The sequence below is a fragment of the Microcaecilia unicolor genome, chromosome 4 (genome assembly GCF_901765095.1).
Source record: "Microcaecilia unicolor chromosome 4, aMicUni1.1, whole genome shotgun sequence".
Classification (NCBI taxonomy): Eukaryota; Metazoa; Chordata; class Amphibia; order Gymnophiona; family Siphonopidae; genus Microcaecilia; species Microcaecilia unicolor.
Genome location: NC_044034.1, coordinates 206,458,782 through 206,701,783, shown reverse-complemented (window position 1 = coordinate 206,701,783; position 243,002 = coordinate 206,458,782). Strand labels below are relative to the sequence as shown.

Genomic DNA, 243,002 nt, shown 5'->3' with positions numbered 1-243,002 from the left:
CCGCTGGCAAAAGATCCGCAGGAGCAGCGGCAGATGCAAGAACATCCTGCCAGACGGAGGATAAGAAGGGTGGAGGTCCAAAGCGGCAGCCTGAATCAGCGCAGGATGGGGAGATCCAGGGCAAGCCGGAGACTGTAGAGATGCGGGGAAAAGCTGGCGTTCCCTTGCAAAAGGCATCGGGATGGGAGAACAGTTGCAGGAGGACTTTCAGGCAGCCAGCAGGCTTCTGAGCAGCGAACGGCAGAGGGCAGATGCTGCTGGACAAGAAGGATTCGCTGGGTTTAGCGGGACAGGAGGGGGGGCTTCCGGGCCCGGTGAGGCCACGCCCCCGCGGGCCAGAGTGTCGGGAGCCTGTGCCAACCAGGACGCAGAAGCGGGACATGCAGCCTGACTGGATAGCGGGTTCAGAATGGCGCCTGTGGCAGAGAGTGTTGGGGCCAGCGCGGATGTTGGGGAGCTGCCAGTTGAGAAGCGTCAGTCGGTTCAATCCCTGCAGCAGCCGGCAGATCTGTTGGGACAGGAGGGGACTGGTATAAGTGACTCTGTGCATATAGGGGGGGAGGGCGGGGGTTCTGGGGCAATTGGGTTGGACATTGCTGCTACGAAGAAGCAACAAGACATTGAAGGGGTTCATAATAAGTTGGCGATTGGGGAGGGGCGAGGGGGGAGGGTGGAATGAAGGATGATGGGAAACAGGGGGAAGATGTTGTATAGGCGGGCTGGGGTTAGTTCAGGGAAGGGGACAGGGGGGGTGGGGGGGCGGGGGCCCGGTCCTTTGCTGCAGTAGTCCAGGGGAGGGGGAGAAGGACAGAGGGGGGTGGACCTAGTGGAGGTGGGGGTGCGGGTAGGGGCTTTTGGGGGTATGGGGAAGGGGAAGGGGAGTGGGCAGCTTCCTAAGCGACGTAATGTAGTACAATTAAAATGGATGGGGGGAAGGGGCAATGCCATCAAGGGACCGGGTCTTGCAGCAGGTAAGGGGATGGGTTTTATACCCGAAGATTTTGTATGCATGTATACATCCCTACAATATTCCTGAGTATGATATTAGCTTCATGACACAGAGGGGGCCTGGAGATGTTTTGGGGAAGATATGAGGGGTTGCGGGGGGAAAGGGAATGGAAAGATTTCAGGGCCATCCGATCAGCACGCCGGACTTGGTGCAGGTGACCCTACTCGTGAGGAATGAGTCTCTTTCAGGGCGGATTTGGCGTATTGGCTGCAGCGGTACGCGGAGTTAAGATCCCCACTGACGAAATTGCCGGATCCAAGCAGGGTGTGGGCAGGAGGGTGGGGAGCACGGGTTACGGTTGAAACAGATAGGCCAGGTAGTGCAGCACATCCCTTCGTCGGCGTTCATTGGCCATGATCGCGTCCTCTGTTTTTACAAGGGACAGCCACGTCAGTGTTTTAAATGGGCTCATTCAGACATTTTAGTATGTCGTGTCCAGTTGTGAAATGCGGGAAATGTGGGGATACGCAGCACCCCACAGAGGACTGTACACTGATTAGGTGTAATTTGTGTGGTACATTAGGGCATGCATTTAGGGACTGCCTAGGGCGTCCCATAATGAGGGGGAAGAGAGGGATGAAGGCATGCGAAGGAAGGGAGGTGGGGGGGGGGGTTGTCAGGGGAAGAGGAGGAAGAAGGAGGGCAGGGGATGCTAGATAGGGAGGGGGGAAGGCAGGAGGGAGTGCCAGGAGAGGGGCAGGGAGAGGGGGATTGGGTGCTGGTTCCTCGGAAGAAGGGGAAGGTGGGGAACGGGGAGGCAGGTAGGGAGGTCCCGAAAGGGAAGAGGGGGGGAAATAGGTTTCAGGTGCTGGAAGAGGATGAGGAGGTGGGGGGCGAGGAGGTAGAAAGGATGGAGGAAGGGGAAGAGGTAGGGGGGATGGTAGATGGTAAACGGAAATTTGAAGGGGTCCAGGGGAGGGTGACGGGGGGGTAGGAAGAAGGGAAGTCAGGCTCAGGAGGGTGGGGAGGGGGGGAGGGGGGATGGAGGAGGGGGAAGAGGGGGGAGGGGACAGAGGTGAGGAAGGGGGGAAGGGGAGTAAGAGGAAGGTAGAGAGGGTCGGAAGGGGGTGCAAGGCCAGGAGCTTCAGTGGGGGGATAGGATGGAATTAGAGGCGGAGGTAGAGGGGGGATTAGGGGAGGGGGAGGGGAGGGGGAGTGAAAGGGTGAGTAGGGATGAAGAAGTAGGGCGGTGGAAACCAAGAGGAAGAAAGGGAGGTTGAAAGGGGAGGGAGCGGATGAGGCTGAAGGTGAACGAACAGCAGAGATTTGATTCGGGGCGAGAGAGGAGTTCTTCAGGAGGTCGGGGCGCAGGGAAGGAAGGAGGGGGTGACTGGGTCGGGACTGGGTCAGAAGAAGATGGCAGGGCTTCTACTCACATTTGCCACGCTTAATGTGGCTAGTATTATGTCGGCAAAGGCACAGGGTATGGCGTATGATTGGTTTGCACGGGTCAGGGCAGATTGTTTCCTGATACAGGAGACCCGGTTGCGATCCCTCGAGGAGGTCAGGCGTGCGCAACGGGCCTGGAGGTGGGGTCCTTCTGTGTGGGGGTTGGCGGGGGACAGATATGGGGGGGTTGGGATTTTGTTTAAGAGGCATGAGGTTTGTATCCAACGGGTGGTGGAATTGGGGGTGGGGAGAGGGTTGGTAGTGGATGTGGTTTGGGCGGGTAGGGCACTTCGGGTGGTAAACGTGTATGGGCCCCAGAGCAAGAGGGAGAGGGTGCTGTTGTTCGGGAAAATCAGACCCTATTTGTGCACATCACGGCAGGTAATTTGGGGAGGAGACTTTAATACAATTTTGCGGAGAAAGGACAGTGGGGGGAAGTCGGTGCAGGTGAGATACGATGGGATGCGATTGGCAGGGATAATGCGTGAGGCGGGGTTGGTTGATGTACATATGGAGTTTTTTGGGGAGCAGGATGGGTTTACGTTTTTCAGAGGGCAATGTAAAAGTAGAATAGATCATTTTTGGTGAGGAAAGGGGTTTGTTTTCAGGGACCTAAAGTAGAGGCAGTAGACTTTTCAGACCACCGTATGGTTATCATAGAGGTGGGGGGGGGGGGGGGCAGCAGCTCAGAGGCCAGGGAGGGGGTTATGGAGGCTAAATTTGAGATGATTAGGCAGTGGGAGGGTGAGGGAGGATTTTCTGAGATTTTTGGAAGACCAGGTCACGGTGCAGGGAGCCTTTTCATCACTGGGAGGGTGGTGGGAGGTGGTGAAGAAGCGCACACAGGAGTTTTTTGTGCGGCAGGCAAGGTGGGAAGGGAGGGAAAGGACGAAGTTGGGCATGGCGGTTAAGATGAAGAGGGATAAATTGATTTCTCAGGGGGGGAGTGCGGGGGAAATTCAGGAATTACAAGTCCTTTTGGAAAAGGTGCAGTATAACCGCTATTCCCCCTTGGTCTATGAACGTGATTTGTGGTAAATTGTTTAGTCCGGACCCCTTTGTTTGTTGTAGGGAAAGGAGGGAGCACAAGGTGTTGGAGAGTGTGCGGGATGCCCGTGGAACTCTTCAGGACTCTAAAGGAGGGGATCCTACGGTTTGTAGAGATCATTTTCGGCATTCTTTTCACCCAGGGGGGTAGATGAAGATTTGATGGACCGGTATATGTGCAGGGTACGCCTGGGATAGGGAATTGGGGACCCCAGCTACAGACCTTGTCGCAAACCATGGACCTTGCGGAAGTGGAGGAGGCGATTGAGGCACTCCTCAAAAAGTCTTCGCCAGGGCCGGATGGGCTGCCGGCCGAGTTTTATAAGGTCTTTAAGGTGCAGTTGGGTCAGATATGTTGAAGGTGTGGGAAGGCGCCCGAGTGGAGGGATCCCTCCCAAAATCACTGAAGGAGGCGGCCATTGTGTTGCTCAGCAAGGGGAAAGATGCGTCAGAGCTAGCCAATTGGCGGCCTATTGCATTACTTAATACGGACCGGAAAATATTTGCGAGGATGTTGTCCAGAGGATGAGGCAGATGTCGGGGACATTGTTAGCAGCCTCACAAGCATGTGGAGTTAAGGGGAGAGGGGGGTGTTAGAGCAGCTGGCGTGGGTTAGGGAGGGGTTTAGCATAGTAGGGCAGGACCCCCGGGTAGTTAATGATAGCGTTTAGATCAGGATAAGGCATTTGATAGGGTTCAATGGGGGTTTTTGTGGCGGGTGTTGGAGCATTATGGGGTTCCAAAGGGATGGGTAGAACAGCTGAAGTTAGTGTATAACCAGGCAGAATGCTTTCCGTTGGTAAACGGGTGGAGGGGGAAGAGGTTTGGGGTAGGTGCAGGGGTGAGGCAGGGGTGTCCACTTAGTCCGTTGCTGTATGCGTACGCCATTGACCCATTGTGCGAAGGGTGGAGCAGGGAGGTGGGGGAGGTTTGAAAGGGTGGAGGTGGGGAAGGTCATCAGCTGAGGGTCATGGCGTACGCGGATGATGTGACGGTCTGGGTAGCAAACCAGCAGGAAGGGGGGAAATTGCAGGAGATGATCGAAGAGTATTCACAGGCGACGGCATCACGGATTAACTTTCAGAAGTCCAATAGTTTGTGGGTAGGGGATCAGGGTGGGAAGTTGGGTTAGGGGGTAGGTTTCCGTCACCAGGGGAGAGGCTGAGGGTCTTGGGGCATTCACTTTGGATTAGGGAATTATGGTTTGGAGAATTGGGATAGGTGTTTGCAGTTAGCCAAAGTAAAGGTAGACAGGTGGAAGGGGTGGAAAATGTCTATGGGAGAGCGGGTTCGGCTAATTAAAGTTCATTTGGTTCCTTGTTGTTGTTTGTCAGTTATATTTGTTTGTTGCCCGAAAGACGTTACACGTTACTCTATAGTATTTTTTTTCAGCTATTGTGGGGAAACAGAATGAACCCTGTTAAGCGCAATATTACATATTTACCAAGGAGGGAGGGAGGGGTAGGTATGATAACCCGGTTTTGTTTTTCAGTTCGTTATTTTTGCAGTTTAACTTGGGTAGGGCGGTAGGGCAGGAGCCCCCAGGTGTGGGCGCGGAGTGTCCTTGGGTGGTGGTCACGGTATTGACAATATGGCAGGAAGGAGGAAGAGTGTAGCTTTGAGGAAGGGTGGCCCGGAGGGGGTGGGGGTATTACAAATCCCTGGTAAAGCTAGTGCGGGTATGGGGGCTGACGGTGGGCGAGATCCAGGAAGGAAGAAGGGAGGTATGGATGGAAAGGGTAAGGTCGCAGGTTTTCACTGCACCCTTGGTGTTGTGGGATGCTCCTGAGGTAGTGCTGAGGCAGGGTTTTACGGCTTATAACATCAGACAGGATCCCGGTTAAGTATCAGGATATGGCGTGGCTGTCCCTGCACGGTAAGTTGTACGTGCGAGGCAACTTGAAGTATCGCAACGTGCAGGACAGGGGATGCCCGAGAGGGGAATGTGCTGGGGCAGAGGAGACAATGGAACACTTCTTACAGAGGTGCCCATTCACGGTGCAGGTTGGGAATCGGGTCTCCTCGCTGTTGAAGATCCCTGGGTTCAGTAATTATAGTTATGCGGATGGGTATATGGTCCCATGCATAAAATAAGGGGCTTGGATCCGGTAACTCGTTTCATTATTTCACTGGTTCTGCGCTACTGCCTCTGGATGGCGCGATGTAGGGTTTCGCTGCACCAAGAGTTCCGGTCAGTAGAATGTGTTAGTTGGGATGTGGTGAGAGCTGTGCAGGAGGTGGCAAAGTGGGAGGGGGTGGAGAGGGGTAAGGGGACAGCCTTGCGGTGGTGGAAGCAGATTAGGCTAAAACCCCCATGAAATCCTAGAGAAAAGTTATTGTTTGGAGTAGGTTTGTTTTCTGTATTAGTTGGGGACTTTGCTGTTTGCATGAGTGTAAAGGGGGATATTTCTGTTGGATGATGTTTGTGGGGAATGGGGGATGGGGTGAGGTTTTATGTTTGTATTCTGCTTTTAGTTTTTTCTAATAAAAAGAGTTCTCCAAGTATCTACCACTCTCTCCATGAAAAAATACTTCCTGACATTTGTAGGTCAGTAAGAGGAGTTTTAACTGAATGCGGAAACGGATAGGGAGCCAATGAAGTGACTTGAGGATAGGGCTAATATGAGTATAACGACACTGGCGGAATATTATTAGCAATGATTTTCAGTTCTGTGCTGGCTCATGGCAGATTGGTTACTGGACAGGAGGCAGGAGTTGATCTTGATTCAATTCCTACAGTGTTGTCACTGGGGAAGTGAGCCAATATAATTAGCTTTTAAGTAAATAGATCATTTATTCTGGGGGCAATTTTCTGCTATACCTCAGACATAAATCCATCACTGCTCCTTGGATGTTCTTTCTTCTGTTTGGGAGGAGTTGTATTTTATATGTTAGCTTCCTGATTCCTTGGAGTTGAAAAGATTCAACTGAGCCAAGACATTAAAATTCTGAATGTATTTGTCACCTGCTCAGAACTGTAACTGATACGGGCTAGAAATTTTATAAATAAATTCCAATACATCTTTTGCAGTTTTATATGGTTTAAATATTCAGCAGGGAGCTTCCTATCTCCATTTTGGCTATAAATTATACCATTGCATTCACTTTCCCCCACCTAAACAATTCCATATTCCAATCTATTTTAAGGGGAGATAACATCACTTCTCCTGTCCTTCTCCATATCTCCCTCTTTAAAATGTCCAAGTTTTGTTAGTTAAAGCTCATTAGAACAAAGGTCACTGAATTGGTTCACCACCATCACCAGTTCCCCCCCCCCCCCCCCCCCCCCAGTAAATACATCAATGAGGGGGACTTTAGTTGCTTCTGAGGGAAGAATATAAGAATGGGCCCTATACTCCATGGATTTGGGGGAGGGGCATGCACATCCGAGAACATGGATTACTGAGACCAAGTCAGCAAGGCTTTTGTGTGGGGAAATCTTGCCTAACCAATTTACTTCAATTCTTTGAAGGAGTAAGCAAACATGTGGACAAAGGGGAGCCGGTTGATATTGTGTATCTGGATTTTCAAAAGGCGTTTGACAAGGTACCTCATGAAAGGCTGCAGAGGAAATTGGAGGGTCATGGGATAGGAGGAAATGTCCTATTGTGGATTAAAAACTGGTTGAAGGATAGGAAACAGAGAGTGGAGTTAAATGGGCAGTATTCACAATGGAGAAGGGTAGTTAGTGGAGTTCCTCAGGGGTCTGTGCTAGGACCGCTGCTTTTTAATATATTTATAAATGATTTAGAGATGGGAGTAACTAGCGAGGTAATTAAATTTGCTGATGACACAAAGTTATTCAAAGTCGTTAACTCGCGAGAGAATTGTGAAAAATTACAGAAGGACCTTACGAGACTGGGAGGCTAAATGGCAGATGATGTTTAATGTGAGCAAGTGCAAGGTGATGCATGTGGGAAAAAAGAATCCGAATTATAGCTACGTCATGCAAGGTTCCACGTTAGGAGTTACGGATCAAGAAAGGGATCTGGGTATCGTCGTCGATAATACACTGAAACCTTCTGCTCAGTGTGCTGCTGCGGCTAGGAAAGCGAATAGAATGTTGGATATTATTAGGAAAGGTATGGAAAAAAGGTGTGAGGATGTTATAATGCAGTTGTATCGCTCCATGGTGCGACCGCACCTTGAGTATTGTGTTCAATTCTGGTTTCCCCATCTCAAGAAAGATATAGAATTGGAAAAGGTGCAGCGAAGGGCGACTAAAATGATAGCGGGGATGGGACGACTTCCTTATGAAGAAAGACTAAGGAGGCTACGGCTGAGGGGAGACATGACAGAGGTATATAAAAATAATAAGTAGAGTGGAACAAGTGGATGTGAAGCGTCTGTTCATGCTTTCCAAAAATACTAGGACTCGGGGGCATGCGATGAAACTACAGTGTAGTAAATTTAAAACAAATCGGAGAAAAGATTTCTTCACCCAACGCATAATTAAACTCTGGAATTTATTGCCGGAGAATGTGGTGAAGGCGGTTAGCTTGGCAGAGTTTAAAAAGGGGTTAGACGGTTTCCTAAAGGGCAAGTCCATAAACCACTACTAAATGGACTTGGGAAAAATCCACAATTCCAGGAATAACATGTATAGAATGTTTGTACGTTTGGGAAGCTCGCCAGGTGCCCTTGGCCTGGATTGGCCGCTGTCGTGGACAGGATGCTGGGCTCGATGGACCCTTGGTCTTTTCTCAGTGTGGCATTACTTATGTACTTAATTAGTTCAATACTACAATAATGCTGCAGAAAGTCATGATCTGAGTGGAGGAGTGGCCTAGTGGTTAGAGTGGTGGACTTTGGTCCTGGGGAACTGGGTTCGATTCCCACTGCAGGCACAGGCAGCTCCTTGTGACTCTGGGCAAATCACTTAACCCTCCATTGCCCCAGGTACAAATAAGTACCTGTATATAATATGTAAGCCACATTGAGCCTGCCATGAGTGGGAAAGCACGGGGTACAAATGTAATTTAAAAAAAATCTGCCTATGAATATACGTCTTGATGACTCATTTTCAGCATGGTCCTTTGGGGGAAATAATTCTCTATGCCAAACATACAGGGTAAGAGACACCTTTACAATTTCCAAAAATTGTATCTGGAGTGGCTCTAAATGAAATACTGTACAAGATTTATATTGTAACAGAACTTTTTCTTAGATGTAAGATGGGTTCTTTGTAAATGGTTAACAGGATTTGTTTCTCTCCATTTTGAAACATCTTTCCTTTTATCTCATTTCTTTGTAAGTTCTCATAATGCACAGGTAGGAAGCATGGCACTTGGGCTCCCTACTTGACGTCAGAAGAAGGCAGGACACTGAGCGAAGGGAAGGCTGGCTAGAGACGTCGGGTGCGCCACCTCCTTCACTGACGCTGCGCTGCAAGACGGAGGTAAATTTAAAAGAAAAAAAAAGGAAAGGGATCTTGGGGGGTTGGGGGGGGAGAGGAGCATGGATGGGAGAGAGGGGAATTGCTGGATAGAGATGAATGGAGGGGGCAGGGGACAGATGGGCATGGATGGATATGGCTTGCAGGGCTCAGGGAGAGAGGGGAATTGCTGGATAGAGATGAATGGAGGGAACAGGTGGGCATGGATGGATATGGATTGCAGGGCTCAGGGAGAGAGGGGAATTGCTGGATAGGGATGAATGGAGGGGGCTGGGGATATAGAGCAAGAAATGAAGAAGAAAGGAGGAAAGTAAAGAAATAAATGGAAAGGAAGCTCTGGAAACGGAGTTAAGAGGACAGATAGCAGCAGAATCAGATACTGGGCCAGCATGATCAGAGAAAAAGTCACCAGACAACAAAAGGTAGAAAAAAATCATTTTATTTTCATTTTAGTGTTTGGAATATGTCCACTTTGAGAATTTACATCTGCTATCTTATTTTGCAATGTCTAGCAATTTGTTTCTAAGAATATTGCTGACAGTTCCTGTCAGTGTGACAAGTGGTGAGCGATCATTTTCACGGGGGGGGGGGGGGCACCAACTGATAGTCTGCAGGGGGGCACCAGAGACCCTAGGCATGGCCCTGATGACACTCAAATCTGCTATTGTTAGGGATTCTGATTTTAAACAATAAATACTGATAAAACATCCCTGATGCAAAAAAAAAAAAAAAAGTAGATGTTTATTCCATAAATACCAACAAAACTACCTCCCCTTTGTACTGTTTTGACCCTTCTCTTCCCCATCTTGGATCCTGCACTCTGTTATTATGCCTTTTTTCCATGGTCGTGGCATCTCGGCTACACAAATGTACATATTTGATTCTGCTGGAAAAGGTACCCAGCAATGTAAATACTGACTTAATCCAAAACACACCTACATCTAGGACATGTAAAAGTAAATATGTTCTAGTCATATGTACCTTTACATGTGAGGAAATTTTATGTGCATATAACTCTCATAGGTACACAGATGACTTTAAAATGTCCCTCCACACATCTAGGTAAGCCTACACACATAGCAGGTGTCACGAAACGCCTAGAGCCAACCTGGGTGGGGGGGGGGGGGGGTAATCCTGCAGTCACCTGAAGGGTCTGTCCCAGCACTGCTCAGGTCCAAGAAAACAACAAGGCAGACGATCTGTAAACTCCAAGATGGAAAACAACAGAGCAGATCAGTGGAAAATCAACATGAATTTTATTTTTAAAACATTAAAAAGCCCGACACAGGCCGTGTTTCGCCCAATAAGACTGTGTCAGGGGCTACAGGAAACAAAAAAAGCACATAAATAAACTGATAAAATAAAAGTCAAAACCCAGCTGAAAACATATTTACAACGTGACAGGACCTGCTATTACAAATTTAGAATATATAAGTGCATGCCACAAATATATAAAATATACTATAATATTAATAAATAATAATATTGAAAAGTAATGTAAAAAGCTGTATATATACATGCAAAGGTGAATTACATAAATATATGATCAAACTTGGCAACTGTGAATATAAATAAATAAAAAAAATAGATCATGTTAAAGAATACATTCATAATATTAAATTTCACTAAAATAGGTAATACAATAGGTATTGAACGGTATGTGATCAATAATTACATATATCAGTCAGAATACAACATAATATGATTTTTAATAACATCAGATAGGACACCCACCTACTCAAAGATCCTTATTGCCAATATTGAAAATTGTACAAACCAGTTGTCATAACTAGATGAAAAGTAAAAATAATGAAAAATGAGAGAAAGAGAAAAAAATGATGACATATTGGTTGACTTACATGTATAGGAGACAACAATTATATCCTTTTAAGCGCTAGGCAAAAAAACAGCTGATGGCCTATATCAAAAGAAATAAATAAATTAAAAAACGTTTTTAATAGCCAAATGAAAATATAAATGTATAAATATAAATGATAAACTATGAACAAATTGTGAAAAAACATTCTTGCCCCTATACTAATAACAACTATATGATCGGCAGGAAACATCGTGATCTGCAGAACTAGCTCGTTCTAAGTTCTCAAACAAAACCCAGCTGATGCACGCAATCTAATAAATGGAACGAGTTTCCATAACAACTTAGACAATAAAATATACAATATATAGAGTGCCGTATGTCAATCAAAAAATGTACTTGTCAATCGTTTGGAAATATGTAAGAACTAAATAAGGGAACAGGGTATGGGAGAAGCGACATGTAAGTTTATTCTAGTATCCACATTACTTGTGAAAAAGTGTATCCTGATGGCCTGGGCGGACAAGGCTCCTCCTAAACTGGTGAAGTGGCTTGCACTGATGAAAGAGATGGTCAGTTGGGTGAGGACGACCCTTAAGTTCACCACGTCTTTAGGACATCGGCAGTACAGAGCATTGTGGGAAAGAGTTGACAATGTACCCACGCTGGACCATTAGCACGACCTCAGGCGGGTAGTATACTTTCTAGATGTCAGTGGGGCTAGCGGGGGAATGGATGAGTATTGGTCAGCACACTAAGCGACCAGGCATATAAGGTTCCCAATCAGTGGATGGGGGGTGGGGAGAGCTTAGAAGGGGGGTATTATCATCTTTTACTTTCTTTATGGGGGGGAGGAAAAGAAAATGAGGTGGGTCAGGGACGGTTCTCACAATTGTTACATTATTGATGTTTGTTCTGTATACCTGTTGAAAATGGGGGGCAACATGGGTGCCCCACTCTGATGTAATGGCAGTGTTGTAACAGGAAGTTTAAAGGTTGTTTTGCAGATGTTGTGATACTCTACCTCTGACTCAATAAAGATATTTTCAAAATGAATAAATAAATAAATAAATACATCTTGACATACCTTCTAAAAGTACTAGATGATAAACTACCGCAAAAGCGAAAGCTACATACCTGTAGAAGGTATTCTCCGAGGACAGCAGGCTGATTGTTCTCACTACTGGGTGACGTCCACAGCAGCCCCTTCAATCGCAGATCTTCACTAGCAAAGACGTTTGCTAGTCCTCGCGTGCACACACACACTGCGCATGCGCGACCGTCTTCCCGCCCGAACGCGCTCGTGTTCGTCAGTCCATTAAATAGCAAAGATAGACAAGGGAAGACATAACTCGAAAGGGGAGGTGGGCGGGTTGGTGAGAACAATCAGCTTGCTGTCCTCGGAGATACCTTCTACAGGTATGTAGCTTTCGCTTTCTCCGAGGACAAGCAGGCTGCTTGTTCTCACTACTGGGGTATCCCTAGCTCCCAGGCTCACTCAAAACAACAAACATGGTCAATTGGGCCTCACAACGGTGAGGACATAACTGAGATTGACCTAACTTAAGCAACTGAGAGTGCAGCCTGGAACAGATTAAAAATGGGCCTAGGGGGGTGGAGTTGGATTCTAAACCCCGAACAGATTCTGTAGCACCGACTGCCCGAACCGACTGTAACGTTGGGTATCCTGCTGTAGGCAGTAATGCGATGTGAATGTGTGGACCGATGACCACGTCGCAGCCTTGCAAATCTCCTCAATAGTGGCTGACTTCAAGTGGGCCACTGACACTGCCATGGCTCTAACACTATGAGCCGTGACATGACCCTCAAGAGTCAGCCCAGACTGGGCGTAAGCGAAGGAGATACAATCTGCAAGCCAATTTGAGATGGTGCGTTTCCCGACAGCCACTCCCTTCTGTTGGGATCAAAAGAAACAAACATTTGGGCGGACTGTCTGTGGGGCTGTGTCCGCTCCAGATAGAAGGCCAATGCTCTCTTGCAGTCCAATGTGTGCAGTTGACGTTCAGCAGGGCGGGTATGCGGACGGGGGAAGAATGTTGGCAAGACAATTGACTGGTTCAGATGGAACTCCGACACCACCTTTGGCAAGAACTTAGGGTGAGTGCGGAGGACTACTCTATTATGATGAAATTTGGTATAAGGAGCATGAGCTACCAGGGCTTGAAGCTCACTGACTCTACAAGCTGAAGTGACTGCCATCAAGAAAATGACCTTCCAGGTCAAGTACTTCAGATGGCAGGAATCCAGTGGCTCAAAAGGAGGTTTCATCAGCTGGGTGAGAACGACATTGAGATCCCATGACACTGTAGGAGGTTTGATGGGGGGCTTTGACAAAAGCAAACCTCTCATGATGCGAACCACTAAAGGCTGTCCAGAAATCGGCTTACCTTCCACACGGTAATGGTATGCACTAATTGCGCTAAGGTGAACCCTTACAGAGTTGGTTTTGAGACCAGACTCCGACAAGTGCAGAAGGTATTCAAGCAGGGTCTGTGTAGGACACGAGCGAGGATCTAAGGCCTTGCTGTCACACCAGACGGCAAACCTCCGCCATAGAAAGAAGTAACTCTTTTTAGTGGAATCTTTCCTGGAAGCAAGTAAGACTCGGGAGACACCCTCGGAGAGACCCAAGGAGGCAAAATCTACGCTCTCAACATCCAGGCCATGAGAGCCAGGGACCGGAGGTTGGGATGCAGAAGTGCCCCCTCGTTCTGAGTAATGAGGGTCGGAAAACACTCCAATCTCCACGGTTCTTCGGAAGACAATTCCAGAAGAAGAGGGAACCATATCTGACATGGCCAAAACAGAGCGATCAGGATCATGGTGCCTCAATCCTGCTTGAGTTTCAACAAAGTCTTCTCCACCAAAGGTATGGGAGGATAAGCATACAGGAGGCTGTCCCCCCCCCCCCCCCCCCAATCCAGGAGAAAGGCATCAGACGCTAGCCTGCCATGGGCCTGAAGTCTGGAACAGAACTGAGGGACCTTGTGATTGACTTGAGTGGCAAAGAGATCCACCAAGGGGGTGCCCCACACTTGGAAGATCTCGCGTACCACTCTGGAATTGAGCGACCACTCGTGAGGTTGCATTATCCTGTTCAATCTGTCGGCCAGACTGTTGTTTACGCCTGCCAGATACGTGGCTTGAAGAAACATGCCATTCCGGCGAGCCCAAAGCCACATTCTGACGGCCTCCTGACACCGGGGGTGAGATCCGGTGCCCCCCTGCTTGTTGATGTAGTACATGGCAACCTGATTGTCTGTCTGAATTTGAATAATTTGATTGGACAGCCGATCTCTGAAGGCCTTTAGAGGTTGTTCTGTAAACCTTTCTCCTGAAGGGACCAACTCCCTTGGGTGTGAAGCCCATCGATATGAGCTCCCCACCCCAGGAGAGACGCATCAGTCGTCAGCACCTTTTGAGGCTGAGGAATTTAGAAAGGACGTCCCAGAGTCAAATTGGACCGAATTGTCCACCAATGGAGGGACTGAAGAAAACTCGTGGACAGTAGGACTACGTCCTCTGGGTCCCCAGCAGCTTGGTACCACTGAGACGCTAGGGTCCATTGAGCTGATCTCATGTGGAGGTGGGCCATGGGAGTCACTTGCACTGTGGAGGCCATGTGGCCGAGCAATCTCAACATCTGCCGAGCTGTGATCTGCTGCGACGCTCGTACCCAAGAAACAAGGGACAGAAGACTGTCGGTCCTCGCTTCCGGGAGGTAGGCACGAGCTGTCTGAGAATCCAGCAGAGCCCTCTGAACTGGAAGAAGGTGGGACTTTGGATAATTTATCACAAACCCTAGCAGCTCCAGGAGTCGAATAGTCCTGCTTGGACTGTAGAGCTCCTACCTCTGAGGTGTTCTTCACCAGCCAATCGTCGAGATAAGGAAACACGTGCACTCCCAGTCTGCGTAGAGACACCGCTACGACAGCCAGGCATTTGGTGAATACCCTGGGCGTGGAGGCGAGACCAAAGGGTAGCACACAGTACTGAAAATGCCGTGTTCCCAGGTGGAATCGAAGATGCTGTCTGTGAGCTGGCAGTATTGGAATGTGAGTGTAAGCATCCTTCAAGTCCAGTGAGCATAGCCAATCGTTTTCCTGAATCATTGGAAGAAGGGTGCCCAGGGAAAGCATCCTGAACTTTTCTCGGACCAGATATTTGTTCAGGGCCCTTAGGTCTAGGATGTGACGCATCTCCCCTGTTTTCTTTTCCACAAGGAAGTACCTGGAATAGAATCCCAGCCCTTCTTGCCCCAGTGGCATGGGCTCGACCACATTGGCGCTGAGAAGGGCGGAGAGTTCCTCTGCAAGTACCTGCTTGTGCTGGAAGCTGAAGGATTGAGCTCCTGGTGGGCAATCTGGAGGCTTTGAAACCAAATTGAGGGAGTATCCTAGCCGGACTGTTTGAAGAACCCACTGGTCGGAGGTTATGAGAGGCCACCTTTGGTGAAAAAATTTTAACCTCCCCCCCGACCGGCAGATCGTCCGGCACGGACACTTTGATTTCGGCTATGCTCTGCTGGAGCCAGTCAAAAGCCCATCCCTTGCTTTTGCTGGGGAGCCACAGGGGCCTGCTGAGTCACACGCTGTTGACGAGAACGAGCACGCTGGGGTTTAGCCTGGGCAGCAGGCTGGCGAGAAGGAGGATTGTACCTACGCTTATTAGAAGAATAGGTAACAGTCCTCCTTCCGCCATAAAAATGTCTACCAGTTGAGGTGGATGCTGAAGGCGCCTGGCGGGAGAATTTGTCGAAAGCGGTGTCCCGCTGGTGGAGCTGCTCTACCACCTGTTCAACCTTTTCTCTAAAAATATTATCCCCCCGGCAAGGAGAATTCGCAATCCGCTGCTGAATCCTATTCTCCAGGTTGGAGGCACGCAGCCATGAGAGTGTGCGCATCACCACACCTTGAGCAGCGGCCCTGGACGCGACATCAAAAGTATCATAAACCCCCCCTGGCCAGGAATTTGCGACACGCCTTCAGCTGCCTGACCACCTGCTGAAAAGGCTTGGCTTGCTCAGAAGGGAGCTTATCCACCAAGTCCGCCAACTGCCGCACATTGTTCCGCATATGAATGCTCGTGTAGAGCTAGTAAGATTGGATTTTGGCGATGAGCATTGAGGAATGGTAGGCCTTCCTCCCAAAAGAATCCAAGGTTTTAGAGTCTTTGCCCGGGGGCGCCGAAGCATACTGTCTAGAACTCTTGACCTTCTTAAGGGCCAGATCCACAACCCCAGAGTCGTGAGGCAACTGAGTCCGCATCAACTCTGGGTCCCCATGGATCCGATACTGGGACTCGATCTTCTTGGAAATGTGGGGATTAGTTAGCGGCTTCACCCAGTTCTCCAGCAGTGTCTTCTTGAAGACATGATGCATGGGTACTGTGGACGATTCCTTAGGTGGCGAAGGATAGTCCAAAAGCTCAAACATTTCAGCCCTTGGCTCATCCTCCGTAACCACAGGGAAGGGAATTGCCGTAGACATTTCCCGGACAAAGGCCGCAAAAGAAACTCTCGGGAGGAGAAAGCTGTCTTTTTGGGGAGGGAGTGGGATCAGAAGGAAGACCGTCAGACTCCTCATCTGAGAAATATCTGATGTCTTCCTCTGCCTCCCACGAGGCCTCACCATCGGTGTCGGACACAAGTTCATGAACTTCAGTCCGAAGCCGTGCCCGCCTCGACTCCGTAGACACATGGCCACGGTGGGGACATCGAGAAGACGACTCCCACATCGGTGGCGATGAAGCTCCCTCCATCGATGTCGCCTGGGAGTCTGCCTGGGAGGCAGCCGACGCAGGCACCGCAAGTGGTACTGGTATCGGAGACCTCACGACGGGCAAGGAGCCAGCCGTCGCCTCACTCGACGGCACCGGCGGCGCAAGCACCCCCGGTACCGGAGAAGGGCGCAACAGCTCCTCCAGGATCCCTGGAAGGATGGCCCGGAGGCTCTCGCTTAGAGCGGCTGTCGAGGAAAGCAGGGAGTCCGGCACAGGCGACAAACTCAGAATCTGTCCGGGGCGCGGAGGCGGTACCGGACTGTCCAAGGTAGAGCGCATCGACACCTCCTGAATGGAGGGTGAGCGGTCCTCCCAGCGTCGATGCCTAGTGGGTGCCGAATCCCTCGGCGACCCAGAGCTCTCGGTACTGCGTCGGGAAGGTGACCGGTGCCGATGCTTTTTTGCCTTCACACGAAGCATGTCACCAGAACCTCCCAGTACCGATGAGGAGGACGTCGAATCCAAACGTCTTTTCCTCGGGGCCGAGTCCGAAGAAGGTCAATCCCGGGGGAGCTGTACCGCAGGAGCCCTCGAGGCAGGCGGAGACCTACTCGAGGGCTCACCGCCACCAGCAGGGGAATGGACAGCCCTCACCTGCGCTCCTGACGAAGAGACACCCTCCGACGACATCAGTACCAACGATGATCCTGGTACCGTAGACACTGAAGCACCGGTCGATGACCTTGGTACCGCAGACGTCGATGCACCGGCTGATGACCTCGATACTGTGACCGTAAAAACACCAGGCGAGGCCCCGAACAAGACGTTCCACTGGGCCAATCTCGCCACCTGAGTTCTCTTCTTCAACAGAAGACAGAGATTACAGGCCTGAGGATGGTGCCCAGCCCCCAGACACTGAAGGCACGAAGCGTGCCTATCAGTGAGCGAGATAACCCGGTTGCACTGGGTGCACTTTTTGAAGCCGCTGGGAGGCTTCGATGACATGGGCGGAAAAATCACGCCGGCGAAGTCAAAATCCGCGATGATGGCAAAGGGCACCAAAAAAACACAAGGAAAAACCTGTACAGGCGGCCAAAAGGGCCGCTTTCGAAAGTGAAAGGAAACTTGACAGGAAAAGAAAATAAAGCTTTTTTTTTTTTTAAACAACTGAACACGATTAACTTTTAAAGGATAAAGAAGACTTCCGAACGGAAGAAAGCGGCGAAAGCGCGAGGGTCTCCTCAGGGCACAGAACGACCAAAACAAAGCCGTCCCGAGCCGCGGAAAAAAGAAGACTGACGAACACGAGCGCGTTCGGGCGGGAAGACTGTCGCGCATGCGCAGTGTGCGTGCGCACGCGAGGACTAGCAAACATCTTTGCTAGTGAAGATCTCCGATTGAAGGGGCTGCCGTGGACGTCACCCAGTAGTGAGAACAAGCAGCCTGCTTGTCCTCGGAGAATAAATACTAAACTTACATGCAGAAGCAGACCTATAACTCCCTCAGAAAACTACGATTGAGATGTCAATCAATGACGTAAACAATGTGCATTGCGAAAATTGCCAGATCCCAGAGATAAAAGACCGCGTTAAAATAATACTCAATAAAAAATATGTACATCCCAAATAAAAAGTGCTAAGATAACTAGACTTAGAGACGCAATATGTAAATCCATGCTGTCACTGAATCGATACTGCTAGGAAACACCAACTTATATAAATAAAAGAGTAAACCAATTAAAGTCTAAGCTGGAATAAAAAAAAAAAAAAAAGGACTCATCTAAGGAGGATATACGGAGGGGCATAATCGAAAGGTCGTCCAAGTACGAATTAGGACGCCCTTGCGAAGTCGGGCAAAATCCGGTAGGTATAATCGAAAACTAATATGGACGTCCTTAGACATTCAATTATCGCTGTTCAAAATGCCCAAATAACGGCCGCAGAAAGGGTAGTAAAAAGGGTGCCTTTAGACATTCGATTATCGCAGTTGAAAATGACCAAATCCGGCCCACATAAACTATAGTCAAAAGAATGTACCTAGGTGTTCCGCAAGTACAGTGCATGCAGTTCTGGACACCCAGGTACGGGAAATATGAGGAACGTTCATAAGCATGAACTACAGGAGATCATGCTGCTCCACCGAATATTCCTCATATTTTCCATATCTGGATGTCCGGAACTACATGCACTGTACCTAGGAACATGCAGCTAATATGCATTTTGTGTATATGTGAAAAGGTTCGCAATCTTCATACTCATCTATATAAGGCAAGCTCCGCAAGCACCAAGGGCCCGCACGCATAAGAACCATTCATGCGTTTGCTAAAGGATATTAAAGGGGTTAGGATAGGGGGGAGAGAGCACAAAATGGCACTATTCGCTGATGACATTCTATTTTATGTGGGGTCCCCGCAGAGGACATTGCCGGTTATTGTAAGGGTACTTGACTCCTTTGGTAAGCTGTCAGGGTTCCGAGTGAATCTCGACAAATCGGAACTAATGGGGATTACTGAAACGAGTCAGGAACTGGAGCAATTGGGGAGGACTTTTTCATTTCGAATAGTGGATACCAGCTTTCGTTATTTGGGAATCCATATACCCAGAGACCTTAATATTTTATACCAGCTGAACTATGTGCCACTCATTAGAGAAATAAGGAGGGATTTAAATAGATGGAAGACAGGTTGGATGTCCTGGTGGGGGAAAATAGCAGTGGTAAAGATGAACATTCTTCCCAGATTGCTATTCCTATTTCAAACGCTACCAATCCCAATTCCAAAGGGGGAGCTATTAAAAATCCAAGCTGAATTGGGGCAGTTTGTTTGGGGGGGACAAACAGCGAGACTATCCAGACAGGTTATGTGGAGGGCCGTAGAACAAGGGGGGCGGGGTATGCCAAATATAACGTGGTACTACTGGGCAGCCCAACTTAAACAGATTGGATTGTGGAGCAAAGTAGATTATTCTCATGTGACACGGTTGGAACAGATTTTTGTCCAAGAGGGGAGGCTAGATGCACTGTTGTGGGGTTCCACTATAGAAATCAATTACAAGCGTATGTCAGTAAATCCATTTGTATCCCATCTACTCACTCTATGGGGCACACTTAAACAGAAGCTAAGGGGTACACAAAACCGATCTTCTTATGCTTGGATTACTCAAGAACCGGGGTTTCCAGGGGGTGGGGAGAACAGGGTATTTAAAACTTGGTTCCAAAAAGGACTGATTCGATTTAGAGAATGTATGGATGGAGGAACCATCAAAAGCTTTGCAATACTTCAAAAAGAATACGATTTGGTGGACACAGATTTATATGCATATCTTCAAATAAAAAATTATATTCTGAAAGAAAGGTGGTTAAAGGAGAGCCCAAAGGAAAGTGAAAAACTTGAAAACTTATGGGGGGAGATAGATATGGGAGGGAAAGGGATCTCAAAATTGTATGACCATATTAGAGGTAGGGATTTTGTAAAATTAGCCTATATGAAAGCCTGGGAGCAGGATCTTAATAAAGTATTTAGTGAGGCAGACTGGAAGAAGATATGTTTGGAGGTGAAAAAAGCTTCAGTGTGTGTATTGCTTAAAGAAAACGCATATAAAATACTGAGTCGCTGGTACTATACGCCAGATAAAGTAAAGGCTATGTACCCATCCTCATCAGATCTATGTTGGAGGTGTGAGAGGGAAAAGGGCACATTTATTCACATATGGTGGGAATGCCCAGTAATAAGAGTTTATTGGGAGGAGGTAACAGCCTCTTTAACTAAAGCGGTGGGGCAACAGTTCCCGTGTGATCCTACCTGGTGTTTACTGGGTTTGTGGAACAAGGGAGGGAAGAAGTGGCAATGTCGTATTAAGAGAATGGGTATGGCTGCAGCAAAATCTACTATAGCCTTGAAATGGAAACAGACAAAGGGCCCAGTGGGGCAGGATTGGATAGAGAGACTTAGAGTGGTGGTCACAATGGAAAAATTAACAGACAAGCGTAGAGGGCAATATCGCCCTACAGCAGAGGAGTGGATACATTTGGATGGAGTAATGGGGAAAGTATAGGACTATGGATTGGGAAAACTGAGGATCGGGGAAGGGGGGGGGAAGGTCGGGGGGAGGTGGGAGGGCGGGCAACGGGAGGGGGTATATACAAGGGGGAAAATGTAAAGATGTAATGTGTTGTTTAAGTTGGATTGATGAATAGAATTGGAGTCTGAAGACTCAAACTGATGTTACTTTGGCTGTTTAATAAAAACTTGAAATTAAAAAAAAAAAAGAACCATTCATGCACATCAGGGACGTCTATGCTTACAACGGTGCCCACATGCTGGCCATATATGGGATGGTAATCCATATATGGAGCTGTGCACGAAACGACATCCGTCAAGCAAGGGCGTCCATATAAGGCGCTTGTTTTCCAACACTTATTCACTGAGAAAAATGGAGGAGCTCCGGCGAGAGCCCAATTATACTGAGGCCGAGAGCCTGTTGCTGGTGCGGCTGTGCCTTAGGCACCGGCACCGGCTCTTTATCCACCACCACCACCTGCCCCCCAGGATACAGGCAATGAGAGCCTGGTCCCACATAAGGGACAGGCTCGAAAGGTAAGTGTGTTCCCCCATCAGGTCCTCCTCCTGTAGCTACACATATAAAAGCTCCGTCATCAATGTAAGCACTAACTGGAGTCTGCATTCAAGGATAATGAGTAATATGTGTACATGCACAATCAGTAATAAAATGTATGTACAGCAAAGGAACACCATTCCCACATCCCTACAATAATGCATACAAACAGTACCTTTTGGCCTCATGGCCACCTCTGTGACATCATCTGTACCAATGGAATGCCCCCCCCCCCCCCCCCATAGTGTTGTGCCTCTCTGCTATTGGATTTACAAATGAATATGTGTGCTGAAGCCAAGAACGACCATCCCCTGACTCCTGCTGTACAAACTTATATCTTACAGACGGTTTGGCATTCACAGAGACTTACAGTCCCTGCGCAGAAGGTTCCGTCGAGTAAGGCGGGAGAGCCCTGACATCATCAGGGCAGTGCGACGGCACCTGAGGGCTCGACGTAAGTATTAAAAACAGGACACCTATACTCATTTGTAAATGTATTTATTGAATAATGCAAATGTACTGTACAATATCAGTTTCCATGTGGCTAATAGCCAACTAGTACGTCATAACACCTCTGTCCCAGATCAAGGCCTCAGGTTGCAGGTGCCCTCCCATGAGCGTGGCTGCAACTTCCAACCAACCTCCTCCGAGATGAATTAGATGACATTCCTCACTTTAGTATCCCCCTTTCTGGGGTGGGTGGATACTGGTTCCTGGTAGTCCTGCCTGAGGTCCTACTTTTAGTGGATGTCATTGCCTCATATTAAAGTTATGTGCTAAACCCCCCCCCCAAAAAAAAAAAAAAAAAAAAAAAAAAAAGAAACAATACAAAGAACAAAAACCGGTCAGCAAATCCTTGTCACATATCATAATGCAAACATGCTGGTCACCAATGAGTCTGGTCTGCCAACATGTCCTGTATGTTCTGTGTCAGAGCACCTTCCAGGGTTCCCTGTCATGTCATCTGACGCATCTCAGTCCCCATAGGTATAGGCCACGCCTCACCACACCTTCCCCATCCCCCGCCTCAGGCCACCCAGCTCCTGCACTATGCAAGCCATGTTGCATGTGCTGATGTCACCCACAATCCTTTTACATACACAGGGCTCCAGCAGCAGGAGGAGGAGGAGGCGGCGGCTGAGGCGGCCCAGCAGGAGGAGGAGGAGGAGGCGGCTGAGGAGGCCCAGCAGGAGGAGGAGGAGGAGGAGGGGGTCCTCATCATTGATGAGGGCATTATGGAGGAGCCCTCACCACCTGAAGCTCCATCCCCTGGGCCAGCTCCATTCCTTGGCCCAGCTCCAGCCCCTGGGCCAGCTCCAGCCCTGCGCCTCTTGCAGCAGCTGGTAGATGGTCAGAACCAGGTGCTGCAGGAGCTCAGAGCCATAAGGCAGGGTAATGAGCAGCTCCACAGGCCACTGAGGGTGCTTCTGGCGCTGCTCATTACCCTGCTACAAAGGGCATGCCCACCCTTGAAAGACTTTGGGGGTGTTGGGGGATTTGTAGGGTTGGGGAGGATTTGTATGGTTGGGGGGGATTTGTGTCACCATGTTTAAATAAATATATGTTTTTTATATTGCATATAACAGGGTGTGTGTGTGTCTGTACCTTGTGCATTACATATTATCAAATCCTGGTGTTGATGTGTTGTGAAGGGAGGCAGCAATATGCATTGCATGAAATGTGAAGTGTGAAAGAGAAATTTCATGCATAGCTGTGATAATTGTGGCCATACAGAAGGCCATCTGTTCCTTCCAACCTGCATGGCCATATGTGCAGGTTGTGTTGAGGAACACAAATGGCCATCCAGCCTCTCTCCCTCCCCCTTACCATAGAGCCCCACAGCACAGAGTGCTGTAAATAATAGATTTGTTGTGTAGCACTTGTGATCTGCCAAGTAGAAACTTGCAGATAACCCTAGGTAGCGCATAGACGATGTTTGCTCTCTGATCACCAGACACCCTTACCAACAATCACACCACATTGGTGGGGGCCACCAAGGAGCTACAAGCAGCTGGGTCATCTTTTCACGTTCAATGCATCAACAATGGTATGTCGTGCTGAGGAGAAAAGGGAAAACAATGGTCACAGTATTTGATGGATATTTATATCAGCACAATTGCAATATAATACAACATGTACAGAAGGGCACCCAAATATATATGTGTTTATTTATATTGAGTTTGGTCACCCCTTTTTCAGTAGTAGCTCAAGGTGAGTTACATTCACGTACTCTGGATCTGTCTTAGTCCCAGGAAGGTGTTAAGGTTGCACCTGGACAGTAAGTGACTTGGCCAAGTTCACAAGGAGCAGCTGGGATTTGAACCGGCAACCTGTGGATTACAAGACTGGTGCTGTAACCACTACGCCACACCAGCCACCAGGCTGTAGCCAGCTGCAGGTAATTTGGATTAGGAACTGTAATCAAACACCCTCACTGTCACCATGACTGAAGGGCTCAGGAGGCAGGTACCTGTGGCCACCTTGCAAATCGTTTGCAGACTACAACTTAGAAATGCTTCACTTCCATAACTATGGGGAATTATAGGAGTGTGTTCAATAATGTGGAAAAGAAATTCATTGCATAGATTCTTCCCCTCCCCCCTCCCAGCAACCTTCAGAATGGGTGAGCACTTCATAAATGGGGACTGGGGTGCAGCACATAAAGCATGGAACCTACCGGGGAGTCCGACAGGCCCAACATGATATGGTCCAGCAACTCCTACGGCAACACCACACAGTACAGCCCTGAAGCAGCAGCAATATGTGCCCTCGACGTCCTCCACTGCACAGCATCCACCAGCAAACCTGGTGAAAATAGAAGTAACAGTTGAATGCAAACAGTGGTGTGCTGGTAAATTTTTAACAACAAGCTCTCTCCCCGGTCCACCTCGGCGCCCCCCTATCCACCACTGCACCCCCATCTACCTCTGCGCCCCCCCGCCCAAAAAAAAATTGCAGAGCTGGCTATAGCCGGGGGGGGTGGGGGGGGTGGGGGGCAATGCATTACTCTCTCCAGAAAAAAGAAATTAAATGATCCCAGGTTCCAATCTAATTCATGTTTAATGTGGGATAAAATACCATAAATAAATAAATAAATATAAACTTTTAATGTTGAGCACCTGATTCTCAAAGTGAACATATTCCAAACACTATAATGAAAATAAAATGATTTTTTTTCTACCTTTGTTGTCTGGTGACTGTTTTTCTGATCATGCTGGCCCAGTATCCGATTCTGCTGCTATCTGTCCGCTTAACTCCGTTTCCAGGGCTTCCTTTCCATTTATTTCTTTCCTTTCCTCCTTTCTTCTTCATTTCTGGTCCTCAGCTTCTGCCTATTTTCTTCATCCATGTGCAGTTTTTCTCCTCTCTTCCTTTTCCCTCATCTCCTTCCTCACTCTTCTCTCCCCTCCATCCATGTCCAGCATTTCTTCTCTCTCCCCTCCTCTCCCCTGCCCTGCATGCACCCATGTCCAGCAGTGACCCTCCTCTCCCCTGCCCTGCATGCACCCATACCCAGCGACCCTCCTCTGCCCTGCCCTGCATGCACCCAGATGTCCAGCAGTGACCCTCCTCTCCCCTGCACTGCATGCACCCATGTCCAGCAGTGACCCTCCTCTGCCCTGCCCTGCATGCACCCAGATGTCCAGCAGTGACCCTCCTCTCCCCTGCACTGCATGCACCCATGTCCAGCAGTGACCCTCCTCTCCCCTGCATGCACCCATGTCCAGTGACCCCCTCCATCCACCCATGTCCAGCGACCCCCTCCATCCACCCATGTCCAGCAGTGACTCCCTTTTCCCCTCTGCCACCCCCTCCCGAGTTGTTTGGCAAATTCTTCTCCTCCCTCCCTCCCTCCCGATCTGGTCCCTCACCGCCCGCTTGTTCTTTGAATTCTTCGGGGCAGGCAGTCTTGCCTGCCCGCTTCCAGTGCTGTCTCCCGCTGCTGATTTGTGCTTCAAAATGGCCACCGAGACTTCAGCAGAAGTCTCGGCGGCCATTTTTAAAGCGCGAACTGGCAGGGGAGGAGAGTCAGCGCTGGAAGCGGGCAGGCAAGACTGCCTGCCCCGAAGAATTCAAAAAACAAGCGGGCGGTGAGGCAGATCCGGAGGTAGGGAGGAGAGCCAGAGCCGGCTCGCAATTTTCAACAACCGGCTCGCAAGCCGGAAGACAATTTAACAACCGGCTCCAGCACACCACCGAATGCAAAGCACATCCAGAGAATGGGGAGCCCTTGACCAAGTGGCTGAGAAGTATGAGCTTACCTTGAACGTGTGTGGCAAGATTCTAAGCAAGCACCCACCTGCAAGGGAAATGTCACTGATGCGGAAATGGAGTTCAAGGGATGTGGAGCACTGCAAACAAAGGTGGCGAGGCCAACCCCCCAGCAGATGACACGAAAAAGGAAAACCCTACAAACAGGTGTTGAAACGTATACACCCCCCCCCCCCCAATGTAAAGAACAATCGGTAAAGTGCAAGCAAACAGCCCGTTTAAAAGGCCAGCAGTAAAAGAAATGCAGGTGAGGACGGCCATACGGCTCCAGCCATAATCAGAATCGCGCCCACAACACAGAGCAGCTGAGGACGCTCATAGTGCTCCACCCATAATCGAAATCACGCACCCCAAATTGCGGAAGCAGCTGAGCACGTGTAGGGATTTTGTCCATAATCAAAAAATCAAAGCTTATCTCAAAGCCGCCCATCCCCCTTTCAACATGGGCATTTCTGGCAAGTATTTAGGCGTGTTTCTCTGGATTTTCGAATCACATTGCTACAATGGCACCGAGGCTGCCTCCGACCCGCAAGGGTAACTTCAGCAATGCGGAAATCGAGCTCCTGGTCCAGGAGATAGACAGGAGACATGTTCATCTGTTTGCTCCCACAGGCCAAAGACTCGCTGCTACTACCAAGCAGCGGGAATGGCAGGCGGTACGGGACCAGCTGAATGCAGTCTTCCACTGTGGCAGAGAGGTGGAAGACTGCAAACGCAAGTGGTGCAGGCTGAGGCGGGATGTGAGAAGGAAGGCTGGTGGGAACCCCCCAGCACATGACACCGCTAACCTGACGCCCCTGGAGCAGATCGTTCACCGCCTGTTACCCCAGGAGGGCATTCATGGCGTGCCTGGGACCCTTGACACATCAGCACAGCCTCAGGGCACAGGTAGGTTGACCCTTATGAAGCTGTGGTATCTGTTGTTCTGCTGCACTACACTCTGTTTTACACAATTGGGGGACAGGAGGAGGGAGGTGGGGGGAGTAGTGTCAGCAATGTGTGTATCTGACTGTCTTCAAACCTAGCCTAAAAGGTCACCTTTATGATGCTGCTTTCAACTCCTAACCACTACTCACTTGCTCAGGACCCTTACTCATTATCCTCACCTTAGTCATTCCCTTCCCTCTTAGTTGCCCTGTCTGTCTGTCTTAATTAGAATGTAAGCTCTATTGTGCAGGGACTGTCTCTTCATGTTCACATGTACAGCGCTGCATATGCCTAGTAGCACTATAGAAAGGATTAGTTATTGCAATTGTATCCCACATTTTCCACCTCTTTCCAGGCTTAATTTGGCTTACAGAGTTTTGTTATGACATTTTCATTTCAGGATATCAGATAGAATTAGTCATGAACAGAGTTTAAGTATGGGAGGAAAAAAGGAAAGTGTTAGGCGGGTAAGTTAGAAGGTGGACTTTCATAACTGGGTGGGTTGGCGAGGTAGTTTAGATTAGTTGTAGTGTGTAGGTTGGCACTGTCTCACAGCTTTGGAGCCCTTCCCCACTCCCTCCTCTTTTTCCATTTCCAAACTCTGCATATATCCTTCCCACATCTCTGTGCTGTAGCCAGCAACATGGTTCATACACCAGTTGTAGGCAGTCTAGCAACAAAAACAAAAAGGATGTGGAGGGACATCGTCAGAATTGGTGATTGCTGCCCTTCTCTTGGGTCTTCCTCCAGCACCTCTGCCTTTCACATCAGTCTCTCCTGGTCTCTAGCTCTGTCCCATGTATAATCACATCTATCTGTGGCTTGCCTGTCAATCCCATTCCTCAGCATCTCTTTGCTGGGTCTTCAAGTGTGGGGCCATGTATACGAATGCTGAAAAACAAAAGTGGGTTATTTTCACCAACACACTTCCTCCCCCTTTTGCTATGCAGGTGATGACAGCCACTCAGATGAGGCTGGCCCTAGTGGGCTCCAGGCCCACCAAAGCACTGCAGCAGCAGCAGAAGACGTCCTGCCTCTACCACCTGCAGCAGCAGTAGCAGCAGCAGAAGAGGCGCTACCTCCACTTCCATCACCTCCAGCAGCAGTACAGGCCATACCTCCAGCTACACCACCTGCAGCCTTTGCTGATGATGAAGAGGATGGAGAAAGGAGGTCACCTCCTCGGCAGAGGCTATCCAGCCACAGGAGGCAACTGATGCGTGTGACCACTCAGTTGCTGCGCCACAATGTCGACCTGCATGACCACCGGCGGCAGAAGCTACAGCGGGAGGCAGTCCAGGCACAGCAGGAGGCGGTCCAGGTGCACCGGGAAGCGCTCCAGGTGCACCGGGAAGCGCTCCAGGTGCACCGGGAGGCACTCCAGGTGCACCGGGAAGCGGTACAGGCCCAACATGATATGCTCCAACAACTTCAACGGCTGGAGCATAGCATCGAGGGCCTGCGCCGTGATGACCTGACACCACCTACTCCAGCCGTGCTGCAGCAGCAAGAACTGGCCTCAACGTCCTCCACTGCACAGCAACCACCGGCTAAGAGGAGGACATTGAGATCGTCCGCCTCCTCAGCCACTGCTGCACCACCCACCAGACCAGCTCCCATTCTGGGTCCTGTGGCCAAGTTGCAGGCCAGCACTGCAAGGTGGCCTGACTTTGAAAGGGCAGCTGAGGAAGCAGGCTGCCATGTGCATACTGAGGACAGTGAGAGCAGCTCATCATCATGGGACAAGCGGGGGGCGGGGGGGGGGTGATGGTGGTGGAGGGGGTGATGGTGTGTACATATGTGATGACTATGAATAAATGTCAACTTACTCTCAGAGAAAACTTGTCTGGATGAGTCGTTGCCTTGCTCTGACCCCCAGCTGGTGTGCAGTCTGCTCTGCTCTGTGGGCGGGAGGTGGAGGGGGCTGCTCATCCTCTTCCTCTGGGGCCTGCTGCTCTGGTGGCTGTGCCTCCTCTGGGAGGGGCTGTCCTCTGCGCAGGGCCAAATTATGGAGCATGCAGCAGACCACGAAGATCTTGGCCACCTTTTGGGGGCTATAGAGGAGCTCCCCTCCAGAATGGTCCAGGCACTGGAACCTGTTCTTCAGTAGCCCAAAGGCCCGCTCTATGATGACACGGGTGGTCCGATGCCTGCTGTTGTAGGTCTCCTCCGACCCTGGTTGTGGATGCACCAGGGGGGTCATGAGCCAGGTCCACTGCGGGTAGCCTGTCACCTTTGAGGAGAAGCAGAATGAGAAAGATGAGTGTGTATTGTTTGGAGGTGTGTGTGGGGGTTGTGGAGGAGGTCTAGGTTGGGCACATCCATGCTGAACTTACCTAGGACAAATACAAGTTCTTGATATCCAGTCACGATTCAGTTAACCCACAATCAGAACTTCTTATAGCATCCGTTCAAAACATTTAGACCTTTATATCTTCAGATCATATCATACATATTTCCCCAGAACCTCAGTGATGTTATTTGCTATCATTTTCATGTACATGATAGCGATTAACATCTCAAGAAAGATATAGTAGAATTGGAAAAGGTGCAGCGAAGGGCAACTAAAATGATAGCGGGGATGGGACGACTTCCCTATGAAGAAAGACTAAGGAGGCTAGGGCTATACAGCTTGGAGAAGAGACGGCTGAGGGGAGACATGATAGAGGTATATAAAATAATGAGTGGAGTGGAACAGGTGGATGTGAAGCGTCTGTTCACGCTTTCCAAAAATACTAGGACTAGGGGGCATGCGATGAAACTACAGTGTAGTAAATTTAAAACAAATCGGAGAAAATTTTTCTTCACCCAACGTGTAATTAAACTCTGGAATTCGTTGCCGGAGAAAGTGGTGAAGGCGGTTAGCTTAGCAGAGTTTAAAAAGGGGTTGGACGGTTTCCTAAAGGACAAGTCCATAAACCGCTACTAAACGGACTTGGAAAAATCCAAAATTCCAGGAATAACATGTATAGAATGTTTGTACGTTTGGGAAGCTTGCCAGGTGCCCTTGGCCTGGATTGGCCGCTGTCGTTGACAGGATGCTGGGCTCGATGGACCCTTGGTCTTTTCCCAGTATGGCATTACTTATGTACTTATGAACAGGTTTTAACAATGTTTCTCTTGAAAATGGATAGAGGAAGCCATCCTCTATGCATTTAACTGGGTAGCCTTTTTCTACAAATCTTTGCGCCATATCTCTAGATCTAAGAACATAAGTCCGAGGGTCAGAGCAGAGACGTTTTAAACGTAAAAACTGGCTATAAGGTAAATTGGCTTTCAGTGTTGCACTGTGGCAACTTTGGTAATTCAGAAACTTATTAACATCTGTCGGTTTTCAATATATGTCAGTTACAAATTGTTTCCCTCTAATATTTATATTAATGTCCAGAAAAGATATTTTTCTTATCATAATTAATTTGAAACTTGTTATCAAGGGTATTCAACCAGATTTAGAATTCTTTCAGGTTGCTTACCGTCCCTCTCCAACTCATGAAAATATCGCCAATATATCTTTTCCAAAGGCAAATATTATCACTGTACATATTGTCTGAGAGGTGTTTCTTTTCGAAATCAGCTACATACAGGTTACCTATAGAGGGTGCAAATGTAGCACCCATATCTGTACCCTTAATCTGTTGGTAAAATTTACCATCAAAAGCAAAGAAGTTTTTAGTAAGTGCAATGGTGGTCAATTCAATGAGAAGATGTTCCACTCAATGTGGAAATTAAAAAGAGTAAGACCTTTCTTCCCAAGGAACGTTTTCCGTAACCTGGTACAATCAATGGTGCTCAGTCATCTAGATTACTGCAACGCACTCTACGCCGGCTGCAAAGAGCAAATAATCAAGAAACTTCAGACAGCCCAGAACACTGCAGCTAGACTCATATTCGGCAAAACTAAATATGAAAGCGCTAAGCCCCTACGAGAAAAACTACACTGGCGCCCACTTAAGGAACGCATCACGTTCAAAATCTGCTCCCTAGTTCATAAAATCATTCACGGAGATGCACCAGCCTACATGTCAGACCTGATAGACTTACCACCCAGGAATGCCAAAAGATCACGCACATTCCTTGATCTGCACTCCCTAACTGCAAAGGTCTAAAATACAAATTAATGCACACATCAAACTTTACCTACTTAAGCACACAGATATGGAATGCACCGCCGTGCAACTTGAAAACGATCAGCGAACTAATGAACTTCCACAAACTACTGAAGACACATCTCAACAAGGCTTATCACAAAGATCAACCAATGTGAATACACATAACTCCCCCACACATAGTCAAAACTGTCTTACAATATATGCTTGTTATACCACTACCATGTTTTATCTTTATCATGCTGTCCAAGATCATTCTGTAACAATAATTGTCTATTTTTAATGTACTTCCACTACTCATGATGTATTATAAGCCACATTAAGCCTGCAAAGAGGTGGGAAAATGTGGGATACAAATGCAATAAATAAATAAATTCAGTGGGAACTCTGCAATGAAATGTTCTGTTCGCCAATATTCCTTGGAGGATTTCAATAGATTCTAATTGTGGAATATTTGTGTACAGACTTTCTACATCAAAGGTAACTAATAGCATATCGTCGCTGGGAGTCATGGTGTTAAGTGTATTAATCATATCTGCTGAGTCTCGAGTGTATGAAGGAATCTTAAAAACAAAAGGACGTAAAAATATGTCAATAAAAATAGAAAGTGGTTCTAATAGAGATCCACACGCAGATACTATTGGTCTACCTGGAGATTTAGACAGGGATTTGTGTATTTTGGGGAGAGTATATGTGGTCGGGAGAGTAGGTCCTTCCACTATTAGGAAGTCAACTTCCTTCTGTGTGATATACTGTGCGTCTTTTCCTAACACCACCAATGAAGAGATCTCTTTCTTAATGCTAGCTATATGGTCTTTTTTCAATATTTTATATTTTGAATGCATTGTATTTGGGTGTTGGTATAAATGACAAGGCTTGTCATTTATACCAACACCCAAATACAACGCATTCAAAACAAGGATTGAAGTTTTTAAGTTCATAAGGAAATTAAAAATTATGGAATTTTTTTGTAAACATTCAGACAATAGTACTGACTTATCGATAGTTAAACGCAATAGTAAATGGCTTCCACCAGGCAATATTGTCCTGTTAAAAGTTTTTTTTTTACAGAAATGGTTTATTTATATTCTAACTAGTGACATTGCTACATCTGCATGTAGTAGTGTATTTGCAGTAGTACAGCGTTTATGGCTTCTATTTATTTTGATTTATTGGTACCCAGTTACTACATAATTCTGGATTATTTTTTTAAAAAATTGATATATTCATATTTTTACGTTTTTATTATTTCTAGTGGCTACACACATCTGCCGACATCATTTATTGACATGCTAGCCGTTAAGCCCGTTAAAACGGGCGCGTATTGGAATGTTTTTTTTTCCCAAGGCCCCCCTCCCGTTGCAGCTGCAAGGCCCCCTGCCATCCTCCTTCCCTGCCAGCTCCAAGGACCCCTCTGTCCCTCCCTCCCAGCCCCAAGGCTCCAGTCCTCCCCCCTTCCCAGCTGCAAGGCCCCCTGCCCGCCCTCCCTCCCAGTTCCAAGGCCCCAGGCCCTCCCCCACAGCTCCCAAGGCCCCCTTCCCTCCCTCCAAGGCCCCCTGCTCTCCCTCACAACTGTAAGGGGCCCCATTCCCTCACAACTGTAAGGGGCCCCCTGCCCCCCCCCCCCGTGCCTTCTTCCCAGCCAGCTGGAAGGCCCCCTTCAGTCCAGCCCTCCCAGCTCCAAGGCCCCCCCTCCTTCTGAGACCTCCCATGTCCCCTCCCCCCCAAGGTAGCCGCTACCGCCCCCCCCCCCACCCCGGAGTCGCCCCGCCCCCCCTTCACCCGGCCCGGGCCCTCTCTTCGTTATTCAACTTACAGCAGCGCCAAAACAGCAGCAAGCAGCAGCTCCCGTTGGCCTTCCTTCACTGCCTGTGCCTCGCCCTCGTGTGACGTCACGTCGGCGAGGGCGGGGCACAGGCAGGGAAGGAAGGCCGACGGGAGCTGAAGCTGAGCTGCTTGCTGCTGTTTCGGCGCTGCTGTAAGTTGAATAACGAAGAGAGGGCCCGGGCCGGGTGAAGGGGGGGTGGTGGCGACTCCGGGGGGGGGGGGGGCGGTAGCGGCTACCTTGGGGGGGGAGCGGTAGCGACGTCAGCGGTTCCCTCCATCCCCTTACACGCAGTTTCCCTCTCTGTCCCGCCCCCCTCCCCCCGTCATCACGTCTTGACGCGGGGGCGGGACAGAGAGGGAAGTCTCTACTGCGCATTTGCAGGTGAGTCGGTCACTTGCCATTTATAGGTTTGATAGTGTAATTTTTTGACATATAGTGTAATTTTAATTCACTATTATTTATTATTATTTATACATATCACATATTATATTATTGGATATATTTTTTTTAGAGTATTTGTCTCAATCATTTAATTTTATTACATCCTTTTGAATTGGTGTGCACTTTGACCTCTCAACTAACATTTATAACATCCGGGTTGGACATCATAGTGTTTTTTCCAGCAATCATTGATGTTGGCTCCTGCATGTGGGGGTAAGCTTTGTTCGGCACTTTTTGCCATCCTCCTGTAACAGTTTGTGTGTTTTTTGTTTTGTTTTTAAATCATTTATTTATAATTTTTCATTTTACAAGGGTCACTTGCAAACAGTAATACAGAGATGACTGCACATTAATACAATATAAGAAAACAATCCCAACTAGATATATGGATTATATACAATCTTTCTCTTAGACCACAAAGTGAAGAAAAATAGGGAGAGTGAAATAAGACAACGAGATCAATTAAACCGTAAACAGAAAAAAGAAAACATGGTAGTAACCTGATTATCCCCAGATATTACTCATCTAATTCATTATTCCACATTGATCATCTGGTTAGCTTCTTCAAGCCCAAATACGGTATATAGTCAATTCATTTCATTAAGAACATACTTATTGTCCAAATTTTAGTTAGAAATAATACATCTGATTACATTACCAGAAGTTATTTAACAATACATATACTTAAGTCTCTAATTCAAATCCCACTGATTAAAGCAATCCCAGTTTTCACAGGCTTCACTCCTTTCGAAGTAATAATTAAGGAAATATTTCTGTGGAAAACTTAGGAGTCATACCTGGAACTCTGGGAAAAACAAACAATCTCGACATTAATCATCCACAATAACATCCACCTTATAATTCAAAGTTTCTGGTCCATTATCATTTTCAGGATCATAACCACTTCTTGCATGTGTAGAACTACATTTGTTATATCAATTTTTCACTCTCAAAGGGTTCAGTCAAATTGTCCATGTAACTCTCCAATAAGATTATATCTGAAACAAAGTTATTTACTACCGCCGTTAGGTCCCTAAGCGCCTTCCAGATGGTATTCAATGTAACCTCCACGGAAGCCAAAAACTCCAAGGTGATTTCTCTTGAGGTGTTTAGGAGTGGTACCGCCGATTCAGGTTCTGCTGTAAACGTCCTCCGTTTCAGCATATGCCTCTAACTCACTCCTCCACTCCTTAGGACATGGTGGTTGAATAATTCGGGAGCGATGGAGTTGTTTTTCCAGGTCCAAGAGCGTCAACGCTCCTTCGCCGGCGCTAATCAAAGGACTCGCCAACCCTTTCATCTGTGGGCAGTTCAACGCGCAGCGGTCCCGCACTTGCTGCTCAGGGGACAAAATGCTGGCCATCAGCAGCTGACCGCCGGTTGTTCCCTTCCTCTCAGTTAAGGAAAGTGCAATTGCGGAGAGGAAATTTACATAAAGAAGACAAAACTTCAGAGGGCAGCTGGGCCGTTGGGCATACGAACTTCAGGTCACCATCTTACCACTCTCCCAGTTTGGGACACTCTTTGTCTGGTTTCTCCTCAGAGGCCTGTCTGATATGGGTAACCCTTCAGCATAGCCCTCTCAGTCATTGAAACACAGAAGCCCCTCCACAACTACAAGGTGGTGTCCCTTCAGAGGGGAACAGTTTGTGTGTTTTATGGCAGTCTAATTTCACGGACTTCATCTCAAACACTTGTGTAACCAACTCCAACATATTAATACTAGGTGACATAAACCTTCACCTAGAAGACCCAAACTCCACCAATGCACGAGAATGTAAGGAATTCTTCCACTCATGGGATCTCAAATGGCCACACATGCAAGCTACCCACGTCAAAGGGCACACACTGGACCTCTTCTCACACAAATTGTCCCCAGACCACAACCTACTAATAACAGATATCAAATGGACAGAAACACCTTGGACCAATCACTACAAACTAAACCTATCCCTAAACTGGCGGAAGAAGGGATACCACCATATACAAGAACACACAACCTACAGCACAAGAGGCCAAATAGACCCAAAAGCATTCTAGCAACCGATATATGACAATGAATGCACAGCACAAACTGACTCCATACACTACCTCTCTGACTGGGACGAAAGATGCAGAAGCGTACTAGACAAAACAGCACCCTTAAGAACAAGAATATCAAGAAGACAAAACTTGATACAATGGTTCAATGACGAACTGAAAAAACTCAAAACAGAATCCAGGAAACTCAAACGAGCATGGAGACCAAAGGGTCTTATTACAAAACTAAAATAGGACCGGATTACAAAGACTTGAAGAAACTATTCCAACTCGTAAATAAGCTACTAAACACCATCCCAGTCACCACAACCAACACAGACATCCCATCCGCAGACAAACTTGCTAAATACTTCAATGAAAAAATAATAAAGCTACGCAATACACTTCCTCAGCACAACACCGACATCGAAAACTTCATCAATGGCTTGGACCCAAACTCTGGAGAATACCCAGCAGACCGAACCTGATCAAACTTTGCTCCCCTCACCGTTGAATCAGTTACCCATGCGACTAATAGGTTCTCCAATACCCACTGCAAATTGGACACCTGCCCCAGCCATCTACTTAAATCCGCTCCCGACTGCTTCATAGCAGACCTCACATCCCACCTAAACTACATGCTCCAACAAGGTCTCTTCCCTGAGGAATATGGCAACGTCCTACTCACCCCAATTCCAAAAGACACTAAGAAAAAAAACAAACGAACTCGCCCAGTTGCATCTATCCCACTAGCAGTCAAACTGATGGAGAGCATGGTGACTGATTACATGAACAAGTTCTCAATACTACATGAATCACACTCAGGATATCGCCCCTCCATAGTACCGAAACTGTGCTAGTCACTCTCCTGGCCAAATTCAAGCAGGAAATAGCTACAGGTAAAAGCATATTTATCCTCCAATTCGACATGGTAAACCACAATATACTACATCAGGATTGGTGGAAATATACTCAGCTGGATCAAGGGTTTTCTAACCACCAGAACATACCAAGTGAAATCAAATTCAAACATATCACCACCGTGGAAAGCAGACTGCGGAATACCTCAAGGATCACCACTATCACCAATACTTTTCAACATAACGATGATCCCGCTGGCTATGTCCTTATCCAATCAAGGTCTCAACCCATTCATCTACGCAGATGATGTCACAATATACATTCCCTTCAGACATGATCTGACATAAATCACCAATGAAATCAAGCTCGGTCTGAACACTATGGACTCATGGGCAAACTCATTTCAACTGAAACTGAACACTGACAAAACACACTGCCTCATCCTCTCATCTCAACACAATATGTACAAACCCACAACCATAAACACCCCAGACCACACTCTCCCTATCTCAGATAGCCTGAAACTACTCGGTGTTACAATCGACTGCAACCTTACACTTGAGAGCCAAGTGAACTCCACAACGAAGAAAATGTTCCACTCAATGTGGAAACTTAAACACGTAAAACCTTTCTTCCCGTGGGAAATATTCCGTAACCTAACACAATCAGTGGTACTAAGCCATGCAGACTATTGCAACGGAATCTATGCGGGATGTAAAGAACAACTCACAAAGAAACTCCAGACCGCTCAAAACACAGCAGCCAGGCTGTTATTTGGTAAAGCACGATTCGGAAGTGCCAAACCCCTCTGAGAAAAACTGCATTGGCTCCCAATCAAAGAAAGTATTACCTTCAAAATCTGCACCCTGGTCCACAAAATTATCTACGGCGAAGTCCCAGGCTACATGACAGACATCATAGATCTACCAACCAGAAACACAACCAGATCATCACGAACATACCTAAACCTCCACTACCCAAACTGCAAAGGACTCAAATACAAAGCAACCTATGCATCCAGCTTCTCCTATACAAGCACACAACTATGGAACTCACTGCCAAAAGCTGTGAAAACAACCTATGACCATCTAAACTTCAGAAAATTACTAAAAACCAACCTGTTCAAAAAGGCATATCCTACCAACCCAACATAAATGCCTACACTCTGCAACACAGCAAGACCAAAGCTCTTAATGGACACTATCCTGCTTATTTTCGAAGGAGATCGCCGGCCATCTTCCGACAAAATTCGGGAGATGGCCGGCGATCTCCTGAACCTGGCCAAATCGGTATAATCAAAAGCCGATTTTGGCCGGCGCCAACTACTTTCCGTCGTGAAGCCGGCCAAACTTCAAGCGGGCGTATCGGTAGGGTAGCAGGGGTGGGACGGGGGCGTGGTCACGAGATGGCCGGCTTCGCCCTTTAATGGAAAAAAGAAAGCCGTCCCTGACGAGCATTTCGCCGGCTTCACTTGGTCCCTTTTTTTTCAGGACCAAGCTTCAAAAAGGTGCCCCAACTGACCAAATGACCACCGGAGGGAATCGGGGATGACCTCCCCTTACTCCCCCCAGTGGTCACCAACCCCCTCCCACCCAAAAAATACATATATTGTTTTTTTTTGTCAGCTTCTATGCCAGCCTCAAATGTCATACCCAGCTCCCTGACAGCAGTACGCAAGTCCCTGGAGCAGTATTTAGTGGGTGCAGTGCACTTCAGGCAGGTGGACCCAGGCCCAACCCCCCTACCTGTTACACTTGTGGTGGTAAATGTTAAGCCCTCCAAAACCCCCCAAAACCCACCGTGCAGGTCTTTTTCTGTCGTCATCTACTATGTTACTGTGTAGGTGCCCCCTTCACCCATAAGGGCTATGGTAGTGGTGTACAGTTGTGGGGAGTGGGTTTTGGGGAGGGGGGATTTGGGGGGCTGCCATGTCAGGGGGACCAGTGCACTACAAATGCTGTCTCCTCCCACGACCAAATGCCTTGGATTTGGCCGGGTTTGAGAAGGCCGGCATTAGTTTCCATTATCGGCGAAAACAGATGCCGGCCATCTCAAACCCGGCCATCTCTGACATTTGGCCGGCACAAACCGTATTATCGAAACGAATGATGGCCGGTCACCTTTTTTGATAATATGGTTCGGGACTGCTCTTTGCGGTGCCGGCCATATAGATGGCTGGCGCCGTTCAATTCTGCCCCTCTATATAACCTCTCCTCTCTTCGATCGCCATTGTGCCTGAACCTTAATCGACCACATCACCATGTATTTGTTTCTCAACCAGACTTGGCAAACGCCTTTACAGTACTATGTAAGCCACATTGAGCCTGCAAATAGGTGGGAAAATGTGGGATACAAATGTAAAAACCTGCAACCACCTAAACTTCAGGAAATCATTAAAAACCTACCTGTTCAAAAAGGCATACCCCCTGACCCAACATAAATGCTTGTACTCTGCAACACAACATAACCAAAACTTGTAATGGACACTACCTAATCTTTCCTCTCCTTGATCCCCATTGTAACTGAAACACATGTTTCTTATTCAACTACAATACCACCTGCATTTGTTTCTTTACTGGACTTGGCGAACGCCTCTACGCTACTATGTAAGCCACATTGAGCCTGCAAATAGGTGGGAAAATGTGGGATACAAATGTAATAAATACATAAATAAATAAAAATCATTTTTTCTCTCTCTCTCATTTTTCATTATTTTTACTTTTCATCTAGTTATGACAACTGGTTTATACAGTTTTCAATATTGGCAATAAGGATCTTTGAGTAGGTGGGTGTCCTATCTGGTGTTATTAAAAATCATATGTTGTATTCTGATTGATATATTTTATATGTAATTATTGATCACATACCGTTCAATACCTATTGTATTACCTATTTTAGTGAAATTTTATATTATGAATGTATTCTTTAACATGATAGTCTATTTTATTTATTTATTTATATTCACAGCTGCCAAGTTTGGTCATATATTTATGTAATTCACCTTTGTATGTATATGCACAGCTTTTTACATTACTTTTCAATATTATGTATATTCCTTCCTATGGTAGGCCTGTTACTAAGGCCTACTACGCCTGACGTTGCTCAGTTTGGTTCTCACATGTTAGCCTACCAACTCAGCATCTTGTGTAACAATCAGTGCTTTCTCAGGAGCTAAGAACAGACACTTCACAGATGCACATTTGGCTGCAGCTGAGTATGTTTTTCATATAAGGTGGATGTAACCTTGGGACGTGCTGAAAGACGTGGAGGGGCATAATTGAACGCAAACGCCTATCTCCATGTGCGTTTATCTCCGAGAACGGGTCCGTGAAGGGGCGGGGCAGAACCGTATTTTCGAAAAAATGGACGTTTTTGAGCTGGGCGTTTGTTTGTTTTTTTTTTTTTTTTAGCAATAATGGAAACTAAAAATGCCCAGCTCAAAAATGTCCTAATCCGAGCCATTTGGTCATGGGAGGCGCCAGGATTGGTAGTACACTGGCTCCCCTGATATACAAGGACACCAACTGGGCACCCTAGGTCAGTGCGGTGGACTTCAGAAAAAGCTCCCACATGCATAGCTTCCTTACCAAGGGTGCTGAACACCCAACCCCCGTCCCCCAGAACCCATGGTAGGACCTCACCTCGAATATTGTGTTCAATTCTGGTCACCGCATCTCAAAAGAGATGTGGAGTCGCTTAATCGAATGGAAACGCCTATCTCCATGGGCATTTATCTCCGAGAACGGGTCCGTGAAGGGGTGGGCCAAACCGTATTTTCAAAAAAATGGACGTTTTTGAGCTGGGCGTTTGTTTTTTTTTTAGCGATAATGTAAACTAAAAATGCCCAGCTCAAAAATGTCCTAATCCGAGCCATTTGGTCGTGGGAGGGGCCAGGATTGGTAGTACACTCGCCCCCCTGATATGCCAGGACACCAACTGGGCACCCTAGGTCAGTGCGGTGGACTTCAGAAAAAGCTCCCACATGCATAGCTCCCTTACCAAGGGTGCTGAACACCCAACCCCCCTCCCCCAAAACCCACTAATGTACAACACTACCATAGCTCTTAGGTGTGAAGGGGGCACCTACATGTGGGTACAGTGGGTTTTGGAGGCCTCCCATTTACCAGCACAAGTGTTGCAGGTGGGTGGGGGGATGGGCCTGGGTCCACCTGCCTGAAGTGCACTGCGGTACCCACTAAAAGTGCTCCAGGGACCTGCATACACGCAGGCCTCTAGGACTTGTTGCTGCTGTATAACATTGGTACACCAGTTGACACCTGAAGACTAATCTCTCCGAAAACGTCCTTTATTGGAATAAGCACGTTTACTCACAGTTAACTGCAGAGGTTGTGCCCCACTGGCAACGAGTCTCCCTGGTACTGAGATTAGCAGTAGGTCAGAGCTGGCAGAATGCTGTACAATGCCCTCTTTCAGCCACATTCAAGGTAAGAACTAAGTTGTCTAACATGGCTAACACAGGAAAGGGAACTAAAACTGGCTTACAAAAATGGCCACTACCGCATGGACTACAACAGGAAACACAACAGGGCACACTCTGACCCTGTAGGCAGGGGGAAAAGCACCATGGGAGAAGATCCTACCAACTACCAACATCGTGACACTGTAACACAAGCTAATGAAATCACAGAGCCCAATACCCTACACCCACCACAACAATGCAATGCTGATGTGACCCTGTAGTGCACCCGAGAGCCACTCTGACCCAGGGAAAGGCTGTGAGAGGATCGAACACATTCTGCTGTCATGGAGGTGGGTACGGCTTTTGAGGCTGGCATACAGGCTGGGAAAAAAGTTTTGAAAGTGGGGGGGGGGGGGGTTTGGTGGGAGGGGGTTAGTGACCACTGGGGGAGTCCGGGGACGTCATTGGGGCACATTTTTGGGACTTGTTCGTGAAAAAAAGGGTCCAAAAAAAGTGACCCAAAATCCCGGTAAAAACGCCTTTTTTTTTCGATTATCAGCTACAGACACCCATCTCTCCTCGGCTGATAACCACGCCCCAGTCCCGCCTTCGACACGCCCCGGTCAACTTTATTTGTTTCCACGACGGAGTGCAGTTGGAAACGCCCAAAATCAGCTTTCGATTATACCGATTTGGGCGCCTTTGCGAGAAAAACGCCCATCTCCCGATTTGGGTCGAAATATAGGCGTTTTTCTCTTTCGATTATAAGCTGGATAGTGAGCCTAAGATGTCCAGAAATGTTTCATTTGTGGGGTGAGAGACAGAGAGAGGACACAAGGGTATTGTTCTGTGCCCTGTGACTAACTACACGCTGTGCACGCAGAACTGATAGCTAATTAGCCAATGGTCACCGAACCCACATCAGGAGAGAGTGATATAATACAGGAATATCCATATATGGTATAGGCAACCTAATGATTCTAGTTTATAGGAAATCACATGATTTTGGAAAAAACGAAACTTGCAACAGTATATATGTAATAGCTGGGACAGTGTTAGCTGAGCACTCTTTGTTATTCAGGATTTGTGTCTTGCTTTGGCTGTGTGCTCCAGAGGGAACAATTACCTTGTATATTTTTGGCTTAGTGATTATACTAATAAACCTTTTTTTACTGGTGTACCTACAGTTAAGTCTGATTTTACCTCTTATTTTTCAGCCTATGAGGCTGAAGTGTTTCCCCTTCCTGTGGGGGCTAAGGGATTGGGAAAACACAATTATTATTAATATTATTGTATATTGTATATATTTGTGGCATGCACTTATACATTCTAAATTCGTAACAGCAGGTCCTGTCATGGTGTAAATATGTTCTCAGCTGGGTTTTTAACTTTTATTTTATCAGTTTATTTATGTGCTTTATTTGTTTCCTTGTAGTCCCTGATGCAGCCCTATTGGGCGAAACACGGCCTGTGTCGGGCTTTTTAATGTTTTTTTAAATAAAATTCATGTTGATTTTCCACTGATCTGCTCTGTTGTTTTCCAGCACTGCTCAGGTCCATTATTACCTGCACATGTGCTGTCCACTGGCATACCCTTCCAACCCACTTGCCAGGGTCTTTACTGCCTCTGGGTGAGTCTCCCACTCACAAATTATTTCCCTGCTGGTTTCGAAGGAGATTGGGGCCGAAATCCCAGGGGGTCCCACAGTTCCCAGAAAGCATCCACAGACCAAAAAATTGAACAGTGAACGGTAAGATGAATGGTGAAAATATAGCAACAATAACAGGTAAATCTGTGGAGGAGTGGCCTAGTGGTTAGAGCACTGGTCTTGTCACCCAGCAGTGCCCAGTTCAAATCCCACTGCTGATTCTTGTGACCTTGGGCAAGTCATTTAACCCTCCATTGCCCCAGGTACAAAACAGACTGTGAGCCCTCTAGGGACAGAGAAAGTACCTGCATATAATGTGTACAGCACTGCGTACATCTAGTAGCACTAGAAGTAAATCAAACAGGTATCAACATTAAAACTAACTAAACATTTGTGTAGTACCTGAGTTCAGAAAATATAGCTGTTCACAGAGCCTCACTGAAGAGATCTTTTTCTCTCCTCTCCCTATCTCACAGCTACCTGGAAAAAAAACTGTCACTTCTGTAACAGACAGGGTTGCCAGGTGGAAAATATTTTTCCAGCCTAAAGGAGCCCAAAATCCAGCCCAAAACCCGCCCAAACTCAAACCCCGCCCCTGACACCCCCGCCCCCGCGTCATCACCCCCGCCCCCGCCGTCATCAACCCCGCCTTCCCCGTCACTAACCCCGCCTTCCCCGTCACTAACCCCACCCAAAAACGTCACTAACCCCGCCCACCGCGGCCGAAAAAGCCACCTAAAAAAACCGCCCGAAGCACAAAAACCAGCCCAAAAAACCGCAACCCGCCGCGGGCAAAAATTTCCCGCGGCGGGTCGCGGAAAACCGCCCAATTGGGCGGTAAAACCGCCCACCTGGCAACACTGGTAACAGACTTCCAAAAAAAACAAAAAAAAAAAAAAAAAATGATAGTCACCATCTGCTGGCCAAACATGGAAATGCACTTCATGAAATAATACAGTTCACATGCTTGACCAAAATTGAGTATAGAGACATAGACCCAGACAGACTCACTCAACACAGGCCATGTTTTGGCTTTTCAGCCTTCAACAAGAATTGACTGCAGTTGTAGACTGTGATTAAAATTTCAGGAGAACTCGACTGACAAAAGAGAAACCTCAAGCGGTTTTGTTTCACCCGAATGTAGGCAATCTGTGCCCAAAATGTAGGATTAGAAGCAGCTGTACAGGTTTGAAAGTCTAAACTCTATATTGCTGAGATTTAGTAAAAATGCAGCAGCGTCACTGCAGGGCCACAAATAGATGAGGTAACAGGCAGGACTACTATCTTAATCGTATCTATCCTCTCCATCCATGACGCTGTCAAATTGCTCCAGTTCATTCTATAGTGTCTTCGGTAAAGGCATATAAGTAATACTGTAAAGGGACCTGTGTTCACCATTAGTTGTACTCCTAAAAAGAGTAAACTTTTAGGTACTCAACCAAAGGGATACTGTTTTTTTTTATAGTATCTCCATCCTCTAAGCTGATAGAAATATTACAATTTCTAATTTTGACATGTTAGTATGAAATTCTGATACTGCCCCATAGTCACTTAAAGCCTCTATCACATCCACCAGGGAGTCATGTGGGTCTGTAATGGCAAATATGTCAGTGCAAATGATATGTTGTACTACACTCCCCTGCAGATAATACCCTTAATGTCCTGCTGTTGGTGTACCATCTGTGCTAAAGGTTTCATTGCTAAGGCAAATAACAGTGGGGACAGGGCTAGAGGTCGACCTGGTTTTGACAACAAAACAGGACTGAAATCCTGTTTCAGATTTCAGCCAAAAATGCCCGACTGAAACCTGAAACTCCTTCCCCTCTATCGCAATCACTTCCCTATCCATAGGTCCTCCCCAGGCCTACCTTAGTAAGGCCTGGTGGTCTAGTGGAGTCTTTGGGAGCAGGAACGAATCCCACTGGTTTTTACCCCATACCGCTAGTCTATTTGCAATGGCTGGTGAGACTGCCGCGGGAGGTCCTGGCAGCCATTTTGTGATTGGAACCAGCATTTCTTGCACACCAAAAGGCAAGTGTATCTGACAATGTGATAGTTGTTTAAATAATCTCTCTTAAAATTATGACTTAACGTTAAGTTACTCAGAGTATAAGGCCCTATTTTCTTCTTTTGATATGTTTGTTTTCCTTTTCTCCCTTTGTGATCTCTCCAGTTTTGAGGACTAATTAGAGATTCAGTAGTGTAATTTCCATTAAATGTGTAATGTAAATGAGTGGCTGTATTTCTATTTTCTGTACAAGTATTCTTTACTTTATTCAGATTTGCTATACCACTTTACCCAACAAGAGGAACTAAGCGGTTTACAGGCTAAGTCCAGAAAGACTAGGAAAGGAACTACAATTCAGCTGAGAGGACAGTAAAACATTCATACCCAGTTAAGTTAGAGAGTAGAAAGAGGGAGAAGAGAGTAGACTGGGTGAATGGAAAGAGAAAAAGGCTAAGGGGATAGAACAGTAAGGGAGACAATCACGGAACCTCTTTGAAATGGCTTTCCTGAGTTGCCACTAGAACAGGTTCTGTGATTGTCTCCTTCACTGTTCTGTCCCCCCTTACTTTTTTTCTCTTTCCCTGTCTAAATTTTGCTTGATTTGTAAATTTTAAATTGCATAAATAAAAATCTGTCAGTCAATCTGGGCATAGTGTGAGGGAACGTCCCATCTTAGAACGTGTTAAGCCCAGATTACACCTTAGTGAAAAGGATCCAATGTTAGACTTTTGAAATCATACCTGCTGTGGCACTGTCGACACTTTTAATGGGCTGTGTCGGAATTGCCATGCGGCTTTGTAAACAGGAGCCTAACTATAACCTAATGACCAAGCTCACAGCAATGCAGTGAAATAAGACTTGAACGTCACTAAAACATGGGACATGTATGGCAAGTGGAAGGAAAAGGTAGAGGGCTGATGCATGTGGCCTTTCCCTCCTTCTTTTCCTTCCCCTCTTTCAAAGAGTTCACGCCTAGCTTTAGATAGCTCTGTATTCCCACACTTTCTGTTCTGTAGAGAGAATGAGTGAGAATTTGAGTTTTCTCTGGTTGTGATTTTATTGGATTCAATATATCAAAGTCATGGAATAAACTGAGAATGTATTGCTTATTTTATTGTTACCCTTTTTTCTACATATTCCAATGAATAAAATAAAATCATACATATATACTCAGTGATGTTATATTAGGCATTTCAAAAATTATACATTCACTGCATGGCTCCATCCTTGGCCTCATCATGTCTTACACACAAGTACTTTTTGTACACTATATCATTACCTTATAATTAAATCTCTCAAGATATTCTGAAATATAAATTATTTTTTAAAAAGGAAGGGGAAAGTGGATTCTTAAAAAGGCATATATACTGCAATCTTTTAACTACTGGTTTCTCTAATATCTAGACATATTACTGCCTTAGTTTATCTTATTATCAATTATGTTTTTTGGTCTTTTGGTTTTCCTGTTTCCATTGTATGCACCTGTCACATATAGTACATGCATAACAGTCTTTTACCCCAGTCACTCAATTCTTTATAATATGTTCATACCATATCAAAGTGGAACTAGTCTCTTCTGGGATGCAATCAACACCTATGCGCTTCCCCCTGTGCATTCCCCCTTCCATTTACATACTAAGCAAGTTGAATGCTAAAATGGTAAAATTATGCCTTACCTGCTGATAATTTTCTTTCCTTTAGTAGCAGCAGATGAACTGGTGGGTTGTGTCCATCTACCAGCAGGTGGAGATAGAGATTACAAAGCTGAAGGCAGTGATACCAGACAGCCAGCTCCTCCTTCACCTCAGTACATGTCTCATCACCAAGCAGAATCAGACAAAAAACCAGGAAGCCTTCCTCACCAACCATACAAAACAGAAACTCGTCAGTCTGACTTAAGAGAAACCACGACTGCGATGGAGTCCTCTTCAGTGGTTTCTATTCTCTTTCCTCTTCTCCATTTTTTTTTTTTTGGAAACTAAAGTCCAGGACAAGAACAGACAGGCAAAATAAGCACGGCTGACAAAGGGAGGGATTCTGGATTCATCTGCTGCTACTAAAGGAAAAAAAATTATCAGCAGGTAAGGCATAATTTTACCTTCCTTATCGTATGCAGCAGATGAATCCAAGAACTGGTGGGATGTACCAAAGCGTGGGAAGTCATTGCTCCCCGAGATAGAACCGCCGCTGCAAAGGCAGCATCTGAATAGTGAAAGCACACCCGTTCCGCCCAAGAGGTAGATAGCAATCTCGTGAAACAAGCCTGCAATGCCACCGGCGGGACGCAACCTTTCCAAAAAATCCACAAAGTATCTGCAATCCAACAAGAAAAAAAAATCAGAGGCTGCCATCCCATGGCAAGAACCAGCAACAAAGACAAAGAGAAGATCTGAACGCTGAAAAACAAGCAACATCTGCAAATACCAGAGAACCCTCTGAACATCCAGAAGACGAAGCGCTGTGTACTCCGCGTGAAAATCCCCCTCCCAAAAGGAGGGAAGAAAGAGAGGCTGAAAAAGAAAAGCCAAACCACGGCTGGAAAGGAAAGAAGGAACTAAAAGCAAGGTCACTCCAGACTCAGCAAATTGCAGAAAAAAAAACAGCTCGGCATGGCTGTGCTAAAAATTCAGACACTCTGCGTGCCGAAGAACTGACGACCAAGAACACTGCTTGTAAGTTCCTAAGTGAAGCATTCTGCAAAGGAATAAAAGGAGTCCGAAGCAATGCTCAGTAGACAAGGAGCCCCAAGCTAGACTCTGAGAATACGAACGAGGTTTAAGGGTGAACAAGGTTGCAGCAGTGGAGGAGCAAAGCACTCTGCAAGAAATGCACCACCTCCGAGAGCAAGGCCAGACCAGGCCCTTCTGCAACCCATCCTGCAGAAAGAACTCAATCGCTGAGGAACAGACAACAGCAATGAAGACCAAGCATGGGCCGCAACCAGCCTCAAAAAATCCTCAACACCCGAGAATACGCGATTGAAGTGGACCGTGGACCACATTCAAGATCACAACAGAACAGTAACCACTGTGTCCAAAGAACTCTGTTCCTCAGAGTCTGCCTCTCAAAAAACCAGGCCGTAAGACCAAAGTGAGAGGGATCATCCACTCAGGAACGGATCCAGAAGGAAAAGCCCAGAGTCAAGCAGGATCCAAAACAAAGGTGCCACCAGGAGCCGCACCATATCCACATACCAAGGGCGCCATGGTTAATCCAGAGCTACCAGAATGACTCAACCCTAGTAGCGAGCAATCCAAAATAAACTCGGCTGCAGAGAGGCCACGGAGGAAACACTATCGAAGAATGTCCTCCGGCTAAGGAAGCAATTGAACAACCAGCCCTGCTGAATCGCCCTCTCTCCGATGACAGAAGGCATCTGGGCGTCCAGTCAGGACGCCATCAGATCTACCTCCGGAGCTCTCTACCTGAGGCCAAGCTGGAGAAGCACTGGTGCAGAATAACCATTCAGCCGAGACCAGAAGATGGCAGAAAAGAGAACTCACTGTAGGAAAAGCCCGCAAAGTGGGCCACGTAGAAACGGAACACGAGGTCCTCTGCCCACTCCATGGGGGCAACACACCCTGATGGCCACAGTCTGACTCCGAGTCACACTCTGTTGAAGAAGCAGACACCGCCTAGCATGAAATGTGTCCTGAAATGCTAGAAGACGAACAGCACCAAAAGCAGGTCCATGCGGGGGAGACGGCATAAGCACCGCCTGGCCTGCAACATGTCCTGAAAGGCTAGAAGACAAACAGCACCAAAAAGTAGGTCCAGGCAGGAGATCCACTACACCGTCCCCTGTGCCATCCACTGCCTCGAAGATGGAAGGAGGCCAAGGGCTCTCCAGTCCGAGAGACTCGCATCCGTGACCACCACCATCCACTGCGGAGGTGCCAAGGCATCCCTTCCACAGGGAGGAATTGCGGAGCCACCATTTCATGCGCAGCCGAACCAACAGCTACGGAAGATACTGCTGACACTCCTAGAACACAGGAGACCACCCGTCGAGAAGCAAGAGCTGTACAAGTCATCTATAAGCACCACTCACGGCACTACCTCCAAAGTGTCTGCCACAGAGCCCAAGACATGAATGCATAAATGCATAACTAGGCCCGAGGACTCAGCGCCCTGAGCAGACTGCGCACCCTAGATCCTTCAGTCCTCGGTCAAGAAAAAAATTGTACCAGAGCTGTCTGGAATGGGATGAGGTGGCTCATTTGAAGGGTGACCACCCAGCCCAAGGATTCCGAGAAGACCCAGTAAGACAGACTGTCGGATCTCATCTAGAGCGAGGAGCACTCTGATACTGTCCTTGTGGAGAATGCCGCAAAACTCCCAAACCTAGGAAAAGGTGAAAGCAGCCACAGCCATGCCGAAAGGCAAAGTCTGGAATTGAAAATAAGGGCCCAGAATAGCCAAACAGATAAACCACAGATGAGGGGGCCAAACAGGAAAGAGAAGAAACGCTTCCTAAGGGAGAAGTGCAGGGAAGAATGCTAAATTGAAGTAGCTCTAAATACAGCTTGATGTCCAATATAAAGAAAAAGTGCAAAAGTGCAACAAAAGCCTTAGAGACACTGCAACAAACGGCTAGCTAGAGGTGCCACAGATACAGTGGATGCTGGAGCTAGTATGCAATAGTTTGATCAAAGAGCGAGACTAGAAGAGCAGAGCTGTAGTATAGTGTAAACTGTCCCAGCTATGCAAAGAACTGCATGTCAAGGCAAGCAATTTGAGACAGGGCAGTAAAATATGCCCATAGAAAAGGTGCTGAGGGCCACAGCTTCCAATATGATGCACAAACCAGCCTTAAACCTGTGACCTTCAGGCTGAAAGCCAACCATCTTCCAGAAAAATAAAATTATTTTGCTGAAACTACTGCACCTGGAGATAAAGTCCCCATGGTAGCACTGAGGTTCCATGGTTACCATGGAGACCAGAGCACTAGCCCCAGAAAATAACAATATGTAACATTTCACACACAAACTGGAGCCAACGCCACTAAGCCTAGAAACTTCTTGTAAGGTACAGAAAAAAAAGAAAACCTACAGCACCTGGTATTCCCAAGCAGCTCCCATCCAAGTAGAAACCAGCCAGGCCCAACCCTGCTAAGCTTCCAAGATCAGAGATCAGGCACACTCAGGGTGGTTGCTCATAGGCAAACAGGGCCGTGCCAACACGGTAAGCGAGGTAAGCATGGCAGGAGCCGCCGCACCATGCTTACCTCGCCCTCTTCTCCCCAGATCCTTTTCCTTTTGTTTAAATTTACCTCTGTCCGGCGGCAGCGTAGCGTTAGTGAGAAGGCGGCGCTCCCCCGCCCCAACGTGTCAGTCTTCCCTTCGCTCAGTTCCGCCTTCTTCTCGAAGGCGGAACTGAGCGAAGGGAAGACTGACATGTCGGGGCAGGGGAGCGCCGCCTCCTCACTAACGCTACGCTGCCGCCGGACAGAGGTAAATTTAAACAAAAAAAAAGGGAAAGGATCTGGGGAGAAGAGGGCGGGTAGTGTAGCGATCGTTTTCGGGGGAGGGCAGGGCCAACTGCAGGGGGGGCGCCGGAGACCCTAGGCACGGCCCTGTAGGCAAAAAGCCTGTACTGCCAGTATAAAAAGTTTCACAAAGGAAGGAGGGAAACTTCCAAGCTGTTCAAGCAACTACCCTCAGAGAAAAACTGAGGGGACAGAAAAGTCTGTAAATAAAAATACTAAATAGGCCTTTTCAAAGGTCCAACATACAAGGAGCCCTGCTCCGATGCTCTTCACTGTTTCCCACACCAGGAACAGCCTTAGCCAACACAGGAACTATAACAAAATCTAAACTCACCACAGACAGTGATGCCTATTGCTATCAATGTGCCCACTTAGGCAAACATGGCTTTCCAGTTCATGTGATACTTGCTGCCTTTGTGCAGAAAGAGACTGCCCTAAAAATACTCCATCAGAAAAGAGGACGACAGGGGAGCAATGTACCCTACTGCTGAGCTGGAGAGAAAACATCCCCTTTGGGGCAGGGTCCATCAGAAGAGACTACAAGCCAGAAAACTCCAAAGGCTGAACTAAAAAGGAACTGTCAGTTCCCCTACCAGACTTCTGCAACATATAGGCATACAGAGCAGCAGAATGAGCTTGGGGGAGGGGGGAGGTCAGAAGCCCCCTGCCCCAGAAAGGCTTGCCTTTTCACTTAACATAACTGCAAAGCCAGAATATATAGCTTATGCTCTGGTAAAAAGGCACTATTTAGGGGTAAGGGTATAACTATATTTGTGTAGGCCCTTTCTAACAGAGATCACTACATTATGGCTTTCTAAATTACTAACAAAGGAACCGTGTTAGTTTAAAGAGCCCTGTGCAACCAGGAGGAGAGAGGGGGGGGAGAAAGAAGCCCAAACTGCCGAGACAGAGATGTATGAAAATTTCAAAGACAGGCCTTTGAGCTGAAGTAAAAATGTAGCCAGGCATGAGACCATGAAACTATGAACAAAGGGAACAGAAGAAAAGCGGGGGGGGGGGGGGGGGGGGGGGGAGGTGAAGCATACCATGTATGAAACTACTAATGCAGAGTTTTCACATAAAGGTTCGAAGAAAATGTAAACCGAGCAGAACTAATAATGAATAGAGGCTCTGTCTATGGAAAATTTTCAGAAGGGACTGTCAAACGATAACCAGCGCTGATGTAAATAGGGGGTAAATGTGATCAATATCCAATGAGAAACTTAGGGGCAGACACCTAATGTAACCAGAGAAAGAATATATAAACTGTAAAAATGAAGGAACGGTGTGCCTGCTTGCTCTCAGAGACACCCATTCTTGTAAGAGTGTATTTTTGAAATAATAAATTAATTAAGACTTGTTTCACCAATTTGCTTTTGTAAGTTCTTTTTGTATAGGTTCTCAGGTTATCTGGGAGCTATTTATAAAAATGTGCATCCTGAAAAAAAAAAAAAAAAAACAAGGCGCATCAGATTCCTTCTGGAAAATTTAGCCATCTAGAACCCATCTGCCCGAGATGGGCATAAAAACTCCCCCAATCACAAAAAGGGCTACTGATGCCAAGCTCTCTTAAGAAGAAAGGTTCAAATTAAGGGTCCCAGAGCAGAGGAGATCCTGCTCAGAAGATATATAAATGGCTTAAAGTAGTTCTGTTCTTCCCTTGTATCCCCTTGCATAGTGGTGGCAGTTTGAGAAGAATTTGTGCCACTGCCCCAGCTACATGCAAACAGTTTCTTACTCAACAGTGATTCTGGTAAAGGAAACCAAAGGCTGGAGAAAATAACAGGGAATCCCCTGTACCAGCAGTCTCTAATGGAACACAAGGTCCTTTAGGAGAAGCCGCCCCCTCCGCCCATGCAGACATCAAGGCCGCAGAGCGGGAAAGGATCAGAGCCTATATCAGGAGAGAAGAGGGGGCCGCACTGGCAAAAAGGCGCGTATTCCCGTCATTTTAGCGCTGGAAAAGGCTGCTCAGGGAAGGGGAACTTCAGCGCTTCCCTCCCCAGCGTTCAAACACACCACCACACAGAGGCCCGCTGCAGAGTATCTGCTACCGCAGCGGGAACAGCTTTCAAACGCCAGCATCCCCACGCCGAAAAGAGAAAGGCAGGGACTCACCAAACAGCAGGTGTCTCCGGAGGAGAAACAGAGTCCCACCGATGCAGCAGCCTGCTGCCTAACTGGCACACAGACTGAAAGTACAGAATAAAAAGAGAGGGTATACAAACAAAAAAAGCAACAATGGGCCTTCAAGACTGGGACAACAGGAGTATTCTGACAAATGATCCAACACGGGCCATGTTTCAGCGTAGAATAACGCCTGCCTCAGCGGTCTGATTTTAGTTGCAAAAAATGTGTGTGTATATTATATATATATATATATATATATATATATATATATATATATATATATATATATATATATATGTTGGAATGTAATTGTATTTTACATGCATTGACTGTCACCTATTATTTCTCTGTGATTACTCTGTGACCTCTGATGTGAATTACTTAGAGAGGTCACATAGCTATGCAACTTCCTGTGGGGGTTTAGATGCAGCACATGCAGCACATGGAGCACATGGAGCTCATGATCTCTCCTAACCTGAGAGGATCTATGGTGGTGTGAGCATCCATTACCATCTAAGCACATGGAAGGAGCTGATAATACAAATGTATAATAATATGTATATATAAGCCTGTCTGATTATAATCTAACTACAAACTGTGAGTAAACAGATGTTTTGTTACTTCAACTTTAAAGTGACTCAGCAGTGAATTATTCTGGGGTGAATGAGAGAGAGATGAAGAAAGAAATTAACATTTCTAAAGCTGAAGCTGTGTGTACTAAAATCTGCTAATTATTTACTACAAATAATCCAACAAAAGGGTTAAGGGTCCAGGAATTGAAAAAGAAGAGAAATATTACCAGGCAGAAAAAAAGGCCACATTTTTCTCTTAAGTTTTAAAGGAAAGATTCAGTCTGTCTCTCTCTCCCCCCACACAGCAGACAGAAGGCTAAGAAAATGGCTGAGGGAAGAAATTCACCATTGTTCTATTCTCTCAAGGTGCCTAAATTAACTGAGTTTAATTATCAGCAGTGGGAATTAAGATTCATATGTTTCCTTCGAGCAAAAAGATTAGATATATGCTTAGACCAAGACAGAACAGCTGAAAATATGGCTGAATGGGACAATGCAAACTATTATGTGAAGTGCATGCTTTTGGAAGCTCTCTCAGAGAAACAAGCCATATTAGTGGAGGGAAAAGATACACCAAAGGACATTTTATATAAACTGAGAACTATGTATGCAACTACATATGCAAAGCAGCAACCAATTTGGTTAGCAGAGTTGAATGAAACCAAATTAAGGGATAAAAGTAAATGTAATGATCACATTATGCATCTTATGTCTTCATTTCAAAAGCTAGAACTTTCTGGAATTCCCATGTGTGATGCATTGAAAAGAGCATTTCTTTTTACCTCACTATCAAAGAAGTTTGATGTTTTTAGGTCTGTAAATGAGGCCATTGAAGGGCAATCTTTTGAACAGACAACATCAAAACTAAGGCAGGAATGCATAATAAATGATTCTGAGGAGATGTGTTCTCAAAGCAAGTCAGAGAGAAATGAAACAAATTTCTTGGCAAAGAACAGAGGAAGGCGGAGCTATGGGAAAACTCCACCCAAGGGCAAGCTGATTTGCTACTCATGTGGAAAGGAGGGACATGTATCTAAATGGTGTAAGGAAACACAAAACACTCCCTCTAGCTCACCTAAGCCAATGGAACTAAAGAATTTTCAAACCAGGAAATGTATGAAGGACAAAGATAAACACAAGGGCTTTCTAATGGCAGAAAAATCTTTGACTATGGTAAATAATAATTCAAATGAAAGTACTTGGATTTTGGATTCAGGGAGCACATGCCATTTAACCAATTGTAAGGATTTCTTTCAGGAAATGTGTCCAGAGGAAGGTATTCTTAAAACTGCAAACGCAGGGACTGCTAAGATCCAAGCAAAAGGTATTGGATTCTTAAAATGCAAAGTGTCTAATGAAGTTACAGAAATTCCTGTAAGTGATGTCTTGTATATTCCCCAAGCAGTTTGTAATATGCTTAGTGTATCTACATTAGATAAGAAGGGATTTGTGATTCATTTTGAAAACAGTAAGTGCACAATCTCTAAAAATGATGAAGTGTATGCTGAAGCTTTTATGCATAATGATGTTTATAAGCTGAACATTTCAGGTGAAGCCTCACATATGGCGCAAGTAAGGAAGAATGATGGTAAATGTAGTCTGGAAATCTGGCACCGCCGCCTGGGACATCGTGATTCTAAGGTGATCCAGGATCTTCACAGTAAGCAACAGGCCACCGGCATTCAGATAAGTGCAGATGCTGGTAAAATGGAGAAATGCATAGACTGTGTTACTCAAAAAGGTGTGAGACCCTCATTTCCTGCATACACAGGAAATAGGAGTAATAAAGTACTGGACTTAATACACAGTGACTTATGTGGACCGTTTAATATCCCATCATTGGGAAATAACAGATTTGTGCTAATATTCTTGGATGATTTCTCTAGATATTGTGTGGCCTATTTGCTGAAAGAAAAAAGTCAAGTCACAGACATGCTGAAGAAATACGTAGCCATGGTGAGAAATAAATTTGAAAGAAAACCAAAGGTTCTTCAGACTGACAATGGTGGTGAGTTCACTTCACAAAGCATGCGCACATTTCTAGAACAAGAAGGCATTCAGCATATCACAACAGTAGCTTATACACCAGAGCAAAATTCTGTTGCAGAGAGAAAATTTAGGTCACTTGTGGAAATGACCAGGTGTATGCTGTCAGATAGCAATCTCCCTAAAAGACTATGGGGGGAAGCCATTCTCACAGCAGTGTACCTACAAAACAGAATGCCAACTAAAGGCGCTGAGCGCACACCACATGAGACATGGCATGGTAGGAAGCCAAACCTGTCACACATAAGAACATTTGGAAGTACAGCATATGCTCATGTACCAAAGCAAAGAAGGCATAAGCTGGATTCCACAACAGAAAGGGGCATTTTAGTTGGCTATGCTCCAGGACACAAAGGATATAGAATTTTGAATCTGAAAACTGGCATTGTTGGCATAAGACATGTTACATATTTTGATGAAAACAAAAGGGTTGATAAAGGCTGGATTATCCCAGATGAGCCTTATCATCCAGAATATGAAACTAGAACCATAATAGACATGCCAGTGTATATAAATGCCATACCAAGGCAGATGTCTGAAAGCAACTCATCTGTATCTAACGAGGAACAGGCAGAGGAAGCAGACACAGAAAGGATCATTGAAGAAGACAGTACAGTTGGAGAAGGGGAATCAATTGGAGAAGGACTCTCAGATTTAGAGGATGCGGAAAGGTCAGACCAACCTGTTGTCAGACGCTCATCCAGGGAAAACAAAGGTGTTCCACCCCCAAGACTGTCTTACCTAACAAAGTCAGCAGAAGCTCAAGAGCCCTTAACATGGGATGAGATTGAGAAAATGCCAGCAGAAGAAGCTGCTGAATGGCATAAAGCTGCACAAGAAGAAATTGATGCATTGGATAAAAATAATACTTGGATTCTTACAAAATTACCTCCTGGCAAGAAAGCTATAGGATGCAAATGGGTATTCAAGTTAAAAGGGAATGCACAAGGAAAAGTGGAAAGGTATAAAGCCAGATTAGTGGCAAAGGGATATCTTCAAAAATATGGAGAAGATTTTGATGAAGTGTTTGCACCTGTAGTGAAACACACGACAATCAGAACACTTCTGAGCATGGCAGTCTCAAAAGGCATGCAAGTCAAACACATTGATGTGAAAACAGCGTTTCTTCATGGAGATATAACTGAAGACTTGTACATGGAACAACCAACAGGTTTCATAAATACAAAACAAAGACAGCTAGTGTGTAAATTAAACAAAGGTCTTTATGGATTAAAGCAAAGTGCAAAATGTTGGAATGATAAATTGCATGAAATATTGACAAATTTGGGATTTAAGCAAAAGTGAGCAAGAGTACAAGGACATTGTAAAGTGTTTAAACCACAATGTTGAGATAAAAGAACTTGGTAATGTGTCATACTATCTTGGTATAGAAATTGAGAAACAAAATGATGGTTCTTATCTTCTAAGCCAGAAGCAGAAAATAAATGAGCTTATTGAAAGTTTAGGTATGCAAGATGCCCAAGTTGTAAGCACTCCCATGATCACTGATTTTCTGAAGGATGAAACAGTAAGAGAACCTTTACCAGATAACATCCAATATAGATCAGCCATAGGTAAGCTTTTATATCTAGCTACCACATACAGGGCTGATATAGCAAATGCAGTAGGAATTTTGAGCAGAAGGGTCAGCTCACCTACCAAATCAGATTGGACTGCAGTTAAAAGGATGGTAAGGTATTTAAAGGGTACCATTGATTGTAAATTAAAGATTTCAGCCAATAGTAATCCAAAACTAATATGTTACTGTGATTCAGATAGATTTTCTAATTTGTTTTTGTTCAAAGACAAGAGTAATACAGGCGTTTACCTTCTATACCGTGGCTGTCTGCTTCGAAAGGAAGACTTCCTCTATTCATTCTTAGAGGCATTGGATGCATATATATATATTTTTTTGCAACTAAAACCGGACCCCCGAGGCAGGCGTTAATCTACGCTGAAACACGGCCCGTGTCGGGACGTTTGTCAATAAAATACGCCTGTTGTCCCAGTCTTGAAGGCCCAGTATTGCTTTTTTTGTTTGTACACAGACTGAAAGCACAGCACTAAGACAGGGAAACCCTGTACTGCCCAGTCCTGTCAGAAATCTTCTGTTTTTGTTGTTCTTTAACACCGAATGAAGGCAAAGGAGCTCTCTTGTTTTTTGTTTTGTTTTGTTTTTTTACTGGTGAGGAAGGCTAGAGCCCTGAAGACCAGGAGACCAGGGGGGAAAGAGTGAAGCAGGGACCCAGAAGATATGCTCCCAAAGTCGGCACCACCAGCCAGACACTCCTAAACTCAGCAGGAGTATCCCCAACAGACAAATCCAGGAGCTGCTGAAGAGCTGTCCACCACCTGCTGGAGTCTGGAGATACAGATGTACTGAGGTGGAGGAGGAGCTGGCTGTCTGGTATCACTGCCTTCAGCTTTGTAATCTGTATCTCCACCTGCTGGTAGATGGACACAACCCACCAGTTCTTGGATTCATCTGCTGCATACGCTAAGGAATATAGAATACCGTTTAGTGCAAAACTAGCACTTCTGTACATTCTCGGCCTGTAAACGTAAGCATCACAGGGGGTTATTTTATTTATATAAAGCTTTTTTTCAAAATGGAAGAAACATTCTACTTTAAATAATAGTACAGAGTGAACCAAGGAGTTTTGAAAACAGGAGAACACTTAACTAACACCATCAGGGACCCAACAGCATATTTGGCGACACATCATTAGATATCTGCCACCGCATATCTTGTTTGACCACTATGGCACTATCCAGTTAGTGCCAAGGTAGTCCAGATGGCAAAGTCAAGGCAGACCTGGGAGCCATACAGGCACCACCAAAATTTACAGTGGCACCTAGATAACTATCCAGTTAGCTTAGAACAGCAAAAAGGCTGTCCTAAGTGAACCAGGCAGCTATCTGGTACCACCACTGAATATCAGCAGGCACCCAGGTAACTCCCAGCAACTGCCCTTGACCTGAATATTCAGTGCTGGTAGCCAGATAGGGGCCAGCGCTGAACATCTGGGTGTAATTCAGCTGGTGTCTGCCATATTTAATGAAATGTTGACTGCTGCTGGCTGAATATCGCCCCCCACCCCATTATTATTATATTTCTACACACAATAATCCTTTGAGGGCTTTAAAGCATGGGTATTAAAATTACAGAAACCATAAGCCACCTAATAGTTTTACTCTTGAAGAACTAAAATGTATAAAAGACACCTAAAATGATTACTCATGAAGTGTATTCATGCACATATTTACTCCAACTTTGGAATTATGCTATTTCATGCCTTTGGAAAAGAATATTGGTTGGGAGAGAAGAAATCAACAAAATTCTAGATATGGCTATACAATGCATTCCAAGGCCATTTTTGTATGAATTAGCATTATGGTGGAACATGTGGCTTCATGGGTTCAGTGCTCACTTCTAAAGCTCATAAGCCAATATAAAAACTATAAGTGCACTCCAGTCCACTCCAAATATCACAAACATGAAGATTCTTTCATTTATATTCCCAAAGGCTAAAGAATCTACACACATCACTGCGATTATTGTAATTGCATGTGAAAGGGTGTGCCTGTTGGTACAGTATACACAAAGCACAAGAACGTGAGCAAGAAGATGGTGATCTCTGTCTTTCACCCTTATGGCAATTAAAGTTCAGAAGGGGAGAGTAAGGAGATGGCCTTAGGGTGAAGGTGGTATATGTGTCTTAATTAAGAGATGAGGACACTGGACATGAAATTTTGTTTGGAGGATTGAGGAAAATCTGTGTGTAAGAACAGGAGGCAAGGAGATGGCGGAGTTGGGAGGGGGTGAGAATATGAGAAGAGCCTATGAGAGGACTCATGGGATATCCTCATTTCTCCAGCTTTTCTTCTCAAATAAGTATTCCAAGTCTGGTTGCCACAATCTTTTCTCCATGTTTTTGTTCTTAGCAAATTCTTTGAGCATGTCCAAGACTTCATTGTCAAAAATTTCAGGTGCTGGCTTTGTACCTAAAAAAACAAAAATACTGCCCATTAAAAACTAGGCTCAGGTCCTTAACAGCTGGGACTTCACTGAAGTGTCTAATGTTTTTAATTACCTAGATCTTCAACAGTCCTATCTGCCTCCCACATTCTACATACCTCCTCCATCTCAGCAATAGCTGAACAGATAATATTTACCCTAATTCCTGTTTAGGATGCTACTGGTTATGCAGACTCAGTTTCTCCAACTGTCTCCCAGCCTAAACAATATTAGAAATGAATGGGCATAGATGGAAAAATTAGGACTTAACTGATAATTTTCTTTCCTTTAAGCGCAGCAGATGAATCCAGGAACTGGTGGGTTGTATCCATCTACCAGCAGGTGGAGATAGAGAACACAAAAAGAAGGCAGTGACCCAGAGAACCCAGGTCCTTCCCTCTTTAGTTTAAGACTTATTCCAAAGCAAAAAGAGCACATAGCCTGAGAAGTTACTCACAGCAAAACAATCGTTGAACCACAGAACTTTAACTGATAACTTGTAACTCGGTACTGCCGCAACTTTTTAAACAACACACAGCACAGATGAATCCAGGAACTGGTGGGATGTACCCAAGCAATCCCTAAACAGGGTGGGAAACCTCAGTGCCTCGTGAGAGGACGGCCACCCCAAAAACAGAATCGTCTCGGACCGCAATATCGAGCCTGTAATGTTTGGCAAACGACATGTGAGAAGCCCAAGTAGCCACTCGACAAATCTCCCGGATGAAAAACAGAGAAGTCTCCGCCCAGGAAGTGGCCTGCGCCCGAGTAGAATGCGCCTTCAAGCCTTCCGGAGGGGATCTCCCTGCCAAGGTATAAGTAGAAACAATAGCCTCCTTAATCCAGCGAGCAATAGTGGCCTTAGATGCAGACAGGCCTTTATGCGGTCCTATGTAGAGAACAAAAAGGTGATCCGACAACCGAAATTCATTAGACATCTGCAAATACTGCAAAAGAACTCGCCGAACATCCAAAGCATGAAGAATCCGAAAGGACTCTGGATATCCTGCCTCCGAAAAGCCGGCAGAAACAGAGGTTGAATGAGATGAAATGCCGAAACCACCTTAGGCAAAAACGACGGAACAGTCCTAATGGTGACCTCAGACTCCGAAAACTGTAAAAAAAAAAAAAAAAGGGTCCCGACAAGACAAGGCCTCAAGCTCCGACACTCGTCAGGCAGACGCTAAAGCGACCAAAAACACCGCCTTCAGAGTAATATCCTTCGGAGAAGCAAGCCAAATCGGCTCAAACGGCGTCCCCTGCAAGGCTTTCAACACAAGACGCAAACTCCAGGAAGGACACGTGGAGGGGCATAATTGAACGAAAACATCTCCATGGGCGTTTATCTCCGAGAACGGGTCCGTGAAGGGGCGGACCGAACCGTATTTTCGAAAAAAATAGACGTCCATGTTTTATTCGACAATTTGTGAGCTGGGCGTTTTTGTTTTTCAGTGATAATGGAAAATGAAAGCGCCCAGCTCAAAAACGAATAAATCCAAGGCATTTGTTCGTGGGAGGGGCCAGGAGTCGTAGTGCACTGGTCCCCCTCACATGCCAGGACACCAACCGGGCTCCCTAGGGGGCACTTTTACAAAAACAAAAAAAAAAGGTTAAAAAGAGCTCCCAGGTGCATAGCACCCTTCCCTTGTGTGTTGAGCCCCCCAAATCCCCCTCAAAACCCACTGCCCACAAGTCTACACCATTACTATAGCCCTAAGGGGTGAAAGGGGGCACCTACATGTGGGTACAGTGGGTTTGGGGGGGTTGGACGACTAAGCATTAAGCAGCACAATTGTAACAGGTAGGGGAAGGGGATGGGCCTGGGTCCACCTGCATGAAGTCCACTGCACCCCCTAACAACTGCTCCAGGGACCTGCATACTGCTGCCAGGGAGGTGGGTATGACATTTGAGGGTGAAAATAAAAAGTTGTGAAACATCATTTTTTGTGGTGGGTGGGGGTTAGTGACCACTGGGGGAGTCAGAGGAGGTCATCCCCGATTCCCTCTGGTGGTAATCTGGTCATTTAGGGCACTTTTTGGGGCCTTATTCGTGAAAAAACAGGGTCCAGGAAAAGTGCCCTAAATTCTAGCTACAAACGCATACTTTTTTTCCATTATTGGCGAAAGGCGCCCATCTCTGTTCGGGTGATAACCACGCCCCAGTCCCGCCTTCGACACGCCCCCGTCAACTTTGTACGCTTCCGCGATGGAGTGCAGTTGAAAACGTCCAAGTTCGGCTTTCGATTATACCGCGTTATTCGTTTTTGGGAGATAAACGCCTATCTCCCGATTTAGGTCGCAATATAGGCGTTTTTGTCTTTCGATTATAAGCTGGATAGTAACATAGTAAATGTTACTATGTGTCCTTCCTGGAGTTTGCAAGGCTTTCAACACAAGACGCAAACTCCAGGAAGGACACGGATTGCGTAATAGAGAACAAAGATGCAAAGCTCCTCGCAAAAACCGGGAAATGTCCGGATGAGCTGACAAGGGCGTCCCAGCTACATGCTCTCTAAAACACGCCAGAGCTGCGACTTGTACCCGCAGGGAATTGTAAGAAAGGCCTTTCTTCAAACCGTCCTGTAAGAATGCCAACATCTGAGCCACAGACGCCTTAACCGCAGACCAAGCATGCTCTGCACACCACACTTCAAAAGTCCTCCAGACTCTCGCATACGCCGAAGTCGTTGACTGCTTCCGAGCCTGCAGCAACGTAGCAATAACCTCCTCAGAATAACCTTTCCTTCTCAATCGTGACCTTTCAAGAGCCAGGCCGTAAGACCAAAGCGGCAAGGATCTTCCATAAGCACCGGACCTTGATGGAGGCGATTCGGTAGGAGTGGAAGTCGAAAGGGAGCCTCCAGCAACAACTGAATCAGATCCGCATACCACGGACGATGTGGCCAATCTGGCGCAATCAAAATTACTTTCCCTGGATGCTTCTGAACCCAATGAAGCACTCTGCCTATCAAGCGCCACTGAGGAAACACATAGAGAAGGGAACACATCGGCCACGCTGCGCTAGGGCATCCAATCCTAGCGATCTGGGCTCCCATCATCTGCTGAAGAAGTCACTTTGGCATTCTTGCTGGACGCCATGAGGTCGATCCGAAGAGTGCCCCAGCAGAGACAAATCTGCTGAAACACCTCCGCCGCCAATTCCCACTCTGCCGGATCGAGTGTCGGCTGAGAAAATCGGCTTGCACGTTGCTGACTCCTGCTATGTGCGCTGCTGATACGCACAGGAGATGTCGCTCCACCCAGGCCAGAATGGCCACTTCCGCATCCAAAAGCACAGAACGAGTGCCGCCCTGCTGGTTGAGATAAGCCACTGTCGTCGTGTTGTCGGATAGTACCCGAACTGCACAACCCTCCAGGAATGACTGAAACGCTAGAAAGGCTCGGCGAACCGCTCTCACTTTCAAGCGGTTGATGGACCAAGAGGCCTCCAGCGTCGTACAAAGGCCTTGAGCCGAATGTTGAAGGCAATATGCCCCCCAGCCTGAAATACTGGCATCAGTGGTCACCAGAATCCATTGTGGGGTAGCCAACAACTGCCCCCTCCGAAGACTGGCTTGAGATAACTACCACATCATGCTGCTTCTGGCCTGTCTCATCCAGGTGACACACCTCTGATAATCCTGAGATATCTGTGACCACCAGCTGAGCAGAGAATGTTGCAAGGGCCTCATGTAAAACCTCGCCCAAGGAACAACTTCCAAGGTGGCTGCCATCAACCCGAGCACCTGAACGTAATCCCACGCCCAAGGGCGCGGAAGCCCAAGTAAATGTTGAATGTGAAGTTGCAACTTGCTGCGTCTGTCTTCGGGCAGAAAAACTCAGTCCCTCCCCATGTCGAAAGATACTCCTAAATAGTCGAGAGACTGCGAGGGGTCGAGTCGACTCTTGGCGAAGTTGACAAACCAACCGAGGGACTGCAGAAGACGAATTACCCATTCCGTGTCCCGTCGGCTGCTGGACTCCGACTCTGCCCTGATTAGCCAATCGTCCAAATAAGGATGAACTCTGATCCCGTTTGCGGAGAAACGCCACCACCACCACCACCTTTGAAAAGGTGCGCGGTGCCGTGGGCAGACCAAACGGTAGCACCTGAAATTGCCAATGTTGCCCCATGTTGATCCAGAACAGCAAAGCAAAGAAACTGTTGATGAGGCTGCCAAATTGGAATATGCAAATATGCTTCTTTGAGGTCTAGAGAAGTCAGAAACTCCCCCGGTTGCACCGCCAAGATAATCGAACTCAGTCTCTCCATACGGAAGTGCCTCACTGACAAGCTCTCGCTGACCTTGCGCAAGTCCAGCACCGGTCTGAACGAACCTCCTTTCCGAGGCACCACAAAATAAATGGCGTAGCACCCGCTGCCCCGCTCGGCCTCTGGGACAGGCACTACAGCCTCCAAGCGCCTTAGAGTTGATGTTTCTCGCACTGCAGCTTGCTTGGCTGCCGTGCCGCAACGGGATTCCACAAATGCGTTGCCAACTGAAACTTGTAGCCTACTCTGACCACGTCGAGGACCCACTGATCCGTGGTGATTTTGGTCCACTCCTCGAAGAAAAGAGCCAAATGGCCTCCTATTGCTGGCCCCGAAGACTGAACCTGCACATCATCATTGCGAAGTGCGACCTGGACCTCCTTGCTTCTGGATAGCAACAGAGGACCTTTTGTCAGAACGAAAGGAAGAACGCTGCTGAAATCTGGAGCGTTGGAAAGAACTCTAGGTATGGCCAGGCCGGTACCTACGCGAGTCTCAAAACCGAGGCTTCGCAGCAGCTGAGACATTCCTGAAAGAAATACGTGCCCGATCTTTGGAAAGTCTCTGAGACTTGGAATCTCCGAAATCTTTAACCAGCTGCTCCAAGTCTTCCCCTTAAATGGTAGCCTCGTCAACCACTGCTTAGAAGCCATATCCACAGCCCAATGGCACAACCATAGCAAGCATGTAGCAGAAACCGCCAAAGACATCTGCTTGGCGGAGGTCCTTACCAAATCATAGAGAGCATCAGCTAAGAAGGTCAAACCAGACTCCATGCAAGGCGCCACCTCAGCCAAGGCGTCCGCGGCATCCAAAGGAGACGGAACTGCCTGCTGCAGCCAGGCCAAAGTCGCCCTGGCCGCGTAAGAGCTACAGATAGAGGCCTGCAAGGCGAGCGCTGAGACCTCGAAAGAGCGCTTCAGGGTAGCCTCTAAACGACAGTCATGTATGTCCTTCAGGGCCACCCCTCCTTCCACCGGAAGCGTGATCTTCTTGGTGACAGCCGTCACTAACGCATCTACCCGAGGAAAGCCAAACAACATTGCATGAGGCTCCACCACTGGGTAAAGACGAGCCATGGCCCGCGAGACCTTCAGAGCCGCCTCCGGCTCTGTCCACTGCGCTGAAATGAGGTCCTGAATAGCCTCATGTACAGGAAAAGCCCTGGAAGGCCTCTTAGTACTGGCCATCTTAACATTCACAGAAGTGGGAACCCCCCTGCCGGGGCTTCTATATTCAGAGCCTGTAAGGCCTCTGTGATAAGAGAAGGAAGCTCTTCTCTACGAAAAATACGAACCGCAGATTTATCATCTTGATCATCTTGTCCCAGCTCTCCTTCCTCGAGATCCTCCACCCGTGTGTCTGGAGGAGCTCGCCGCACCCCCAACCAGGGAGCAGGAAGGCGACCGGACCCGAACGGAATCTTGACGCTGACACGAAGGGCAGCCACCTCCTCTTTTGACGCGGGGACTCACCCCCCCTCCCCATGGAAGAAAGGGCCTCCTCCTCAGGATGACAGCTTATAGCTGCAGGCACGGCAGGCTGCACAGTTGGCAAACTAACCAAAGGGGACACCTGCCTCATTAAAAAGGCTTGGTGCATCAAACGGATAAATTCAGAGGAAAACATAGCCCCTTGCTCCCCCACACTAGCTGAAGTGGCAGAAATCGCCCCCTGAGGGTCCCTCGGTAAACATACCACCTCAGACACTGGAATCGCTGTTTTCTCTGCAAACTCCGTCGACTGGACTGCGCTCGCGGTGAAATCCGGCAAATCCAAGATGGCGCTCGCCAACGCGGGAGAGCGGGAAAACTCAGCCTCTGCCGCCGCCGTTGCACTCATGGACCCCAAGCCGCCGAGGCAAGCCGAGGAACAAAGCCCCGCTGAATTCCGGCACTTGCCACAGAGTAAGCAGCGCTTAACGGCTTCTGCCACCATTACAGCACGAGAAGCGCTAGCACTGAGAAGAATAAAGTCGGGACTCACCGCCCCTGCTCTCAGCTGACCACCGACCTCTCAGGAAAGGTGAACTCGCCAATGAAGGTCCACTACCTGGTCCAGGGAGCTCGGGTATGGAATCGTGCTGTGCGTTTTTTTTTTTTTTTTTTTTTTTTATTTACTGTGAGGAACTTCCAGCCCACAGCTCAAACAGAGAAACATGCAGCAGCCAAGGAAAGTGAGAGGGTAAGGCGGGGACTACCAGAGGGTATGCCTTTAAAGCGGGCTGCAGCAGCCACACACCCCAAGCTCAACTGGAAAAACCAGGAGCCTAATTCTTCCACAGAAAATCCAGGAGCTGCGAAGATCCGTCTAACACCTGCTGGAGATAGAGTTAAACTGAAGAGGGAAGGACTTGGGTTCTCTGGGTCACTCACTGCCTTCTTTTAGTGTTCTCTATCTCCACCTGCTGGTAGATGGATATAACCCACCAGTTCCTGGATTCATCTGCTGCTGAAGCTAAGGAATTGTTGTTCTTCACCTCCAACAGGTAAAGTTAAATGAAGTATCTTTTTCCACTACTAACTGTGGGCTCCTTTTACCAAGCAGCAATAAGCCCAACGCAGGCTTACCGCTCGCTATACAGGAAGTACCACCGGGCTACCACAGCAGCCCAGCAGTACTTCCCACTCCTATAGCGCTGTCATTTCCAGTGCTATAAAACTTTTTGTAGCACCGGAGTGTATCCAGCGGTAATCAGGCAGTCCCACATGCTGCCCGGTTACTGCTGGGTTAACGTGGGATCCCTTACCGCCACCTGAAATGGCCACGCGGCAAGTGCTTTACCTGCCACCCAGCTATTTCCTGTAGGAAAGTGAGACTTCCCTTTTACCAGCTGTGGTAAAAAGGGACCTCTGAAGCTTGGTAAAAGGGGCCCTGTATTTGTTCATGGTCAAACTAAGGGCTCATGCATTTCATCTAAATCACTTTTTGACCCTACTAAACTTGTATGGTGACGAAAGCAAACCACTATTTTGTGAATCAAAATTCGGTCCATGCAGTACAATACTTCAGCACAAAGCTGTGAACCTGCAGACTAATTCTGTTTCATTATCAACTGATCACTGCCTGACCATAAGCACACTGCCTGTACATAAATTTAGACTATAAGCTATTTAGGAAGGGAGCCTCTCCTACCCGGTTAACTAGTATTGAATACTGCCTCCATAGTTTTCATGAGCGACAGTATCCAAATGTAATCAGAATGTTTTACCACAGGAATTACTATGTACAATGCTGTTAATACTGACCAGAATTTTAATAATAATCTATATAGCTCCTAACTCACGCTTAAGCTACTGAAGCTGGCCACCTTCTGAAGGAATGGTCAGGAACTTATTGATCTTGTTCCAATTAGTAGGAACCAGCACTAGAACATCTACAAACTTTTTTCTTGCAACCTCACTTTTTGTTGCTAGTTCTGCAGTTGCACTCTAAACCCATACAGTCCGGTGTCTGGTACCCAGCAGCAAGTCACCCATCCTCACTGCTGAGATAAGGCTGAATGACCCCATACCTGTTGCCCAGTTGTAAATGTCCCAGTCATTACTAGGCTCGTTGATCAGACGGTCATATAAGGACAGCTGCTTCGCTGACATGGTGTTCAGGTATTCTTTTGCAAACAGGCTAAATAAAATCAAAGAACAATTGGAATGAAGATTTAAAACAACATGGGTGATGGAATGAGGTGAGAAAAGAGATATGTATGAGTTTATGAGGGGAAATGTAAAGGGCTTGTGAATTTAGTGGTAGAAATCCCTCAAACTCACTAACATTTCGGGTACAGTGACAAAAATCCCTGAACGAACCCATTTCTCTCTCTCTCTTGGTGTAGCACAAGGATCTTTTCTTGAACGTATTTTTATATTTCCCTCTCCACTCACTCATCTTTTGCGATTGTTGCGCATTACTTTTTACATTTATGCAGATGACGTTCAACTACTTTTTTCACTAGAAGATCGTTCAATTTCAAATATTGATGTAATTACTCTGAAGCTCTCCAAGGTTGCTATTGGTTAATTCCAGTAAGTTAAAACTAAATATCTCAAAAATTATTTCAGTATTTTTTCCTTTAGTTAGACCATTCAGTCTCCCATATTCTCCATTACTCTGCGGTTTGCCTATTCCACTGAAAGATTCTGTCAAAGTCCTTGGGGTGGTAGTCGATAATCATCTTTTTCTCAACATCTCTCTACTGTTGTGCAAAGGTCATTTTTTACTTTGAGGCAGATCAGGGCTGTCCTGTTCCTTCTTTGATCTACAGTCTCTTTGCTTGCTAGTACATACTCTAGCATACTCTCGACTACTGTAACTCTCTTTTTCACGGTCTTCCACTTTACCAATTACATCATCTACAATTAACCCAAAATACCACAGTTAAGCTCATTCATGGGGCTAAGAAATATGATAGTGTTACTCCCCTTCTGAAGTCTAAACATTAGCTTCCCATCCATTACGTAACAAATTTAAGGTTCCAGCTTTAACACATCAAATTCTCCATTCCGGAGTTCCACAGTTTCTGTTTAGATCGCCTATTCCCTATGTCTTCACTCTTTGTGTTCTTCCAACCAACATCTAATTATTATTCCTTCTTACTTATAGATCCATTCGCACAGTGCCAGATCTACCAGTTTTTCAATGGTTGCTCCTGCTCAGTGGAACCTCATAACCCTGCATCTTTGTGTTCAGCTCTCCTTTTTAAATTTTAAGGCAGCTCTGAAAACATACCTTTTCAAAAAGGCTTTCAGTATTACATAACATGGATTTGGAGACCCTGTGACACAGTTCAGATTCCCGGTCTCTCGTAGGTCCTATGATATAATGTGTTTGTCATCTTGTCCAGTCATTTTCTCCCTATTCCTTCCCCTCCTCTTGTTTCATTTACAGTCAATTTGTTCCTACCTCTTATCCCCTTTCCTGGAGGATGTAATGGGGCAATTTGACAAATTGAAGAGTAGCAAATCTCCTGGACCAGATGGTATTCATCCCAGAGTACTGATAAAACTGAAAAATGAACTTACGGAATTACTGTTAGTAATATGTAATTTATCTTTAAAATCGAGCATGGTACCAGAATTGAAAAATGAACTAACGGAACTACTGTTAGTAATATGTACTTAGTCCACTAGTTATAGTCAAGATACAAGGCAATAATTATAAGGTAAATAAAGAGCTTAATCTCTTAAACCATTAATTGAGAGGGTAGAATCTAAGTCTCTGCCAGCGGTTTTAGCTCCCCACTGGTGTACTCAAAGCACCAACACCACCGCTTTCTTTAGCAGTAATTAATTGTCTCAATTTATCCGGGTCAAAGAATACATACTGATTCCTGTTTAAGGAGATAAGACATATTGTAAAGAGTATGAAGGAAGGAAAAGGGTGGAGAGGAACCCCAGCTTCCTACAGGGGAAAAGAGAGCTGGAGGGTAGGAGGAAAGACCCTAGGGGGGCTCCTGTTTTGCCTAAGAGGGACATACCGATAAGAAACTACAACTCCCAGAAAGCCCCAGGAGAACCCCGGGTAAGGAGAAATAGGGTGCAAAACCAAGAAGCTCCAGAAGAGGGCTGCCAGAAAAGGGGAAAAGCTGAGTCACCACCCTGGTGGAGGAGGTGGCTGAACCGGGTGGGGGGGAAGAAAAAAGAGCCTAGCCCGGTTAATGAGGAAAAGAGAGATCAGCTGGAAAAAGGGTGGGGGGAGGAGAAAATGGACTGGGCTCCAGAGAGAGAGGAGGAGGAGGAAGAGGAGGCCATGGAGCAAGAGGAGCCAGAGAATGTCTCAGAAGAACCGATGGAACTCTTGGCTCTGAGGCAGCCCGAGCAGGAGGTATAGTGGGAATGCCCGGGTCAAGCGGGAGGAGGTCAGGAGAGTAAGGCTGACCAAGAGGGGGGGACCCGAGGCTTTGAGCCCGCACAACGCCTGGCTGTATTTTGGACTGTGTATAACACAGCCTGGCTATATTGAACTGAGTGGAGAAAAGCCTGGCTATAATTGGGCCTGTGTTTTGAACAGCCTGGCTATATTGAACTGAGTGGAGAAAAGTCTGGCTGTGTTTTGGACTGTGTATAACACAGCCTGGCTATATTGAACTGAGTTGAGAAAAGCCTGGCTGTAATTGGGACTGTGTTTTGAACAGCCTGGCTATATTGAACTGAGTGGAGAAAAGCCTGGCTGTATTTTGGACTGTGTATAACACAGCCTGGCTATATTGAAAGGAGTTGAGAAAAGCCTGGCTGTAATTGGGACTGTGTTTTGAACAGCCTGGCTATATTGAACTGAGTGGAGAAAAGCCTGGCTGTATTTTGGACTGTGTTTAGCACAGCCAGGCTATATTGAATTGAGTTGAGAAAAGCCTGGCTGTAAATGGGGACTGTGTTTTGAACAGCCTGGATATAATAAACTGAGGGGAGAAAAGCCTGACTGTAATTGGACTGGATTTAGTACAGCCTGGCTATATGGAACGGTGCTGAGTCAAGCTGGGCAGTAATTATACTGTGTCTGGAACAGCCTGAATATTGAAGGGTGTTTTGTTTGAAAACCCAAAAAGGCCTGCTGAATAAAGAAAAGTAAAGGAGGAAACGCAAGCTCTGGGCCGGTGGTGTGGTAAGGCCTTCCCGGACTGGGCCAGACGGAGAGACCTTTTACAATATGTAATTTATCTTTAAAATCGAGCGTGGTACCAGAATTGAAAAATGAACTAACGGAACCACTGTCAGTAATATGTAATTTATTTTTAAAATCGAGCGTGGTACCAGAAGACTGGAGGGTGGCCAATCTAACGTCGATTTTTAAAAAAGGTTCCAGAGGAGATTCAGGAAATTAGACCACTGAGCTTGATGTTGGTGCCGGGCAAAATGGTAGAGATTATTATAAAGAACAAAATTACTAAGCATATTCAAAAGCATGAATTAATGAGACAAAGCCAACGTGGATTTAGTAAAGGGAAATCTTGCCTCACCAATCTATCACATTTCTTTGAAGGGGAAAACAAACATGTGGATAAAGGTGAGCTAATCAATATTGTGTATCTGGATTTGCAAAAGGTGTTTGACAAAATACTTCATGAAAGACTCCAGAGGAAATAGGAAAGTCATGGGATAGGAGGTAGTGCCTATTGTGGAAAAACTAGTTAAAAGATAGAAAACAGAGAGTAGGGTTAAAAGGTCAGTATTCTCAATGGAGAAGGGTAGAAAGTGGGGATCCCTAGGGGTCTGTACTGGGACCACTGCTTTTTAATATATTTATAAAATGATCTAGACATGGAAATAACTAGTGAGGTAATTAAATTTGCTGACAACACAAATTTATTCAAAGTTATTAAATCGCGACAGGATTGTGCAAGAGGACCTTACGAGACTGGGCATCTAAATGGCAGATGACGTTTAATGTGAGCAAGTGCAAAGTGATGCATGTGGGAAAGAGGAACCCAAATTACAGCTATGAAATGCAAGGTTCCATGTTAGGAGTCACCGACCAGGAAACAAATCTAGGCATCATCGTTGATATGTTTGAACCCTCTTTTCAGTGTGTGGCGGTGACTAAGAAAGCAAACAGAACGTTAAGTACTATTAGAAAAGAAATGGAAAACAAAAATGAAGATAATGCCTTTGTATTGCTCCATGATGCGACCGCACCTCGAATAGTGTGTTCAATTCTGGTCGCCGCATGTCAAAAAAGATATAGTGGAATTAGAAAAGGTACAGAGAAGGGCAACGAAAATGATAAAGGAGATAGGAAGATTTCCCTATGAGGAAAGGCTGAAGCAACTAGGGCACTTCAGCTTGGAGAAAAGATGGCTGAGGGGAGATATGATAGAGATCTATAAAATAATGAGTGGAATGGAACGGGTACATGTGAATCGCTTGTTTACTCTTTCCAAAAATACTAGGACTAGGGGGCACGCAATGAAGCTACAAAGTAGTAAATTTAAAACGAATCTGAGAAAATTTTTCTTCACTCAAAGTGTAATTACTCTGGAATTCGTTGCCAGAGAATGTAGTAAAAGCTGTTAGCTTAGCAGGGTTTAAAAAAGGTTTGGATGGCTTCCTAAAAAAAAGTCCATAGACCATTATTAAATAGACTTAGGGGAAAATCCACTGCTTATTTCTAGGATAAGCAGCATAAAATGTATTGTACTTTTTTGGGATCTTGCCAGGTACTAGTGGATTGGCCACTGTTGGAAACAGGATGCTGGACTTGATGGACCTTCAGTCTGTCCCAGTATGGCAATACTTATGTACTAAGATGTATAACCTAGCGGAGGAAGTGACGTCACCACCAGAGATGGCAGCCTGAGAGCACTGCTTCCAGCGGACTCTGATCCTGGGGAACTGGGTTTGATTCCCACTGCAGCTCCTTGTGATTCTGGGCAAGCCACTTAACCTTCCATTGCCCCAGGTACGAATAAGTACCTGTATATACTATGTAAACTGCTTTGAATGTAGTAACAAAAAAAAAACACAGAAAGGCGGTATATGAAGCCCCATTCCCTTTCCCTCTCCCTGAGACCAAATCGCCAGAATCATGGTAATCCAAATTACAAAAGCATGTTCCTGTGGGGAAAGGGGTCTCTCAGCACTTACAGCCTTGATTGTGATGGTGTCTAAGAAGCGTGGATTTCACCCGTTTCTCTTACTCAGCGGCGTTGCAGGAAGAGCAGGGCAAGATGGTGGATCAGCACCACGTGGGGGACGCAATTACAATAGAGACTGAGGGAACATCAGCGATCTCGGGGCCAATCCCAGGAGAGGTCTTCTTGGTGGGATTCGGAAGTGGCTGTAGGAGATTAAAGCTGATATTAAAGCAGTGCATGAAGCCCTTGTGACTCTGGGGAGTGACCTCAGGAGTGATATTGCTGAGTTGGGCAAACGAATAGAGGTGTCAGAGCACATTCTGGAAGAACACTCCAAGACTCTCACTACTCTAAATAAACGTATTGAGGATTTAATGACCACTAATAATGATCTGTCCCTCTGAAATCAGAGGACCTAGAAAATAGGTCTCAAAGATGTAACATAAGAATAAGAGACCCCAGAATATCTGAACTGTGAAGCGATGATGCAGAGTATCTGTCATTTCTTTCTTTACAACATCCGTAAAATCCGCCCCTTTCTTTCCGAGCACTCTACCAAAACCCTCATCCACACCCTTGTCACCTCTCGTTTAGACTACTGCAATCTGCTCTTTGCTGGCCTCCCACTTAGTCACCTCTCCCCTCTCCAGTCGGTTCAAAACTCTGCTGCCCGTCTCATCTTACGCCAGGGTCGCTTTACTCATACTACCCCTCTCCTCAAGATCCTTCACTGGCTCCCTATCCGTTTTCGCATCCTGTTCAAACTTCTTCTACTAACCTATAAATGTACTCACTCTGCTGCTCCCCAGTATCTCTCCACACTCGTCCTTCCCTACACCCCTTCCCGTGCACTCCGCTCCATGGATAAATCCTTCTTATCTGTTCCCTTCTCCACTACTGCCAACTCCAGACTTCGCGCCTTCTGTCTCGCTGCACCCTACGCCTGGAATAAACTTCCTGAGCCTGTACATTTTGCCCCATCCTTGGCCACCTTTAAATCTAGACTGAAAGCCCACCTCTTTAACATTGCTTTTGACTCGTAACTACTTGTAACCACTCGCCTCCACCTACCCTCCTCTCTTCCTTCCCGTTCACGTTAATTGATTTGATTTGCTTATTTATTTTTTGTCTATTAGATTGTAAGCTCTTTGAGCAGGGACTGTCTTTCTTCTATGTTTGTGCAGCGCTGCGTATGCCTTGTAGCGCTATAGAAATGCTAAATAGTAGTAGTAGTTGTAGTTTAGCCAGTTCCCTGCTCTCAGAAGGTGGAGAAAAAAATCCATGAGGAACGCATTGAAATAGTGCAGGCACATCGGTCCCTGGGAAAGGCTAGAAACAATCAAACGAGAGATACTGTTTTCGAAGTTTTAAAGTGAAAGAAGCTGTTTTAAAGGCTGCACGCAAGAAGGATGCCTGTGTGTAGGACACTTATAATTTATCGGTATACCAGGATATTGCAAGTGCAACCCTGAGGCGGCGACGGGAACTGCGCTTCCTAACAGAAAAGCTGCGCATTGGTGAGGTACAGATGGCAATTTCCCTTTGCGCTGGTCAACTTCATAGAATTCGATCTAAGGAAGAGGCGCTGAAGCTCTGCCTGCAGGCAGATAACCAGTTGGTGAAGGAGCAGATACCATGCTGGGAAAAGTTCCAGCTGTGCCCTAGATGGCAAAGAGTTGCTATCATTTCTATAGCGCTACTAGACCAGTAAAAGCTGCCACTTGCAGCGCCAGAATTCGCAACCTGGACTGCTGGAGGCCACATCACGCTGAATCATGGTGGTCTGGTTGCTTTTACAGCTGATTTCGGAGATGTTCCCAGAGTACGTGTGGGGTGTAAGAAGTGGATTTTTTCATAAGGTACATAAGCAAGTCATGTTGACATGTCTAGCTCTCTTTACAACACTAAACATTATATTTTCAACATCTTTAACAAGCAAAAGCATACATCCAGATGCTTTCCCTTACCCGGTCCTAAGCCCTAAGCCCTCCCTCCCTCCTATCCCCCCCCCACTCCCCCTTGTCCTTCTAAGGTTCTCAGGTAAGCTAAAAACAAAAAAGAAGAAGAGTCACTATGGTGATGGTCGCTCTTTTTCATAAATGTCCCACACTTTGTGATATTGGGCAAGAGTGCCTCTTCTGATGGCTGTCAGTTTTGACAACAGTCTTACATTGTCCAGTCTTTCCAACACTCTCTGCAACCCCGGGATATTCAGCTTTTTCCATGCTGCCGCAATAATCAGCTTGCTGGCCACAAACAGGTGGGTCGCAAATTGGTGAATATCACGCTTAATTCCTTTTGGCTTGAAATGTAATAAACAGCAGTCCATTTTTACTGGATATGTCACAGCTGCTATTTTATTCAGAAAAGACACTATTTCTGTCCAGAACTGCTGTGCGCAAGCACACACCCACCATATATGAACCATGTCCCCCTGGGCTCCACATTGTCTCCAACATAACCCAGACCCTGTTTTGTACATTTGTACCAGACGACTAGGCATGTAGTACCAATAGTACAGGATCTTATGCCCATTTTCCATTAAGGTACTGGAGGTTGAGACCTGTAACAGAGACCTAAACACCCGGCCCCAGTGCTCAAACTTGTAGGTCACCCCCATTGCGGCCTCTCATTTGGCTGTGTAGATTCCACTGGGATGTCATATAGTAATAAAGCCTTATACAGTCTGGAGATCCCCCCTCGGCCCCCTCCCCCCATCATTCCTTGTTCTAGGCGTGTTTCAGTTAGACTTAACTCTTCCTCTGCTCTACGCTTAATAAAATCTTTCACTTGAAGATATCGGAATGCCTGCAAAGGAGAAAGCCAATGCACCTGGCACAGCTCTGTGTAGGAGACCACTTGCCCTTGCTCATACATCTGGTCTAGTTCGCATAGTCCCATTTTTTCCCATTCTATATATGCCTTATCGGCTGACCCAGGTCCGAATTTAGGCGCAAACCTGAGATACATATGGGTATAATATGTGCATACTCCATACCTCCAGGGGCCAGCACAGTAAAGGAGGACTTATCTTGATTAGTTTCCCCAACTTCTATTTTGGGAGCCACGGTGCTGCCTTCAAGGGGACCGGTCCCCACCATCCTTGCTCCAGTGCATTACCTAGTTTTCCCTCCTTTTGCAGCCACATTGTCAGAATCCTCAGATATGCGGCCTGGTGGTATGCCTGCAAACATGGTACTCCCATCCCACCTCTCTCTCTAGGTTGATACATTACTTCTCTCCGCACCCAAGGCGGTCTTTTCCTCCATATAAATGCGAGCACCTTCCTCTGCAGGCCCTGCACATATTCCTCAGGGAGTGCTAAGGGTAGAGCCATGAACAGGTATAAGTTTTGGGAGAAGCATCATTTTCACTGCGTTTATCCACCCCATCCAAGACAGGGCGAGTCCCTCCCATCTCGCCAGTTCACTAAACAATTCTTGCGTCTTATCTGGGAAATTAGTTATGAAGAGCTCATCTAACTTGCGTGGGAAGTTTATCCCTAGATATCTAATATATTTTTTTGTCCATCTATAGGGGAACTGCGCCTGCAACTGCTGTAACTGCCCTTCGGGAATATTTATATCCAAAGCCTCAGACTTATCAAAATTTATTTTAAATCCCGACACCTCCCCATATCTCTGGATCACCTCTCCCAGTCTCGGGAAAGCCACTAGAGGTTCCCTCAGTACTAGCAAAATGTCATCCACGAAAAGGAGGATTTTCGTTTCCAGCCCTTTCCATTTTAACCCTCTAATCTCTGCTAGGGGCTCCATCACTAAGGCAAAAAGCAGGGGAGACAAAGCACATCCCTGTCGCGTGCCTCTATGTAGCCTAAATGGCTGAGAAAGTTGCCCATTTACCCGTACCGAGGCTTGCGGATCTTTATATACCAATCAATCTGAGCCATTCACCAAAGCGCCCCACAATACCCATTCGCTCGGTGACTTCAAAAAGAAAGGACCAGTTCACCTGGTCGAAAGCTTTCTCGGCATCTAGTGACAGGATGCATAATTGTGTCTCGCCCAGCTGTGCATTTTCCATCATGTATAAAGCCCTTCTTATATTATCAAGTCTGTCTGTTCCTTATGAAGCCCACCTGATCTTCATGGACCAACTCTGGTCGCTAATATCTTAGTAAAGATCTTGTAGTCTACTCCCAATAGGGAGATAGGTCTGTATGAGTTACATAACTGTGGGTCTTTCCCCAGCTTTGGTATTATTGCTATGGTGGCAAGATTCCACGTTGGTGGGTAACCCGCTTCTGCCTCCAAGTTAAAAACCCTCAACAACAGGGGAGCCACCAGTTTGCCACACACTTTATAGAACTTGTTGGTATATCCATATGGCCCTGGGGACTTGCCTGGGGTTAACTCCTTTATTGACTGCTCTATTTCTTCCAATGTTATGAGCTCTGAAAGTGCTTGTTGGGCATTTCTTGATATCTGGGGGAGGTCCACCTCTTCTAGATAGTGCGTTATGGGCTCCTGGGCCTGTGTGGGCTTCCAGTGAATACGTCTCATAAAACTTTCTAAAGGCCAACTGTACATATTGCTCATCCGATCTTACTTCTTTTTCATCCCTTAGGCCCCTCACCCCATTTCGTGTAGCATGCTGTTTCAATTTATATGCTAATAACCGGCTAGATTTGTTCCCAAACTCAAAGTGGGATTGGCGCACCCTTTGCATCTGTTCAGAAATATCTGCCAGTTCCAGCTCCCGTATCCGGTCCCGGAGTCCCCGTGTCTGAGCTACTATCTCTGCCAATGCCTGAGTTCCCCCCCCCCCCCCCGCCCCTTTTGCTCCAATTTTTGTAGCTCCGCCCTTAGTTTGGTTTCCGCTGCAGAACGCTGTTTCCAGCAGTATGAGCTCAGAGCTATGAGGTGGCCTCGTATGACAGCCTTGAAGCCCTCCCCGAGAACCACCAGTGAAACCTCTCCATTATCGTTGAACTGAATATATTCCTTAATATGCTTTTCTATCTTGGTTACATTTTCTGGGTCAGACAGCAAAGCATCATCTAGGCGCCAGGGGCGTTTTACTTTTGCGGACCCCCAGCTTTTCAGGTGGAGGAGCACTGAAGAGTGGTCTGACCAGGTGCATGGGAGAATCTCATGCGATTCTATTAGCCCTAAAATCGTCCCATCCCCCAACCACGTCTATTCTCGAGGATGTCTGGTGGACCACTGAGTAGTGAGTATACTGGCGCTGTATGGGATGATCCCTACGCCAGAGATCTATTAATTGCCAGCGCTCTATCACATCCTGCAATTGACGCCTATTTTGTTTGGCATACTTCACTCCAGTGGAGGAGTTGTCTATGTGTGGCTGCAATGTAACATTAAATTCCCCCCCTATTATGAGGGATCCCTCCACATGTTCGGTAAGTTGTCTGTCCACTTCTTGGTAAAATTCCCTTTAGTTTGTATTGGGCCCATATATGTTGACCACTGTATAGGATTTCCCTGCCAACGATAAAATCAGTAGCAGGTACCTTCCCTCTTTATCCCTAACTATCTTCTTAATTTCCCATGGCCTAGAATTTCGTAGGGCTATTAACACTCCCTTGCTCTTGGTTCCCTCAAAGTTCGAGGCAAAGTATATAGCTGGATAGTTTTTATGGAAGCACAACCGTTCAAGGTGGATCTCTTGAATCAATGCTATGGTCACCTGTAGGCGGCACAGTTCCCGGAATAACAGTTGCCTCTTCCTAGGTATGTTTAACCCTTTGACATTAAGTGTCATCCATTTTATATCAGCCTCTCCTCTGCCCCATATGCCTTCCCCATAGTGTACCCCTTCCATCTTTGCGTCTAACCCGAAGAATACCCCCCTCCCCCTATGCCTTTCTCCTCCCGTACCTCCACATGACATCCCTTCCCCCCCTCCCCAAATAACCCCTTATCATTATGGTGTCTAGTGGTGTACCACTAGGCCCCAAGTGAGAAAGAAAGTGAAAAATAGGTCGCTTACCGCATACCCCAAGGATTAATTGTCAACATACATAACCAAACCATTTTGCCAGTCTCAAAAGTACATTTGGCCACTGTGTTGTCACAGGTGTCCACATGCTCGGTCCCCCAAGCACCGAATTTTATTTATTTATTTTTGTTACATTTGTACCCCGCGCTTTCCCATTCATGGCAGGCTCAATGCGGCTTACATGGGGCAATGGAGGATTCTCTTGCTTGCTCAGGTAACTCTCGTCGCTGATTGTTGCCGCTGTAAGCGTTTTGCCCCCTTACCCACTCGCCTCCACTTCGTGGGGGGGGGGGGGGGGCACTGTATGCCACATTCCGCTGGGTGCTGTTCAGGTCTGCTATTTCTTTATCCATCTCGGCTTCTGGGCAGGCCACCCGCGCCTCTTCCAGTGATTTCACCTGGTGCAGCTTACCCTCTTTATAAAAGACCAGAGCAAACGGATGTCGCCAGCGATATTGAATGTTTAGCTCTCGCAGCAATCTTGTGAAGGGTCTTAGTTCACTTCTTCTCTTTAAGGTAGCCGCTGCCAGATCCTGGTAGATCTCGATCTTACACGAGTCCCGTGTAAATTCTTGAGATTGGCGCAATGCTTTTAGCACCTGCTCTTTTGAGCTTATAGCTGGAGAAGCATGCTATAATATCCTTCGATGCGTTGTTCCGTACTGGGCCCAGCGCCCTGTGTGCTCTTTCCAGTTGGACTTCCTCCTCTTTTACCGGCATTCTGCCCGCTCCAAGTAGCTCCGCCACCATCTTCTGAACTACCGCTTCACAGTTCTGGTAGGTAGATGTCTCTGGGAGGCCCCAGAACCTCAGGTTGTTCCGGCGGCCTCTATTTTCCAGGTCTTCCAGCTTTTCTATCTGTTGCTGTTGCACTGCTCGCATCTCCACCAATTGATGGTCCACCGCACCCAGGGCCTCGCTATGGCTCTCCAGTTGTGTTTCCATCTCTTCTAACCTCGTGCCCAGCTCGCGGATTTCGCTCCCGAGATCAGCCCCCAGCGTCGCTACTTCAGACCGCAGCAATTGTAAATTCAAGCTGATTTCCTGGAGCCAATTTTTCAGTTCCGAGGAGATTTGTCATTAACGCCACTTCCTCGTTTTGCTCAAAATCACTGCCCTTTGGGCGAAATGATGTCGGCGGTTTCCCTGATTCCGCCATTTTGACCACTCGAGGCTCCGCTCTCTTCGAGTAGGCAAAGCACACTAAATCCGCTCCCGAGGTTTTCTGTCTCATAAATCTTCCGATCTTAAGTGAGTCGGGAAGCTGTCTATCTGGTGCACTATTTCTCATTAACCTTTGATTTGGTTTAAGCGCTAATATTCATAGAGGGGAAGCGGGAGCTCCGCTCTCAAGCGTCCATTCTATGCGGTGATGTCACTTCCTCAGAAGTGGAATTTTTGATGTACATTTATATTCAATTCCCCCCAGTACTCAGTATTTGAGAGACAATGGTGATGACCGTGCACTGTATTGCATTATGATGCATTACCCTAGGCTATTAAGATGGAGCAATGCCAGCGAAGTTTGGGAGGGTGTGTGAATTGAACTGTGAAGTTCTGCATGAACTGATTATGTGTGTAGGAAGGGCATGCTTGCCTGTGAGTTATGGCGGTAGGAGGGGCAGGGTGGGGTGTCGTCGCTTCCTCTCACAGGTTTTTTAATATGCCCATTAGGAGAGGAGGAGAGGGTATGAGGGTAATGCAAGGGGACAGAGGGGGTACAGCTGGGGAGGGTAGATTTGGGAAGTTTGAAGGGAGAAATGTCTAGGGAATTATGTATGCAGGGTATCAAGAAGGGGGATATGAGATACCATACTCTTGTGGAGGGTTGTGCTCAGCTTTTGAACAACTGTTGGCTGTATGGGTGACCTAAAAATAGTGTCCCTGAATGTTCAGGGGCTAAACTCACTTTACAAGAGGCAATCTCTTTTTAAAGAGCTGTCGAGATTGTCAGCCTCTTAACTGTCTGTTGCAAGAGGCTTATCTATTGAAGCGTCATCAGCACCTGCTATTGTAGTTGGCGACTCAATCATTAGGCATGTAAATAGCTGGGTGGCTGGTGGACGTGACGATCGCCTGGTGACTTGCCTGCCTGGTGCGAAGGTGGCGGACCTTACGCGGCACCTAGACAAGATCTTAGATAGTGCTGGGGAGGAGCCAGCCGTCTTGGTACACATGGGTACCACCGACGTAGGAAAATATGGGAGAGAGGTTCTGGAAGCTAAATTTAGGCTTTTAGGAAGGAAGCTCAAATCCAGATCCTCTAGGGTAGCATTTTCTGAAATACAACCTGTTCCACGCGCAGGGCCCAAGCGACAGGCAGAGATCCAGAGTCTCAATGCGTGGATGAGACGATGGTGTGGGGAGGAGGGTTTTGGATTTATCAGGAACTGGTCAGCATTCTGGGGAAGGGAGAGCCTATTCCGATCTGATGGGCTTCACCTTAACCAGGGTGGGACCAGGCTGCTGGAGTCAACTTTTAAAAAGGAAATAGAGCAGCTTTTAAACTAAAAACGGGGGGAAGGCCGACAGTCGCTCAAAAGCTCATGGTTCGGGAGAAGGTATCTTCTGAGGATATCACCCAGATAGGGAAAATAGGGTTACTTGTGAGTAAGAATAACAAAGAAATCATAGAGGATCAGATAGCCTTAAATAAAATTAATAATGACCAGACAGAAGACAACATATTAATAATGCCATGTATTAAACGTAATAAAATACAGAACAACACGCATACATTGAAATGTCTATACACAAATGCCAGGAGCCTGACGCATAAGATCGGAGATCTGGAGTACATTGCACACAATGAAAAACTGGATATTATAGGCATCTCTGAGACCTGGTGGAAGGAAGATAACCAATGGGACTCAGTCATACAGGGCTACAAATTATATCATAGCGATAGGGTGGATAGGATTGGAGGAGGGGTAACACTGTATGTAAATGAGAACCTTGACTCAGATAGGCTGCAAATATTGGAATCCTTGTGGATTGAAATTCCACGTGAAAAGGGGAAAAGGACGGTGATAGGAGTGTACTACCGTCCACCTGGCCAAGACGAGCAGACGGACGCAGCAATGACAAGGGAAATTACGGAAGCGAATAAAAAGGGAAATGTAATATTAATGGGTGACTTCAATTATCCGGATATAGACTGGGTGAATGAAACAAACATCGGTACATGCAAGGGAGGTGAAATTTCTTGATGAAATCAAGGACGGCTTCATAGAACAGCTGGTTCAGGAGCCGACAAGAGAAGGAAAAATACTAGACTTAATCATTAGTGGAGCTCATGATCTGGTGCAGGGGGTAACGGTGCGAGGGCCGCTTGATAACATTGATCATAATATGATCGGTTTTGATATTGGCTGCGAAGTAAGTGAACTCAGGAAATCAAATACACTAGCGTTTAACTTTAGAAAAGGAGATTACGATAAAATGAGAAGAACGGTGAAAAAAAAGACTGAAGGGAGCAGCTGAAAGGGTAAAAAACTTGAATCAGGCGTGGATGCTGTTCAAAAACACCATCCTAGAAGTACAGGACAAATATATTCCGCGTATTAGAAAAAGAGGAAAAAAGACCAAACGTCAGCCGGCGTGGCTAAACAGTAAGGTAAAGGAAGCTATTAGAGCCAAAAAAACAATCCTTCAGAAAATGGAGAAGGGAACAGACTGAAGACAATAAGATAAAACATAAGGAATGTCAAACCGAATGCAAAAAGGAGATAAGGAGGGCTAAGAAGGACTTTGAAAAAAAGTTAGCATTAGAAGCAAAAACACATAGCAAAATTTTTTTTAGGTATATTAAAAGCAGGAAGCCGGCTAAAGAATCGGTAGGGCCGCTGGACGACTGTGGTGTTAAAGGGGCGATCAGGGAAGACAAAGCTGTAGCGGAGAAATTGAATGAATTCTTTGCTTCGGTCTTCACCGAGGAGGATTTGGGAGGGATACCGGTGCCGGAAAAGGTATTTGAAGCGGACGAGTCAGAAAGACTAAATGATTTGACTGTAAACCTGGAGGATGTAATGGGGCAGTTCTGCAAACTAAAAAGTAGTAAATCGCCGGGTCCGGATGGTATTCATCCCAGAGTATTAATAGAGCTGAAAAATGAACTTGTGGAGCTACTGTTAGTAATATGCAATTTATCCCTAAAAACAGGTGTGGTACCGGAAGATTGGAGGGTGGCCAATGTAACGCCGATTTTTAAAAAGGGTTCCAGAGGCGATCCGGGAAATTATAGACCGGTGAGTCTGACATTGTTGCCGGGAAAAATGGTGGAGGCTATTATTAAGAATAAAATTACAGAGCACATACCAAAGCATGGGCTACTGAGACAAAGTCAGCACGGTTTTAGTGAAGGGAAGTCTTGCCTCACAAATCTACTGCATTTTTTGAGGGGGTGAACAAACATGTGGACAAAGGGGAGCCGGTGGATATTGTATATCTAGATTTTCAGAAGGCGTTTGACAAAGTGTCGCATGAAAGACTCCAAAGGAAACTGGAGAGTCATGGGATCAGAGGCATTGTATTATTATGGATTAAGAGCTGGTTAAAGAATAGGAAGCAGAGAGTAGGGTTAAATGGCCATTATTCTCGATGGAGAAGGGTGGTTAGTGGGGTCCCTCGGGAGTCTGTGCTGGGACCGCTGCTTTTTAACATATTTATAAATGACCTCGAGATGGGAGTAACTAGTGAGGTAATTAAATTCGCAGATGACACAAAATTATCCAGGGTCGTCTCGTCGCGGGAGGAGTGTGAAAAATTACAAGAAGACCTCGTGAGACTGGGGGATTGGGCATCCAAATGGCAGATGAAGCTCAACGATGACAAGTACAAAGTGATGCATGTGGGAAGGAGGAACCCGAATTACAGCTATGTTATGCAAGGTTCCGCGTTTGGAGTTACAGACCGAGAAAGGGATGTGGGAGTCATCATGGATAGGACGTTGAAATCTTCAGCTCAATGTGCTGCGGCAGCTAAGAAGGCGAACAGAATGTTGAGTATTATTAGAAAAGGGATGGAAACCAAGCATGAAGATGTTATAATGCTGTTATATCGCTCCATGGTGCGACCGCACCTGGAGTATTGTGTTCAGTTCTGGTCACCTCATCTCAAAAAAGATATAAAGGAATTGGAGAAGGTGCAGAGACGGGCGACAAAAATGATAAAAGGGATGGGACTACCCTATGAGGAGAGGTTAAGACAGCTAGGACTCTTTAGCCTGGAGAGAAGGCGGCTGAGAGGTGATATGATAGAGGTTTACAAAATAATGAGCGGGATAGAGCGGACAGATGTGAAGCGTTTGTTTACGCTTTCTAACAATAATAGAACCAGGGGACACAAGATGAAATTATAATGTGGTAGGTTTAAAACAAATCGGAGAAAGTTTTTCTTTACTCAGCGCGTAGTTACTCTGGAACTCATTGCCGGAGAAGGTAGTGACGGAAGCTGGCCTTGCTGAGTTTAAAGGGGGTCTGGACAGATTTCTGAAGGAAAAGTCCATTGATCGTTATTACATTTTGGGGCTTTTGCCAGGTTCTTGAGGCCTGGATTGGCCGCTGTCGGAGACAGACTGCTGGGCTTGATGGACCTTTGGTCTTTTCCCAGCGTGGCAGTGCTTATGTGTTTATGTTGCGCCATAGGGGGTACCCGCTGCTATTTTTTGCCTCCCATCCCTCATTGAAAAAATGGGGGTGCGTATTCTAATGTGTAGTTCACTCCACCCAGTAATACAACAGATTCAAAGTGATGCTCGGGGCCAATTTTTGGCTGTGCAGATGGCCATTTAGGGGACCACTTATAATCCAGTCTCTGTTTATGCTCCAAATGAAACACATTCATCCTTTTATGTGAGACTGGAGCAGACTCTGATGCAATGGCCAAATGGGATGTGTATTTTGGGAGGCAATTTTAATGTGACCTTGATTCACAAATTAGACTTGTCAGCTCAACTGCTGTATTAGCAGTCAGACAGAAAAGCCTTGCAGGCAATGGTGAAGTGCATGGGTCTTGTTGACGCATGGCGTTACTTTTATAAATCTAGAACTTTACATAAGTACATAAGTAGTGCCATACTGGGAAAGACCAAAGGTCCATCTAGCCCAGCATCCTGTCACCGACAGTGGCCAATCCAGGTCAAGGGCACCTGGCACGCTCCCCAAACGTAAAAACATTCCAGACAAGTTATACCTAAAAATGCGGAATTTTTCCAAGTCCATTTAATAGCGGTCTATGGACTTGTCCTTTAGGAATCTATCTAACCCCTTTTTAAACTCCGTCAAGCTAACCACCCGTACCACGTTCTCCGGCAACGAATTCCAGAGTCTAATTACACGTTGGGTGAAGAAAAATTTTCTCCGATTCGTTTTAAATTTACCACACTGTAGCTTCAACTCATGCCCTCTAGTCCTAGTATTTTGGATAGCGTGAACAGTCGCTTCACATCCACCCGATCCATTCCACTCATTATTTTATACACTTCTATCATATCTCCCCTCAGCCGTCTCTTCTCCAAGCTGAAAAGCCCTAGCCTTCTCAGCCTCTCTTCATAGGAAAGTCGTCCCATCCCCACTATCATTTTCGTCGCCCTTCGCTGTACCTTTTCCAATTCTACTATATCTTTTTTGAGATACGGAGACCAGTACTGAACACAATACTCCAGGTGCGGTCGCACCATGGAGCGATACAACGGCATTATAACATCCGCACACCTGGACTCCATACCCTTCCTAATAACACCCAACATTCTATTCGCTTTCCTAGCCGCAGCAGCACACTGAGCAGAAGGTTTCAGCGTATCATCGACGACGACACCCAGATCCCTTTCTTGATCCGTAACTCCTAACGTGGAACCTTGCAAGACGTAGCTATAATTCGGGTTCCTCTTACCCACATGCATCACTTTGCACTTGTCAACATTGAACTTCATCTGCCACTTGCACGCCCATTCTCCCAGTCTCGCAAGGTCCTCCTGTAATTGTTCACATTCCTCCTGCGACTTGACGACCCTGAATAATTTTGTGTCATCGGCGAATTTAATTACCTCACTAGTTATTCCCATCTCTAGGTCATTTATAAATACATTAAAAAGCAACGGACCCAGCACAGACCCCTGTGGGACCCCACTAACTACCCTCCTCCACTGAGAATACTGGCCAAGCAATCCTACTCTCTGCTTCCTATCTTTCAACCAGTTCTTAATCCATAATAATACCCTACCTCCGATTCCATGACTCTGCAATTTCTTCAGGAGTCTTTCGTGCGGCACTTTGTCAAACGCCTTCTGAAAATCCAGATATACAATATCAACCGGCTCCCCATTGTCCACATGTTTGCTTACCCCCTCAAAAAAATGCATTAGATTGGTGAGGCAAGACTTCCCTTCACTAAATCCGTGCTGACTTTGTCTCATCAGTCCATGTTTTTGTATATGCTCTGCAATTTTATTCTTAATAATAGCCTCCACCATCTTGCCCGGCACCGACGTCAGACTCACCGGTCTATAATTTCCCGGATCTCCTCTGGAACCCTTCTTAAAAATCGGAGTAACATTGGCTACCCTCCAGTCTTCCGGTACTACACTCGATTTTAGGGACAGATTGCATATTTCTAACAGTAGCTCCGCAAGTTCATTTTTTAGTTCTATTAATACTCTGGGATGAATACCATCAGGTCCCGGTGATTTACTACTCTTCAGCTTGCTGAACTGACCCATTACATCCTCCAAGGTTACAGAGAATTTGTTTAGTTTCTCCGACTCCCCCGCTTCAAATATTCTTTCCGGCACCGGTGTCCCCCCCAAATCCTCCTCGGTGAAGACCGAAGCAAAGAATTCATTTAATTTCTCCGCTACGGCTTTGTCCTCCTTGATCGCCCCTTTAACACCATTTTCGTCCAGCGGCCCAACCGACTCTTTTACTTATTACTCTGCGACACACACCTCCTTTTCACGTATAAACTATTTTTTTTTTTTTTATTAATAATAAAGTCATACATCCATATACATAGACTTAGAAATAACAGAATTGACATTAAAGGCAAAAAAAAGAAAAAACCAATAGTTACAACCAGATGGTTAAAGTATAACACACTAAATTTACATTTGTCCCCAATAATAGGATCAAGATACTAGGAAATATTACAATCAACAAACAGAAGAATTAATAATTAACGGAGGGGGCAGCTCGAATATCTACAGCCAACTTAACAGCGCTTAAATTAGGGAGGCAAAGCAACAGGTGATCTGTTTCCTTAGATGATATGAATTGTAATAATTTTAAAGGGGAAAAAAATATATAATTGCTTCATACGTTATGAAGCATTTACAAGAAAACTTTAGCAGGAAAGTTGCACCCAAATTAATCACTCTGGTTTTATAGGATAGAAATTCCTTCCTTCTTCTTTGAGTGCTTCTTGCCAAATCTGGAAAAATTTGAATTTTTTGCCCCAAAAATGCATCATTTAAATGGCGAAAGTAAAGTCTTAAAATGTTATTTCTATCCAGTTCAAGAGCGAAGGACACAATCAGCGTAGTTCTCTCTGTGACTATCTCCAGAGAGGTTTCCAGAAACTCAGTGGGATTTAAATCAGGAGGATTCTGTAGTTGATTTTCCCCTCAGTTCCCGAAACGTATTGAGTCCTCGTAATAGGAGGGCAAGCCTCCATAGGTATCCCCAATATCTCATTAAAATATTTTTTTAACATATCAGTAGCTGAGATTAAGGGAGATCTAGGAAACCTCAAAAACCTGAGATTATTCCTCCTTCCGTTATTCTCCAAATATTCTATTTTTCTCTCTTGAATTTCTTTATCCTTTATCATAGTCACTGTTAAGTCCTTCAATTGTTTAACTTCTTCTTCAATACCCCCAAGTTTTTGTTTATGTTCCTGAACTTCTGTAGACAAATTTTGGGAAGTCTGCTTTAATTCCTTAATTTCGCCAGTCATAGAAACATTCATCTATAGTAACGTTTTGTTCACCTGCTGGATTGCGTCCCACAATGCTTCCATTATCACCCGCATTGGTCTTACCAAATCTCCACTCTCTCCAGGAGGTAGTCCTCGGGAAATAGGTGCAGCGGCCTGAAACTGACCCTGCATAGTTGCTCCGTTCACCGGGATAGTAACGCTGAGAGATCCTCCATCCACAGGAGACACACACTCGAGCTGCTGTGGTATCGCCAGCGTCAACTTATTTCCGGGCTGTGGAGGAGGGGTGAAATCGGGAGGACTCAACGTCGCTCCCTCAGCGCTGTGCCCCTGCGGGGTCGAGCCCGTCGAGGTAGAAATCTGAGCGCCCAGAGTGCTGATTCCGAAGCTTTCAAGAGGTGCCTGCCGCGAGACTGGGGTTGACGTCGAGGCTTTGGAGGTAAGAGCCTGAGTTTTCCCCTTTCTCTTCCCCATCTCGATTAAAAAGAGACTGAGTAAGAGCTTCTGTTGGCCCCACAACTCTCCTTGAACTCAGGAACTCAGCGCTCACACGACCGTTAGCGCCACCATCTTGGTCGACTTTTTTTGGATAAAAATTTTCTTGCTAATATGGAACAAGTGAAAATAGACGCCATAGTGTGGTCAGACCATGCTCCCATTTGGGTCAAATATAAAAGACCATATGTAGATTGGAGACTATGTTTCTGGAGGTTAGATGAGGATTGTGTGATGCAGGATCTACTTAGGGAAATGCCCTTTTTTCTCCAAGACAATATGGAATCAGAAGTATCCCTGGGTATTATTTGGGATAGCTTAAAAGCTTTTGTACGAGGTCATTGTATAACGTGGCCTACTAAGCTGAAGAAGGAAAGGGAGAGTCGGGGCAGAAACATTAGACAGCAACTGTTAAGGCTGCAGAGTCAGTGTATTAACCATCCTACACCTGACTTGATAAGGCGAATTCAGGATCTCCGTAAATCTTTGAAGACCTTGTGGACGGACGAGGTAGTATTTACTCTTAACAAACCATGGCAGATGTACTTTGAAGAGGGTAACCGGGCCACTAAATTATTGGCCTCTCAGTTGAAGAGGCAGCAGATGCAGACACAAGTTGCGTCTCTCTGCGATGTTGATGGTACAGAATATTTTCAACCTGAAAGGTTAAGAGCCTGTTTCTCACGTTTCTACTCACAGTTAACGTCCGAGACACAAGTTTCCCCGGGTGTCGTAAAAGGGTATTTGGACACAGTGGAGTTGGCCCGACTGGCAGGGGACCAACAAGAGAGTCTAGAGCAGGAGATACAGGTTGAGGAGGTAGATATGGACATCCATCTGTTGAAACCAGGGAAGTTGCCTGGTCTGGACGGTCTTACTGCTAAATTTTATAAAAAATTTAGGGGGATAGTGGCGCCACTGTTGACCCAAGTCTTTAATTGGGTACTGGAAGGTGATGGATTGCCTCCATCTATGATGAAGCAGGTATCACAATATTATCTAAGCCAGGGAAAGACCCTAAAGAATGTGGATCTTATCACCCGATTTCCCTCCTCAACCTGGATATTAAACTACTAGCCAGTGTCCTTGCAAAGTGACTAAACAGCCATATTTCTAGCCTTATACATGAGGATCAATGTGGATTTATTCCCCAGCGCACAACAGGGGACAACGTTTGTAGGGCTATTCAGCTAAACTGGTATGCACAATACCAAGGGATACCCATCGTACTCCTTGCTATTGATGTGGAAAAAGCTTTTGATCAGGTAGAATGGTCATTTATGCATGCGGTTTTAGATACCATGGGTTTTGGATGCCATTTTAAGTCTTAGATATCTGCATTATATGTTGCACCTACGGCTAGAATACATAGGAAACCAGATAGGGCTGTCCTTTGTTCCCCCTATTGTTTGCCTTGATGGTGGAGCCACTAGCTGCTCGTATTCGTCAAACCCCGGGGATTCATGGCATGCGGATAGGTGAGGAGGAGTATAAAATCTCATTATTTGCTGATCTCACTCTCCATTACAGAGCCAGAGTTATCACTGCCCACCATTACCCAGACATTAACTGAATATGGGGCTTTATCTGGTTTTAAGATGAATGCCACCAAGTCGGAGATCTTGAATGTCAGTTTAGATCAGAATAGGGTGCGCCCACTGAGGGACTCCCTACCTTTTGGGTAGGCTAAGCAGTATATCCGCTACATGGGAGTAAACATCTGCCCAGATTTTTCTAATCTTTATAAGTACAACTACTGAGGGGTAGTTCAGGAGCTCTCCCAGGCTTTAGATCGATGGCATGGCCTCACTCACACTTGGTTGGGAAGAGTGGCAGTATGTAAAATAATGTTATTACCAAGGTTTTTGTACCTGTGCCAAACTCTTTCTGTCCAGGTACCCTTGCAGGTGCTGGGGGAAGTTACAACGTACAATGTTCCAATTCATTTGGAAGAAAAGGCCTCCGAGGGTGGCTAAATGGGTCCGGATGAGATGTAGACAGATGGGTGGCCTGAGGGTCCAATATTATTGGGCAGCACAGCTGTGTGCAATAATGGCTTGGAGGCAGGAGACGGGGATGCCCTGGGTACACATAGAGGGAAAGTTGTTCCCAACTGAGTCTTCTACCTTTAGAGGCACCTAGTAGGAGGCGCATAATATATAATATATATATATACGCCGATGATGTAACAATATACATCCCTTTCAAAGAAGACATTAAAGAGATCCTCAATGAAATTAACCAAAGTCTACACATCATGAACACCTGGGCAGATGCATTTCGCTTGAAACTAAATGCAGAAAAAACTCAATGCCTGATACTCACTTCCCAGTACAACACGAATGAATTCACCGCTATAAACACACCAAAACTAAACCCTCCAATCTCAGAAACGTTAAAAATCCTTGGAGTCACTATCGACCGCCACCTAACACTCGAAACTCATGCAAACAACACAACCAAAAAGATGTTCTACTGCATGTGGAAATTGAAAAGAATAAGACCATTCTTCCCAAGATCCGTCTTTCGCAGCCTAGTGCAATCCCTCGTACTCAGCCATCTGGATTACTGCAACTCACTATACGCAGGTTGCAAAGAGCAAATACTGAGGAAACTCCAAACAGGCCAGAACACAGCAGCCAGACTCATCTTCGGAAAACCAAAGTATGAAAGTGCAAAACCTTTACGAGAGAAGCTACACTGGCTCCCACTTAAGGAACGCATTACTTTTAAAGCATGCACATTAGTCCACAAAATCATTCACGGTGAAGCCCCAGCCTACATGTCTGATCTAATAGATATACCACCCAGAAATGCTAAAAGATCATCCCGAACTTTCCTCAACCTCCACTTCCCTAATTGCAAAGGCTTGAAATACAAGGCGCTGCAAGCGTCAACCTTTTCTTACATGAGCACGCAATTCTGGAATTCACTGCCACGCAACCTGAAAACGACCTAAGAGCAAGCCACCTTCTGCAAACTATTGAAGACCCATCTTTTTGAGAATACTTATGGAAAGAACCAAAATACATAAAGCCCACACCCACGGTTCAATAATGCTTCAATACAGCCACTCTGAATTCTCATCCCCTGTAATCTCACCACACTCATACTTCTACTCCCAGAAAATGTATACCATATGCTTTCTTGTTGTTATGTACTGCCCCTTTTAGTTTCCCTAATGTTTCACTGCTCTTTTCCATTGTTATATTCCTTAATGATACTCTGAGTTTGTCTCGCATAACTCCTCACAATGTAATCCATAACCGAGTAGTAACAAATTGTATTTCTATCACTCACAACTTATTGTAAGCCACACTGAGCCCGCAAAAAGGTGGGAAAATGTGGGATACAAATGCAATAAAATAAATAAATAAAATCCTGAATCCTATAATCCAGAACTCCTTATCCCTGTGGTTGCAGGGAGCATACATGCTGTTTAAGGGACACAGAATATTGTGGTGCCCGCCACTCTCTGTCTTGGTTCCACTTATCAAAGGCTGGCCCTCACATACATTCTGGCATTGGGAAACGAGGGGCTTGGTTACAGTAGGTCAGATTCTGCAGGAAGGGGGTTTTCTAAGGCCATTTGTGGAATTGCAACACTTGTTCCACATTGATATGAAAGATTTCTTTTTACGTACCTGCAGGTTAGGCATTTACTTCACAGTACACCATTTACGGAGGGGTTACGGGATCCCACCACGTTTGAGGAATTTCTTGGGAGAGGCCTTCGTCAACCTAAAACGATTTCCGTAATGTATGATCTATTGCTTTATCCAAATACTCAGCGAGTCCCCCATTATATGCGTAAGTGGGAGGCTGACCTGGGGCGCTCTCTCTCATCGCAAGAGTGGGATGCCATATATTTGAATGTGTCTCATATTTCTATTTTAGAAAAGTTGCAGGAAAATGGTGTAAAGTTACTGTACAGATGGTATAGGGCACCAGAGGTAGCTCAATTTGTTCCTAATAGCTCAAGGACTTGCTGGAGGGGTTGTGGGGAGGAGGGAACTTATTTTCATATTTGGTGGAAATGTTCTAGTATTAAATCTTTTGGGACTGAATGGGCAAGGGTTCTCTAAAATGATTTCTGTTCTGATAATGGTGGACCCTGCCTTGTTCTTGTTGCAAGTAATTCCCTTAGGTATGGCTCCTGAGGTGAAGAAGATTCTTCTCCCGTGCACTGCAATCTTTAGGAGAGAGGTGGCTAAATGCTGGAAGTCACCAGCCCTCCCATCTCAGAAGCAATCTTAGTAAGTTGACAGCACAGAGAAGAGGGCCACATTTCAGAGAATCTGGGCACCCTTTCTCACATGGTACGAATCCACAACCTCAAAGGATTGCTAAACTGAATTACTCAGCTACTGTGAAATGAAGGACTGATGCATATATCTTGATAGTAGAGGACAATAGGATATTTGCATCTTGGTTAACCATAGAGTATGTTATGAAGTAATCTTTAATTCTGAAGATTAGTCTCAGTAATTCCCATCCTATATAATAATTCTCACCTCCAACAGGATGTGCTTGGGACCGTGCCTGCCGGAAGTGGTCTGCTAGGCAGGCACACACTGACCTCAGTGACAGACAATTTGGCAAAGCAAAACAATCTGAGTGCTGGCCATTAGGACACAGGGTTGATAGGAGAGTTTTAAAAGACTGAAGGAACCGAAAGTGTTAAATGGGGGGAGGGGGGAGTTGTGAATGACTGAAAGACATGCAAATTTGGGACAGGAAAACAATCTCAATGCTGGCCATTAGCACACAGGGTACATAGGAGAGTTTTAAAAGACTGAAGGAACCAAAAGTGTTCAAGGGGGGGGGGGGGGGGGGGGGGGGGGGGGGAGGCGGGGGGCAAGTTCTGAATGAATGAAAGAAATGAAAATTTATGAGAGGAACACAATCTGAATGCCCGGCATTTGTACACAGGGTAGATAGGACACTTTTTTTTTAAATGAAGGACGTGAAAGTATTACATCTTGGGGGAGGGGTGAGGAGGAAAGCGGTAGGGTATCCGGATACTGGGCGTTAGGGCCACGGGAGTACATAGACTTTTGAAAGCCTTAAGGAACCCAAAGTGTGGGAAGGAGGAGGAAAAGGAGGGGAGGGAACGGGGTGAGGGACATTAGGAACAGGGGAGGGGGCCCTGTCACACACTCTCATTCTCACACACACACTGTCACACAGACAGTCTCACTCTGTCACACACCCGCACATTCATTCTGGCTCTCTCTCTCTCAAACATACACACTCCCAGGAAAACCTTGCTAGCGCCCATTTCATTCGTTCCAGAAACGGGCCTTTTTTTACTAGTAATGTATAGTTAGCTGTGGGGGTGAGTGGAATATGTTATATTCTATTGTCTTTTAGTTATTTATTTTTCCCTTTCTTCTTTTTACTCATTATATTTCCTTATTGTACTTCATTATTGTTCCAGCTGGTGGGGATTATGCAGACCTTGGATTTGGAGGCAGTTTTTTGATGAAAGTTGAGCAATGTATTGTATCCCCATTGAATGTTAGTTTGGTTCTGTATTCTCTTGGGTGTTGGAAAATCAATAAACAAAGTAAAAAAAAAAAAAAAAAAAGAAGATGCATAACCTAGCTACCTAATGTGTCACTCCATTATTCTTTCTATCATTTGTATATCTCTCTATTTTACTCTTTGTAAACTGCTTAGATATTTGTGATTTGTGGTGTATTAAATAAAGTTGAACCTTGAACCATCTGGTTACCTAATTACAGACATCAACGGTAAAATCCGGCCTTTGTGGTCAATGTTGAATTTTTGCCAGACTGTCACAGAAAAGGTCTTGAGTGAGACAAGGGAGTAGATAATCACCTGAGGAGAATGCAGTTCTCAAGCATTCCTCTCTTCCTGCTTTCATACACCAAGCGCGCTCTCTTTGCCTTCAGCGATTCATTTTGACGTTCCTCCCAAGGAGGTAATGGGATTTCAATTAAATCCTTCCCAGAGTCTTCAGGAGCATCACCACGGTAAGCGCGTCTAACAAGGGAGGGACAGAACAAAACTTGTCCTATGGAAAGCTACTAGGAATAACAAACCAAGAAACAGATCAGTTATATTCCAGACATACAAAATCTTGTTTTCAGACACTATAAAATACCAGCAAGAGAGCAATATCTGCAAGTGAATTAATTTAAAATCTTTGACATTTTTAGCTTTAAGATGTTAAAATTACCCACTATTAAGCTGATGGAATGAGACCTCATAATGCAATCAGTAGGTCACCTGCCACTGTGTCTATACCCCAGCTTTGAATCCTGCACTGAGATTTCTGTCGGGTAGTTGGTCTCTGGTCAACTCGGCAATCCATCCGCTTTTGTCAGTAAATGAGTACCCAGCATTGGCTGGGGTCGGGGTGGGGACAGGGGGTAAAGATGATTGAGGAAGGCAATGGCAAACCACCAAGAAACAGTCACACAAGCGGCAGCCCACATCTTTTGCAACTTGGTAATTGCATACAGGGAACTAACTTTACCTTTTCTTTTACAGGGGCAGCAAAACATCCTTATGTCATTTTGGTGGGAGGGACCAAACAAACTAATCTCTGGCCCTGCCCAAGTTCTCTAGTTGCTGATGCTATTAGGCAAGGCAAAATACTGTTGACCGAAAAGCCCTGCAAAACAGAACTAGTATCTGAAGGTAAGATGGGGCTTATAGCGACAAAGAATTAATAGACAAAACAAAGGAGGGGGAGAAGTCCCTCATGTGAATGTGAGCAAAGAACAAGAAAGTGAGAACTCAAAGAGGATGTCCAAGGAATCTTTAATTCTGACAAGCATAAAAATGACCCGACACAGCCGTCATGTTTTACACGCTACCATAATTTCTTGTAGTACTTTTCACACATAAATAGCAGCAAATAACTGTGAAATAGCTTCTTGACTTTACTGAATACAACGGTAATCACAATTTCTTGCAGTGTCATATATAGATGGCAGCACACAATTGTACATTAGCTTTTTAGTATTATTGAACATAACGGCATATACTTTTGGCATCACTGTTGCTCCTTTGTAAAACAGCATCAATCACCACTAACCAATTAAGCACTTATTTATTATCCCTATTTCTACAACATCATCCTTCATTTTTAATCTAGTTAATATATTGCATTTTCAGCTATTTGATGTTTCCACCTAGACTACACAGCGCTTCCACAGCGAGGACCTTGCTCTCCCTCTCTTATTAGATTTATCGTTAAGAATATAAGAGGTACTTTTCATTTTGATTGTATGAGCATCATTTAATGTTCTCAATCACATATGTTTTCACCCATTATTATTCACTGTCTTTCAATATATGTTTAGTGAAATTCATACATTTAACAAGTTTTACATTTACTTCTGTTTTTATACTTTTTTGGCATTCATTTATACGATTATTACCTTCTGATTTTGGATTGTCACTTTATTTATGCATACTATGTAGATGTTTTTAAGTTTTTACCATAGGTTATAATGTATCAATGTATAACCTTTGGATTTGTGTTTATATTTTATCATATTTTATTATATATATCCTTTGTGTTACTTTTATTTAGAAATATTGACCCCTGAAGCAGGCCTCGGTGCCAAAACACGGCTGTGTCGGGTCGTTTTTATGCCTCCCAGATTTTAAGACTCATTGGACAGGACGTTTTTATGCTTGTCAGAATTAAAGATTCCATGGACATCCTCCTCACTTTCTTGTTGTTTGACAAAGAATAACAATTCCAGTACCATGTATTGAGATCAGAGTTGTCAACACTGCAGCATTGGGTGGGTTTTTTAAGAAGCCTGCGGGCAGTTTTCACTGTCACTGGTTGCGACTTTTTGGGCTACCGTTTTTTTGTGGGTGGCCCACATGGGTTGGTTCCAGCTCTGCCTCTGCTCGTCTTCCTTTTGGTCAAATTTGGAGCAAGCATGAAGTTTGAAATATACCAACAGGGGGTGAGTTGGGTGTCTGAGTGATGAGGTCATTTATGATTCAGCATGGGTCCAGCCCAGCAGAGCTTGAGCACCTGGAAGAGGAGGAGCACAAGGAGGCAGAGCACATAGGTGAGCAGGCCGGAAGGACACCACCTCCCCCGGCCACATTGCTATTTTTGAGCTACTTTAGAGGGTTAGTTGGGCTTGAAACTTTTCACCATCTGGCAACGCTGATTGAGATGCAGCGCCAAAGCTACAGAACAGCACAGATAATGAAATAGTTCCTAATCTCAAAAATGCCTACATGCAGAATTCCATTGCTGGCAAATCATTTAAGAGATTTAGGGCCCTGTTTAGTAAGGTGCACTATTGTTTTTAGCAGGAGCTAAAAATTTGCGTGCTCTAAACCTAGAGTGCCTTTAGCGTTAGCATGCACTAAAAACTCTAGCGCGTCTATACTGCAACTTAGTAAACATGGCCCTTAGCGATAAATATTTTAAATGATTTTGTTTAAATAAAACTTAATGATCTGTATATATATAAACAATCAAGACAACTAGAAAAACGGGGTTTTTAAACGCGGATAGATCAGTGATCATGAATAAATATGTATCCCTTAATTTAAATAAAGTATTACATACATAGTTGGAAAAAAAGAGAGAGAGAACGCCCACTAACTCACATACAAGAGAAATGTGATATTTTTTACTAATAAAAGTTGCTCCAGATAAGCAAAACAAAAGCAGCCGGTACCCAAAGATCCGAGACTGAACTCTGGCCTTCCAGAAGTCAACTCACCCTACAGCGGAGCAGCGCTGCAACCATCGACATAGTGACCACCGTCCACAACAATCTCACAACTTGAACTTTTCGCCAATGTCCTTTAAGGACCGTCTGAGCCGCCGTACCATACTTCCGGCGGCCCGGCCTCCCTATATCCTGGGGGATGGTTTTCTCTGTGACACCTCTTCTGGTGCTGTTGACTATGGGGAGGAGGAAGGACCGGAAGTTCCGGTGTGGCGCGAGAGCCTCGCGGTGTGTGATCGCTGTCGTGAGCTTTGTGGGCCTGTCTTGGTACCAGGGCTTCCTGTGGGGCCTCGCGGGTCGTACACCGTCAGAAGACGGACCCTGCATACGGTGTCTCGGGGCGGGCGAGAAAGCAGGAGAGAGCTGACGGGAAAGGCCTAAGAAAAGTCGAAGCCCACGGAAAGGGCCGCAGATCCCGGGGAGAGGGAGGAGGGGCTGGCCAGTGGAAGAGGGACTTACCTGCAGGGAAGCGGGAAAGCAGCTCAGAGTGGTAATCTTTGTCACCAGGGAGAGATACCAAGGTGCGAAGCTGGTGTTCAGAGGGCAGTGTTCATAATCCATTGCGATCGTGTCAAGGAGCTTTCGTCCACATGGACAGTAATTAGTGTGCGGGGTCCTTCACAGAGCGGGAGGGCGGAAGACCCGTATTCACCAAAGTGCAATCTGGATAAAGAGAATTATTGTCATCTAGTTTCACCTGTAATGATTAGGTAGAAATATGAATTGTCTATAAAAAGCAGCTGTATGCGGGCTCCTTATAGCACACATAGATACCAAGTGAAAGTTTTTATTTAATCACGCATAAAATGTATTTTAGATCTTGAAAGGCAAGACCCCTTTTTGCAAAGTGAAGGTTGAATTCTGAATGAGTAATGGGACTAATACATGTATAGAGTTCCAGTTTTGAGTGTGATAGAAAAGATCCTGATCATCTTAACATTGCCAGGGGATCTGTTTTGCTTTGATCCCATTTCCCACATTGCCAGTCTAGATCCTCTGCGGAAAGATGTCTGAAGGAGTGGATTTAATTGACATTTATGCAGATGAAGAGTTCAATCAGGTAAGTAGTCTAAAAGCATTAATAGGGTTGCAAAGAATTAAGCATACAAAAACTTATCTGTGGGACAAACACAAATATTCTTTGAAATAACTAATATCTATTTTTGTACTGCTCCAAAACATTTGTTGTATAATAATGCTAAATAAGTAATGTGGACTGAATATCACTGTGTTAATGGTTCCTAGACCAGTCCTTGTTCAGATTTTAGGCCAGTGCCTCTCAGATCTTTTCTGAGGGATCCCACAGTCAGTAGGGTATTCAGGATATGGTCAATGAATCAGAAGCCTATGGTATACAAAGTGTGGGCATCTTGAAACCACTACTGACTTTGGAATCAACAGAATCAGTTTGGAAAGCCTTGATTTATGCTAGCTGCTGTGAATATGTAGGGGATTGAAAGTACATGTACTACCTCCATTGTATGTATACAGAAACATGTAACTACTAATGAAGATCTTTGATTTCTAAGTTTTGGCCAATATCTTGCTCTCTTTGGGTTACCAGCTGCCTCTAGATTCACCTGACACAGTTGATCCTTTAGCCCATTGTATGCAGTTACTTAATTGCTCTGATTTCACAGTAATGTTCCTTAAGAAAAGTAAGACTACTGGTTCCTGCATTCAGTGGGGTAAACCCAGGACCTGATCAACCCTTTTGAGCAAATTTGGAGTCAGTTGGCAACCTCTTCTCCCCACTGCTTCCATCATACATAATTATATGTGGAAGACAATAAGCCAAGTCCACATAAGTTCAAAATCTAAGCTAAAAAGACATTTTAGGGAGAGGGAATAACTTAGCTTGGGGGCTGAAAACTTATTGTAAGAGCTCAAATTTCTCCTTCACCCCGACACACTGAGGGGCAGAATCGAACCATCTCTAAGGACATCCCGCCGAAGGGGTGGGGAAACCCGTATTATTGAAACAAGATAGACGTCCATCTTTGGTTTCGATAATACGGTCGGGGATGCCCAAATCTCAACATTTAGGTCGACCTTAGAGATGGTCGTCCCCTGTTTTCGGCGATAATGGAAACCGAGGGCACCCATCTCAAAAATGACCAAATCCAAGGCATTTGGTCGTGGGAGGAGCCAGCATTCGTAGTGCACTGGTCCCCCTCACATGCCAGGACACCAACCAGGCACCCTAGGGGGCACTGCAGTTGACTTCACAAATTGCTCCCAGGTGCATAGCTCCATTACCTTGGGTGCTGAGCCCCCCAACCCCCCCCCCCCCAAACCCACTCCCCACAACTGTACACCACTACCATAGCCCTAAGGGGTGAAGGGGGGCACCTACATATGAGTACAGTGGGTTTTGAAGGGATCACGTTTACCAGCACAAGTGTAACAGGTAGGGTGGGGATGGGCTTGGGTCCGCCTGCCTGAAGTGCACTGCACCCACTAAAACTGCTCCTGGGACCTGCATACTACTGTCATGGAGCTGGGTATGACATTTGAGGCTGGCAAAAAAAAATTTAATTTTTTTTTTTTTAGGGTGGGAGGTGGGGTTGGTAACCATTGGGGGAGTAAGGGGAGGTCATCCCCGATTCCCTCCAGTGGTCATCTGGTCAGTTTGGGCACCTTTTTGAAGCTTGGTCGTGAAAATTAATGGACCAAGTAAAGTCAACCAAATGCTTGTCAGGGATGCCCTTCTTTTTTCCATTATCGGCCGAGGACGCCCCTCTCTTAAACACGCCCCGTCCCGCCTTCGCTACGCCTCCGATGCGCCTCCATGAACTTTGGTCATCCCCGCGATGGACTGCTGTTGAGGGCACCCAAAATCGGCTTTCGATTATGCCGATTTGGGCGACCCTGAGAGAAGGACGCCCATCTCCCGATTTGTGTCGGAAGATGGATGCCCTTCTCTTTCAAAAATTATTATTGTTAGCATTTGTATAGCGCTACCAGATGCACGCAGCGCTGAACACCTGAAATGCCCCGACTGTGACCTTGGACAAGTCATCTAGAGGCTGATGTACTAAAGTATGCAACAGATTTGCAGAAGGGGCATTCATACAGTAACCAATGAAAAATTCCCCAAAACCTCATCACCATTATAATGAATTTTCTGGCATTGTCTGAGCTGCTTTGAAACACACTCTTATTATTTATGGAATTTTCTAAATTGACACACAAAATCATCTTTAAGAATTGTGTGTTTCATTTCCTTTTCTTAATTTTTAATTTGAATAAATAATACTTGGGCTCTTTTTCTGTTCAGCCACAGATTGTAATGTTCAGTGTATCACTTACATGAAGGTCTGCCAGGTGTGTCATAACAGAAGAAAGATTTAGAACCACTGGACCAGACAAGAAACTTGAAAGCCCATTGCAAATCCTAGGAGACTGCCGGGCCAAAATTCTATAGTGTAAAATTCAACTAGATCAGCTGTTGGTTTGTCTTCTGAAGATAACATGAACAATAGTTGTCTACTCCCTCCAAAGATATCAAAAGCAGGACCATCTAGATGTCTTATACTTTTCAGTAGTGACATTGAAATAGGCAGGCACCTCTGACATTCAGAAAAATGTTCCTCCCACTGAGTAGGCTAAATGTAGCTAGCTACCTGTTTTCATTGAGAGCTATATTTACTGCTTTGTCTGTGGTATGATTTGCATGAAGGGAGAAAGATAGCCAGAGCGATTTTTCATCTTTAATTCTCTGTTTAGAGTTGTATTTTCAAAGCTCTAAGACTTACAAAGTTACATAGAGGCATATTTTCAAAGCTCTAAGACTTACAAAGTTACATAGAGGCATATTTTCAAAGCACTTTGGGAGGCTAAGTTCCATAGGTTTCTATGGAACTTTGGGAGGCTAAGTGCTTTGAAAATGAGCCTAATAGTAATCTATGGAATTTTGTAAGTCAAAGTGCTTCGAAAACAGCCCCCTTGGTCACGTATTTCTGAGCAGAGGTATAGCTGGTTGCGATTTAGCCAAGTTGGATAGAGAAGTGAAGTTAGGGAAGCATGAAAGATAGAAATACATGGGTCAGTTTTTAGCCAGTGGTGGTCAGTGTTTCTTTAAGCACTGACTGCAGCTGGCTAAATTAGATCTGGATATTCAGTGCCAGGCCATGTCCAGGCATTGGCACTGAATATCTGGGTAATCAGCAGTGCCCAGAAGTTGCAGGTACGGTCAGTATTCAGTGCTGTACCCACATAGCTAACCAGCAAGTTTTGTGCAGTCCAACTTGCCCAGTTAGCTATGTGACACCATCATTGAATATCACTAGTGCCTGCAGAATTCCCACTCCACCCCAGCACTGACCAGAGAGTGCTGTGGTGGGCAGAGCCGCTATTCAGTGATACTGTCTGCTTAAGCACCCCTGAATATTGGTTCCTTGCCCGCTCAGCGTGGTTTAAGGGACAGGAGCTTCTGCTGTCCACTTAGACCACATTGAATATTGAACCCACAGTAAACGAGGTAGGAAAAAATTCAAGAGGATTTTTGAATAAGGGCAGGTGTCAATTGGATTTCAAGAGAAGCAAGGAGCCAGTGATGTAGTGAGGGTTGAAGTCATGTTGTATCTTTTCCATCTGGATGAAGAATTAAACAGCAGCATTCTGGACACATTGAGGAGCAAGTATTTGGTGACCAATTCTCAAGGTCCTCCAGCTAGGCCTACATCTTTTAGTATTCCTGTTCTAGGGTTTTGACACCTTTGAAAACATATCTTCTCTCGTTCTTGTTTAATGTGGGGGAGGGGGGAGGGAAAGAGAAACCAAGGGTGTGCTAAGGCTACTTTAAGGTGCCTCCTGGGAAAGCAGTTTGCAGTTTTATTGTAAGTTGTGTTCCTCATGTACTATGGGAGTCAGCAACCTGCGGTAAATTAAAGTGCAGTTAAAGCTCAACTTTTACTGCACCTTAATAACTACCCCCCTAAATAAAGATGTAGACATAAAGGCATCTCTGAGACCTAGAGGAAACGAGGCAATCAATTGAACACTGTGACAGTAGGGTATTATATCAAAAAGATAGGGTGGATGTTCTGCAGGGGAAAAAAATGCAGCACAGAATCTTTATGGACAGGCACTTCATGAATGATGGGGAAGAGTATAATGGTGAGGATATACTAACATGAACCTGGACAGGATGAAGAGAACCTGTGACAAGCCAGTAAAAATTAGGAAGGCTAACAAATTTGGTAGCACAATAATGGACGATTTCAATTACCCCAATACTGACCACGTAACTGTCTCATCAGGACGTGCAAAGAAAGAAAATGACTGCTGCGTGGAACCGGTGGTCCCAGAACTGACAAGAAGGGAAAACTGGGGTCAACAGAAATCAGTTGCTTGTGCAACAGGTAACTGTGAAAGGGCTGTATGGCAACAGGGATCACAACGTGATCAAACCTGTCATATGGAAGGCCACTAAAGAAAATACAGCTGAACTTCCCCCTCAATATGACTTCCCCCTCTCATGAGCAAACCCATCCAAGAAGTTCACCTCCTGTGATTAAACACACCCAAGCCCCTCTTAAGGGTTCTGTGGGGTCTAGTAATGGACTACCGCTGGGGTTTGCCAGCACCATTTAGAATCCAGCACCGGCAACAGGCAGGTGTAACTTCAAATTGCTTCTGCCCTGGATCAACTAGGCCCCCTGGAAACCCTTAAGTTAGGCCTGGGGAAAGGGGCTACAGAGAGATAGGAGTTTAGAGGGTGGTCTGCTTGAGAGGGAGGGGGTACATCAGGGAAGCAATGCTCGGGGGGGGGGGGGGGGGAAGCTCTGCCAGAGGAGGGGGAGTCATGTTTGCAGAGGGGGGCCTCGGTGGGAAGGAGGAACCAGAAGTCTGCTAAGGCCCCTCGAATGTGCCTCTTGAGAGCACCAGGCTGTGGCTTTCTCAGGACAGAAGAGTATGTTCAGCTTTTTGCTACCAGTATTTTCCCAGGAATAATGCAACTTGCAGTGTTCTCTACAAGCCGCTGTTGTTCAATTTGCATAGTAATGAACTGTTTACATGTGTTTTCATGGTTTGCATCTCATTACTATGCAACCCGCTTTACCTCATATTATGGTGTATTATGGGAATTTTATCACTTTCGGCTGTGTTAGATTGATAAACACATTTGTGTATGAAATATTACATTCCCTTATTAGAGAAGAGCCAGTTATGGACTTCCTTCATGTATCTTATCTCACCACTGATATTAAAGTTTGGGGGGTTTTGTTTGTTTGTTCTTATATTTACCTACCCAAAAAGTAAATCAGACGAAAATACAGAACCAGTTCAACAGAAACAATTCTAACAAAAAGAAAATAAAGGGATTAGAAATAGAGTAGCATCTGTTCCATATCAAGCCCACATTACAGCTAAGAAAAATATTAAGAAAGGAATAAATACAAGAAAAGCAGCATTTGTTAAACAGTGCCCAAACAGAAATTATAATGAACAGATCAGATACCACCCCTATAAAGAAAACAGTGAGAGAAATCTCAAATCCATCAAACCAGATTTTTATCTCACAAGAAATTCTCCAAATGAATTGGGTCAGGGAAGACATCTGTTTCTCTGATGTACGATCACACATTTACAAGGAAACTTTAAAAAAAAGCATCTATTGTCAAAACTGAGGCTTTAACTGAAGGAATTTTTTTGTATAAAGCTGTGAGTCAGCCACATCTGGAAAGACATATCAAAACCAATATTTGGTGAAAGTGTTTAAGAAGATGGCATAAGCTTGTGTTTCAACCAGCGATTCTTCTGAAAAAGCAGATAGCACAAGACTGGTGAAAATACCACATTGAGGCCACCCTCCATCTCATTCTTGGCAAATTGTTTTAGAGATACCTGTTATTTCCACTACAGAATAGTACAAAACATCTTGTAAGTACATTTTGAAAACTCCAAGGGAAGACAGCAATGGTATCTTGGAGAAATGAAGAAACCAAAGATTCTTGGCTTTAGTAACATTCTCTAAGACCTCAATCTAGTGATTAATAACAGCTGTCCTTGATATGAAAAACCCCGCATTCTTCAGGGAAGGCACTTGAGAGTTCAGACTAGTCAGCTATGATTCCATTCTTCTGATTTTCTTCTCTGTCAAGTTCATCCAGTCTCCATGAAGAACATAATTGGCATTAAATCTCTGCTCCATAGTCTCTGTTCTACTCGGAATCCTCCAAATATTAATCAAAGAAGTATCTTAATAATTTACTGGTTTGGTCTCAAAACCAAAGGGTGGAAAAACCACCCAACATAGGAAGACCTCAACTGAGCAAGAAGTCTACTAAATTGAAGACTACTGGGAGAGAATAAAAAATGAAGGTTCAGAAGGAGCTCATACACCTCCTTTCACAACCTCTGAGGAAGATTCACCCATCTTAGAACTTCTAAGGAGAGAGAGGGGTTCTACCACCAGTCCTAAGGGAAACGCCTAGCTTCAGAGAAGGACCACTTATCTGATCCTCTCGTGGTGATCACCAAGCTTTGGAAGGGGAGGAACTCAGATCAGGATGTTCCTCGAACACTCCTCCAAAAAGGGACTCCCTACATGTGAATCACCCTCTCTGTCACCTTTCCTTTCTGTAAGTCAGCAGCTCAATTCTCATCTCGATCTTAAAGTTTTGATGTTGATTCATAAGGTAGTTGGTAATGATGTCCTATATTGTCAATGCATAGTGCTTAGACTCTAGAGACCACTTCAAATGTTACACTCTATAGAACTTAATCTAGTGCACGTTCAGTCCATCAAACTTCTGTTTGATGTACTCACAAAGCCAATCATTTGCATTTGCTGGTCTGGCTCTAAATGCTTTTCTTGATGAACTGAGCATAGAGGTTAAGGTATCTTCTTCTTTTAGAGAAGAGCTTAAAGCTTTATATATTAATGAAGCTTTTAATGGGGCTTCCTAAGGGCTCACCTCTGATAATAGAACTGATTGGTTTGCTTTTGATGGCATTGCATATGTGATTATCCATCACAGGTGCCAGTTTGTCATTTTATAATTGGATTTATTAATTGATTGTTTAGCTGACTTGTTTGTTTTATTTGATGTACTATAATTATTGTTTTCATGCTTATTTATTTTTATTGTTTATTTCTTTTATCAGTGCATACTGTCGCTTGACTATGATTTTTAACAGTACTTGTGATAGCAGTATCTTGATTTTCCTTTTTATTAGGCTCTAAAGAGGGTGTACATTTTGTGGATAATTTTATAAACTTTTTCCCAACAGCTGCTTAGAGAATTATTCCATGAGTTATGTGCATAAAAGTACACACAATGACAAGAAGTCACATACTTCTATGCAATCCACGAGTGTTTGGGCGGAACACAGTTGGAGTCGCATAGTACGCACTTAATTTCTAAAATACCTATGTGGCTGCATCACCCACCTCTGTTTACACCTGAGCAAGTGTAAGTGCACAGGTGCATTTTAGCTGTGTTTTTGCAGGTTTTACAAAGCTGTATATTATTTTTTTTAAAATAGCCATCTATGTGTCTTTATAAGATAGTCTTAAAATTGGTGCCTTGGCTTTCCAGCTTAAGTAACCTGTTATAAAATTACTCTTCCTGTGAGTATTTAGGTTTCTCAGACCTGTCCTGGAGGAGCCCCAGCCAGTCATGTTTTCAGGATATCCACAATAAATATGCATGAGACATTTGCATACTAAGGAAGCAAGGTATGCAGATCTGTTTTATGAATATTCATTGTGGATATCTTGAAAACCTGCTAGGCTGAGGTTCCTCCAGGACAGATTTGGGAACCACTGATTTAGAATCTTGGCACAACGTAATGGTTTTGTTTTTCTGTTATATCTGGGGTTTTTTAATGTGCCCAGAATAATAGATGTTGCAGGCTATACATTTTTTATTATTATTATCTTTTTTTCAATACTTTTTATTGAGAAAACACTACATGAACCATAATATATACAAGCACAATAAATGTATTTCAGTTATAACATCACTTTTGTATATTGATAGAAAACTAAGGTTGTACCAACTGTTTTCAAATTCCCCCCCCCCCCTCCTCTAACAATACCTGCCTCCCTCCTTCCCCTTACCTACCTCCTCAGCCCCCCCTTCCACCCCAGCTGAGTTCAATTATCTCTTATGTCTTTACACATTCAATAGATAGCTCCTGGCTGGAGGTGACAAAGTGTTCCAAAAAGGTGACCAGGCCTGCTGCAGCTCTTCCCCTGCACTAGTGTCCATATCTTGGACTCCATGTCTTTCCAACCACATCAACTGTATCATCAGTGTTCGCCACTGTGCCACAGTGGGGTATTTGTGCGTCAACCATTCTCTCAATATGACCTGCCTTGCTACAACTGTAGCTTTATTAATGAAGTTTTTACATCCTTTCGGGATTGGATGTCTCAGTGTCAATTGTCCAAATAGCAATGTCGGTTCACACTCCCACTTATTTTTCCATAACTTAGATATATATTGTGTCAATCTTTTCCAAAAGGTGTATATTCCTGCGCAGGACCAAAACATATGGCCCAGGGTCGCACCGTCCGTCCCACACTTCGGGCACTCCCCCCAAGGCGAGAGTCCCAGGTGAAATGCTCTCCGAGGAGGTAGAGGCGGAAAACAAATTTATATTGTTGTTCCCAATGAGCCACTCAAACTGAGCGCTTCCGTATGGACAAGATATACGTCTTTAGCAGTTCCGTCGAGATGGTAGCACTCAGGTCCTGTTGCCAGGCCGTCTCCAATGTTCTATAGTTAGGTTCTGGCATTGTGTCTCTGATGTGCCTATGATAATAGGCCAAGGGCACTTTTTGTTGCGACTCCAATGAAAAGGCTGCCGACAGTTCTTCCTGGACGTCCTCCGCCAGGGCCTCACAAGGCATTGATTGCACGTAGTGTTTTAACTGTACATAGAAAAATTTCTCTGTGTCTGACAGTGCAAACTCTTCTTGCAAACCCGAAAAAGGTTTCATTCGTCCTTCCTCGGTGACTACGTGCAGTACATATTTTATTCCCCTTCTTTCCCATTTACGAAAGACTGAGTATAGCTGCCCCGGGACAAATGCTGCATTATCACATATGGGAAGAAATGGGGTTGTCTTAGGGGCAAACTTATTCATGCGACAAATCCATCTCCATGCTGCCCTAGCTGTTGGCATAATGTTAGTTTTTCTTAATGTTTCTGGGATGTGGACCCCTGTTCCATGTAAATAGTTACTGAAGTGCACCCCCTGCGTTTGTTGTAATTCTAGTTCAATTATTCCTGTGTGGATCTGAACCAATTGTTAATATGTCTCATACCACATTGAAATATCTAACGCTAAGGAGTCCTAGTCCCCCATACTCCGCCGGGATCTGTAATGTGTTTATTGGGAGGCGGGCCCTTTTTCCCTGCCATAGGAAATGCTGCAACATTGAATTTAATTTTTTCTCATCTGTCCTGCTCAGGTATACTGGTATCGTCTGTGATACATATAAAGGCATATTTTCAAAGCACTTAGCCTTCCAAAGTTCCATAGGTTTCTATGGAACTTTGGAAGGCTAAGTGCTTTGAAAATATGCCTCATAGCCACCTAGGGATTATTGTCATATTACGCTATTCTTCCTCCCAGTGAAAGTGGCAGCGACGCCCAAGCCTTAAGCCGCAATTCAGTTCCCTTGATCAGTCGACTTATATTGTTATATATTTTCCCGAGGTCCGAAGGTATTTTTTTATTATTATTAAAATAGTGTTCCTCCAAATCTCAAAGCAAAATCTTTCTGTTATTCCAGGCAATACTGTTTAGGTGAAATATATATTTTCATTCGGTGCACAATGAAGCTGTGGAGTTACAGTTGGATTTAAATGGACAAGATAATAGAGCTATTAATTATCCGAGGACAAGCAGGCTTACATTCTCATAAGTGAGTAGACAATCCCGCATCATCCAGGTCGGCATAATACCAAGCGAGAGCTTTCTGGAGCACAAGCAGCACTCCAACACGCATGTGCGAAGTGCCTTCCTGCTATGCATGAGAAGCGGTGGTACTTTTCATTGCTCCTCACACGCCCAGGCGAGAGCTTATTGTCGTGCCTTTCAGCGGTGTTTTTTGTTCCCGCTCTCTTTATTTTCCCATTCTTATTATTATTTTAGAAAAAAAATTCCCTTACAGTCTTTAGCTTTGGCCCACGTTTAAGTTTCTTTTCTTTTTCGGCGTGGGCCGCTTTTAGGCCTGCTCAGACAGGTCTCTTCTTTTTTGTGCCTTTTCCCATTTTTTTCAGGCACAGTCGCGACTTTTGATTTTGCCGAAGCCATTTTCCCTTCCATGTCATTGACTCCCAGTGGCTTCAAATGTTGTACCTGGTGCATCGGGTACTGATACAAATTCTTGGTGTATTCAGTTCCTCAGGCCCGACCATAGCCCAGCAAATTGTGTCCTTTGTCTTCGTATGAAGAAAAGGACTCCCTTCCTGAGAAGCTCAGCACAAGAAACGTTTTGGAGCACGATCTGGTTCTTCAACGTCGGCATCGACATCGAGGTCAGTAGCGTCTGCGTCAACATCAACAGAGGCATCGGGAGTAGGGGTAGGAATGGCTGCTGAGAGACCCCGAAACACTGGGAGCAGTGAGGCATCGAGTGGGTCCCCACCTGCCTCGAGGCCTGCTGCTATGCAGCCCCCCCCCACCCCCCCACCGGACCGTCCATCGTCGGACCCGACCCGACGAGAGGATTTGACGTTGTCCTCGTCGGCACCAAGGAGCTTGGGTGAGGTACATCATGTGAAGTCCAATAAGCTCCGTCACGATCTTCTTCGACCACGGTGCCAGGAGCTCCGGGTCACCGAGGGACTCGGCACCCAAAAAGCGTTGACGCCAAGAAGATCGCTCCCCCTCCATTCAAGAGGTGCCGATGCGTACTTCTCCCAGCAGCCAAGATCCTGCTCCCGCATCCCAGGTGATTTGACATCCTGAGCTCCAACCGGCTCATGGCGGCTCTCGATGAGCATATCTGGGCCTTGCTCCCAGAGCTTTTGGAGGGATTGATGTAGTGATGTGCATTGGGGGTGCCTGCGCCTGCCATTCCTTCTGCTGTAGCCCCGCCTGGTCCCCAGCTCACAGTGTAGTCTCTGACACCAGCGCCACTTGTGGCCCTGTTGTCATTTGCCTCCCAGGCCGGTAGTCCGACATCGGTGGAGGAAGGTTTGCCAGAGTCGAGGCGGGAGCCAGCTCCTCTATACGGTTTTTGAGGGCATGGGTCCTCGACATCGAGGCGGGCCCGGTCTCGGGACATTCCTGAGGGAAGTGCTGTCCGATACCGAAGAGGAACACTCATGGAAATCTGAGGAGGATCCCAGGTACTTCTTCGATGAGTCCTATGGGATCCCTTCTGAGCCTTCCCCTCCACCTGAGAGGAGACTGTCTCCACCAGAGAGCCTCTCTTTCACCTCCTTTGTACGAGAAATGACTGAGGCCATTCAATTCCCCGTAGAAGTGAAGGATGAGCCCAGGGCCAAGATGCTCGAGGTCCTGGACTACACCTCTCCACCTAAGGAGGCAGTGATGGCCCCTCTCTATGAGGTACTCAAGGCAGTCCTTGTTAGGAACTGGGCGTCCCCCCCCTGTCTGTCCCTGTGGTCCCTAAGAAGATTGATACCCAATATCAGATCCACAGGGAGCCAGGGTTGGTGAGGTCTCAGTTACCCCACGACTCCATGGTGGTGGATGCCATTCTCAAAAATCCAGGAGTACTAGGGACTATGCCTCGGCTCTCCCAGGCAGAGAAGCTAGAACCCTGGACTCTTTTGGGAGAAAGATGTATCAGGCTGCTCCGGTATTCAATCTTACCAGCTCTTCGTAAGCGTTTACTTGAGGAACTCGGTGAGGCAGCTGTCAGACTTGGTCAGTGCACTCCCTCCGGAGCAGGCCAAGCCGTTTCGCCAGTTGGTCAAACAGCAGTTCTTGGCCAGGGGCACTTAAGACACCTTTGACATGGCATCCAGAATCTCTGCTCCAGGTATAGCAATGCACAGACTCTCATGGCTGTGTGTTTCTGACCTGTACCATTCAGTCCAGCAGAGGATGGCAGATGCCCCTTGCCGAGGGGATAATCTTTTCGGAGAGAGGGTCAAAGACGTCGCTGACCAGATCAGGAACCACACTGAGGCTGTGTCTTCTCTCTCCCGCCGGACGTCTTCTGCTTCTGCCTACTCATCCAGGAGGTATTTTGGTAGGTCGCGGAGTGCCACCTATTCCTATTCTAGGCATAGGTACACCCCTGTGGCTCGCCAGCCTGCTCATTCTCGTCAACAGCATGCACCCAAGGCCCCTGCTGCTCCCCAGCAAAAGCAAGGGACGAGCTTTTGACTGACTCCAGCAGGTCATAGCTGCGATCAGAGTATCCGTTCCGGATGACTTGCCGGTCAAGGGGAAGCTAAAGTTTTTTTTACCAAAGGTGGCCTCTCATAACCTCCAATTGGTGTGTTGGACAAATCAAACTCGGTTATATATATATAAAGTATCACATACCATGTAAAATGAGTTTATCTTGTTGGGCAGACTGGATGGACCGTACAGGTCTTTATCTGCTGTCGTTTACAATGTTCTTCAAATAGATCTTGGATACACCCACAATTTGCTTTTCAAACCTCCAAATTGTCCACCGAGAGCTCATTCTTTCAGCTCTCAGCACAAGAAGGTACTTGCAGAGGAACTCTCTGCCCTTCTCAAGTCCCATGCGGTCAAACCTGTTCCACAAGGGGAGAAAGGGCATGGATTCTATTCCAGGTATTTCCTTGTGCAGAAAAAGACGGGGGCTGCGTCCCATCCTAGACCTAAGGGCCCTGAACAAATTCCTGGTCTGAGAAAAGTTCAGGGTGGTTTCCCTGGGCACCCTTCTTCCCATAATTCAGGAAAACGATTGGCTATGCTCTCTGGACTTAAAGGATGCATATACTCACATCCTGATACTTCCAGCCCACAGGAAGTATCTTCGATTTCGGGTGGGAACACAGCACTTTCAGTACTGCATGTTGCCTTTTGGCCTCATGTCTGTTCCCAGGGTTTTTACAAAATGTCTAGCGGTAGTTGCAGCATCAAGTCCCGTCTCCAACTGGCTCAATAATTAGAATTCATAGAAGCCCTGCTCGATACAAAGACTGCTACCTCCTGGAGATACGTGCAGACAAACTTCTCTCCCTTGCGTCCAAGGTTTGGATATCGCAGCAGGTCACAGCTCAGCAGATGTTGAGATTGTTGGGCCACATGGTTTCCACAGTGTATGTTACACCCAGGACACGTCTTCACATGAGATCTGCTCAACGGACCCTGGCTTCTCAGTGGTATCAAGCCACGGGAAGTCTGGAGGATGTCATCCAAGTGTCCCTGAAGCTTGTTTGCTCTCTTCAGTGATGGACAGTTCGGTCCAATCTGACCTTGGGACTACCTTTCCAAATTCCTCAGCCGCAAAAAGTGCTGACGACGGAAGCATCTTTCCTGGGGTGGGGAGCTCACGTAGATGGGCTTCACACCCAAGGAGCTTGGTCCCTCCAGCAAACGAATCTCCAGATCAATCTTCTGGAGCTCCGAGCAATCTGGATTGCTCTAAAGGCTTTCAGATATCAGTTGCGATGTATTACACCAACAAACGGGGGGGGGGGGGGGGGGGGGGGGCACCGGATCTCGCCCTCTGTGTCAGGAAGCTGTTCAGATTTGGCTTTGGGCACGCCATCACGGCATGTTTCTCCAAGCCATTTATCTGGCGGGCGTAAACAATGGTCTGGCCAACAGACTGAGAAGGATAATGCAACCTCATGAGTGGTCTGTAAATATGGGTGTAGCCCGCAGGATCTTCCGAGTGTAGGGCACCCCCTCAGTGGATGTTTTTGCCACTGAACTCAACCACAAGGTCCCTCAGTTCTGTTTCAGGCTTCAGGCCCACGACAGACTAGAGTCAGATGCCTTCCTTTTTCATTTGGGGACAGGCCTTCTGTAGGCATATCCTCACATACCTCTAGTGGGAAAAACTTGAAACTCAAGCAAGACCACGGAACCATGATTCTGATTGCACCCTACTAGCCATGTCAGATTTAGTTCCCCCTTCTTCTAGAATTGTCCTCTGAAGAACCGTGGAGATTGGAGGTTTTCTGACCCTCATCACACAGAACGAGGGGTCGCTTCTACATCCCAACCTTCAGTCTCTGGCTCTCATGGCCTGGATGTTGAGAGCCTAGAATTTGCTTCCCCGGGTCTTTCGGAGGGTGTCTCCCGAGTCTTGCTGGCTTCCAGGAAAGATTCCACTAAGAGGTGTTATTCTTTTAAATGGAGGAGGTTTGCCATCTGGTGTGACAACAAGGCCATAGATCCCCTTTCTTGTCCTACACAGACCCTGCCTGAATACCCTCTACACTTATCAGAGTCTGGTCTTAAGACCAACTCTATAAGGATTCACCTTAGTGCAAATAGTGCTTATCATCAGCGTGTAGAAGGTAAGCCTCTCTGGACAGCCTTTAATTGTTCGCTTCATGAGAGGTTTGCTTTTGTCAAAACCCCATATCAAACCTCCTCCAGTGTCATGGAATCTCAACGTCATTTTCACCCAGCTGATGAAAGGTCCTTTTGAGCCACTGAATTCCTGCCATCTGAAGTACTTGACCTGGAAAGTCATTTTTTTGGTGGCTGTTACTTCAGCTCGTAGGGTCAGTGAGCTTCAGGCCTTAGTAGTAGATGCACCTTATACTAAGTTTCATCACAACAGAGTAGTCCACATACACTCCAAGTTCCTGCCGAAGGTGGTGGCTGAGTTCCATCTGAACCAGTCGATTGTCTTGTTAACTTTCTTTCCCCATCCTCATGCCCATCCTGGCGAAAGCAGCAAGAGAGCATTGGCCTTTTACATGGAGTGGACGAATCCCTTCAGACAGTTTGCCCAGTTTGTTTCTTTTGATCCCAACCGGAGGGGAGTCGCCACGGATGAAACCCTTCAGACAGTCTGCCCAGTTTGTTTCTTTTGATCCCAACCGGAGGGGAGTCGCCATCGGTAAACACACCATTTCCAGTTGGCTAACAGATTGCATTTCTTTCGCTTATGCCCAAGCTGGGCTGACTTTGGAGGGTCATGTTATGGCTTATAATGTTAGAGCCATGACTGTGTCGGTAGCCCACTTGAAGTCAGCCTCCGTTGAAGAAATTGCAATGCTGTGATGTGGTCTTCAGTTCACATATTCACATCTCACTACTGCCTTGAGCAGGATACCCAACGCGACAGTCATTTTGGGCAGTCAGTGTTACAGAATCTGTTTGGGGTCTAGAATCCAACTCCACCCTTATAGGCCCATTTTATTTTGTTCCAGGCTGCACCCTTATCTAGTTGTATATAGTTTCAGGTTAATCTGCGTTATGTCCTCGCCCTTGTGAGGCCCAATTGACCACTGTTTGTTGTTTTGGGTAAGCCTGGATACTAGGGATTCCCCACTTGTGAGAATGTAAGCCTGCTTGTCCTTGGAAAACCCGAAGCTACTTACCTGTAGCAGGTATTCTGTGAAGACAGCAGGCTTCACATTCTCACAATCCCGCCCACCTCCCCTTGGAGATGTTTTAACTTTTTATTTCATTTTTATGCTTTATATTAAACTGAGAGGCGCAGTCGCGCTGTGGGTGGGAAGGTACTTCACGCATGTGTGTTGAAGCGCTGCTCATGCTCCATAAAACTCTTGCAAATTTTTTGCTTGGTATTATGCTGACCTGGGCAACGCAGGTTCATCTACCCACTTGTGAGAATGTGAAGTCTGCTGACCTCTGAGAATACCTGCTACAGGTAAGTACCTTCGCTTTATTGGCCCATTCCTTGTCATATTACCAGAGAAGTCCAGTTCAGACCATCAGCAGAAGGAGATAAAGAAAAAAAGTAGTTCCAAGTAATTCCTCCTAAGTTAAACTGTAATAATCACCATAGTTCGCTCATCAAGGGTATTGTGCAACATAGAATGTTCAGTATTTTTCTCTGTCTCCTAGTGGATGGTGCATATTGGGAAACTTGAAAAACTCCAAAAAAGGTATTGAAAGACCTAGATTATCTACTTAAAAAAAAAAAATAGGAGGAAAAGATCTCATCAAACTGGTGCAATGTCTGCTTGGCTACATGAACCTTAATATTCTTGTAACTACATGCAGCTAATAAAGTAATCATCAGTCAGAAAAACCTCCTTTAGCTCAATGTCCAAAAATAATCAAAGTGCGCCCATCCACAAACCCAAATCGTGACGGTAAATACTTATATCAAAAAGTCAAAAGCACATTTAGCTTTGTAGAAATCTTTAGCAAAAGCAACTTCCTCTTGCAACGGACTTCAAGCATTCAGTCAATGACGCAGCTCTCCATGCATTACTGCTCCATATGGACCTGATGGCAAGTAGTGCAAAGTACCTGTAATAGAAATTTGTAAACTCCATAGTCGCCCCAGGGATCAATTGCGGTATGTCAAGTGCTCTAAATAAATAAACAAATATACCATTCTGGCATAACTTCCAAAATTCACATAACAAAGACCAATACCTAGGGAAAGGCAGCACCATAAGTATGCAGTGAGCCCTAAAACATCAGTACACCTTTTGGGAAAATTGAACAAGCAAGATTACCGCAGACCTTTACACAGAAACTGTATACTGGCTTCAGTCACTCATACCAAATACAGACAGACCCTCATCAAATACAAATTAGATGACCATAAATTGAAAGACATAGACAAAATTCAACTGAAACCCTCAAAAAACAGACTCATGAATGCAGAACACCACCAGAAATTCCCCTTGTACTGGTGTAAACATAGCAAATGTCAGGGTCAGCATTTTTAGGGGAGGGGAAGGGAGAGTTGGTACCAGAGCAATTGCTCTCTGCCTTCAGGCTAGAGAGGGTAGGGGTCCACTCCCAGATTTCTTTGGGTCAGGCTCAGTCAGCTTTGTACATTCTAAAAAATGGCATATTCCAATCACTAAATAGAAAATAAAATTTTTTCTACTTTTGTTGCCTGGTAATTTTTATTTTTCTAATCGCATTGTCCCAGTCCCTGGTTTCTGTATTCTTCTGTCTTCTCTTAACTTTTTTTTCCCAATATTTCCTGTCCACTTGACATTTCTTCTCTCCATGTCCATCATCCATCTCCCTTCTGTGTCCCTGTCCTTATCCTCCCTCTGTGTCCTTGTGCTTGTCCTCCCCCCCATCCTGCACCTCACCTTTGTGATCCTTCCCTCATGTCCATCATTCCCTCCCTGTGTCCAGTCCTTCCCTGCATCCATCCTTTCCCCCATTCCTTCATCACCAGCATGCCATGTCCTGTCCCTCCCTGCATCTAGAATTTCCCCCAATTCCTTCCCTTATCCGGCAAGCCCTGTGAGCAGTCTTTCTGGGTATTCAAAATCTTCCAGCATTCCCTATCTATGTCCTGTTCCTCCCTGTGTCCAGAATCCGTCCCATCCCCATTCTTTCTCTCATGTCCAGCATTCCTTCCCTATATCCCCCAGGTGTCCTTATTCCCCCTTCTTGTTACCTGGCACTCTCTTCAAAGTCTTCCTGTGGCAGCTCCATCCCCTGCAGCCCCCTTACCAGACAAGGTAATTCTTAAAAGGCAGAGACCTCCCAGCCGTATCATGCTGACGTCTCTGCACAATCTTTCTCTAAGACACAGACTTCCTGTTTCTGTGAGGATGGGACACTGCAGACATCCAACCTCCTTGCTTCAGAGCAGTCAGCACAACATGGTTGTGAGGTCCCGTGCTGCTTCTAAGAAATACATCATCGCTGTAAGCCCTCGGGTGGCCAGATGCATACCACAACACCAGTGGAGGGAGGAGGTCTGGAGGGAGTGTGATCCATGGAGGTTGGTGCAATCTGTGACTGGCTGTCTGCTAAACATTGACACTTAAGAGTGGCTGGTTTATTTTTTTTTCCTAGTATCCTGTCTCAAATTATTGTGGACTAATATTAATTTGTTAATCTTGACTTAGAACCTATATAGGTAATAAGTAACTAAAGTTGTTGTTATTTGAGCATTACTGATATTTCCTGATTTATGTCAAGAGATGTAAATATGAAAATTATAAATAAAGAATTAAAAAAAAAAAAAAGAGTGGCTGGTTTATTGTTTTGCCATTCAGACCGGCTGCTGCTGGTTGGACCTGGGATGAAAGAGGGTGGTCCCTGGTTTACGCCTCTGTTGTGGGGTTAGGAGCACCATTGCTTGGCTATTCGAAATACTGAACATTCTATGCTGCATAATACCCTTGAAGGGCGAATTACTTGGAACTGCTGTTTTCTCTGTCTCCTACTACCAGTAGATGGACATAACCCATTGGCCTGGAGTAAAGGAAAGAAAATTATCAGGTAAGACATAATATTTACATGTATTTGGAGATTGCTACCTCTCACTTTGGAAGTGATGTGCTAGGTACCACTCCCAGGTAACCTAGATTAGCTGCTGTTGGTGAAGAGGTAGCACCACCTTTGACACAGGTGACTGTCCAACTCTGCTAGACCACTCTAATGTTGGATTGCGGAACTCAGGCTCCTCTTACATTTACACATATCTTTATGTGAAGTTGTGCTAAGGGTCCTGTTTACTAAGCCACATTGTAAGCACACAAACATTTTAGCGCGTGTTAAAAATTAGTGCGCTCTTACTCTAGAGACACCCATTGGAATATAATGGGTGTCTCTATCGTTAGCACACACTAAAAAGTTAGTGCACCTGCAGCACGGCTTAGTAAACATGGCCCTAAGAGAGCTGTTTAATCATCATTATTATTATTTTTGTTGCCATTGTTTGAACCTTGTATGGTTCTGCTAGGTCTTTCCTGAGGTAGAGCAACCAGTGCACAGTACTCTGTGGTCAAACCCTAAATCCATACAGAGACATAATATTAACATGTTTCCTATTCCTGTTCTGTAAATATATAAATGTGTGGAACCTATTGGGTCAGTATTCCAATTCCCTGGACAACATGTTTTTTTCAGCAATAACCATGGCATTTAAATTTATCCCGTATATTTAGTGCATCTATCTGGATAGCAAGTGGCACTGAATATACATTACAGCGGTGACTGTCACCAGCTCAGTGGATGGCATTGCTGCTTGTAATTTAGTATATATGTTAATGAGCACTTGTTCCCACCCTGTGTGTAGAGAATACCATTTAATAAAAATAAAGTTTAAAAAAAATAAGCATGGGACAAGCACAGATGATTTCTGAGGAAGGAATTGTGGAGACTAGGCAGTTGGATGAACAGAGTTGATAGGTCATCTGGTATTTTGCTGCCTTTATGTGCTATATTTCTATGTTTATTCCCTGTTTTATTGTAGCCGTCTTTTTCAAGATAAATGCTACTCAGTTTTCATTCTCCCTCCAGCGATTTGTCTCACATTATGAACACTTTTGCTACATGGTTCACTACCATTATCCTTTGTACCATGTCCTGAGAACTACATGTAAAGTAACTTCCCCTTTCATCTGCTGTAGGACTAGCTGTCCCATCATGCAGTCGTGTTGAGATCTAGCAACTTTACTGCCCTAATGCACGCTGACGACAATCACCCAATCCATATTTGGGTAATTGGATTTGGAATTTAGATTTTATTACTTTCCTTTTTGAGACTGAGTTCACCGAGAGTTACAAATTAGTGGACAATTGACTTAAAGGATTTAGTTTTTAGCTGAAGCAGTGGAGAGTGACCTTTTTGCCCAAGGTCAGAAAGAGCATAAGTGGAATTCAAATCTATGCTTTCTTACATTTCAGAAGAGAGATTTTACTAGTCAATATTCAGCATTTTTTTATGTTATTTATTTATTTAGAGATGACCGTCACCAGCTAAATTAGACCTGGATATTAAATGCTGGGCCATATCCAGACATTGGCATTGAATATCCTGTTAAGACCAGACATGTCATGGCCATCAGAACTTATGTGGGTTCCATCCAATAATCAGCCAGGGCCAGCATAGGGGGATCTGTGAGGTTATTGAATCCACCCATTGCAATCCACTCTCCCCCTCAGATCAGCACCTGACTCCCATCTAAAGCCTTTTGCCTTAATACTAAAATTCTTCTATCAGAATTTCACCACTTCCATAAGTGACCATATTGCTATACTTCTATTACCCTCTCCGCTCTAACAAAGATTCAGAGTTGATGGCTCCTAGCCCACTTGTACAAATGGCAGAATGTCTCTAGTTTACAAATAACATCTGATCTCTGTGCTCTGTTGTTTACTTTTCTTGTAGGATGCGGAGTTTGGGAATGCTGAACAAGTGGACCTCTATGACGATGTTCTAGCTGTGAGTGCCCAGACGAATAATAGGCGCACCACAACTGAGACCAAATCTACTAACCTGTTGGAAGCATCACCAAAACCAAACAGCAAATCCCCTGCCATCCTCTACACATACAGCGGGCTACGGAATAAGCGAGCAGCAGTCTATGTGGGCAATTTCTTCTGGGTAAGTCCAGGCATTAGCATCCATCTTTTTGAAGTTCTCGTTATAGTGGTGGCTGGAACATATTTTATTCCATCATTTCCGCTTTTACTTTTGTCTTCATAGAATGATATTTTTTCAGTAGCTTTCCACTATTCCATAACCTGTGGGATAGTTGTCCAACCAGCAGGTGGAGATAGAGAACTGAAAACTGAGCTGAGGCATATCTCGCTTGGCATCCAATGCAACTTAGTATTTTCTACAGTGGTTGGATGGGCACACTTTTCAGCCTCTGGTTCTGATTGATTTGCTCCTGGTCCCTAGTTGAGCTTTATGGATGGCTTGAGTCCGCAGAGTCATATCTGCAGGTCTACATATAGTGCCCCACAAATTTACTTCCTCCCTCCTGTCACCTTTTCTCTGTGGAGGAATTCTTTTCCAGCACAACAACCTTTAAAAAAAAAAAAAAGAAAAGAAAGAAGGAAAGAGGTTTGCTGGAGAGCGTGGGACAGAGTATCAGTCCTGAGCCTTTCTCATCTGTGGGAAAACTTGTGGAGACTGAGCTTGAGAGAAGCAGCTGGCTGTGGTTAGTCTGAAGAAAGTTTGACTCAGAAACGCTTGGAGGGCTGCAAGTTCTACTTGGTGCAGGGGAGAGATCCTGACTCACCGCATGGGATACATGCTGCGCTTGTGACGGGGTGAATTGCGACACCTGCGGAAGGCAATTAAGCAGTGTTCCCACTGTGGGACCAGCTGGCTGGCGTCATGGCATTACTGTGTGTGCAAGCCAGGAATCCTGTGTGACGAGGAAATGGATGGCGTCAACACACCTTTGCATTTGGTGCAGCATCCAAATATGCCAGGGTCTTCGGGCTCTCCGGCAGAACCAATGCGCAGTTTACATAGTAACTTATACATAGTAGATGACGGCAGAAAAAGACCTGCATGGTCCATCCAGTCTGCCCAAGACAAACTCATATGTGTATACCTTACCTTGAATTTGTACCTGTCCTTTTCAGGGCACAGACCGTATAAGTCTGCCCAGCAGTATTTCCCGCCTCCCAACCACCAGTCCCGCCTCCCATCATCGGCTCTGGTACAGACCGTATAAGTCTGCCCTCCCCTAGCCTCCCAACCACCAACCCCTCTTCCCCCCATCTGCTCCGCCACCCAATTTCAGCTAAGCTTCTGAGAATCCATTCCTTCTGCACAGGATTCTTTTATGCATATCCCACGCATGTTTGAACTCCGTTACCGTTTTCATCTCCACCACCTCCCGCGGGAGGGCATTCCAAGTGTCCACCACCCTCTCCGTGAAAAAATACTTCCTGACATCTTTCCTGAGTCTGCCCCCCTTCAATCTCATTTCATGTCCTCTCGTTCTACCGCCTTCCCATCTCCGGAAAAGATTCGTTTGCGGATTAATACCTTTCAAATATTTGAACGTCTGTATCAGTTTGATGTAGGAGAGTGCGGGAACGGGTGCCATTTTGTCAAGGCTAACTGACACTGAGGGGCACCCTCTGTCTGATCATGCACGGAGCACAGCCACCATTTTAAAGCCTCAGGGCCCAAACAGAACATTCAGCAGCATTGGGATCTTTGTTTTCTTCTGAGTTTTTATTGCTCTTACACCAGGCCTTTTTACTGAAGTCAGAGTTGCTGCAAGGTGCTTAACTTTCTTGCCCCGCTGCCCCTCCGGCTCCTAAGATCTTGTTTAGACCTCCAGGAGTGGGCAGATGAGACTATCTCTGCTTCCCCCTACTTAACCTGATGTGACCTCGGTCTATTCAGAGGAGCCATCGTTAAGAGCTGTTAGACGAGGGAGAGGGCCCAAAAGTACTAAGGTGGTTTCATTAGTACTCAAGGCACTTTCCAGTGCTTTCCATTAAGGAGCCTTCTGCTTTGGCGTCAGGAGTTCCATCTTTGTCAATCATGAAGGATCAGAGAGGTCCTTCTAAGGCCTTCCCAATGCAGCCAGACGTTCAGAACCTGATTACAGCAGAATGGGACTCACTGGATGTTTGGCTGAGAATGGGAAGAGCCATGGCTTGCCTATACCCGTTAGTTGTGGAGTAGAAAGATACATTGCAGCTTTCCAGGGTGGACTCCGTGATTATGGAGGTGACTAAGAAGACCACTTTGCCAGTGGAAGTGGGCATCACCCTAAAAGACCTACAGGATAGGAAGCTAGAAGGCTCACTGAAACATGCCTTCAAAGTGGCCTCTTTGGGCTTTCAAGTGGCAGTGTGCAGCTCCTTCGTGGCAAGAGCATGCCTGAAGTGGCATCAGCAGTCAGTACAAGAAGGGCGCCACCTGAGAGCCATTGTTCCAGATCCCTAGGTCGGACAAGGCAGATATTTATTTATTTATTTATTTATTTATTTTATTGCTTTTGTATCCCACATTTTCCCACCTCTTTGCGGGCTCAGTGTGGCTTACAATATGATATGAATAATGGAAATACAATTTGTTACAACTTGGTTATGGATTACATTGTGCAGAGTTATGCGAGACAATCGACGTAGCGTTAAGAAATATAATAATGGAACAAAACATTGAAACATTGGAAGGAGACAGTGGGGAGTTTAAAGGGCAATATTAAGGCACGAAGACGTATGGTATACTTATTTCTGTGAGTAGAGGTATGAGTGATGTGGGATTACGGGGGATGAGAGTTCAGAAGTGGGTGTATGAAGCATTAATGAACAGTGAGTGTGGACTTTGTGTTTTGGCTCTTTCCGTAATTTTTTTCAAAAAGATGGGTCTTTAGTAATTTGCGGAAGGAAGCTTGCTCGTGGATCGTTCTTAAGTTGCGCGGCAGTGTATTCCAAAACTGCGTGCTCATGTGAGAAAAGGTTGATGCTTGTAGCGTCTTGTATTTCAGGCCCTTGCAATTAGGGAAGTGGAGGTTGAGGAAAGTTCGGGATGATCTTTTGGCGTTTCTGGGTGGTAGGTCTATTAACTCAGACATGTAGGCTGGGGCTTCACCGTGAATGATTTTGTGGACTAATGTGCATACTTTAAAAGTGACGCGTTCCTTGAGTGGAAGCCAGTGTAGTTTCTCTCGTAATGGTTTTGAACTGTCTACTTCATTGTACCAAAGAAGGAATGCACCTTTCATCTGGTTTTAGCTCTCAAAGGTCGAAACCACTGCCTCAGAGTGTCCCACTTTCGCATAGAGACACTAAGAGCAGTCATAGCCTTGGTTCAAGCTGGAGAATTTCTTACTGCCCTTAATCTCAAGGAGGCATACTTACATATACCCATATGGCTGCTGCATCGGAGGTTTCTATGTTTGTAGTGTTGGGCTGTCATTTCCAGTTCAGGACTTTGCCCTTCGGTCACACCACAGCTCCAAGAATACAAGGTTATGGTGGTCGTGGTGGTGGTGGCGGCAACCTTCCTTCAGTGCCAGGGAATCGGGAGTTCATGCATATCTCAACAACTGGCTCATTAGTGCGTCATATTCAGGCAGCGTCCGTCTTCTGCAGTCGTTGGATTGGATGGTTAATTTTGAGAAGAGTAGACTAACTCTTTCACAGACACTGGAGTATCTGGGTGTTCTATTTGACAAAGCACAAGAGAGGATCTTCCTCACAGAGCACAGGATGTCGAAGCTGGTTCAGCAGATTTATCTTCTCAGTCAAGGAAGACCCAGGGTCTGGGACTATGTACAGTTTATTGGTCAGTGACGGCAGCGATGAAAGTGGTACCATGGGCAAGGGCTCATATGCGGCCATTATAGGAATCTCTTCTCAGCCGCCAGTCTCCAGTGTCACAAAAATGCGACCATCTTCCTTGGGCTCTGCTTGCCAGACAGTGTATGCAGTGGTGATTGTTGACCAGGAATTTGACCGTCTGAGCTCCCTTGCCAATAACACAATGGGAGGTGTTGACAGTGGACGCCAGCAAGTTGGGTTGGGGAGCTTATTACAAGTTCCATCTGGCACAAAGCACCTGGACGGAGTAGGAGTTTCAGTGGTTGATAAATCGCTTGGTGCTCAAGCACAGCAGAATGCCTTACGCGGCTTCACTCATTTTTTGGCAGGGACCTCAGTCCAAGTTTTCTCTGACAACGGGGAAGGCGGTGGCTTATATCAACAAGCAAGATGGGGACCCACAGTCATCTGATGATGTTGGAGGCAACCTATTTCACAAGGTGGGCAGAGAAAAATCTTCTCTTCATGTCAGTAGCTCGCATCACTGGGTCTTTGAATGTGGAGGCAGACTTTCTCAGCAGGCACTCCTTGGACCTGGGAAAATGGGAACTATCCAGCCAGAGGTTTCAGCTGATAGTGGATCGATGGGGTTCTCCACTTCTGGACTTGATGATGACGAAAAGGAATGCCAGAGTGTCCAAATTCTTCAGCCATTGGAAAAAAACAGGCTCGATGGGGATCGATGCTCTACTTCAGCCTGGGCTTATTCTACGAGGTGTACAGCAGCATCCTGGATGGAGACTACCTTACTACCTCCAGCGACATGGTTGACACTGCATACCTTTGCCAAACACTACAGGGTGGATGCTGCAGCGTGTTCAGAAGCTAGCTTTGGGACTTTGGTCCTCAGGCAGCAGCGCCAAGATCCCTCCCACTCAAGGGATTTCTTTTGAACATCCCACAGGTTCTGGAATAGTGAGAAGCTATGTAATGGAGGGAGAAATTAGGCCTTACCTGATATATTTTTTTCCTTCCCACTATTCCAGAGGCCCACCCCAGGCTTCTGAGATTTTTAGTCAGTGCGAAGTACAGCTATCACCTTACATGATGCTTCTTGCATATTTGTTCTCTACAAGTTGTCCAGATATGAGAGAGCTCCACACATGTTTGCTCATCTGGTTAGTATTAGGTTAGCAAGTTGTTTTGAGATGGTTGTGTATATCCTCAGTTTCTCCTTACTGCTTGTCTACATAAATATTGAGGAGCTGGACTGGATGCCGAGAGATTTTTCAGCTCAGTTTTCAGTTCTCTATCTCTACCTGCTGGTTGATGGACACAACTGTCCCACAGGTTCTGTAATAGTGAGAAGGACTAACGGAAAGAAATTTTTCAGGTAAGACCTAATTTCTCCTTATGGCTTCTTATCTGTTCGAGTAATTAAACTCTCTGTAAAACTGATGTTTAAACAGCTACATTGTGAGAATTTTATTCACTCTATACCATTGGAAAAGCTAAGGAACCCTCCACTAAGAGTCCTCTATGAGCCTGGTGTAATAAAGCATGCCAGCTTTAGTGTGAAATTATTACTTAGTTTTAGATGCATTTTTGATTTGTTAATGCTGAAGAAATATACGCTAAAAAATTTGCTTTAGGGCCCCAGTCTACTAAAATGTGGATTGATTTATCTGACAAATTTAGGTACTGCACATACAGAGGACCAGCCTACTCATTGCAGTTTCCAGCTAACATACATAAAGTTAAGAGGTGACTCCCAAGCCAGAGAAACTTTGTCTTGGGACCATAGATGTAATAACCCTACCTACCCCTGTACTCATTAACCCACATTCCACCTACTCCACCAGTCCCCTTTGATGGCCAGTGTATTTCCCTGTCCATTTAAGTGCTACTTCCTCCTCCTCTTTTATTGATTACTTCTGTCGATATGTAAACAAAGCTGAACCAGCACCATTTTTAAAATTGTGGTCAGTACTCATGAAGAGTAGGAGGAGGCACTCAAATGAGAATGATGGGTAGTTAGATAAGTGAGCAGTTGGGCCAGGTTAGTGGGTGGTTAGTTCATAGGCATGAAGACTCTCTAAGTCAGGGATCCCAGGTTGGGCCAGAGAGCCGCCAGTTTGAATATAAAAACAGCAGTAAAGTTACTACACTTTTACCTATTATCATTTTTAACATACCACCTTATGTAAAATGTTTGCTAAACCTAGCACTCATTTAGTTGTAGCATATTTTATTAACACCCAGTGTATTAGCATATTATTTTATTGCATTAGATATTAATGCACTTTAACTTGTGAGTAAAATAAAATGTGAACTAAAAATGAATATACGGTTCAAGTCGTTTTTTTCTTTCATCAGGCCTTTTAAGAGGAAAGGAAACATTTTGGATTTAGCTCATGCCTTTGTTAGTTGTAGGTTAGGGAGAGTTCATACAGATGCAACAGGTATTTACTTATACCCAAGGACTTACAGTCTGTTTGTACCTGAGGCAGTGTAGGGTTAAGTTACTTGCCCAAGATCACAAGAAACCACACTGGGATTTGAACCAGATTTCTGTGGTTCTGAGCCTGCTCTAACCATTAGGCTTCTCCTCCATTCCTAGAATGAGTCTGCTGGAGAATGTTCTTCAGCAGTTTGATCTGTCACTGGTATTAGAATATGTGACGGGCCTCAACCCTTTCTAACTGCATTGTTTGTTTCTTTTCTGGCAACTAGTGGACAACAGACCATGAGCTAGCAGAAGTCATTCAGTCAGTAGGAGTTAGCGATGTGCTAGAGCTAAAGTTCGCAGAGAATCGAGCTAATGGCCAGTCTAAAGGGTAAGAAGAATTACTGTGGCTCTTTGGTGCTGAATGTCTCCATTTCTTATTGCAGGTTCAGTTCTGTTCTCAAACTCTTATGTTAAGCTCCCTTAGGATCTGTTGCATTGGTTTGTGTACTAGTAATAACCAAGCCCTGACAGAAGGGCAGCAGTTTGGGTTTGGTTTTTTTTTTGTTTGGTTGGGGGGGGTTTTTTGGTCGGGGGAGGGGAATCATGTAAAATTGATTCTCAATATTGTCAGCCACAATAAGAAGCAAGTTGAAAAATGCACACTGGCCAAGTGACACATTGACATGTTTCCACTTTCCTCCATGGAAAGTCTATAGGAGAATCAGTAGAAACAGCCATGATAAAAAGGGTCTCACTAGAGTAACGGGATGTGTGAATGGGTGTATGGTGTGCATGTGTGCATAGTGAATGCTGGTGTATGTGAGGTACTGTGTATGTGTGTGTAACTTAGTGGTATGGTTGGAACATCTATTTCCACAGGGAGACTTTAGCTGTTTGTGGAAATCAAAGAGTGTGGGAGATAAGTATCATGGCTGTGTATGTGAGTGTCAGGGCAAGGCGTGTGTGTGTTGGCAGTATGAGTCGGGACAGTGTGTGTGTGTGTGGGGGGGGGGGGTGTTTCTAAGGGTATGCATGGCTGTAGATATGTAGGCTTCTTTCCTTGTCATCAAGCAGATGAATCCATTACGAGTGGGTTGTGTCCATCAACCAGCAGGGGGAGATAGAGAGCACTGAAAAACCATAGTGCCTCATGGCCAGCTAGCTCCATCTGCCTCTTCAGTATTCTGTATCTCCCCAGCAGGGTGGACACAGCTTGTTCAAGCTCCTTCAGAAATCTGCCTGGGGTGGCTCCTCTGCTGTTGCCAGATGTAGCAGGGGTGTTGTGGCTGATGGTGCCCACTTTAAAGACACATAGGTACGCCCTTTCCCTGCCTTAACCGGCCCCTGATGTGGATGTAGACACATAGGCAAGCCCTATCCCTGTCTTTGCCCACGCTGTGGATGCAGGCACATAGGTTCGCCCTTTCACTGCCTTTCCCACGCTACTGATCCTCCGGAGTGGAAAAAGTTGCCTCTTGCGCTGTTGCCTCTAACTTTTCTCAAAGCGTCAACAAAAAAAAAAAAGAAGTTGCTTCGCGCTGTAGCGCTGCGATCCAAGAAAAGAGGCTTTCCTTCAGTTTGTGCAGCAGATCGGAGCTCTGTCGACTCGATCTGGAGAGGTAAGAGCATTTTGGAGCTTCTCCGGGGTGGGCCCGCGTTCGGGGTGATTTTGGCGCGAATCCGCCATTTTGAATTTTCCGCCGTTTTCGGCGATGGCTGCGGAAGTTGTAAAGCGCTGTTCCCATTGTGGCAAGCGCAGATCAGCAGCAGGGCTCTGTAAATCGTTCTCTTCTGACATCAGAGCCGGCCTAAGCATGGCGAGCGAGGTTTCTTTCCGCTCTGTGGAGCTGGCAGCGGGCGCCATTTTGGAACAGCATGGCACGACCCCCGCTGAGGTGGAGGGATGTGAGCCTGGAGGGGAGCCTCGAATGGAGGCTAATATGAGAGCCATTTCCCCCGGACTGGAACCGGGAGGCCAGGGTGAGCCATTCTCCCCCGAATTTGTTTTGCTGCTACATAAAGCATTTGTTAAAAAGAGCTCTCCCGCAGGGGTCTCAATCGGCCCGGCTGCCTGTGTCCCCTCCAGTAGAGCCCGGCCTTGAATTACCGTCGGGTGCATTTTCCCCTGACAGATGGCCGCAGGACAAGCGCAGAAGGGTGGATTCCCCTTCAGAGAGTGGTGCATCCCCGTTCCCCCCCCCCTCCCCCCGTGGTTGGGATGTGAGGAGTCTGAGGGGTCTGGCAGGCCCTCGTGGTCTGGAGAGCCAGAGGAAGGTGCAGGATTGCCACTGGAACCAGATGATCGTTCCGTGGTGAGGATTTTCCACCGCGATGAGCTGCCAGCGCTGATTTCTAATGCACTGCAGGCCCTCTCTATCGAAGATCCTGCGAGTGCTGAGCTCTCCTCTGCTAATCCAAGGATGACAAGTACTAAGAAGCCTGCTCGAGCCTTTCCTTTGTATGACTCCATCCAAGAGCTTATTTCAGCTCAATGGGCTGACCCCGAGGGGCCTTTGAAAGTTGCCAGGGCTATGGGGCAATTATACCCTCTAAGTGAGGAGAATTTGGCGTGCCTAGCTGTGCCTAAAGTGGATGCCCTAGTCACTGCTGTGACAAAGAGAGCTACCTTCCCGGTTGAAGGAGGAGTTGCCCTGAAGGACATGCAGGACCGAAGCCTTGAATCAGCTATAAAGTGGTCCTTTGAGATTTCAGGCCTATCCTTACGGGTGTCTGCATGCAGCTGTTACGCTGCCCAAGCCTGCCTTGCTTGGTTACAACAGGCAGTGGAACAGCCCGGAGATGGAGCGGAGCCTCTTGCGGAGGTGGCACCACGGATGGAGTCGGCCTTGTCTTTCTTGGCTGACGCCCTTTATGATCTGGTCAGAGCTTCGGCTAAACAGATGGCTGTGGCAGCTCGCCGCCTGTTGTGGCTACGGCATTGGGCGGCTGACATGGCCTCTAAGCAAAGGTTGGTGAAGTTGCCCTTTTGAGGCCTTCTCCTATTTGGTGAGGAGTTGGAGATCATTGTTAAAGGCCTTGGGGATGCTAAACCCCACCGCTTACCCGAGGACAGGCCGCGGCCTTCCTCCAAAGGTCAGGCGGTTCCCTCCTCTTACAGACCTCGCTTCAAAGAAGCTCGAAGGTACCGCCCGGGGCGTTCTGCTGGGTTCACTTCTTGTGCCCGTTTTCAGCAGAGGAACTCCTTTCGCTCAGACAAGCGTTCCTCAGCAGCTGGCTCAAGGCCTGGAGTTCAAGGGCAACCCTCTCAATGATGGTGCGCCGGCCCTCTCCTCGCTTCCTGTTGTAGGAGGATGACTTTCCCTCTTTCACGAGGAGTGGGCCAAGATTTCCTCAGATCAGTGGGTCCTGGACCTGATCAGAGATGGCTACAGAATAGAATTCAATGCCACGATAAGAGACGTGTTTGTGGAGTCCCGATGCGGTTCTACCGCCAAATGGGCGGCGGTAGAGGAGACCTTACAAGGCTTGATTCACCTAGGGGCGGTGTGCCCAGTGCCTCTCGCCGAGCTCGGCTCTGGCCGTTACTCCATTTATTTTGTGGTGCCGCGAAAAGGAGGGTCTTTTCGGCCAATCCTAGTCTTAAAAGAAGTCAACAAGTCTCTGAGAGTGCGGCATTTTCACTTGAAAACCCTGCGCTCCGTCATTGCGGCGGTACAGCCAGGAGAGTTTCTCACGTCTCTGGACCTGAAAGAAGCTTACTTGCAAATTCCTATATGGCCCCCGCACCAACGATTTCTCCGGTTTGCGGTGTTGGGAAAACATTTCCAGTTTCGGGCCTTGCCTTTTGTCCTCGCCACAGGTCCCCGAATCTTTTCCAAGGTAATGGTGGTAGTAGCTGCCTTTCTCAGGCGAGGGGGTATTCGGGTTCACCCATACCTAGACGACTGGATCATCAGAGCGGACGCTGCAGAAGAGAGTCATCATGTCACAGCCAGAGTGGTCTCAGTACTTTAGAGTACTGGAGAGGAGGAGTGGCCTAGTGGTTAGGGTGGTGGACTTTGGTCCTGGGGAACTGAGGAACTGAGTTCAATTCCCACTTCAGGCACAGGCAGCTCCTTGTGACTCTGGGCAAGTCACTTAACCCTCCATTGCCCCATGTAAGCCGCATTGAGCCTGCCATGAGTGGGAAAGCACGGGGTACAAATGTAACAAAAAAAAATCTCTGGGCTGGGTCGTCAATACAGCCAAAAGTCACCTGACCCCCTCTCAATCTCTAGAATATTTGGGGGTCCAGTTCGACACAGCCTCGGGGTATGTATACCTACCCGAGCAAAGGCGGTGCAAGCTTCAGAACCAGGTCCGTCTGCTCCTGAGGATGCCTCGCCCGCAAGCTTGGGACATTGTCCAGCTGTTGGGGTCGATGACGGCCACCTTAGAAGTGGTGCCATGGGCGAGAGCGCACCTGAGACCTCTGCAGTGTTCCCTGCTTCAACGATGGTCTCCAATATCTCAGGATTTCCAATGCAGACTCATGTGGCTCCCTGCGGCCCGGCTCAGTATGGAGTGGTGGCTCTCAGCATGCTGCGGCGAGGAATGCCGCTAGCGCTCCCTGATTGGTGCCTGGTGGTAACAGATGCCAGCCTGAAGGGCAGGGGTGCACATTGCCGGGGAAGGTATGCCCAGGGTCTCTGGACACCCGAGGAGTCGGTGTGGTCCATCAGTCGCTTGGAGTTGAAAGCGATATTTCAGGCGCTTCTGGCCTTTCAATTGACCCTGGAAGGATTGGCTGTCAGAGTTCTGTCAGACAACACGACAGCAGTGGCCTATATAAATCGACAAGGCGGCACTCAGTGTCAAGCACTGGCCGCAGAGACCGCTCAAATATGCCACTGGGCCGAGCTACATCTGCAGTTTCTGTCAGCAGCTCACATTGCAGGTCAGAGCAACGTGCAAGCCGATTATCTAAGCAGGAATCAAATCGACCCAGCGGAGTGGGAACTTGCAGATGAAGTATTCCTGCAGATCTGTGCCAAATGGAGGACGCCCGTAGCGGATCTTATGGCCTCAAGTGCAAATGCCAAAGTCCCGTGTTTTTACAGCAGACTGAGAGATCCTCACTCGGCGGGGTTGGATGCCTTGGCTCAACCCTGGCCTCAGGGCCTCCTGTATGTGTTCCCTCCGTGGCCCTTGATAGGGCTTCTCCTGCGGATTCGGCTACATCAAGGAGAGGTGGTTCTCAACGCCCCGGATTGGCCCAGGAGGCCTTGGTATGCGGACCTCCGGCGGATGCTGGTGGAGGCTCCCTGGCCGTTACCTCTGGTACCGAATCTGTTGTCACGGGGACCGGTAACCATGGAGGACGCCTGCCGCTTTGGTCTTACGGCATGGCTATTGAGAGGACGCAATTGAGAGACAAGGGCTATTCCAGTAAAGTCATTTCCACTCTCCTACAGGCCTGCAAATGTTCCACTTCCGTGGCTTATGCCAGGATTTGGCGCCAATTTGAGGCTTGTTGTGCTTCTAAAGCGATCACACCCGTGCGGGGTTCTGTCTTGCCGATACTTGACTTTTTGCAGGATGGTTTTCAAAAAGGCTTGGCCTATAATTCCCTGCGTGTTCAAGTGGCAGCCTTAGCATGTTTTCAAGGGAAGGTCGCTGGCCTCTCTCTGGCTGCTTGCCCGGATGTGGCACGGTTTCTCAGAGGAGTGCTTCGGCTCTGTCCTCCTGTGCGGGCTCCCTGTCCGGCCTGGAACCTGGGGTTAGTTTTAAAGGCCCTTCAGTGTTCACCCTTCGAGCCGCTTAGGCGAGCTTCGGAGAAGGATGTGACCTTAAAAGCGGTCTTTTCGGTGGCCATTACATCGGCGAGACTGATATCTGAGCTCCAGGCGCTGTCCTGTTGAGACCTATTTCTGCAATTCTTAGAGTCCAGAGTTATGGTACGTACGGTGCCTTCCTTCATGCCTAAGGTGGTTTCAGCGTTTCACCTAAACCAGCCTATTTTCCTGCCTGCCTTTTCTAAAGAGGAATTTTCAGAATCATTTGGGCAGTTGCACCTTCTGGATGTGCGAAGGGCTCTGTTGCAATATCTGCGCATGTCAAATGCCTTCAGGGACCTCTGACCATCTTTTTGTTCTATTGTCAGGTCCGCACAGAGGGTCTCCAGCGTCAAAGGCCATTATAGCCCGTTGGCTCAAAGAAGCTATTTTTTTCAGCATATTGGCTATCTGGCCGGCCTCCGCCTGAAGCCTTTAAGGCACATTCCACAAGAGCGATTTCCTCTTCCTGGGCTAATCAATAGAAATCATACAAAATTAAAACATGGAAAAGAAAATAAGATGATACCTTTTTTATTGGACATAACTTAATACATTTCTTGATTAGCTTTCGAAGGTTGCCCTTCTTCATCAGATCAGAAATAAGCAAATGTGTTAGCTGACAGTGTATATATCAGTCCCTCATAGATGGTCTAGCAGGGTGGGTAGGAGATGTGTATGGGGACTTCAAAGCATTCCATAGTCTAGCAGGATGTTTGTGGGGAGGGGAGGAGAGGGTGATAAGCAGTGAAATACAACTTATGGTTTATAGTGGGCTAGAAAACCCAGATCCTTGTTAAGTCCTGTCCGTTGGGTGTCAAAATATTCAATCATTCTGATTTCAAAGGTTTTACGTTCCTGAATTGTTTTAAAGTTACCTTTCAGTATTCTCACTGTGAAATCACTGGTACAGTGTCCTGGTTCTGTAAAGTGCTGTCTCACCGGGGTTGAGGCCCTACTGGCAGTATTGTTCATGTGATGTCTATGTATATTGAATCTTGTCTTAAGCATCTGGCCTGTTTCTCCAATATAACAACCTTCGTTGCATTTTTTACACTGAATGATATATACCACATTGGAAGATGAACATGTGAAAGATTCCTTTATGTTGAATATCTTTCCTTTGTGCATGACTGTGGGGTCCTGTGAAATGTTTTGGCATAGTTTGCAGCTAGATATATTACAAGGACGTGTGCCTTTCTGTTCACGTTCAGTCTGTGTTGGCAGTTTACTTCTGATAAGCTTGTGTTTTAAGTTGGGTGGCTGTCGGAAGGCCAGTACTGGTGGGGATGGGAATATTCCATCAGTAATTCATCCTCCTGGAGCAAAGGTTGTAGATTCTTCCTGGGCTGAAACTGGAGCACTCTCTCTTCAAGAGATGTGCAGCGACATGGGCTTCTAAGCTCTCTTTTGCCCGACATTACAGGCTGGATGTGGCTGCCAGGAGAGACGCTCATTTTGGAGCACAAGTGCTGGCGCGTGGTGTGGCTTGTTCCCACCCTATCTAGGGATTGCTTTGATACATCCCACTCGTAATGGATTCATCTGCTTGATGACAAGGAAGGGAAAATTAGGTTCTTACCTTGGTAATTTTCTTTCCTTTAGTCATAGCAGATGAATCCATGAGCCCTCCCTCAGTGGTTCATTATGTGATTAATGTTTATTTTATAGTCAGTTTTTCCTGTAGATATGTTTCCTCATTGGGAGAAGTTGGAAAACAGTCTTCAGGATTTCTGTTCTGTTATAGGAGGTTGAGTTCGTCCCTCCTTTGAATTGTTGCTCCTGTTCTGGGGCGTTCATCCGCTGTGAGGAAAGTTCATGTTATTATGCTTTGCGGTGTAACACTGCTTTGGAAGCTTCAAATACTGAAGAGGCAGATGGAGCTAGCTGGCCATGAGGCACTATGGTTTTTCAGTGCTCTCTCTCTCCCCCTGCTGGTTAATGGACACAACCCACTCGTAATGGATTCATCTGCTATGACTAAAGGAAAGAAAATTACCAAGGTAAGAACCTAATTTTCCCTTCTCCCTTGCGCTTTTTCCTGTCTGTACTCATTCCCTGGCCTTCCCACCCTCTTGCACTGTTGACCCATTTACCCTTCAGTACCCTCTCTTGCACTTTCCCTCCCCTCCTTCTGTAATCCAGCTTTGCACTCTTTCCTTTCCATCCCTCCCTTCCATTTTTCTTTCTTGCAAGCTTTTTGTTCCTCCTCGAAGCCCACCACTTCCCTGATGTTCCTCCCCTCTTCTTTCCTTCTAACCCCGCCCCCTCCCTTCTCTCACTGCAGGCCACACTTCTTTTCCTACCAGTGGGACCTGGAGACTCCCACTTGCCCTTCATGCCACTGCTCTGGGAGGTATAATGAAGTCATATGTATCTTGTTTGTTGACTCATAAAACAAACTAATTGCATCTCTAAGGGAGAATAGATGGGCAGACTGGATAGGCCATATGGTCCTTAACTGCCTACATTTTTCTATGTTTCTATACGGAGAAGCAGGCAGATAAACTGAAGAATGGATCCTCCCCAATAGGCACCGTCGCTTAAGTGAAACATGCCAGAAAACGAAGAGAACTTTAAAACCAGTTATTTTCTAAAAATCTGATATGGTCATGTCCTTCCTGCATCAGGGTGAACACTATGTGTATTTTCTTATCTATAAAATGTTTATGCCAATGTTATTGCAAAAATTCCATTCAAAATGCTTTAGAAATAAAAGAAAATAACATTAAAAGATTAAAAGAAGATATAAAATCAGTAAAAACAGAAACATCAGTACTGGGCCCCATAGGCCTGAACAAATCATGTCTTCAGTATTCTAAAGGAAAATAATGTGGATTGATCTCTCAAGTTCTGAGTAAGGTGATTCTACCCTTCTTGATCAGTATTTCTAAAAGCCCATTTTCTCCAGTGGACAAGTCAACTGCTTAGCCACTCCTCGCCACCCTGCTAATCCTAGTATTGGAAGGGTCAAAAATTCAGTATTCGACTATGTGCCATTGGTGTCAAGATGGTCCAAAAAGGCTCCCAAGTTTGACAAAAACGGTGCCCCTGTTCAGTGTCTAGATTTTGCACAGCATATCATTCTACTGACACTTGCTGTATCATCAGGGATCTTCATTGGGATATCAAGGGGGGGGGGGGGGTCACCAGTGAGCCATTTCTGCAAAATACATTTCACCCCCAACAACATGACTCGCTTCAGAAAGGCTAAAAATCCCTTCGACAAAGGCCGAGATAAGTCAAATTTGGCAAACAGGGATAGTGGCCTGGGGGTCCATCACACCACCCACATTGTAGAAACATGGCTTCCCAGGCGAGTCCAAAAAACAATGATTTTCGAGCAAGTCCAAAGCTGGTGTCCAAGAAGCGCTGTTGTGGCAGCACATTCTAAGCAGGACACAGACGTTCCAAAGTATGCTGTTTAGGACCGATACAGCAAGATATATAGACACATGACTAATTTATACTGATGTTTCCAAAGCTATATTTCCTTGATAGCCGTACCATAAGATCTCTAGCTGGTCATCAATGTTGAGGGATGAATTATGGTATGAAGTTCCTCCGACCACTTCTGTGCCAAGGCTGCAAAGTCGTAGGGGAAGGTCCCACAATCCCTGGTAATGAGAATGCAAGGGGACCCACAATTGAGAGTTCTGCAGTTTCTTCGTGTTTTTTATTATTCAATGCTGATTGCAACAGGGAGCGAATATAGTGTTGCACTTACTAATATGGAAACATTATCTCCTATTTCAAGTTGATAACTCCTCCTGCAATGAGGCAAATGGCTTAATTTTCCCATCATCGCCCACCACATGAAATAAATAACGAATACCTTTATGATGCCAAGAGCAGAAGTGAGCCATAGTCATGCCCAGCAAAAAATCTCCACTGCCATGTAGGGATAAAAAAAGGGGAGATCTCCCAGGGTCTACCCAGCGCTTTGCATACCCACTTCCAAGTGGTCTGCAAAGGTGAAAAAATGGAGTAAGTATTCAGAAAATTGCCCAATCACGAGGCTATCGCATGAAGCACATAACTAAAATGATACGGGTGGGTTAAGTCGGTTTCCAGGGGCATGTATGAAAAATGAGACACTCCTCTGTACCAGTCATTTATGTTGCAGGCTAAAGAAAACAATCAGATGGAGAGCAATCCTAAGCCTCCTTGTTCTCTGGGCAGATATGCCTGTGCTATCGACATTCTGGCTCGCTTTCCATTCCACAGGTATGCATTTAGTAGTTTACTCAAAGCTTTATCCTGGTTCTGCGTAATCACTAGCGGGAGCATTTGACAAATATGTAGCCAACATGACAATAGCATCATGTTCTGTAGGGCCACCCTGCCCATCAATGATAGCGGATAAGTCCGCCAGTTGTTAAGCATAGTTTTAGTTGTGGCCAATAGGGTTTGTAAATTTTAAGAAAATTAGCTTATCCAGCTTTCTGGGGATAGTGACTCCTAAATATTTTATACTTGTGTCCGCCCATTGTAAAGGAAACTCCCTGTCCCACTCCGTTCGAATTGAGTCCTGTATGGACAATACTACAGATTCAGAGAGGATAAGCTGAAATCCCAAATAAAAGGAAAATTCATCAATCTCTTCTAACAAACATTTCAAGGAGTTTGGGGGCTGAGATAAGGTCAAAAGTATGTCATCAGTAAAGGCTAAAACTCTTATCTCATGTTTGCCTACCAAAATGCCTTGTAGATCGTGTTCTCTGGATTGTACGTAGCAGAGGTTCTAAATATAATAGAACTACTACTACTTATCATTTCTGTAGCGCTACTAGATGTACACAGCGCTGTACAGTTGAACATGAAGAGACTGTCCCTGCTCGACAGAGCTTACAATCTAATTAGGACAGACAAACAGGACAGATAAGGGAATTACTAAGGTGGGAATGATAAAACATGGGTTCTGAACAAGTGAGTGAGGGTTAAAAGCACCATAAAAAAGATGGGCTTTTAGTATAGATTTGAAGACAGCCAGCGATGGAGCTTGACGCAGTTCCTGCGGGGATCCCGTGGGGATGGAAGCAGTTCCTGTGGGAATCCCGTGGAAGCGTAGGCTGCACTTGCGCCAGCCTCTCACCTACCAAGTACCAAGTTCTTTGAGCTCTGTCTCTTCCTCCTCCTTGCTTTAACAGTTCAAATTCGGAAAGTCTCCAATAAGGAGGTGATAGAGGCACAAATGGTGACAGAATTCAAAAAGGTGGGATGAACACAAGAGAATCTCTAATTAGAAAATGGAAGTTATAAAAAACCTAAACTTAAATGGCTGCATGTGTTTGGATGTGTCGAGTAACGCTTAGATGGTGACTCCGGCTGTGATAAACTAGGGCCGATACCGGGCAGACTTACGTGGTCTGTCTCTCATATTTGGCAATCTGGTTTAGGTTGGGCTGGAAAGGGCTTAGCAACTTTAGTGGCTGGAACATGAGGACAGTGCTGGACAGACTTTTACAGTCTGTGTCCCACAAATGAGACGACAAATAGGCTGGAGTAGGTTTAGATGGCAACTCCAGCAGTTGGAACATAAGCATAGGGCCGGGCAGACTCCTATGGTCTATGTCCCAGAAACGCCAAAGAGAGACCATAATCAAGTATATAATATCACATTCATTGTTTGTTTAATTATGAATTGATAATGAGTGTGACTATTGGGCAGACTGGATGAACCGTTCAGGTTTTTATCTGCTTTCACTTACTATGTTACTGTTAATCCTCTCTGCTCCCGGGCTGTTGCGCAGACCTCAGCTCTCACACAGGCACAAGCATCAGGTGTCACCTTTATGTAAGGAAAGTAAATAAAAGCAAGAGAAAAAGGAAATCGATATGGTTCTCCAAGCAAAAGGCTAAAGAGTTGGCGTTCCACAAATACAGAAAAACTCAAGAAAAGGAACACGAGGAGGAATACCGGATGAAACTGAAAGAAGCCAAGAGAGAGAGACGTCTGACGAAAGCGGAAGAACAAATGGCTAGAAATGTAAGGAGGGGTGACAAAAATTTCTTCAGGTATATAAGTGAAAGGAGAATGACTAAAAAGGGAATTGTAAGACTAAAAGATACTGCGAACCACTATGTAGATAATGATGCAGAAAAAGCAAATTTGCTAAATAGATACTTTTGTTCTGTTTTCACAGAAGAAAATCCTGGAGAAGGACCGTGATGGACTGCAAAAAGTACAAATGAGATTGAAGTGGATAGAGCACCGTTCACGGAAGAGAGTGTGTATGAACAGCTTGAAAAGCTAAAGGTGGACAAAGCCATGGGACCGGATGGGATCCACCCCAGGATATTGAGGGAGCTCAGAGAGGTTCTGGCGGGTCCTCTTAAAGATTTGTTTAATATATCCTTGCAGACGGGAGAGGTTCCGAGGGATTGGAGAACGGCGGAGGTGGTCCCTCTTCACAAGAGTGGTGATAGGGAAGAAGCTGGAAACTACAGGCCAGTAAGCCTCACTTCGATTATTGGAAAAGTAATGGAAGCGATGCTGAAGGAAAGGATAGTGAATTTTCTGGAAGCCAATAAGTTGCAAGATCCGAGACAACATGGTTTTACCAAAGGGAAATCATGCCAAACGAATCTCATTGAATTCTTTGATTGGGTGACGAGAATTGAATCAGGGACGAGCTATAGACGTAATCTACTTAGATTTCAGCAAAGCTTTTGACACGGTTCCCCACAGGAGGCTCTTAAATAAACTGGATGGGCTGAAGATAAGACCCGAAGTGGTGAACTGGATTAGGAACTGGTTGACGGACAGAAGCCAGAGGGTGGTGGTGAATGGAATTCGCTCGGAGGAGGGGAAGGTGAGTAGTGGAGTGCCTCAAGGATCGGTGCTGGCACCGATTCTGTTCAATATATTTGTGAGTGACATTGCCGAAGGGTTAGAAGGTAAAGTTCGCCTATTTGCGGATGATACTAAGATCTGTAACAGAGTGGACACCCGGGAGGGAGTGGAAAACATGAAAAAGGATCTGAGGAAGCTAGAAGAATGGTCTAATGTATGGCAATTAAAATTCAATGCGAAGAAATGCAAAGTGATGCACTTAGGGAATAGAAATCCTCGGGAGACGTATATATTAGGCAGGGAAAATCTGTTAGGTACGGACGGGGAGAGGGATCTTGGGGTGATAGTATCTGAGGATCTGAAGGCGACGAAACAGTGTGACAAGGCGGTGGCCGTAACTAGAAGGTTGTTAGGCTGTATAGAGAGAGATGTGACCAGCAGAAGAAAGGGGGTGTTGATGCCCCTGTATAAGTCGTTGGTGAGGCCCCACCTAGAGTATTGTGTTCAGTTTTGGAGGCCGTACCTTGCGAAGGATGTAAAAAGAATGGACCATGCAGGTCTTTTTCTGCCGTCATCTACTGTTACCTGACCTACTGGCGTGTGTATGTGGCGACCTCTCAGCATACAGTGCCACTGAATCAGAGACAAGTCTTACATGTTCGCACCAGAGTGTTCCAACTTCCATTCCTTCCTTGCCTGCAGTGCTGCGACTCAAATCCAGAGAGAGACTGAGAGAGCCTACTGGGATTTTTTTAATGTACCATTAGATTCTTGTGGGACTGAGTGGGTACTGGTTAAATTCTTTCAGGGACAGGTAAGAGCATGTTAAATTCTTGCGGGGACAGGTAAGGACGAGTTAAATTCTTACGCGGATGGGTAAGATTCCAACGGGGATGGGTAAGACTTCTGTCCCTGTGCAACTCTCTAGTCTATTCCAGGCATATGATGCAGCAAGATAAAAAGAACAGAGTCTGGAGTTAGCATTGGAGGAGAAGAGTGCAGATTAGAGAGATTTACCTAGTGTACCGAGTTCCCAGGGAGGAGTATAGGGAGAGATAAGAGTGGAGAAGTACTGAGGAACTGCAGAGTGAATGGACTTGCAAGTCAATAAGAGGAGTTTGAACTGTATGCGGAAATGGAAAAAGAAAAGTGGACAGACAACCCTGTCTTCTGCCCCGCTCTATCAGGAAAGAGGAAGAGTGGACCCCATTAACCAACAATACTGCAGAAGGGTCTGCATAAACAGCTTGAAGAGCTCATAAATACCAGCTCTCTATTCCCATATTGAGCCTGCAAATAGGTGGGAAAATGTGGGATACAAGTGCAATAAATAAATAAAATATATTCAAGGACGCAAAATAGGAATGTCCAGTCCACCTGGTCAAATGCTTTTTTAACCTCCAAGCTTACTGACGTGGCTGACATACCAGTAGACTGGACATGTGCCATAGCTAATAGCACTTTCCTGACATTCAACACAGACTGGCATCCTTTGACAAAACCTACTTGGGTTCCACAAATCAAGTTAGGCAGAATGACTATGGGACATCCTCCCCGTTTGCCAGGTTTAGGGATCAGGGTAATCAAAGCTTCATTGGCTTTCACTGGAAAGAATCCCACTGTCACCGCAGAATTATAGTACGCTAGCAGATGGCCTACAAGTTCAATTTGGAATGCCTTGTAAAATTCTGGGGTATAGTCATCTGGCCCTAGGGCCGTGTTATTTCTCAGGCCTCACAATGCTCTCTGAAATTCTTCAACTAGTATGGGTGCGTTAAGTGCCTTTTTGGCTTGCGATATGCGCGGAAAGCCCGCATCAGACAAATAATCAGTTACATCTGGCCTTGGAGTGGATTATCTTTGGGAATAAAATTCTTGAAAATATTTAGTAAAAATATCTACAATATCTGAAGAAGTAAGAGCCCTTGCGAGTCTCGCAGACCTGTGATATAGTGAAAGCCAGACCGATGTTTAGTAATATGAGCCAATAATTCCCCAGATCAATTTCCATATCTGTTAAAGCGATATTTTCTATATAACAACAACTTTTTTTGTACTCTCATGTATCAAAACATTCAAGACTGTTTGTGTAGCCATAAGTAGTACTTTCAACATTAATGTGGGCAATTGTACATACGATTGTTTTGCTTTCTGCCATTTTCTCTCAAGATGTACTATTGTGCAATAAGGAACGTGGGGGATATCACATAGGAGATATCACCCCTTAAATCTACTTTCGCTGTCTCCAAGAAGAGGGCTGGTGAATCCGCATGGGTCACATTACACTATGCAAACATTTTCCATTTCTCACGTAGATATTCCCAAAAATGTTGAGTGGAGGAGTGGCCTAGTGGTTAGGGTGGTGGACATTGGTCCTGGGGAACTGAGGAACTGAGTTCGATTCCCGGCACAGGCAGCTCCTTGTGACTCTGGGCAAGTTACTTAACCCTCCATTGCCCGCCGCATTGAGCCTGCCATGAGTGGGAAAGCGCGGGGTACAAATGTAACAAAAAAATAAACAAATAAAAATCTGTACTAAGGTAAGAGGGGAAACACCAAGTTGTTCCACTACGACTACCCATGCCCACCGCCAAGTCCACCCAAGTGTGGTCTGTCACCATGGTGCGATCTATCTCTGCCTTATTCACCCACTCAAAAAGTGGGGTGGAAAGCAAAATGTATTCAATATGTGAGAGAGTACCATGCGCTTTCGAAACATGAATGTAATCTCTCTCGCTTGGATTTAACAATCTCCTCACATGTCGTACCCCCAAAGCACTACAAAGATAAGGTAGACCCCTGTCTGGTCAAGAGATGTCCATACGAGTTCTTATTGAGCAGTCCAACTGCAGGTCCAAGACTTGATTAAAGTCACCCACCATCATCAAAGGAATGGTAGGGTCTAAAACCCTATATGGACCTATTTTTGAAAGAAAGCATGCTCATATTGATTGGGGCCATACACCATTTTAATAGAGAAAATTTGGAGCTGGGCAGGGTAACCCTCAACAGCACATACGCCCAAATTCATCTTGCAACTCCCGTGAAGAGGAAAAATATACCCCCCCCCCCCCCCAACCCAACCTCAAGCAAGTTTCTTATTCTCTGCTGGGTTTAGCTTCATCTCCTGCAGACATGCAATATCTGCATTATGGTGAGGTTATGCCTGACACATTCCAAGAGACCACCCTCACTGATGTACCTGGTCTACCTGTCATGTGTCTCCAACAGGGTGGAAGAAGGTCATCCTAGCATCACATATTAATAGCTCCCAGGGTGCCCAGCCCCACCTCCTGAGCTTAGTCCTGTCCATCACGTACACAATTCCCATATGATAGCACTGAGCCATACACGCACACTTACTACTACTACTACTACTATTTAGCATTTTTATAGCACTACAAGGCGTACGTAGCGCTGCACAAACATAGAAGAAAGACAGTCCCTGCTCAAAGAGCTTACAATCTAATAGACAAACAATAAAGTAAGCAAATCAGATCAATTAATGTGTACAGGAAGGAGGAGAGGAGGGTAGGTGGAGGCGAGTTGGTTACAAGTGGTTACGAGTCAAAAGCAATGTCAAAGAGGTGGGCTTTCAGTCTAGATTTAAAGGTGGCCAAGGATGGGGCAAGACGTAGGGACTCAGGAAGTTTATTCCAGGCGTAGGGTGCAGCGAGACAGAAGGCACGAAGTCTGGAGTTGGCAGTAGTGGAGAAGGGAACAGATAAGAAGGATTTATCCATGGAGCGGAGTGCACGGGAAGGGGTGTGGAGAGATACTGAGGAGCAGCAGAGTGAGTACATTTATAGGTTAGTAGAAGACGTTTGAACAGGATTCAAAAACAGATAGGGAACCAGTGAAGCGCCTTCAGGAGAGGGGTAGTATGAGTAAAGTGACCCTGGCGGAAGACAAGACGGGCAGCAGAGTTTTGAACCGATTGGAGAGGGGAGAGGTGACTAAGTGGGAGGCCAGCAAGAAGCAGATTGCAGTAGTCTAAACGAGAGGTGACAAGGGTGTGGATGAGGGGGGTTTTGGTAGAGTGCTCGGAAAGAAAGGGGTGGATTTTACGGATGTTGTAAAGAAAGAAACAACAGGTCTTGGCGATCTGCTGGATATGAGCAGAGAAGGAGAGAGAAGAGTCAAAGATGACCCCAAGGTTTCGCGCTGAGGAGACAGGGAGAATGAGAGAGCCATCAACAGAAATAGAAAACGGGGGGAGTGGGGAGGTGGGTTTGGGGGGGGGAAAATGAGAAGCTCGGTTTTGGTCATGTTTAATTTCAGGTGGCGTTGAGACATCCAGACAGCAATGTCAGACAAGCAAGCTGAAACTTTGGTTTGGATGCAAGGTGAGATATCAGGGGTAGAAAGGTAAATTTGGGAGTCATAAGCATAGAGATGGTAGGAAAAGCCATGGGATGAGATTAATGAACCAAGGGAAGAAGTGTAGATAGAAAAGAGGAGGGGGCCAAGAACAGAACCCTGAGGTATGCCGACAGGCAGAGGGATAGAAGTAGAAGAGGATCCACCAGAGTGAACACTGAAGGTGCGGAGGGAGAGGTAGGAAGAGAACCGGGAAAGGACAGAGCCCTGGAATCCAAGTGAGGACAGGGTATCGAGGAGTAAGCTGTGATCGACAGTGTCCAAAGCAGCGGAAAGATCAAGAAGAATGAGGATGGAATAGAGACCTCTGGATTTAGCCAGTAATAGGTCATTGCAGACTTTAGTAAGCGCAGTTTCGGTTGAGTGGAGAGGGCGAAAACCCAAATTACGCTCAAATAATTTGGAGAGAAAGGGAAGGAGGGAGATGGGTCGGTAATTAGAGGGACAAGTAGGGTCGAGTGAAGACTTCTTAAGGAGAGGTGTGACCGCAGCATGTTTAAAGGCAGCAGGGACAGTCGCAGTGGAAAGTGAGAGGTTGAGAATGTGACAGATAAAAGGAATAAGAGCAGGAGAGATGGCATTAAGAAGGTGGGTGGGAATGGGATCAGAGGAACAGGTGGTACATTTTGAGGAAGAAAGGAGAAGTGTAGTTTCCTCAATAGTAACTTTAGGAAAGGAGGAAAGGGAATGAGGGGGAGGAGAGAGAGGGGAACGAACTAGTGGAGGGAGAGGTGGCAAGGTATAGAATGCAAGGTTTATCTTTTGAACCTTGTCGTGAAAGAATTCAGCAAGGGTCTGAGGAGATAATGAAGGGGGAGTTGGGGGAGGGGGCACCTTGAGGAGAGAGTTCAAAAAAATACAACACATATCCCCCCCTCTCCATCCCAAGTGACTCAATCCATCTGATAATGCTAACACCACACCCAAACGTTAGATGTCAGATAGCTGATCATGCCTATGATGCCCCCTCCCCTCCAATTCATCTGGTTTGTCATGTCTTGAGCTCCTACTTCCAAAATATTTAATAAGAACAATAATTACAACAGGGAATTTCACTCCATAACTGCTAAAGATCTAACATCTTTGCCATCTAACAAGGAAAACTCTGATCCAAAAAAGCAAGTATAGAAATATACTACACTGGTACTTAACAAATACACATTTCTATAAAAAAGGCACACTTGATATACTTGCTAGTTTTGCTTTTTAGGAGCTGTCCTGGTGGACATATGTCACATATATCAATTAATTTATACCTAATCATCAGTAATTTAAATTACCAGCATTTTCACTGGCAGCCAGTGTGACTGTGCAATATAATCAGAAATGCTATTTCATCTTGTCAATCTAAACATCAGATGAACAGCCAGGTTCTGAAGAAGTTGCAACTCATTTACAAGCCATTCTAAAGCCCTAACATAAAGGACATTAAATAATCCAAAACACCCATAAACAGGGCTTGTACCACTGTATGTGCATTATCAAATTAACTGTACCAACTTCAGTTTAAACATAGCACCCTTGGTAATGTTACTTGTTCCTGACCAATACCGTATTGCCCCAATAAGACACCCAAGCACCATACATCTGAAACCCATGGGATGGGCACATTTATCGGTAATCCACTTTCAACCAGCCATTGGTTGCACTTCTGTCCCTAACCAAGGGCACCAACATTTGAATAACTTCGGCATAAGTAAATACCAACCAACTATACCTCTCCGAGTAATGCGTGCCAAGGAAGGAAGACAGATGTTAAACAATAGCAACAGAGGAGAGCCTTGAGGAGCACCCCATTGCCGAGAATGTGCTTTGGAGTGAACCTCCACTACCTTCACAAAAAAGGATTGATACTGCAGAACTGTCCCCTGAATGCCCCAGCGATTTAACAGTACTGAAGGGTCAATTAAATCAAAAGCTGAAGAAAAATCCACTAACAATAACAGCACAGAAATCTTATCCAGATAGTAATACACCCAATCTAAAATTACCAAGAGCAAAGTTTTGGTTACTGCCTGGCCTAAAACCGCCTTGTGATTTATCCATCAGCAAGTTACCTTCCAAATAGTCAGATATTTGAAATGCTGCTCCTTTCTCAATCAGTTTCACCATAGTAGGTAAATTGGAAATGGGCCTAAATTCTCCAGAATGGAGCGATCCACCCCTTCCTTCTTAGGCATAGATGTCGCCACCGCCCATTTTAAGTGAGTCATTTACCATATCCGCAAACCAACATAGCTGTGATTCAGATCTAACATTGTAAAATGCTGAGGGAATAATATCCAATCAGCAGGAGGAGTCCTTTAAGGACCCTATCAACTGTCACATCCTAGATAATGACACCATATTAAAGAAATCCAACTGACAAGAATTACCAATGCTATTTCCCCCTCCGCCTCAAGGGAAGCTCATTGGATCCTTGGAAACATACCTGTGATCTAGTAGAACATGACTCTTAAAATGATGACACTGATTTTTATTGATTTTATATTCCCACCATTCCCTCTCACAGAAGACCAGTTGATTGCCAGTCGGTGAACCTTGATAAATAGAGAAGTCTGTAGCCTCAGGGGTTTCTCATAGTTCTACTGAAATCTCAGAGATTTATATGCTAAAGTTTGTCTGTTTACTGTTATTTTTTCAAAACAGTCATCTAACCTTAAAAACACCACATAATGAGATTATGCTGTAAGAGTCCTGCAGCAGTCTAATTGTGGTGTTTTTGTTGTACTGGCTTTACCCAAGAGACCACAGTTGTCTAAAACATACAGTAGCTATGGAGTGCCACACAAAGCAGCTCCATCTTAGGGTTGCTGCTTGTGCTCCTTTTCAAGTTGCACTTTCTTGCTTTAGTTCAGCTCAATTATGACATTTCAACCATCTCTCTATATAAAAAGCAACACCAACGTTCTATGAAGCCTCCAACCGGAAGTGTGAAGGGGGCGAGATATCCGGTTTCCCTATGAGTGTCTGCCCCGCCCTCTCTGTAACACAGTCAGTGAAGGAAAACAGCAGAGCATGAAATCAAATCGCTGGCTCTGTAACAGTGAAGGACTCAGAGGGGGGAGGGGAGAGAGGCTAGAGGGCAGGGACACACACACTCCCACTCCCACATGCACACAGAAGAAAACATTGCTAGCCCCCGTTTCATTTGCATCAGAAACGGGGCTTTTTTACTAGTCCTTTAATAGTTCATATCAATGCTGTTGTGTGATACCTACTTTTCCTCTCTTTCTGCAAAGTTGGAATTTGGAGACTTTAGTCAGTTTTAGTGCAACCAAGTTGCACTTTTCATGAGACAATTGATTTTGTTGTTTATAAATTGTTGTACCATTGTCAGTATATGATCTATTTCAGATATCTTTGCCAGTCCTACTGAAACTGTATTGAGCTCTACATGGGAAACTATGGCAAAAGCTCAGGAGTTTTGTATATGTAGTTTAATGTCTAAGCGTACAGTTTTCTTGTTTCTGAACTTTGCGTGCATTTAATTTTCCATTCTTGCTAAGCACAATGCTTAGGGTGGGCTGGCAAGGGAATCTGAAAGGAAGAACTGGAACTTGGATAAGAACATTAACAGTTTGTTTATGTCGTACTGGATTAGACCAAGGATCCACTTTTTCCCGGTGTCCTGTTTCTAACAGTGGCCATTCCAGGTCTCAAGTACCTGGTAGAGTCCCAGCAGTAGCAAGAGTTCATGATTCTTACCCCACGGGATAAGCAGTGATTTTCCTCAGGTCTTCTTTAATAACAGCTTATGGATTTTTTTCTCCAGGAATTTGTCCAAAACGTTTTTAAACTAGCTACACTAACTGCTTTTACTACTTCAGTAATGAGTTCCAGGATGACTAGGAAGAACTAACTGATTCCAATTTTCTTATTAGTTACGCAGAAGTGGTGGTTGCTTCTGAAAATTCAGTTCACAAACTCTTGGAGCGACTACCAAAGAAGAAACTTAATGGGGAGAAGCTGGACGTACGCCTGGCAACTCACCAGAACTTGACACAGTTTGAAGCTGTGGCTCGAAAACGTGAGTGCTGCACTGCAGTGACTTGCTGCATGAGAAAGACGGGAAAGATCTTAGGGTCTGGCCAGCATGGCTTGGCCTTTGCTAATGGAACAGATTAAGGTAGCATGATAGAATACAAGAGATGGGCCTGCTCCTGTGCAGTAGTCCTTCCATTAAATAATGCCCCTGCAGGAAATTTCCCAGTAGCTGCTGACACCTCCCCCAAAGAATGTTTCTACAGTAATTCTAAGAAATGCCTCATCATAAACTAAATGTGCACAAAGAGAGTAAGACAAGGAACCTCGTAAAGGCAACACTGAACTTGCTCTGAATTTCAGTCATAGGTTCTAAATGATAATGTTTATGCAGAAAATCTTTTAATTTTAGTTTTTTATATGCATTTAAAATGTAGATGGTACTAGAATGATACTTTCTTGCAGACCAGAGCTAGATATGGTCTCTGATAGAAAAATGATCTATTAGATCTGATTTGCGAGTGCTTCACTTTGACAGTTTTGCTACAGTAACCCTGCCACTCACTGACAACCTTTGCAGGGAACATAGTTTAACTTTACAAAATTCAGGACTATTTTAGCTATCCAATTTTCAGTTTTAATATTAGGCGCCAGATTTTTATTTTAAGATACTCCTGTTTTAATAAAAATGGAACAAGTGAAAACTAGGCTATGTAAGTAAGTGAGAGGTTGTAGAATTGGAAACGTTAATACCTTCAGAGGAGTAGAGAAATAGTCTAGTGGTTAGTGCAGCAGGCTTTGATCCTGGTAAACTGGGTTTGATTCCCACTGCCGCTCATTGTGACTCTGGGCAAATCACTTAACACTCCATTCCATATCATCAAGCTGATCAATCCATAGACTGGTGGGTTGTGTCCATCTACCAGCAGGTGGAGATAGAGAGCAAACTTTTGCCTCCCTATATGTGGTCATGTGCTGCCGGAAACTCCCCAGTATGTTCTCTATCTCAGCAGGTGGTGGTCACACACAGCAGCAGCTCTGGCTAGGCCTCCAAGCCTAATCCTTAGGTTTTGTTGAGGCCTGGGGTTGAGGGCTCTTTTGAGCAAGTGCAAACCTGGTGGTGCCAGGTCCCTCCTTTTCTCCCCCCTCCCGCTGGCTCCGTTTAAAAAAAAAAAAAAAAAAAAAAATTTTAAACGTCTTTAAAGGCGTTTATTTTGACGTTTATTTAAACGTTCATTGCAGCTACTCACTGGGACACCAGTTCGTTACAGCTCGGAGCGGCAAGCAGGTAATTTTACCTTTTTATAGCGGGCAGGGGGTTCCCCGATTCTTCTCCTCGTGGCATATGGCGTCGGAGGGCGAGGGCGCAAAGGGTCGCTCCCCGGATCACTGGAGCGCTTCTAGAGGGGATGCGGGGGTTTTACAGCCTGATTCGCCCTTGATGGGTGACAGTTTAGTGACCGATGAATGTCCCGGTCCTTCCTCCGGCATGGCGGTTTTTCCCGCCATAAACGCCCATCCCCCGCTCCTCGCCTCCGCCATCTTGGCCGGCCACGCGGCTCGGACGGCTTCTTCGGGGGCCGCCCTTGAGGTTGGAGACATTAATGCCATGAACGCCCTTAATTTGGGCGACGGCACAAAACCGGCTAATGTTAAGAGCCGTTCTTCCCGTGCGGCTCCTTCGCGGAGTTTCGCGCCGGACGCCATTTTGGATGCGCAGCATGTCTCTCCCCCGCTATTTCGAGCGCCGGTTGAGAGTGCGTCTAGGGCTGTTGCCCAGGCTGCGGAAGTGCACAGTCTGGGGGGTTTCTCCCCCGAGTTTGTTTTGCTGCTGCATCAGGCCTTCCTCATGCACAACGCTGCCCCTGCTCCCTCGTCTGGTAAAGAGGTTGAGGTTCCCAGAGGCAAACGCCCTCGGGTTGATTCCCAGGCCTTGGAGGAATTTGTCTCCTCCGATGTAGATGAGGGCAGCATGTCTGAGGTCTCCCAACGGTCCTTTGCGGATTCCTTGGAGGAGACGGATCCCCGCTCGGTTGGAGCGGATGACCCCTCTGCAGCGCGGCTTTTTAGCCCAGAGGATTTGCCCAACCTGTTGTTACAGGCCATGGACACTTTGAAGATTTCCTCTCCGGAGGACGTCTCTCCCTCAGCCCCTGTTGGCTCTGCCATTATGCTGGGGACGAAGCGCCCGCCTAGAACCTTCCACGTGCATGATGCCATGCACACCTTAATTTCGGCTCAATGGGATGCCCCAGAAGCGAGCCTTAAAGTGGCTAGGGCTATGTCCCGCCTCTATCCTTTGGCTGTGAGTGAGCGTGAGGCCTATCTGTGGCCTACCGTGGATTCTTTAATCACTGCGGTGACTAAGAAAACGGCGTTGCCGGTGGAAGGTGGCACGGCCCTAAAGGACGCCCAAGACAGAAGATTGGAGGCGGCCTTAAGGTCGTCCTTTGAGGCGGCTGCTTTAAGTTTGCAGGCCTCAGTTTGCGGCTCCTATGTGGCCAGGGCGTGCCTGACTATGGTGCAGCGGGCTTCCCCCTCGGATCATTCCTTGAGGGCTGATTGGCCGGCCCTGGAATCGGGCTTAGCCTATTTGGCAGACTTGCTGTATGATGTCTTGAGAGCCTCAGCTAAAGGCATGGCTCAGACAGTCTCTGCGCGGCGGTGGCTTTGGCTGAAACATTGGTCTGCTGACCACGCCTCTAAATCCCGCCTGGCTAGATTGCCTTTTAAAGGCAAGCTGCTCTTTGGGTTCGAGCTGGACAAAATCGTGACCGATCTCGGCACGTCTAAGGGCAAGAAGTTACCAGAGGTCAGGGCTCGGGCTAGTGCTCGTCCCGGTACCTCCAGAGGACGGTTTCAGGAAGCCCGTCGGTACCGCCCGGGCAGGTCGGGTTCTTCTGCCCCCTCTTCCTTTAAGAGGAATTTCTCCCCCAAGCAGCATTCCTTTCGCAGAGACCGCCGTCCCGGAGGTGCTCCCTCCGGTCCTCCCCCAGGGTCTCGTACCCAATGACGGGGTCTTGGTCCACGCCCCAGTGCAGATTGGAGGACGGCTGTCCTCGTTTCTGGGCGAGTGGACCACAATAACTTCAGACGCTTGGGTGCTGGAAGTCATCAGAGACGGCTACAAGCTAGAGTTCTGCCGACCCTTAAGAGACGGGTTTGTACTCTCTCCCTGCAAGTCTCCGGTCAAAGCTGTGGCAGTGCAGCAGACTTTGGACAATCTGATCCGCCTGGGTGCGGTCGTTCCGGTGCCAGAAAGTCAGCTTGGCAAGGGGCGTTACTCCATTTACTTTGTGGTACCAAAGAAAGGAGGTTCTGTCCGGCCTATCCTCGACCTCAAAGGGGTCAATCGGGCCTTGAAAGTGCGGCACTTTCGCATGGAGACTCTCCGCTCTGTTATAGCGGCAGTGAAGGCAGGGGAGTACCTGGCATCCTTGGACATCAAGGAAGCATACTTGCATATTCCCATCTGGCCTCCTCATCAACGCTTTCTGCGTTTTGCAGTCCTGGGCCGACACTTCCAGTTCAGAGCCCTCCCTTTCGGGTTGGCTACTGCTCCGCGGACCTTTTCCAAAGTAATGGTGGTCATAGCGGCCTTCCTGCGAAAGGAAGGAGTACAAGTCCATCCTTATCTGGACGACTGGTTGATCCGAGCCCCCTCTTATGCAGAGTGCGGCAAAGCTGTGGACCGGGTAGTTGCTCTTTTGAGCTCCCTGGGATGGATCATCAACTGGGAGAAGAGCCAGCTGCGCCCGACTCAGTCCCTGGAGTACCTGGGAGTTCGATTCGACACCCAAGTGGGCAGAGTGTTCCTGCCAGACAATCGGATTGTCAAACTTCAGGCTCAGGTGGACCAGTTCCTAGTAGCCTCTCCCCTTCGGGCTTGGGACTATGTGCAGCTGTTGGGCTCTATGACGGCCACGATGGAAGTAGTGCCCTGGGCCAGGGCTCATATGAGACCACTTCAACACTCTCTGCTGCAGCGCTGGACTCCGATGTCGGAGGATTATGCTGTGCGCCTTCCCTTGGATCCAGCAGTGCGCAAGGCGCTGAGCTGGTGGATGCAGACAGACAAGTTGTCTGCGGGAATGCCTCTGGTGACCCCAGAGTGGATTGTCGTCACGACGGACGCCTCTTTGTCGGGCTGGGGAGCCCACTGTTTGGGAAGGACAGCGCAGGGGCTCTGGTCTCCTGCAGAGGCAAAGTGGTCTATCAACCTCCTGGAACTCAGAGCCATTCGGTTGGCGCTTTTGGAGTTCATCCCGGTACTGGTGTTGAAGCCTGTACGGGTCCTGTCAGACAATGCCACGGCTGTGGCCTATGTCAACCGCCAGGGAGGTACCAAGAGCGCCCCTCTAGCCAAGGAGGCTATGAGTCTATGCCAGTGGGCAGAAGCGAACCTGGAACAGCTGTCAGCGGCCCACATTGCCGGAGTCATGAATGTCAAGGCGGACTTTCTCAGTCGCCATACCTTGGAGCCCGGAGAGTGGCAGCTATCTGCTCAGGCGTTCTTGGACATCACGAAGCGCTGGGGCCAGCCGAGCCTAGATCTGATGGCGTCATCGGCCAATTGCCAAGTGCCGCGCTTTTTCAGCAGAGGACGGGACCCTCGATCCCTGGGAGTAGATGCTCTTCTCCAACAGTGGCCGACACAAGAGCTTCTCTATGTGTTCCCGCCCTGGCCCATGTTGGGCAGGGTGCTAGACCGGGTGGCAAAGCATCCCGGCAGGGTAATCCTGGTGGGTCCGGATTGGCCCAGACGTCCCTGGTATGCGGACTTGATCAGGCTCTCAGTCGACGATCCTCTGCGGCTGCCAGTGGAGCAGGGCCTGTTACATCAGGGTCCCGTGGTGATGGAGGATCCCTCCCCCTTTGGTCTTACGGCCTGGCTATTGAGCGGCAGCGTCTGAGGAAGAAGGGCTTCTCAGACAAGGTCATCGCCACTATGCTGAGAGCGAGGAAGCGCTCTACTTCTACTGCTTACGCCAGGGTTTGGCGTATCTTTGCAGCGTGGTGTGAAGCAGGCTCACTTTCTCCTTTCACTGCTCCAATTTCTTCAGTGTTGGCGTTCCTGCAAGAAGGTCTGGACAAAGGCCTGTCGCTCAGTTCCCTTAAAGTCCAGGTAGCGGCTCTGGCTTGCTTCAGGGGCCGCCTGAAGGGTGCTTCCCTGGCTTCGCAGCCAGATGTGGTGCGCTTTCTCAAGGGAGTTAATCACCTGCGCCCTCCTCTGCACTCAGTGGTGCCTGCGTGGAATCTCAACCTGGTGCTAAGAGCATTGCAGAAGCCGCCGTTTGAACCCTCTGTCAAGGGCATCTCTGAAAGACCTGACGTTGAAAGCAGTCTTTTTGGTGGCTATCACTTCAGCCAGAAGAGTTTCCGAGCTCCAGGCGCTCTCATGTCGAGAGCCTTTTCTGCAGTTCACTGAGGCAGGAGTGACTATTCGCACAGTGCCTTCCTTTCTGCCCAAGATTGTTTCTCGCTTCCATGTGAATCAGCAGCTCTGTCTCCCTTCCTTTCGTAGGGAGGACTACCCAGAGGAGTACTCTGCTCTTAAATATCTGGATGTGAGACGAGTCATCATCAGATACTTGGAAGTGACCAATGATTTCCGGAAATCGGATCATCTGTTTGTCCTGTATGCAGGTCCTCGTAGGGGTCTGCAGGCTGCTAAGCCTACAGTGGCAAGATGGGTCAAGGAAGCCATTGCAGCGGCTTATGTGGCCGCGGGGAAGGTGCCGCCTATCCAGCTGAAGGCTCACTCCACAAGAGCTCAGGCGGCCTCGATGGCAGAGGCCGGTTCCGTCTCCTTGGAAGAGATATGCAAGGCGGCAACTTGGGCTTCGGCCCATACATTCTCCAAGCATTACCGCTTGACTGTGGCTGCTCGGGCGGAGGCCCGGTTTGGAGCTTCAGTGTTGCGGTCAGGGATTTCTATGTCCCGCCCTGGGTGAGTACTGCTTCGGTACATCCCACCAGTCTATGGATTGATCAGCTTGATGATATGGAAGGTAAAATTATGTATAATCATACCTGATAATTTTCTTTCCATTAATCATAGCTGATCAATCCATAGCCCCTCCCAGATATCTGTACTGTTTTTATTCTGGTTGCATTTCAGGTTCAAGTTCAGTCTTCAGTTACTTCAGAAAGACTTCGTGTTCAAGTTTTTTCACTTGGATTCTTCAAGAGTTAAGACGAGTTTGTGTTACAGTGAGCTGCTGCATTCCTCTCCCCTCCGTTTTACGGGGCTGGATTGAGACTTAAAATTCTGCCGGCACTCCCTCCCGCTTCGTGCGGCTGTAGGGCAGTTTTGTACCCCTCCCGCTTCGGCGGTGTTAGGGTCAGTCAGCTCCTCCCGCGGTTGCGGTTGCAGGATAAGCCAGATCCCCCCGCATCGGCGGGTGTGGTGTCCCTCCCCCGCTCCGCGGGGATGAGCTGGACGGATTCCCCTCCCCCACTTGTGTGGGGATGAGCTGGGTTAATTCCCCTCCCCCGTTTCGGCGGTGGTGAGCTGGGCAGAGTGTCCCTTCGTGGGGGTAATTCTCTAAGTGCTGAGTCCTGCGGATGGAGCTTTGATATCGACATACTGAGGAGTTTCCGGCAGCACATGACCACATATAGGGAGGCAAAAGTTTGCTCTCTATCTCCACCTGCTGGTAGATGGACACAACCCACCAGTCTATGGATTGATAAGCTATGATTAATGGAAAGAAAATTATCAGGTATGATTATACATAATTTTACCTTGCCCCAGGTACAAAATAATTACCCGTATATAATATTCACTCTGATTGTAACCACAGAAAGATGATATATCAAATCCCATCCCCTTCCCCCTTCTTGAATAAAATATACTTTTTCTCATTTTCTAGACCAGTCCAGACTAATGGGTTTTGTCTCTCTACCAGCAGATGAAAGTAGAAATACTGAACTATTCCAATGACATCTCTTGTATAAGGAGTGGTAATAGCCTAGAATTCTCTAGGGTTTTGCATTCTCCAGCAAATGGTTTAGGTTGGTTGTTCAGACTCAAGAAAAATGTCAGGAAGTATTTTTTCACGGAGAGAGTAGTGGATGCTTGGAATGCCCTCCCGTGGGAGGTGGTGAAAATGAAAACGGTAACGGAATTCAAACATGCGTGGGATAAGCATAAAGGAATCCTGTGCCGAAGGAATGGATCCTCAGGAGCTTAGTCAAGATCGGGAGGCGGGGCTGGTGGTTGGGAGGCGGGGATAGGACTGGGCAGACTTATACGGTCTGTGCCAGAGCTGGTGGTGGGAAGCGGGACTGGTGGTTGGGAGGCGGGGATAGTGCGGGGCAGACTTATACGGTCTGTGCCCTGAAGAGCACAGGTACAAATCAAAGTAGGGTATACACAAAAAGCAGCAAATATGAGTTATCTTGTTGGGCAGACTGGATGGACCGTGTAGGTCTTTTTCTGCCGTCATCTACTATGCTACTATGATTAGGCCTGGCTATCCAGGATACAGCCCACTGCCTGTGTCTCTGAGGTCAAATCTTTGGGCTGGTTTGCTCCTTGGGTTGAGGTCACGATTCTTACCCCAGATGAGCTTGGAATAACTTTGACACCCCCCCCCCCCCCCCCCCAGGAAAAACAAAAAAGTATAAAAATTAGCCAGTTAACTTTTTTCTTCTTGGCTTAAAGGGGAATGAAGTTCTTCACTAACAAAAATAAATAGGGGAGAGTGAACAATGCAAGGCAAAGTGAAAGTGAACCTTGTGTGAGCTCTGGGGAGCACCAGAGGAGCTCAGCAGGCAAGCTCGGAAGCCTTTGGGAAACATTGGTTCAGAATCTGGGTGCAGAAGGTGGGGGGGGGACTGGCATTGAGCCATTGGTGAGGCCATGTCCGGTGGCTGATAATGTGGAACTTCAGGGAGCCAGATGTTCAGCACCGCTGCCTAGAGTATGATGGGATGCTTCCTGGGCCAGCTCCAAAGAGAGCACAGTGGTCCTAATGGTCTCTCAGACTCAGTCATGTTGCAGATGAGTGTACACTTTAGCAGGAACAGCAGCCATTTTACCACTATCCCATTAGTGTTTGGAAAATCTGAGGGAGCCAGCTTTACTGTGCCCAGTGGAGAATAAAACCTTAGTGGTGCTCGCAGATCCACAGCTGGGATCCGGGGCTGCCCCAGCAGAGGAGGCTAGGAGGCCAATTGGCTCCAATTAATTGTGGAGAGGGATTGACAGTCCCTGGTGAGAAGGCTTCCCACTGCAGAGGAATTTACCCTCTGGCCGTGCAGCCCACCCGCAGCAAGAGGCCCCTGGGATCTTCACAAAACAACAGCAGCGCAAGACTGGAGATTTTGGCATGCATTGGACCAATTCCATTTTGGGGTACCCTGGGACCCCAAGCAGTGGGACAAAGAGGACTCTCAACACAAGATAGGCTCCCCATCTCTGGAGGTCCTGTCTCCCATATTTATCAAGTTTACCCTGCCCATCAAATAATATCTGAGCAGTTTAAATGAGAGGCGTTTAATAACTACTGACTGTGAGAGAAAAGGGAAGGAACTACAATGGTGATAGGGAAAGCTTGAGGGTGGGGGGGCACAAAAAGGAGGAGAGAATTGTGATGTCCAGGATGCTGCCGCTTCAGCAATGTGGAGAAGATGGGAGAAGATTCAACTGTATGCATTTGTGAATAGAAAGGTTTTTAGGTCGGTTTTAAACTTAGGTAGGGAGAATGAGCCAGCAGTTTATTCCAAAGTTCAGGACCTTGAACAGAAAAAAGTAGAGTGTCATGTAGTATCAGATCTGATTTCTCAAAAGGATGGGACTGCAAGTTGATTCTGGTGGGCGAATCTGAGTGTACGGGAGGGACAGTAAGAGGTTAGAAAACGAAATAGAGTGGTTCGCCAGGTATGAATTTTACAAATGAGTAATAGTAATTTGAAGGTTATATGGTGGGTCAGTGGAAGTCAGTGAACTGCTTTTATTAACCGAGTGACATGATCAAATTTATTATGGCCTGTGTTTAGTCTATTCGCTGTATTTTGCACTAATTGAAATCGTTGGAGATCCTTAACACAAAGTCCTTGATATAATGCATTACAATAGTCAAGCTGACTAATTACCAGGGAATGTATGAGAATATTGATTGCTGGGCGATGTAAGAGTGTTTTAATAGAACGAATGGTGCGTAGTTTGAAAAATGAACATTTAACCACAGTGGATATCTGTGGGACAAAAGAAAGTGCTGAGACGATGATAACCCCCAGTATTTTGGCATTTTGAACAAGGAGGAACTGGAATGGAACAAAAGTTGAATAGGTAGTGCCAATGTCAAAGCAGGTAGATTGATAAAAAGAAGGATTTTAGATTTGTTAGGATTTAGCATGAGTTTATGCTCAATGAGTCAGTCAGTTACATTAATCAGTCTAGTACATAAGCATTGCCATGCTGGGACAGACCAAGGGTCCATCGAGCCCAGCACCCTGTCAACGACCGCGACCAAAAGAACAAGCAATTTGTCCCGCCCATCCTAGAAATACTGTATTATTCCCTCGTCTATCCAATAATATTCTATGGCTTTTTCCTCCAGGAAGCCAACCCTTTTTGAAGTCCGCTAAGTTAACCGCCTTAACCACCTTTTCGGGCAGCGAATTCCATAGTTTAACTACTCGTTGAGTATATGTATAGGGTCAGTTTTGTAGCGCTCTAGAAATGTTAAATAGTAGTAGTAGTAGTCAGTTGGATCAAGAGTGCAAAAGATCTGTATATTATCATCATAGACATAGGGAGTGAAGTCCAAAGATTGTAGGAGGGGCTGTTTCCTGCTTTCTCTACATTTTCGCTGGCTCTTCTGCAGTTCCACAGCTGGCCCCACCCCCAGTAAGGTCATCAGGAGCACGGGGTGAAGACCAGGAGGATCACTCTAGAGGGAGTAAGATGTTGGCTTCTTCCAGCGCTGTGCTGGAGCAGTTTGAGGCTGGTTTCTGCTGAGCTGAGCCATTTTGAAGCTGTTTCCTGCTTTCTCTGCATTATTGCTAGCTCCCCTGCCGTTCCACAGCTGGCACCGCCCCCAGTGACAGGCGCGCGGGGTGAAGACCAGGAGGGATTATGCCAGAGGCCTCTATTGCTCCTTTGGGCATGTTGGGACATGGGAGTTTATTCCTGATCTGTTAGTAAGTTCTGCAGTATGTGTATTATTTATTTATTTGTAACACTTATACCCCGCACTTTCCCACTCGCTAGCAGGTTCAATGCAGCTTACATAGTACAACAAGTTTACAAAGCCACTTGGACTACTGTAACGCTCTGTACGCAGGCTGTAAAGAACAGACCATTAAAAAACTCCAAACAACCGAGAACACGCAGCCAGACTCATCTTTGGAAAACCTAAATATGAAAGTGCGAAGCCCCTAACAGAGAAACTCCACTGGCTTCCGCTCAAGGAACAAATTCAGTTCAAGATCTGCACAACCGTGCACAAAATCATTCACGCAGATGCCCCACTCTATATGCTAAACCTAGTGGACCTACCGCCAAGAAACGCCAAAAGATGGGCCCGCAAATTCCTCAATCTGAATTTTCCCAGCTGTAAAGGAGTGAAATACAAACAGGCTTATGCTACGACCTTTGCATACAAAAGCACACAGTTTTGGAATGCGCTACCCAAGACCCTGAAAACCATGAACAATCTAACCAGGTTCCGCAAAGCTCTGAAAACATACCTCTTTGACAAAGCTTACAAAAGTCACCCTCAATGATACAAATCATCCCTTAAACCACTCAAGCACATCTAAAACACTTATCACACAACCTACCCAACTCCCGTCCTTCTAAATCCTCTTTTACCTCGGCTTATGATCAACTGTATTTAAATCATGTATTGACTTTATCATAACCTTACTCTGTAAGCCACATTGAGCCTGCAAAAAGGTGGGAAAATGTGGGGTACAAATGCAATAAAATAAATAAATAGAATGGATACAGTTGTAATATAATGAATGAAGAGGTGGTCATTTGGAAGTGGGTAGGTGAGAAGGGCAAGGGAGGAAGATGGTAGAAGTAGGGGAGTGGGAGGCAGGTGTGTAATGGGATTATCAAGTTGTTTAGTATGGGAGAATGTGTAGGGAGGGGTTGGAAGAAGGATGTGCTTGGAAAGGATTAAATAGGGGAGCATATTCAAGGTTCTGTCATCATAGTCTAATCCGGGTAACGTATAGATTAAATCAGATCATTTGTGTAGGCTTGCTTGAAGAGGTAGGTTTTTAACAGCTTCCGTAAGGGCAGAAGGTCATTGACTATTCGAATGGATCTAGGTAAGGCATTCCAGAGTTGGCTGCCTATGACGGAAAAGTTGGATGCGTAATATGTTTTGTACTTAAGACCTTTGCAATTGGGAAGATGTAAATTGAGATAAGTTCGAAAAGATTTAGAGCCGTTTCTGGTTGGAAGATCAATTCAGCTGTTTTGGGTAATGGACAATATGGGGGTATACCAAATTGTCGACCTCTGCAGGCTGAAAGAAGTTGGGATAACTTAATTTTTGTACTGCTTCTTGTCAGGCTGATAACATTTTACTCCATTTTGTTGAGTCAGGGGTTGGTAAATGCAAGGTCTGTACGAAATAAGACTATGATAATTTTTGATCTTTTGAGCCAAAATAAACTTGATGTGCTTGCTGTAACTGAATCTTGGCTTGAAACATCTGATGTTGCCTTGGTGAAATCATGCTGTCCTAAGGATTACACATGGGCTTGGGCATATAGGGTATGTACCAAGTCTCGACTGTTGTATCTCATAACAACCCTATCTTAGGGGTTACTGGGGTTAGCAATTTTTGTCCAGTTGCTTCATTACTTATGCTAGCTAAGACTACAGAGCAACTGAAGGAACATGTCTTGATCCATTTCAGTATGGATTTTGCAGTGCACACAGTACATTGGGCGAGGTACATAAGGGATTGGATAAACATGTAAGCTATACTATGGTCTTACTTGATTTGTCCGCCGCAGTTGATACCCTCAACCATCCAATACTGCTGAAGCGTTTGGCAGCCTGTGGCATTGTGGGATCTGTACTGTCTTGGTTTGAGTCTTGTCTGATAGGAGTATCCCGCTGCAGGTAGGAAGTGAATTATCTAAAGTGCAGAAAGTGACTTCTGGAGTGCCCCATGGCTCAGCTGTGGCTGGAGTATCAAGCAAGACATATGATGGTTAGTAGGGTACAGGGGCGGATAGATGGGGGGGGGGGATAAGGGATATTCTCAGTAGATGGAGACGAAGAGAGAGAGGAGTAAATATAAATTGAATAGATAGAATGCAAATATATAACTGTAAATGTAAGAGGCCTTAATACCCCACAGAAACGAAAACAGATATTTGGGGAAATGCTACGTCTAAAGGTGGATGTCGTATTCCTCCAGGAGACACATCTGAAACGAAATCATGAGCACTTGGTGAGGCATAGATGATACCCACTGATCCACTGTGCCTCCAGTACAGATGGCAAAAAAAAGAGAGGAGTACTTATAGCCCTCTCAGGTAACTTTCCCTGGATGATACATCACACGGTGAAAGATGCAGCAGTTAGATATATATTGCTAGTAGCTTCACTGCAGAATAAATATTATACTATGGTGTGCATCTATGCCCCAAACGAAGGACAAAGGGTATTTTGGGGGGAACTGGAAAAGATAATTCAAAAACACGCAAAAGGCCAACTAATAGTGGGGGGAGTCCTCAACTTAACCGTAGACCCTCGAGTAGACAATTCTGGTGGGGAGGTGGGCTATGCTAAAGGAGATAGGATGGCATTAAAGGCATGGATGGCGAGATGGGGAATGATAGACCTCTGTCGGGTGCAACATGAAACTGTAAAAGATTACACATTTTATGCGCCAAAATATAACTCATATTCAAGGCTGGGCGATGGAGAAGTTAGAGGAAATTTGAAAACGGTGGCCATACTGCCATGTAGCTGGTCAGATCACTCGCTGATGACCATGACTCTGAAGTGGTCTGAGGAAAAAAAAACCCGTAGATGTTGGAGATTAAATGAAGCCATGCTGCTAGGTCCCCAAAATGTAACGCAGATAGAGCAGTATATAATAGATTGCATAAAAATCAATGACACAGAGGAGGTCAGACCCACTAGTCTCTGGGAAGGATTAAAGGTGGTTGTGAGAGGACAATTAATAGCATTACAAGCCCACCTACGTAAGAAAAAAAATAGAGCCAGAGTCTGCACTCCGAAAAACGCTAGACAGATTAGAGAGAAAGCACAAAATAGATCCAACGAATAGCAATGTGAGACAAGAACTACAATAGGCTAGACTACAACTGAATGAAACGCAACTGGCAGATATTACTATACAACTTCAACAAGCACAACAGGAGTACTATGAATTTGGGAATAGGACAAGTAGGCTCTTAGCATATAAGCTTAAGAAATAAGCACAGCACAACTGGATTACCAGTATTGTCAACCAGGCAGGAAATCGTTTTACACAAACAGAAAAAATCCAGGAAATCTTTAGTGACTTTTATGAGCAGTTATATCAGAGCAGACCGCATCTCAGCAGGACGTAGAAAACTATGTGCAGGGGACAGCATTGCCAAAACTCACAGGGGAAGAATTGGAGGTGCTAACTCAAGCTATAACTTTAGAAGCGATCACAGAAACAATAGAAGACCTCCCTAATAATAAAGCACCAGGACTAGATGTGTTCCCTGCGCGTTTCTACAAATTATATAATAAGTGGCTAGCCCTGATATTGTTAAAGGCCGTAAATTCCTTTGAGACTCAGCAAGAGCTGCCATATTCCTGGAGAGTGGCGGAAATAATACTTATTCTGAAACCGGGTAAAGATGCCTCACATTGCGGGTCATATAGACCAATTTTGCTTTTGAATATAGATTATAAAATCTTTACAAAAATTTTGGCACGTAGGATCCAGGGGCTTCTGCCTCGCCTGGTGTATGAGGACCAGGCTGGATTTACTGCAGGCAGACAGACCTTCAACAATGTCAGAAGTCTGGTACATGTGACTCAATACTCTGGAGAGGACCCATCTTCCTCAGTACTATTGTTTTCGGTCGATGCCGAAAAGGCATTTGACTGAGTGGAATGGTCCTTCCTTTTTGAGGTATTGATAGGCCTGGATGGCTTCAATTGTTGTATACTAATCCAATGGCGATACTGAAGGTGAATGGGGCTCACTCTGGGCCGCTGAAGCTAGGTTGGGGAACCAGACAAGGTTGTGCGATGTCACCCCTATTATTTGCATTAACAATTGAACCATTAGCTAAACGTATTAGAGAACAAGGGGATATAAGGGGTGTAGTCAGGGGCATGAGGGAGCATAAGATCATGCTGTTTGCTGATGACATTCTGTTGACCCTGGCACAACCCCAACAATCGCTACCCTGTGTAATGCAACTATTAACACAGTATGGTTCAAAATCGGGCTTTAAAATCAATGCCTCTAAATCAGAAATGCTCAATCTTACAGTGCCCCCGCAAGAAATTCTGCGGCTACAGAGGGAGTTCCCCTTTAAATGGGCATCTAAAGGGATCAGATATTTGGGAGTGACGATTACCCCTAAATTAGAACAGCTATACCAAGCAAATTACCCTCAGAAAGTAAAAAAGCTATTTATGGAATTGGTTAGGTGGGAGGGTCTAACAGTATCATGGATTGGAAGAATACACGCTATAAAAATGATGTTATTGCCCAAACTCCTATATCTGTTTATGGCACTGCCAGTACCAATCCCTCGAACCTTCTTCCTGCAATTGAACAGAAAACTATTTGCATACATTTGGAACAAACGGCCACCTAGGGTGCGCAGGACAATGATGTTCCAAACACCAGCTAAGGGAGGGATGGGAGTTCCCAATTTTGATCTATACTACCAGGCAGCTCAGCTATGAATAATGGCAGATTGGGATCCAATGATTACTAAGAAATGGTTAAACTGGGAAAGGGCGTGGATGGGAACACATTTCTTGGGGGATATTCTGTGGAAATCAGAGAGAGAAATACTAGACACAATACATCGGATACCCACAGGGATAGGACACTTGCTTCATACATGGTTGCAAATACAAAAAAAGGTTTTCCCAGAAAGGAAATATTTCCTCCAAATGGCGATTAGAGGAGCGCCGGATTTCCCGCTAGGAGAGACAGAAAAAACTTACCAACAATGGGCGTTTAAAGGATTATATAAACTAGATCAGATGTGGGCTAAGGGGGAGATAAGGGATTTTGGAGAGTTACAAGAAGAATATGGATTGGAAAATAGAGACTTAGTGTTCTACCACTGTCTGAGGAATTATATTCTGAGAAGGGCAAGGGAAGAGTTAGAACTTGCAGAAACGTGGCTCGAAAGGGCGCTGAGGGGGGAGGAAGAAGAGGCAGTGTTACTCAGCTTTATAAAGCCTTGCTGCTCCTCTCAACGCCGCAGGATTTTTATACTGAGAGATGGGAGAAGGCACTACAGACTAGATTCTCCCCGGAATGGTGGGCGGGTAGTTATAGATATCTGCTAAAACCCTCCATCGCCCAAGCCTCAATCGAAAATGGATATAAAATACTATATTGGTGGTATTACGCACCCGAGAGGCTACATAAAATTTACCCCCAGGTCCCCGCAGAAAACCGGCTAAAGAATCAGTAGGGCCGCTGGACGACGGTGGTGTTAAAGGGGCGATCAGGGAAGACAAAGCTGTAGCGGAGAAATTAAATGAATTCTTTGATTTGGTCTTCACCAAGGAAGATTTGGGAGGGATACCGGTGCCAGAAAAGGTATTTGAAGCGGACGAGTCAGAAAGACTAAATGATTTCTCTTTAAACTTGGAGGATGTAATGGGGCAGTTCTGCAAACTAAAAAGTAGTAATTCGCCGGGACCGGATGGTATTCATCCCAGAGTATTAATAGAGCTGAAAAATGAACTTGTGGAGCTACTGTTAGTAATATGCAATTTATCCCTAAAATCAGGTGTCGTACCGGAAGATTGGAGGGTGGCCAATGTAATGCCGATTTTTAAAAAGGGTTCCAGAGGAGATCCGGGAAATTATAGACCGGTGAGTCTGACGTCAGTGCCGGGGAAAATGGTGGAGGCTATTATTAAGAATAAAATTACAGAGCACATACAAAAGCATGGGCTACTGAGACAAAGTCAGCACGGATTTAGTGAAGGGAAGTCTTGCCTCACAAATCTACTGCATTTTTTCAAGGGGGTGAACAAACATGAGGACAAAGGGGAGCCAGTGGATATTGTATATCTAGATTTTCAGAAGGCGTTTGACAAAGTGCCTCATGAAAGACTCCAAAGGAAACTGGAGAGTCATGGAGGCAGTGTATTATTATGGATTAAGAGCTGGTTAAAAGATAGGAAGCAGAGAGTAGGGTTGAATGGTCATTATTCTCGATGGAGAAGGGTAGTTAGTGGGGTCCCTCAAGGGTCTGTGCTGGGACCGCTGCTTTTTAACATATTTATAAATGACCTTGAGATGGGAGTAAATAGTGAGGTAATTAAATTCACAGATGACACAAAGTTATCCAGGGTCGTCTCGTCACGGGAGGAGTGTGAAAGATTACAAGAGGACCTCGTGAGACTGGGGGATTGGGCGTCCAAATGGCAGATGAAGTTCAACGTTGACAAGTGCAAAGTGATGCACGTGGGAAGGAGAAACCCGAATTACGGCTATGTCATGCAAGGTTCCGCTTTAGGAGTTACGGACCGAGAAAGGGATCTGGGAGTCATCATGGATAGGACGTTGAAATCTTCCGCTCAGTGTGCTGCGGCGGCTAAGAAGGCGAACAGAACGTTGAGTATTATTAGAAAAGGGATGGAAAACAAGCATGAGGATGTTATAATGCCGTTATATCGCTCCATGGTGCGACCGCACCTGGAGTATTGTGTTCAGTTCTGGTCGCCTCATCTCAAAAAAGGTATAAAGGAATTGGAGAAGATGCAGAGAAGGGCGACGAAAATTATAAAAGGGATGGGACGACTACCTTATGAGGAGAGGTTAAGAAGGCTAGGACTCTTTAGCCTGGAGAAAAGGCGGCTGAGGGGTGATATGATAGAGGTCTACAAAATAATGAGTGGGGTAAAGCGGACAGATGTGAAGCATTTGTTTATGCTTTCTAACAATAATAGAACTAGGGGACACAAGATGAAATTAGAATGTGGTAGGTTTAAAACAAATTGGAGAGAGTTTTTCTTTACTCAACGCGTGGTTAGACTCTGGAACTCATTGCCGGAGAAGGTAGTGACGGCAGCTGGCCTTGCTGAGTTTAAAGGGGGTCTAGACAGATTCCTGAAGGAAAAGTCCATTGATCGTTATTAAATTTTGGGTTTTTGCCAGGTTCTTGGGGCCTGGATTGGCTGCTGTCGGAGACGGAGTGCTGGGCTTGATGGACCTTTGGTCTTTTCCCAGCGTGGCAGTGCTTATGTACTTATGCTTATGTTAGAGGGAATGTGGAGGATGTGGAACCTTCTTACATATATGGTGGGAGTGCCCAAAAGTACAAGCGTACTGGACCCAGATAACTGAACTGGTGAGGAAAGTAGTGCAGGTGGAATACCCACGTCAAACAGAAATATGCTTATTACATTCAAGGCTCCGGAAAAGCAAGAAATATAGTCATAAGTTGGCAATACAATTCTGGGTGGCAGCAAAGATGGCATTGGCAAATGCCTGGAAAAAAGTAGCAACACCCACCACTAAGGAAGTGTTGGCTAGAGTTGATTATTTACATCTGATGTCGAGATTGATGGCCTTAAGAAAAGGCCAGATGCATATCCATCAAAAAATATGGCAGGTACATGAAAATGTAAAACAGGACTTAGTATAGCTCCATAGGCTGAGGAGAAATATGTCTAAAACAGATATTTTGTTGGTGACAACTGACTCTACAGTGTCTTTTCCGTCTGAGATGTTAATATTTGATACTGTGATGTCGTTCTCATCACAGATTTGTTCTGTGGTGAAGAACTTTTTTTTTTATTATTATTGCATTTACTTAGTAAATTATAGCTCATTCCACTGAGTGATTTTCAGCAGGTGCTACAATGTTTGATTCTATTTGATTCTATCAGGTTTGGATTACAGTAGTATTTGTTATATTGGACTGCCTGGAATGTTGAAATATGATCATATTACCCCCATGCTTTCAGAAACTGAATTGGTTATCCATGCAGGATAGAATAGCATTCAAGCTGTTGATGATGGTTCATTATTGTGTGCATCATGACTCCTCCCAATACCTATTGGATTGTATTCATGTGTACTGTCCAAAGCGAACACCGGTCAGAAAATACTTGCCTGCTGGAGATCCCCCATTTTCCAGTTTTTTATTTGGACGATACAAGGAGAAGAGCTTTTTCTATAGCAGGCCCGACAGCGTAGAATAAACCTCCTGGAACCCTTAGGATTCAAAAGAATTAAGGATTGTTTAAGAAACTACTGAAACAGCATCTGCTGTTGCAGGTTAAACAATAACTTTTTGATAGCTGAAAGACACAGCATAGTGCAAGCATGTCTATTTTGAAGTATTGAGGTTTTTTTTTGTGATGTTTTCTTATGTATGTTTATCTGTGTACCGCTGTGGATAAGGGCTGTATATAAATATTAATAAATGAAATGAAAGAAGTTGAAGAGAGGAGGGGCTAAAACTGACCCCTGTGGAACCCCGAATAGAAGTGAGGAAACGTTTCATGTAGCGCTGATAGTTTGTACTGTGTACAAACAGTTGGACAGGTAGGAGGTAAACCATTGAAGAGCAGTATCATCCTAACTGATGAAGTTATTGAGAAGAATAGTGTGATTGATGAGATTGAATGCTGCAGATAAATCAAGAGAGAGCAGAAAAACCAAGGTGGTCTGATCTAAATGGTAACGTATGTATGTAGTAAAGCCAAGGAGGGATGTTTCAGTGCTGTGATGAAGACAAAAACCTGTTTGGGGTGGCGAGCTAATGTTTTGTCAAGGAACTTGAGAAGTTGGGAATGGATAGTGGGTTCTGCGCCTAGTGGTTAGGGTGGTGGACTTTGGTCCTGAGGAACTGAGTTCGATTCCCGGCACAGGCAGCTCCTTGTGACTCTGGGCAAGTCACTTAAGCCTCCATTGTTCCATGTAAGCTGCATTGAGCCTGCCATGAGTGGGAAAGTGCGGGGTACAAATGTAACAAAACAAAAAAAAAAAGATTGGCAATTGGACGGTATTTGCTACAGGCTTGAGTTGGTTTTGATTGATGCTTGACCTTTGGTCAAATAGTGGCTTGCCTCCAGGAAGGTGGGAGGTAGCCTTATTCTAAGCTTGCAGCGATCATAGGCTGGATATAAGGATAAAGTGATTCAGATATTTTTTTTTTAATGACAGCATAGGGTCAAGAGGGGCGCGGTTGTTTAAGAAGGAAGAGCACAGGCAGCTCATTGATTCCATGACTGAGGTCCTCTGCATCCCAGCACCCTTCCTGGAGGCCCCCTCAGATGGTTACCCTGTTCTGAAGGGTTTTCGCAGGCCCCACAAAGTTCTATTCTCTTCACAGGACTCTCTTCAAGTGGGAAGTAATGGACGATATGTTCCAGAGTATCAGGCTTTTGGGCAGACTCTACTGTTTGCCTCAAAAAGAATTGGATAGGATGTTGCAGCCTCCCTACCCCCAAAGATGGATTTACTGGTGATCAAAAAGATGACAATCCTAGTCGAAGGGAATTCAGCGCTGAAGGAGTCCCATTACAGGAACGTAAAAAAGCTACTGAAGCAGGCCTTAATCTCATTAGTGCTGGAAGTCCAGGGCCACTGTATGTGGAGGCCACATAACACATGCCCTCCTGCATTGGGTTAAACAGTTCCTAGAGCCCCTGGAAGCTATGTTCTTGGAGTCAGTGGTGTCTTTTCTGACAGGCACCCTGTATGGCCTCATCCACATCTCCTCCCTCTCAGTGGCTTCGGAGGTAGTAGTTCACCAGTGGCTATGACTTTGCCTCCATAGCGCAACTCAGCAAGCTGCCTTTTAGAGGTCGCCTGTTCTTCAGTGAGGATTTAGAAAAGCTGGTGAAGAACCTGGGCAAGACAAAGCTGCAGTATCTTCCAGAAGGCTGACCATGGGGGCCAGGCTCAGGACAAAGGATGGTGGATGCTTCCACTTTGAGCGGCACCCTTCAGGTTTTTGTGATTGCATCCAAGACACGAAAGAGAGTTCCCTTTTGGAGGGCAAGGGAGACTGACCCCTCACCCTCTGCAGCTTCTGGTAGAGAGTTCCAGTGAAGATCAACTGAATTCCTTAGTGATTCAGTTGGGCAACAAGATCTATCTCTTCTCTCACAAGAGGACCAGCATCACTTCCAACCAGGGAGTTTTGGAGGTGGTGAACCAGGGTATGTCCTAGAATACGCAGAACCTATTTCTGACACTTTTATATCATCACTTTGCAGTTCCACAGGTAAGAGAGGTGGTTGAGTCTACTCTCCAGCACTTGGCTCCACAACTCCCAGTTTGAACAGTGTCCCATCAGGAAGAAGCCTGAGGGTGCTACTCCATCTACTTCTTAATACCCAAGAAGGGCAGTTCCCACAGGCCGAGCTTGAATCACAATCGGGTCAACGCCTCCTGCCGTTATTATAATTTCTTAATATATCGCTAAAATGCCAGTAGCGTATCTGAGTGGTTTACAATACTACAGTTATGAGAGGGATAAAGGTGAGAGAGGCCTAGGAAAAGGTAGGGAACAAGACAGGTTAGGAGTCACAACCCAAGAAAGGGATCTAGGTGTCGTCATTGATGATACGTTGAAACCTTCTGCTCAGTGTGCTGCTGCGGCTAAGAAACCAAATAGAATATTAGGTATTATTAGGAAAGGAATGGAAAACAAAAATGAGGATGTTATAATGCCGTTGTATTGCTCCATGATGTGACCGCACCTCGAATATTGTGTTCAATTCTGGTCGCCACATCTCAAAAAAGATATAGTGGAATTAGAAACGGTGCAGAGAAGGGTGACGAAAATGATAAAGGGGATGGGACGACTTCCCTATGAGGAAAGGCTAAAGTGGCTAGGGCTCTTCAGCTTGGAGAAAAGGCGGCTGAGGGGAGATATGATAGAGGTCTATAAAATAATGAGTGGAGTGGAACGGGTAGCTGTGAAGCGTCTGTTCAAGCTTTCCAAAAATACTAGGACTAGGAGGCATGCGATGAAGCTACAATGTAGTAAATTTAAAACGAATTGGAGAAAATTTTTCTTCACTCAACATGTAATTAAACTCTGGAATTCGTTGCCAGAGAATGTGGTAAAGGCGGTTAGCTATGGAAAAGTCCATAGACCATTATTAAATGGACTTGGGGAAAATCCACTATTTCTGTGATAAGCAGTATAAAATGTTTTGTACATTTTTGGGATCTTGCCGGGTATTTGTGACCTGTATTGGCCACTGTTGGAAACAGGATGCTGGGCTCGATGGACCTTTGGTCTTTCCCAGTATGGCAATACTAATGTGCTTATAATTGAGAAGATGCAAAATAAGGAGAGGACGTTCACAGATGGGACAATAGAGGGATGCTGTATAGGTTGGGATAATTAGAGGAAAGGCAGTGGTGCCCCACCTAAATGGGTGATGTCAGTAGACGGATAGTTCAAACACTTGATTTGAATAGCCATGTTTTGAGCATCTTTTTGAATTTTACCTTTAATGATTCAATACGAAGTTCAAGAAATAGGGTGTTCAGACTTGTGGACTTGGGTGTTAAAAAAGAAAATCTCTGCGTCTCTTGATATATCTAGTCGTAAACTTAATGGAGGGAGACAGTGAAAGCCAAACCACTTGAGAAGATCTCAGGGAATGAGAAGGGGAGTAAAAATACAACAGATCTGCTAAGTATAATGGGTTATCAGTAATACAAAAAAAAAAAGTGCCTGGCATACTAAGATCAGAATCTTATAGTTTATCCTGAATGTAATCAATACAGTGTTCTTGAAATAGTAGCAGTGACTGGTTATAACGAATAGTTTTTATGGATGAGTTTAACTGTTGTAGACTGTACCAGTTGTACCCTGCAAAGTACGAGTTTCAGTTCACTATAGAGCACACTATAGTAATCCATGTAAGAAATAACTAGTGTAAGAAGTAATGTTTTAAGACTGGCTGAGTCAATGAAGGCTCTTTCAGAACAAATTCAATGTAAAGCAAAGCATGCTGAACTAATGAAATGAAAGCTTTTAATCCAAAGATGACTCCTAGAATGCAACAAAAAGGCAACAAAATGTCAATATCAGTAGCAACAGGATTCTTATTAACCAATATATCCCCCAGATAAGGGTCCAATGCAGTTTACAAATTGATAGCAAAAGCATCAACCATACATCAAAATAAAATAAGCAACCTAAAATATTTTTTAAAGATCACAAGCTACCAAATAAAAAAAAAATAAGGGAAGAAGGGCCATCTGACCTCGGGCAAGGGAAATTTATGGCCTCACATTTGGAGGAATTCAGAAAAAGCCAATGTTCAGCAAGCCAATTGGTAACTGCATTGAGACAAGTTTGCTGCAGGGTGTGATTATCTGAAGTAAGGTGGTGTAACGTATTTAAATGTCATTCACATAACAGTATGGCTACAGCCCATGGGTTAGATCAGTAGTGGCATTGGAACAATTAAGATATTGACTAATAAAGGTGCTAATAAAGAGCTCTGAAGAACATAACTCATTTCCACATGGAAATCGCTTCAGTTCAGCTGGGCAAGTCTTGACTTCTCCAGATCTAACATAAGACTATTTACACATCTCTATTCAAGAACCTCACAGACGGTTCCTCCATTTCTGTATGTTGAGCAGACACTGCAGTTCAAGGTCCATTCTTTCAGACTGGCAACAGCTCCCTGGACATTCACCAAGATGATAGTTAGTAGTATTGACCATCTGCACAAACGGAATCTAAGTGCATCCCTATCTGGATGGCTGGTTGATACAAGCAGACTTGGCTAACCATCCCAAGAAGACCACATCCGAGGTATTCCTGCTATTGGAACATCTGGGCTGGGTGACTCTGTCTTTTCTTTTTGAAATATTGTAATACTTGTCCTTTCTCTTTCCAGTTATTTATGAATTGTACACCACTCTGATGGTTTTTTTATGGGCAGTATATTAAGTAAGAAACAAACTTGAAATTTGGTGAATCATGCCAAAAGTCATTTAACATCTTCTCAAGAGCTAGAATACTTAAGTAATTTCAATATCAAATGGGGGACTGTGTTTCTTCTCCAGTAGTGCTTACTCAAGTTGCAGGATCAGAAAAGGGACCTTTGCATCCAAAGGATTCCACAGGCCTGGGTTTTACGCGCCAGAGTGCTTTTGTATCCCATTGCAGTAGATGGTCAAGAATGCTTTTGCATCCACTGCAGCAGAAATTGCTATCCCACTGGGCACCTCTGTCCCAGGACTTCATGTTGCATTTGATTCAACTAGAGGGTGCATCAAAGCCTGACTTGGGTGGGACTTGACCAGCAATCTGTTCAAGGGGATTCACCTAGAGCTTCCCAACAATGCGAGCCCACCATCGGGGGGCAGGTGGCATAAGGACAGTGGCCCTTTCTGGAGTCTTCATGGCCCATCAGTTGTCTGGAAGCCATTTCCATTCTCAGGAAGGACTGTTGATATACTTCGAGGTATGGCAAATATTTGAGCATAGGATCTTGGCTTGGCACATAAGAGATTCTGGATTTCTTGCAGAGAGTGCTGGAAGAAAGCCTAGCACCTGAGTAAAAGGACCCCCTTAGTTCCCTGTAAAAGCTTTACACCAAAGAATCACCACCTGCTGCCAAATAGGAGAAATACACTTTGATTAATGCAGGAAAATATTAAATACATTTTACAAGCTTAAAACACACTGTTTCTTCGCAGAGGTAATTTGGATTCCTCTCAAATGCAGTGGACTTTGATCCTGGGGAACTGAGTTCGATTCCTGCTGCAGCTGCTTCTGACTCTGGGCAAGTCACTTAACCCTCCATTGCCCCTGGTACAAAATAAGTACCTGAATATAAGTAAACTGCTTTGAATGTAGTTGCAAAAACCTCAGATAGGCGATCTATCAAGTCCCATTTCCCTTCCCTTCCCTTTTTGCCTTTCAGACTGACTCTGTGCTGTTTCAGGGTCCCAGCAGGGGCCAGGCATCCTCTAAGTATTCCATAGGGTGGTAAATCAAAGTGACCATTGAGGCAGCTTACATCATTTCTGGGAAAATAGTTCTACTGGGCCTCAAGGCTCACTTAATTCAAACCCAGGCAGCATCTTGGGTAGGGTAACAAAGGGCTTGCACCTGAAGATATCTGCAAGGCAATGACTTGGTCATTGCTGCATTCTTTTGTGAAACACAACAAGACTGATTTTCAAGCCAGAAGCAGTGAGGCCTTTGGCATAGCGGTGATTCAGAGAGCCTTTTCTTCCCTCGCCCAGTAAGGTACTTTTACACAGTCCAGACCAAATGGGTTTAGTTTGGACTGGTCTAGCAGGATGAAAAGCAAGGTGAGATTATTCATACCTGTTAATTTTCTTTCCTTGAATCCTGCTAAACTAGTTCAGGACCTGCCCAAGAAGACTACAGCAGGTGGATTCAAGAAGACTACTTGGGCTTAGCCTGCTCATTTTCTCTCTCTCTCTCTCTCTCTCTCTCTCTCTCTCTCTATCTCTCTATCTCTCTATCTCTCTCTCTCTCTCTCTCTCTCTATCTCTCTATCTCTCTCTCTCTCTATCTCTCTCTCTCTCTCTCTATCTCTCTCTATCTCTCTCTATCTCTCTCTATCTCTCTCTATCTCTCTATCTCTCGATGTACCGAAGTTGATTTGAAATGTTGCAAAAATTGAATGGGGCTCTAAAATGGTGGGTAAAAAGGTGAACCTATTGCTACTTAGCATTGACATGCTGGAGAAGTTCAAGCTGCACCAGCCTTCATATTGACATCACTGGAATAGTTCAGTATCTTTACATCCATCTACTGGTAGGGGAACATTTCATTGGTCTGGAGTGGTCTAGTAGGATTCAAGGGAAAAAAAATTAACAGGTATGAATATTTTCACCTTAATTAGCAGTAAGTACTGGGCAAACTGGTAAACTACTCCAACTCTGCAGTTAGCCTGTTACATGCTAATATCTTCTATAGGGGCACTGCATTATTACTGTCACTAACTAATAGCTCCTGCAGGAAACATTACTTCGGTTTTGCAGTTGTATAGTCACTAGCATGCCAAGTGGAGAATGCCACTGCAGTAATTTCTGTGTCCTTTAGAAAGAGGTTTTACTGTAGCTTTTGCCATCTAGCCATTCACATGGTTGCTTCTCTCTCTGTAGGAATTCCACCAAGAGCTCACTCCCGAGATTCCACGGAGTCTGCTGATGGGCGTGGCACACCCACCGAGAATGCAGTAGCGATTCCACGCATCGAGAAACCACCTGTTTTACCGTTCTTTAACCGACCCTCTGTCATAGGCCTTCCCCGTCCCCACTTGCCTCTTCCACCTCCAGTTCTTTCCACAGGATTCAACGTCCCACCTCCTCCTCCACGACTCCACTATCCACACCTGATGCCCCCTCCCCCGGGACTTCCACCCCACATGACGGTACCACCACCGGGGGCAGTTCCACCTGCCCTGCACCTCAACCCTGCCTTCTTCCCGCCACCAAATACTGCAGTAGCACCACCTGTGGATCTTTACAACAAGGCAATGCCTGACAATTTTGGCAAGATGTCACGCAACCCTTATTTGCGAGCCAGGTAAGACTATCTTGCGAACCTTATAGCATGCTCTAGGGAACTTGTTTAAAGATACCAAATACAGTATATGTTACGTGTTATCATCCTTTATCTAGCCATAAATGTAACTCCAAGGGTACAGTGACTTTAAGAATCTGCGAAACAATTTAACTGGGCAATTGATCTGTCAATCACACACCAGTGAAATATACAGTGTGTACCAATTTCTGGGATGGGAAATATGAAACTGTTACTGGCTACATGGGCATGTATATTGCTGATACGATTATGATGCTTTTCTCTGCTTCTTTCACTGGAGAGTATAAACTTGTACAGCAATGCTGTTTAGATACAATCACTTAAAGTTATAGGGGGTGGTAAAATAATTGAACATTTAGATGCTATAATCCCATCTTTGTGCTTTTTTTTTCCTTTCATTTACTTTTTTTCTTCCACTTTAAATTTTTATTATTATAATAACTCTGCAGCATTCAGTTTCGCAAAGAGCACAACCTGCTCACATTTGCCCATGCAGGGGCTCATAAATACTGAACCTCTGGAACTAACTTATCCACTATGTATACTGCTCCAAAACTCATGGTATCAAAATAGTCCCATAAACAGTATCCACTTCTCAACTAAACCGTGCAACCCTAATATACAACATCCCCTTCCCCACCCCTCTAACCATCTCCAACCCCACTCAACTTAAAAGCGCCCCCTGGTTCTTTGGGACACTCAGGCATATTTTCAAAGCGCTTAGCCTTCCAAAGTTCCATAGGTTTCTATGGAACTTTGGAAGGCTAAGTGCTTTGAAAATATGCCTCTCTCTCTCCCCCTCCCATCCCCCCAACCCGCCCCCTCCTGTAATACTTCACGATCCTAAATCCATGTCAGTCACTGTTGTAATCGAGACCATCCACCCTTATGTTACAGTGCCCCCTCCCTGCGGTATGCCGTTAGTCACTTCATTTGTATTAACTGACCCAATTTACATTTCCTGTCACCAAATGTCGGGAGGTCTGCCCTCTTCCAATGCTGTGCTATGAGGCACTTAGCTGCTGCCAACCCCCAGCGCAACCATTTCCGCTCCTCCCAAGAGTCCCTCTCATTATATAAGCCCAAGAGGCACACCAAAGGGCTGCACCCCAAAGACGATCCAATCAACTTTTCTAACGCTTTCATAACAGCGTGCCAAAAGGGCACCACCCTGGAGCATGCCCACTATATGTGTATAAATGAACTCCTTTGTGAATTACACCTCCAACATCCAACCGGGGTACATCCGCCTCCAATCTCTCAGGTGTGTAATACCATCTGGATAAAACTTTATATGCATTTTCCTGCACCAAATCTGTATATAGGGAAAATTATTTCCCCCCCCCCCCCCCCCCCCCCCCCCCCCCCCCCCCCCCCCCGCAGCACAGCCCTGAAATTCACAATGCCTGCTTGCTCCCACCACACAAAAATAGCATTTTCTCTCCCTGCCCAAATTGTGGCTTCCATCTCAAAGGCGCCAGTGTCGACACCCTATCAGCAGTGGCGTACCAAGGGGGGGGGGCGGTCCGCCCCCGGGTGCACGCCGCTGGGGGGGGGGGGGGGCTGCGGCGCACGCCTGCTCCGAATTCGCTAAACTTCGTCGCTCGTTCGCTGCAGCTCCCTCTGACCCGGAACAGGTTATTTCCTGTTCCAGGGCAGAGGGAGCTGCAGCGAAGCGAAGTTTAGCAAACTCATTTAGCGGGGGGGGGGGGGGGGGGGCAGCACCGAACGCCAGGAACGCCACTGCCTATCAGATTGTTCCCATTTCCTCCGCACTTCTCCCCACAATTCCACCAAATGCCTCACACATGGATTCTGTATCCCCGCCAAGATCACCTCCACTCCTTCAGTAGTCCATAAATAAGAGCTCATCGGCCTGTGCAGGCTATACGATTGCTCCAACTGGCTAGCAGGCTTAGTTATCCCCCTCTCCCAGTCCATAATCGTCCTCAATTGGGCAGCAACATAATACCATTCAATATTAGACACTGCTCTACCCCCCCCCCCCCCCCTCAGGGACACCCCATAACGCTTGTCCAGCTAAACGGGGATGCCTACCCCACCCCCATATAAACTGTGACACCAACCCCTGCAGTTGTTTAAATGTCCATTTTGGAACCGCCACTGGCAGCGCCTGAAACAAAAATAACAATCTAGGCAGCACGTTCATCTTCACCACTGCCATACGCCCCCACCACGAGAGCCACAAACCCTTCCACCGGGACAGCTCCCCCTGAATTTGGTCTGTTATCTTCCCATAATTGAGACTATACACCCTACCCAAGTCCCTAGGAATCTGAATCCCCAGATACCAAATGTGATGCTTGGCCCACTTAAACGCAAACAATGCTCTCAATCTACTTTTTTCCCCCTGTTTCAAAGAAATCCCCATTAGCTCACTTTTATCCATGTTCACCCTTAGGCCAGCATATCATTCAAATTCCCTAAAAATCTCCAACACCACAGGTAGTTTCTGCTCAGGATCCACCACATAAAGTAGCACATCATCCGCAAACAAAACAATACGATGTTCCATCCCCCCAACCCTAATACCCCGAAAATCTGGATGCTGGCGTATCAGTACCGCCAACGGCTCTGTGTACAGGGCAAAGAGGAGGGGCGACAAAGGACATCCCTGCCTAGTCCCTCTACCTATTGGGAAAAAGGAAGTATATCCCCCATTAATATTAAGGCATGCCTTCGGAGCTGTATACAAAGCTGCCAGCCAAGCCCCAAAATTGTCACCCAGGCCCATGTGATTCATTACTTCTCGCAAAAACCCCCAGCTTACCCATTCAAAGGCCTTCTCTGTGTCTATAGCCAACAAAGCTATACTGGACCGGGATCTTTGTGCCTCCCATATTAAATGGAGAAAACGCCTTATGTTATCCCCTACCTGCCTCTTCGGGATAAACCCAGATTGATCTATATGGATCAATTATGACAACACCCTAGCCAACCTATTAGCCGGGACCTTGGCTACTATCTTTGCATCCACATTCAGAAGTGAAATAGGCCTATAGGCACCACAAACCACAGGATCTTTTCCTGGCTTAGGCAGAACCGTTATCCCAGCCTCAGATGTAGATACCGGTAGCCCACTACCCTCCAACGCTCCATTTCTCACCCTCACCAAGAGGTCTCCCAACTCCTCCACAAAGCATTTATAAAACTTCACCGAGTATCCATCTAAACCTGGTGCTTTACTATTAGGTAGCCGTTTTATCACACCCTGTACCTCCCCTAGTCTAATGGGTTCCCCAAGCCTGAGCCCTTTCAGATTCATCCAAGCATGGTAAAGAGATCCGATCCAAAAACCGAGCCATATGTACCGTCTGTGGTTTCTCAGAAGCACTATAAAGTTCTTGATAATATTTCACAAAACAATTTCCAATGCCTGAGTCAGCATAGTGCCATCCTCCCCTCTCATCCTTCAACCTCTGAATAAGGGAACGCCCTCTCCGCGCCCGCAAATAACGGCCCAACATTGCACTGGATTTGTTAGCAAACTCAAAATATTGTTGCTTGAGCTTAGTTCTCATAAAATCCACCTCTGCCATCTGCAGTTGTGCTGTTTCCCTCTCACTTGCTTAAGTTCTTCCCATACCTGCGGTTTAGGGTTTCTTTTGTGCAGCTGTTCTAAATGCAATAACCTCTTCTGCAAAATCAGCGAGTTCTGCCCTTTTTCCCTTTTCTTGCACGACCCCCATTTAATCAAAACACCCCTCACCACTACCTTCATCTCATCCCATAACACCCCATCTGTTACTTCCCCATTGTCATTAAAGCGTCAGAATTCTAGAATAGTAAGCTGAATATCCTCCCGCACTTTCTCATACCCAAGCAGTGATTCATTGACTCCAGACTCCTTGTCTCCTGCATTGGCCCAACCCAGTTAATTTAATCCACATTGGCGCGTGATCAGAAACACAAATGGTCTCTATCTCCACAGCCCCCACCATATGCCATCTATTGCAATGCACCCATAGCCCATCTATCCGGGAATACATCTGTCCTGCATGCGAGTAAAAGGTGTAGTCCCACTGTACCTCATGTAACAACCTCCAACAATCCACCACCTCCAACCCCTTCAAAAATTGTAACAATGCCTTCCTCCCAGGGCCACTCTGCTGCCCTCCTCCTGTTGAATGATCTAACCTTGCATCCGGGGCAATAGTAAAATCCTCTCCTAACACAACCTGCTCTCCTACACATCCCGAGATTTCTTCTTTAAATGTTTGAAAAAATTCCCTCTACCCCACATTCGGAGCATAAATGTTAATCAATGTCAGCTCCTTCCCCTGCAAGCACCCTCTGAGGCCCACACAACGCCCACTAGTATCTCGAAACACCTCTTTAATCAAGTTTGTCTGATCAAAATAGCCACTCTCCCCATCTTTTTTGGCCCTATTCCCTGATGTACCACCACTTCCCAAAAAGGCCTACAACGCAGCAAGTGAGTGTCCCTCAGCCTACCCAACTCCTTAAGTATTCTACTTCGTTTCCCCTAAGTATTTAGCCCATTTACATTCCATGTACCCACCAATAAGGTCTCTACCCTCCCCTTGTCCCCTCTCCTCCCCCAAAGGCGATCTCTGCCCTCCCCCCTGCTCCAAACCCACACTCCTCTGCTCCAACTTATCCTAATCCCTCCCCCACCCTCCCCTACCCTGTAGCTTATCTCTCTGTCAGTAGCTTATCTCTCTGTCAGTAAATCAGCCATCCTACGAGGAATCAACGCACACTCCCGGGGCTTTAACCTCTCCAAAGCTAATCTCTGTCCCTCACATCACCCTACTTACACCCACATCCATTACATTCATGCATCCCACACTCCTCCACCCAACCTCCCCACTGATTCAAGCAATTCACCACAAGTCCACACAAATCTGTGCTCCTTCAGGAAGCTTGCTTGTTAGAAGTCTTCCCCTGATCCACCACCTTCTGCCACGCCGAATCCGCTCTGGGTTCCCTGGCGGTCTCTCTTAACTCCTTCTGAACGGGAACATCTCTGCACCCCAAAGAGTACAGTGATGACCATGCCTCATCCGGGGTCTTGACTTTACGCGATTTACCGTCCACTGTTAGCAACATCCCAAACGGGAAGAGCCACTTATACCGGATCCCCTTTGACCTCATAAGTATCATGGCTTCTTGGAAGGATAGACGCTTTTGCAGTGTAGTACAGGCCAGATCCTGAAACACTCCAATCTTGCAGTTTTTCCAAATAATTTCTTTTTGCTGCCTTGCTTTTTTTTTTTTTTTTTTTTTTTTTTAATTTTTCAATTACATCAAGTATTATATCTTGAATACAGATAAAGACGATTTAGTATCTTAAAAAAAAAATTTTTTTAAGAATATAAACATTATAGAAATAAGTATAATTAACAAAGAAACCATTACTCGTCTATAGTCCACAATAATAGGGGATTATCACAATTTTCAGGAAATCAAATAAGATTTTTTAGAAACCAACTTCTAAATCAAAACATGGTGGCTAGTATAAGCATTCCAGGCAATATAAACTATTTATGGGATTGAAGCTGGTAATGGAAGCTGTGAGTCTCTCAGCTTTGCTTCTAAAAAAGAGTTCAGTTGGTTTGCCTCAAAAAATACATACTTAATTGAATTTAATTTTATCACACACTTGCAAGGAAAGTTCAGCCAGAATAATGCTCCAAGTTGCATTACCTTTGGTCTCAGTTTGAGAAATTCTTTTCTTTTCTTTTGCGTAATTCTTGAGACGTCCGGATACATTCTAATATTACACTCTAGGAAATCTGGTCTTTTATTTAGAAAAAATTGTTTGAGTATCCAGTCTCTGTCCGGTTGAAGTATGAAAATCACTTTAAGTGTAGCAGTTGTTAGACCCACATTGTCTCCTTCAATAATTTGAGTCAAATTTAAATCCAAAGATTGGGCATTTACTTCCTCTCTTTGTACTAGATCTTTCTTCCGAGATGGTTCTATATAGAAAATCTTTGAAATTGGTGGATGTGATTTTTATGGGATTTTTAGAACCTCTGTTAAATACTGCTTGAAGGTTATCAATGGAGAAATGGCGACCTGCTTAGGAAAGTTTATCAGTCTGAGGGCATTTGAACGTTGGTAATTCTCTAATATTTCAATTCTATTTTGAAGATGTAAATTTTCCTTAATTAAATTAACTTGTATTTGTTGAGAATTTTTGATTACTGAAGAGTTAGTTTCCACATGTTTGCCCAAAGACTTTAATCTCATGTCCATTTCCACAATTTTTTCATTATCAGATATGAATTTCTTATTTAACTGAGTAAACTTTTGAGTAAATGAGGCTTCTAAACCTACAAGTGCTTCCCAACTGTTATCCAACGTTATTTGTTGAGGCTCTTCAGGCAAAAACGACTTACTTAGTGTATCCGTTGTAGGGGTTGAAGTTAAAGCTGGTTGACCTCCCACTGTTCCGCGTTCTTCCACAGGAACAGCTTCTCCTCCGCTCACTTCTGCTGTATCCACAGCAGGGTTCACCGGCATCTCAGGCGTCGACTCAGCACCCGCGCCAGGAAACCCCGTCGCGTCCTGCGCATCAAGGGGTCTCTGGTCCGAGTTCAGCGCCATAGCCGGCATGGGAGGAGGAATCCTCATCTCGGGACTAAAAGATGTCTCCTGTTCAAGCTGGGGGAACGGCAGACCTCTCCCTAATCCCTCCAGCAGCGAACCAGTCCCCGTCGGTGTGCCCGGTAAAAGGAAGCGATCCATTGTTCCAGCTCCAGGTAAAAGGGGAGTAGCGGGACCTCGCGATTTACCTCTCCTTTTAGGCATCGTTTAAGTAACTCAAAGGCAAAAAAATCAAGAGTAAGAGCGGGTAACAGCGGAGCTATCTTCCGTGCTTCCTACTCGGCCGCCATCTTGAATCCCCTCTCTGCTGCCTTGCTTTGCTCAATATTTTCTCCTTCATGGAGAATTCGGCGAAACACACCAAAATGTCCCTCTGGCGAGTTTCCCGCTGTGGGCCAACCACTCTGTGTGCTCTCTGAATGCGAAGGTCCAGCAATTTTCCTCCATCCTCAGCATTCAAAATGAACCCACACAGTTCTCGAATTACTGCTTCGCAATTACTAAATATGTCCAATTCAAGGATTCCCTTAAATCGCAGGTTATTGCGGTGCGACCTATTCTCCAGGTCCTCCACCTGCTCCCTGAGTTGTTGTAGTTCCCGCATGTCCACATTCACCACTTTATGCAGTTTCCCTATGTCCTGCTTGAAAGTCTCCATTTCCCCGACACGCATTCCCAAATCGCGAATTTCAGCCCTAATTTCTCTCAGGGCAGTTTGTATATCCTTTCGGACCCCTGCCAGATCGGCCTTCAGATCTTGAAACCAAGCCACCACTTCCGTTTTCGCGATTTCGCCAGTCTCAAGGCCCTCCTTAGTGTGCTCCTCCCTGGCCACCGCTGGACTCGCTGCCATCTTTGCTCCACTCCGCTCTGGCCCCGCCAACAACGCCAACGGGTTTTTTTGCCTTGCTCCGTTGAAAAATGGAATCGCTCCAGTCCCTTCTTTGGTGGCATTCCTCAGGGACCTTTCCCCTTCGATTCACACTTTGGGATGCCGCTTAATTCTATGGGATTCGCTCACTCTAAACCTTGCCCCAATGGAGCTCCGCCTTTAAGCTGCCATCTCGGTCCGTGACTTCATTTCTTTCATATTTTCCTAAATTCTTATCAGTCAGATTAAATCTGATCCAGACACACTGTCCAGGCCTGGGGCTCTACCAGCCGCTGCCGTGGGCCCCCCCTGCCCGCAGCGGATGATAACGGCGGAGCGCGAGCAAAGTATCCCCAATCGCACGCGGGGGCCCTTTCAGCCACTCCTTGGCCCGGCCCCACTCGTCCTCTTCCACACATTCCCTCTCCTTTGCCGCACACTCCGTCGCAGGCCTCGAGGAGAAGAATGCAACCGTGGTCGTCGTGGTCACCAAGGCCGGGGGAATCCCTAGAGCCGCCGCTCGGCAACCCAGAGCAGCAGCCAAAGTAGAAATACACCACCACTTCCACTAGTAAGCCCAGAGGTAAAGGCTGCAATGCTGTTACCACTGCTCCTGACGGCACACGGGCTGGGGTACGCTCGATAGCACTCCAAACTCTCCTCTGTTTTAAGGAAGCCCTCGGGAAAGAGCAGGCCGCCTCCCTGTGGTCCGAGTAGGTCTGGCAGGGATCACAGTCACACAACGCTCCAGGGACGACCTCCGAAGCGGAGGGCACGGCTCCTTGCCCGCCACCTGTTGCCGCCGCCCCGAGCCTTCACCGCGGCCTTCTAAAAAGCCACGTGCTCTCCCCAGGTGCCGTGCAGCCACAATCATTGACTCCGTCCAGCCTGCTCCTTCGTAACTCACGCAGCCTCGGCCAACAAGCTCCGATGCCTGCAGGAATGCGACCCGGACCCTCTGAAGCTCCCGATCGTTCCCAACAAGGAAATACTTTGATTTTTAATGCAGCTTGTCCGGAGCTTCAGCACCGAGCCACCATTCCTGGAGCTGACGTCATTTCATTTAACTTTATTCAGAGCACAGAGCAATACAAACCATATTTGTTCATTCCTTTTAGTTTCATGCCTGCTGTTCTATCCCCAAATAGGGATAGAACAGCAAAACCTTCCAGGTTTTTGGATGATTTTAGCAACATTTGTTTCACCAGGTTCACCCGGTTTGTTTACAGTTACAGACTGGTTTCTATATCCATTTTGTTGAGCTCATCAATTCAGTGGTTAGTTTTCTTGCCGAATCGTTCACTAATCCAGCCAACTTTGAAAGCATCAGCATATGATGTAGTAATATGTTTCTTTGTGACCCTTGCACACTTCAGCATGCAATAATGTGCCACAGAAAGACTAGTATTTGTTCAAATTAAGAAAAAGAAATCTACATAAGTACATATTTAATGCCATACTGGGAAAAGACCAAAGGCCCATCAAGCCCAGCATCCTGTCCCCGACAGCGACCAATCCAGGTCAAGGGCACCTGGCAGCTTCCCAAACGTACAAACATTCTATACATGTTATTCCCGAAATTGTGGATTTTTCCAAGTCCATTTAGTAGTGGTCTATGGGGAAGTTGTCCCATCCCCGCTTTCGCTGACCTTTTCCAATTCCACTATATGATAAAATGAGAAGAACGGTTAAAAAGAAATTTAGGGGGGCAACTGAGAGGGTAAAAACTGTACAACAGGCATGGACACTATTCAAAAATACCATCCTGGAGGCCCAGGCTAAACATATTCCGCGAATTAGAAAAGAAAGACGGAAGTCCAAAAGACAGCCGGAGTGGTTGAAAAGTGAGGTGAAGGAAGCTATTAGGGCTAAAAGAAACGCCTTCAGAAAATGGAAGAAGGAACCATCTGAAAATAACAAGAAGCAGCGTAAGGAGTGTCAAAGCAAATGCAAGGCGCAGCTAAAGAAGGCCAAGAGGGATTACGAAAAAAAAGATAGCATTAGAGGCAAAAAAACCTGGCGGGCGATCTGCCACTCGCTTCTGAGAGGAATAAGATTTGCTCATGGTCCTTAAATGTCCGCAGGCCAATTCGTCCTAATAATTCAAGGGAGAGCCTGATGGCAGTAGATATAACGCTATGTTAGTGTGCCCAGGCAGGACCGAAGGAGCTGGGCTGCCATTTTGTGCGATGACATCACTTCCTCCGGGAAGGGAAATGATTTAAATAAAATCTGTGAAGCTCCCCCTCTGCTTTTCCTATTCCTCTTAAACATCTGAATATTCAAGTCAACCTTCATTAATGTACTGAACCTTAAGCCTGACAGATAACAAGAAGCAGCATAAGGAGTATCAAAGCAAATGCAAGGCGCAGGTAAAGAAGGACAAGAGGGATTACGAAAAAAAGATAGCAGTAGAGGAAAAAAAACATAGTAAAAAAATTTTTCGGTATATTAAAAGCAGGAAGCCGGCAAAAGAATCGGTTGGGCCGCTGGATGACCGAGGGGTAAAAGGGGCGCTCAAGGAAGATAAAGACGGAGCGGAGAGATTGAATGAAGGTTTCAGTGTATTATCAACGACGACACCCAGATCCCTTTATTGGTCAGTAACTCCTAACGTGGAACCTTGCATGACGTAGCTATAATTCGGGTTCTTTTTTTCCCCATATGCATCACCTTACACTTGCTGACATTAAACATCATCTGCCATTTAGCCTCCCAGTCTCGTAAGGTCCTTCTGTAATTTTTCACAATCCTGTCACGAATTAACGACTTTGAATAACTTTGTGTCATCAGCAAATTTACCGTATTTTTCGGACTATAAGACGCACTTTTTTCCCCCAAAATTTGGGAGGAAAATGGGGGGTGCGTCTTATAGTCCGAAGGTAGCGTTTTTGGACCTCCGTTCTGTACTTACAGGATTCCATGTTCCCTGGTGGTCTAGTGACGTCGGGGCAGGAAAGAGCCCCCTCTTTCCTGCCCATCGCGCTGCTCTCCGTGCTTCTCAATGCTTTCTGACGGTCTCGGCGAGATTCAAAATGGCCGCCGAGGGAACACCAGGGAACATGGAATCCTGTAAGTACAGAACGGAGGTCCAAAACCCGGACAAGACGCACCGGAGCACCTAGGTTTTAGAGGAGGGAAAGAGGAAAATTTTTTTTTTCCTATTTCCCTCCTCTAAAACCTAGGTGCGTCTTATGGTCCGGTGCGTCTTATGGTCCGAAAAATACGGTAATTACCTCGCTAGTTACTCCCATTTCTAAATCATTTATAAATATATTAAAGAGCAGCGGTCCTAGCACTGACCCCTGAGGAACCCCACTAACTACCCTTCTCCATTGTAAATACTGCCCATTTAACCCCACTCTCTGTTTCCTATCCTTCAACCAGTTTTTAATCCACAGTAGGACATTACCTCCTATCCCATGACCCTCCAATTTCCTCTGTAGCCTTTCATGAGGCACCTTGTCAAACGCCTTTTGAAAATCCAGATACACAATATCAACCTGCTCCCCTTTGCCACACGTTTGTTTACTCCTTCAAAGAATTGAAGTAAATTGGTCAGGCAAGATTTCCCCACACTAAAGCCGTGCTGACTTGGTCTCAGTAATCCATGTCCTCGGATGTGCTCTGTAATTTTGTTTTTTAATAATAGCCTCTACCATTTTCCCCGCCACCGACGTAGACTCACCGGTCTATAATTTCCAGGATCTCCCCTGGAACCTTTTTTAAAAATCGGCGTTACATTGGCCACCCTCCAATCTTCCGGTACCACGCTCGATTTTAAGGATAAGTTGCATATCACTAGCAGTAGCTCCGCAAGCTCGTTTTTCAGTTCTATCAGTACTCTAGGATGAATACCATCCGGTCCAGGAGATTTGCTACTCTTCAGTTTGCCGAACTGCCCCATTACGTCCTCCAGGTTTACCATGGAGGAGTAAGTTTCTCCAACTCGTCCGCTTGAAATACCATTTCCGACACCAGTATCCCACCCAAATCTTTCTCGGTGAAGACCGAAGCAAAGAATTCATTTAATCTCTCCACTACGTCTTTTTCTTCCTCGATCGCTTCTTTTACCCCTCGGTCATCCAGCGGCCCAACCGATTCTTTTGCCGGCTTCCTGCTTTTAATATACCGAAAAAATGTTTTACTATGTTTTTTTTCCTCTACTGCTATCTTTTTTTCGTAATCCCTCTTGTCCTTCTTTATCTGCGCCTTGCATTTGCTTTGATACTCCTTATGCTGCTTCTTGTTATCTGTCAGGCTTAAGGTTCAGTACCTTAATGAAGGTTGACTTGAATATTCAGATGTTTAAGAGGAATAGGAAAAGCAGAGGGGGAGCTTCACAGATTTTATTTAAATCATTTCCCTTCCCGGAGGAAGTGATGTCATCGCACAAAATGGCAGCCTAGCTCCTTCGGTCCTGCCTGGGCACACTAACATAGCGTTATATCTACTGCCATCAGGCTCTCCCTTGAATTATTAGGACGAATTGGCCTGCGGACATTTAAGGACCATGAGCAAATCTTATTCCTCTCAGAAGCGAGTGGCAGATCGCCCGCCAGGTCGAGCAGGAGGTAAGGTCTCAGGGCGCCATGTGTCGCCGGCGTGGCTTTCCCCATCCAATTCGGATTCTGCACTATCCCTAGCAGAGTCGTGTCTCCCTCCCTCAAGAAGGGGCATTTCCAGTGAGCTGTGGCAGTTACTGTCTAGGATACAAGCGGACATTAGAACTTCCAAAGAGGAAATTCTGGACCGTATAACCACGCTCGACGCGGACCTCCACGTGATGGGGGGAAGGGTGGAAGACCTTGAACTGAAATTAGAAGAACACGCGGACTCGATTTCTGCTCACTCTGCTAGCATACAGGAGATAGGGAAGCAATTTGTAGATCTGTTCTTTAAACTGGACGACCTGGAAAACGGGTCATCGGAAAAATCTCCGGTTTCAAGGGGTACCGGAAAGTGGGCAAACTGAGGATGTCTCAGCTATAGTTCATTTCCTTTGTGCTAGTCTGTTGGGGTGTGAACCTGGCGCGGCCCCGATTGAGTTGGAAAGAGCCCACCGATCCTTGGGTCAGCATGTGGATAACAAACCAAGAGATATAATTGCACGCTTTGTCAAATATGCTGATAAGGAACTTATTTTAAGACGTGCTAGGCAGACACCCAATCTGGAGTACAATACGTCCAGGATTACTGTTTTTGAGGATCTTTCGCAATTTACGCTGCAGCAACGGAGGTTGATGAAACCAGCCATGGATGTCTTAACTAAGGAACAGATATTATAAAGATGAGGGTTTCCTTTTTTCCCTTAACTTTGCCTTGCAGGGCAAACAGCATCGGGTGCAGTCATTGGCAGGTGCTTGGAAGCTTTTACATGCTGCAGGTTTAGTCGCGTCTGCTGCTCATCCAGCCATGCTGGCCCCCACAACAAAAGCTAAACTGCAGAGATGGCAGAGGAAACAGCATAGTTCCGACGGTGGAGGCTTGATTTGGACTATATCTGCAGTTCGCGATTTTATATGCATACTATAATTGACTGGATTCTGGGGGGGGTGGGGGGAGTTATCCCTTATATGCTTTGTTAGTTGCATGTGTCATTACGTGCAAAACGCAAACAGACCATTCCTACCCACCCCCCCCCCCCCCTCTTTTTTTTTTTTTCTCTCTCCGGGTGTATGCCTGAGTTGGAGTGTATATGGCTGTATGGTTGGCTCATCATGAAGCAGAAGAAGGAGCAAGCTTATGATGGTGCTTTTGTCTGTTTGGGGGAGGGGTCTTTTATGCTTTGCTGGGTGCATGTATGGCTTCTTGTATGGGGATGTATGGTGTGGTAATGTGCAGGAGGAGCGGCGTGGTGATGTTATTAAGTGGTAGTATAGGGAGTGGTGTATGGGGGTGGGGGTGTGTGTGTGAGTGGGTTTGCCTGAGATTACGTCCTCGAATTACCATTCAGGAGGTATATACTTTCTGTCTGGTGTAGTTAGTAGGTTAAGGGAAGGGTGGGATGTGGGTTACAGGTTGGGTTCTGGATAGATGGGGGGGTTTCTTAAGTTTTGTAATACATTACAGAGTTATGAGATCCAACATGGTATTGGGAGTTCTGTGGGTTGTATCCTTTACCATTTTATTTATACTTAGATTTCTAGGATGAGTGCTGATTTAAAACGCTTATCGTATAATGTTAAAGGGCTGAATATGCCTCAGAAACGTCAAAAGCTGTTTAGAGAATTGCTTCGGATTAAACCACATATAATATTTTTGCAAGAGATACACCTTTGTTGGTTTCATGAGAGGCATCTCTCCCATCCTTCCTACCCTACTATTTACTTTGCTTCGGCTGTTGACTCACCTAGAAAGTGTGGGGTGGCTATATTGATACACTCTTCGCTGCCAGTTCAGGTTGTCAAGATCAAATGGGATCTGGCTGGGCATTTCCTACTTTTACACATTACTGTTGATGAGGGTAGATGTCACCCTGGCATCTATATATGCCCCTAATGATCGTCAGGCGGGTTTTTATGCCCAGGTGCGAGAGGCACTTGTTCCATTTATCTGAGGTACGTTGGTAATGGGCGGTGATTTCAATGCTACTATGAATCCTGACCTTGATCGTTCCCGTGGGTCTCCTAGCGTAGATACTAAATTATCCTTGGCTCTGAGCGTATACACTTAGGATCTTTGGATGTGTATCATCTTTCCCATCCGCGAGATCGCAATTACTCTTACTATTCTCTTGTTCATGACTCCTATACACGTATTGACTACGTTTTTCTTGATACTAGACTGGTTGAAAGAGGGCCGGAGGCTGGTGTTGGCAATATTACTATTTCAGATCACACCCCGGTGTGGGTCTCATTACCTTTCTTTAAGGAAGAAATCAAGGATAGGCGATGGACTCTAAACACTTGTTTGTTGCAGGAGACAGAGGTGGTGGGAGGCTATAGAACGGTTCTGAAAGATTACTTAGAACATAATGTTGAATCTGGCCCCACTCAGAGTGTAGTGTGGGATGCTTTGAAGGCGGTGTCTTGGGGGTACTTTCTACAATTGGCTAGTAGGCGTGCCCGTCTCCAGAGGGCTCGAATTGCTAGCTGTCTTAACAAAATTCAACATCTGGAGTCCATTCATAAGGCTGGGGGTCCTCCCGAGACACTGCAAGAATTAAGATCACTTAGGCTTCAACTTGACGTTATCTACTCTGAACAGTTACGTTTGTTGCAAGCGCGTCACCAAGTAAGTTCTTATGAATTTACTAATAAAGCGGGCCGCATCCTTATTCTTAGATTGCGTAAACAAATGGTTGACCGTCCAAGTTTACGTCTCCGGTATGGTAGGGGTGGAACTCTGAATACATCCTCTCAGATTCGCTGGCGTTTTCAGATCTTCTACCAATCTTTATATTCACAGGAGATCCAGCCCAGCCCAGAGGCTATATCAGAATACTTCTTGCAATCTGCCTTCGCTGACCCCAGTGCAGCAAGCCGAACTGGATAGGCCGGTTTCCCCGTTGGAGATTCAAAAGGTTATCAAAGGTCTCCCTTCTAAGAAAGCTGCTGGGCTGGATGGCTTTCCATGTGAATTCTACAGGACCTTTGCCCCGGAACTGGCCCCTCTTCTTGCTGATTTACTCAATGAGGTTCGAACCGGGGCAACTTTACCTTCATCTATGATGGAGGCCTGGATTGCAGTAATACCAAAGCCAGATAAAGATCGCACCAAATGTGCTTCATATCACCCCATTTCCATTTTAAATGCAGATATTAAGATCTTAGCAAAGGTCCTGGCTAATCGCCTTGCCATTGTCTTACCTTCTCTAATACACCCCGACCAGGTGGTGTTTGTGGCCCATCGTAAAGCTATGGATAACATTAGACGAGTCGTGGATTTGTTATACCTGTCCAAGAGAGACCAGATTCCTATGTGCCTCCTCGGTCTCGATGCAGAGAAGGCTTTTGACAGAGTGCATTGGCCTTTTATGTATTGGGTCCTGGAACATTTTGGTCTGGGCCCCTCCTTCTGTGGCTGGTTTCAAGCCTTTTATAATTCTCCTACAGCCTGTGTTAGGTTCAATGGGGGGAACTGTTCTTTCTTTTCTCTGTTTAGGGGTACCCATCAGGGGTGCCCCCTATCTCCAATGCTTTTTGCGATGGTTATGGAGCCTTTTGCAGCAAAGTTGCGCCTGAACCCTGATATTTCGGGTATTCACGTGGCAAACGAACACAAATTACAACATAATGCTGTTTTATTACTCGACCTCTAATTTCTCTTCCTAATGTTTTGCAGGCCATTGGTGAATATTCTCTGTCTCTGGTTTTAAAATTAACATGACTAAATCGGAAGCCTTGAGCGTCATACTGCCCGCACAGCTACTGGCCTCATTGCAGGCCTCCTTTTCGTTGGGCCACGAGGGGCATTTGTTATTTGGGGGTATTTCTGACCCCTCGTTTCTCTGATTTATTTTTAGCAAACTATTCGGGGATACTTAGGGCTGTCACTGCTGATTTAGATCGCTAGAAGGATCTTGCTCTTTCTTGGTTCGGTCGTATAGCCACGGTTAAGATGAATATTCTCCTCTGTTTGCTTTATCTGTTTCAGGTCCTTCCCTTGCAGATGTCTAGGGGGTTTCTATCTAAGCTACAAGATCGCCTTACGCGTTTTATTTGGGCTGGCAGGCGCCCACGTTTGCCTCGTTCTTTTCTGTACCAGGACAAAGGGAGGGGGGGATTGGGGGTTCCTAATATTTTCTGGTATTATAGGGCAGCTCAAGCGTGTGCAGCTTTAGAGTGGTGTCAGGCTCACCCTCATAAACTCTGGGTGCATTTGGAACAATTTTCTCTGGGTTCAAGGCCGTTGAGGGCTCTTATGTGGCTTCCAAATAAACATCTGCACCTTGGGGGGAGGGGTTGTGCCCCTCGATTTACACTATCTTTTATTACTGGGATAGTTTTTTCCCGGAACAAGATTGCATCATTGCATCTTTCACCCATAGCTTTCAACCCTCTTTTTCCTCCTGATGAAGCTGAGGGCCTCAGGACATGGGGTCAACTTTTCGATGCAGATTCTTTCCGAACTTTTCCTTCCTTAGTGGAGGAATTTCCTTTTACATCAAGAGACAGTTATGCTTACCTACAGATATCCCACTTTCTTTCTGCATCCCGCATTTGCTCTGCAATTTTAAGGGATGACTCCTTTTTGGAGGACTTGTGTGAGGACTCCAAGACCTCCAGAGGGTTGATCACCTGTTTGTATAAACATTTGTGCTCACAATCTCCAATTTACACTTTGCATAGAAGAAACTGGCAGCACGAGTTGGGTCTGGAGTTGGGGGAGGATGGGTGGGGGGTGCTGGAAAGAGCATTGGTGAAGGTGTCTTTTTATGTACCTTTCAAGGAAAATGCTGTAAAAGTTTTGTTTAGGTGGTACCTAACACCGGCCAGTCTTCGGCGCATCTACCCTGGCCTTTCGGGTGAGAGTTGGAGGGGCTGTGGGGAACTTGGTACAATGGGTCATATCTGGTGGTCATGTGTTACAATCTGTGCTTTTTGGAAAGCAATTCAATACAGACTGCAGAGGTGACTGGGAAACTCCATTCCATGGTCACCAGTATTCTTTTTCCTAAAAAGGTTCCAGGACTAAAACTTCCTCAAGCCATTTTGGTGCGAAATGCAATGTGTGCAGCTCGAGTGCTGGTAGCAGCGCACTGGAAACAACCAACTGTTCCTTCATTGGTGAAGTGGCTTAATAATCTATGGTACATTTGTGAAATGGAACGATTAATTGCAGAACGTAGGCATCAATTTCACAAATGGGAGGTCATTTGGGAGCCTTTTACTTCTCATTGTTCTGCTGGACCGTGTTGGACTCTTAAGTGGGTTGAGGTGGATTCTGTATCCTCTGATTAGTGATGAGGTGGGGGATTAGGAGGGAGTTGGTGGGGGGGGGGTCATTTTTCGCTGTTGGGGTGGGGGGAGCACATAAGCACTGCCACACTGGGAAAAGACCAAAGGTCCATCAAGCCCAGCACTCTGTCTCTGACAGCGGCCAATCCAGGCCCCAAGAACCTGGCAAAAAAACCAAAATTTAATAACGATCAATGGACTTTTCCTTCAGAAATCTGTCCAGACCCCCTTTAAACTCAGCAAGGCCAGCTGCCATCACTACCTTCTCCAGCAATGAGTTCCAGAGTCTAACTACGCGCTGACTAAAGAAAAACTTTCTCCGATTTGTTTTAAACCTACCACATTCTAATTTCATCTTATGTCCCCTGGTTCTATTATTGTTAGAAAGCGTAAACAAACGCTTCACATCTGTCCGCTCTATCCCGCTCATTATTTTGTAAACCTCTATCATATCACCTCTCAGCCGCCTTCTCTCCAGGCTAAAGAGTCCTAGCCGTCTTAACCTCTCCTCAGAGGGTAGTTGTCCCATCCCTTATATCATTTTTGTTGCCCGTCTCTGCACCTTCTCCAATTCCTTTATATCTTTTTTGAGATGAGGCGACCAGAACTGAACACAATACTCCAGGTGCGGTCGCACCATGGAGCGATATAACGGCATTATAACATCCTCATGCTTGTTTTCCATCCCTTTTCTAATAATACTCAACATTCTGTTCGCCTTCTTAGCCGCTGCAGCAGATTGAGCTGAAGATTTCAACGTCCTATCCACGATGACTCCCAGATCCCTTTCTCGGTCCGTAACTCCTAACGCGGAACCTTGCATAACATAGCTGTAATTCGGGTTCCTCCTTACCACATGCATCACTTTGCACTTGTCAACGTTGAACTTCATCTGCCATTTGGATGCCCAATCCCCCAGTCTCACGAGGTCTTCTTGTAATTTTTCACACTCCTCCTGCGACGAGACGACCCTGGATAATTTTGTGTCATCTGCGAATTTAATTACCTCACTAGTTACTCCCATCTCGAGGTCATTTATAAATATGTTAAAAATCAGCAGTCCCTGAGGGACTCCACTAACCACCCTTCTCCATTGAGAATAATGGCCATTTAACCCTACTCTCTGCTTCCTATCCTTTAACCAGCTCTTAATCCATAATAATACACTGCCTCCGATCCCATGACTCTCCAGTTTCCTTTGGAGTCTTTCATGCGGCACTTTGTCAAACGCCTTCTGAAAATCTAGATATACAATATCCACCGGCTCCCCTTTGTCCACATGTTTGTTCATCCTCTCGAAAAAATGCAGTAGATTTGTGAGGCAAGACTTCCCTTCACTAAAACCGTGCTGACTTGGTCTCAGTAATCCATGTCCTCGGATGTGCTCTGTAATTTTGTTTTTTAATAATAGCCTCTACCATTTTTCCCGGCACCGACGTCAGACTCACCGGTCTTTAATTTCCCGGATCGCCTCTGGAACCCTTTTAAAAAATCAGCATTACATTGACCTCCCTCCAATCTTCTGGTACCACACCTGTTTTTAGGGATAAATTGCATATTTCTAACAGTAGCTCCACAAGTTCATTTTTCAGCTCTATTAATACTCTGGGATGAATACCATCTGGTGCCAGTGATTTACTACTTTTCAGTTTGCAGAACTGCCCCATTACATCCTCCAAGTTTACAGTGAAATCATTTAGTCTTTCTGATTCATCCGCTTCAAATACCTTTTCCGGCACCGGTATCCCTCCCAAATCCTCCTCGGTGAAGACCGAAGCAAAGAATTCATTCAATTTCTCTGCTATGGCTTTGTCTTCCCTGATCGCCCCTTTAACACCACAGTCGTCCAGCGGCCCTACCGATTCTTTAGCCAGCTTCCTGCTTTTAATATACCTAAAAAAAAATTTTTGCTATGTGTTTTTTCTTCTAACTCTAACTTTTTTTCAAAGTCCTTCTTAGCCCTCCTTATCTCCTTTTTGCATTCGGTTTGACATTCCTTATGTTTTATCTTATTGTCTTCAGTCTGTTCCCTTCTCCATTTTCTGAAGGATTGTTTTTTTTGGCTCTAATAGCTTACCATTTAGCCACGCCTGCTGACGTTTGGTCTTTTTTTTCCTCTTTTTCTAATACGCGGAATATATTTGTCCTGTACTTCTAGGATGGTGTTTTTGAACAGCATCCACGCCTGATTCAAGTTTTTTACCCTTTCAGCTGCTCCCTTCAGTCTTTTTTTTACCGTTCTTCTCATTTTATCGTAATCTCCTTTTCTAAAGTTAAACGCTAGTGTATTTGATTTCCTGAGTTCACTTACTTCGCAGCCATTATCAAAACCGATCATATTATGATCACTGTTATCAAATTTTTTCTGAAAAGGTTTGAAGCTCATATGGATACTTTTAATGGGTTGGAGCAGGATGACACTCTCTTCTTGCCTGGTATTGTTCTTGTCCAACCGCCACCTGAAACTGAACATGTCCAAGACCGAGCTCATCGTCTTTCGACCAAAACCCATGTCTCCTCTTCCTCCACTTTCTATCTCAGTTGATAACACCCTCATCCTCCCCATCTCATCTGCCCGCAACCTCGGAGTCATCTTTGACTCCTCCCTCTCCTTCTCTGCGCATATCCAGCAGATAGCCAAGACCTGCCGCTTCTTCCTCTTTAACATCAGCAAAATTCGCCCTTTCCTCTTTGAACACACCACCCGAACTCTCGTCCACGCTCTCATTACCTCTCGCCTTGACTACTGCAACTTACTCCTCACCGGCCTCCCACTTAGCCATCTATCCCCAATCTGTTCACAACTCTGCTGCACGTCTCATATTCCGCCAGAACCGATATACTCATATCACCCCTCTCCTCGGGTCACTTCACTGGCTTCCAATCAGATACCGCATTCAATTCAAGCTTCTCCTTCTTACCTACAAATGCACTCAGTCTGCTGCCCCTCACTACCTTTCTACCCTCATCTCCCCTTACGTTCCCGCCCGTAACCTCCGTTCACAGGACAAATCCCTCCTCTCTGTACCCTTCTCCACCACCGCCAACTCCAGGCTCCGCTCATTCTGCCTCGCCTCACTCTATGCTTGGAACAACCTTCCTTACACCAAGCCCCCTCCCTGCCCATCTTCAAGTCTTTGCTTAAAACCCACCTCTTCAATGCTGCATTCGGCACCTAACTCTTACCGTTCAGTAAATCCAGACTGCCCCAATTTGACCGCCCCGATCGGACTGACCGTTCACTTGTCTCTTAGATTGTAAGCTCTTTGAGCAGGGACCGTCCCTCTATGTTTAAATTTTACAGCGCTGCGTAACCCTTGTAGCGCTTTAGAAATGTTAAGTAGTAGTTCTTGTGTGTATATTTTGGTTGGGATCATACTGTTGTATTTTTTGCTGACTATATCTGTTGTCATATAAGCTTGAACAATTAAGACTTCACATAAATTTAAAAAAAAAATTCCCCTCCCTTCTAGTCCACTGCCTCCCCCAAACCTATACATTTAGTGGTGATCCCTGATTCTTTTCTCACTGAGAGGTTCTCAGGATATCCTGACCAGATGCATTACAAATGAAATCAAGTGAGTGGAGACTAATGCATCCTGTACATTTTCTGAAACTGGAAGAGCCTGAAAATATAAACAAATGTTGGAAACAGCCACACTGAGAAACAGATTGCAGGAACATGGATACCTTGAAACCAAATGAAAAAAAAAAAGACAAGTTCTTTCTTTTCGACCCCATTTTCATCTGGGCTTCAGACTCAGTTGGCATGTCTCCTTGCTTGGGCTGTGGCACATGATCCTTTATTCATAGCTATGTGGGATTCCCCTCCCCCCCGCCCCTCCCCCCCCCCCCCCGCCCCCCCCCCCCCCCCCCCCACATTATTCTTACACATCTAGTCCAGTGGCGTAGCCAGACAGCCAATTTTGGGTGGGCCTCAGCCCAAAGTGGGTGGGCACAAAATTTTCTCTCTGCCCTGCCCCTTCCTCCTATTCTCTACCTCTCCCCAGCACCTCCCAACTCAAAATAGAAACAGAAACACTTTAGCTCATGAGGAAAGTGACATCCGCTATGCACATTTCTCAAGCTATCATATTTCAGTTAACATTCAAAATAAAATAAAATGCCTTTTCTACCTTTGTTGTCTGGTCATTTTCTTTTTCCATCATGTTGATCCAGGTTCTCTTTTGAACTTTCCAATCTTTCTGCTATTTCTCCTTCAAGCAGCTGCTGTCCATTTGTCTTTTTCTCCTCTCTTGTTCCATTCCCTCACTTCACTTGCCTCTGAGATATTGACCTTTCCATTTTAGCTCTTTCCTCTTTTTTTTTTTTTTTTTTTTCTTTTCTCTGTCCACCCAAATTTTATCCTAACCCCTTTTTCTTTGTTTACTTTTCAGATATCTGTCAGATTTCCATTTCCTTTCCACACACTAGTTCTCCTATTCCCCATCTCTCTACTTCCCCAGCCATCCATTCCCTTCCATCTTCAATCTATTCCCCATTACCATATTTCTTTCCCCTGTAATCACCATCTTCCTTGCGTTTATTTCCTTGCCACCCCTTGGCCTCTCCCACATGGTTCCACCTTTCCCAGTGTCTCTCTCCCTCCACCCTTCTAGCCCAGCATCTGCTCCCTCTCTTCTCCCCACCTTCACCCCCTCCCAGCATCTTCCTGCACTTCTCTCTTTCATCTTGCCCCCCCCCCCTCTCCTGTGTGGCCAGGATTTCCCCCACTCCTTCCCTGATGCCCATACACACTTCCAGAACCTCTCCCTTCCCTTCAGCCCACTCCCCTTTGTTTTCCTTACCTCCCCCCACACGTCCAGAATCTCTCCCTTCCCCCACACACGTCCAGAACCTCTCCCTTCCCTTTATTCCCCTCCCCTTGCAGGGCGAGCAGACCACTGTCTTCCTCACCCTTTCCCACCCCCGCCGCAGCGCTTGTATTCGACGCTATCGGCGCTGCCTCCTCCACCTCACAGTCTCCGTCTCCCCCCCTCCCCCTGTGGCAGCGCTTACAATTTGCTACCAGCGCTGCCTGACATCACAGACGCGGAGCCGACAACCTGCTCCAGGACCTTCCCTCTGCCGCATGCGTTCTTCTGCCCTGCGTAAACAGGAAGTTGAATCAGCGCGGCAGAGGGAAGGCCCCGCCCCCGGAGCAGGACGTTGCGCCACGTCTGTCAGCTGTCAGGCAGTGTCGGTAGCAAATCGCAAGCTGCCACGGGAGTGGGGGACGGACTCGGACGGAGACTGTGAGGTAGAGGAGGCAGCGCCGATAGCCTAGAAGACAAGCGCTACGGCGGGGTGGGAGAGGGTGAGGAGACATGGTGACATCTGGGTGGACCTGATTAAAAACTGGGCGGGCCTGGGCCCATCCAGGCCCACCAGTAGCTACACCCCTGATCTAGTCTAGTACAAATCTAATAATGACAGTACTGAATTCAAGAAAGCTTGGGTCAGGTTCATTGGCTCTCTAGGAGAGAGGAAGGTATGGTAGATGGTATGATGGTCAGTCTGGATAGGCCATATGGTCTTGATCTGCCTATATGTTTTTCTGTTTTTATGTCCTCTTTCTGAGAGGCTTGAACTGTGGTTCTCTTCAGAATTTGGTACATATTTTGTTGAACTAGCTAATAGCTGTTGCTGTTGTGATAGGTAGAATTCCTTCACCAGAAGGGCTATCAACATAACTGCCAGAATAATGACCAAGAATGAACCCTTCTTGTTCTTGTGTTAACTGTCACTAGCAGGGAAATGGAGCCACCTGTTCCACCAATGAATGAAGTTGAATTTGAAGAGATAATGAACAGAAACCGGGCAATTTCTAGTAGCGCAATTTCTAAAGCAGTTGCAGGAGCAAGTTCAGGTAATTCTCATGGCCTTTGTTTGCCACTGTTCACTTGTTGGTCTCCTCCCTATTGCAGGCTGCTTGTCTTTCTCTCTCATATGCTTTACATTTTCTTTGGTGCATTAATTCTCTGAATTCTGATGGATCTTTGATGGTGCTCTCATGAACCCTTTTCTTTGTTTTCCTGGCAGTCTTTGCCATTCCCTCTTGTGCTTTCCAGTGTTTAAAGGAGATGCTTTGCTTCATAGAATATCTTTCTTCTCTTTTCCTTGCCTCTTCCTTCCAACATTTTGCTATTTCTCATCTTTTCTAATGCTTCTGCCCCATCTTCTTTCATTTTCCTATATCTCTGTTTCAGACCTCTTTTTCTCTGTCACACTTTTTCCCTAGGGAATTATGGCTCTGCAATAGAAACACTGCTTACAGCTATTGCTGTAATAAAACAATCAAAAGTGTCGAACGATGAGCGTTGCAGAGTCCTTCTCACCTCGCTCAAGGATTGCTTGCATGGCATTGAGATCAAGTCATACAGTGGCAGCGGCTCCTCTTCCAGCAGGTAAATCATTGCATTCCCTTGAATCTTCTATCACCCTACTTCATTGTACCTTTTTTCCAAGGCTGGCATTGCATTTTATAGTCATATTATTATAGAAGACTGTGAAAAAGTTAAGTTTTGATTTGGCCGGACTTCACTTCTATAATATTGTATGGGTTTGTGTGGACATATAATTTCACAGTACTTAGTGTGTCCTAACATTGACTCCCTGCTCCTCCTCGTCCCTTTCTCTTTTCTATCCTACCCTTCCTCTCCCCTTTCGTCTATCCTTCCTTTGTACACTGGTCTATTGAGAACAGGCTGTCTTGACACGTGAGAGCAACAGCAGACAAAAGTTAAATGTTTTCCATACGAGAGCAGCTTGAAAGCAGAAATCCTATGTTTTTTTTAGGAAGCGTCATCGTTCTCGTGAGAAGTCACCTAGCCGATCACGGGAAGGCAGGAGGCATCGGGACATATTATATAGTGAGGATCGTCCAGAAGATTATTATGAAAGACACCGAGAGAGGGACAGAGAAAGGGACAGACATCGCTGACAAAGGTAATGCGTCAGTATTCTCTTCATCATGAGTGTATATGATTTCTCAATTTCCCATGCAGATCTGAATCTTGGGAAAACCCCTCTACACAAGTATATACAACCTTTCCCATCATGCCACAGACCCTCCCACTTTTTCACCCTATTCCTCCTTGAATTCCGAGATTTTATCCTTGCACTTCCATCTCTAATATCTTCTATAGATTACATTCTGGGAACTTCGCTTTTCCTTTTCCTCACCCTTTTCTCTGGTACAGTAACATAGTGAAAGATAACAGAAATAGAAACACCATTTGGCCCATCCAGTCTCCCATTTCTCCTACTGAACAGTAAGGGATACATCCCCAGCTGCAAGTCAGTGTGACCACCTACAAGATTTCTCTGTATCCTGACAGACTTCCTCCTTTATATTCAGCCATCTTGGGTAGAGAAGCATACAATATCTCCACTTTGCTCCTTCAGACATGCACATTTCCCTAACCTAATCACAAAACTCTTCCCTTACCATTCTTAAACTGTTCCAGAAAAGTGAATGTTATGACTGTTGGCCAGCAGGTGGACATAGAGAATGTAGAACTGTGATGTACTCTATAAGTTCAGTGTGTAGCTTCCACACGTCAGTATTTTTCTGTCTCTAGTTGGTGGACATTGTGTGCTCTGCAGCTCCTGGTCCATTCTGAGATGCTCCTGGTCCAGTTGGTCAACTGGCTCCCAGTCGAGCTAAGGGGGTCATTCGAACCTCTGCTAGGTCACACCTAAAGATACTACTACTTAACATTTCTAAAGCGCTACTAGGGGTACGCAGCGCTGTACAATTTAACATAGAGGGACGGTCCCTGCTCAAAGAGCTTACAATCTAAGAGTCTAGGTCACTGCCCTCTCCTTCTCTCACTGTATTGCTACCACCATTCTTTAAGGGAAAAAAAAGACAAAAGGAGTGAAACTTTTGGGAAGAAGCATTGGAGGACTCCTGCAGGGGTAATTCAGCCATGGAGACTAAAAGGTCAGCGATTGGTAATTCCTTAGCGCCAGTAGCAGATGAAACCAGCAACTAGTGGATTGTGACCATCTACCAGCAGGTGGAGATAGAGAACACTGAACTGAAGTGCCTCATGGGATGGATAGCTCCTGGCTAATCAGTATTCTCTATCTCCCGTAGGCAGGTGGACAGTCTCTCCACTGGCTCCTGGCTTCCTGTGCTGCTAACTCCTTGGCCTTTGGTTTCAGGGTTGCTTTGGGATGTGCATCTAAGCGGCGACGCCTTTGAAGGCACACCTGATCACCCCAGATCTCTCCCCCACCCGGTGCCACTCTCTCTGGCTGCCTCCATTCTTTCTTTAAAAAATAAAAGCGCACTGGTCTGCTCACTTGTTTGTGAACTTTGGCTAGGCTTCCAGTAGCGCTGGAGATATTCCTCTGAGAATAAGAGTTGTGTCTTTTACTTGCAGCTTCTCAGACCTCGGACTCCTTCAGCGCTCCTCGGTGGGTGAGTGTGCTAGGCATCGGCAGCATGTTGGGGTGCTCAGAACGGATCTCTATTCCCGCGATGGCAGCAGAACTGGTGAAACGCTGCTCGTGTTGTAACAAGTGTAGAGCTGGTCAGTGTCCGGAGGGGAGGGGCGCGGCTGTTCCGCTTCCCCGGTAGCGGAGGGGGTCGGGTCCTCTGAGGCCACGAGTTTTTCCCATGCAGCACGTGCACATGCCCTTCTTCCTTCTCAGAGCGGTGCAGGGGCGGTCATTATACAGCGCGAGTCTGATGTGCTTAGCTCTGATGGGCCTGCTTTGCATTCGGCTGCAGTTTCTGCTCAGGCGGACTTCTCTCCAGCGAGTGTGGATTCTTCGGCATCTCAGGCAGGGGGCAGTGGGTTGGAACCATTCTCCCCCGAATTTGTCCTCTTATTACATTGCGCCTACCTCTTAAAACATGACAGGGCAGATGGGGAGCCAGAATTTGAATTTACCAGTGCAGCAGGTTGAAGTCCCTGCCACCAAGAGATGCCACGCAGATTCGGTTTCGAACGCGAGGTCTGTGGTTCCATTGTCTCCACCACCACCCCAATTCGGAGGGGGCTATTGCAGGCCCTTCTGGGGCATCTTGGGCACAGGACCTGGAAGAGGGTGAGATCTTGCATGAAGAGGCGGATGAGCCGGTGGCAGTTCGGGTCTTTCATAAGGAGGAGTTTCCAACCTTTATTACTAAGGCCCTTCAGGTTCTAAATATTGCAGAGTCGCAGGTCACCAATCCGGCTACTGATAATCCCAAAACGGCTAGTACTCAGCATCCATCTCGCACCTTTCTGATCCATGCGGCCATGCATGAAATGATTTCCACGCAATGGACTACTCCAGATGCACCACTAAGAGTAGCCAAGGCCATGTCTTGGCTGTATCCACTTGCACAGTCTGAGCCGGATAAGTTTCATCTGCCTAAGGTTGATGCATTGGTAGCACCAGTCACCAAAAAGACCACCTTACCTTTGGAGGGTGGCGTGGCTTTAAAAGATGTTCAGGATAGACGGCTTGAGGCCTCCCTCAAGCTTTTGTTCGAGGTCTTGGCTCTCTCCTTGCAAGTGGTGGTTTGCAGTTCATATGCAGCTCGAACTTGTCTTGGTTTGGTTCAACAGATTATAGATACAGCCCCAGGAGTCGAGGCCGGAGCTGCCAGACATAGAGACTGGGCTAGCATATTTAGCTGATTCTTTGTATGACTTGATTCGGGCATCCGCGAAGCAGATGTCTTTGGTGGTCACAGCTCGACGTTTCCTGTGATTGCGCCATTGGGCGGCAGATGCGGCTTCTAAACAGCGTCTGGCAAGATTGCGGTATAAGGACCTCTCTCTTTTTGGATAGGACTTGGAGAAATTGGTGAAAGACCTTGGCGATTCAAAGTCACAGCGGCTGCTGGAAGATAGGGTCAAACTTCAGTCTAAGGCGGGATCGTCGCTACCTCGTTTCAGGGGTACTGGTCGATATAGATCTGGATGGTCAAGTACCTCCAGCCGAGCTCATTTTCAGCCTCGGTAGTCTTTTCATTCAGACAGACGGCCAGCAGCAGCATTGGCCCAACAGTTCTCCTCCTGGTCCTCCGTTCACCCCACTCAGTGATGGGGCGCCAGGTTACTCAGCTGCCATTGGCGGATGACTGTCCCTGTTTTTCTAGGAGTGGGCCTGCATAGCATCGGACCAGTGGGTCCTCAATATTATTTGAGACAGTTACAAATTAGAATTTGCGCCTCCAATTTTTTTCTTGGAATTTATTTATTTTTTATTTATATATATATATATATATATATATATATATATATATATATATATATATATATATATACACTAGTAAAAAAAGGCCCGTTTCCGTGAGAGATGAAACGGGCGCTAGCAAGGTTTTCGGTGTGCAGCGATCCTGTCTCCCGGGCCCCCCTGCAGGCAACCATCGTAAGCGACCCAGCTGTCCCCCAGCCCCCCTCCAGGCACCTGTCCTTTCCGTGATGCAAGGTCCATATGTAAAATGGCTGCCATGGGACAGGGGGAGATCGCACTTCGTGGAGTGTCAGTGCTCCGCCCTTGTCGTCATCACGTTGTGACGCGAGGGCGGTACACACAGTCATGGGCAGAAAGGATATCTCGACGCCTCACACTTCCGGTTGAGGCTTCATTTAGAACGTTGGGGTTGCGAATTATGTGTGGAAGGGGCGTGGCTGAGGGCGGGTCTATGAGTGACAGTGAGTGGTGCTGACAGCCTACCCTACCAACAGTGCAGGGCTTCAGTGTTTCCCTGCCACAGAGTGAGCTTCAGTATGTTGGAGGTGAGAATTATATCTATCTATATATATATCTATATCTATATATATATCTATATCTATATATATATATATATATATATATATATATATATATATATATATATATATGTATGTATGTATTTATGACCCACATTTTCCTCTTATGTGTGGTTCAATGTGGCTTACAAATACAGTTAGTGGGGTAGGGAGTTACAATTTAGGATATCAGACAGGGGAGAAGTTACATTTTAAGAGAGATTTTAGAGAGGTGCATAATAAGAGAGTGGTTAGGTCATAGAGCAGCGTTTTTCAACCAGTGAATGTGCCAAGGCTGATCCCAGGTGTGCCATGGGCCAGCTTACTTTGTGCCAGAATAGAGTAAGCTTCCTTGTCCCCCCCCACCCTCACAAGTAGTCCAGCATTTACCTTCTCTTCCCCCCAACCTCAGAAATAGTCCAGCATTTACATTCTCTTCTCTCCACCCCACCAAAATAGTCCAATACTTTTCCCTCCTTCCCCTCTCCAGCCAGCAACCAGGCAACTCCCCTTGTCTTTCTTGACCCCCCCCCCCCCCCCCCCCGTATACCTTTTAAAAGTTTTCTTGTTTCTAATGGTCAGCGGCAGTAAGCAGTGATTCATACAGCCTACTTGCGTCAACCTTGGAGCCTTCAGGCTATATGAATCACTGCTCCCTGCCACCGACCATTAGAAACAAGAAAACTTTTAAAAGGTATACTGGGGTGGGGGGGGGGGGTCAAGAAAGACAAGGGGAGTTGCCTGGTTGCTGGCTGGAGAGGGGAAGGAGGGAAAAGTATTGGACTATTTGGTGGGGTGGAGAGAAGAGAATGTAAGTGCTGGACTATTTCTGAGGTTGGGGGAAGAGAAGGTAATGCTGGACTACTTGTGAGGGTGGGGGGAAGAGAAGGTAATGCTATACTATTATGAGGATGGAGAAAGAGAAGGTAAATGCTGAACTGGTGGGGGGGGAGAGAAGGTAAAATACTGAACTATGTGTGGGGTGGGAGGGAAAGAAGTAAAATGTTGGACCATGGGTGTGGTTGGGTTAGAAAATAAAATGCTAGAACCATGTTGTAGGGGTGTGCCTTGACAATTTTATCACCGTGAAAGCGTGCCGTGAGCGTAAAAAAGGTTGAAAATCCCTGTCATAAAAGGTCGAGAGGGAGGATTTGGTTAGGGAGATGGTCATAGGGGGTCGAGAGGGAGGGTCTGGTTATTGAAATGGGGATAGTGGTTGATGTAGGGAGAGGTAAGTTTGGATGGTTGATTTATGGAGAGGTTGAGTGGATCAACTATGGTGTTTGTTTTTGTTGTATGTGGGTAGGAACGTTTTGAATAGGTGGATCTTAAGGTGTTTTCCCAAAGTTGATGTACGGTGTCAAGGATCTTAATGACTTGGGAAGGACATTCCACAACTTGGAGCTTTGGTAAGTGAAGTTCACTGAGTGAATGTACTTGTAGATTACCTTGTGACACGTGATAGTAGAGGGTTAGGTAGTTCCTTGTTTCTTTCAAGGTGTTCTTGAGGGGTAGGTGACCATGTTTGAGAGGTATGCAGGTGCTTCACTGTGAACTATAAGCTGGGAATGATCACGATCAAAAATTAACCTTCAAACCACAGATCACAAAGGTAGTAACGAGTATTTTACACAATGTGGAAACTAAGGAGTATCAGAAATAAACTTCCCTACAAAGTATTCCAACTTATAGTATGATCCTTAGTACTCACACTACTGCAACGCTATCTACTCAGGCTGCAAAGAGCAAATCATAAAGAGACTTCAAACTGCCCAAAATAAAGCAGCCAGACTCATCCTCAGGAAGATTCAAAAGGGCCATCCCACTACTACAAGCACTCCACTGGCTACTCATCAAGGTCCAGATAACCTTTAAATTAATCTGGACCTTGATGAGTAGCCAGTGGAGTGCTTGTAGTAGTGGGATGGCCCTTTTGAATCTTCCTGAGGATGAGTCTGGCTGCTTTATTTTGGGCAGTTTGAAGTCTCTTTATGATTTGCTCTTTGCAGCCTGAGTAGATAGCGTTGCAGTAGTGTGAGTACTAAGGATCATACTATAAGTTGGAATACTTTTGTAGGGAAGTTTATTTCTGATACTCCTTAGTTTCCACATTGTGTAAAATACTCGTTACTACCTTTGTGATCTGTGGTTTGAAGGTTAATTTTGATCGCTGATCATTCCCAGCAGTTTTAGGGGTGTTGATAAGGGGGTATGTGGTCCCGTCTATGGTTACATTGGGTATGGTAGTTTGTTTGTGGGATAATGTTAGTATTATTATTATTATTTATTGCACTTGTATCCCACATTTTCCCACCTGTTTGCAGGCTCAATGTGGCTTACAAATACCTGTAATGGCATTGCCATTTCAAGGTACAAAATACAGTTGGTGTTACAAAGATGTTAAGAATAACAAGGTTCACATGTCAATATAATCAAACAGTTATAGAAAGGATACAGTCATAGTCAAGGAGTCGTGGTGGTATGTTGTGGTTAGTTATGGATTCTCGTGGTAAGCTTTAGTGAGAGAGAGGTTTTTAACGATTGCGAAAGTGGTTATTTCATTAATTGTTTTTAAGTATTTTGGTAGTGTATTCCACAACTGCGAGTTAATGTAAGAAAAGCTGGACGCATGTATTAGTTTATATTTTAATCCCTTGCAACTGGGGAAGTGTAAATGAAGAAAAGTATGGGCAGATCTTTTGGTATTTCTGGGTGGGAGGTCCACTAGGTCGTGCATGTATGATGGGGCGTCTCCGTAAATGATTTTATGAACTATTGTGCAAATCTTGAACGTGATACATTCTTTAAGAGGGAGCCAATGTAACTTCTCTCTTAAGGGTTTTGCACTTTCATATTTTGTTTTTCCAAATATGAGTCTGGCTGCGGTGTTTTGGGCGGTTTGAAGTTTCTTGATAATCTGTTCTTTACATCCAGCATAAAGTGCACTGCAGTAGTCCAGGTGACTTAGTACAATCGATTGTACCAGATTTCGGAAAATGGCCCTTGGGAAGAAAGGTTTTACTCTTTTGAGTTTCCACATGGAGTGGAACGTTTTCTTAGTTGTATTCTTCACGTGGCTTTCAAGTGTGAGATGTCAATCTATGGTAACTCCAAGAATTTTCAGAGTGTTAGCGACGGGGAGGGAAAAGTTTGGGGTAGATATGGTGGGGAAGTTATTTGAGTTATATTGTGATGTAAGTATAAGGCATTGTGTTTTTTCTGCGTTGAGCTTTCTCCGAGGACAAGCAGGCTGCTTGTTCTCACTGATGGGTGACGTCCACGGCAGCCCCTCCAATCGGAAACTTCACTAGCAAAGGCCTTTGCTAGTCTTGCGCGCCCATGCGCACCGCGCATGCGCGGCCGTCTTCCCGCCCGAACCGGCTCGTGTTCGTCAGTCTTCTTTTGTCCGCGCTCGGTACGGTCGTGTTTTCGCCGTGTCGCGCCCCGGAAAGTCGACCTCGCGCGTCGTTCTTACTTCGTGTTTAAAAAAAAAAAACCTCTGTGTGGAAGGAGACTCCGGTCTTTTTCCTTCCCATATTTCCAGTTTTTCGCCCCGGTAAGTTTCTTTCGTCGTCGGGTAGGCCGCTTTTAGGCCTCGGGTCGAAGTTTTCTTCCCCTTGTTTTTGTGGTGCCTTTCCTCCATTTCGACTTTTGATCTCGCCGGCGTGATTTTTCCGCCCATGACATCGAAGTCTCCCAGCGGCTTCAAGAAGTGCACCCAGTGCGCCCGGGTCATCTCGCTCACTGATAGGCACGCGTCGTGTCTTCAGTGCTTAGGGGCTGGGCACCGCCCGCAGGCCTGTAGTCCTGTGTTCCCTTTTACAAAAGCGGACTCAGGTAGCGAGATTGGGCCCAGTGGAACGTTTTGTTCTTGGGCTGTTCGTCGGCATCAGCACCGGGAGGATCCAGTGCATCGACGTCGTCAGCGCCCGGACCTTCATCTTCGCCCCTGACTGCATCGAGGCATCGACCCTCTGCATTGGGGCGACATCGGAGGTCGGCGTCGGTGACATCGAGACCTCCTCTTTTGCTGATGTCGTCAGACGGTGGTGCTTCGTCTGGAGCGCAGGTGAGGGCTGTCCATTCCCCTGCTGGTGGCGGTGAGCCTTCGGGTGGGTCCCTGCCCTGATGGCTCCCGCGGTACAGCCCCCCGAGACCAACCTCCTTCGGCCTCGGCCCCGAGGAAGCGACGGCTGGATTCGACGTCCTCCTCGTCGGTGCCGGGAAGCTCCGGTGACATGCTTCGCTCCAAGAAATCGAAGAAGCATCGTTACTGTCTCCTTCCCGTGTCGGCACCGAGAGCTCTGGGTCGCCGAGGGAGTCGGCACCCAGTAGGCATCGGCACCGAGAGGACCGCTCACCCTCTGTTCAGGAGGTGTCGATGCGCTCCACTCTGGACAGCCCAGATCAGCCTCCACGCCCGGAACAGGTTTTGACATCGACTCCTGCATCGACATCGATGTCTTTCTCCACAGCCGCTCTGCACGAGAGCCTCCGGGCCGTTCTCCCAGAGATCCTGGGGGAGCTGTTGCGCCCTACCCCTCCGTACCGGGGGTGCTTTGCGCCACCGGTACCAGTCGAGCGAGGCGCCGGCTGGTCCCATGCCCGAGGTGAGGCCCTCCGCATCGGTACCACGTGCGGCACCGACTGCGCCTCCCAGGAAGGCTCCCCGACTACGTCGGCGGAGGGAGCTTCGCCGATGCGGGCGAGAGAGTCTACCTCTCGACGCTCCCATCATGGACGTGGCTCCACGGAGTCGAGTTGGGCACGGTTGCAGACACAGGTCCGTGAACTTGTGTCTGACACCGAGGGTGAGGCCTCGTGGGAAGACGAAGGAGACATCAGATATTTCTCTGACGAGGAGTCTGAGGGGTCTTCCTTCCGATCCCACTCCCTCTCCTGAAAGACAGCTTTCTCCTCCCGAGAGTCTGTCTTTCGCTTCCTTTGTCCGGGAGATGTCTACGGCCATCCCCTTCCCGGTGGTTGTGGAGGACGAGCCCAGGGCTGAAATGTTTGAGCTCCTGGACTATCCTTCTCCACCTAAGGAAGCGTCCACAGTACCCATGCATCATGTCCTAAAAAGACATTGCTGGCGAACTGGACCAAGCCTCTAACTAACCCCCACATTCCCAAGAAGATCGAGTCCCAGTACCGGATCCATGGGGACCCAGAGCTGATGCGCACTCAGTTGCCTCACGACTCTGGAGTTGTGGATTTGGCCCTAAAGAAGGCCAAGAGTTCTAGGGAGCATGCTTCGGCGCCCCCGGGCAAGGACTCTAGAACCTTGGACTCCTTTGGGAGGAAGGCCTACCATCTTCTATGCTCGTGGCCAAAATTCAGTCTTACCAGCTCTACACGAGCATACACATGCGGAACAATGTGCGGCAGTTGGCGGGCTTGGTGGATGCGCTCCCCCCTGAGCAAGCCAAGCCATTTCAGGAGGTGGTCAGGCAGCTGAAGGCGTGCAGAAAATTCCTGGCCAGAGGGGTGTATGACACCTTTGATGTTGCGTCCAGGGCCGCTGCTCAAGGTGTGGTGATGCGCAGACTCTCATGACTGCGTGCCTCCGACCTGGAGAATAGAATCCAGCAGCGGATTGCGGACTCGCCTTGCCGTGCGGATAACATTTTTGGAGAAAAAGTCGAGCAGGTGGTAGAGCAGCTCCCACAGCGGGACACCGCATTCGACAAGTTCTCCCGTCGGCAGCCTTCAGCCTCTACCTCTACAGGTAGAAGGTTTTTTCGGGGAAGGAAGACTGTTCCCTACTCTTCTGGTAAGCGTAGGTACAATCCTCCTTCTCGACAGCCTGCGGCCCAGGCTAAGCCCCAGCGCGCTCGCTCTCGTCAGCAGCGTGCGACTCAGCAAGGCCCCTCGGCTCCCCAGCAAAAGCAGGGACGAGCTTTTGACTGGCTCCAGCAGAGCATAGCCGACATCCAAGTGTCAGTGCCGGGCGACCTGCCAGTCGGAGGGAGGTTGAAAGCTTTTCACCAAGGTGGCCTCTCATAACCTCCGATCAGTGGGTTCTCCAAATAGCCCGGCAAGGATAACACCCTCAATTTGGCCTCAAAACCTCCAAATTGTCCACCGGGAGCTCAGTCTTACAGCTTCCAGCACAAGCAGGTACTTGCAGAGGAACTCTCCGCCCTTCTCAGCGCCAATGCGGTCGAGCCGTGCCATCCGGGCAAGAAGGGCTGGGATTCTATTCCAGGTACTTCCTTGTGGAAAAGAAAACAGGGGGGATGCGTCCCATCCTAGACCTAAGGGCCCTGAACAAACATCTGGTCAAAGAAAAGTTCAGGATGCTTTCCCTGGGCACCCTTCTTCCATGATTCAGGAAAACGATTGGCTATGCTCTCTGGACTTGAAGGACGCCTACACTCACATCCCGATACTGCCAGCTCACAGACAGTATCTTGCGATTTCAGCTGGGCACACGTCACTTCCAGTACTGTGTGCTACCCTTTGGGCTCGCCTCTGCACCCAGAGTGTTCACAAAGTGCTTGGCTTTAGTAGCAGCGGCACTTCGCAGGCTGGGGGTGCACGTGTTCCCATATCTCGACGATTGGCTGGTGAAGAACACATCCGAGGCAGGAGCCCTGCAGTCCATGCAGATGACTATTCGCCTCCTGGAGCTACTGGGGTTTGTGATAAATTATCCAAAGTCCCATCTTCTCCCAGTGCAGAAACTCGAATTCATAGGAGCTCTGCTGGATTCTCGGACTGCTCGCCGCCTATCTCCCAGAGTCGAGAGCCAACAACTTGTTGTCCCTCGTCTCGCGGGTGCGAGCATCACAGCAGATCACAGCTCGGCAGATGTTGAGATTGCTGGGCCACATGGCCTCCACAGTCCATGTGACTCCCATGGCCCGCCTCACATGAGATCTGCTCATGGACCCTAGCTTCTCAGTGGTTTCAGGCTGCTGGGGATCTAGAAGACGTGATCCACCTGTCCACAAGTTTTCTCAAATCCCTGTATTGGTGGACGATTTGGTCCAATCTGACTCTGGGACGTCTTTCCAAATTCCTCAGCCACCAAAAGTGCTGACCACGGATGCGTCTCTCCTGGGATGGGGAGCTCATGTCGATGGACTTCGCACCCAAGGAAGCTGGTCCCTCCAGGAACGCGATCTGCCAGATCAATCTTCTGGAGTTACGAGCGATCTGGAACGATCTGAAGGCTTTCAGAGATCGGCTTGTCCCACCAACATATCCAAATCAGACAGACAACCAGGTTGCCATGTATTACGTCAACAAGCAGGGGGCACCGGATCTCGCCCCCTGTGTCAGGAAGCCGTCAGCATGTGGCTCTGGGCTCGCCGTCATGGCATGGTGCTCCAAGCCACATATCTGGCAGGCGTAAACAACAGTCTGGCCGACAGGTTGAGCAGGATTATGCAACCTCACGAGTGGTCGCTCAATTCCCGTGTAGTGCAGCAGATCTTCCAGGTGTGGGGCACCCCCTTGGTAGATCTCTTCGCATCTCGAGCCAACCACAAAGTCCCTCAGTTCTGTTCCAGGCTTCAGGCCCACGGCAGACTGGCATCGGATGCCTTCCTCCTGGACTGGGGGGAGGGTCTACTGTATGCTTATCCTCCCATACCTCTGGTGGGGAAGACTTTGTTGAAACTCAAGCAAGACCGAGGCACCATGATTCTGATTGCTCCTTTTTGGCCGCGTCAGATCTGGTTCCCTCTTCTTCTGGAGTTGTCCTCCGAAGAACCGTGGAGATTGGAGTGTTTTCCGACCCTCATCACGCAGGACGAAGGGGCACTTCTGCATCCCAGCCTCCGGTCCCTGGCTCTCACGGCCTGGATGTTGAGAGCGTAGACTTTGCCTCTTTGGGTCTGTCGGAGGGTGTCTCCCGCATCTTGCTTGCTTCCAGGAAAGATTCCACTAAGAGGAGTTACTTCTTTCTGTGGAGGAGGTTTGCCGTCTGGTGTGACAGCAAGGCCCTAGATCCTCGCTCTTGTCCTACACAGACCCTGCTTGAATACCTTCTGCACCTGTCTGAGTCTGGTCTCAAGACCAACTCTGTAAGGGTTCACCTTAGTGCAATCAGTGCATACCATTACCGTGTGGAAGGTAAGCCGATCTCAGGACAGCCTTTAGTTGTTCGCTTCATGAGAGGTTTGCTTTTGTCAAAGCCCCCTGTCAAGCCTCCTACAGTGTCATGGGATCTCAATGTCGTTCTCACCCAGCTGATGAAACCTCCTTTTGAGCCACTGAATTCCTGCCATCTGAAGTACTTGACCTGGAAGGTCATTTTCTTGTGGCAGTTACTTCAGCTCATAGAGTCAGTGAGCTTCAGGCCCTGGTAGCCCAGGCCCCTTACACCAAATTTCATCATAACAGAGTAGTCCTCCGCACTCACCCTAAGTTCTTGCCAAAGGTTGTGTCGGAGTTTCATCTGAACCAGTCAATTGTCTTGCCAACATTCTTTCCCCGTCCTCATTCCTGCCCTGCTGAACGTCAGCTGCACACATTGGACTGCAAGAGAGCATTGGCCTTCTATCTGGAGCGGACACAGCCCAACAGACAGTCCGCCCAATTGTTTGTTTCTTTTGATCCCAACAGAAGGGGAGTGGCTATGGGGAAACGCACCATATCCAATTGGCTAGCAGATTGCATTTCCTTCACTTACGCCCAGGCTGGGCTGGCTCTTGAGGGTCATGTCACGGCTCATAATGTTAGAGCCATGGCTGCGTCGGTAGCCCACTTGAAGTCAGCCACTATTGAAGAGATTTGCAAAGCTGCGACGTGGTCATCTGTCCACACATTCACATCTCATTACTGCCTGCAGCAGGATACCCGACGCGACAGTCGGTTCGGGCAGTCAGTGCTTCACAACCTGTTCGGGCTTTAGGATCCAACTCCACCCCCCGTGGGCCCTGTTTGTTCTGTTCCAGGCTGCACTCTCAGTTAGTTGGTCATTTTTTAGGTCAATCTCAGTTATGTCCTCGCCGTTGCAAGGCCCAATTGACCATGGTGGTTGTTTTGAGTGAGCCTGGGGGCTAGGGATACCCCATCAGTGAGAACAAGCAGCCTGCTTGTCCTCGGAGAAAGCGAATGCTACATACCTGTAGAAGGTATTCTCCGAGGACAGCAGGCTGATTGTTCTCACAAACCCGGCCGCCTCCCCTTTGGAGTTGTGTCTTCCCTTGTTTTGTCTTGCTACATATGGGACTGACGAACACGAGCCGGTTCGGGCGGGAAGACGGCCGCACATGCGCGGTGTGCATCGGCGCGCGAGGGCTAGCAAAGGCTTTTGCTAGTGAAGATTCCGATTGGAGAGGCTGCCGTGGACGTCACCCATCAGTGAGAACAATCAGCCTGCTGTCCTCGGAGAATACCTTCTACAGGTATGTAGCATTCGCTATATCCTTGAATGTCTAGACCCAAATCCCGGAGAATACCCAGCAGATCGATCATGGACCGACTTTGACACGCTGTCATCAAAAGAAATCTCAAATTGGCTAGAAAAATACGCCAAATCGCAATGCAAATTAGACATCTGCCCTAACAGTCTAATAAGATCCGCACCCAAACAATTCAAAACAGATCTCAAGAACCACATAAATTACAGGCTTCAAAATGGACTCTTTCCTACGGATAAAGGAAACATCCTACTCACTCCTTTACCGAAAGAAGCTAAAAAAAGCACAATAGACTTAACCAACTATCGAGCAGTAGCATCTATTCCACTCATGACCAAACTCATGGAAGGTATAAGTACATAAGTAATGCCATACTGGGGAAAAGACCAAGGGTCCATCGAGCCCAGCATCCTGTCCACGACAGCGGCCAATCCAGGCCAAGGGCACCTGGCAAGCTTCCCAAACGTACAAACATTCTATACATGTTATTCCTGGAATTTTGGATTTTTCCAAGTCCATTTAGTAGCGGTTTATGGACTTGTCCTTTAGGAAACCGTCCAACCCCTTTTTAAACTCTGCTAAGCTAACCGCCTTCACCACTTTCTCCCGGCAACGAATTCCAGAGTTTAATTACACGTTGGGTGAAGAAAAATTTTCTCCGATTTGTTTTAAATTTACTACACTGTAGTTTCATCGCATGCCCCCTAGTCCTGGTATTTTTGGAAAGCGTGAACAGAAGCTTCACATCCACCTGTTCCACTCCACTCATTATTTTATATACCTCTATCATGTCTCCCCTCAGCCGTCTCTTCTCCAAGCTGTATAGCCCTAGCCTCCTTAGTCTTTCTTCATAGGGAAGTCGTCCCATCCCCACTATCATTTTAGTCGCCCTTCGCTGCAACTTTTCCAATTCTACTATATCTTTCTTGAGATGCGGTGACCAGAGTTGAACACAATACTCAAGGTGCGGTCGCACCATGGAGCGATACAACGGCATTATAACATCCTCACACCTGTTTTCCATACCTTTCCTAATAATACCCAACATTCTATTCGCTTTCTTAGCCGCAGCAGCACACTGAGCAGAAGGTTTCAGCGTGTTATCGACGACGACACCCAGATCCCTTTCTTGGTCCGTAACTCCTAACGTGGAACCTTGCATGACGTAGCTATAATTCGTGTTCTTTTTTCCCACATGCATCACCTTGCACTTGCTCACATTAAACATCATCTGCCATTTAGCCGCCCAGTCTCCCAGTCTCGTAAGGTCCTCTTGTAATTTTTCACAATCCTGTCGCGATTTAACGACTTTGAATAACTTTGTGTCATCAGCAAATTTAATTACCTCGCTAGTTACTCCCATCTCTAAATCATTTATAAATATATTAAAAAGCAGCGGTCCTAGCACGGACCCCTGAGGAACCCCACTAACTACCCTTCTCCATTGTGAATACTGCCCATTTAACCCCACTCTCTGTTTCCTATCCTTCAGCCAGTTTTTAATCCACAATAGGACATTTCCTCCTATCCCATGACCCTCCAATTTCCTCTGTAGCCTTTCATGAGGTACCTTGTCAAACGCCTTTTGAAAATCCAGATACACAATATCAACCGACTCCCCTTTGTCCACATGTTTGTTCACTCCTTCAAAGAATTGAAGTAAATTGGTCAGGCAAGATTTCCCCACACAAAAGCCATGCTGACTCGGTCTCAGTAATCCATGTCCTCGGATGTGCTCTGTAATTTTGTTTTTAATAATAGCCTCTACCATTTTCCCAGGCACCGACGTCAGACTCACCGGTCTATAATTTCCCGGATCTCCCCTGGAGCCTTTTTTAAAAATGGGCGTTACATTGGCCACCCTCCAATCTTCCGGTACCACGCTCGATTTTAAGGATAAGTTGCATATCACTAGCAGTAGCTCCGCAAGCTCGTTTTTCAGTTCTATCAGTACTCTAGGATGAATACCATCCGGTCCAGGAGATTTGCTACTCTTCAGTTTGCCGAACTGCCCCATTACGTCCTCCAGGTTTACCGTGAAGTCAGTAAGTTTCTCCGACTCGTCCGCTTGAAATACCATTTCCGACACCGGTATCCCACCCAAATCTTCCTCGGTGAAGACCGAAGCAAAGAATTCATTCAGTCTCTCCGCTACGTCTTTGTCTTCCTTGATCGCCCCTTTTACCCCTCGGTCATCCAGCGCCCCAACCGATTCTTTTGCCGGCTTCCTGCTTTTAATATACCGAAAAAAAATTTTTACTATGTTTTTTTGCCTCTAATGCTATCTTTTTTTCATACTCCCTCTTGGCCTTCTTAATTTGCGCCTTGCATTTGCTTTGACACTCCTTATGGTAAAATTATGTATCATACCTGATAATTTTCTTTCCATTAATCATAGCTGATCAATCCATAGACTGGTGGGCCGCGTCCATCCACCAGCAGGTGGAGACAGAGAGCAATCCCCCCGCCTCCCCACACGTGGTCATGTGCCACCGGAAACTCCCCAGCATGTCGATATCCAAGCTCCATCCGCAGGACTCAGCACTTAGAGAATTACACCCACGAAGGGACACTCTGCCCAGCTCACCACCGCCGAAACGGGGGAGGGGAATTAACCCAGCTCATCCCCACACAAGTGGGGGAGGGGAATCCGTCCAGCTCATCCCCGCGGAGCAGGGGAGGGACACCACACCCACCGATGCGGGGGGATCTGGCTTATCCTGCAACCGCGGGAGGAGCTGACTGACCCTAACACCGCCGAAGCGGGAGGGGTACAAAACTGCCCTACTGCCGCACGAAGCGGGAGGGAGCGCCGGCAGAATTTAAGTCTCAATCCAGCCCCTTAAAACGGAGGGGAGAGGAATGGCATAGTGACCAAACAACTTACTGAATACCTAAATAAACACTCAATTCTGCACGAGTCCCAATCAGGATTTCAGACGAATCACAGTACCGAAACTGTACTAGTGGCAGCAATGATCTCATTCAAACAAGCAATTGCGACTGGTAACAACATCCTCCTCCTGCAATTTGACATGTCCAGCGCTTTTGACATGGTTAACCATGATATACTAATACATATACTAGAATACTTCGGAGTAGGAGGCACTGTTCTCAAATGGTTCAAAGGATTCCTGACCACAAGATCATACCAAGTAACAACAAACGCAGACAGATCACCACCTTGGATACCTGAGTGTGGAGTCCCCCAGGGATCCCCTCTCTCACCAACACTATTCAACCTAATGATGATACATCTAGCCAAGCTACTAGCCGATCAAAATCTCAACCCCTACATTTATGCAGATGTCACAATCTACATCCCATTCAAATATGATCTAAATGAAATCACCAACAAGATCAACCAAAGCCTCCAAACAATGCACACATGGGCAGATGCATTCCAACTGAAACTTAACACAGAAAAAACACAATGCCTTGTACTCACCTCACAACATAACACAAAAAACTTCAACACCATAATCACACCATACTGTTCCCTTCCGGTCTCACAAAATTTGAAAATTCTTGGAGTCACCATTGATCGAAACCTCACTCTTGACACCCACATGAAAAACATGAAGAAAAAGATGTTCTACACCATGTGGAAACTTAAAAGAGTAAAACCTTTCTTCCCGAGATACATCTTCCGTACCCTAGCACAGTCAATGGTAATAAGTCATCTGGACTACTGCAATGCACTGTACGCCGGAAGCAAAGAACAGACAAACAAAAAACTCCAAACCACACGAAATACGGCCGCCAGACTCATTTGGAAAAACTAAATATGAAAGTGCAAAACCACTAAGAAAGAAACTACACTGGCTCCCACTTAAGGAACGCATCGCGTTCAAGATCTGCACAATTGTACACAAAATCATTCATGCAGACGCCCCAATCTACATGCAAAACCTCGTGTCCAGCAAAACCTACCTCCCAGAAACGCCACAAGATCATCCCGCAAATTTCTCGACTTGCACTACCCAAGCTGCAAAGGACTGAAGTACAAACAGATGCATGCCACTACCTTCTCATACATGAGCACGCATTTATGGAATGCATTACCCACAGGAGCAATCAACGAAACCACTATCTTTCGAAAATCTCTGAAAACATTCTTCTTCAACAAGGCCTACAATAAGAACCTATAGCTCACTAAGTCACCTCACTAACTCACTCAATTATGAAAGCCTACCATCCTTAACTACCCTAATCACTCTCTTCCTTCTTCCCTATTCCCTTCCTTGATCGCTACACATCGTAGCCAATGTAACGCCCATTTTTAAAAAAGGCTCCAGGGGAGATCCGGGAAATTATAGACCGGTGAGTCTGACGTCGGTGCCGGGGAAAATGGTAGAGGCTATTATTAAAAACAAAATTACAGAGCACATCCGAGGACATGGATTACTGAGACCGAGTCAGCACGGCTTTAGTGTGGGGAAATCTTGCCTGACCAATTTACTTCAATTCTTTGAAGGAGTAAACAAACGTGGACAAAGGGGAGCCGGTTGATATTGTGTATCTGGATTTTCAAAAGGCGTTTGACAAGGTACCTCATGAAAGGCTACAGAGGAAATTGGAGGGTCATGGGATAGGAGGAAATGTCCTATTGTGGATTAAAAACTGGTTGAAGGATAGGAAACAGAGAGTGGGGTTAAATGGGCAGTATTCACAATGGAGAAGGGTAGTTAGTGGGGTTCCTCAGGGGTCTGTGCTAGGACTGCTGCTTTTTAATATATTTATAAATGATTTAGAGATGGGAGTAACTAGCGAGGTAATTAAATTTGCTGATGACACAAAGTTATTCAAAGTCGTTAACTCGCGACAGGATTGTGAAAAATTACAAGAGGACCTTACGAGACTGGGCGGCTAAATGGCAGATGACGTTTAATGTGAGCAAGTGCAAGGTGATGCATGTGGGAAAAAAGAACCCGAATTATAGCTACGTCATGCAAGGTTCCACGTTAGGAGTTACGGACCAAGAAAGGGATCTGGGTGTCGTCGTCGATAACACGCTGAAACCTTCTGCTCAGTGTGCTGCTGTGGCTAGGAAAGCGCATAGAATGTTGGGTATTACTAGGAAAGGTATGGAAAACAGGTGTGAGGATGTTATAATGCCGTTGTATCGCTCCATGGTGCGACCGCACCTTGAGTATTGTGTTCAATTCTGGTCACCGCATCTCAAGAAAGATATAGTAGAATTGGAAAAGGTGCAGCGAAGGGCGACTAAAATGATAGCGGGGATGGGACGACTTCCCTATGAAGAAAGACTAAGGAGGCTAGGGCTATACAGCTTGGAGAAGAGACGGCTGAGGGGAGACATGATAGAGGTATATAAAATAATGAGTGGAGTGGAACAGGTGGATGTGAAGCGTTGTTCACGCTTTCCAAAAATACTAGGACTAGGGGGCATGCGATTAACTACAGTGTAGTAAATTTAAAACAAATCGGAGAAAATTTTTCTTCACCCAACGTGTAATTAAAATCTGGAATGCATTGCCGAAAATGTGGTGAAGGCGGTTAGCTTAGCAGAGTTTAAAAGGGGTTGGACGGTTTCCCCTAAAGGACAAGTCCATAAACCACTACTAAATGGACTTGGAAAAATCAAATTCCAGGAATAACATGATAGAATGTTTGTACGTTTGGGAAGCTTGACCAGGTGCCTTGGCCTGGATTGTGCCGCTGTCGTGGACAAGATGCTGGGCTCGATTGGACCCTTGGTCTTTCCCAGTATGGCATTACTTATGTACTTATGCTCCGCCCTTTCTGCCTCGCCTCACCCTATGCTTGGAATAAACTTCCTGAGCCCATACGCCAAGCCCCCTCCCTGCCCATCTTCAAATCCTTACTCAAAGCCCACCTCTTCAATGTCGCGTTCGGCACCTAACCATTATACCCCTATTCAAGAAATCTAGACTGCCCCAAACTGATCGACTGCACATTTTGTCCTTTAGATTGTAAGCTCCTTTGAGCAGGGACTGTCCTTCTTTGTGAAATTGTACAGCGCTGTGTAACCCTAGTAGTGCTTTAGAAATGTTAAGTAGTAGTAGTAGTACTTATGTAATTTCGTTCTCTTTGCTGTCTGGATGTATGCAGAATTCTTGTCCTGTACAAGGAAGTAACCATTCTGATCATCTTTTTTTAATGTGTTCACTGGCTGCAATATAGGTAACTAAAGGCAGATGATCAAAAACCCTGCGCTGTCGAAACAGCGCTCTAAAAATAGCGCTGGAACAGAGATAATGACATGCAAATTTAAGCACTCAATTATCTCTCTTATCTCTGATCATGGGGTAGAAGTGCGGGAGGATTGCACCTGAGCATGCGCTCAGCACAATCCTCCCGCACTTGATTGACAGGTCTGGGCTCAGTAGCAGCGACCTTGGAAGTGGATCCATGGGTGAGAGCTCACAGGGCTTCTGCAGGCATCGCTACTCAGTCGTTGGTTCCCCGTTCTTCCAAGAGTACACTTGCCAGTTGTTATGGATGGAAATCAGCCAGGCTCGTTACGTAATGGTGGCTTCAATCTGCCAACCTACTCAAGGGAATCTTTTTGTTGGTTCCAGTTGGCAAATTGTCACCATGATGCCAGCTTGTCAGGTGGGGGACTCCCTTCCAGTCTCATGTAGCTCAGGCACAATGGTCCAAGTCGGAAGCTTCGTGGCCATCAACCACTTAGAGCTGAGAAACAATTCAGAAGGCTCTCCTAGAGTTTGCTCCTCTTCTCTCCAGTCACTCAGTCCAAGTTTTCTTGGACAGTGCGGTGGCAGTTGCTTATGTGAACAGGCAAGGAGGGACTCACATTCTCCATCTAGCTCTAGAGTCTGCATTCTATTCAGATGGCGGAGAGGCATCTTGGGGAGTCTTTCAGCAGTCAGCTGCACACCACAGTGGGAACTGTGAGCTTGCAAACAGATTTCCTCACCGACACACTCTGGACCCAGGAGAACAGGCATTGTCCAGTGCTGCTTTTATCTAATAGTAAACTGATGCAGATGGCCAATCATGGACTTAATGGCCACCAGGACAAATGTCAACATTCAAAGTTCTTTTCAGGCATCGGAACGAGCTGAGTTCTTGGATCTGGACACAATAGTTCAACCGTGGCCTTGCAGCAGTCTCCTATATGTCTTTTCTTCCTTGGTCCCTGTTGTACTGCCTTCTACAGCACATTGTGACCCACACAGACTTGGGTGGTCCTGCTAGCTCTGGATTGGCAGAGATGACTGTGGTACACAGATCTAATTCACCTGTTGCAGGATTAGCCCCTCAAACTTCTTCAGAGCAGGGGTGTTTTACATTGATGTCCAAGCGTACTGGAGGATCCCTTCCCCCTTTTGGTCTTGCGACCTGACTCTTCAAGTGCAAGGCTGAGACGCAAGGGGTATTATTTTAAAAGTGATTGCCACCCTTCTTCAAATCAGAAAACTGTCTGCTTCTGCAGCATATTCTAGAGTATGGCGGACCTTTTGAAGGTCGGTGTTCTCACAGAAGATCTCCCTGCTTCCATCTTCAGTAGCCCCCATATATTGGTCTTTCTCTAATCACACCTTGAAAAGGGATTAGTTCTTTATTCTTTGCACGTTCAAATAGCTGCATTGGCTTGTTTCAGGGGATCACCTAAGGGTTCCTCTTATCTGCTTCTCGTCCAGAAGTAGTGAGCTTTTTAAGGGTGCCAATCACCTTTGCCCTCCTGTTTGGTCCATTCGTCTGGCGTAGAATCTCAATTTGTTCTGTGAGTACTTTAGAAGTTTGCTTTTGTGCCACTTAAGAAGTCTACTTGAAGGATTTGACCTTAAAGACAATATTCCTGGTGGCTGTTTCTTCTTGTTGAAGAATTTTAGAGCTCCATGCACTCTCATGCTGTGATTCCTTTCTCCGTTTTATGGAAGCTGGGGTTTCACTCCACACAGTCTCTTCCTTTCTTCCAAAAGTTATTTCTTGTGTTTTTGTTAACTAGTCAATAGATTCTCATCCTTTTGCAGAGAAGACTTATGGTACTCATTTTCTTCCGTGAGACTGTTTATTGTATTTATTTACGGCCTTTTGAAAAATTCACTCAAAGCAGTGAATTTATTTATTTGTTACATTTGTACCCCACATTTTCCACCTATTTGCAGGCTGAATGTGGCTTACATGGTACCATTAAGGCGTTCACCAGTCAGTTGATAACAAATACAAGGTTGAATTGTGGTCAAATGAGGTAGGTGTGTGTCAGCACTGTGAAGTTCGAAGGGAATGTATATTGTCCAGTACGATCATTGGTTGTGCTGTGTTGCTGGGTGTGGGGATTTACGTTGGATCGGTGGGTTAAGCCTTTTTGAAGAGGCTGGTTTTTAGTGATTTTCTGAAGTTTAGATGGTCATGGATTGTTTTTACAGCTTTTGGGAGTCCATTGTATAGTTGTGCACTTACGTAGGAGAAGCTGGATGCATAAGTTGTTTTGTATTTAAGTCCTTTGCAATTTGGGTAATGTAAGTTTAGGTATGATCGTGATGATCTGATTCTGTTTTTGGTTGGTAGATCTATGAGATCTGTCATGTATCCTGGGACTATTCCGTAGATAATTTTGTGGACAAAGGTGCAGATTTTGAAGATGATGCGTTCTTTGATTGGGAGCCAATGCAGCATTTCTCGGAGGGGTTAGCACTTTCGAAGTGGATTTACTAAATATCTGCCTGGCAGCTGTGTTTTGGGCGGTTCTGGAGTTTTTTTTTGCGAGTTGTTCTTTACATCCTGCATAGATTGCGTTGCAGTAATCTGCATGGCTTAGGACCATTGATTGTATTAGGTTTCGAAGGATTTCCCTTAGGAAGAAAGGTTTTATTCGTTTAAGTTTCCACATTGATTAGAACATTTTCTTTATTACAGAGTTTACTTGGCTCTCAAGGGTAAGGTTGTGGTCAATTGTGACACCAAGTATTTTTAGGCTGTCCGAGGTAGGGAGGGTGTGTTCTAGGGTGTTTACGGTTGTGGGTTTGTATTTGTTATGTTGAGATGAGAGGATGAGGCAGTGTGTTTTTTCAGTGTTCAGTTTTTCGTTGGAATGAGTTTGCCCAGGAGTTCATGATGTTCAGGCCATCATTGATTTCATTGGTTATTTCTGTCAAGTCATGACTGAAGGGAATGTAGATTGTGACGTCTGCATAGATGAATGGGTTGCGGCCTCGGAAGTTTAGGGACTTTGCCAGTGGGATCATCATCATGTTGGAGTATTGGTGATAGTGGTGATCCTTGAGGTACTCTACAGGTAGCTTTCTACGGTGATGATATGTTTGAGTTTGATATTACTCGGTAAGTTCTGGTGGTTAGAAAACCCTTTATCCAGTTAAGTACGTTCCCATCAATCCCGAAATGGCCAAGGAGTCTTAGGAGTATATTGTGGTTTACCATGTCAAATGCGCTCGACATGTCGAATTGGAGGAGAAGTATACTTTTACCTGTGGCCATTTCTTGCTTGAATTTGGCCAGGAGTGTGACTAGGACAGTTTCAGTACTGTGGTGGGGGCGGAACCCTGACTGTGAGTCGTGTAGTATTGAGAACTTGTCCATGTATTCCATAAGCTGTTTGGTCACCAAGCTCTCCATCAGTTTGACTACTAGTGGTATAGACGCAACTGGGCGGTAATTGGTTAGGTCGTTTGTGTTTTTCTTGGCGTCTTTTGGTATTGGGGTGAGTAGGCTGTTGCCATGTTCCTTGGGGAAGAGACCTTGTTGTAGCATGAAGTTTAGGTGGGATGTGAGGTCTGCTATGAAGCGGTCAGGGGTGGATTTGAGTAGTGACTGGGACATATGTCCAGTTTACAGTGGGTGTTGGCAAACCTATGAGTCGTTTTTTATGACTGATTCAGTGGTGAGGAGAGTAGTCTAAGCCGGTAAGGAAGGAGAAAATGTGTACCAGATAATTTTCTTTCCTTAGTCTTCAGACTATTCTAGAACCTATCCTCAGGAAGAGTCTTTCTGCATTCGTTCCACTATTACCGGTTCTTCATGTTTGGTTCTTCCTCATTTTGCGTTATTATAGTTGTAGGTGGACTTTTGTGTTTCCTTTTGTGCAAGTCATAGCACGGTGATTCTTCTTATTTGAATCTGATTTCTGTCTACTGTTTGCTTGTCAAAATATTGAAGTGTGGAAGCTACAGACTGAACTTGGAGAATGCAGAACTTCGGTGTACTCTATTCGGTCGATATTGAAAACCATTTAACTGGCCAGGAATGGTACTGGCTGGTTAAATGGTACTTAACCGGCTATCTGCCAATATTAAGCGGGAGATAGTTGGCTGTCTCCCGCTGAATTATCCCCAGTTAGCGCTTTGTGGATAGCAGATTTTCTCCGAGGACAAGCAGGCTGCTTATTCTCACATGTGGGTCGACGTCTGCGTCGGCCCGGGAATCAGCATTTTGCAAAAGCAAAAAACAGTTTTGCCAGAGTCTTCTGGCGCACGTGCAGTGCACAGCGTGCATGCATGGACCAACTTCCCGCTCACTGCACGAGTGAGTACCTCAGTTCTCTATTTTCCACGACGAGGTGTGGCAGAGATTTTTCTGTGCTCCTCGTTTGTCCGGGGAAGAGTCCTCCTTTTTTGAACTGTTTTTCGCGTTTACGCGTAGGGTTTTCTTCTTTGTTTAAAAAAAAAACTTTTATTTATCCTTAATTCTTTTTTCACAGTTAAAGTTTTCTTTCTTTTTCGACGCAGCCGATTTTTAGGCCGCGTGGTCGGGTTTTTCCCTTTTTGTGCCCTTTCATTTTGGCACAATCGTGTCTTTTGATTTCTCCAAGAGCATTTTTCCTTCCATGTCATCGAAGACACCCATCGGCTTCAAACGTTGTACTCTGTGCAACAGGACCATACCCATTCCTGGTGTATCTAGTACCTTGGGCCCAAGCACAGCCCACCTGCTTGTAGTCTGTGTCATATGAAGAAATGGACTCAAGTGGCTCGAGAAGCCCAGCAAGAGAAACTTTTTGGGGCTCAGTCCGGTCCTTCAACGTCAGCATCGACATTGGTACTGAGGGCGTCTGCATCGACATCGAGGGAGGCATCGATGTCAGGAGCAATGACTGCTGAGAGACCAAGTCGCGCTGGGAGCAGTGAGGCATCGAGTGGGTCTCCACCTGTCTTGAGACCTCCTGCTATGCAGGTTCCCCGGGACCGACCATTGTCAGGTTAGGGCTCTTCAGCTTGGAGAAACTACTACTACTACTATTTAGCATTTCTATAGCGCTACAAGGCGTACGCAGCGCTGCACAAACATAGAAGAAAGACAGTCCCTGCTCAAAGAGCTTACAATCTAATAGAAAAGGCAGCTGAGGGGTGATATGATAGAAGTCTACAAGATAATGAGCGGAGTAGAGCGGACAGATGTGAAGCGTTTGTTTACACTTTCAAACAACAACAAAACCAGGGGACACAAGATGAAGCTAGAATATGGTAGATTTAAAACAAATAGGAGAAGGTTTTTCTTTACTCAGCGTGTAGTTAGACTCTGGAACTCGTTGCTGGAGAACGTAGTGACAGCAGCTGGCATTACGGAATTTAAAGGGGGTTTGGACAGATTCCTGAGGGAAAAGTCTATTGAACATTATTAATTTTTTTTGGGGGGGGGGAGGAGTTTGCCGGATTCTTGAAGCCTGGATTGGCCACTGTCGGAGACAGGATGCTGGGCTTGATGGACCCTTGGTCTTTTCCCAATATGGCGGTGACCCCAAGGATATGTGAGGATTCCACGTCGTCCTCGTCGGTACCGAGGAGTCTTGATGACTGGCATTGAGCGAAGGTAAAGAAGCACTGTCATCGATCTTCTACACGCAGTGCCGGGAGCTCCGGGGCGTCGAGGGATTCGGCACCTGAGAAGCGTTGGTGCCGAGAGGACCGCTCCCCCTCTATACAGGAGTTGCTGATTCGTTGGTCTCCTAACAGCCCGGTACCTGCTCCTGAACCTCAGCAGGTTCTGCCACCGGCTGTTCCACCAACCCCGCAGCCTTTTCCGATGGCGACTCATGAACGCATCTGGGCCCTGCTTCCAGAGCTTCTGGAAAGACTGCTGCGTCGGTCTGCTGCGGTGTCGGAGGTGATTGCACCTTCCATACCGTCTGCTGCAGCGGCGTCTGGCCCTTCACCTGTGGTGAGGTCCCCATCCTCGGTGCCGCTTGCCACCTCAGGTCGACTCCCCTTCGATGTCGGTGGAGGAAGCTTTGCCGCAGTCTATGCGGGCATCGGCCTCTCAACATCGCCATTGAGGATGTCGATCCTCTGCGTCGAGGCAGGCTCAGAGTTCCCTGAGAGAGGTATTATCTGATACTGAAGAGGAGCGTTCATGGAAGTCAGAGGGAAGTCCCAGATACTTTTCTTCTGATGAGTCGTATGGGATTCCCTCTGAACCTTCCCCTCCACCTGAAAGGAGACTATCTCCTCTGGAAAGTCTGTCCTTCTTTTGTTCCGGAAATGGCTACGGCTATTCCATTCCCTATGGAGGTTGAGGATGAGCCCAGAGCTGAGATGCTCGAGGTCCTGAACTATCCTTCTCCACCTAAGGAGCCAGTGATGGCTCCTCCTTATGCGGAACCGGTCGTTCCCTCTGTCTGGCCCCATGATCCCGAGGAAAGCTGATTCCCAGTATCTGATCCTGGGTGAACCTGGATTGATGAGGTCTCAGTTACCCCACAATTCCATGGTGGTGGACTCCACCCTCAAAAGAGCCAAGAGTACTAGAGACTATGCCTCAGCGCCCCAGGCAGAGAAACTAGGACCTTGGATTCTTTCGGGAGGAAGACATATCAGGCCGCTATGTTCGCTTCCCGAATCCAGTCTTACCAGCTCTTCATGAGCATCCACTTGTGGAACTCTGTGAGACAGCTGTCTAGCTTGGTTGATGCCCTCCCTCCGGAGCAGGTTGAGCCTTTTCGCCAGGTGGTCAGGCAGCAGAAGGCATGTCGTAAATTCCTGGCCAGGGTCGCTTATGACTCTTTTGATGTGGCATCCAGAATCGCTGCTCAAAGTATAGTGATGCGCAGACTCTCATGGCTGCGTATCTCTGAACTGGATCATTTGGTCCAGCAGCGGAGGGCGGTTGTACCTTGCCAGGGGGACAACCTTTTGACAAACGTTTTGGTGAAAAAGTAGAGGATCTTGTTGGCCAGATCAAGAAGCATAATGATGCTATAGATTCTCTCTCCCGCCGGGTGCTTTCATCTAGGAGGTTTTTTTGGGGGAAGAGGAGTGCTCCCTATTCCTATGCTAGGCGTAGGTACACTCCTGCTTCTCGGCAGCCTAGTCAGGCTCAGCCCCAGCACGCTCGTTCTCGTCAATAGCGTGCACCTAAGGCCCCTGCTTCTCCCCAGCAAAAGCAAGGGACAGGCTTTTGACTGGCTCCAGCTCAGCATAGCCACTGTGACAGTGTCTGTACTGGGCGACTTGCCAGTTGGGGGGAGGTTAATGTTTTTTTCACCAAAGGTAGCCTCTTATAATCTCTGACCGGTGGGTTCTTCAAATAGTCCGGTTAGGATACACCCTCAATCTGGAATCCAAACCTTCAAATTGTCCACCAGGAGCTCATTCTTACAGCTCCCAGCACAAGCAGATACTTGCAGAGGAACTCTCCGCCCTTCTAAAGGCCCATGCGGTTGAACCCATTCCACCAGGGGAAGAAGGGCTGGGATTCTATTCTAGGTACTTCCTTGTGCAAAAGAAAACAGGGGGGATGCGTCCCATCCTAGTAGACCTAAGGGCCCTAAACAAATTCCTAGTCCGAGAAAAGTTCAGGATGGTTTCCCTAGGCACCCTTCTTCCCATGATTCAGGAGAACAATTGGTTATGCTCTCTGGACTTAAAGGATGCCTACACTCGCATCCCAATACTTCCAGCTCACAGGAAGTATCTTTGGTTTCAGCTGGGAACACAGCACTTTCAGTACTGTGTACTGCCCTTTGGCCTTGCGTCTGTGACCAGTGTTTACAAAGTGTCTAGCTGTAGTCGTAGCATCGCTACGCAGACTGGGGGTGCATGTGTATCATTATCTCGACGATTGGCTGATGAAGCGCACCTCGGAGGAAGGTGCTCTGGAGTCCATGGGAATGACTATTCGGGTGCTAGAGCTACTGGGGTTCGTAATAAATTACTCCAAGTCCCATCACACTCCTGTCAAAAAATTGGAATTCATTGGAGCACTGCTGGACACGAAGACAGCTCGGGCCTATCTTCCCAAGACAAGGGCAGACAACCTCCTGTTCTTGGTGTCCACAGTTCGAGCATCTCAGCAAATCACAGCTCGGCAGATGTTGAGGCTTCTGGGCCACATGGCCTTTACAGTTCATGTAACTCCCATGGCACATCTACATATGAGGTCAGCTCAGTGGACCCTAGCTTCCCAGTGGTGTCAAGCTGCGGGGGATCTGGAGGATGTGATCCAACTGTCCACCGATTTTCAAAATTCTCTTCAGTGGTGGACAGTCCAGTCCAATTTGACCATGGGACGACCATTCCAAATTCCTCAGCTACAAAAATTGCTGATGACGGATGCATCCCTCCTAGGGTGGAGTGCTTATGTAGATGGGTTTCACACTCAAGGAGCCTGGTCCTTCCGGGAAACAGGTCTTCAGATCAACCTCCTGGAATTATGAGTGATCTGGAACGCTCTAAAGGCTTTCAGAGATGGGCTATCCACCAAATCATCTTGATTCAGACAATCAGGTTGCGATGTATTACACCAACAAGCAGGGGGGCACCGGATCTCGCCCTCTGTGTCAGGAAGCTGTTCAGATGTGGCTTTGGGCACGCCGTCAGAGCATGTTTCTCCAGGCCACTTATCTGGCAGGTGTAAACAACAGTCTGTCCGACAGATTGAGCAGGGTAATGCAACCTCACGAGTGGTCACTGAACATGGGCGTAGCCCGCAAGATCTTCCGAGTGTGGGGCACCCCCTCGGTGGATCTTTTTGCCACTCAGATCAATCACAAGGTCCCTCAGTTCTGTTCCAGACTTCAGGCCCACGACAGACTAGTGTCAGATGCCTTTCTCCTACATTGGGGAACAGGCCTTCTGTATCCGTATCCTCCCATTCCTTTAGTAAGGAAGACTTTGCTGAAACTCAAGCAAGTCTGTGGAACCATGATCCTGATTACACCCTTCTGGCCACGTCAAATTTGGTTTCCTCTTCTTCTGGAGTTGTCCTCCGAAGAACCGTGGAGATTGGAGTGTTTTCCAACTCTCATCACTCAGAACGAGGGGTCGCTTCTACATCCTAACCTCCAGTTTCTGGCTTTCACGGCCTGGATGTTGAGACCTTAGAATTTGCCTCCTTGTGTCTTTCAGAGGGTGTCTCCCGAGTCTTGCTTGCTTCCAGGAAAGACTCCACAAAGAGGTGTTACTCTTTCAAATGGAGGAGGTTTGCCATCTGGTGTGACAGCAAGGCCTAGATTCTCTCTCTTATCCTACACAAATCCTGCTTGAATACCTTCTACACTTGTCAGAGTCTGGTCTCAAGACCAACTCCGTAAGGGTTCACCTCAGTGCAATTAGCGCTTATCATAAGCGTGTAGAGGGTAAGCCGATCTCTGGACAGCCTTTAATTGTTCACTTCATGAGAGGTTTGCTTTTGTCAAATCCCCCTGTCAAACCTCTGCCAGTGTCATGGGATCTCAACGTCGTTCTCACCCAGCTGATGAAAGCTCTTTTTGAGCCACTGAATTCCTGCCATCTGAGATACTTGACCTGGAAGGTCATTTACTTTGTGGCTGTTACTTCAACTCGTAGAGTCAGTGAGCTTCAGGCCTTAGTAGTACATGCGCCTTATACTAAGTTTCATCACAACAGAGTAGTCCTCTGCACGCATCCTAAGTTCCTGCCGAAGGTGGTGTCGGAGTGCCATCTAAACCAGTCAATTGTCTTGCTAGCATTTTTTCCCCGACCTCATGCCCACCCTGGCGAGAGCAGCTTGCACACCTTGGACTGCAAGAGAGCATTGGCCTTTTACGTGGAGCAGACAAGCCCTTCAGACAGTCTGCCCAGTTGTTTGTTTCTTTCGATCCCAACATGAGGGGAGTCGCCATCGGAAAATGCACAATCTCCAATTGGCTAGCAGATTCCATATCCTTCACTTATGCCCAAGCTGGGCTGACTCTGGAGGGTCATGTCACGGCTCATAATGTTAGAGCCATGGCTGCGTCGGTGGCTCATTTAAAGTCAGCCTCCATTGAAGAGATTTGCAAGGCTGCAACATGGTCATCAGTCCCACACATTCACATCTCACTACTACCTTCAGCAGGATACCCGACGTGACAGTCGGTATGGGCAGTCAGTGCTGCAGAATCTGTTTGGGGTTTAGAATCCAACTCTACCCTCCTAGGCCCGTTTTATTGTGTTCCAGGCTACACTCTCAGCTAGCTGTATATAGTTTCAGGTTAACCTGTGTTATGTCCTTGCCGTTGCGAGGCCCAGTTGACCAATCTTCATAGTTTTGAGTGCGCCTGAATGCTAGGAATACCCCACATGTCAGAATAAGCAGCCTGCTTGTCCTCGGAGAAAGCAGGCTGATTATTGTCACAATCCCTCCCACTTCCCCTTTGGAGTTGTTATTGTTTTGCTCTTTAATTTAACTGAGGTACTCGCTCGCGCAGTGAACGGGAAGTTGATCCGCGCTGCACGCGCACCAGAAGACTCTGGCAAAACTTTTTTGCTTTTGCAAAATGCCAATTCCCGGGCCGCCGCAGACGTCGACCCACATGTGAGAATAATCAACCTGCTGTCCTCAGAGAATACCTACTACAGGTAAGTATCTTCGCTGTATTGCACAATATAACTGGCTATCCTCCAATTTTCAGTGTATCGCCAACTAAGTTTAGCAGCCTTAAATAAACCAGATATTCAGTGTTGGTCACCGGAAACGGCCCAGCATTAAATATCTGGCATCACCACAGACAGTGGGAGTTAGCCAGGCTAACTCCTGCGGTCTGAATATCAACCCCCTTTACCTCTTCTTGATGGCTGATGGTCATAACACCCGCTTTTCTGGAATAGTCTGAAGGACTAAAGGAAAGAAGACTATCAAGTAAGACATACTTTAATTTCTCCTTAATAATCTAAATTGCCAGCAATATTAGCTTGGCTGTTGTCCAGCCATTCATCCTCCTAGTTCCCATTGCATAGCCTGCCAGACAGACCCAGCTACATTTGCACCTGTATTTCCACAAGAGGTATTGGAGAATTTGCAAGCTACCAGACAAACCCAGATGCTAGTTTGATTCTCTTGTTACAATATGACCTAACTAGCTACCAGGTCCAGCTATTCTAGTGTCTGTATTTCCAATAGGACTTTTTGTTATTATCAAATAAGTATGCCAAACAGACCCATCTGTTAGTATATTCTACCATCACAGCTTGTCGGGCAACCTTGTGGTATTGCAAGGACTTCTAACAATTAACCACTTTGGAGAAGAGCATGGTCCTATGAGCACTTATATTTCATTTCATTTATTATATTTATGTCCCGCCAATATGAAAATCTAAGCAATATAAACAAGTGAATATGGGTCATTAGGTCATATTTTCAGCCCTCTTCACTTTTAGCAAATCTAGTTAGCCTGTGCTGCCTTATAATTCGTTACTCTTTTAGCTGCTGCCACCACCTACCCCAGAAGGATCTTCCATATATCCATCGCCCTTTTTTTTGTTATAGAATGTCTTTTCCCTTAGAATCAATTTGTGACCATCTCTGGGGAAAAGATGACTAAAGTCACTAGAAACAAAAAAAATGAGATTTTATTGAATTCTGTTAGGGCCAACAATTTGTAATACAACAGTCCAAACCCCAGCCTTTTATGTGAAAAAAAATGAAAAAGTTACAGAAGTTCAAACATGTAACTTTCTCAGACTGCTTATTATTAGGGTGGAGCTTATTTTTTAAGTTTGTAAAAATGAACTTTTTACCCCATAATTTGTATATATGAAGAGATTTCTGGCAAAACATCAGTTACATTTCTGAGCATTTGTGGTTTATTCGGTACTTTATATATTGCTTGTCACACAGTGTATATCTAAGCAATTACTGGTAGCTCAACAGCACTGATATTATGAAGGTATCAAATAGTAGTAATTCCACAATCCGCATAAGATATTTTTGAATATGAGCCGTTGTGAACCAATATGCTTACCTCAAATAAACAGTTCTAGGAGGTAAGTGCTTTGAAACTCAACATATTTATTTTTTTTTCTATTCTTTAAGCTCCACCCTGCTGCTTTATGGACTCATGACATGAAAAATTGGCCATTGTCAACATTTCAAATCTACTACTTTAGTCACCTTTTCCCAGAGACAGTCATTTTTGATTTATGTGTATTTTTTATTACCACCTTTTAGATATGTTTCCCGTCTCTGTTGCACTGCTTTTCTAGGGTGTACATCTCTAGATTTCTAACTGCTTCTTTTCCTCTCTTGCAGGTCTTCAGATGGATGTCTTTATTTTTTTTTTATTTTTATGTTTTTTTTATTTTTTTGTTTATTTGAACGGGCTTGCATTTTGTCACCATGTTAGGACTGAAGGATGCAGTGACCCTCCCAAATCTCTAGGAGCCAAGCCTTGAGCTTTGATTGTACATCAACTTCTTTCGCCAGGGATACCCATCTTTCTACCACAGAACACAACTTACATCGTTTTGTAGCCCTGTGTGTGCCCTCCGCAGTGGTGTTGGTGCTTTCTAACTCACAGCGCATTGTCAGCTCCTGTTACGATTTTACCTCTTCAAAGGAGTGGAATGTTGGCAGGAAGTTTCTCCATGTCATTTTGAGTGAAAATAGGGCACATGAAGAGACAAGACAGAAGTGAGAACCAACTTGTGACTGATTGGAATTGTATTGAAGACCATTTTTTCTACTAAAAATAAGGTGGCATGGGGGTACTTTGTGTTATGGATGCAGTGGTAACTGGATATTGGGCTCAGAGAACAGGTTAAGGTCTTAACTTTGGTTTGAGTGTCTGAGGAAAACAGATAGTGAACAATGCTGAAGTTCCTTAATGCTACTAAAAAGAAAATGTTCTTATGGCAGTGGATTGTTACCCCAACCACTTGCTACTCTGCCTTCATTTTATGTGTACTTGTGTATTCCTCAAGATAAGGAGGCTGACAACCAGAATAAAATAACCTACAGTTTATACCACACCCCTGGTGAGATTAACACACTTTGTATCATACGCATAAATCTTGAAAATTACTTCTTCCTCCTCCCCCTGACCCTAAGATTTGAGGGGGGTTTTGGACCAACATGTTTCTCCTCCTCTGGGTTTCCAGCTCAGTAGGAAGTGGGCTGGGCTACTGGAAATGTTTCCCCTTCAAGCTCACTTCACCCAGTCACTGCAGCCATGGTCTATAGCCAGAGGCCATTCACCAGGGCTCCTCCCAGACCATTGCCATTGTGAACCCAAAGTCTGTCCAGTTTCCACTGCATTATGTCTGGAACTTTGTCATCCCTGAGGCTGTGAAATGCTTCCTCTGCAGCATCTATAACACCTAGCTGGGGCACAGAATTTTGGCCCAGCAATCAAACCCAGGTGCTCTGCAAAGCAATGTGCAACACTTGCCATTGGTTGACCTTATCCTCTAAATTTCCTTGCATTCAGCAATGAAGAGGGCACAGGGTTTGACTGTCAGCCGCACTGTCTCTGTGTACATCCCTAGACATTGTCCACCCTCTCCCTGGCCTTCCCTGTCTGTCATTCTGATTCATGTTTGTGCTGCATTTCCAAAATGTTATACCTCCTTGAGAATCCTTTTAGTCTCTCCATTTAAGGCCTTTTTATAGTGTTACCATGACAGTGGGACATAAGGAATCCCCCAGCTCTTGCATGTGCCCTCTGTATCCGTTGCCTGGCATCTGCTCCTCATGCAGTAAAGAACATACTCTGTTCTGCTGCATTTTTTTTTTCCATGAGCAGTGACACTTGTGGTTTACATTGTAGTGCTAACACCAATATACAGTCATTAGTACAGCTATTTTTGCTGGTGCCTGTACTCTCCACTGAGAGTGTGGCAAATTCTGCAGTCCTTGCATCAAATGTGCAGGGAGCATTAGATGTGCTGTTGCATATGTCATTGAGCTGGCTCTGCAGTCCCATGTGCCATGAACCCCAAGGGGTAGGGCTGGTTCTGCAGTATCAATGGCATGAGACACAGGGCCACTAGGCCACTTGCAGTAACAAGTAGGGACCAGTTTCTCCTGTAGTTTCTCCCCTCACAGTAAGTCAATAAATTTCACTTTGTCTTCCCTGGAAGAGGACCTCTTTTCCAGGTTGTTTATTTTTTGGGGGGGAGCAAGAGGTTGTTCCTTACAACTGTTTTGTTACTTAAAGGGGATACTCTGTTGTTCTGAATGGTAAGCTTTACCTCTAAGGATGATATAGACAATTAACTCCTTTTCTGAATGTTTTTATTTAAACATAAGAGGTAACTTCATGTATAAGAGACCCCCTTTGACTGGAGGTATATGTTTTTTTTTACTTAATGACATGATTTTTAGTTTAACTTGACATAGTTTGAAATAAGAGAGCCCCCCCCCCCCCCCCCCCCCCCCCCATTGTAGCTGTTATCATCGACTTGATTTGTGTTCCATCTTCTCATAGGTTGCAATTGTGTGTAATAAACTTGATGACATTGTCAATATTTTATAACGCATTGTATTTCTTTCCTTTTTGTAACAAACTATTTTAAATATTAAATGGGGTATGAGCTGTTTGATGGAGTTTGTATTAAGTGGATCTGCTCAGGCAGGGCCAGCTTACAGCTATTCTTTTGCTCTTATGCAGCAGCAGGTAGAAATCTGCAGTGGTTGTCAAGTTTATACTAGATTCGGTTTTAAAAGTCTTAAACAACCAGTTCTGCTCAGCTGTGTACAAAGGCACAACAGTTTAATCACACCTTGCTTTGGTTGATTTTGCAATACATTTAAACATATGATGCCATCATTTTAAGAAATATATGCAAATGTTACAGCAGCAGTTCAGAGATGGTCCAACCACTGGGCAGACTAGTTATCTGCCTAGGGAGGTACAGATTGGGATGGTGCCAGTGCATCAATTAATACCTATGGGAGACATGGTGCTGGTACGAGGCCTTGAGCATCTGCACATACTCAAGATTCACCAGGTCCCATTCTCTCTGAACTTCCTGTTTTGGAAGGGGTCGGGTCTGGTGGGGCTTGAGCAGGTGCAGGTGCTCAAGGCCCCATACCAACCACTGTATCATCCATAGGAATTCTGACTACTACATCTGTGCTGTCCTGGAGGGGATAAGGAAGGGAAGGGGAGATGCTGAGCACTGGGAGGGGGGGAGTAGGGAAGGAGAGAGATGCTGGAAACTACGGGGGGGGGGGGGGGGGGGGTTGGGGATAAGGAAAGGGATATGGGTGACATACCCGTGGGCCAATTCTATAGCAGTCATTTAAAATATAGGTGTCAACCAGTAGTGCATCAATAATAATAATATACATTTAATGACATTTAAGTCCAGTGTACTTAACAGTGCATAAAGACAAAAGGAGAAAATTTATGTTTAAATAAGTTGTACCCAGTGTGTGGGATTTTGACCAACCATAAGCTGAGACTCCACCAGCTCTGGTTTTTCAAGACTGCAAACAGCTTTTGGTTTTCAGGTAGTTCACTGCGATATTATTTGCATATAAAAACCAGACACATCTTTTGACTGTTCTAGGCCAAAACACCATGAGTTGGGTAGAGAGTAGCTTCAGGAAAAACAAAAATATTTCTTTCACAGCAATATGGGTGGATGAATGGAAAAGTCTCCATGGGGTCTATGGGGCATAGATAGTAACAAAATTTAAGAAAGCATGACTTGATGCTGTGTACAGGCATGGGAAAGCAAGATCATTACTGGTGGGAAAGCACAGCTACAGTTGATCCAGTAAAGTTTGTTTTTACAGGTTGTAGAGAAAATAGGAAAACCATTTGGACCATGTAGCCTTTGTGCTGTCAGATTGTGACACATTAGTTACCATTTCCAAAGATTCATTTTTGTTCTGTGCTTTTATGTGTTTTGTTGAAATTTTCAGCACTCATTAATCTGTAATGTGTCAAAGACTACATAAACTTCAAATCTTTGGACTCGCCCATCTTTGACCTCTCCTGCTCTTCCCCTTTCTCCAGGGCCCCTCAGAGTTTTTTTTTCCTCCCCTTGCCCTAGATTCCCTAATGCAGGAAGAATTGACTTTAAAAGACTAGCTCAGCTGTTTTTGACAGTTTGGAGCTGCAGAATAGGCTTAATACACTGTTAAAGGTAAGAACTGCTGTGGGTTTATTTTTGTATTTATTCATAACTAATTGAGCTTTTGTTTTTATTAGTGAGGAGCTTTTGGAGAGGTTTATAGATATCGAGGATATATGGAAGCTTAAGAACATTGAGGTGGCAGCCAATGTACTGAACACCATTTATTTCTCTCCTTTTTAAAAAAATGTTTAATTTGATTTTACTTTTAATTTAGTGCTATTAATCATTTGAATGCTGGGACACCCTATAAAAAAGCTTTCCAACAGTTTTGGTAAGGATATTATATATGTTCAAGTCTAAATAATAAAAACATTCCCCTTTTTGTAGTTTTCTTAGCTCTAAAGGCACCACCTAAAAGTCATTTATGTCCCACCAGTGCATTCTTGTTTTAAGATTTACACCCTCATAGCTGACATAAAAGGAGTTAGATATACCCCTTAGGGGTAACTTTTGCATTCTTGTTTTTATTTCCTTTTTCTCTTGTACCTTTTATAGTTGCTTATTTTTGTTCTCTCCCTCCCTCCCTCCCCTTTGTTTCTATGTATTTCTCTTTTTTTGATAAATGCCCATCACTATCCACCTGTTTCCAGTGGGTTGTTACAGATTTTTACAGACTTGTAAGAGCCCCTGATGTAAGCTTGTCATCGAGATGTTGAACATTTGAAAGACTTCTTATGGAAATGTTCGTACTGAACCTTTTTGAAGATTGATTTGATTGTAATAAAGTTGTGACTTTCAAACTCATGCTGATGTTAGCACTTGCCTTATTCCCCTGCTCTTACTCTGCTGAGACTTGCTTTTGTGCCATGTCCTTTATGCATAGCATAGTTTTTGTTCCATTAGCTTCAAACCTGAATGATAAGAACTAGGTATGTTATCTTTAGCTATATAATTCCTCAATGAAGCAGCCATGTCTAAAGCCCTCTGAAGTACTGAATTCCATCCTGTGCCTTGGAAAGGGAAATAGGGCTTGATATACTGCCTTTCTGAGGTTTTTGCAACTACATTCAAAGCAGTTTACATATATTCAGGTACTTATTTTGTACCGGGGCAATGGAGGGTTAAGTGACTTGCCCAGAGTCACAAGGAGCTGCAGTGGGAATCGAACTCAGTTCCCCAGGATCAAAGTCCACTGCACTAAGACTTTCACAAACTGCTTAAAATACATTAAAATCAAGGTTGTTCAAATTCCTTGAAGGGCAAAAATACCTAGAAGGAATATGCACCAGAACTAGAAGATATGATGCAAAATTAAGTGACCTGACTCTGGAAATAGTTTCATTTTCAAGTGGTCTGTGGAGGAAAGAGAAGATTGATATATGAAGAGTAGGTGTGGTAGGCTCTATATGTAGGTTTGTCAACGTGTTAAGTCCCATATCCAGGAAAAATTAAAATCCCTTTCCAAAGCACTAGTTGGAGCTTCTGTGTGAAAATTGAAAGCTGCAACTAGAAGGTTGAAAAACTGGCCAATCGCACCTGGGCTACTTGAGCCTTTATGGCAATCTTTCTATCAGGATTTTTCTAATATCCTTTGAAGGTACTTCAGTCTGAGCCATGTGCTCCAAAGTGAGTGTTGGCTTTCCTCCATGAACAAGTTTAAAAGCTTCTCTGTCTTTTTTTGTTTGTTTAAATGTTAGCTCCAAAAACCAGGTTCTAAACTAAGGTGGGGGTTCAGTTCCTAAGAGTTCTAAAACCCTCATATCATTGTCCTATCCAGGCACTGAGACTCCAGAACTCTGGGGTCCTGGTGTGCAAATGGAAACATTTCTGAGAGTGCTGTTCTGGAGGGAGGTTGCTTTTTACCTAGGAGACCAAATGTGGCTTCCAGAACCCCCCTATTTTAACTTTCTCTGTCATTGGAATCCGCATGTTACCATGACAGCTAGCTTTTTCTTAGCACTCCATATCAATTCAGGCCTATCTTTTCATACACAAATTTCAGGAGTAATCAAAGCATTTTATGAGCAAAGGAAAATTTGATCCATGAGGTAATTTTAGTTTATTTCTGGAAGCACAAGATCTGAAAGTTGTCTTTTATGTGCTGACGATCAGTTGTAGAGTAGTGCAGCACATTTTATAGTGGCCTCCCAGACTGCTCTTTTAAATGTTTGTAACTAATATAAAACATTTCTGTTAAACCACCATTAGATGCCTGGGGATTTAACCATCTCATTCCTCTGTTAGCAGGTCAGCATTGGCTACTGGTTACTTTTAGAATTAAATTCAAGTTACTCATAACTAGCCATTGTGAACTTCATGCAGGATATTCCACTTTATGACTTGGGCTTTCAGATATCTTCACTCTTCCCAAGGCAATCTTACTTCCTCATCCCCTCTTCAAAATTTACCTGGAATGCACTTGCCACTCAGGCATATATGACCCCAATACTCTGGAATGCTCTCCTATTGATCTTAGCTCTGAATCATCCTTCAACAAGTCTAAATCAGAAATACAAAATTGGTTCTATGTACAAGCTTTTGATCATCTGATAAATTAGTGGGTTCATCAAGGTAGAGTAGATATGGAGCATGATTGCTGTTGAGTAGTTAAAAGTTATTTAAAGCTCTTTGACAGTGAGAATGCTTAATCCAATTTCAAGTCCAATCAACTTGGACTCTAAACTTCTCTTTGAAAATCAGATGTCTTCTGTTACTAGGATGTTTTCTCACATTTGGGCTATTTTGTGTTAATCCATGCATTGAATGCTAATCGAATATATTATTACAATTCACTCTCAATAGTGGTGTGCTCTCCTCATTTAGATGTCTCCACAAGTTTCAAAATATTGCTGATTTGCTGTATCACACATGTAAATTTGATCATGTCACCAGGAGTGGTCTATGGATGATGTACAGAGACTCTGTAAAGCCTCATATGCCAGTAGGGATTGAAAATGGAGCTAAAAGCCAGAGCCATGTGAAAACCCCTTTTCTCACTGAGCAACAGTGGCTGCCAGTTGCATTCCACATTAAACTCAAAATGTTCCTCCTTCAGATTTTGTTTGGTTAGCTATTATCAGTGCTTTGTTAGGTCACAAGCAGACAATTTGCTGTCTGTTACTTCTTTTTCTTCAATACAGGTGGAGAAGACTCATGAAACTACTTTTCTGTTCCTAAATAAGTACATAAGTATTGCCATACTGGGAAAGACCAAAGGTCCATCAAGCCCAGCATCCTGTTTCCAACAGTGGCAAATCCAGGTCACAAATACCTGGCAAGATCCCAAAGAAGTACAAAACATTCTATACTGTGTATATTTTTAGTGTGTTATTCACTCCTTCCAGTGTAGAGGAAAAGCCACTACAGTCTGTGAAAGAGTAAATCTCACACAAGGCTGCTTATGGTATATTTACCTCGTTTATCTGAACACCAGAGCTGTGCAATAGCTGTGAAGTAACCAAAAACACAGACCAAATAGAAGTATAATATTCTTATTTCTTATCCACCAAGTATAATTACAATTAGCCATTGCTCTATAAGTACAATTTACAGAACACCATTTGTGATGAGAAATACAACTCAATTGGTTATGGGAATATAGTACCCAGCTACACATAGGTGTTTTCTGGCCCTGAGTCTTTAATGTTATATTTCACTACTCAAAGCCAATTATTAGTAAATATAAAAGACTCAATGCTACCTGTGAGAAAGCAATTGGATTACTTTGCCAATTCAAATACTGATCATTGGTTTCTTGCAGGAGAGAGCAGCTTAGCTGTCCCTAGCTTGAAGTAGGAAGTACACTCATTTTTATATGTCTACTCAGGATATGGATAATATGACAGTAAGCACACCTGATTGGATCTATGTTAATGTCATAGTTAACACTGATTGGCTATGGTAATGAGTGTTTACTGGAAAAGCTAGCAAAAGACCACTCCTTACTGGAAGACTCATGTTCTTGCAAGACCCCTCATTTCTACATTTTTTGACCATATCTTCCTCAAAACACCACCTGGTCGTCTTCCTATAAAGCCATCTTTGTTTTGTTTTTCAAAAACATCTGTTACCACCATATTGCTACATCCATGCAACTCTGTCAGTTAGACCCCCACCCTTGTGGTTTTCTGTTTGTTCTGCAGTGTCCCAATAGCTTATATGCCTTTGAGCAACACTGAAGTTCAAGTCAGAGACACAGGCCTATAAGTTTTTATCTCATTTTAAATCCTGAACCAAAGTCAGGCCTGGGACCCAATAGTAATATTATTCAACTGCTTATCCAAGAAATAGTGGATTTTCCCCAAGTCCATTTAATAATGGGTCTATGGACTTTTCCTTTAGGAAGCCGTCCAAACCTTTTTAAAACTCCGCTAAGCTAACTGCCTTTGCCACATTCTCTGGCAACGAATTCCAGAGTTTAATTACACATTGAGTGAAGAAAACCTTTCTCTGATTCGTTTTAAATTTACTACATTGTAGCTTCATCACATTACCCCTAGTCCTAGTATTTTTGGAAAGCGTAAACAGACGCTTCAAGTCTACCCGATCACCTCCACTCATTATTTTATAGACCTCTGTCATACCTCCCCTCAGCCGCCTTTTCTCCAAGCTGAAGAGCCCTAACTGCTTTAGCTTTTCCTCATAGGGAAGTCGTCCCATCCCCTTTACCATTTTCGTTGCCCTTTTCTGCACCTTTTCTAATTCCACTATATCTTTTTTGAGATGCGGCGACTAGAATTGAACACACTATTCGAGGTGCGGTCATACCATGGAATGATACAAAGGCATTATAACATCATCATTTTTGTTTTCCATTCCTTTCCTAATAATACCTGACATTCTATTTGCTTTCTTAGCCACAGCAGCACACTGAGCAGAAGGTTTCAACGTATCATCAACGACGACACCTAGATCCCTTTCTTAGTCTGACTCCTATCGTGGAACCTTGCATGACATAGCTATAATTCGGGTTCCTCTTTCCCACATGCATCACTTTGCACTTGCTCACATTAAACGTCATCTTCCATTTAGACGCCCAGTCTCATAAGGTCCTCTTGTAATTTTTCACAATCCTCCCATGATTTAACGACTTTGAATAACTTTGTGTCATCAGCAAATTTAATTACCTCACTAGGTACTCCCATCTCTAGGTCATTTATAAATATGTTAAATAACAGTGGTCCCAGCACAGACCCCTGTGGAACCCCACTAACTACCCTCGCTGTATAATTCTTTCTCACCTGGTCTTAGGACCGAGCAAAAGAAATAGCTTTCAAGAAAAACAGAAAAACACAAGATGATGAACATAGAAAAGATTGCCAGCTAAAACTCAAATAAGCAAAGAGTGAAATACAGCCAGCAAAAGTAAAGGGAGAAGGAAAAATGGCTAGAAATGTAAAAATAGGCAACAAGACTTTTTTTTCAGATTTGATGGGGAAAGGCTAGAAAAGGAATTGTAAGACAAAGTTTTTTTACACCCGCTATATGGAGCATGATGAGAAAAAAATGAGGACATGCTAAACAAATATTCAAAGCAAAAAGTTGGTAGAAGAATCAGTTGGACCGCTAGATGACTGAGGGCTAAAAGGGACACTCAGGGAAGACAAGGCCATAGCAGAGAGATTAAATGAATTTTTTGCTTTTGTCTTCCCTGAGGAAGTTGTGGGAGAGATTCTGGTGCCAGAAATGATATTCAATGCTGATGAGTGGGAGAAATGAATCAAATCTCTGTAAACCTGGGAAATGTAATGGGCAATTTCACAAATTGAAGAGTAGCAAATTGCCAGGACCGGATGGTATACAGACCAGAGTATTGAAAGAATTGAAAATTGAACTTGAAGAACTAGTGTTGGTAATATATAAAAGTCAAGCATGGTACCAGAAGATTGGAGGGTGGTCTATGTAATGCTGATTTTTTAAAAGGGTTCCAAAGGTGATCCGGAATATTACAGACCAGTGAGCCTGACATCGGTGCCAGGCAAAATGGTAGAGATTATTATAATGAACACAATTACAGAGCATATTCAAAAGCAAGGATTAATGAGACAAAGCCAAGATGGATTTAGTGAAGGGGAATCTTGCCTTACCAATCTACTACATTTCTTTGAAGTGGTGAACGAACATGTGGAAAAAGGTGAGCCGGTTGATATTGTGTATCTGGATATTCATAAGGCATTTGACAAAGTACCTCATGAAAGACTCCAGAGGAAATTGGAAAGTCATGGGATAGGAGGACATGTCCTATTATGGATTAAAAACTGGTTAAAGGATAGAAAACAGAGAATAAGGTTAAATGGTCAGTATTCTCATTGGAGAAGGGTAGATTAGGGGGGTTACGCAGGGGTCTGTGTTGGGACCGCTGCTTTTTAACATATTTATAATTGATCTAGATAGGGGAATAACTAGTGAGGTAATTAAATTTGCCAATGACACAAAGTTATTCAAAATTGTTAAATCGCAAGAAGATTGTGAAAAATTGCAAGATAACCTTATGAAACTGGGAGACTGGGCATTCAAATGGCAGATGATGTTTAATGTGAGCAAGTACAAAGTGATGCATGTGGGACAGAGGAACCCAAACTATAGCTACGTGATGCAAGGTTCCGCATTAGGAGTCACGGACCAGGAAAAGGATCTAAGAGTCATCGTTGATGATACTTTGAAACTGTTTGCTCAGTGTGCTGCTGTGGCTAAGAAAGCAAATAGAATGTTAGGTATTATTAGGAAAGGAATGGGGAAAAAAAACTGAGGATGTTATAATGTGTTTGTATTGCTCCATGATGCGATTCTGGTCACCGCAACTCAAAAAAAGATATAATGGAATTAGAAAAGGCACAGACGGGTGACAAAAATGATAAAGGGGATGGGATGACTTCCCTATGAGGAAAGGCTGAAACAGCTAGGGCTCTTCAGCTTGGAGAAAAAATGGCTGAGGGGAGATATGATAGAGATATATAAAATATTGAGTGGAGTAGAATGGGTAGACGTGAATCGCTTGTTCACTCTTTCCAAAAATGCAAGGACTAGGGGTCACGCAATAAAGCTACAAAGTAGTAAATTTAAAATTAATCGGAGAAAATATTTCTTTACTCAATGTGTAATTAAACTCTGGAATTTGTTGCCAGAAAATGTGGTAAAAGCAGCTTAGCAGAGTTTAAAAAGAAGTTTGGCTAGCTTCCTAAAAGAAAAGTCCATAAGCCATTATTAAAATGGACTTGGGAAAATCCACTGCTTATTTCTTGGATAAGCAGCATAAAATGTATTGTACTGTTTTGGGATCTTGCCAGGTACTTGTGACCTGGATTGTCAACTGTTGGAAACAGGATACTGGGTTTGATGGACCTTCAGTCTGTCCCAGTATGGCAACACTTATGTAAGGACCAGAGTTTGATGGCAAAGGTATATATGGGAATGGAGTAGATATTGCACCATTCACAGAGGAAAATGTTTATGAACTATTTGAAAAACTGAAAGTTGACAAAGCCATGTGACCAGATGAGATACATGACAGATTTTGAGGGAGATGAGAGTGGTTCAGCAAGATTGGAGAGAAGTGAATGTGATCCCTCTTCACAAAAATGGTGACAGAGAAGAAGTGAGAAACTACAGGCTAGTAAGCCTCACTTCAGTGGAAGGAAAAATAATGGTGATGCTTTCTAAGAAAAGAATATTGAACTTCCCAGAATCCAACAGATTGCAAGATTGAAGACAACATGGTTGTACCAAAGGAAAATCATGCCAAATAAATTTGATTGGCTTCATGCTAGAGAACTGGATTGAGTTCATGCACTAGATGTAGTATACTTCGATTTTAGAAAAGCCTTTGATACGGTTCCTCCCATGAGGCTAATGAATAAGTTGAGTGGGCTGAAGTTAGAACCCAAAGTGAATTGGAAACTGGTTGACTGAGAAATGACAGGTAAATGGAATCCACTCAGAAGAAAAAAAGGTGAATAATGGAGTCCCTCAAAGATTGGTAAAGGGGCCAATTTTATTTAATATATTGTGAGTGACTTTGCCGAAGGATTTAAAGAAAAAGATTGCCTTTTTGCAGATGATGAAGATTTGCAAAAAAAAGTGACACCCCGAAGGGAGTAAACAACATGAAAAGTGATTACAAAAACTAGAAGAATGGTTTAAGGTCTGCCAGTTAAACTTTAATGTGAAGAAGTGCAGAGTGATGCATTTGGGCTGTAGAAATCCAAAGAAGATGTATGAGAGAAGGGGCCGATGAGATGGAGATGACCTTAGGGTGATAATACCTGAAGATATCAAGGCAGTGAAATAATGTGACCATGCCATAGCTGTAGCCAGAAGGATGCTAGACTGCATAGAGAGAGGCATAACCAGCAAAAGAAAGGCAATGTCAGTTCCCCTGTATAAGTCATTGGTGAGGCCCCACTTGGAATATTGTGTTCAGTTTTGGAGTTCGTATCTTGCTAAGGAACTGAAAGATTTTAAGACGTTAGAGGAAGGCAACAAAACTGGTAAGGGATTTTTGCCAAAAGATTTGTGAGAACAGACTTGTTGACCTGATACATATACCCAAGAGGAAAGGATGGATAGGGAAATATGATACAGATATTTAAATACTTGAAAGGTATTAATACACAAACAAATCTTTTCTAGAGAGTGAAGTGGTAGAACCAGAGGACATGCATTGAGGTGGCAAGATGGTACATGTAAGTAATTCAGAAAGTACATTTTCACAGAGGGAATGATGGAAGTCTTGATTGCCTTCCCAGTGGAGGTGTGGAGACAGAAATAGTGACAGAATTTTAACAAATACATGGGATAAACACAGATGATTCCTATGTAGATAGAGGATGAAATCAGAACAAAATTAAGCAGTGCTTACGATGGCACTCTAATAGTTGGAAAGTAAGGCCAGTGCCTGACAGACTATTATGGTCTATGTCCTGAAAATGGAAAAGACAAATCAAGATCATGTATGTATATTTTGTGTCACATTTATATCATATGCTACAAGTGTGGGTGTTGAGTATCTCAATAAGGGAGGGGGATGATATCTTAAGGATAAAAATGAGCAAATAAAATGTAGATAGCAACATTGTTGAGTGTGGGTATAATCAGGTGTTGACAATGAATGAATGGACAAAATACAAAATTACTGGCATTGTGGTGAATTACCAACTGCCAGCCTTTAATCATGGAAGGGTGTAACCTGCACAGGCAGACTGAATGGACTGTGCAAGTCTCTGTCTACCATCATTGACTATAATACTTTGTTAAGCTTACAACAAATCTTGAAATATTTTTATTATTATTAGCAGGATTTTGAAGGTCATCTATGAAGATGAATCTAGGTGATGTTCAGGTGACTGGTGTCTGAGCACTGTCTTTGTCTGTGTCTGTTTCTGTTCTTTCTATAGGAATTTGTCTGTTTCTCTTGCTTTTGCTATTTTCCTTTCCCACCCTTTAATATTCCCTGGTTCTAGCCTTAACTTTAATATTGTAAACTGCTTTGTTATTTTATTTTCAAAAAGGAGTCAAGTAAGTTTATCAGTAAACCAAACTGGAAAGCATTTTTTTCACACAACGCAGAATTAAGCTTGCTGCAAGACATGGTTAAAGCAATTAACATAGGGTTTTTTAAGAAGTTTTGATAAATTCCTGGAGGAAGTGTCCATAAAAAAAATTATTAGCTGGGTAGACTTGGGTAAGCCATTGCTTATCCCTTGACATGAGAAATAGATCTACGTTTTGGGATATGCTCTGTAATTATGACCTGTATTTCATGGACCTTGGTCTATCTCAGCATCACTTATGTCCCTTAAATATATTTAATGTATTTTATGCTAGTTTATCACTGACCTGTAGAAAGACTAATCTGTTGCTTAAGTCAGGGTTACTTACTTGTGGGTGTAAATCCCTTAAATGACTGTTGGGGGGGGGGGGGAAATGTCCTCTTAACGTCTCTTTTTTTTTTTTTTTAATTATCTTTATTGAGACCAAAAGCAGTATGAAAACATGAGCACTCACAAAGATAATAGCAGCACTGCAAAAAGAAGTACATAACCAACAGCATAACAGCATTGTCAACTGCAGCTGTACTGTGAACAGTGCTAAGCAACTATAATATAAGAAAGCTGCAATTGTTTTTTTCTATTATTATAACCCCTCCCTCCCCCTCTCTCTACCTAGTGCACCTTCAAAAAACAAGACATAAGTGACCCCAAATACTAGTCTGAATTCAGTTCAGTAATTTTCAAAGTTCTTGATATTGGCGCCAGCCTTGAGAGGATTGCTTCTGAAATTGGTTGATCACCCAAGACATTTCTCGCATTAAGTTGAGCCCAGCAGGATGGGATGGTGCAACCGGTGCAGTCCATGATTGTAAGATGCACTTCTTGACCAAGAGCACTGTCAACTGAGCAAACTTACATTGGGCATCAGTTAGCCCCTGTTGTAGAGGCATATCATTCTCCCATCAATAACCGTCCTGTAGGACCAATCAACTTGCAGCTGAAACACTTTCTCCATGGTCCCCAAGGCCCTAGACCACAAATTATGCAGTTCAGGACATTCCAAAAAGAGTGCAAAAAGGTACCAGCACCAATCCTGCATCTCTGACAAGTAGAATCCTCCCACAACCCCATGTGCCCTTCTCTGCCCAGTAACATAGACACAATGTAGAATCTTAAATAGCCTGGTCCCTAGAATTTCCCCGAACACGTGTTGTGGCTGTATGACTGTTACCTTTTTGACCATGTGTGACTCCCAAACCTGTGCAAGCTGATCCAAACATGGGGCCCCTCTGTTATCCCTAAGTATCTGGTACCATTGAGAGAGTTTGTTTGAGTTTGGTGAGAGCTGTAGGAACACCCGATCAGATTAGTGAAAGCAATCTTATGTTTGCTTTTGTTTACTATGGAGGAGTAGTAATGGCAGACTTGTAGATAGGCAAATGAGCGGTGGTTAGGGATGGCCCAGGCCTAACTGCTCTGATCAAAGAATGGAAAATGACCACCACCCAGTGTGTGAAAATCTCTCAAGTACTTACAACCTTTAAGTTGCCAATACCTTAAAGGGAAGAGCCTTGCCCTGCTGAGAAATCTGCATTGTCCTCCAAGGTTAAGAAGGGATCTTCACTACTCATGCCACCCAGAATGCACCTTCACCAGGACCAAGCTTTACTATGAGCTTTCACATAGACATTTACTCCTGCCCCCCACCTCCAATCTCTTCCTATCTCTGCATACCAGAACATTCAAAACTGCAGGGGATGTGCACCAGCTATCCCAAAACTCAACTGGAGCAAAGAAACCTTGCATTGTACGCAACTCATGTATCCACTGCATTAATGAGTCAACATTTTCTCTGAGGACAAGCAGGCTGCTTGTTCTCATGACTGGGTCGGCATCTACGGCAGCCCCACAACGGAACTTTTCAAAGCAAAAGTCTTCAGAGCTTTGAGAAAACCTTCTGGCGCGCAGGGCCGTCTTCCCGCCCATCACGCAAGAGATCCACTCAGTTGCTTTTTTTTCCACGGTGAAGAAAGGCAGCAATTTGCGTCTCTTCTGTCCCACTACAGAGAGCCTTCTGCCGTTTTTTCTGGAGTTTTTCTCTGGTTTTCTTTGGGTTTCTTCTTACCTTGCCTTGTTAAAGTTTAAAAAAAAAAAAAAGTAGAATCCTTTATTTTCTTATTTTTTGCCCTCTAAAAGTTTCCTTTCGCTTCCGCCGCGGCTTCTCTTTTTTGTGCTCTCCTTTTTGGCGCTATCGCGAATTTTGATCTCGCCACCGCTATTTTTTCCGTCCATGTCATTGAGGACTCCCAGCCGGATGATCTCGGGTACCGACCCCCACGCATGGTGTCTTCAGTGCCTTTGGCCCGACCATCGCCCAGACACATGTAAGTTGTGTCTTAGCTTGAAAAAGTGGACACAGGCGTCGAGACAAGCTCTTCGGGACCAACTTTTTGGAGCTTTATCCGGTTCCTCGGCGTCGACGTTGACATCGGTACCAAGGTCGGCGGCGTCAATATCGGCACCGGGGATGGCATCGACTTCAGGAGTGCAGGTAATGGCTGTCCGGAGACCACCACACACTGGGAGCAGTGAGCCATCGAGTGGGTCTCCACCTGTCTCGAAGACTCCTGCTGTGCAGGCCCACTGGGACCGACCACTCTCGGACCCGACCCCAAGGAGGGGTGTGGATTCCACATCCTCCTCATCAGTACCGAGGAGTATCGATGACGTGCATCGAACGAAGGCGAAGAAACATCGTCATCGGTCTCCTTCCAAGCATGGTACCGGGAGCTCCGGTGTGTCGAAGGATTCGGCACCCATGAAGCGTCGACACCGGGAGAAACACTCACCCTCCATTCAAGAGGTGTCAGTGCGTCGGTCTTCAGGCAGCCCGGTACTGCCTCCTCAACCTCCACAGGTTCTGCCACCGATTCCTGCACCGACCCCGCAGCCTTACTCGACAGCGACTCTGGATGAGCGCATCCGAGTCATTTTCCAGGTCTTCTGGAAGGGTTGCTGTGTCAGTCTGCTCCGGTACCAGGGGTGCTTGCACCCTCTGTACAGTTGATGGAAGCGGCAGCTGGCTCTCCACCTGTGGTGAGGTCTCCGACGCTGGTGCCGCCTGTGGCATCGGCCTCAGCTACCACCCAGGTCGACTCCCCGTCAACATCACTGGAGGGAGCTTCATCGCCGCAAGTATGGGAGTCGACTTCTCGACATCGCCATCGAGGACATGGTTCCTCAGCGTCGAGACGGGCCCGGTTTCGGACTGCAGTTAAGGAACTCTTGTCCGATACCAATGAGGATGCCTCGTGGGTTGAAGGGCAAGATCCCAAGTATTTCTCTTCCGAGGAGTCTTGTGGTCTTCCCTCTGATCCTACTCCTTCTCCAGAAAGAAAGCTTTCTCCCCCGGAGAGTCTTTCTTTTGCTTCATTTTTCCGAGAAATGTCTGTGGCTATTTCCTTCCCTGTGGTATCTGAGGATGAGCCCAGGACTGAGATGATCAAGGTCCTTGACAATCCTTTGTCACCTAAGGAGTCATCCGCGGTTTCTTTGCATAATGTGCTCAAGGAGACTCTTATGCGGAACTGGATGAAACCACTAAGTAATCCCACCATTCCCAAGAAAGCTGAGTCCCAATATTGGATTCACGGAAAACCTGAGCTGATTAAGTCGCAGTTACTTCACGACTCTATGGTTGTGGATTCCACTCTCAAGAGAGCCAGGAGTTCTAGAGACTTTGCCTGGACTCTTTTGGGAGAAAGGGGTATCAGGCCTCTGTGCTTGTGGCCAAAATTCAGTTTTACCAACTCTACATGAGCATTCACTTGAGGAACACGGTGAAGCAACTGTCGGACTTGGTTGATAAGCTCCCTCCGGAGCAGGCCAAACCTTTTCAGGAGGTGATCAGGCAGCAGAAGGCATGTCGTAAATTCCTGTCCAGGGGTGCTTACGATTCTTTTGATGTTGCATCCAGGACCACTGCCCAAGGTAGAGTGATGCGCAGATTCTCATGGCTGCATGCCTCTGACCTGGACAATCGAGTCCAGTAGCGGATTGCGGATGTTCCTCGCCAGGGGGATAATATTTTTGGTGAGAAAGTCGAACAAGTGGTTGATCAGATCACTCAGCGGGAAACCGCTATGGACAATCTCTCCTGCCGGGCGTCTTCTGCTACTACCTCATCGGGTAGACGATTTTTCCAGGGAAGGAAGAATGCTCCCTATGCTTATAACAAGTGTAGGTACAATGCTCCTTCTCAACAGCCTTCTCAGGCTTATCCCCAGCGTGCTCGTTCTCGTCAACAGCATGCGCCAAGGCAGGCCCCTGCAGCTCCCCAGCAAAAGCAAGGGACAGGCTTTTTGACTGGCTCCAGTTGAGCATAGCCGCTGTAAAAGTATCCGTGCCGGACAGCTTGCCTGTCAGAGGGAGGTTAAAATTTTTTCACCAAAGGTGGCCTCTCATAACATCCTACTGGTGGGTTCTTCAAATAGTCTGGTTAGGATACTCTCTCAATTTGATATCCAAACCTCCAAATTGCCCACCAGGAGTTCAGTCCTTCAGCTTCCAGCACAGTCACAGCACAGAGGAACTCTCTGTCCTTCTCAGCGCCAATGCAGTTCAGCCCATTCCACCAGGGCAAGAAGGGCTGGGCTTCTATTCCAGGTACTCCCTTGTGCAAAAGAAAACAGGGGGGATGCGTCCCATCCTAGACCTAAGGGCCCTGAACAAATTCCTAGTCCGAGAAAAGTTCAGGATGGTTTCCCTGGGCA

General features: G+C 45.8%; 2 protein-coding genes across 3 annotated transcripts; one reads left to right on the top strand and one right to left on the bottom strand.

The window, feature by feature from the left end:
* Positions 1-57,024: 57,024 nt before the first annotated feature.
* Positions 57,025-94,916, bottom strand: SDHAF2 (succinate dehydrogenase complex assembly factor 2). Its single transcript, XM_030201166.1, has 4 exons — positions 94,779-94,916; positions 91,888-92,093; positions 65,584-65,693; positions 57,025-57,783 (listed from the first exon to the last, which is right to left on the bottom strand). Exons 1-4 carry the CDS (start codon positions 94,809-94,811, stop codon positions 57,632-57,634), a joined length of 501 nt encoding a protein of 166 aa, XP_030057026.1. The 5' UTR covers positions 94,812-94,916; the 3' UTR covers positions 57,025-57,631.
* Positions 94,917-94,987: 71 nt separating this feature from the next.
* Positions 94,988-227,821, top strand: CPSF7 (cleavage and polyadenylation specific factor 7). 2 transcript variants are annotated; one of them, XM_030201165.1, is made up of 9 exons: positions 94,988-95,847; positions 116,021-116,236; positions 122,608-122,711; positions 143,158-143,303; positions 168,586-169,009; positions 192,151-192,266; positions 192,639-192,804; positions 193,196-193,345; positions 224,967-227,821. In XM_030201165.1, exons 1-8 carry the CDS (start codon positions 95,794-95,796, stop codon positions 193,338-193,340), a joined length of 1,371 nt encoding a protein of 456 aa, XP_030057025.1. In that variant the 5' UTR covers positions 94,988-95,793; the 3' UTR covers positions 193,341-193,345; positions 224,967-227,821. The 2 variants fall into 2 exon arrangements, with proteins under 2 accessions (XP_030057025.1, XP_030057024.1); XM_030201164.1 differs by having other exon boundaries at positions 192,148-192,266.
* Positions 227,822-243,002: the final 15,181 nt, after the last annotated feature.

Excerpts from the sequence above, each read along its gene's own strand:
- CPSF7 (XM_030201164.1), top strand. The coding sequence starts at position 95,794 with ATGTCTGAAGGAGTGGATTTAATTGACATTTATGCAGATGAAGAGTTC. Across the intron at positions 95,848-116,020 it reads CAGATGAAGAGTTCAATCAG|GATGCGGAGTTTGGGAATGC; the intron begins GTAAGTAGTCTA and ends CTTTTCTTGTAG. Across the intron at positions 192,805-193,195 it reads AGCGGCTCCTCTTCCAGCAG|GAAGCGTCATCGTTCTCGTG; the intron begins GTAAATCATTGC and ends TGTTTTTTTTAG.
- SDHAF2 (XM_030201166.1), bottom strand. The coding sequence starts at position 94,811 with ATGTCGATGGTTGCAGCGCTGCTCCGCTGTAGG. Across the intron at positions 65,694-91,887 it reads GAGAACTGCATTCTCCTCAG|CCTGTTTGCAAAAGAATACC; the intron begins GTGATTATCTAC and ends GATTTTATTTAG. Across the intron at positions 57,784-65,583 it reads CATTTACAACTGGGCAACAG|GTACAAAGCCAGCACCTGAA; the intron begins GTATGGGGTCAT and ends TTGTTTTTTTAG.